Below are 288,358 nucleotides of genomic sequence, written 5' to 3' on the forward strand. Positions count from 1 at the left end.
CCAAACTCTCAGCAATGCCTGTCTTAAAATATGCACTCTAAACACATTATCTACCTTCTTATCATACAACAAATATGCATGCCAGCCAAACAACAAATCGTGGCCCTCAAGATTTAATAATCTCTCTTGTGTCAAATTAATCCAATCACTTATACCTGCTAACGCAGCAGCTTCATAATATAATTTAAGATTAAATTCATGTCTTAAATCTTAAAACATGAATTTAATTTTTAAAAACTAACAACCCACTACCACTACCAAAACCATTTTTCTATTGCATGAGTCTTCTATAAGCTAATCAAGTTCACTTTGTCAGGATGAATAATCTTTGCTGTTTGGGGGATGGTTCTCTAAATGTTGTCTTTTTAAAAAAATAATTAATTGACTTAATTTTATGTTTGCATTTTGCAAAAGGTAATGTAGTCTCTACTTCCTCCTGGCCATGCCATATACAGGCCCTCAGCAAGTTGGAAGATACATGTTCTATATCTTCATTATACATTACCCTTGTCCAGTGACCAATGCCATTTTGTTGGTATTTAATCTGGCATGTGGCTTGCTGCACTTGTAAACTTTCAACTGGATTCAGATGGCATCAAAATTGAATGGATGAATGAATGAATGAATGAATGAATATCTCTAAGCACCAGGTATAACAGAGATACAGGTAGTCCTTAATTTACAACCATTCATTTAGTGAATGAAGTTTCAACGGCACTGAAAAAAATTAACTTATGACTGGTTTTCGCATTTACAACTGTTGCAGCATCCCCCATGGGCACCTGGCAACTGGCCATGTAGTTATGACAACTGCACTGTCCTGCATCATGTGATCACAATTATGACCTCCCCACCCAGCTTCTAACAAGCAAAGTCAATGGGGGAAGCCAGATTCCCTTAAACAACCATATGGTTCACTTAACAAATGCAGTTATTTGCTTAACAATTGGGCAAAAAGGTCTTAAAATGGGGCACAACTTATTTTTATTTATTTATTTTATTTTATTTTAATTCCATTTATATCCCGCCCTTCTCCGAAGACTCAGGGCGGCTTACAAGCTTAGCAGTAGCCTTCATTCTATGTATATGCCTGCTTATTAGGGCTTTCACACACACCCCCAAGCGGCATTATTACAAAGTCAGCTTAATTGCCCCCAACAATCTGGGTCCTCATTTTACCTACCTCGGAAGGATGGAAGGCTGAGTCAACCTTGAGCCTGGTGGGATGCGAACCTGCACTAATTGCAGGCAGCTGGTGTTAATTAAGGAGGCATTAGCCCACTGCTCCACCAAGGCTGTTACCTCACAACTGCCTTGCTCAGTTGTGATCATAAGTCAAGGAATGTCTACAATCAGCAGAGGAATGCTGCACTTTTGTTTACTTCCTTGTCTAAAAGACTTACTCGTTATTTAGCATATAACATGCCTTCTGATGATTTGAATGATTCTTTCAGAACTAATACATCCCTTCCCATTCAGTTTAGCACCTCTTGTCTTCTGACTTTGATTTGTACAGTTTGGTCCTCCATGATCCAAAAGAGACCTTACAGATTCTTAGCTGTAGAAAGACTTAAGTAACTCAGGCTTTCCTATCACTATGTTATTTTCCTAAATACAGTTTATCATTGTGCGGTTCTTGGAATTCTCTGAGTTTGTGTCTCTACAGGCGTATGTTCAATTTTGAAATCCCAGATGAATATGCCATCAGACTTTCAAGAGTCTGTTTTTTTTTCCCCAAAAGAGAGATTCTCGAAGATTTCCTGGAATAGTAGAATTTTTGAGTAATTTTGAAAAATAAGCTCCTTTGAAACCTGTGGTCAGAACTTCAAGTCCCTTTATCATCTACAAACATATCTGGAAATTAAGAAAAAATATTCTGCAGAGTCTTGCCAATGGACCCAGTTTAAATCTGCAGGAATAGGTGATGTATATTCATATGAATTTGTAGACCCATGACCCACTTTCTTGATATTAAGCAACTAAATGAGCCACCAGAAATGCTTTTTTGATGTAAATGTTGATGCGGATTTCTGAGAGGCATGTACAACCTGCATTCCAAAAGGGCCAGGATTTAAATTAATTTGAGTTAATATGATAATATGATTATTCTGTATTTAACTTTGTGTTCCTGTTCTGTCACATTAAATTACTATTCGCAGCAATTTCTGAAGGCTCTCTTGGATTCATACTCAAGACTTTGGTGTAAGTGATGCATATGGTTCTGAAATCACAGATTATATACTGTAGTATTACGGTAAGTCCTTCTAAAGCAGAGCTCCATGTCCTTCCTTCTCTCCCTCCTCATGCTACTTCTGTTATCTCTTCTTCTGCTTCCTCCTCCTCTTCCTGGTCCTGCTCCCACTTCCTCCTGCTACTTCTTCTTCCTCCTCCTCTTCTTGCTCACTTTCCTCCTCTCCCCCTCCCAGCACCCCAGCTGGTCTTGCGCTTCCTTCATGCAACTCTCCAAGTTTGTAAGACAAATGCGCGCCAGCCCAGGGTGCTCCCCGAAAGCCTTGTTGGAGGGGGAACCCCTCCCCCAGGTATGTGTACGTGAGGGTGTCTTTCTCAGGGTGGAAATAGGGGCAGGGAGAAGCTACCTTTCACCTTAAGCACTGGGTCTCCAAGGGATCCTCTCTCTCGTCTGCACCTTTTCTAAGACCGCTGGGTTCCATTGCACTTCAACTGGAGTTTTTTGCTTTTATTTTGATGCTCCAGGTGCTTTCTGTTTTGGCAACATCCTGCCTGCTTTTCAAGGTTTAAGTTGGTGTATTTGTGTGTGTGTGTGCTCCTCCTTTTTTCTTTATGCATCTTTCCAAGTTTGCAAGCCAAGCGCGCTCCTACCCGGCTATATTTCTCCTTAAGCACTGCGTCTCCAAGGGAATCTCTCTCTCTCATTTGCACCTTTTCCAAGACTGCTGGGCGCTTGCACAGTGCCAAGTTGGTTTGCGGTCTCTCTCTCTCTCTCTCTCTCTCTCTCTCTCTCTCAGCACTCCCTCAGCATGGTGGGTCTTTGGTTTGTTGTTCTGTACCAGCCTACTACCGGCCCTGCAGAAAAAGCAGGGACAACCCCTTTACAAAAAGGCAAGAGGCTGGAACTAAGCCTGCCAAATTTATTGACACAAAACAGAGCAAAACCAAAACACGAACCATGAAACAGGAGCTATTCAAACGGTTGCCTTCAGCAAACCAGCCCTCCCACACATTCCCCTTTTAAACAGTTCAAGGCATGGCTTCTCTCTGCCTCCTTCCGAGGTGCCCCATTGCCTTCCTCTGTTTACTCCTGATTGACTGCCTCCTGCGTCGGGCATCCTTGAACAGGGCCAGCTGTGGGTCATCTTCATCCACGCTGTCAGGCTCACACAGCTGGGTCTGCGTAGTGACCAGATGAGAGGTGCCTGGCTGAGGGCTCTGCAAAGCCTCAGGGCTGTCCTCTGCAGGCTCTCCAACACCCCCCTCCTCCTCCTCTGAATCGTCCGACCCAACTGCCGAACCCACAGGCTGACCCTGAAACACAACATTTGTTTTGCTGGAAACCTAAGTTTAGGATTGTCTCTTTTCCTTCCCACTTTCTTAGAAGCAGAAAGTCACTGGTCTAATCTAATTCAATAATAGAAATAAAGTGCATTATTTATTTTTGTTTGTTTGTTTAGAAAATTTGCAATAAATGTAATGCACTTGAATCATCCTGAAACCTCTCCCTGCTCCCCGCCCACCCACCCCCAGTCCATGGAAAAATTGTCTTCCATGAAACCGGTCCCTGGTGCTAAAAAGGTTGGGGGCTTCTGTTCTAAAGTCTACTATTCTGCTTGTTACAATTCTCTAGAGTCTAGGCAAACAAATTTAAAAACACTCACTTGAGCAACCAGGATTCTTCAGTTGCTGCTAACTCAGCCTGTAGGATGTAAGCAGAAGAATTGACTTCACTGCATGTGGAAGTCAGCTTTGACCTGAAACATCCAGACACCTTGACAAGAAGCAGCCATCTCCAAATGTCCCTGCTGGTTTTCATATTTATGTCATATTCAAATTATCTCCATCATCCTTAACTATTGACCACGCTGGTTGAAGCTGGTGGAATTTGGAGGCCATTGTTATGTGGAATGCTACAGGCTTCCCAGTTCTGCTTCAGTCAACTTGTCAATGGCTTCTGCAATGCTTCTAGGCACGTCACTTCATAAAAATTGTATATATAGATATATAAACACACACACACAGAGAGACAGAGAGAGAGAGAGAGATTCATTCATAGGAGAGAGGAAGAGAGAGAGAACATAGTATCATCAGCATTGAGCAACTAAATGATAATTTACAGTATTGAGAGATGGTGAGGGCTGCTTTATTTGTGTGAGTAGAAATAAGGTTAAAAATAAGTAAGTCACATGCCTCATCAAGCTTTGATGCAATATAGCTCACTTTCCCTAAACATTTAAATAGTAAAATAGTATGATTTTAAAAAGTCATTTCCAGTATCTAGGAAATCTCACTCTACAGTTACTATTAATTCAAGCAGCGAGAGACAGAACAGCTTCATCTACTAGAAATATTATGTCTGCATTGAAAACATTAAATACTTTTTACCTCACCTCCAAATCAGCAAGCTGGAAAGACAGCTTTGTAACAATCTATCTGATCCAGAATTTATCTCCTGAATCCCTGTGTTGGGACATGTTTGATGCACTGTATAATTATATGTACTGCTATGACAGTCCCGAGAACTTTTTTGTTTGGATTATTGCTTTTGCCATTACAGTACAAGTAGCAGCAATCATCATTGCTCTAGGCAGCTACTTAAAATCTCAAAAATAAAGCAAAGCAAAGCAATGTGAAGAAAGATGGGGCAACCCCATCGTGAATGGGAACAGTGGAGCTTTAACACAACCATCTTATCAATTATTTCTTGATTATCATTTGGAAAATGGTAAACATGAAAACACATTAATATATTGTTTTATTTCTCTTTTTTATCATTCAAGAGCTGCAGCAAAAAAAAACCACCCTGAATTTGGTTTTCACCCATTACAATTCACTTCAAAATAACAAATTCAATTCTGGCTAGCAGTTTTAGTTCCAACAAAACAGTAAAATTACTGTTCTCTTTTGTAGCTTCAGCTTTCATGCATTGATTCTAGTGGTCCTGACAAATAATTAGCCATTCCCTCCCCTCAAGATAATCTACAAAACTACATAAATTAACACTCATTTAAATTGAGCCCTAACTTACATTTCGCAAGCTCGGTAAAGTCTCTGGCATATCTGCTGTTGCCTTGGTACGTAGGCAAGGAAACCAGTCAAACATTCCGAGTTCTGCTTTGTAGCTGTTAAGCAACAGTGCAGGAGAGAAACATCTCATTAAAAAAACAAAGCTTTCCTAAATATCATGTTTCTGCATGGTATCTTTTCTTCACAGAGAGATTGTGTTTGAAAAAATGCAACTTATTTTCTTGCTGGATCATCTGACTGAAACTAATTACATTACTCAACACGTGACTAATGTGTGCATTGGGCAAGGTGAATGACGTAAGGAACCAGCCATAGAAATGGTTTAAAAAGTAATGATAAAATTGAAGGTTGTAGGAATCCCCAAGTTGTCCACATTACCTGGTTAGCAAAAAGTAACCAAGAAACATTTGTGGGGATATCAAGGAATGCTTGTTGCTCTTATTGATCCAGAGTACAATTTTCCATTTTGGCAAAAGTGGATGAATTTGTGTTCTCCTCTGACAGCATTTGATCCCAGGAAAATGTGACAAAACATAAAACTTGCGTAGGCACACTCAGAATATAATTACTTCACACGTTAATATCATACATGGAAAGAATTATGTTGTATACCCCTTTTAATACCCTTTACCAAGCTGTATATCCTCAAGTGTGTAAACTCAACTTCCAAAATTACCCAACCAACTAGTGCGCGTGCAGTTTAAGGAAATCTGCATTTGGGTGTGAAAACCTTACAAATGTGCATTTTACTGTATGTTTTATACATTCTGTGAAAGTGTATCTGGTAGAAAGGTCATAATGCTTGTATTCAGGCATCTTCATATGTTTAGAGCTTTTCAGGTTACTATAGGATTATTTTCATGTAATGTTTTGAAAACTTTGGTTGGTGATAACACCTTGACTAATCTTGTAAGCTAAGCAGAGTCAATCAGGGTAAGAATTCACTTGGAGGACTATCTGGGAATTAAAAATACTAATAAAATAAATATAAAATAAAAATACTAATAGAAAGCATTAGCAAGCCATTTTTGTACTTCTTGTGATAAAACTTCATGGATTCGGTGAATGAATAATATTTGGAAGCTGTGGGTTAAAGGTTTAATGCAATGAAGCCACCCAGGGGAGAGGATGTCAAACCATTGTTCTATATCCCATGTTATTTCCCCACAAATGGAGGTGAATGCATGTGGCCCAGGATAATGTTGCAGGATCCAACCTGGGCCAGTCCTAGGCCAGAGAGAAGTTCCCTGAAGATGGGCTCCAGCATGAGTCTGAAAGCTCAGAAGATGAAACCTCTGGTCCTGGGGACCAGCCCAGATTGGATCTTGTATATTATTTCCATTTGTCAGAACAGGAAGCCATTCCATTGATGTCTATAGGATTCAGTTTCCCAGAAATCTCTGGGAAAACTTATCATTTTCATAGGAGACTATAGCAGAGGCCTAATTGAAAATAGGAAACTAGTGGTAAGGGGAGATAGAGGAACTAATAATTGAAGGAGACAAAACAGAGGCAAGGTAAACGAAGGTCTTAAAAATGCCCAAACCATTGGCAGAATCTACTCCGGGGAATTCTGGAGATGGGAAAAGTAGTTTAGTGTTTTGTGTGTTTGTTAACTCCTTTGTTTTTCTTTTCCTCCTGCCCTAAAATCATAAGGCGTAATAGACGGGTGTTAACTTGGGAACCACAACATTAACTAAACTCTGATCTTACTCAAATAAAAGTCCTATGCTTTACCTATTGACCACATTTATCTGCTTCCCAAAGATGTTCTTTTTTGCCCTGTAATGTAGACCAACACACATGTGAGCATATTTGAGTGTCCAAAACTTTCTCCCTTGCTCTCCTTGCAGAGGCCCTTGCTTGCATTAAGCACCAGAAACAATAAATAACAATAAGGAAAACTATGAAAAGATTTTCTTTAAAAAAAACTGTATTCCATAATATTCACATCATTTGTGTTTTATCTATATTTATATATAGATAAGTATTGAATTAAAATTATGAACAGCTCTAAATATTTTATATATCATACATATATTTATAATTACATATCCACAGAAGATACCTTGCTGCACTACAGCCAGCTGTTAAAGCAGAAATAAATTTCATCATTGGTTCCCCAGATATGCATATATTCCGACTGTTGGGGGTTTTTTTGCAAATTTATTTACAGTTTACTTAGATCATAATAAATGGTTGTATGCTCTATTATATAAACATAATAAAGATCTGGGTTTGTTTAAAATACAAAGACTGCAAATGAATACATGAAAAAATACATACCAGGTGCATTATTTATAATTTATAAATGCAAAGTTAAGACCTCTTAAAATTATTGCACTTGAGTATTTCTTTACATATATATATATGTAAATATATATATATATTCTTACACCTACATCAACACACACATACACACATATCACTTTTCCCCAACTCCTTGGATATAGTGGATATTGTTGGCTTGAAGTTGTATGTTCCCAGTACAACTTGGGTATACGTGGATCAAATTTACAACAGATTAATTATGAATGCTTTGGGTGCATGCACTGAGTATGCCCTCATAGTATAACTGAGCACAGTTTTTGGTCAGCAAGCATAACATTTAGAAGAAAATTATGGTGACGTTATTGTTAGAGTGGACTATTAAATTATAATGCAAAATTCTAAATTACAGTTAAAGGAATTGTCTGAGCAAATGCAGTCACACATATGACAATGTGAGAATTATATCATCATTTCAAATTTCTGCAGAATGATGGGAACTGCACGATTTTTTTGCAGGCCTGCTGCATTTTTTCAAAGAAAATGTCATAGATATTATTTATAGTTTTAGTGCTGGCTGAACAAACAACTCGTACATGCTAATACTACCCAAAAAAGAGAAATGTTTCTGGTTATGTAGAATCATTGTTCCCCTGAGCTCCACACCGCATGCCGTGTGCCAAGTGATTTGTATATTTTACGTCCCTTGTTTAAAAATGATACTCGTGTACTCTTCTAGCAGTTCTGTAGAGTACAAACTACTAGACAATAATTACAGTGAATATCGCTGCCCACTTAAAAGTTTTTAACACACCAGTACAATTTCCACCAAACAAAATATGTGCTATATTATGTATATTATAATGTTTTATAAAGGTACCACAGTCAAAAGCATTTCTGTGATCTGCTTTAAGTTGCTTTATCCCCAATAATGTAAATTCTAATATGCACAGGAGTGAAATAAATGCCCAATTTGGAAATGTTATTTAGAACATTATCACATTTTTGCAGGATTGCTCTAATCTTGGTGTTCATTTCTAACAATGACCAAACAGTGGGTAAGTGTGTAAGTTAGACACCTTCTCCCAAACTGTGTATAAGATCTTAAGGGTAAATAATTCATGAATAGTTTCTCAGAAAACTTTTCTCATTTTGTAAAAGTAATGTAAAAATTTTCTCTATATTCTTACTGAGAGTATTAAATTATAAAGAGATCTTATCTAGAGAACATAGGGGGGAAAAAAGCTTCTTTACCAAGAAAATTGTGATGATATTTTAAAAGAGATTAAGATTTTCTTTTCTCACATCTACTAAAGCTTGGTGCAAGATTCTACAGCAGAGAATAATTTATTTTGTTTTGTTGTTCAATACCAACATTAATACTTGTAACTTACATTTTTATATTACCTCTACAAATCATAACCAGCATATAGCACACATTACCTGAAAAGATCCAGGTAATTTAATAAATAAAGATGCAAAAGTATCTTAAGTTGTAGTTTGAACTGAGAAAATGACTTGGGACAACAAACATTTTCATATAACAAAGTCCCAATTAAAAAGTTATACTTCACTAGATATGCAATACATTCATAAACTTATTCCTGGCAGTATTATATCTTTGATATACTTTCAAATTTCAATTCTGATGAAGCAGACTGTGGGCTGGAGCAATGAACAAATATTAAAAATAATTGAAGCTAAAATCCAATAACCTTAGGAACTGATCCTGGGATCACAGCATTGATGGTTAAATATCCAAAGGGGGATAACAGGTGCTGAAGAGAATCAATATTTCAAATTAAATTTAGTTCACATTCTGAAAAACAAATATTTGTAAAGGACCTCTGCTGATTGCTTGATGGCAATCTGGTATCTGGCCAGCCTTTTTTCATGATAGTTACAACATAGTCACGTGTGCAATGACTGGGAATAGAGACTATACATACTACATAACCTATAGGATATGTAGAGAGCAATAGGCTGAATCAACCAGATCAATCGGTCAAATGACAAACCAAGATCCTCAAGTCAGCTATTTTAAAACTTTTCCTTAGTGCTTTTCCAATACTCTACTAGTTAGTTATTATGTTGTGTTATCAAACACACATATTGTGTATGTGCATTATGTATTCATACACATGGTTATTCAGATGAACCAAATACATTAATATTTGGTGTATGCTTTCATTAATACTTCCTTGGTTGTGCCACACACTAATAGCTGCACAATGATGAAAGTGAACAAGCTGAATACCATGAAGTTTAGGCAAGAGAAAGCTTTTCCCCTCCCCCACCCCCACCCCCAATAACCTACACCTTTCAAAATACCTGTTAGGGCACAAAACTAAAATCCACAAATTAGACATATGCTAAAAGCCCTAGCGTTTTTGTGCAATTATACGTCTAACCAGATTGTGCACATTTATAAATAACAATATTCCAAGAGTGGAAATAACCATTTCCCCCCCTCATGCTAAAAGGTAAAGGTTCCCCCACACATGCGTGCTAGTCGTTTCCAACTCTAGGGGCCGGTGCTCATCTCCGTTTCAAAGCCAAAGAGCCAGCGCTTGTCTGAGGATGTCTCTGTGGTCATGTGGCTGGCATGACTAGACGCCGAAGGCACACAGAACGCTGTTACCTTTCCACCGTAGTGGTCCCTATTTTTCTACTTGCATTTTTACGTGCTTTCGAGCTGCTAGTTTGGCAGAAGCTGGGACGTGTAACAGGCGCTCACTCTGTTACGCGGCACTTGGGATTCGACCCGCCAAACTGCCGACCTTCTGATCGACAAGCTCAGCGTCCTAACCCACTGAGCCACTGCGTCCCGCCCTCTCATGCTACTAATCTCTTAATCTCATAGTTCATCATCACGATCAACCTTAGCCAGGGTGTTGGGAGCAATTGTTCAACAAGATCTAGAAGGGTGTAGGTTTCCCCATCTCTATTGTATGTGCTCAGATTCTTTGGATCCTCTGCAATAAAATAATTAATTAAAATGACATTGAACTGGCACAGTAAAACTTGTATAATATCATTCATAATTAATCAGCTAAAAATACAATTATATTCCAAAGAGGTAGCCGTGGTAATCTTATGCACGAAAAGCAGAAAAGGAACAAAGAGTTATTTGTCCGGAACCCATTTTAGGATCCGTATCTCCATTTATAAAATCAACTGTTTGTTTTCCAATACTTGCTTCATTTGACTCTTTCAGCTTTTGATAATTATGTTTGGACCACTGTCACATGGTGCATGAAAACTCATGCATCCAGCACATGTCTGCCTTTGAGCATAATGTTGGAATGGGGCATACAGTGGTGATGTGTATGTATTGTACGTAAGATTTTGCTGAGAAGGCCTATATGATAGACCCATTTAAATGCTATATCAAGTATATGAACAAAGCGAAGCCTATTTCAGCAGGAAGACTCTCTCCTACTGAGATAGAGAGAAACAAAGAGAGGCAGAGAGAGGGAGGAAGGAAGAGGGAGAAAGAGAGAGAGAGAGAGAGAGATTTCCATTCAAGTCAATAGAAGTGTTCACACTGAGGTCAGTGATGCTAGGATTAAACCTCATGGCTTATTGATACATTGTCTAAAACTAGAGTAAAGTTAACATATTTACAAATATAGTTCTGCAAAGAGGTATAGACATTAGGAGGTATAGACATGCTTCAAAACTAATTTGGAAGAAGCTTTTTGGCCTCATAGGAGCACAGCTCATCTCTGCTATCCATCAAAATAACTTCACTTTTTTCAGGGTTTTGTGTGAGTCTGGGACAAAAAAGACATTGCCCCATTTAGAAGCCAATTTCTTGAACTTAATGCAACTATTAAAACAGCCACAACTTGTTTCAAGCTCTCAAAACAGGCTGAAACTTCTCATAAGTATCAGAGGTACTGTGCTCATGTAAGGTTTATAACACTTCTTTCAATTTCTTTCTCTCTACTTCACATTTTCAAAGTGTGTACAGCCTAACATATATGGAAATATATCACATAATGAAATTATGTGCAGAAGTGGGGCCCAAATCAATACAGACTTCATTCACAGTATGTAAGGGCAATGGTTCAACATATCAGCTTTCTTCTTCCACAGGCAACAGGTTACAAGACTAGACAATTAGTTTGAAAGGTTTCGGGGTAAATGGAGATTCAAAGGGAAAAGTAGAACAAAGCCCACCAGGCACTAATGAGCAACACAAAAGCTAAAAACATGTAAGTAGTGTTATGATTTCTGGAGATTATGCCTATGTCTGTAAGGTCCTATTTTTGTAAACTAGCTGGAATTTAGAGGCACCCATCTTTAATATTTGTTTAAACAATGACTAGCTTTTCCTGACAGATTTCCACCACCACATTTGAAATTCAATCCATTACTGTTAGTAGGGTTGAAAATATGGGTCTTCAGGTACCTAATGTGATACAACCAGAGGTAAATATTCTGTTTCCAGGTAGAAATGGACATTTTCCCTAAATTATAAAATCACTAAAGAAACACTGATATATTTTTCCCAATGTCTAATGGGTGCAATAAAGTAGTTGTTTCATGATGATAATCAAATAACGTTTGGAGACTAGAATCAGGAAGTTAAACCTCCCATTTGCAGCAAGATAAATTCAAGTACTGTAAACTCAGTGATAGTTTCTGCCCCAGAGATTTTCTTCTGGAGTTCAAAGATCAAAACATTTACCATATCAGTGTGGAAATGTCGTATTGTAGTCTAGACTTCCCCAGGTGAACCCTGATATTTAAGCCAATCACAGTATTGTGTACTAGTAAGTAAAAGTACCAGTGAAAACTCATTACCACAGATACACAATTTAAAACCAAGCCTAGATTAGCCTTCCCAGTTCAAATCATCTTGAAATTAAGGCCTCAGCAAAATAGCCTATTAAAAAGCCAGTCCTTTATATTTACAAGCTGACTTTTGCTTGGATAGTTGAAACTTGTATTCACATTGTATCACCGAGGAAAATAAATTTGCACTCAGCCTTCCCAGTTTGTATTTGCAGGGTTTATCCTTTTAAAAGGCTAAACATTGTGGAATAAAAAGCCTTAAATGTGGATCAGTCAACAATCTTCACAGGGAAAGAGTCTGCGTCAGAACTACTGGACTGCGTAGGTATCCATCCATAAGCTTCTTCCCCTCGTATTACCTTTTCCCATTGTTTGAGATTTTCCCTGGAGAGAAAGGAAAAATTGCTCACTTGTCAGATATTTTATTGAGGTATACAAGAAATATTTATAAACGGGAATGTCATGATCTCATCTGATATCAGCTCCTCCTTCAAAGAGGCAGATGTGACAGTTAAGCTCTCATATCTGGGCTTTCAGTTTGGGGAGAATGGCAACTGAATGTTTAGTATCAAGTTGAAAAAGTGTGCCTTTCTTCTCATTACCACTGCCACAAAATGTCATCAGCACTGCTTTGTGAATACTAATCTAGTAATGTTGGATACATTTACATTTCTTTGAATTGCATTTCCCTTTCATCTTGTCTATGGCCTCTAAACAGAACTGTGAAGGTGGATTAATGCCTTCACTACCATTTTTTATTTAGAAATTTAAAACAACAAGAAGACCAATCAGGATTCCAGAGGGACAGATGCTAGCCGAAACAAAGTGATTATTGATGATTGATTGTTTGCTTGCAGACATTTTGTTACAGAATAACAGAGTTGGAAGGGACCTAGAAGTTCTTCTAGTTCAATTCCCTGATCAAGCAGGAAACGCTATGCCATTTCAGACAAATGGTTGTCCAATCTCCTCTTAAAAACCTACAACTTCTGGAGGTATATTGAATGATTGATTGATTGATTGATTGATTGATTGATTGATTGATTGATTGATTATTTGAGCTGTCAGGAAATTTATTCTTAGTTCTAAATTGGTTCTCTAGACTAGATAATGTGTTCAGTACCCAGAAACATGAACGAGCAAACATCCAGGCTCAGAGAGCACCACATATTCCATAGTTCAACACTGAGCTACATAGATTCTCTTCTATTGATAAAATTAAAGAAATTATGAGGCAAATAGCAAATAGCCCTTCCAACTCTATTAGTCTGTTGCACCTGATATACAGTACCTCCCTCTTCTCCATTTTTTACAGTTCTGAAGAGTCTTTAAGTTGAAATAATCATTTAGTACTCCCTCCTTATGTAGAAGTAAGATTATTTAAGGGTTTTCAATTGACCATTCAAGTCAAATTCATATTTACCTGCATGCTCGAAGTAGTGGTGTTGTGGGAGGGAGGATTTGTGCAAGTGTACCATAGCAGGGTAATGCTACAGCATTATAGAACCCAATCTTGGAAAAAATAAAAACACTATTACTCAAATATTATTCAACTCAAAATTTGCAACAGTTTGTTTGCTAACAGACTATCATATATTCTCACTATATTTTACAAATATATGTTAAATCTCCTTTTCCTTTCTGTTACAAAATGGAAAGAAGCTAATAAACTATCAATTTTCTTCTTTCATAGCTCTGGATTAGTGGAATGAATATTATTCACTGCCAAATCAATAATGATTTTACAAGGGATCATATAAGAATACCAGATTATGCATAGGAGTTGTTCATAATTAATAAATATAGGCTTTCCTTTTACTTTCATTATTTTAAGGATAAGTAATTTGGATCCTTTAATTGTTTAATAGTATCATCAAATCAGCACATTAATGTTTAAAAAGTCACCTTATTGGGAAGATAGGTGGCATAAAAATTAATACATACAATGGATGTTTAGTCATTGCTTATTATGTTAGAGGTCTTCTAGTCCAACCCCTTGCTCAGGCAGGAAACCCTATACCAGGGGTAAGCAACCTTGGCCCTTTTATGACTCGTGGACTTCAACTCCCAGAATTCCTGAGCCATGCTAGCTCAGGAATTTGGGGAGTTGAAGTCCACGAGTCATAAAAGAGCCAAGGTTGCCTACCCTTGCCCTATACCATTTCAGACAAATAATGGCTTTGTATATTATGTTCAAATTAAAATCTATTCAAAAGCTATTTTAGACTTACCTGACCCTGAGGAACCTCATCTTTTTTATCTCTGTCCATCATAGGTATAGGTTGAATACCTAACTTCTTCATATCATCACCCTGAAAGAAAAATAAGTGCTTGAGAATATTCTTCATTTATTTGTTAATTATTTAGCTCTCAATAATAAAAATTAAGGACACTAAATATATAATGGAGAAAAAAGGTAGAATTCTGAAGACAAATGTAAAATTCTTATGTAGACACTCTTGGTGTCTATAAAGTGTTATTATTATTATTATTATTATTATTATTATTATTATTATTATTATTATTATTATTATTAGTTTTTAATTGTTTCAGCTTTTAAAGTGCAAGCTGCCCAGAGGTGCTTGGAGCCAGGTGACCTTTATATTACAAATAAATGAATAAACAAATAACATCAATAGTTCCAATAGTTCAATCAATCATTTCCAAATCTTAATTTTCTGTTCAAAGGTCTGCTGATAGATATGAAAATGAATCCATCATGAAATGCACATACCTCAGCCCAAAACTCTGCGTATATATCATTGGCTGTCAGTCTGGTAATATGCCATAATTTTGTTACAGAACACAAGTCACAAGCTGTCATCATCAAGCCAATCACGCGATCCCTAGAATATAATAACTTGTGTAGCTGAAACTATTATTTGCCTTTTCAAATATATCCTAGTAATAACTGATATTGAAATATGTTTGATTCAAAGGTAAAACAGATCAGTTCAAATAAAAACACACAAAAAAAAATAAACAATAGCATACTCAGTGCTAAGGATACTTAATACTATTAAAACCATTCAAGAACCTAACAGATATCTTTTCACAACAAGATTAATAAATAGCATTAAATAAAGTATTCCAGAGCAATCAGAGTCTAGAAAAAGGAAGTCTCAACAAACACAGTGTAATTTATACTTACTATTGCCATCCCTGTTTTTTATTATTAAATGTATTGTCCTAAATCAGCTCTATACATACCTCAACAAATAAATACACTCAACCTGTTTGGCTATCAACTGAAGCATTTCAAAATAAAATGGTGCAATATAAAAGGTGAACAGATCCAATTCCAGAATGCTTCTGAGATTCAATTTTATATAAAATTCAACTTTAAATCTAACATACATTGCAGCACAGCCAACAATTTTCCCTTGTCAACTTCTTTTTCCTATGAGTAAGCCTCAGACTTTCAGATAACTTGAAAATGCTTTAGTCCAGAGTGTTATTGAATTTCAGCAATAACTAAGGTAGCCAGGTCTTGGATAGGCAGGTTTTCTCTCTGCTTCACGCTCACATCCAACTCCATCTAATCAGGTTTTATTTTCCACAGTACAGATGCAATGTGAGCAAAACCAAAAAAGTTATGTTAAGACCCTCCAAACATAAAAGTTGGAACTACTTGAGATTGGAAAGACCAGTGATTAAATTAATGGCTTTGTCAGAAAGAAGTTTAGATTCTTTATTGTGATTCAGTGTCAGCCTGTGCTCCCAGCAGCTGAGTCCGAGGAATCTGAGGAGGAGGAGGAGGAGGGGTCTGGAGAGCCTTCAGTGTCAAAGGGAGGCTCTGATGCACTACAGGACTCTCAGCCTGGCCCCTCCAATTGTGTTCCTCATGAGGCTCAGCTGTGTGAGGAACAGGTGTCAGACTCAGAGGAGTCACAGCTGAATCTGTTCAGAGACGCTAGAAGCAGAAGGCAATCCAGCAGAGCAGAGCAGAGAAAATCAATGAGGCAACTCAGTGAAAAGAGGAGAAGGCAGTGAGAAGCCACGCCTTGGGACTGATAATAAAAGAGGAAGGTGTGGGCGGGGCTGGTTGCTGAAGACAACCGTTTGGAGACATTCAAAGAGAATCCTGGTCTGTTCTTGCTAATCTGTTTGATTCTTGTTTGTTAACTCTTGTATGATATTTTGAATCATTTATTCAAGGAAATATTCTGTTGCCTTTTTGTTTGAACTGTAAATAAATTTGGGTTGGGTTTTTCCAGCTTATTGATTGTTTAAAGGAAGAAGGGGTTGTCCGTGACACACAAACAGGGCCGGTCGTAGGCTGGAACAGAACATTCTTTATCACTAAGATTATGAACAGATAACAGTAGCATCTAGACTTATATACCACTTCACAGTGCTTTACAACAGAGTCAGCATATTGCTCCCAGCAATCTGGGTCCTCAGTTTACTGACCTCATAAGGATGGAAGGCTGAGTTAACCTTGAGCCAATTACAATCAAATGCCAGGCAGTGGAATGTGGAGTTAGCCTACTTTACTGCATTCTAACCAGCGTGCAACCATACTCCAAAATGAAAATTGACAGAAATTTCCTGAGTGCACTGCTGAACGTATACCAACAATAAAATACCTCTTGATTGAGGGTTTAGTGCACATTCCTCAGAACATTTTATATATTAGGCTAGTTCTGTAGCCAAATACAGGAAGCTAAATATTCAGCCTTCAAAACAAGGAAACATGATTGAGATTTCAAACCATAAATATTCACTGGTATTTTACCTATGTGCTTGGTTTTTAAGATTCAGTGATCTTGTTTGTTGTAGCTCTTCCAGTTGTTTTCGATTTCCAAAGTACAGAGCAAGGTCTGTAGCAATAATGGCTTTGCGGATAACTTCCAAGACCTGTTCATACTCAGTGGAGTTCAAATTAGAGAAAATATTGTGGCCTTCCAGCTAGGAAAAAAGAAAAGCATATAAAGATTTTATTGGGAATAATTTAATTTTAAGTCTATATCGGGCCTATATAGTAGCTCTTAAAACAAGACATTGGATTAACCTTTATGTGTTCAAACAAACAATTATATTCCTGAACTTCTAAGGATCCAGGACATTTTAAAGTGGTAAACAGATTTGGAAGTTTGAAAACATGTGATGGGTCTGCTGTAAGCTTTGAGTGTATGCCAAAAAGCCAAAGCAACACCCAAACCAGTTCCTACTTATTTTCATTATTATCACAATAAAATGAAAGTGAAAGGTAAATCAACACTTCCCACTGGGTATGTTTTATCATCTCTGGTAGACTTGTCACAAAACAAAGAAATATTAGGGCAGATTTTTGTCTTAATTCAGAAGTTTATTAAATCAAATATAAAACTGAAACCTGACATTTTCTTTTTAGAGCCGTCGAATAAAGAATTTGAAAGAAAATTTTGAACTTTGTTTTTATATGCACAAAAATGGAAAGACAGGTCAATTCCCACTATAAAAGAAAAGGTGAAAAAAGTGATGGAGTTGGCAGAGATGGCAAAGTTAATTGAAGAGAAAGCCTTATCAGAAGAACTTGTTTCCACCTGAAAATCGTTTTGATTTTGTTCGAACCAAAAAACAAAAAAAATACGTTTGATCTTAGGTTTTGATGACTAGAGTAACTTGTTGCTTTAGAAATGGTATCTACTAGGAGTCTAAAGCAAAAGGCTGAGTGGCAACTAAGTGTATTTTGTATTCTACTGCATCAAAAAGAGACAGAAGTCACTCTTTTTTCTTTTTCTTTTATTCCTTTCCTCTTCCCCTTCTGATTTTTATTTCCATTTGCATTTAACAATACAATAAATCTAAAGAAAAGCTTAAAAATCCTTTCCACTCAATTGTTTTTGCTGTCTCAGTTGACTTTAAGGCCTGTTATCTTTCATTTTCTGGGGAAGATTCCAAATCAGCATCTTCAACACCTGCCAAGTGTGCAGATAGGGAATATGGCCTCGCCTGCATGGCTAGTAACCGAGTTTCTTAAATAAGGGTGAGAAACCTAAATTTCCCTTTTCAGTTTTAACTTTTTGCGACAACATAGCTGATCCCTCCTTCTCCATAATTTCTTTTTCTTGTATCAGTCTTGGGCCGCTATCAGGAATTTGGTGTTAAAATAAGCTAGCCAGCCACTTTGAGCTTCTCTTTCCCCTCAATCTGGTGACCAAGGGATTCCCATTTCAGCCAAAGTTTCATTCCATACATTAACCTTGTGAACTCTCAAGGTTCCTCCTTCCATTATATTTTCACGATGGACAGTGTTTAATATTTATTTGTTATGTATGTGTAGGGGTGTGGTCTATACATATGTTGTGTATAGTATGTTAGGTGTGTGTCATGTACTGTATGTGCTCACTTTGAGAGCGGGCAACTAAATTTCATTTTTGATGTGTGCTGTTGTGCCCACAGTAAAAAAAAAATGACAATAAAGGTTATCTTATTTACCACCATTTGGTTGAATCTGTGCACCTGACTTGCATACAAACTGGCCTTCTCAAGGTAATGAGCCACCTCCCCTGTGGCAAATGTCATCACTGGCTAGAAACATTCCTGTCCTGAGTTTCTACTGGGGTGGGGGGATGTTATCATTTGTCACCCTCTTCTTTTCCATCAGTTCCTAGATGCTCCCAACAGGATCACTCCTGGAGCTGACTGATGATCAGCAGCCTTTATTATTCCCCAACTCTGATAGGAGTAATAGGTACTCTCCTTCTAGTCAATCCCAGTTGGAGTCTGGTGTAGCTGACTCAGCTAATGTTCTCTCTGGGACTCTGGATCAAGCTAAGCAGATGTTTGTATCACCAAATCTGTTACTCAACAGCCCAGTAATAAATTTGCTACTGCCAGTCAATCCTGATCTTTATAAAATCTTCTGAGAACTTACCTTTATTCTAGATTTTTTTTATTAGGTGACACATAATTAATTGTTTCTGCCAATCATTTATTTTTTGTCATCAATTCTTACTGGGATCATTTGAAACCAAAAACTAAACCCTGATAAAATGTTTATTTTACTGTAGTTTTTCTTCCTATCTAGGACTATTTCTCCATCTAATGCTGTCTACCATTACACCTTTCCATTTTATCCTGTCTTCTAAACAAACTCTAAATAATTCTACCCCCTTTTCAATATGACAGCCCTTCACATATCTGAAGATATTTATCAGATTTTTTTTATTCTACCTATATTACTTTATAAATAATTCAAGGCAGCAAACATAATACACCTCCCTTCTCCTGTTTACCCCACAACAACAACCCTGTGAGGTGGCTTGGGATAAGAGAGAGTGATTGGCCCAAAGTCATCCAGGTGGCTTTCATTCCTAAGGCATGAAATCTTACCTAAGGTAGGATTAGAACTCACCATTTTTAATTTGGATGAATGGAAGTTGCCTGATACAAGCTTGGTAGGAAAATGAAGGGTAAAATTTCTTTTCTACCTAAAGTCTTCCTAAGATTGCTTTACAAATTTAATAAATCACATATTCAATTCAATAAATCCTAACCCTTGACCAAACATTTTTCTCTGCGTTTCAAACTTTGACTTTTGCACTTTTATTTATTTTTAGAAAAACATACCCTGCTCTTAATTGTGTAATAAATAGACTATTTTAAAGGCAGAACAGTTTTGCCATATTAAAAAGTGTCCACATAGAGCAGAGGTCTTCAAACCTGGCCCCTTTATGCCTTGTGGACTTCAAGTGCCAGAATTCCTCAGCCAGGCACGCTGGCTGAGGAATTCTGGGAGCTGAGGTCCACAAGTCATAAAAGAGCCAAGTTTGAAGACTCCTGACATAGAGAATTTAAACAAACCTCCTGCAGTTAGATTTGCTACTTCTAGATTTCTAAATCTTAGCCATAAAAATGGAGTGCAACGAATTACCTGCAGTATAGATACTGTCTGTGAAAAATGATGCTGTTCCATGGTTGAGGTGGAATAAAGTGCTGCTAATGGATGATCAAATTTCTGAAGATAGCTGTTGCTATATCCCCTGTGATCCAGGTCATGGCATAAGCAAGCAATGAGAAGACCCTTTCGCTAGAAAAATAAGCAGACAGGAAGTTAAAGTTCAAATTACATTTATACCACTAGATGTCACTCTTTACTAGGCCAGACACTTTAGTAATCCCATTAACATATAAAATACATGAGTCAGGAATGAGTTTGTTCTACCGGGAATGATTGGCGGTACTAGAAATGAATAATCAGTGTTGATAAAGGAATGTTTAGGTTTTATTTTTATTCTTTAAAAAAAAGATTATATGTTCTGATTTGGTACCATATAATTATATTTTCTTTTTGCTTGTGAGCCACTTAGAGACAGGATAACTAAAAGCCTACAAAACAAGTATCAGTGATTCCCAGCCAATTAGTGTAAAGTGTTACATTCTGCCACTAAAAATAATAGCCCCATTTTGAGTTCATAAGAGGTAGTTTATTTTAAATTAAGACAACAACTTTTAATAAAATATATTTTAAACAGTTAAAAAATAAGAGGCAGTTTATTATACTCAGACAGATCATCAGTTGCATCAGACAAGATAATATAAAAAATAATGGTTTAATTAATTAATTAATATAGCCACCCATGTCACCGGAAGTAACTGTGGGGACTGCTGAACAATGAGATAAAACGAGTATGATGATGATGATGATGATGATGATGACAACGAAGACAATAATTCCCAATTCAGGAAGTTCTTACAAACCCTCAAAATAATTCCCAGTTTAGCTATATGGGAGACGTCACGGACTAATTATGTAATTTTCTGTTTATTTTGCAAGTACTCTAGAACTAAGATCTAGACCCATGGTGGCGAACCTATGGCACACGTGCCACAGGTGGCACACAGAACCCTCTCTGTGGGCACCCATGCCATCGCCCCAGTCCTAGGCCTTCAGCTGGGTTTTATAAAACCTTTTCTCTTTAGACCTCCGCTGCTGTTTGCAAAAAAAAAAAGGTCCAATCAATCAATCAATTTCAACTTCTTCGTGAGCAAAAAAAAAAGGATCTCACAAAATTGGAATTGATTGATTGATTGAACTTTTTAGTCCCACCACAGCCACGCCCACCCAATGGGCCATGCCCACCCAATTGGCCACACCCACCCAATGGGCCACGGCCACTCGGCACCCGACAATACATAAGTGGGTTTTGGGTTGCAGTTTGGGCACTCAGTCTCTAAAAGGTTTGCATCACTGATCGAGACCTTCACCAGGTGTCTGAGCTATATTTGTATCTTGGTTTAATAATGCAAGAAACATGTGACTATTTCCTTGCTACCATTTTATACGTCATTAAACACCTGGATTTGCCCTTAGACAAAGGATCTAGAGCAGACCTGTCAAACTCGCGACGTATCAGGACTGTTTTGCCATTGCTGGCAATGGGGTGGGCGTGGCTTATTTTAGCTTGGTTATCATCCTATGTGTGCTGCCCACGATAGAGCTGTAAAGTAGCCATTGGCTTAACCATGATAACTGGGACTAGAATTTCCATTACTAAGCAATGCAGTAGAAAAGCATAGCTTAGCAATGGCCATCCTGGCAGTCCCTGTTTGCCATCATTAAGTAAGGATCATGGGCCATTAAGTGAGAACCTCCCCACAACTCCTCCTGGCTTCAAAAGAACAGAAACCAGCACGAAGTTCCAAGTCCCAGGAGACTCAGAAGCAGACCAGCAGGTGCAAAAGTGACTCCTGCAGTGCAAGGGAGACAGAGCCACAGGTGGCTGCTGCCAGGTGAAGGAGAATATACAGGTGGCCACTCTGGGCAGCTTGGCAATCTGTTGGGACATGCATGCTGTGGAGTATGAGATACCTGTGAGATCTCAAGAGTCTGTAGCCATGGTCTCAAGAAAAAAAGCCCTGTGAGTGAAGGAGCATCTTGCAATCTTCCCTGTAGGCTTCCCCACTGACTTTGCTGGTGGACGTCTGCAGGAATGCTTGCAAATGGGGATCAGATATTGTGGGATGCTGCAATGGTCATAAGAGTGAGATGGTTGCCAAGCACTTGGATGATGATCATATTAGCGCAAGGAAACTGGGATGGCTGGTACTTCAAGGACCAGTCATAAGTACCACTCATTCAACACCATTATAACTTCAAATGGTTGCTGAATGAATGAATGATTGTTAACCAAGGACTATTTGTACAAATTGATTAAATAATAAATTTGTTCTGTTAGATCTCCATGTTGCTTCTTTATTCTTTGTCATTATTCATTTGCTCCTCCCTCCATGTGCTGCAATAACCAGAAAGTCATCAACGAACTGGAAAGTTGATTTAATATTCTGGCTTGTTCTGAACTTCTTAACCCAGTTCTCCTGTTCAACAACAACCGTAAACTAAAGTTCATTGAATACTTTGATGATTAGCACTGCTATGCCAAAAGGGAATGGGCAAAACCTGCATGAACAGAGGTATGCAGCTTCTGGGCACTTCCCACCTCTAATAACTGGCTGTTGCTAAAAAAAACAAGAGATAGGATGTTGTACTCCATCTTCTAATGGGACAAGCGATGTACTGTAATATAATCTGCAATTTTACTCTGAGAACTGCACTAATTCATTGTAGTAATAAAACATAACATTTCATAATTATTATTTCTTCTGATGGCAGCTGAATTAATTCCTTTTCATTAAAGCCATTTAGTCTGTCTCTCTCTGGTGAATAAAATAGAGTGGCTGTCCAACAAAGCATGTCCTTCACCAGCAAAGTTTTTTTTTTCTGGGGAAAAAAATGCAGCACTCCTATCCCTGGAAATATGGGCATGAAGGCAGGCTCAGCCAATCTCAATGTATACATGGTTGTACTTTGACAATAAAGGTTCATTCATTCATTTGCTGCTGGGATTCCAAAGTCAGCCAACCCATTTTCTCTACTACAACCCAGGGAAAGTGGGTGGGGGAAAGCAGACTGCAATTGGAACTGGGCTAATATTGCAAAAACAAAAGGAATTTCCAAAAACACCGAATAATAGGCAAAATTTCTAACATTTTGTCAAAATAGGGAAAGGAGACAGCTTATAGGTCTAACCACTTCGCTACCCTTATTGTGTCCGCAGATAACCGCCCGGCTGCCCTGTTTAGGGTGACCCGCTCCCTCCTTAATCAGGAGGTGAGGGAGGAACCCTTGCAGGGTCGTGCTGAGGAGTTTAACCAACATCTGTCGGACAAAATCGCTCGGATTCGGACCGGTCTGGACTCCAACTGGGCAGAGTCTGATGATCAGGACACGGGCGGTCTTGTCGATATTACCTGGGAGGAGTTTGATTCTGTGACTCCGGAGGAAGTGGACAGGATTATGGGGAGGCTGAGCTCCACCACATGTTTATTGGACCCGTGCCCTTCCTGGCTGGTTTATGCAGCCCGGGAGAGGACACGCAGCTGGTTCCAGGCAGTTATATCAGCTTCTTTGAGTGAGGGTAGCTTCCCTGCCGTCTTGAAAGAGGTGGTGGTGAGGCCTCTCCTCAAGAAGCCTTTCTTGGACCCAGCTGTATTGAACAACTTTCATCCGGTCTCCAACCTTCGCTTCCTTGCGAAGGTTGTTGAGAGTGTGGTGGCGCATCAGCTCCCTCTGGTCCTGGATGAAGCGGATTATCTAGACCCGTACCAATCAGGTTTCAGGCCCGGGCACAGCACGGAGACGGCATTGGTCGCTCTGGTGAATGATCTCTGGAGGGCCCGGGACAGGGGACATTCCTCTGTCCTAGTCCTATTAGACCTCTCAGCGGCGTTCGATACCATCGACCATGGTATCCTGCTGCGGCGTCTCAGAGGATTGGGAGTGGGAGGCACAGTTTTTCAGTGGTTCTCCTCCTATCTCCTGGGACGTTCGCAGTCGGTGTTGGCGGGGGGCAGAGGTCTACCTCGAGGCCTCTCGCTTGTGGAGTCCCTCAGGGGTCGGTCCTCTCGCCTCTCCTGTTCAACATCTATATGAAACTGCTGGGTGAGATCATTCGTGGTTTTGGAGTTGGGTATCATCAATACGCTGATGATACCCAGCTTTTTATTTCGACCCCAAACCACCCCAGTGATGCCCTCGACGTGATGTCCCGTTGCCTGGAAGCGGTTCGGGTCTGGATGGGGAGGAACAGACTTCAACTCAACCCCGACAAGAGTGGCTGTGCATACCGGCATCCTGGGATATTCAGAATATCCCATCTCTTTCTATGGGGGGTGAGCTATTACCCCCCGTAGATAGGGCTCGCAACTTGGGAGTCCTCCTAGATTCACGGCTTACTTTGGAAGATCACATAGTGGCCGTGACTAGGGGGGCCTTCGCCCAGGTTCGCCTGGTGCACCAGTTGCGGCCCTATCTAGACCGGGATGCCCTGCGTACGGTCACTCATGCGCTCGTGACCTCTCGTTTAGACTACTGCAACGCTCTCTACATGGGGCTGCCCTTGAAGACCACTCGGAGGCTCCAACTGGTACAGAATGCAGCCGCGAGAATTGTGTTGGGAGTCTCCCGATACTCCCATGTTACACCTCTGCTCCGCGAGCTGCATTGGCTCCCAGTTGTCTTCTGGGTGAGGTTCAAGGTGCTGGTATTGACCTACAAAGCCCTACATGGCATGGGTCCGGAATACCTTGGGGAGCACCTGCGGCCGGCATCAACTTCCCTCGGCCCAATACTCTCCCACAGAGAGGGTCTCCTCAGGGTGCCTCCGGTCAATCTACCTGGACCGAGAAGCCCTACGCACAGTCACTCATGTGCTCGTAACCTCCCGTTTAGACTACTGCAACGCTCTCTACATGGGGCTGCCCTTGAGGACCACCCGGAGGCTTCAGCTGGTGCAGAATGCAGCCGCGCGAGTCGTGATGGGGGTCTCCCGATACTCCCATGTAACACCTCTACTCCGCGAGCTGCATTGGCTTCCGGTTGCCCTTCGGGTGAGATTCAAGGTGCTGGTGATAACCTATAAAGCCCTAAATGGCGAGGGTCCGGGATATCTGAGGGAACACCTGCTGCCAGCATCAAGCTCCCTTCGTCCAGTGCGCTCCCACAGGGAGGGTCTTCTCAGGGTGCCGCCAGTTAAAGATTGCCGGCGGGTAACACCCAGGGGTAGGGCCTTCTCAGTGGGCACGCCTGCCCTTTGGAACCAGCTGCCCACGGAGCTTAGGACTGCCCCCGGCCTCTGTTCATTCCGCCGGGACCTGAAGACCTGGCTCTTCGAGCTCTCTGGCCCAGGCTGAGAATTTTTAATTTTTAATTTTAACTGGGGTTTTTATTTTCTCTCAGGGTTTCATTTAATCTTTTTTAAATTGTTTTAACTTTTGTATTGATTTTCTTTTAAACATCCTGTAAACCGCCCTGAGTCCTTCAGGAAAGGGCGGTATATAAATCAAATAAATAAATAAATAAATAAATAAATAAATAAATAAATAAATAAATAAATAAATAAATAAATAAATAATATAAGATTCTTCCAATGGATGAATACAGAAGTGCAGTTAATAATCTAAGTCTGACATCTGAAATTAAGACGGTCTATACTTCATATATTTTCCTCCAATTCCAAAGGATAATACTTAAAAACTGTTATGACATTTTCCATATTGTTTTGAAATATCATTGGAAACAAGATCACACCCTGTCTCTCTTGTTTAATAGTCACACTTCATTAATACTGATGATGTTACCTACAGTAGTTTGCTAATGAAATGCCTGCAAGTAAACCACCAAGCACAGAGAGCATCAAGGACCCGACATCAGTCTTTCATAGAGTTGAATTTATTTTTAAAACTCAATTTCATAATTGTTATTCATGTAAAAAAATAAAGATTAGTTTCAACTGTTAATCTTATTTTGGTGCTGTTATTCTTTATTATCTCAAACCATTCATTATTATTATTATTATTATTATTATTATTATTATTATTATTATTATTATTATTATTATTATTGCTGTTGTTGTTGTTATAAAACTTTTATTCATTAAACATGAACCTCAGTCAACTGAACATTCAAATTGACTGGCACTAGTGGTTGATACGGGTTGCTGCCAGCATTCTAGGTATCAACCAGCTATCTCACTATTATTATTATTAGTAGTAGTAGTATTAGTAGTAGTAGTCCTCATTTTACCAACCTGAGAAGGATGGAAGGCTGAGCCAACCTTGAACCAGTCAGAATCAAATCCTGGCTGCGGACGGAGTACTGCATTCTAACCAATGCGCCTGCACTGCTCAGTCTCATTTGTATCAGCAATTTGTCAATATTTCTATAAAGCCCAAATATTCAATTAAAATGGGTTGCTTCAGAGATATTACAATATTACTCTAAAGCAAAATAGACTAATTCTGTAAAACAGACCTGGTTCATAGGGGTCAATACAGTGTCAGAACTCTGACTTGGACAATTGTCACAGAAGAGAAAATAAAAGCCATACTGCCCCAAAAAAGTTTTGGCAGCAGGTTGCCCTATATGAAAAAACCTTGCCCTAAGAGGGCCTTGATGGGTGAAATATTTCTGTTTATTTGCATAGTGGGGGGTGGGAAGCTACACTCCAAGAATAGTTGGAGCAAAAAATGTGTTTGGGGAAATTGTGGTGGCAATTTTTCTACAGCAAGATCCTGTAAATCTGCAGATCTGGTCTGAAACAAAGCTGTCCTGTTTTCAAAGTGGTTTCTGCCAATTTTACTTCTGCTTTGTATTTGATATTGGGGGGGGGGAAATCTACACTTACTTCTAATTCTGTGAAAGTCCTGTGGTTGTGCTGAAGAATAACATACATGCAATGTGCAACTGTGATGGCATGCTTCCAGTTGTGATAGGGCACTCGACGGTAGTTCTTCTTTACAGACATCGTGAAACGACATAGTTTTTCCATATCAAAACTTGAAAGGAAAAAAAAAAGAATCAGATGAAGCATTCAGAAGAAAAAGAGTACTTTCATTCAAAACTTCTATTTACTTTTTTTAAAATATATATTTCAGTATAACTTTACAAAAAAAATGGATTTATTTTCTCATCGGTTGGGCCAATTAGGTTCCACTGTACTGCAAGCAAAAGGCAAGAAGTTATACTGAAAGAAGTAGAGGCGTATTGAAGCATAAATTCAGAATTCTCCATTTCTCTCATTTCCACTCAAAGCACAATGATGTATGTTCATACAGTATGTTGCAGATACGCATTATGCAAAACATTGTAAGTTCTCCATTCTTCTGTCAGATAAATTCTCTTGCATTCTTCATATTTTCAAAGCATTTGGCTGAAAACAATTATGGCAGATTTCTCTTAAAATGCCACTATTTTAGCAGAAATTAAGTCATGCTGGATAATGCCTAACCTGACAGCAAATCAACAGAAAAGGAGACATTGGATGCTACGTAAAAAAAAAAGGCAAGGAAATAAAACTTGCACCATCATTAATCTGTTTGTATAATGAAAATAGGCTGTCTTTAATACCTTTGTGGGAGATGGATTAGTGAAAGCAAAGGAAGTTTTGAGAATCTATGCTTTACTTTGCCATCTGTATCTACTAGAAATATACCTGTGTATGCTTGCTCTAGTTTTCTAAGGAAGCAAACATATACTTTTTACTCCCAAGCAATTTCACCACACATGTGTGAGAAGTGCGGAAATAAAGACAAAAAGAGCCGATTTTCTTCTCTTTTACACGTGCCACTGAAATATTTTGAGAAGTACATTCTAACTCACTCATGAGAATGGAGCAGCAGAACCGCATATCCATGTCAGAGTCCTACAGAGCTTTCAATTATAACCCTGAAATTTGAACCCTGAAAAAGAAAGCATTTCTTTTTTTTCTTTTTTTTCTTTTTCTTTTTTTTTTTAGGGTAAGCATTTTAAGAGATGGTCACAAGTAACAATGCTAGATGGAGCCCTACTTTCCAAGAATTTGGTTCCTACAGCCAATCGTATTTTCACATTTCCCCCACCCAGCCACACACACAGACACATGTACACACACATACTGCATCTCTTCAAAGCTGTGTCCAGGCTAAATGCTCTAATTACCCTTCCTCCATAATATCAGATTCCATATAAAGGCTCAATGCTGACATCATAGCACTGCCATCTTCTCTGTTGTTAGCTTTTCGACATCTGTTCGTCCTGCATGTGCAAAATGGGGCAGACTTACATCGCAGGAAAGAGAACTGCCTTGCCACTATGCTTACAATTCAAGCTAAGAATTAACTGTTGAACACTTTTTAAAAATCAAAGCTAAAACTTGGTTTGCTTAATCTTTTCAAATAATTTAAAATGTGTGGTAATGTTATTGCTATTTATATAGTAATGCCTCAATTAAATGCATTTAGACATCTTCTGATGTCACTGGAATGTATTTCCAAGGATGTATGCTTACATTAATCAACAGAGTTTACTTTAATGTTCAATTAAATCAAAGCTGAAATTTTTAACCCAATCAAAGTAAGCAAAAACTAGAATTATACCTTTGAATCTCTAGCCCTTTCAGTCAAATTATAGGTCTTTCTGACATTGAAAGTCACATTATTTTTAAAAAATGTACACTGATTTAAAGTATAGAAAATTAAAGTGCAGAAAGTAAATGCCTGCATTTTTTTAAAAAAAGCAAAATCCCCACATAAACCTTATTAAATATTTATATAAGTGTATTTGAGGAGAAAGTGAGCTTTTATTATAGATACTGTATATAGGCTAAAATGGTAATCCTACAAGTATCTGTCTTTTCAGAGAGGATTGTTTATAAATTCATTCTAATATGTTGAAAAACATCTGAATATTTTCAATGAAGTCAATTTCTTTGAAGACATTCATAAGTAGAATCCTCTGGCTTTCCAAAGTAAACAGAAAAAAGAATTTCAAGTGTATGATCATTTCCTGATAGGCAGTTTTACTGATGATAATAATTTCAAAAATTAGACGTAATGGGGCATTAAAATACCTCCTCTTCCAGTTAAGAAATCCATAGACCATCGCTAAAGCTTTCAGAATCAGAAAGGTTCAATGGGGATCCCAGCTTTCTCAAAACAGAGGATGTGAATTGATCATTTCATCAGTTTTATATAAGTATGGGTTTCCTAAAATTTTCCATAGAAAACTTTTTTTAAAAAAAATCTAACTGCATGATCAAGTGATACAGATCAGAATTCTGTTTCAAACATTGCTTGTTCCTGGATAGGAAGAGCAAATTAGGGGTGGAAGTTTGTGTAATGTGGCTACAGAGACAGATCTGGTCTAGAGAGGAAGATTTTTCCCTCTGCACCTCCCTCTATTTGGTAAACTACTGTAAAGGTAAAGGTAAAGTTTCCCCCACACATGCGTGCTAGTCGTTTCCAACTCTAGGGGCTGGTGCTCATCTCCGTTTCAAAGCCAAAGAGCCAGTGCTTGTCCAAGGACTTCTCCGTGGTCATGTGGCCAGCATGACTAGACACCAAAGGCGCACGGAACGCTGTTACCTTCCCACCGTAGTGGTCCTTTTTTTTCTACTTGCATTTTTACGTGCTTTCGAACTGCTAGGTTGGCAGAAGCTGGGACGAGTAACAGGCGCTCACTCTGTTATGCAGCACTCGGGATTCGACCCGCCAAACTGCCGACCTTCTGATCGACAAGCTCAGCGTCCTAACCCACTGGGCCACCGCATCCCTTGGAAACTACTGTAGATGGTTCTAAACATGAAAAAATTCCTATATGTATAAGTTCCTGCCCTATTGAGATATTTAATAACAGTAATAGAGTTGGGAGGGATCTTTGAGGTCCTCTAGTCCAACCCCCTGCTCAGGCAGGAAACCCTACACACCATTTCAGGCAATTTATTCTCAATATCCTCAGTTTAATTAAAAATGCTAATGCAATAACATTTCTGTTTGCAAAAATAATTTAATCTATGCAACCTATCTGTAGACTCAGTCCCAATGGACTCTATTTAGACAGAAACCCATGATAATACATGCCTCTCAGAGACCACATCTGGGTTCTGTCAAGTGGAGTAATATTTACCCCCAAAATTACCCCTTATACATTTTTTTCTGATTATAAGCACTAAAGACATAGTAACAGATGCATGCACATGTATAGTCATACTATGAAAAATATATGGGGGGGTGAAAACCCTTTAAAATAACTCTCAATCAAAAGCTCTGCAGGGCTCTGAAGCACACATGGAGATCTGCACAACCTGGAATTGTTCCGTTTACTTTCTCTTGATACTGAATAAATGGAGCAGTTCTTGCTTAAACTAGAGATATGAAAGCCTGAGGAAAAACAGTGGGGGGAATTTTCTTGACTTCTTTTTTTCCATTTTCCTAATTTAAAAAAATGGAAATTTGAAAAGTTTTTTTTTTAAGTATAAACATTCTCAATATAAAAGCCTATTAAGGCAGACTTTTACCATATTGTTTTAATTCTGGTTACTCCTTTAAAGGGCCTTTGAAATTTAAGTCGCCATTTAAGAAGATCTAGTATTTACTCATAAGCACTGCATGCATATATATGTGCATTTTATATATATTCCCTTCTCACCACTATGTAGGGTATATGTCTTCCTTAATCTTAAGTCCTATATATTATATTATATTTATTATATTTTTATACCGCCCTCCCGAAGGACTCAGGGCGGTGTACAGGGCAATAAATATAAAAACGGAATACAAAAGTTAAAAAACGATTAAAAATTATGCCCAAGTTTAAAACAGTAATTAAAAAACATATTAAAACCCCAACCCTAACCCATCAAACCAGGTCAGATTGCTCAAATAAATAAGTTTTTAGATCACTCCGGAAGGAGCGAAGGTCGGGGGCCATACCAGAGGCCTGGAAATCTAACAGTTTTGCACAGGATATTTATTAGCTGTTCCCTAAAAATGCACCTTCTGAACAGAGAGCTCTAATGTTGTTCCTGGGAACTGTTGAAGCCATTCTCCCAGTTTAGGAGTCACAGCCCTGAATGCTCCTACTATTGTATAGTTAGTTTTTTGGAGGCAGTGAGCGAGACGAGAAGTTGGAAACAGAAACATTGCTTTATTGAGGCAAACAGAAACAGAACTGAAACAGAGACTTCTGCGTAGCTACTTATAAGGTTGGACACTAGGCGGCGGCCAATAGGTTTAAAGGAACCCATTCCTGCCCCAAATCATCTAATGATCTTCTTGGAGACAGCAAGTCTGGCTAGTCAGTGACCGTTACACAGACATACCAGTTGAGCAACCTTAAGCAGCATTCAAACAGACACGTGAACACTTCAAGTAAAATCCCAATACATTACACCCCTCCCCCCTAGAATGTACATACATTATTTAAGAATATAATCTTGTAAATATTGTGGTGGTCTACACGACTGTTCTGAGTGCCTGGGGGATCCAGGCAACTTCCAGTCTACCAGCTTTCCCGCCGGGCTGGGTAGACCTGAGTTCTTAGATTCACATGAGTCGGATTGACTCGAGTCCCTTTGGCCGGCCATTCCTGGTCGGCCCAAACCAAAGTCCAATGAAGTAGTTGTGTCAGCCAAGCTGCTGCTGTGTTCAGGTTGACTTTCCCCATCTGGAGACCCATGTTGCACTCCCGGACTTACTCCATCTATGACCACCTCTCCATTGTACTGACTGATTGAGTCCTCAGAGCGTATGAACTGCCCTGTTTGGCTGCCAGTTTCTGACTCTAATTGCGAACCTGCCATGAGGTCCTCACTTAGTGGCTGTTCTGCAAAATGCTTCTGCTGCTGATCAATATGGCGGCGAATGACTCACCCACTGACTAGAGCTACCTCGTAAGAAAGAGGTCCAGAAATTTTGACAATTTTACCTGGCACCCACAAGTTCCCATGCCCATAATTCCAGGCCCACACCCCATCACCCACTGTCAACCTCCTTGGAGCCTTTAGGCATGCGGTGTCTGCTGCCACCCAGTCAGGATGCAACCTGTCCAGTTTTGTGATGAGCCTTCTTCCCCAGCGAAGCTCTGCTAGGCTCTTGTCTGTTGCTGTGTAAGGCGTAGTGTGCTGGCAAAGCAAAAAATCAGCCAGCTATGGTGCCAATGCCTGGTCATAATGCGCTTGAGTGACTCTTTTGTTGTGCGCACCATACGTTCAGCCTGCCCATTAGTCGTGGGGTCAAAGGGAGACAATGTTGCATGCCTTATGAGGTTAGTCCTCAAGAAGGCTTGAAATTCTGCCGCTGTGAAATGGGCCCCGTTGCCCGAGACTACAACATCCAGCACCCCGTGTGTGGCAAAAAGCTTTCTAAGCACCTGGATGGTCCTAGCAGTATTCATAGTAGATATAGGAATTACTTCCAACCATTTAGTGTGGCTGTCGACCACTACAAAAACAGCTGTCCCTGAAAGGGCCCAGCCAAGTCAATGTGAATCCTTGACCACAGTGTATGAGTCTCATCCCATTGGTGGACAGGGGCCTGTGGCATTTCTGGTCTGGACTGTTGACACGTGTAACACCCGTATACTTGGGCTTCGATAGCCTTATCTAACCCTGGCCACCATAGGTAGCTCCGTGCCAATGCCTTCATCCGGACTATGCCCGGATGGCCCTCATGCAGAGACTGAAGCACATGGTGCCTTAATGAACTGGGGACAATAACCCTGCTCCCCCATAAAATGCAGCCTTTGTGAGCTGAAAGCTCGTGTCTACCAGTGACGTAGCTCTGGAACTCTGGTCCAGGGCTATTTTCAAGCCACCTGGTGTGAATCCATGACAAAACTCTACTTAAAACTTTGTCTGCAGCAGTTTCTGCAGCCACTTCCCCAGCATGGAGGGGAAACTCAGGCAAATCCTGAATTGACAAGATGCAAGCTGCTGGAGCCGGATCTGGCTCCACCTGTGGCAATGGCAACCTGCTAAGGCCATCTGCATGGCCCATGTCTTTGCTGGGTTTGTGAACCAGCCTGTAGCTGTAGGCTGACATAAAAATGGACTATCTTAACATTCTAGGTGACAGTATTTGAGGCATCTGCCTATCTGTAGTAAATAACCCCAACAGTGGTTTGTGGTCTGTGAAGACCATGAATTTCCTACCATACAAGTAATCATGGAATTTCTTCACCCCAGCCACAATGGCCAAGGCCTCTTTGTCAATCTGAGCGTAATTCTGCTCAGCTGAGGACAATGTCCTTGAATAATAGGCAATGGGAACTTGAGTCCCATCACTAGACAAATGGCTTAGTACAGCCCCCACCCCATAAGCGGATATGTCACACGCAATGCATACAGACAATGTTTCATTAAAGTGCGTAAGCACGGAATTGGAGGACAGTAATGATTTTACTGCCCTAAAACTATTTTTGTGAACCTTGGTCCACTTCCATGGGGTGTTTTTGTCTAAGAGCCAGTGTAACAGCTCTGCCACTGCAGCCTTGATAGGAAGGAACATATGGTAAAAATTAAAGAGACCCAGGAATGCCTGAAGCTCTCCACTTGACCTGGGGCTTGGTGCCAGCTGAATTGCCTTCAGCTTGGACTCTGCAGGATGGATGCCTTCAGCATCAATACGAAAGCCCAGGAACTCAGTGGAAGGGACCCCAATGTTACACTTGTTCCTTTTCAATTTGAGTCCTGCTGTGTGGAACCGTTGAAGGGCAGCTTTGGGCCTCCTTGCAAGCACCTCAGTGGACTCACTGGCGATGAGCACATCGTCAAAATAGGGGAAAACCCCCAGAATGCCCTTGAGCATACGCTCCATAACTCCCTGGAAGATTCCTGAGGCTACACTAACCCTGAATTGGAGGTGTTTGACTTTAAAAGCCCCCCATGTGTCACAATTGTTTGTGCAGCCACTGTGATCTTATCCACAGGTAACTGCTGATAGGCCTGTGCCAAATCTAACTTAGCAAATACGGTACCCCCTTGCAGCGATACCAAAATGTGGCTAACGACTGGCACCAGGTACACGTGCTGCTGTAGTGCCTGATTAATGCTGCACTTGTAATCAGTGCAAATCCTGACCTCACTGTTGGCCTTAAGTGGCATGACAATGGGAGTTTCTCACTCACCCCCATCTACAGGCTGTAGTATGCCCTGATTGACTAGCTTATCCAGCTCTGCATCGATTTTGTGTTTTAGTGCAAATGGCACTCTGTGGGGCTTGATCCTAATAGGCATTATGGCAGGATTAAGCTTAAAGACTACCGGAGGGCCCTTGTACTCTCCCAGGCTTGTGTCAAAAACATCTGCAAATTCCTCGCAAACTGCTGCTAAGTTGACCGCTTGTGTCCGGTGGATCCTGGTTATTTGAATGCCCAGTGCATCAAACCAAGCCCTATTAAGCTCGTTCTCTGGCCCTCCACCACAATTACATCTAGGGGACCCAAAAACCCCTTGAATTTGACGACCAAGGTGGCCTCGCTTTTGACAGCTACTCAGGAATTCTGGAAGTCAGTGAGAATGATGTTGGATGGTCTAAGCTTGGCCCATCTCTTGCTGCAATTGCACACGAACTGGAAGGTCTCCAGGGAAATAATGGATACAGCTGAACCAGTGTCCAGTTCCATCCTGCAAGGAATGTCTTGCAGCTCGACTTGAAGCCAAAGTTTTGGGTTAAGGGGGTGGAGAGCTCCAGTGCGGCAAACACTCCAACGACTGGAGCAGAACCCTATTCTATGCTGCCCCAGGGCCCCGGTACCTCTCCTGATCAGATTGTCTAATTGGCAGTCCTTCTGGTGACCTCTACAGACTGCTGCAATGTGGCCGGATTTCCCACAGGCCCAACACATGGCTGTCCAGAACCAGCACTCCACTCGCTGGTGGTGGCTGCCACTGCCCAAACACCGAAGGAAGGGAACTGCCTTGTAAGGGGGCTTCAGTTCCTTGTCATGGTGCCGTTGGATCTTGTCGACTTTGTGGTCAGAGTCGACGTCTTCCAAATGCTCAGCATCCTCATGATGGATGGCTTCCTCGTGAGGAGTACTTTTGGCAGGCTTCAACATGTTCACAGCCGCGGCAGCGGCTTCGTCTGCCATGACTTCTTTTAGTGCTTCCTGGAGCAGGAGTCTCTTGTGAAAAGTTTTTGTTGAAGCTCTCTGCTCCTTAGTCCACAGATAAGTTGGTCTTGAAGCCTTTCTTCCAAGTCCAAAAATTGGCACAGGAGTGAAACTTGTCTCAACGCTGCAATAAAATCTGTGGATGTCTCGCTGGGTTGTTGTACTCATTGCTCGAAGGCATACCTCCATGCTATCACTGACAGCTTCAGTTGGAAATGGTCACTGAGCCATTTCTTCAGGTCCGCGTAAGTAACAAACTCCAGCTGCGCTGGTGCAACTAAGTTCTCCACAATGTCGAATGTTGCAGGCCCGCAGACACAGAGAAGTGTTGCAGCCTTCAGGCCATCTTCGGTGACTTGGTTGGCGCAGAGGTAGTTCTCTACTCTTGAAATGTAGGACGGCTATCTCTCTGGGTGAGTGACATCAAATTCCTCGAGCTTTCCAACCTTCGACATGGTGAAGGTCTTCGCGGCTTGGTCTCGTTTTGCCTCTTGCTGCTTCTTCGTTGTAGGGCTGGGACTGGACCACAGGTGGGTGGTCGCTAGCGTGGCTTGCTAGGCCGACCAGGGGGGGAACATGGTCCCTGCCAGGTGCTGTGCTGGCCTCACCCTAGTGACTTTCAGCTCTTTTGAAGAAGCAGCATCCCACCTTTGTCGCCAGTGTTGTGTAGTGAGTTCTTTGGAGGCAGTAAGCGAGATGAGAGGTTGCAAACAGGAACATTGCTTTATTGAGGCAAACAGGAACAGAACTGAAACAGAGGCTTCTGCACAGCTTCTTATATGGTTGGCCACTAGGCAGCGGCCAATAGGTTTAAAATAACCCATTCCCACCCCAAATCATCCAATGATCTTCTTGGAGACAGCAAGTCTGGCTAGTCAGTGACTATTACACAGACACACCAATTGAGCAACATTAAGCAGCATTCAAACAGACACGTGAACAGTTCAAGTAAAATCCCAATACATTACACCTACCACCATTGGAACCACTTTGGTCTTTATTTTCCACATTCTCTCCAGTTTTTCCTTCAGGCCCTGGTACTTCTCCAGCTTCCTTTCTGTTGTGGTGGTTACTTGGTGCAGCTACATCTATCAACATCACTATCCTCTGCCCCTTGTCTACTACTTCAATCTCTGGCTGATTGGTTAGTAACTGTCAACTTCCACAGAATCTTAGTCCTATTGTTCTCCATGACTTTCTGAGGAATCTCCCATTAGGATTTGGGAGGGTCTAACCTACACACTGTGCAGATGTTCCTGTACACAATGCCAGCTACTTGATTGTGACATTTAGTATGTATTCATCTTACACCCTACTGCTATTTATTGCATTGTCAGTGAGACCTCTCTGCAGGTCTGATCTATGAAAATCACTTTCCTTCAATTAACAAACATATCTACCAGGTTGAAAATGCTTCCGCGAGTAGAAAGTCAAATTTTAATTCATTAAAAGATAGCACTTCATACACCCACTGCTTTGGGCTGTACAAAAATGTACCTTTAAATGTCAGATACAATAAAATAATGATTTAATCTGCTAATATAGACATAATGCATTTCATTTCTTAGAGAAATAAACTTAGAATTTAATTTAAAAATCTTCAAAGATTTCTGTTTCTCCCCAAATCATAGGGGGAAAATGTAACTTTTCTCTGCACCTCTTCAAACACTTTTGGAACATTTTTACACCTCTAGTTCAGAGATCCATCCATGTGTGTATCAGAGTTCCCAAACATGATCTTGGACAGCTGGATCATGTCTAATGTATTTAAATGTAAAACATTTAGGGTAAAGTTGGTTGCATGTTTATTGCAATGCAATCTGTCAATTGGCTTTTATGTATATAAAATCACCATGACAATTTATTCTTATAGTGACATCTCAGTGCTGCAGTTTTACTGCCCTGCCTATAAGTACCCAATACTTTGAACATATAGCGCATCTACTGGGAAAATCAAGAATGTGCCCAACTCTATCACCGAGAATCCAACTGCATATCTCTGAATTTGTAAGTAATTTTTTCTGACCTTGATGTTTGTCTTTATTCTTCCATCTTTGAGAAAAATAGAGAAAAGGTCATTTCCTCCACTTTCAATATAAAATATCAGTGGAACTATTTTTCTTTTCTCAAAAGCCCCAAGCTTTATTAGTTATTAGTCTTTATAGCCCATATCCTATTTTTCTCACTCATGTTCGTCGATCCAAAGGAGTGTCTCCTTGTTCATCTTAATTATTCTTCATTCAAATTCTAGTACTAGATTAGAGAATTCTGAACATAAACCTCCCAGTTGCCAAAGTCAATAGCACAATGAGGCATACAAGAACAGAGATACTCTGCAGCCCCAAGAAGGAAGTTAACCATGACTTCATCCAACCTGTTTGCATCCCAGATGATTGAGCTACGCTGGCTGACTTTTCCAACATAAAGCCTTCCAGAGGTTTTGAACCAGAGCTTCCATCAGCCAAAAATACCATGGCCATCAGCATTGCAATGAAAGACATTTAGGAGAGGGGAGCTGTTGGTGCACAGGCAATATAGCCCCCCCAAAAAAAGACTAATGTTTCAAACTAATTTAATCATTCAACTACACAAGAAGATATGCATAACTCGGGTCACCTTATCTAATTTTTTTTTTAAATCATTGCTTCTACATGAAAATAACCCTTAATCCAGTCACTCCTGTGAACTAAAAACACAATTCGATATGATACAATTTTTTTCAGACTTGAAGATAACTGTTTTCTGACAGAAAAACAGAATTCACACTTTTATATAACAGGAATGATAAAGTAGAACTGGAAATAGAATTTTTTTGATCCCATATACCCAATGCAAATAACATTAGAGCTCCAAAAGTTAATACAAATGTTTCTTTAAAACTATTTTAAAAGTGTAATTTTAAAAAAGAGATCATACCAGCTTGCTCCACAACATTGATGAATCATATAGATGAAAATTGCTGGCCAAAAATCTTCATAAGGACCAATATCAAAATGGAATCTGTTAAAATAAGAAATATAAAATTAGAAGAAATAAAATTACTTGCATATTTGCTAAAAGTAAGAATATACAAAGCTAATTTCATTGATCAGAGTTCTTTGCAACATGAAAAAAGTCCCTTCTGTCAAGTAGCAATAATGCATATTTGATTCATAATGGCTTCTACCAGAAATATACAGAAATACATATCATCTCATGCATTAATGACTTTAGTTCTTTAAAAAAACAAAACAAAAATGGATTGCTGGAACTTAATGAATGAGACCATTTGTGTGGGGAAAGAGAATATTGGCACTTCAAAGCATCTATCACCAACCTCCCAAATAATTTGGGTACTATTTTCAGACTATGAAGGAATGAAGTAATCCACTTCCATCACACACATTATGAATGTGTCTTGGATCCAATTAAATATATGTTAAGTACCCTGACAAAGTTTGTTGAAAGAATGATTTAAAAATAAAGTTTATTTAAACATATTTCTAAATTCCTTAGCTGAATAGAGAAAAATGTATTCTTTATGACATCTAACAGAACTTAAAGAACCCTCTACTACCCACAAGGGAAACTCTTATGGAGTATTCCCTCCCCCCCAAAAAAAAATTGTAAAGAAAAACATAACTTCCCAAGCTTTGAAAAAGAAAAACAAAAGCTGCATATAAAGTATGACAAATAACTATTTAGAAATCTGAATGTTTAATTAGAATAAATTATGTTAATAATAAAAATAGTAATTATAATAAATCATTGTCTTGATTATAATGAATAATCAAGAAAACAATTATCCAAAAATCAATTCAGTGCTCTTAGTTAAAGTGCAAATAACTTGTTTAAATTATCACACTTTGGATCCATGCAAAGACTTCTTTCTTTGGAGAAGTCTGTAATGTGGAAACGGTAGAAAGACAGAGAAGAGGAGGACAACCAGCACAAGACAGGTGCATTCAATTACAGTAGTCTAAAGTCCTGGAGCACAAGGTTGGAGACAGATCATCCTGGACAATGTCTTTCTAGAAGGCCACTAAGGATTGACACTCTTGGTTATACGTAATCAATAATTTATTTATTTATTTATTTATTTATTTATTTATTTATTTATTTATTTATTTATTTATTTATTTTATTGGATTTATATACCGCCCTTCTCCCGAAGGACTTGGGGCGGTGTACAGGGCAGTTAAAACACAATATACAAGGTTAAAAATAAATTAAATTAAATTAGCCCCAACAAGTAAATCACATTCTAAAAATTTAAAATCCCTCAGTCCAGGCTGGCAAGCTCAAATAACCAAGTTTTCAGGTCGCGGCAAAAGGAGCAAAGGTCGGGAGCCATCTGGAGCTCAACAGGGAGCTGGTTCCAGAGGGCAGGCGCACCCACAGAGAATGCTCTCCCCCTGGGGGCCGCCAGTCAGCATTCCCTGGCCGACGGCACCCTGAGGAGGCCCTCTCTGTGGGAGCGCACAGGATGATGGGAAGTTGATGCCGGCAGAAGGTGCTCCCGTAAATAATCCGGACCCATGCCATTTAGGGCTTTATAGGTCATCACCAGCACCTTGAATCTCACCCGGAGGGCAACTGGAAGCCAATGCAGCTCGCGGAGCAGAGGTGTTATATGAGAGTATCGGGAGACCCCCATCACAACTCGCGCCACCGCATTCTGCACCAGTTGGAGCCTCCGAGTGGTCCTCAAAGGCAGCCCCATGTAGAGAGCATTGCAGTAGTCTATCCGAGAGGTCATGAGCGCATGAGTGACTAATTAATTAATTATAATAAAATATACTTTTGATTATAACAAATATGTACCATATTTAGGTGGTAATAATAGTAAATATGTGTCATAAACAGTGTAAAATGAAATAACGTAATCCAAACACTTCACATTTATCTTGTTATTCAGTCATGTTTTGTAATGTCATTATCCATAACCTCACATTAAGGATCAGAACGATAGAGCTGCCAATTTTGTGGATACTATTTGTGCCTGCGATGTTCTTGTGTACAGCAGATGTTCTATTCCAGTTCCCTGAACTTTAATAATAATAATAATAATAATAATAATAATAATAATAATAATAATAATATCCTATGTATTAAAAACACAATAGTGCAGTGACCCCCAACCTTTTGGGCACCAGGGACCAATTCCGTGGAGAAAGATTTTTCCGTGGATCGGACGGGGTGTGGTTTTGTCTGTTGCCTGCATCCCGTGAATAGGGCTTTGCTTGTTTGCGTGGCCCAGTTGCTGTCAGGCCGTGGACCAGTGCTGGTCCACAGACTGGGAGGTTGGGGCCTTGCAATACTATGCAGCAGAGATCTGAAATCAACTGTTCTGCTTACACAAATAATAACAATAATAACCAGTTAATAATAACCAACAGTTTCCTTGCCATTAATTTCCTAATGAAATATAGACTTAAAGGAAATCTCAATACTGAAAAAAGAAGCTAGACAGGTGAAACTGATGTTTATACAATATTTCAACCCATTTGAAATAATAATAGGACAATTGGATGTGTGTATTGTGTGTGTGTTCAGGTGCATGAAAGAATATTCCTTAGGAAAAGATTAGAGGAAAGGATTAAATTGGCCCACAATGATCCAATCACCTTCTCTAATTGATTGCAGGTATCTATTACAGGACATCCACATTAAAATATTTGGCCCTTTAACAATAAAATTCACAATAATTACCAAGATTTACTTCAATGTCAAAAATATACTATAAAAAACATACTGTTCAATTTCTCTGCAGAGTTGTGGTGGGAGTTTGCAATCCATTAAATTTTTCCATTCTTCTGCTGTACAAACACTGTGATATGAAAGCTTCTCCATAGTTACACGATATATACATTCTGAATGGTGAATTCTGTGATACATCTGAAATAATGATTTCATGGAAGTAATTTGTATTTTCTCTTATTTGAACTAAATTCCTAAGGTTTCAAACTAAAAAGTTATTCTTTTTGTGGGGTTAGGGAGGGGGGAGGGAGGAGACTATGGTTGCGCGGGAAAGGCACACCTTCCAGCCACCATAACGCATGCCAGGCCCACGGCCGTTCGCGACGGCGTACAACGAGGGCCAGTCGCCGATAACACCCAGTGGCGTACTGACGAACGTCCCATCCCTAGGATGGTGGGGAATGGCAGAAGGTGCACAGACAGAGGGCCGTATCGTCACCGGGAGTGTCATCTCCGCTCTGTAAAGGCGGTGAGACGCTCCGACCCTCTGTTCTCCCCCGGAGGACCCGGGAGCAAAGGTGCGCACCCTCCCATGCTGAGGCTGGTCTACCTGAATGCAAGGTCCGCAGCCAACAAAGCTCACCTCATTCGTGACCTATTGGAGAGTGAGCATGCGGACCTGGCCTGCATCACGGAAACCTGGCTGGGCCCAGAGGGGGGTGTTCCTCTGGTTGACCTCTGCCCACCAGGTTTCCAGGTACTGCACCAGCCCCGGGCTCATGGGAGGGGCGGGGGAGTGGCAGTTATCATCAGGGAATCCCTTAGCCCGCGAGAGACCACCGTCCCTCAGATGGTCGGGTGTGAGTCTCTCCTACTGAGATTCGGCCCAGGGGCGCAGCTGGGTCTGCTGCTGGCGTACCTACCACCTAATCGTGCAGCGGCGGCCCTACCCGAGCTACTCGATGTCCTCTCAGAGTTGGTGGTTGAATTCCCAAGACTCATGGTCTTGGGCGACTTTAATCTACCGTCCCTGGGAGGATCGTCCGAACTGGCTCGGGAGTTCATGGCTTCCATGACGGCCATGGACCTGTTGCAAATAATTTCTGGGCCGACTCATGAGAGAGGCCACAACCCAGATTTGGTGTTCTTGTCTGGACGGTGGCGTGATGATGTCGGTGGGGGTGCCACAACTGTTACGCCCCTGTCATGGACCGATCACCACCTCCTGCGGCTAGACTTCCCCCTTGCCACCCCCCACCGTGGGTGCACGGTGCCAGTCAGATGGTACCGCCCTAGGCGCCTAATGGACCCTGATAAGTTCCAGGCAGCGCTTAGGGACTCGCATGCACCCCCTGCTCACAGCTCGGCGGAAGCCTTAGTGGAAGCCTGGGAAAAGGCAGCCACGGAGGCTCTGGACCGAGTTGTACCCTTGCGGCCTCTGACCCGGCGCAGATCCCAGCGAGCCCCATGGTTCACCGAGGAGCTCCGGGAGATGAAGCGTCGGAGACGGGGCCTAGAGAGCCGTTGGAGGTCCAGTCGATCCGAATCCGACCGATTGCGACTAAGAATCCTCACCAGGTCTTATCTCGCTGCGATAAGGGTGGCAAAATCCAACTACTTTTCCACCCTCATCGCGTCCGCAGATAATCGCCCAGCTGCCTTGTTCAGGGTGACTCGCTCCCTATTAAACCAAGAGGTGAGGGAGGAACCCTTGCAGGGTCGAGCCGAGGAATTTGGTCAATATCTGCTGGATAAAATCGCTCGGATTCGAACTGGTCTGGACTCCAACTGGGCTGAGATGGAAGAACAAGACATGGACAGTCTTGTCGACGTCATCTGGGAAGAATTTGATCCTGTAACTCCTAAGGAAGTGGACAGGATTATGAGAAGGTTAAGCTCCTCCACATGCTTACTGGACCCGTGCCCTTCCTGGCTGGCCTATGCAGCTCGAGAGGCGACACGAGGCTGGTTCCTAGCGGTCATCTCTGCTTCTCTGAGTGAGGGTCACTTCCCCACCGCCTTGAAGGAGGCGGTGGTGAGACCTCTCCTCAAGAAGCCCACCTTGGACCCATCCTCTTTGAATAACTTTCGTCCAGTCTCCAATCTTCGCTTCCTTGCGAAGGTTGTTGAGAGCGTGGTGGCGCACCAACTTCCTCAGATCCTGGATGAAGCGGTTTATCTAGACCCGTACCAATCGGGTTTCAGGCCGGGCTACAGCACGGAGACGGCATTGGTCGCTCTGATGAATGATCTCTGGAGAGCCCGGGACAGGGGCCATTCCTCTGTCCTAGTCTTATTAGACCTCTCGGCGGCTTTCGATACCATCGACCATGGTATCTTGCTGCGACGCCTCAGGGGACTGGGAGTGGGAGGCACGGTTCTGCGTTGGTTCTCCTCCTTTCTCCAGGGTCGCTCGCAGTCGGTGCTGACAGGGGGACAGAGGTCGACCCCGAGGCCTCTCGCTTGCGGAGTCCCTCAGGGGTCGGTCCTCTCGCCTCTCCTGTTCAACATCTACATGAAACCGCTGGGTGAGATCATTCGCAGTTTTGGAGTAGGGTACCATCAGTATGCTGATGACACCCAGCTTTTTATCTCAACTCCAAACAATATCAGTGATGCCCTAGACGTGATGTCCCGCTGCCTGAAAGCGGTCCGGGAATGGATGGGGAGAAACAGGCTTCAACTGAACCCGGACAAGACTGAATGGCTGTACGTACCGGGAAACCAGGAGATTCAGAACGTCCCACTGCTTAACATTGGGGACAAGTTACTTCCCCCTGTTGATAGGGCCCGCAACCTGGGTGTCCTCCTAGACTCGCAGCTCTCCCTGGAAGACCACATTGGAGCTGTGACCAAGGGGGCCTTCTCCCGGGTTCGACTAATTCGCCAACTACGGCCTTATCTGGACCTGGATTCCTTACGTACAGTCACCCATGCCCTTGTGACATCTCGCCTAGACTATTGTAACGCTCTCTACATGGGGCTGCCCTTGAGATCCACTCGGAAGCTTCAACTGGTGCAAAGTGCGGCGGCACGGACACTCTTGGGAGCCTCCCGATACTCCCATATCACACCTCTCCTCCGTGCGCTGCACTGGCTTCCGGCTGCCTTCCGTGTGAAGTTCAAGGTGCTAACGATGACTTACAAAGCCCTACATGGCATGGGTCCGGACTACCTTCGGGAGCACCTTCTGCCGATGTCAGCACCCCACCGTCCTGTGCGCTCCCACAGAGAGGGCCTCCTCAGGGTGCCACCGCTCAAGGAATGTCGGCTGGTGGCCCCCAGGGGGAGGGCATTCTCAGTGGGTGCGCCAGCCCTCTGGAACACCTTACCAACAGAAATCCGGATGGCCCCTGACCTCCGTACCTTCCGTCGCGACTTAAAAACTTTCCTGTTTCAGCAGGCTGGCCTGGCATGATAGCGTTAATTGGGGTCCCAGTTTGTGTTCATTAGTGTTTCTTATTATTTTTATTGTTCGATCTGTATACCTTCCTTCCTCTGTACACCGCCCCGAGTCCCTCGGGAGAAGGGCGGTTTATAAAAACTAATAAATAAATAAATAAATAAATATTCTTGTTGGTTACACCTATCCAAACATGCCATTTCTGAAGAGCAATCAAACATAATTTAACAGGAAATAATTTGTTTTGTTTTGCTTCCCCTTCACAAGCCTGCTGGGCTGCTTCATCATGGTGGGGACATGTTCCTAACAGGGATGACTAAACAACCCCAGGATTATATACCAAAAGCATATAATTCCAGCATGGTCAAGGTATGAAGATCATCCCAGCTACCCAGCCAAAACAAATAGGCACCATTAGAGATCTGCAATATAGGAAAATGCTGGAAATGAATGATCACTTAATGAGAATTGCCAAGGCACTATCTTATACCACAAAGGAAAAGACATTGTAAACCACGCCATTACAGTATTCTCCCAATAAAGTAACATGAATAGAAAATATAAAGTGACTGAAGATGTAGTGTTATTAGATAAGCCTCTCTGGTCAGATAATGCTCATCAACATGTTACTGAGAAAGAGCTGAAGATTTTTGGTAATTATGATGTGACTAGATTAAAGCATTTGGGAGCCTAGTACTTGATGTTGCCATGAAGGAAAAGAAAATCTGAAATTGCAAAACAATGGGTTCATAGAATGCAAAAAGCACAAACATGGAAAAGCTCAACACAGTGGAAGATGGAATGAATCAACAACTCCTTGACATGATAAGTACCACCAAATTGAACTGGATATAAATTGGATCCATTCAGTCAGAAGATCATACTGTTCATCATTCAATACACAATATCAAAGAAGGAATGGTACTGCTTTTATAAGTCAGGAAGGATGTAGCATAGGAAGGTTGTAGCATAGGAAGAAAGGATAGGAAGGACACATTAGGAATAATATTTGGCTATTATGCAATCAATGGCCAAATAATATTAATTAGACTTTATGGGCAACCCCTTAATATAATTATTGTCCAGATTTATGCCCCAACCACTGATGCAAAAGAAGAATAGGTTGACAGGTTTTATACTTAAAGTCAATCTGACACCAACAGAACATGAAAACAAGATGTCTTGTTTGTAACTGAAGACTACACCATTACAGTTAGAAATATTACAGAGAAAACTATGGCCTAGAAAACTGAAATGAAGTAGAATATGATTTACCAATTTCTGTTAAATGTTATTATGTTGTAATAACATAGTCTTCCACCAACCAAAACATTACCAGATGGGGTACACAGAGATCAAATTGACTATATTATTGGTACAAGGAGATGGAAAAGTTCAGTTACTGCAAATAAATGGCCAAGAGATTATTGTGGAACAGATTACGTGCAAATTCCAAGCCAAACTAAAGCACAGGAACAAAGCCAATCAGTTTTTGCAATATGATCTTTACCATCAACCTCCCCACCCCCCAATTTACAAGAACATTAGGAATTAGTATGAAGTCCTGGACCTCATTGATAGGGAACTAGTGTACTTGTGGAATGAAATCAAAACATTGCTAAGAAGCATTATGAAAGGGAAAACCAAGAAATAAAAGAGGGCAAACTGGATGTCAGACCAAATGGTGGAAATTGCCAAGAAGAAATCATAAACAAGAAAGCAAACATCTCAGAAAGGAACTTTACAAAGAATTTTAGAGAGCTGTTAGAACGAACAAGATGCGTATTCAATTATACTTGTTGAAAACAGAAAGGAAAACAAGGAAAGTTTCCCCAAAGTTCTCAGAGCTCAGGAGATTCCAAGCTTAATTGATATACAAAGGATGTAAATGTACAGATAGTAAGTGAAGAAGATCAGACAAAGATGAAATATGTATCCTGATATTCTGTTAAAATCCGAAATGATATTGAAGATACTTCCAACTTATAAGAATCTGTAATACTAGAGGATAACATTAGATCAGTATTCTATTATTACCAGTCTGAAGGCTGCAGGAATTGATAGAATATCTGCAGATATATGGCAAGCAACAAAAGGAAAATCTGAAAACTTCCAACCAAAGTATATCAGCAAATCTGGCCAGCTGTTGGGAGTTTACTTAGGAGACTTATCAGAGTGTGCAAAGTATTACAAAATATTATTAATTTTCCATGCCTTTAAAATAATGCTTAGGATCATGCAAGTCAGACTAGAGTCTAACGTGAAAGGGGAGATGGTTTTAGGAAAAGCCAAGGAGCAGTAAATTATTGCGGATGAACAGTGAATAATTGAGAAAGCCAAAGAACATCAGTAAGTCAATATGTACATCATTGATCATTAAGGGCATTTGATGGATTGTGCTTTGAAAACCGAGATATCCAGAACATCTCATTGTCCTCATATGAAATCAAGGCACAAATCAGGAAGCCAAAGTCCAGACAGGACACAACAAAACAAACTGGATGTTTTCAGGTTGACTGAGAGAAGGCTACGTATAGGTAATGAAAGTCATAGAGATAGTGAAAAATTTAGGCTGAGTTTAAATATAAAGACAACTTTAAAAACAGATACTGGGGGATAGAACAATTACTCAGTGGAATGACTTGCCTCCAGAAGTTGTGGGTGCTCCAACATTAGAAGTTGCTAAGAAGAGATTGGACAACGATTCATCTGAATAGCAGTAGTAACTGTGAGAGGGATCTCGGAGTCCTAGTGGACAATCACTTAAATATGAGCCAGCAGTGTGCTGCAGCTGCCAAAAAAGCCAACACAGTGCTAGGCTGCATTAACAGAGGAATAGAATCAAGATCACGTGAAGTATTAATACCACTATACAATGCCTTGGTAAGGCCACACTTGGAATACTGCATCCAGTTTTGCTCACCACGATGTAAAAAAGATGTTGAGACTCTGGAAAGAGTACAGAGAAGACCAACAAAGATGATTAGGGGACTGGAGGCTAAAACATATAAGGAACAGCTGCTGGAATTGGGTATGTCTAGTTTAATGAAGAGAAGGACTAGGGGTGACATGATAGCAGTGTTCCAATATCTCAGGGGCTGCCACAAAGAAGAGGGAGTCAAGCTATTCTCCAAAGTGCCCGAAGGCAGGACAAGAAGCAACGGATGGAAACTAATCAAGGAGAGATGCAACCTAGAACTAAGGAGAAACTTCCTGACAGTTAGAACAATTAACCAGTGGAACAACCTGCCTCCAGAAGCTGTGAATGCTCCAACACTGGAAGTTTTTAAGAAGAGACTGGACAGCCATTTGTCTGAAATAGTATAGAGTTTCCTGCCTGAGCATAGGGTTGGACTAGATGACCTCCAAGGTCCCTTCCAACTTTACTATTATGATTATGAAATGGAATAAGGTATCCCTGCTTGAGCAGAAAGTTGGATTAGAAGACGTCCAAGGTCTCTTCCAACTCTGTAATTCTGTTATTCTGTACAGATAGTTGTCAATTTATAACCATTTGTTTAATGACTTCGAAATTACAATAGTACTGGAAAAAAGTGACTTATGACCATTTTTCACACTTACAACCATTGCAACATCCCCAGGGTCATGTGATCACCTTTTGTGACTTTCTGACAAGCAAAGTGATGAGGAAGCCAGGTTCACTTAACAACTGTGTTACTAACTTAATTGCAGTGATTCACTTTATAACTATTCTGGGCTAAATTGTGGTCGTAAGTCAAGGGCTACCTGTACACAAACACTTAGTAGGGTAGTTATGAAGGCCTTGGAAAAGATTTTAAGATGCTGGAATCTCATCACCTACAAAGGTCAGAATTGGGCTTTTCCCTGTGACACTCTATGAAAGTGAAAGTTGGATTTGGAGAATGTAAGATATAAAGAGGATTGCTGTTTTTGAACTTTGGTTTTGGAGAAGACTCCTGGGAAAACTATGGATAGCCAAAATTAGATGAACAAATGGGTAATTGAAAAATCAACCCAGAGTTACCACTTGATGCACAAATAATCAGAATCAAATTATCATACTTTGGGTACTTTATGTGAAAGCTTAACTACCCAGAAAGTCTATCATGGTTAAGAAATGGAAGGAAAGAGAAGAGAATTATAACCAGCAAGATGGATGAATTCTATTAAAGCAATGATGGGTGCACTGTTGGAAGACCTGAATAACTAGGTTTGAGGTAAATCATCCTGGAGAAAATTGATTGATAACTAAGAGTCAATACCATCTTATTGGCATATAATCATCATCATTAACCTCATCAACAAAATAAAAATGTTTAAATATTTGAAATCAAGAACTTAACACAATCCCACAATATCAGAATCAGTTTAGTACTTGTAATCACTCATTGTACTAATTATTAGCGGTCAATATATTATATTAAAAATAATGTTATTTTGGTTCACCTTGTTATTTTTGTAGGACAAAACTTACATTAGCGCAGTGTAATGCTAAAGCACAAAAGACTGCAAACATTTTAAAATTGTTCTCGTCGGTTTTAGAAAAGGCACTTCCAGTTAGTTTGTTCACCATCTGCACAACACCAATGACACTTCCTCGACTCACAATAGGCATGCATAAAATGTTCCTTGTTGTATAGCCTGTGTAGAGATCTACCTCCCTAGAAAATAGAAAGGAAGGAAAGAATAAGAAAAGGGAAACCAGTCATTCATTTTATAATAATGCGTTCACTTTATTAACGATAGTACTGAATAGTGAGTAAGCCAATATCCTCTTGGAAAGTCACATATATGTGTCATGTGCAGTCAACCTTTCTTCACAAAAGAAAGGCCACCCTTTAGAGGTCAGGGTAAATCTTTACCACCAGTTGCTATTGCAGTGGATCTAACATTCCACTTCTTATTTTTCACCATAATATCCCTTTCCAAAAGTTAGTAAAGGAGGCCAACCGTGGTAGCAATATTTTCCAAGATGTAGGAAAATAAAGGCAATTGACAAAGATGTGAAGGAAAGAAACACATGAATTTAGGATTGTTCTGTTCCTATTCAAACTATTTCACATACATTAATTTGTTAAAGTACACATTATATTCTTGCAAAGTCAACAGCACTGTTTCTGTACTTCAAACAGGGATTAAACTGGGACAATATCTAAAGTTACCCTGACTTTATTATCAGCTTTGATTTGATCCGGAAATATCCTAATGTATACTTCACCACAGAAATTTTCCAATTAATAAAGAAACTCCATTAGTGTATGGGATACACATATTAAGTTGTCCCTGGCCCTTAGGGATGCAGTTGACCCGAGGAAGTGTTTGGGGAAAATAATAATATAACTCATTAAGCCAAAGCAGTGGTGTAAACAAGTGGCTTATCCTAGTGAGAAACTACATTCTGTGCAGAAAACTATATTCAGAGCAGTTTCATGACTCTATTAGACGTGTAACATGACAATATGACAAATTGGCAAGCTTAAGCAGAGGTTAAACGTACTGTACGTCAAAGCCTATTATTTAACCACCTTATTAACTGCATATGTTTTTCATATACAAACGAATGAGCTTTTCAAAAATCAGTTACTTAGCATTCATTCTCCTGGTAACAATACTTTAAAGGGACAATTCAGTTTCCATATGTAATCATAAAGAAAACAATCTTCAACAAACATACATCAGTTTTAATGCAAAACTATAAATATATTTTATTTTTAAATTGGTAGCTGGGGATTATTTACATTAAAGGAAACAGCTGTTTCTTTTAAACAATCTGTGTCTTAAAAACGATGCCCACGAACACTTCCTGTTCTTAGGTCAATATGCTCTCTAACTTTGATCAGGGTTCCAACTTTATATCCAGTGCTGGAAAAAAGAAATTCTTACCTGGAAATGTTGCTCTTGTGGGAGGGCATTTAGTTCAGAAAAAGTCCAGCCTCTGATGCTGAATAGGCAAGCCTAGGAAGCATTTCCTAAGGAGGTAGGACTTCTTTAGATCTCCAAGGTAATGCCAAGGTAGGAGATTATAATAGGCAAATCAACAAAATTTTTTAAAAAAAATAAGTTGCTCGCTAAAATAGAAGAACTGGCCACCTCAATCAATAGTATCTATCAATGGTTAGAGAGGATCAGGTTGACTCACAAGCTGGGCAGAATGATTTCCTGCCTATGAGAAGAACTGAAATTCAGAACATAAGAATTTCTTTTTCTCCCCTTATAGGCATGAGGACATTCACCTCAGGGATGTAAAAAGACAAAAACCAAAACCAGGATAATACATCGCATGTTTAATTACCTCCAAGACAACTGGAGGAATAAGCCATGATTTCCTCTAGAAGTGAATGAAATATTCTGTATTCTAATTCCGAAGAGAACTATGTCTATAGAGCAGACATGTCAAACTCGCAACATCACGTGACATCGTGCAATGTATCGGGATGGTTTTGCTGTTGCCGGCAATGGGGTGGGCGCGTGTCCAGCCCATGGGCTGACAGTTTGACACCCCTGCTATAGAGGATTTGTTTTTCCAGAGGAAAATCACAGCAGATTAGTTTAAAAGTTTGGGTTAGAATTTGAGTCCTTTCTATACAGAGTCCCTCCTTTTTCAGAGATGTTCCATGAAAAAGAAGACAAGATTACTCTTGATGAACTGATGGAAGACAAGTGGCAGATCACTGAAAGGGAAATTTCTGTCAAGAGTCACATTATTGATGTTCGTCAGCATCTGAGATATGCATTATTGACATTCTTCAGTATCTGAAGGTTTCTCCAAGCTGTGTTCTTCACATGCTGATGGAAGAGTTAAAAGCTTAAAGAGTTGAAATTTGCCACCAATTATCATCAGAATTTAGGTGAGGAATTTCTTCACAGCATTGTGGCAAGCTAACAAAACATAGTCTTATTGTTATGACTCAGAAATGAAGGATCAGTCCATGAAATATCATCACAAAGTTTCACTTTCAAAAATTCAAAACTCAGGTTGGGCAGGTAAAAATCTATGGTTACAGATTTTTTGGGATACAGATGGTGTTATTCACATAGATATTTTTGAACCTGGCATTGCTATCAGTGCTAAACTACAATGCTCAACACTTTGATACAACAATTAAGCAGAGTTCAGAAGTATAAGGACATTTTGCTGCAGAATGATTGAGACTTGGTATCTGGTTCTTAAGGCTCTAGAAATAACAGAATGCCGATTCTGAAGGAAAACTAGTACAATAATCAAATAAAGAGGAATTCTGTGGAAAAAAAGAAAACTATGCCATTTTTCTTTCTATTATTCCTTTAATGCCTGAAGTGGAGTAAAAGAGTGCTCTTCTGTCTAATAGATCACTATCAAATGCTGCTCCATGTTTCGACAATCTCAATTGTTGGTATGAATGCACTCTTCATTAAATATTAAAGGATTAAAGGATTCTGTTGTTCTAAGAGTGCTTCCTCTGACACAAATTCACGCATGATTTCTATGTCAACACTGCTAACGTCGGATGTTCTTGCTTTGACAACATATGAAGATGCAGCCTTTCTCTTTCCTATGCTTTATTCTTAGAATTAAATGACACTGGCGGAGGAGGAGGAATGCGATGGGAGTTAGTTAGACATAACAACATTGTAAAAGTGTATGAACTCAGGGGCTTTTGAAATAAGAGATGATAAGAGATGGCGGGTTTGGAGAACAGGAGAGAAAACCTGCAATTCAAACTAATTGGAGAATGTGATTTATGACCGTTAATTAGAGGAGGGAACACTATGTTTGATACTATGTGCTAAGGGGAGGAGAATTCAGATTTTGGCTTCGACCATGTATGTGCTGAAGCTATGCTACTCGAATAAAGGTTCTTTAAGGTAAACAATGCCTTAAAGTTCTTTGAAGAGTTTCATTTGTTGGAACCATGACATTCTACTTGTGTGGGCCTCCAAACTGAAGGACCAAAAAAAGACAAGGTGAAATTCTTTACAGGAGCTTAAGGCTTTTGGCCAGTTGAATTCAAATCCAGCATTTCCCAACATTAGGGGAGAGATGAAATATGCCAAATCAATAATGCTCCACAGCATGAAAAATGGAATTTAAATTATGGTGGTTAAACATGAATATTAAAATGTTTCTCTCCACTTACTTTTTTTTTTACTTCTGGTTTGCATACATGCTCTTTCTTTTAATGTATGTCCCCCAGCTTCTTTCAAGAGCTCCAAACTTTCTTCCCTTGATTAAGGGAAGGAAAACTCAGGTGTCTAGGAAGAAAGCTTGCTTCCAAAGGTAGCCCTTGTTAGCCTTTTCCATCTAATCCTACAGGCGGGATATTTCCAGAACTGAATGCACTCACACCTATGAGGGGAGAAAGCTATAAACGTTGCTATCAGAAGAAGAAGAAAAAAACTATCTTCAAGCTTGAAGAACAGACTTGTTAGTCCTGGTTTGAGCCACATTTCTTCTGGAAACTGGATACACTGGAAATAGCAGAAACATTCCTACCATAAATTTCTGTTCGGTATAGAAGACATTTCTTAATCTTGGGATGGCACTACAAATGCATGGGCTGGATGAAAAAACCAAGTTTCTCTAACAGAAATGGCTGATTTTGTTGTGATTCAGGGTCAGCCTGCGGCTTCGGCAGTTGGGTCGGACGATTCAGAGGAGGAGGAGGGGGGTGTTGGAGAGCTTGCTGAGAGTGTTGGAGAGCTTGTGGATGAGAGCCCTCAGCCAGGCCCCTCCCACGTGGTCACGACGGAGACCCAGCTGTGTGAGCCTGACAGCGTGGATGAAGATGACCCACAGCTGGCCCTGTTCAAGGACGCCCGATGCAGGAGGTAGTCAATCAGGAGTAAACAGAGGAAGGCAATGGGGCACCTCGGAAGGAGGCAGAGAGAAGCCACGCCCTGAACTGTATAAAAGGGGAATGCGTGGGAGGGCTGGTTTGCTGAAGGCAACCGCTTGATTAGTTCCTGTTTCATAGCTCCTGTTTCATGGTTGGTGTCTTGTTTTGCTGTTTTATGTTAATAAATTTGGCAGGCTTAATTCCAGCCTCTTGCCGTTTGTAAAGGGGTTGTCCCTACCTTTTCTGCAGGGCCGGTAGCAGGCTGGTACAGAACAGATTTGCTCTCCTACAACAAACATCCCTTTAGGCCCTGGCCTGGAACAGAACAAAACTTTGCCAATGAGTCCCTAAAGTGTTTTTCAAAAGGTAATTGGACTTCCTTGTTGTTGTTTTTCTTGAAAACATTTCACTTCTCATCCAAGAAACTTCTTCACTTCTGAAAATGAGAAGGAGCTTCTTGGATGAGAAGCAAAACATTTTCAAGGAAAAAAACAAGAAAGTCCGGTTGCCTTCTTTTTTTTAAAAAAAAGCACCTTTGGAACAATCATGATCTGGATGATTGGGAATCTCCATAGAATACAATATGTAAATAGGAGCACGTTAGAGTATGTTTAATTTGAGATACCACCCTAAAAATAACAAATGCCTCTGAGAGAGAAGAGAAATTGTCTTACTTAAAAAACTAAAGTCGTTTTAAAAATTAACTGTGTAAAAATGCATCAAATACTGTACGCATACCAATGTGTGCTGAAAGCCTAATGAATTCCTACCTGTTAAAACGTGGATCTGCATAGGCATCAGGTATGTTGAGGACTTCACCAGTTCTTGCCACCTGACCAGCTATTCCTTTTTCAATAGAAAATCTGCATACATGTAAAGAGATATTAAAGCAATACGGTGATATGAAACAGTAACACTTGTAACTGATGAATATCATTCATCACTTGATAGTACTCACAAGCTGGGACAAAAGGCAAAGTTAGAACCATTTCCTAAAAGGTGAGGTATCCTATACACAAATTAATCAAGTCAAGAGCTAGGCACTAATACCATTAACATCTCACTGTAGCAGGATCTGCTCCCAAAGTACTTTTAAAATAATCAAGATCTCTTAAGAATGCTGATTTTCCCTGAGTCAGGTGCCCTCATGAGTCACCTCTTTCCTGAAAGATTTCCTGGATAATATTCTGCACAATGTAGTGTCACTGATGCTGTGCTAAATTTGTAACACCTTGCGAAATGTCCAAATACTCACATGGGAACCAGTAGGTTTTCACCTCCCTGAACAGATTCCACAGACTATATTTAGATTAAAAGTCTGTACTTTGTTAAAACTGTAGGTATGGATATCACTTTTGCCTACCAGAGGTAGGCAACCTTGGCTCTTTTATGACTTGTGGGCTTCAACTTCCAGAATTCCTGAGCCAGCTATGCTCCATGAGTCATAAAAGAGCCAAGGTTGCCTACCCCTAGCCCTAGACTCTGGAATGGAAAACCTTAAATAAGCTCCCAGGTTTCCTAAGAGGGTTAACATGGTCAATGCACATTTTCCGTGTAGAATTTGAGAAGAAGAAAAAACCGTCAAAAATGTAACATTAGTTTGATCCCTGGGAAAATACAAAGATTTTGCTCTTCTCTGGTTTTAGCTTCTCTGAACTGAGTCTTAAGGAATTTCAGAAAGTAATATCAGGTTTTTTAAGAGAAACGTTGGAAGCACTCAAAATATAGGGTATATTTGGTCGAAGATGATTCCATGATAATGAAATTAAGGAGGCAGTTATGAAAAATGCACTTATGGTGATTAAGAGTATGGGGAAAAATTGTTTTCTATGCCACCAGTGATATTACACAATGCTGAGAAATACCTTTTCAATCACACAGGACTAATCTCTATTACCAAACAACTATTTTCCCATCTCCGTCTAAATTCCTAAAGTCTCTGAAAATGCAGATATATATATTCTTTAAATTGACTGAACATAGAATCATAGGGCTGGAAGGCACCTCAGAGGTCTTCTAGTCCAACCCACCGCTCAAGGCAAGAGACCTTATACCATCCCAGTCAAATCATTGACCAGTCTACTTTTGAAAACCTCTAGTGGTGGACCATCCACAAATTAATTTCAGTGATTAATTGTTCCCATTGTCAGAAAATTTCTTCTTATGTCTTTCTTTAACAAGCTTCCACCCATTACTTCTTGTCCTACCCTCTGGTGCTTTGGAGAATATGTCAATCCCCTCTTCTCTGTCACTGCCCCTCAAGTACTGGAAGATACTTTTTTTTAAAATCCCATTTATATCCCGCCCTTCTCCGAAGACTCAGGGCGGCTTACAATTTAAAGCACAAATCAATGTGCTTAGCAATAGCCTTCATTCTATGTATATGCCTGCTTATTAGGGCTTTCAGCGCCCGCCCCCAAGTGGCATTATTACAAAGTCAGCTTATTGCCCCCAACAATCTGGGTCCTCATTTTACCTACCTCGGAAGGATGGAAGGCTGAGTCAACCTTGAGCCTGGTGGGATGCGAACCTGCACTAATGGCAGGCAGCTGGTGTTACTTAAGGAGGCATTAGCCCACTGCTCCACCAAGGCTCTTCTCATGTCCCACGTCCACAAGCCTTCTTTTCAATAGGCTAGACCAAGGGTAGGCAACCTTGGCTCTTTTTTGACTCGTGGACTTCAACTCCCAGAATTCCTGAGCCAGTATTCCTGGGCTAGACACACCTAGCTTCTTCAACTGTGCATCATATGATTTAGCTTTCAGGCCCTTTATCATCTTTGTTGTTCTTCTCTGCATGCTTGTTAGAGTCTCAGTGTCTTTTTTTTGTATTTAGTGACCAGAACTGTGTGCAGTATTCCAAATGTGGCCTCACTAGTGCAGTATAAAGCAGTATTTTCACTTCTGGTGATCTTGATGTTATTGCTCTGTTATTGTAGCCCAGGACTGTATTGGCTTTTTTGGCAGCTGTAGGATGTTGCTGGCTCATATTTAAGTGATGGTCCTCTCTAGGACACCTAGATCTCTCTCACAGCTACTACTGTTGAGCCAGGTACCATGTATTTTATACTGATGCATTTGGCTTTCTCTGCCTAAGTACAGGATCTTACTTTTCTCCTCCACTGGAACCCTCAACTTACAACAGTTTATTTAGTAACAGTTCAAAATTACTGAAAAAGTTACTTCTGACCATTTTTCACATTTATGACCACTGCAGTATTCCCAAGGTCATGTGATCAAAATTCAGATTCTTGGCAACTGACTCATATTTAAGACGGTTGCAGTGTCCCAAGGTCATGTGATCACCTTTTGCGACCTTCTGGCAAGCAAAGTCAATGGGGAAGCCAGATTCACTTAACAACCATATTACTAATAACAACTTCAGTAATTCACTTAATAACTGTAGCAGGAAAGGTCATAAAATGAGGCAAAACTCACTTAACAAATGTCTCACTTAGCAACATAAACTATGGGCTCAATTGTGTTCGTAATTCAAGGACTACCTGTATAGGGCTCAATGCTCCTGTCTGTCAGGATCTTTCTGAATCCTATCTTCCAAAGTCTTAGCAATTGCCCCCAGCTTGGTGTCATCTGCAAGTCTGAGCAACCCTTCATCTAGTTCATTTATGAAGATGTTGAAGAGTACTGGGCCCTAGACAGAACCCCACTGCACGATTCCCTCCATGCAAATGTAGTTCCTTTAAGAACTAGACACTGGGTGTGGTTGGTCAGCCAATTGCGAATCCATTTGGTGGTGGTATTGTCTATCACATATTTTTTTTATCTTATCAAGAAGTCCACTGTGATCTACTTTGTTAAATGCCTTACTGAAGTCCAAGTATACTATGGCCATAGCATTTTGCTGGTCTACTAATGTAGTCATTTTATCAAAGGCAATAAGGCAGGGGTGTCAAACTGCCGGCCAGCGGGCCAGAGCGCCATGGAGAAACCGTGCCCATCCCATTTTCAGCAATGGGAAAAAGTTCCGATACGTTGCGCGACATCATGTGACATCACGAGTTTGACATGCCTGCAATAAGGTTTCTCTGACGTGATCTGTTTTAACAAACCCGTGCTGGCGTCTAGTAATCACTTTGTTCATTTCTGGGTGCTTACAAATCTTCCTCTTGATAATCTTTTCCAGGATTTTTCCAGGTATTCATGTCAAGCTGATTGGTCTATAATTTCCTAGATCCATTTCCCCCCCTTTTTTTAGACTGGTACCATATCAGCTCTTTCCTAGTCCTTTGGTAGTTTCCTTGTGGTACAGAAGCACTGAAAGATTACATTCACTGTCTCTGATTACATAGGCCAGCTCTTTCAGAGCCCTGAGATGCAAACCATCTGATCCAGGTGATTTGTACTCATCTAGAGTGGATAGATATGATAAGAGTTTTGCAGAAGAATCAGATTGATAGAAAAGTGTAAGAAATGAATGAACCCTTTCATTTAAAACATAAACTCCATTTACTGGAAAATACAGGCTGGAGCTATAATGGGAAAGATGTAGTTTAGAACAGATAATTTCTATCCCATTATTTCAATTCCATCAGCCATTCATTTATAGACACTTTTTTTTTGGGGGGGGAAAGAACACCTTTACAGAGTTCTAAATATAAAACATCAAATTCTATGTATGGTACTGATACAACCCTGAAAGTTGGGGGTACATCTATCCAACCTGAGAAAAAGCTATCAGGACTGTATATTTCTTTGCCCATACCTTCCAACCTGACTTAGAGGCATGGGAAAATTAAGGTGATTGATTGCTTGTTGCTTTTATTTCTGCTGTGGCTTGTTGCTCTTTGAAGTGTCCTTCAATGATGGAACTCTTCAAGAGTTCTACAGCAATGTTGCCTTTCTATAAAGGCAAGGCAGGAAGTCAGGTACAAGTTAAGAAGACACCAGTCTTTCCCTAAACACCACTTTTTAAATACAATAAGCGTGGACAGGTTTCTTATTTATGAAAAGAAAATTAAGACAATAGCATGCCAATAACTTCCAAAGTTAATTATTTGGATATTCTTATTAAACTGAGTGAAATTTATAATTTTGTTAGGTACTGGAATAGTGCAAATAATGAGATCTATCATTCAGTTTGCTCATCCCCTATTCTTGTGAGTGAGTTGCCATATAAACTGAATGAACCAAAGTATCTGAAGGCATCATTATAATTTCAGGCATATAATTCTGATGATATAGACTGCTATTTCAAAACGTAACAAAACTAACTTCAATGAGAATGAAATCATAGAATGATGCAAACTGTCACAGTATTTGTAAATATAGACAGAAGCTGAATTAAAGTATGAAACTTGTGAAAGCAGTCTACTCTTCTTACCTTATTTCTTTGGTCTTCCTGAAGACCGGCTTCCCTTCATGTACTTCTCCAATGTCAAACAAGTCTGAATACAACTCATTGTTCTTCTGATCTACCTGGAAGAGTGCACAGCGATCTGCATTCACCAGATTTTTTGCATATATCTATAAAGAGCAAAGATGGATTAACCAAAGTGGGTGTGGGACGAAGCCGGAATTGTCTTATACTTGTATACTAACAGTAATTAATCTCAAAACATATACAATTTCTGACTTGTTTATGGAGTTAGGTGGATGGTTATATCCTGTAGGCATGTTCTACTTACCTGTGATTTCATGTTGAGAGACCCACTAATTTTGATTAAACTATTTTCTCCAAGTTCAGGCTTCACCATTCTGCGATTGTTCTAAAACCCCTCAATCTTCAGAAATATGGTACACAAAAACTTCAGATGTTGTGAATTCTAATCTAATTAAAATATCTGATGATTCAAATGGCAGGCGCAAAGTATTTTTTTTCCTGGTGATAATGTTTAAGTCGTTGCATTATAATAAATAATATAACAAGTTGAAACAAAAGGATCTTTAAGCAACATCGGTATTTTTAGCCCTTTTTTAGTTTATTAGCAGAAAACATGGGAGATCATCTTTTTGCCAAAAGCATGGTGCAGATAAAAACACATATTTAGCTCAAATTACATTTCTTTCCCAATAACATGTATTTATATAATGAAAGAGTAAGCTGAAAGAAAGTAAATTATCACTGTTTTTATATAATGTCCTTAAACAAATAGTCAAGCAAGTTCTAACATATGTTACTATTAAGAGAATAAATAAAAGGTTCAGTTCAACATGTAACTTTCAGTCTCTGCTCTTTAAGCATTTAAAGATCTCTAGTGACACATTCTTATTGCTAGACTTTTAATAGTTGAATTTAATATTAATTTTATGTTACATATTAAAGTTTTGTATTTTGCTTGTTTTTAATGTTGTCTCCTGCTCAGATTTTATTTAAATAAATGGCAGGATATGAATCCTATAAACATTTAATAATCAAAGGCTCCTATGGCATCTCTGTGAAGTTCTAAAGAGATCTCCAACTCTCTAAAATTTATCTGCTGGTGGGACAATGATTTATTAAGGAAAGGAAGAATTTGGAAAAAAAGCCCTCTTTTTTCTAAGACAGGAAGAATTTAGGAAAATAGAGTAAGTTACTCCAAAGTGTTTCAGATTCACTTTGAAGGCTATAAAACGATTTTAGAGACAAAGCTTATTTTGTTTTGTATCTCACTTTATTATCTCTACCATTATTTATAGCACTGTCATTATTTTTTCAATGTAACATTATATCAAAAGTTAAGATATCAGATCCATAATCTCATTGTTAAAAATTACCTAGCTACTCTTCCTACCTTGATCTATTTAAAACATTTTCAAATTTTTATTATAAATATCCAAAACAGCTTGCAAAGGACATACATGTAAAAACCCAGCATTAATATATGAAAATAAAACAGTGAAATTTTAAGAATCTGATTGCATTACTACTGGGAATTAATCTTTCAAATGGTTCTCAAAATATTCACTGGTTTTACAAATATTCTAGAACTCAATATTGATCACCAAACCCCAGTTTACATAAAAATGCAACAGAGAATTGCACTTTTGCAGTGTCTGGCAGCTATTGGGTACTTGATAACAGATAACAGGCTTCAGCTGAACCTTGGTAAGATGTAGTGGCTATGGGTGCAGGGAACCTCAGGACCTAGTTGTTTATCATTTTTAGTTCTGGATGGGGTTGCACTACCCCAGATAGGCCTGTTGCGCAATCTGGGGGTTCTCCTAAATTTATGACTCTTGCTCAAAGAGCAGGTGACAGTCATGGCTTGGGAGGACCTTAGTGTAATTCATGTTGTGCATCAGTTGTGCCTTAACTGGATCAGGAGGCCTTGCACGCAGTCAATCATGTCCTGGTCATCTCTCAGTTGGATTACTGCAATGGGCTCTATTCCCTTTAAGAGTATTCGGAAGCCACAGTTGGTGCTGAATGCAATGGCAGGGACAATTCTGGAGGCCCCTAGAGTGGTGCATATAACACCACTGTTGTGCAAGCTGAATTGGTTACCAGTCTGCTTCCATGTCCAATTCAAGATGTTGGTCATTACCTTTAAAACCTTTTAGACCAGGAATCCAGGGTATCTGAGTGGCCATTTCACCCCAATGGGATTAGGCCACCCTACCTGTTCCAGCAGAAGGAGCTTGTTGCATATAATCCAATCTGTTAAGGAATTTCAAGGGGTGGGATCAAGGAGAAGACTCTTTTCCACTGTGACCCTTGCTCTGTGGAACTTTCTATCACCCACTTTCCTGACCTTCCAAAAGAGCCCCAATGGAAGCACTCTTTGCTGGAAGTGGTTAATGGGGGAAGAAGAAGACTTCAACCCCACGCCACCCATCCTCTTGGTTCTATTTTTTAAAATAATTTTATTTTTAAAGACTCTTCTCCTTGACCTTGCCCACCACAATTACTTAGCAGCTATGGTCCATAGCAGGTCTATTCCACTGGTGCAGGTGGGATGGGCTAATTCCATTGGAGTGAGAAGTTTCTCAAATAACCTGGACATATATGGTGTTTAAAAGTAACAATCAACACAACTGGTAACCAATCCAGCTCACACAATAGTGTTGTTATATATGCCACCCTAGGGGCTCACATAACTGTGCACACCACTGCATCCTGCAAAACATGTACATGTTTTATATTGTTTGTTAAAACTTAAAATTCTGAAAGCATAATTGCTGTATGGAAGAGAGAGAGATATAGGTCTGAAGTAACAGTAACATAACTTCTGCATACCACATTTCAAAGATTCTGTGGTCTGAATAATACTGAAATATAAATAAAAGTTACCTTACCATTATATTTTCAAGTAGAGAATCTATTGCAACTATGTTATCAAAGTAGGTTCTGTAAAAGAAAAAAAAAATTTTATTGAAATGAAATCCTTTTCAAAAAAATTAAATGATGTATATTGTTTTAAATTTACCAATTTAAAGGATATTGGGCTCCAAAAATTATCTCTAACAGTGAAAGGAGTTATGAATCGTATACTAATTTAGGACCAATAAGATTGGTACACCAAAGGAAAGTACTAAACCCTATGAGAGTGGGAATTTGGGATTTCTCCCAAGGAACTGATTAAAGTTCTATCACCTTGACAGCACTTGTTCAAGTTTGACTGCAATTTTTTCAGCAGATGCCTAGAATATTCCTTACAGAGGTTATCCGGGTGATCCAGTGGCTTGCTGTAATGGCTTGTGGGAATGACCTTGGGAGACCGGGAAAGAGATGCTGCCTAGAGAACAATCAGATAAAAGGGAGCACAGTCCACAGCTGCATGGTTGACAGAACAAGAGGCTCAGGAGAGACCATCCCTAAATTAACAATTTATTTCCCATTCAAGGAAGTTGGTCAGGTTTTAAATCAGTATCTGATATCATTAATAACTGGATTCAGGGGGGGAAAATCCCAAATAAAAAATGTAGACCTGTCAATCTAAATACAGATTAAGGAACAAAAATTAATGCCTAAACTTTCTCCAACTCTTTGGATTTAATCTTGAATCTAGAACACCTGGTTTAGAAGGGTGTCTGTGTCAGGGGTTCTTTTTTAAACCGTACCAAATTAGATTAACCCAGACTCAAAAGAGACACAAACGGTGGTGGGATTCAGCCAGTTCGCACCAGTTCTGCAGAACCGGTAGCTAATTTTTTGTTGTCCAGGCCCAGAATGGACTTCCGGAAGTGGCATCCACACAGTGAACTGGTTGTTCACATATCTGAATCCCACCACTGGACACAAAGCATTGGACCCTGGACCAAGTAGTTTCTTTATATCTCCCTATAAGCAACAGAGGAGTGGGGGGATTTTTATTTTGCAAAACAATCGTATTCTATAAAAGTGATGTTCAGTAAGATTTCTGTGTGCATATGAGTGCACACACATGTGCGTGCATGGGCCACTTCCTATAATCCCTATCCTATGCTATTTACATTAATATTACAATATTTCTTATAAATTACACTATTACAGTAACTATTGCTATTCGCAGTGGCTCAGTGGGTTAGGACGCTGAGCTTGTCGATCAGAAGGTCGGCAGTTTGGCGGGTTGAATCCTGAGTGCCACATAACAGAGTGAACACCTGTTACACATCCCAGCTTCTGCCAACCTAGCAGTTCAAAAGCACATAAAAATGCAAGTAGAAAAATAGGGACCACTATGGTGGGAAGGTAACAGCGTTCCGTGAGCCTTTGGCGTCTAGTCATACCGACCACATGACCACAGAGACATCCTCGGACAAGCGTTGGCTCTTCGGCTTTGAAACGGAGATGAGCATCAGCCCCTAGAGTTGGAAACGACTAGCACGCATGTGCGAGGGAACCTTTACCTTTACCTTTATAGTATTGACTGTGCAATTGACTATACCTCCAAGTTTCCTTCTTACAAAACCTGTTCAGTCTTTTTTCCTCTCTCTGCAATTTCATCTATTTTTTTTCCCCTCTGTTAACGGCCCACTTGTAGAGCACTTGCAGCTTTTCAGGTTGAGCTCTGGCTTGCTGGGACTTTATACTTGGTTGTTATCTGGGCTACCCATTCCCTCTGAAGGGAAAGGACCTTCTTTATTTGGGCTGCTGCATTTTGGTAGCTGCAGAGCTCCAAACAGAAATGTGGTATCATGTTGCACCCTAACCCTCTACTCCCATCCTGTCCTCTCCCCTCTCCTCCCACACCTGGGTCAAGGTTGCAGTTTTATTGTAGAGTGTATTATAGCATATTATTTTAGTGGAAAGCAGGATATAAATACATCAACATATAACACTGATTTAATAATACTGGCTATTATAAAATAATGATCGTAATAATACTGGCTATTATAAAATAATGATCATATGGACCTGTTCCTGTTTATGAGTATACAAGTCGTCCTGATTTAGTGACCACAATTAAGATTGGCAGCTTGGTCATTAATCAAAGCGATGTGAAACCATGGATGTGTTTATGGTCTTATTTCAGCTTTCCTTTGCTTTACAGACCTGCCAAGGTTGGAAATGCGAGGATTGGTTGCAAAGTTGCCTTTTCAGCATCATCATAACTGTGAACAGTCACTACATGAAGCAGTCACTAAATGAGGACTGCCTGTAATAACCTCTCATTATTCGTATTGTATAAAACTGCACAGTGAATACCCTTAAAACGACTTCCAGAGCAATGAATAATAAACTATAATAAATATATCTATATTAATCATTTTAAAAGAGTCATAATATGGTTGCACAGACTCACTTTTATGTCACTTACTTTGATACATCAAGCAGGAAGTCATTCAGTTCAGTCTGTTTGGCCAAACCCTTGGATACCTGGTGCAAATGTTGGGAAGACTATTGCTTATTTAAGCAGAAGGACAGAATCAGAATGAATCTACAAACATAGCTATTACCTGTCCAGGATTTGCTAAGAAGAAATAAAGCAAGGAAATATGTATATAAAATTCAAGCCTCACATACATTGTACTTCAGTTTGAGATTAATTGTGGAAATATGTATGCTAGTAACTTTAACCATACATTTGAAAAATGGCACTGTCCTGAAAACGATTCCCTGCCTTCTCTTTTCAGAAAAGTGGAGTCTTAGCTCAAAATGCAAACCAGATCTGGACTGATATCAGATTAAAAGGAATAATTAGTAAAGCCATTTGAAATGCAGAAATGATAAAAAAGGCCTTCAGGTTACTGCCCATTTTTTGCAATATCCAAATATTACAGAACAAACTAATGATATTGTATGTCCTTACAATTAAGTTATTCCACCTAGGAAAACTAACATTTAATCCAGAGACTTACCTCTACTTGATGCATTGCTACTGAGACCCAAGCAAGGTTTGCTACTGCAACCTGAAAAAACCACAAACTTTGGGTTACTTGGAAGACATCAAAACTTTGTGTTTTGAAAAGTCTAGTAACACCCATATTTGGGTTATATAAGCAATAATGAAGGGTATGCATCTAGTAAAAAATGTTTATCAGTTTAAATGACTTCTAGGTAACGGGGTTACATTAACTACGTTATTAATTTTTCCATTAAATATTACTATATTTATCTATTTGATAAATACACTACTCAAATTATCTAGCAGAAAATTGAAATAAGAACATGAATTAAAACAATAATGTTAAAATATCATCATGTAGAAGATTATAGAAGTGTGCAAAACCTACGGCAATCATCATGTCTGAAATATGCCTTACAACAGGGGTAGGCAACTATGGCCCCTTTAAGACCTATGGCTGGCTCTGGAATTCTGGGAGTTGAAGTCCACAGGTCACAAAGGGACCACTCCTGTCTTACAACCCTTCTGAAAATGAGGGTGAAGGTTCGTTCTCAGAGCTTGTGGGTTGGTTTCCGAACATTTAGTTACCAGGCTAGGTAACACCTTCAGCGGAGTTTAGGGGATGTCAGTATTGGTGTTCTTCTATTTATATCTCCCCCTCATCCTTCACCCAAGCTACAGATATTCGACACTATTATTTTTGGAAAAATTCTTATGCTCTTCTACCTATAACAAAAGTGTTCCAGATTCAAAACAGGCAATGCCTTTAGTAGGGTTGGAAATGTAAATGAAATGCTTTTATTTAGTTGCTCATTTAATACAAGATAATAGCCACTCCCATCTCATAGTCTTCATCTCTTTGTGGAAAGATAGCAGTACTTAATCATATTAGTGTCCAAGGAGAGCCTACATACACTGCCTCTAAAATGCCAAGTTACTCAAAGCCAGGAGTAAAAAATGAGATGGAAAGAAAAAGAAAAAAAAACCCTTTATCCTATTTTATTTGAACTCAGATGCTACCACCACAATATCTGAAAAAAATCTACAGCATTATCTATACCAGGGGTAGGCAACCTTGGTTCTTTTATGACTCATGGACTTCAACTCCCAGAATTCCTGAGCCAACCATGCTGGCTCAGGAATTCTGGGAATTGAAGTCCATGAGTCATAAAAGAGCCGAGGTTGCCTACCCCTGATCTATACCTATAAGTTATAACTAGTTATAAGTTTAGCCCAAGAGACACGTCAGCAAACACTGACTATTTGGATTGCTACAAACAAGCACTTTGCAATAGATCCTGTGCAACCTTCCATTATTCATGTGAGAAGACAGAAAGGAGGGAGAGATTGGATAAAGAAGTGTTCTCCCTAAGGAGTCCCATCTTATTCTGTGCCTTGCTACAATCCAGCAAAGACATCTACAAATAAGATGGCAAAGGTATCTATAAAGAGGATACTTAAAGCCAGTTTGGTATAATGGCTAATCATCAGATATGATTAGTAGTCCAGATTCCCAGGAGGGAGGGAGCACATTCTAGAGAAGCAAGAGACAACTCAGTTCAGATAGTTTGTGTGAGAGAAAACGGGTGAACACAGCTCCTTCCTAACTGTTCCCTGAGTATATGCATCACTTGCTTTGGTTTGGCAAGATTCTGTCTATAGGTGTGCAACCATTAAAAAAAATCTGCTTGGAAGAGTCACAACATGTCTTTCTTGCTTTGGGAGACTGACATCAGGATAGAAACCAGGAGACTGTGAGTTCTAGTCTTGCCTTAGGCACAAAGCCGGCTGGCAGACTTTGGGCCAGTCACTCTCTCTCACCTCAACCCAACTCATAGGGTTGTTGTTTTGGGGAAAATAGGAAGAGGTATTAGGTATGCTTGTTGCCTTATGTTTATAAAAAAAACTATGAAGGTGGGATAATAATCAAATAAATAAATAGAAGGATAAAAGTGCAGTGCACTGATATTAGTATTGTGGTCCTTCTTAAGACTGAATCTAGAAGTGTACCAAATTTAGCACTACAATTCCCTTATGGAACATTGAGTTTTTCTACTCCATGGGGCTGCCAGAGTCATCCTGTACAGAACACACAGTCCCAAAGTCTTTGCACTGAGCATAAGAGGTTTCCTCTGGGTTTTTTCATGTATTAAACATAGACCTGACAGTGACATGGGCATCTAAAGAGGAAGCAAGGTTGATAAAATTGGTAAAATTGGTCAAATCTACCCAGAGGAAGAAATATAACCAAACTGAACAATGGTAACACTCACTGCTCTCTGTCAGATTCTGCCACATGTTAGGATATTATCTGAGGCCAGGAGACAACTGGATCTCAACTGGTAGTGGTTCAAGTCAGCATGTGGCATTATCTGACCCTTTGCTTCTATTTAATAACCTTGGCATGGCCATCAAGAAAAAGTTTTTCTCCTGATTGCAACACTGACACAACTGCTAAAGCCAAGTAGAATGGTTAGTGCAAAAAGCACTAATGGACAAATAAAGGATGTTCTACTTATTGTCTTAGGCTCATGATGTCACTGTATAAAACTTTACTCCTGATCTGATGTGTCTCTGTAATGTCATTTAGCAATAGCATATCCTCAATATAATTTCCAACCACAGAACTACATGCTAGCTGCATAGAATTAAATATGAATATGCTCACTATTACATTTAGGATTTACCTCTTGATGACTGAGATGGAAAGTTTCATTACCCCATTTTCGATAAAGCTCCAGGATACCAATTAGATCTCCAAGCACAGTAACAATGGGCAAACAAAGTACAGACTTGATACCAGTCCCTGATTCCAGCCCAGTTCCTTTGGGAAACCGTTCATCCTAGAAAGGTAAATGCCAAAGAAGCTTTTATCAAAAAGCAACTTGAGTTTGTTTTTCCTTGAAGACTTTTCATTTTATTAAAAAGAAAAAACTGAAATATCACATTGGCATAAGTATTCAGACCCTTTACATATATTCATATACATATACATATATTATAGTAATTAAACAAAAGAAGATAAGACATCTGGAAGACACCCAGGCACCACATTGGGTTCAATCTAATGACAGTCTATTTGCATCCAAATGATTATAGAGCCTACAAGAACAATCTCAACTGGAGTGGAAAAGAGTTGTGAAATGGCAAACATCAGCAATGCTGCCTCAAAATACCTGCAGCAAAACAGATGGACTGCAGTGAAGCCACCAACATAGCTCTGATGTTATTTATTTGTTTTTCTCATCACTAGACAAACATAGTTGAAAATTTCAATCCTAGTGAATAAGCTATAAAACCTTCTGGATTTAGTCATACGTTTTAGCCAAAAATTAATAACTCTAACTTGAAGTCCTTGATTTTCTAAAGACATATTTGGAACCTTCACAGTAGACGTGCTTCTCATCCCATTCCCGACATTCCCCTTCAGAAGTTCCTTTCCACCAATACTCAGGAATTTCACTCCATCTGACTTTTTCTACTCAAGTAAACTACTCTTTAATGGTCTGTCCAATATTATTTTTAAGGAAGATAATCATTTACCCCCAAAATATCTTCTATTAATAGTGTTTTCCTAGTTTTGGCTACATGGGCAGATATTGTGGTGCCATATTTAACTGGTCCTACAGGAACAAGTACCGGTTGTCCATCCTTCACTCTTGGTGGTGTGAACATACAAAGACTCTGAATAACAAAAGGGGGAAAAAAGAAAGTCCAATTAAATTGTTTCCACAATGAGTCATTAAACACATATGAAATCAAAACCTTTCACATTCCATGTTGGTGCTGCTAGAAATATGACAAAAAACATTTAAAATTATTGTTTTGTTTCAAGTTGATCTCATGCAGCCAGATGAACAGTAACAGATTGACTATTATTAATAATAATAAACCTTTATTGTCAAAGTGCAACATGTGTACATTGAGATTAGCTGAGCCTGCCCCCATGCTCTCTCCCCCCAACACACAGTGACAACAAACCCTCCATCCTACCACACCATGTGAACCAGCTACACCACACACCGGCCTCCCAAGTCAATTCTGCATAAGATTATGTCCCATTTAAAAGCCTAACAGCCCACGGATAAAAGCTATTTTTCAGCCTGTTGGTACGGCTGGCTATGTTCCTATATCTCCTACCGGATGGTAGGAGAGTAAAGAGATGCCGTCCAGGGTGTGAGTCATCCCTGAGAATATTACTTATTACATAGACCAATCTCAATTCATAGTTAATATTCTATATCTCATGAATGACCATCTGAAAGCTCAGAGTATGTACCTACCTCAAGTCTGTATAATCAAACTCATTAGAACATCATGTGAACTTAAATATGAAACTATGGATAAGAAAATAAAAAAGAACTTAAAATATACATAAGCTACACCACGTAGAACACACAGAAAACTGACAACAGAAAAAGATCCAGTGATCTATCGAGTCTGTCCTTTAAAGTTTTTGTTTTTGTTTTCTATTTATTTATTTATTATGTTTCTAATGTGAAATAATACTTTCTAATTCCATTTGTACATATCAGTAACATCTTCCCATGCACTAGGATGCCTTCTAGAATTCTGTACACTCAAAATGAATTCCAGTTATCTATGGGACAAACTGCCTGTATGACTTCTGCTTGACCATATCACAGCTACATAGCACTATCACTTTGTGGGATCTTCTCACTAATAGCATGTGCCCTTATGCAACTACATGCCCTGAGAGTCATCTGGTCCTAACCTTTTAGAGCAGACATGTCAAACTCATGATGTCACGTGACATCGTGTGATATATCGGGATTGTTTTGCCATTACCGGCAATGGGGTGGGCGAGGCTTCCATGTGACACATCCAGTCCACAGGCCAGCAGTTTGACACCCCTGTTTTAGAGCTTACATAACTCATTTTTTAGACTTTGTTATCCTTTAATTTTGGGTAGAGTCACAAACAATGATCACATGACCCCAGAACATTGCAACCATTGTAAATGGCACATGCCATTTGTCACGTGCCCAAATTTTGATCATGTGACCAGGACCAGTCATAACTCACTTTTTTCCAGTACTATTACAACATCAAATAGATGCTAAACAAATGGTTGCAAGTCAAGGACTGTCTGTATTATTACACACACCCCTGCCCCCGCGTGGTCCATTGTATTCTTTAAGTGAGTGTTTGGTTGGTTTTATTTATTTGATGTTATTTACCTGATGTTTTGTAAACTACATACTCTGTAAACTACCAAAAATCACTTTGTGATTAAAGTGGCCCACAGTCAATAAATACAATAAATAAATGAAATATGAAAGTGCATTTGTCTAAATGTCTTACAGTGCTCTTACAATTAAGAAGCCTGGCTTGTTGCTTGTCTATAATCATATTCATCTGAATGAATCTGATTTTTACAAAGTTATAAACCACTGCAATAGTAGCTCTATATTTTGAGTTGCTACCAGTGGTAATTCTTTAAAATTCATATGAAAGGGGGGGGAACCCCAAATATTTGAATTCATTTATATCACCACATACACTGAAATCAGATATGTATTTCCCCTACAATACTGAGGATCAACACCTGAACACTAGCAAATATGCTTTGGGTGATGAATACTTGTGTCAGTCAATTTCAAAACCCCACTGTTGAGTATTCAGTTAAGACCTGTAGGAAGATTGGTATTCATCATCTCTCATCCCCTTTATATCCTTCACTAATTCTCTCAGCATTTCATCTGGAGCAAACAAATTAAGCATGCATTTCAGATTTATATTATTTCCTTGTCATCTATCTGCATGAGTAGACTCACAAACCTAGTGTTAAACAGACTTTTTTTTCTAAGCAGATACTCAACAGTTGCTATTCTAATTCAGTCGTAACTCAGTTTTTTTGTACTTTTCCTTCTCATTTCCTACCATTCCAGTCTCATTTCCTACATTCATTATTGTCATCTAGCTGAATAATGTTTTTCCTGAATTGTATTTACATTTATAGATTTATTTGTACATTTCTTCAGAATGTACATTTTCCCCAAAACTCATTTCTGACTTCTCTGTTACCTGAACTTCTATATGCAATTACTTACCAACCTATGAATTCCTACTTATGAACCTACCGAATTCCACTCTACAAGCACTTGTAACAATTTAGATGATACCTATTTATTCAATTTATAAATCAATTTTATGTTGTACAACTGAAGGCAGTTGTAAAGTACTGACCTGATATTTGAAATAGGAAAAAGAGAGATCTTGCTTGGAAGTCCTAATGATGAGTTTGGGTCACAGCCTAATGGTCAAGACTAGTCTTCTTGGTGGCAACACCCAATATGAAGTATTCTCTCAGAAAAGCATGCTGCCTCACTGCCACTGTCACTAATGCTCTCTTAGTTTAAGCAACAAATGATCACAAAGATTCTAGTCTATGGGGATAGGTTAAACACATGTAATGCTCAATTAATTTACAGTGTCTTTTCAATTATGTAATTCTATATTTACTAGGCTTGTCTATAAGAATAATTGAAAAGAGGTTTCACTGCCAAAAAAGGTCACTAAAAGTATTGATCAGAAATATGCTGAGAGTTCCAAATAGTTTAGTATAAATAAAGTAGTTCTAGTGAAATGCCAAGAAATTAATCATGTTGGGAAAGTGATAATTTAATGCAATGTTGATTATGAAGGCAAATATATGTGTCCCAGGATAATGTCACCAAGACCAGAGGTTTAGTCTTCCAAGCTTTCGGACTTGTGCTGGAACTCATCACACATTCTGGTGAGAGAGAAGTTCCCTGAGGATGGACTTTGGCACTAGCCCGAAAGCTTGGAAGACTAAACCTCTGCTCCTAGTGACCAACTCGGATTAGATCCTGCAATATTATTATTATGAGTGTTGTGATTCAGGGTCAGCCTGTGGGTTCGGCATTTGGGTCGGACGACTCAGAGGAGGAGGAGGGGGGTGTTGGAGAGGTTGCTGAGGGGGTTGGAGAGCTTGCTGATGAGAGCCCTCAGCCAGGCCCCTCCCACCTGGTCACGACACAGACCCAGCTGTGTGAGCCTGACAGCGTGGATGAAGATGACCCACAGCTGGCCCTGTTCAAGAACACCCAACGCAGGAGGCAGTCAATCAGGAGTAAACAGAGGAAGGCAATGGGGCACCTCGGAAGGAGGCAGAGAGAAGCCACGCCCTGAACTGTATAAAAGGGGAATGCGTGGGAGGGCTGGTTTGCTGAAGGCAACCGTTTGAATAGTTCCTGTTTCATGGTTCGTGTTTGCTCTCTTTGCTCTGTTTATGTTTTTATGTTAATAAATTTGGCAGGCTTAGTTCCAGCCTCTTGCCTTCTTGTAAAAGGGGTTGTCCCTGCCTTATCTGCAGGGCCGGTAGCAGGCTGGTACAGAACAATGAGATAATGTAGGGAAAGCTGAGCTTTTGAGGTGAAAAGCAGAAATCTCCAGCTCCTCTACCCAAAGTCCTCTGTGTCTACAGAATATGGATCTGGTTTTTGCTTTAGGAAAACTGTCTGACAGTTCCTCCACCTGTCTTTGTCTTACCTCACATCCTCTCCTTGAGTCTGATGTATGGGAGAGATACTCTCCTACTTACTTCTCAAAGTCAAAGCTAGATTCTCCACAAAAATTGGGGAGAAATATATAATGCAACCTGTTGGTTATGAAGCATAGATCCATGTGACTTCAACATTCAGGTCCTCCTGGCCTTTGAGAGAATAATCATTCTCTCCTTTCCCTAATTTTGGTGCACAACATCTGTTATTTGTCTAAAAGGATCAGAACTTCTCTTTTCCAGCAAAAAGAAAGGGCTTGTGGAAAAGCTGACTCTAGATATGACCCAGTGAATGCATCTCTTTTTCTCAAAAAGATGTGGATTGTATGTCTGAGATGAGTGAAATGCGTATGAGCCTGGCCTAATAGTTTAATAGTGTGTAGTATCATGAATGAAACTTCATACCAGCTTAATATTAAGCTTGTATACTGGTAATATACTGTAGCAATAACAATCGCACTTAAACTTATATACCGCTTCACAGTGCTTTACAGACCTCTCTAATTGGGTTACAGAGTCAGCATATTGCCCCCCAATAATCTGGGTCCTCTTTTTACTGACCTCAGAAGGATGGAAGGCTGAGTCAACCTTGAGCCAATAAGACTCGAACTGCTGAACTGCTGGCAGTTGGCAGTCTGCAAAATTAGCCTGTAATGCTGCATTCTAGGAGTTGTGCTGCATGGTGCAATTATCTATTCCTCCTAAGTTTCCCCATCTTATGTGAATTAAAGGAATAGGGGCCTCACAGTAATCCTTCTTGGGGGCAGCCCCTGTACTTTGTCTTATTTCTCGGGATATCACATCACTTTTAAGGTTTTAAGATGTCTGGGGTATCTGAGTGCTATGGTGGTTCTAATGGTACAGGGCTTCCATATGGTAAATATTTCCATTTTTGTTGACTATATGTTTCTGGTTTGACAATGTAATAGGCAATATACCCATTTTTATATCAATAAAATAAAAAACTAAAAGATTGCCATTCAAAGAAGGACAGATCCCTTCTCTACTGACCCAGTGTAGAAGACAGAGTGTCAAATTTACAGGAAGGCAGATTCCAAGTAAATATTAAATGCAATTTCAGAATAGCAACAACTGTTTGACAATGAAGCCAATTACTCAGTCAAACAGAGAATCTCTTTCTCAAGATATCTTCCTGCAGAAGCTAAAAAAAACCCATGAGATGGAGATACTTTAGTTGGATTCTTCGTTGAGCAGGGAGTGATTTAGCCCAAATCTTGCATAATGGAAGAACTAAAAGAGGCTGCAGTATTTGCTTGTCTACAAATTATAACCTATCAGTACTGTATCTCAGTGCTTACAATGTACAAGGGCAATTCGAAAATAAACCTCTGTTTGGTTATCAATGATAGACACTTGCAGATGCAGAACTTTTATTATACATATCAGAAAACTACAACATGACATTACCTTTTGACATAATCACCACTCAAACTGAGATTTGAAATTCCTTAGTAGTAGTCACTCGGTGGGCTATTGGGGGGGTCAAAAATATCCCAACAGAACTGCTCCAAAAGTTCTTGGGTGTATCTAGCAGTGTGCAGGTGAGCATTATTGTGAACTAACACCACACCAAAAGTCAGCATGCCCCCAAACTTGTTATGGATGGCTCATCTGAATTTTTGTAACGTTTCCAGTAGACTTCTGAATTGATAGTTGAACCACGCTCCATGAACTTCACTAGCAGTACTCCGTGGTATCTTCACATTTGGCAGGATTTTCTATGGCACCACTTCCGGCGTGGTGTTGGTTCATGATAATGCTCGCACGCACACTGCTAGATGCACCCAAGAACTTTTGAAGCAGTTCTGTTTGGATGTTTTTGATCACCTCCCCATAGCCCAGATTTGATGCCAATCAACTACTACTAAGGAATTTCAAACCTTGTAAGATGTTATGTCAAGTGCCTCAATTTGAATGGCGATTATGTTGAAAAGTAATGTAATGATGTAGTTTTCTAATGTGTATAATAAAAATTCTGCATCTGCAAGTGTCTGTCATTACCAAACAGAGGTTTATTTCTGAATTGCCCTCGTATATACTGCTTTTAGATCCAGGGCAAGAAGTAAGTTTCCAACAAGATGCACGCACAGTGCTGATTGATTTAATCTAATAATTTGGTGAATTTTAAAAAGGAATCATTGCAGAGGATGTTTGAAAAGTATACAAAGAATAAAACTGTTTCAATAGTTTAATTCATCAACTACATTTAAGAAACTAGATTGCCTAAAATAGTTATCCTCTGTGAAACTTTGTGCAATATATTACACAAAACACCCTGGAAAGGAGATTATTTCTATAAATTAGTTTTCCAAATTTATACTTACATTATTGCATTCTCCCAGGAAATACAGTGCAAACCCATCAGCCTTTGTAGCTGCCAAAACAATCATTTAAAAAAGTTAAAAACGATTTATGTTCTATTTCTGAATACAGTGCTTTCCTATGAGCATAAGTATATATTTTAAACATTAACCCACTATATAAAGCATTAAACATGAAGAACTGCATAACATAACAAAAAATTAATCCTGCATTCATATATTCCATGAAACTGGAACATCAATGTCATTGTTTAAATATCAGTAAGTACCGTAGTCAATGGAATTACACAAAAAATATGTTAAAGAGTAAACAGCTACTGTTATAAACAAGAGTTCAAATCTATGTAAGCTAAATACTGACATATTTTACTAATTAAATGATTTATTCAGTAGAAACTGAAAAATACAAGTCATATATATTGTACTACCCAAAAGAACGGATTTGAAGTGCTAGAGCAACTTAAGAAAAATATTTTCCAATCAAATTTGTTGCTCCCGGCATGTTTACCCCATTACTTCATGTTAATAGCTTGCAGCTCGTTTCCTGCTTTGAATTCCAGCTTCTTTGGATCCAGAAGTCATTGCTACCTCATTAGTATAATCAATAATGAAATCTTAACTCTGATGTAATCACTCAGGAAACAGACTGAGTGAATAAAGGCACAACATCCATTGCTTAACAACAGTATCTAATACCAGCACTGCACTGAAAGGTGTATATTATAAAATGGGAAGATAAGGAAAAACAGGAAATATTCATCTAAAACCATCTGATTCCTACATATAAAGGATAAATGCAAACTAACTATTGATTGTGTCAAAAATTAAGCTTATGTTTTTACACATGCCCTTTTTATCATTACAGTGAAACTTTAATTTAGTAAAATTGGATGCATGGAACTTTGTATGCAATTCTTGTCCCAATTCATTTATATAATTACATCATTACATAAATGATATAAATTGATGGAAATAATTTAACATAACACAATTTGTGGCATTTAGGAAATGCCATCATTACACAAATCAAGCAAATCATCATTATTATATGATTCTGTGTGTAACAAAATCCTATTCCTCCAATTAGTCTATTAGATTGTACAACAGCTTGTACCAAATTAAGATTTTATGATTATACAATATAAGAAAATACAGTATCTTTAATTCACTTTAATTTTTTAATTCATTGATTGATTCATGAACTTCTATGTCATCAATTCCATTCAACCCATGATGGCTTAAAGTATTAAGATCATTCATGATTCATATAACCCTATAAATAATAAAATATCCACAATGAATATAAAACATTATATGGGTAATCCTTGATTTATGACCATAATTGAGCCCAAAATTTATGTTGCTACGTGAGACATTTGTTAAGTGAATTTTCCCCTATTTTATTACCTTTCTTGCCACAGTTATTAAGTGAACCATGGCAGTTAAGTTAGTAACATGGTTTCAAGTGAATCTGGCTTCCCCAATGACTTTGCTTGTCAGAAAAGGCAAAAGATGGTCACATGACCTCAGGAGACTCCAAACGTCATAAATATGAGTCAATAGCCAAGTGTCTGAATTTAACCATAGGGATGTTCCAATGGTTATAAGGTCTGGAAACCGTCCTAACTCACTTTTTCAGTGCCGTTATAACTTCAAACAGTCACTAAATGAACCATTGTAAGTCGAGGACTGCCCGTATTATTCTCAGGAAATGATTACAGATTAAAACATCCACAGTAAGCAGTAAAGTTTGGCTCTGAGTGCCGGAGTATAGTGTGAAGGAGGACCTGGGTGCAGTGCTGGGATGGAGAAATTGCTCAGATGGAGGCAGTGAATGTGCTACAGAAGCACCAGAATCTAGGCAGAGTCTGTCTGTCTAAATTGGTTAGGATAGATATGGGTTGTCCTCAGTCCCTTGGGGATGGGAAAATAGGTGGGAAAGAAGCCAAACAGGGAGAGAGGAGAAATGGTACAGGAAGACATTGCAATGGTGATGGGCATGGGTAGGTATAGCTGGAGATAGCTTGGGGAAGGGAGCTCCAGCTTTATACCAGTACCACATCTGGGCCACATGTGATCAACCCCAGGAACTGGTTTCCAAAGTCTTGTTGGCTCTGACTTCCAGCTGCTGCTGCTTAATGCCAGGCTGACCTACAATTAAGCTCACCTCATCCACTATTTGATAGTGGGCGAGACCGTTGACCTGGCTTATATCCTAAATGTGGTGTTAACTACAACTCCAGGGCAGGGATGGATGTGTGGCTGCTTTTCATTCATGAGTTTCTGACGGGCCTCCAGGGGGCCTGTCCCCAATATCACCAGTCATGAGACCTCTTTGTGAGGCTGGGTCTTAGGGATCAGTGGAGATTGCTGCGGACTTACCTCCTCCCTGCAGTGTAGCTGCATCCCTTCCTGGGCTCCTGGACGCTGTATCTGAGATCCCCAGGCTCAACCTGCTATCTCTGGGCCTGGGTTCTGAGTCAGACAGGCATTCAGGACCATCACGGCAGCCATGAAGCTGGTCTAACTTATTCATGGCCCAACTCAACACAAGGGTCACACATTAGATCCAGTGTTTGCCTTGGGGCAATGACATCTGGATTTGGGGGATATTAACATCAGTCCCCTGCCATGGAAAGATTATTCCCTGTTGGCCCTAGAGTTCTCTGCAGCTGCTCTCATCACGGGAAACCTCCTCAGGATGGGGATGCTGCAATAGTCCTTGGTCTCATTGATCTCTTAGTAGTTTTCAGTACCACTGACCCTGGTACCCTGAACAGGTTCCAGGCCTTTTATTTTTTTTTCCCCATAGGTGAAGCTTTATGAAGATATTCTATGAAATTGACACGTCCTCAAACTGATGCATAGATTCTAGTTCCAAATATAAAAGGCATTTTCCTACCTATCTGAATGATGGTGCTCAGTTCATACAAGAGCAGTTGATTGTTCCCTGCTGTATCCATTCGTTTCTCTAAATGGCTGTTCAAGTCATACACCATTCCTTCCATATCAGAATTCTGGTACTATGGGAAATAAGGATACATTTCAAAACATCCTATGAATAAATAATTACATGGCATTTATGAGGAAAAATAAGTTATTTTATAAATGAAAAATTCGGCTGAAAAAAACATTGAATGTTTAGACAAAAGAGAAAGCTGAATCACAAGAACCTATTTTTTTAGACAGTTTATCAGTATCAATTTCCTATGGACTAGATCCAGGTTAAATCTTTTTTTTTCCGTACTGAAATCAACTGTACATTAGTCATAGCTGAATGCTCTGCATACAAATTGTTCCAGAGTCAATTCTCAACATCAGAGGGCAAAGCAAGGCAATACAATTTTCTAACAAGGTTATACCAGTTGGAGTAAATAATTCTGTATTGAACTCACTGAAATGTATATCTGATTTAAGGCAGCTTCCTATATTTCTAAAAATATATAATTAGTATATTTTGGAAATGTTGATAGGCTAAAGTAGTGACTCCTATATTCCATAGAAAATAAAAAGAAACTGATAATGTTGGATACATCATCTCTTTCCAACCAATTATTTTCTTCCTAGTACAGAATACAGATAAAGGACCACCTGGTTGTCTACTTTCCATTTCTGTTCTGCTACTGCTCTGCACATTAAAAGTTAAGAGAGGAATAACCCAGGCTCACTCCTTTTGGGACCACAATTGCTTCCAGGAGCTTTGGGAAGTTTTGTGCCTTTGGATATTGAAAGAGATCGTGTAGATCAGTCATTTACAAACTTGATAAATTACCCAAAATTGGGTAAAAGTGTTTTTTGTTTGGGAATGATATACAAACCATTATCAAGCACAACAGGGGCATTTAAATTGACTTAAAGGTTTCCATATGTACAGGCAGTCCTCAACTAACAATCAGTCACTTAATGAGAACTGAGGCATAATATTATAGTACTTACCCTGCTGACATGCTTAGGAGCTGAATCCTCTGTTGGAAAAGAAAGAAAAGAAATGGATGCTCTTAATACACTTCAAATCATTTCAGAGAATAGGAAAAGAACCAGTTTCTATTTTTAAAAAAAATCAAAGTTGCACAATTATTCTGACACTTTCTTCCATATTTAACAGAAATTGAAACAGAAGATTTTCAGCTTCTAGTTTAATTGCACATGTTACTTTACATTATAACATTAACTGAAGAATAAGTCTATTCAGTTAATTGGTAAAACTAATTTATTATGCAGAGTACTCCTTCACATGTGTCAAGTAGCTGTCAGATCTCTAAAAAAAACTACTCTGAACCAGTTTAACATGACTAAAGATACTTAGAAACTACTATAACTACATATTCTACCAAGTTGTTCTTAAGTGCCCTTAGAATTTTGATAAAAAATACTAGCATTTCTTTTGGTGAGAAGAAACAGTAGTTTACCAATTGTGTTTGAAAGTTAGTTTTCGTAAGTTTATCATTTAAATGTTGGTCATAATTACTTCAGATGTGATATACTGACTATAAGAAATAGAGGCAGAACATATGACACAACTCAACAATTGCAGTGCTTCATCATCCCACTCTACTGGATAGGGGATGGGATGGGATGGGATGGGATGGGATGGGATGGGATGGGATGGGATGGGATGGGATGGGATGGGATAGGATAGAATAGAATAGAATAGAATAGAATAGAATAGAATAGAATAGAATAGAATAGAATAGAATAGAATAGAATAGAATAGAATAGAATAGAATAGAATAGAATAGAATAGAATAGAATAGAATAGAATAGAATAGAATAGACCTTGGAGGTCTTCTAGTCCAATTCCCTGCTTAGGTAGTAAACCCTATATCCGTGGTACCGAACCTATGACATGCTTGCCACAGGTGGCACACACAGCCCTCTCTGTAGGCACACACATCATTGCCCCAGTCCTAGGCCTTCAGCTGGGTTTTATAAAACCTTTTCACTTTAGGCCTCCACCGCCGTTTGCAAAAAAAAAAAAGGTTCAATCAATCAATCAATTTCAACTTCTCGCAGGAAAAAAAAGATCTCACAAAGTTGGAATTGACTGATTGAACTTTTTAGTCCCACTCAGTTTGCTGTTACCACCACAGCCATGCTCACCCAATGCACCACGCCCACCCAATGGGCCACGTCCACCCAGCACCCGACGATACATAAGTGGGTTTTGAGTTGAAGTTTGGGCACTCAGTCTCTAAAAGGTTCACCGTCACCGCCCTATACCATTTCAGACAAATGGTGTTGGAGCATTCACAACTTCTATGTAATCATACAGATATAAAATTTGCATTCCTGTTTCTCTCAGATTTTGGTGCTATCTGATTCAATGTTCATTAGACTACAGACAAAACCATGTGAAAGCAATGAATGGAAGTCACATTTGTATTGTAGGATGCACTAAAGATGTATTTTCTCATAAATTCATGTTTCTCTCTTTTGGTCTCTCTTTTTACCATATTGGAATGGATGGATCACCATAGCACTTAATCCAGACCATGACAATAGATTCAATAAGATACACTTAGATTTTTATTTGAACAGTAATAATTTCTACCAACATTCTAATAATATATATTTATTTATTGATGGGATTTATATCCCGCCCTATCTCCCGAAGGACTCAGGGCGGCTAACAACAAAACATATAATAAGTACAGAAATCAAGATAAAAATAAAATTGAAATCATCTGTGCAATAAATTAAAATTAAAGAATTAAAAAATAAATTAAAAATTCTAAATATAAATTAATTAAAATGCCTGTCAGTCCAGGTCAGCCTGGTGGAACAGGAGTAATCAACCTATCAGCTCATATTTCTTTTTAAGCAAGAAGCCCAGAGTGGACATATTTGGCACTTCTGTAAATGTACAGACATTTGAGTGAGTTATAAAAGATAATTTTCTTCTGAATATTGGTAGGAAAAGTCACATTCATACCATAAGCTCACTACAGTTACTTAGTTTGGAAGTAAGGAGTTTTTGGACTTCCAGTTGTTAATATGATCAGCACTGTGACTGCCAAAGATAAACAAAAATATTTTTTGGTTTTGCATTTCATGCATATATCTGTAACAAAGGATTAAAAACTGGATTATATATTCCAGGAAATAACACAGCTTTTTGCATGTGTACTGTGAATTCTTATAATATTTCATAATGTCTAGTATATCTAGAATAAAAAAAGTATTAAGAATGTGAAAAACTGATGATTTCATGGGTTGTAATGTAATGTTATACTGAATGTTGTGTTTTCTTTTTCACACAGACTGCAAATGCAAAAATATGCACTGTGTGTGCATTACAGATAATGTTGTCATGCTGTTTAGACTGGTTGCCAAGTCTGTAGGTTAGGTTGCTTTCTTTGTCTTTTGAACTTTATAGAAAACTGCCAAATGAAAATATGTGCACCGTTCATGTGCATTACAAGGTAGTTTGTAGTATACATAAAATGAAATGTGCATTTTTTGCCTACAAACCCAACAAATACATTGTGACTCAGAGGTTTGCTCACACCATGGTTAATTGAAATGCAGTACACCAAACCAAAAACCAAGTCCCTCAATTTTTCTGTACCATTTTCTTACTCTCTTACTCTCACATCTCCATTGCTCCATTTCATTGTCCTCATGCAAAATCTACATACAGATCAAAATGCTGCAGATACAGTACGGTAAAATAAATTGGTTCCACCTCAGTAAAGAAGTGACACAAAGCATATAATATATGCAAGAGTCAAGGCATAGTATATATTGTGGGAAGCTGGACTAAAAGAAGATGAGCAAGATTTTAAAACTGGAGGAACATCAATAATCTGTACTATGTTGATGACATGACTGTATTCTTATCATTAAACATGCAAATGAAAGTGATTGTAGCCAAGGAGCACAGTAAAAACACGAGACCAATTGTACAAAGATAGTAGAGTGGTAAAATACTTCGGCTTCTTAGGATTCCAGCAATCAAGATATATGCCACCAATTAGCACTTGATAGAATATTTATGAAAACCTTGAAAAGATATTTGGATGCTGTGACTTGTCTATACCTACAAAATCAGAATTGTACAATTCTGTGTACAATTATCGTGACATTCCATGGAAGCAGATGGATCATCCTGGGAAAAAAACTATCTATGTGGATACCAATTTGATGATATATAATCAGTCAAATTTTGTTTGATAATACCTTTGATCTGAAATACATAGGACAATATCAATTCCAAAAACTTTTAAGAGTTTCTTAAACTCTTCTTCAGCTCTCTGCCTGAGAATGAATATTTTAGCTGCTACTGACATATATCTTATCTTCCATCCTCTTTAAGTAAACAGTATATGATAATATTAGGAATGTTAAATTGCACTAACTATTGCTAAAATTCCTTCCTCAAAATGTAATACTATGCTATTCACACATCTCCTAAGAGCACAGCAGGTAACCCATATCTTGTACTCAAATCAAATTTTTCTCTAATTAACAAAATTCAGAAATTGGTGGTGGGAAAAGACAAAGGAATATTGGCAAAAACTGGAAGATCAAAGATAGCTGGTTAATAACCATCTCTGGAATAGAGATAGAAGATTTTAATAACAGTCCCGCTGGCTCACATTAAACTCCATATTAGCCCAGCATTTTATTTCTCACGAATAACCCACAGAAGCCTGTGAGTTGTTCACCAACAGGGTGAGGTAATACCCCTTTCCCATAGTTATCCCTTTGCAACTTCTTTATAGACCGGCAGAGAGCATATACTAGCCAACAGCTGCCAGTGGGATCTTGCAGCGGCCTCCAAATCAGCTGTTAAGCGGCCTGCTTGGATGCGCGGCATGTGGAAGCCTGCAACGGACCTACAACGACCTGATCGATCTCCCTTCGACAGACAAACGGTCCGGTCCTGCAGCCACCTGCGGAGGAGCTGTAACGACCTGGGTCTGCCTAGAAAGGTAGCCTGGACGGCGAGGCTCCAGAATTGGTGGCTGCTGCCCCCCATCTGCCCATCTATAAGATCATCGAGCTCCCCCCCCACGGAGGTCTGTGTGATGATGGCCACCGTCTGTAGGCTAGAGCGCCATTTAAAACCCTCCTGTATCTGGTCTGGAGGGCGGAATTCACCAGGGACCACCTGAAGCTTTATTTGGAGGTGGGATGTGCCGAAAGGCCCCCGAGATAGCAGTTATCCTCTCGGGATCATACTTTAAATCCAGATAATCCCTCCTTCATTTTTCCACCGGAGACTGACTACAGCCCCTCGGTCGCGATGACATCTTAGGCATGGAGATAGATGAACTACCACCGCTCATCACCGGAGCTACGAAATTATCCACCAACAGACTATGCTAGCATTCACCGGACTCTCTCTCCTCCTGCGACCTACCCAGGGCTGGATGGTGGCCCCCTGAGATCCTGATCACTGTGAGAGGGTGACCATGTTCTCAGGAGCCACTACTTCAGCTCTGTGGTCTTGATATGCAGTTGTTCCAACCAGCTCGTCCTTTACTCCTATTTCCACCTCTGATGGCTTACACCAGAAGTGAGCTACTTGCCCTGAGAGCTTCCCCCCTCTCTCAGAGATGGCCATCAGACCTACGCCACCGGTTCCTTAATGACAGGTCCTGGGACCCCGAGAGGTGGCATGGCGCCAAGAAGAGGCTCTTGGGTTTTCTTTTAAAAAATTTTGAAGGGTTAGGGAGGGGGGAGGGTCAGGCCCAGCAGAATGAGGGGAAGATCCTACCGGACATGTCTCAGCCTAGGTTGGCCAATGGTCGCGGCAATATGAGGGCCGAAGAGAGTCTTGTAAACCAGGGGGATGGGACAGGGATACCGATCCCCACAGTAATTGGGAATGGCAGCAGATGGAGGAGCAGAGGGCCATATAGTATTCTGAGATCACGCCCACGCTATCTTCTTGCTGTGGCGCGCTCTGACCCTCTGGCTCTCGCCTGCTGCCCTGGGGAAGAGGGAGGACTGACTCCTGAGCTCAGGCTGATCTATTTTAATGCCAGGTCTGTTGTGAATAAAGCTCCCCTCATCCATGACTTGATCGAGGAGGAAGACGCAGACCTGGCATGCATCACGGAAACCTGGCTGGGCCCAGAGGGAGGGGTCCCTCTGACTGATTTATCCCCTCCAGGTTTCCGTGTGCTACATCAACCTCGAGCTCAGGGTAGGGGAGGTGGCGTGGCGGTCGTTATCAGAGAGACCCTCCATCCGCGGGAGGCCACTGCCCCTCAGATAGACGGATGTGAATCCCTCCTCTTAAGATGGGGTCCTGGTGGTCAGTTGGGCCTACTTCTGGTATACCTCTCTCCAAGCTGCACAGCAACGGTTCTACCCAAGCTACCTGACGCCATCTCAGGATTGGCGGTCGAATTTCCAAAACTTATGGTACTGGGAGACTTTAATCAGTGCATCAGAAGTGGCCCAAGAGTTCATGGCCTCCATGACGGCCATGGACCTGACTCAAATTACTCAGGACCCAACTCACGAGGGAGGAAACATGCCGGATATTATTTTTGTCTCTGGGCAGTGGCTAAATGAACTGGGTGGGGTTACTCCAACATCAAAACCCCTTTCATGGACAGACCACTACCTCCTGCGGTTGGGCCTCCGTCACGTCACCCCCCGATGTCAGGAGACGGAACCGACCAGGTGGTTCCGCCCCAGGCGCCTGATGGACCCAGATAAATTCCAGATGGCGCTTGGACCGATTCCCACCACCCTCTCCCACAACCCGGTCGAGTCCTTAGTTAATGCCTGGCAACAGGCTGCTTCGGAGGCGCTCGACCGCGTTGTCCCTTTGCGGCCTCTGACCCGGCGCAAGTCCCGACTCACTCCTTGGTTCTCCAAGGACCTGCGGGAGATGAAGCGCCAGAGAAGGGGCCTAGAGAGCATTTGGAGAGCCAGTCGGTCTGAGTCTGACCGAACACAGTTAAGATCCTTTTCTAGATCCTATCTTGTGGCAATGAGGGTGGCAAAGCGCGCCTACTTCACCACCCTCATTGCGTCCGCAGATAATCGCCCGGCCGCCCTATTTAGAGTGGTCCGCTCCCTTTTAAGTCAAGAGACGGGAGAGGACCCCCTACATAGATGAGCTGAGGAATTTAGTAAATATCTGGTGGACAAAATTGCTCAGATTCGGGCTGGTCTGGACTCTGACTGGGCAGTATCTAACGAGAGGAAAACGATGAAGTTGGCCGAGTACATTTGGGAAGAGTTCGATCCTGTGACTCCGGATGAAGTGGACAAGATCATGGGGAAACTAAGTGCCGCCACATGTTTGTTGGACCCGTGTCCCTCCTGGCTAGTCTATGCATCTCGGGAGGTTACACGAGGCTGGCTCCTAGCAGTTATCAATGCCTCACTGAGTGAAGGGTACTTCCCTGCTGCCTTGAAAGAGGCGGTGGTAAGGCCCCTCCTCAAGAAACCAGCACTGGACCCAGCTGTTTTAAACAACTTCCGTCCTGTCTCCAACCTTCGCTTCCTTGCGAAGGTCGTTGAGAGCGTGGTGGCACGACAGCTCCCTTTGAACCTGGAGGAAGCTGAATATCTAGATCCGTACCAATCGGGTTTCAGACCAGGGCACAGCACGGAGACGGCATTGGTCGCGCTGGTGAATGATCTCTGGCGGGCCCGAGATAGAGGTTATTCCTCTGTCCTGGTCCTATTAGATCTATCAGCGGCTTTTGATACCATCGACCATGGTATCTTACTGCGTCGTCTTGAGGGGCTGGGAGTGGGAGGCACCGTTCTGCGGTGGTTCTCCTCCTACCTCTCGGACCGTTCGCAGACGGTGTTGGCAGGAGGGCAGAGGTCAAGCCCTAGGCCTCTTAATTGTGGAGTGCCTCAGGGTTCGGTGCTCTCGCCCCTCCTGTTCAACATCTATATGAAGCCGCTGGGAGAGATCATCCGTAGCTTCGGGGTGAAATATCATCAATATGCTGATGATACCCAGCTATTCATCTCCACCCCAAACCAACCCAGTGATGCCCTTGATGTGATGTCCCGTTGTCTGGAAGCGGTACAGATTTGGATGGGAGAAAACAGGCTTCGACTCAACCCGGCCAAGACTGAGTGGCTGTACATACCGTCATCTCGTTTAGTCCAAGAGGTTCCATCTCTGACTATAGGAGGAGAGATGTTACCTCCCATTGATAGAGCATGCAATCTGGGCGTCCTCCTAGATTCACGACTCAGTTTTGAAGATCACATTGGAGCCGTGGCTAGGGGGGCATTTGCACAGATTCGTCTTATATACCAATTGCGCCCCTTTTTGGACCGAGATGCCCTACGTACAGTCACCCACGCACTCGTTACCTCCCGTATTGATTACTATAATGCTCTCTACATGGGGCTGCCCTTAAAGACCACCCGGAGGCTTCAGCTGGTGCAGAATGCAGCTGCACGGGTTGTGATGGGAGCTCCCCGATACTCCCATATTACACCCCTCCTGCGTGAGCTGCATTGGCTACCAGTTGCCCTCCGGGTGAGATTTAAGGTGCTGGTACTTACCTTTAAAGCCCTACATGGCTTAGGTCCGGGATACTTGCAGGACCATCTGCTGCCGGGAACAAATTCCCATCGTCCAGTACGCTCACACAGAGAAGGCCTCCTCAGGGTACCGTCAGCTAGGCAATGTCGGCTGGCGACCCCCAGGGGGAGGGCCTTCTCTGTGGGAGCGCCAACCCTATGGAATCAGCTCCCCCCTGAGCTTCGGATGGCCCAAAACCTCCAATCCTTTCGCCGTGGCCTCAAAACACACCTGTTCCACCAGGCTGACCTAGACTGACAGGCATTTTAATTAATTTATATTTAGTATTTTTAATTCATTTTTTAAATTCTCTAATTTTTTATTGCACTGATGTTCTCAATTTCATTTTATCTTGATTTATGTACTTATTATATGTTTTGTTGTTAGCCGCCCTGAGTCCTTCGGGAGATAGGGCGGGATATAAATCCCATCAATAAATAAATAAATAAATAAATAAATAAATAAATAAATAAATAAATATGCTGTTCCAAGCCTGAAGATAGCATTGGCTTTTCAAGATTGAATATTCCCCCAAAGCTTGTTCTCCATGATTTGTTCAGTCTCTTTAGTGGCCATCACCACCATATAAAAGGCTAAGAGTTAAAGCGATTAAAAATAGTTTCACAATTCTCTTCAATTTAGTCTTTCAAAGAAAATTATTAAATTATCCAAATGTGGGAGAAGAGATTATAACAAGGTTAGAATGTTAGAATGGTTGCACAGAACTCTGAGCAAAGAAAAAGAAAAATGAATTTGTCCGTAGCCTTACTGGGCTATTATAATGCTAAGGATTACCTAGCTATATTTTAATCAAGACAAATATTTTCAGACAGAACATAGCTGAAAAGTTTCTTAATGCCACATTTAGCAGCATTGTACAGCTCCAATAAGTTAGTTGGTTCTGAGTCTTATTTGGCAGATTGTGTACACAGACGTTGTTATCAGCCTGAATCAGTCCACTACAGGATTAAAATCACTTTTTTCACTGATAGTTCACACAGGTTACAGTCTGCAATCTGCTACCCTGGTGCAGTGTGCATTGGTAAATAGACGGTTTGGGGCTTGCTTTTTGACACCCAGCCAGCTTCTATACCTAAGGAAGGAACAGAACTGACAGCATTCCAGCTTTTAGAGGAGGATCTTTAATCTCTACATCACATTGGCTCCTGTATGGACAGATAGACCTTGACTTACAGCACAACAGGGACTGGAATTTCCATTGCTAACCAAGATGGTTGTTAAGTGAGTCACATCCAGTTTTACCACTCTTTCGCCACGGTTGTTAAGTGAAGCTGTTTAGTGAATCACATGGTCATTAAATGAATCCAGCTTACTTCATTGACTTTGCTTGTTGGAAGCCAGCTGGGAAGGTAGCAAATAGTGATCACATGACCCCAGGATGTTGCAACTGTCATAAATACATATCTGCAAACTTTGATCATGTGACCGGGGAATGAATGAATGAATGGTCATAAAGTAGAGGATTACTGTATACGTACTGTACACCTATGTTTATATGAATGTATATTTAGCATATATAGAGAGAATTTTATGTACAAACATAGACAGATATATAATTTTGTATATGTATTACACATAACACAATTATGCATTGTAGAATGAAATTAGACTTCAGGGGCTAGAATAACAGTGATGGGAGTTTCAAGTTACTGAGAACTGGTGCTTCACAGGCCAGCTGAGCTAGGATTTGGCTCAGTAACATAAGAACAAATTGTAACAATCTCTGTGTCTGTTTTCACTATACTGTAAAAAAAAAATTGGAATAGTTTCAAACCCAATGCAAACTATTGCTTCTTTTTTGTTTGACCTTTGCAAGCAAATATCCCTGTGAGTTGTATATTTGTGTGTATGTGCACGCGCACACACTTTTTATGTGTGAATATTCAGATTTTCTTTTTATTGCTGCTATTTTTGCAAACTACCTGAATGAAAAGCACAAACCTGAATTATAATCCAACAATTGAAGAACAATTAAATTTTCTATTTGCACCATTAATCTATCATGGAATAGAACACATATTGTTTTACGGGATCTTTTTCTTTTTTCCATGCTCTTTAAGTATCCTGCAAAACAAACAGACTTTTGCTGAACTCTATAGTGCAATCCTTAACATCTGCAGTGAAGTCAAGACTGAATAGTTCCCTCTCATTTCAGACCAGCTGAGAAGAGAAACAAAAGAAAACACCCCTTGAGAATTGTCTGCTAACGTCAATAAGGGTAAGGGGATCATTAGCAATAGAAATGATATGTTACCACATGGGAGACAGCAGTGATCCAACATGGAGCAGATTTACGTCAAGGGAACTTTTCATTCTCTCTGAAGGAACCCTGCTGTAACTACAACATGCATACATTTGTACTAAAGTCACATTTTATTTATTGTACACTAGGGACTAAAAGCATTGCACTAAAAAAAAATCTTCAAGTGTCCTCAAGACAAATATGAAGATGAGAAAACTTACAAAAATGTATTTCTTTCTCTTTTCTAGGAATTGCTGGTAGTCATATTCTTTCTTCTAACAAAGGTTTATACTATATATATAAAACAGTGGAAAATTCAGAAGACTGCAAGTCATCCAGGACCCTATGAAAATTCATAATGAGGCAGACTGTCTACGTGATAAATGCCTTGTCTGGAAGTATCTTAAATCTCCTGCTACTCAAGCCGCACAACATAAACCACTTTTCATGCAGTCTTAAAAAATAAATGTGTGGAAGAGGATTTCATTTTGCTTGCCACATATTCACCCCATCTCGCACTGCCTGCAAGATTGTATGCACTGTCTTTGATATATGAACAGTTTACGATGAGTTTATGATGAAAACAGTAGTGTTTCCACAGTGTGAGCTACAATAATTGATCGCTTGTTTAAGCAAGTCCAGCAATACTGTCATCCAAATGTAAGTCAGATAATGCATCTCCAACTTCCAACATCATAAGCCATGTTAGATAGGACGTGAGCTACAATTTAACTACTTTTAGAGGGACATTTATTGCTTATATTTGGCCTAAAAGTTCTGTAGTTGCAGTTTCTTTCACAAACTGGTGCATCACAATCATGCATGCTCTGAGAATCTCTAGTTCAAAATATTTAAGTGATGAGCATCACTATAAGACGAAATTTCTCAGGATTCAATAGTCTTAAATAAATTGCATGTGAAACTGGTTAGAGAGCTGGATGGATACATAGAGGGTGTTTATAGGCTACAGCTATTCTCTGCATATAGTCTCACGGTATCTCAATGCACACCTATAAAAAAATGCTTGTTGAGGGGGGGGGAAAGATAAGGATGAATCTATTAAGACTTGTGATCTTCTTCTACTCACCCAATATTTTTAAGACTGATAAAACAAATAACTTTCATCATTGCCTTGACCACAAAGGAAAATCTGACTTTTGTGCCCATTTTTCTTCCACCAGTTTTCAAGTTGACTAGTCTTTAAGTACTTCTTAATTAACAGACAAAACTTCAAACCTTTAACACCAGAAGGGGAGGAAGTTCTCAATTCCTAGTTGAGTTCAGAATTCAGAATAAAACAGCTTAATTCTAACAATTAAAATTAAAGTAGTCAAGAAAAACTTCAGTGTTATAAGTACGCAAAATACCAAAGCTAAATGCTGATTTCTCCAGATTCTAATTAATGCATACACTAAAGACTATTGTTTTCTATTCCTAGATTTGATTGCTAGTCTAATTGCTGGTTGCTCTTTTCTCATTGTTTTAAAATAGGAGTAAAAAAGATTGTTCTGTGCCAGAACCCTTATTTATTTATTTATTTAATAATATTTATATACCGCCCTTCTCCCGAAGGACTCAGGGCGGTGAACAGGCAAGAATAAAAAATACAAAGTTACAAAAATTAAAAAAGTATTAAATATATGCCCACTAAAAACAGTCAATACAATATTAAAACCCCAATAAAACAGCAATAAAAAATCCCACCAATCCCCCATCAGGCCAGGCCAGCTTGTTCGAATAAGAATGTTTTTAGATCGCGGCGAAAGGAGCGAAGGTCGGGCGCCATCCGGAGCTCAACCGGTAACTGATTCCATAGCTCCGGGGCGCCCACAGAGAAGGATCTCCCCCTGGGGGCCATCAATCGACATTCTCTGACCCTGAGGAGGCCCTCTCTGTGGGAACGCACAGGGCGAAGGGAAGTTGATGCCGGCAGCAGGTGTTCTCTAAGGTACTCCGGACCCCTGCCATGTAGGGCCTTAAACAGCATTACCAGAGATGAATTGAAAAAGCTTAGAGTAGAAGTAGGCTATCCTGAAAATTGGTGGCATGACTTCCTAGCATTCTCAAATGGGACAGCACATAAACCAGTTTTAAATTAGGATTAACTAGTTAAAAATAATTTCTTTCCACAAATCTCTGTACCTCAGAATGAGACAACTTTACCCATTGCAGCCTTAATTCACTCTTCCCCAATCTATTAAGAGCAGCCTTAACCAACAAAAAAAGTCACCTGCATCCTAGAACCTTAATTTGTTCCCTTCTTCGCTATGGCTGCCTCTTCTGAACCCAAAATGCTTTTTAGAAGTAAGACAATATAATGGAAGAGGAAGATGAGGACAATGATGACAGCAGACAAGAGAATTCTATGACTATCTTATAGGTATCACTACAATGACTGGTTAGAACATGCAGTGTAATGGTACTCAAATAGCTATGATGTGACTCTATAAATTAAGCAAGAATTCTTTGCAGTTTCAATCCTGAGAACAGAAAGTGTCTGAAAAAAGAATATGGACTTCAAATTATTCTTGACCATCATACTCAGCAAAAACATTGTCATGGATTTTTCTTTCTTTATTAATAGAAAGGAACTTTCAGATAAAAAGTGAACCAGTGATCTCTGATGCACTCAGGATAACTCTGAATGCTTCTACACCTAAAGTAGTTATCATATGGACTAGGAATTTTCACAAATGTCTTACTTGGAATTGGGGGAAATTTTCTGCACTCAGAGCATTTGTGGAAACTATTATTGAAGGTTGAACACATAATATAAAAATTAATTCAAATAATAACAGCAACCTATTACCACTCTATGGTGAAAAACTATAGAACCATTAATTTCTCGTGCAATAGATGAGCTGTTAGAGGTACAAAAGAACTCCCATTAAATGACTATTAGGTCATTATAGGCCAGCTCACTATAAATTTGGAATCTCTCAGATTATAGAATGGACAGAAAGGTATTCTTGGACCTACAGCAAAATTACCTTACAGAAATTTAGCAACTATGCAAGGCGCTGTCCTTGAAATGATTTGTTTTATATCCATTGACCAAATATTACTTAAAATGTCCAATTTTGCATTTTAAAAGAAATAAAGAATACCGTATTTGAATTTTTCTTCTTGGGTCTTTTCTTAATGGAGAATGGAGAGAAATATAGTGATATATAGATGGAATAAATACATATGGTCAGTTTTTATTCACTTGAAATATCTTTTGGGTCTAATTTTTAAAGATTTTAACTTAAATTTAGCAAAAAAGAGTACCATAATAAATTGTACAAAATGTTGCTTGCTATAGTATGAAACTCTAAAACTCTTAAACTTTCAGCTTTATACTATTTTTTTAAACACGCACCTCCCACATACACACACATGGGGACAATCCTACCTCTAGCAAAGATACTCTCTGAAATATTCATTATGAAGATCAAAATGCAAACGCCAAGTAGGTGTTTGCAGCAAATCCTCTCCTGCAGCATACAACTAGACTTGCCACTGTGAAATATAGTAGGAAACTACATATGAGTCAGCTAAAAATCAGTTACTCAGATTACTTATTGTCTGCCAAAATGATCAGTTCTCATGCTAAAGGGAAGGGGGGCTGTTAACAGTAGGAAATGTTCCCTAATTTCAATCCTAAGGGTTTAGATTTTTATTTGCAATGATGTCCTACCACTTCCTTTATGAATAACTTCCTGATCTGAAACCAAGCCATTCTAAGGAGAAGATAGAATTTATTTTAAATGGTTTTGTTTTGATGCCTTTATAAAAATTCACCTCTTCTGTTAGATACGTGTCTGGTCTAGTATAGGAAGTCTTTGGGTTGTGTCTGTTTCTGAATAGACTAATGAATAGAAATACTTATCATCCTCTGATGGATAAAGTTTTGAGAGCAGATGACTATATAAGTAAATAAAAACCAAGTGAAATACAAAATAATGTTTTAAAAATTCAACTAAGAAAGCACTCAAAATAAAAGCATCTACTCACACAGGTTTTAAAAACTGAAGGTGTTTGAAAGTTTCAGAAGTTATATAAAAGACCTCGGTGAACAAAACACTTTAGTTCATATAGAAAAGACCACAGGGGAAAAAGGAAGAGAAAAATATTGTACAGTCTGGTTGACATTATATTCCCATAAAACATCCTCCTATTAAAAGTAATATTTTTTAAAAAAAGAAATAAGGGTTTATGGAAAGAATTATAATCTTTTATTTAGGGTGGGAACCACTGGGGGCCAATGCATTTTTATGTCAGTGAATTCTAACAGGTATCTTAAACATCAGAATAAAGAAGTTAATTCTGTTCACATTCCAGTCTAAAGAAGACAGCTCCTTTCTCCACTTTTTACTATTGAATTCACCCATAGTACTGTGAGTATACTCTTAATGGCCTTACTACCACTGTTTTGTTCTAGTCACATGCCTTACAAAAGGAAAGGGAACTGCTTAGTCAGAAAAAAAATACAGAGTAGTGTTTTTTATACATGCTCTCTGTTTAGCCAATATATTGGGGGTGGGAACCTGGCTGGAATAATATAAATAATATTTTTGAAATTAGAATGAATAGAAAACTGGGGAAAAAAGTATCACAGAATACTGGTGCCATTATTTGTTTATTTAACAGTATTTTTACATCTTCCTCGTGTCAATGGCCAGTGGAAAGAAACAAGCCAAGAAATCAGAGGAAGAGTGCTGGCATGCAAGCCATAAACAAGGAGACGGATTGCTATGTCTCGCTTCCCAGACAGGTCTGTGAGTAACTGCTGAAAAGTAGGAGGTATGTATAAGCAACCAGCAAGATCACATTATCTTGCATGCCACAAGAAGAGAGGAGGTGATGTATACTGATTAATGTGTTGGGCTGGACAACGAAATCCCAGGTTCAAGTCTACTCACAGCCATAAAAATTTGCTTTGGGGAAAAATGAGTAGGGCTATATATGTTGCCTTCAGCTTCTGAATAAATGGGGAGGGGGGAAGAGAGTCAAGAGTGGCAGTGCTCCCTGACCTCTTTTGAGTTGATCTAACTATTTGTGTGCATTATACCAGGTCTTTTCAACCTTTTCACCCATTGTACCACTTTTAGGATATGGCAACATCCAAGTACCACCAGTTGCCTAGCAAGTTGTCAAAAACTTGGATAACCAAAAAAAGAGGAAAAAAGTGATGAAGTACAGGTAGTCCTCAACTTACAAGAGTACACTTAGTGACTGTTCGAAGTTACAATGGCACTGAAAAAGTGCCCCCCAAGCCACAGCTGAGCAAGACACCTGCCTGCCCACTAGGCGGCGCTCTTACTCCTGTCCAAGGTTTTCATTGTTGTGAGCATTTCTGTTGAGGATTGGCAGGAGAACTGGGGAGGGGGGGTGTTTGGTTTTTATCCCCCCCCCTCTGCTGGGTGGTTGCTGCAGGTTTTGGTCACTTCACATGACCCTGGGACACTGTGACCATCATAAATAAGAATCAGTTGCCAAGCATTTGAATATAAATCACAAGACCCTGGAGATGCTGCAACATTCCAGCTGATTGGTGCTTCTTCTGGGCTCAGCAGAAGCACCAGGATTACCACCGAGCTCCAGCTGGAGCCTGGCGCTGATCCTGGCGCTTCCACTCAGCCCTGGCAGCCCTGCAGCTCCAGCATCTCTCGCTCAGGCTTGTGCGCCGCTGCCACCAGTTCAGTTCATTCCCCTCCCACGCTACCACTTTTCTAGGATGGTTGCGTACCACCTGCCAGGTGCCCGTGTACCACAGGTGGTACCCGTACCACTGGTTATACAGAAGGGAGAGAAAGATATTTTTCGGTGTTTCCTCAGGGACTGAGGAACTTACTTGACAGGGTGGCTCTCTCTCTCTCTTATGAATGAAATAAGCCAGTAAATAGACTTCACATGGAATCACAGCAGCAGATAACAAGCCTTGCCAAAAAAAACGGCTAACACTTTCTATTAAGAAAGAAGATCTGCCTCAGCCTAAGTTTTTCCTCTCGGTGTTATTATTGCTGAAAGTTTATCAAAAGTCAGCACTTCCCATAACTATCTCCTCACCCAAGAATCACTGGAGAAATGGAACCCTTCTAATTCATTAAATATGACAGGCAAGCAAACTATTGCATGTATAATAGGATGAACTTTAAGCCTTTAGTTAATTGAAATGTGATGCTGATCAATCAAGACACTGAAAGAACCACAATGCAGTTAGGAAACATGAAGGAAGGAAAGACAGATTTCTTTTTTTTTATTTAAAAAGTTTTACAATACATTTTGACTTTAATCCCCCCCATCCCCACCCCTACCTAACCCTCCCTATCCCTCTCCCCCAATCCCTCCTCCCCCCCCGACTTCCCAGAGCTAAATACAGGGTATAAAATCAAAAAACAAACATAAGCACCCCTATGTTATCAGCAATAAACTATTAATTCTATCTCCCTCTAGCTCATATAAAATGAATACAAACAATATTAATATTACAAATGAGGTAAAAAAGAAAAAGAGGAAAACAAAAAAAAGCTTTACTCAAAATAGATTTTCTTAATCCCAGTCCTTATTCATATTAATTTCAAAAAAAAAAAGAAAAAAAAACTTTCACCTACTATTTAGATTCTCCAACCTTTCTCTAATTTCTAAACAAATTCTCAGTTACACGCCAAAAGCGCCTATCTCTATTAACCTTAATAATCTCCAACCAAACTAAACTATGATCAAAAATAGTTCTTGCATGTATCACACCAAATGTCTCGCATTTCCAAATCATCCTTGAGTTCAAATAAAAAGAGTAAAAAAAAAAAAGGTTTAAGCAGTCTATTAGACAACTTGTTGTTAATTAGGAGCTTGCATACCCATTCTTAGTTCAACACATACTTTTAGTCCATAACCCTCATATACTTTTCTAACAAGCAAATAACATCAATCTTAAATTGTGTTAAATATTTAAAAAAAACTTTCTCCTCTATGATAAATTTAATCCATTGACATTCTAATTTAAAAATTTAATCACCAATCTTAACGCCCCAAAGCTTTTGGAGTACGTCTGTCATGACCCCCAAAACTTCTTTGGACCGCGCCCCTTCCACAGCTTCACTGTAAGTACACTTTGGAGGTTCCATAACTTTCTGCTGGTCTTGCTCTTGCTCTCGTCTCGCTCTTCTTAGGGCGGCACGCGTCATCCTCTGGCCTCCTACAACATCCGATGAAACTGTATCTTGATCCCCTCCAACACCATTGTCCTCTATCTGTCTATCTGCAACATCTTGAAGCTTTCCCTCGCCGTATCCCTTTACAGCTTCCAAAAATGATAGGGGAGTTGCTTTTAACACATTGCTATAAAAATCACGTGCCTGGGCCACAGTAACCAGACGATGTCTTTTACCTTCATGCGTCACCACCAGTCCAACTGGAATCTCCCATCTAAACTTAATATCACATTTCTTACGTTCCTGTACTAGAAATGCAAAATCTTTCCTTCTCCTTAAAATCTTCGAAGGAATCTCTTTTAAAACCAAGACTTCTTGCTCAGCCACTACCAATTTAGTATCATAAGCAGCTTGAATGACTTCATCTCTAATTACTCTCTTTGTAAAATAGACCACCACATCTCTGGGTAACTTCCTCTGTCTTGCAATCCATGAATTTACACGAAAAATTTTGTCCATATTTCCCTCAATTTCAGATGCTGGCTGGCCCAATACCCCTTCCAGAGCCTCAGAAATCAGCTGCTTTAAATCTTCTTTACAATTCTCCTTTAAACCCCTGATTCTAATAGCATACTGCATCTGATGATACTGAACAAGGCTCAATTCTCCGTCCATTTTATCCCTTATATTTTCATTTTCTAATACCTTTGCTTCTAATATAGAGTTCTTTTGACTGAGATCCTTCACTTTTACATCTAGCTGTTGCACACATTCAGCTACAGATTCAATCATAGACAACATGTCCACCCTCATTGCTCTAAACTTCTCTTCCATCTTCTTCTCCAATTTCTCCATTTTCTCCTCCATTTTCTCCTCCAGCTTTTTCAACTTTTCATCCATCATGTCAGACATCAATTGTGAATGCTTTCCAAGAGCGTCTTGTAAATCCTTAAGCGTCAATGCCGGAGGAGGTGCAGGAGGAAGCAAAGCTTGCAATGAGGTCTGTTGCACCAGGGAAGACCTTGCACTCCGAAGAACTTTAGATGTTTTAGCCGCCATCTTCCCCCACTTTCACTTATTGCGCACTTTCACTTTAAAGCTATAAAATCCATTGAGCTAGAGAGTAAAGATAAGAGTCCACATCACCTTGACCTCCTGTACCGCTCTGCCTGCATCTTGACAATCAAAAGTATTTCCTTTTGGCAGGGGTGGTTGCTAACGCCTGGCTCTGCTCCATAAATCCCAGAGCAGGGGCGCTGCGCAGCTCGGAGCAACCCAGGCTTGTTCCGGTGGCGACGCGACGCCGAAGACAGCCGTTTTCGGGCTGCCCGCTCCGCAGCTGTGTTTTTCCATCGTAAACAGCGCCGATCAGCTGTTTAGATGGATTTGAAGCCCCCTCCTCGGGAGAAGAGGAGGGGGTGAGGCCCCAGGTAGGGGTTGAGCTCTCCGGGGCCGCCTGAGCTGAGAGTTTGGGCGGCTGAAGGAAAGACAGATTTCTAATTAACTTTTATGTCATGCTCATTTCATCTAGATAAGCAATCCACAGCTCAGATAGGTACCACTGAGCCAGCCTATAGGTCTCATTCAACTTTTTTTTTAAATGCTAATTTTGATCCATTCTTTTAATGCAAAACTGACACTGCAGTGTAGAATATCAATGTGTACCTTGAGAGATAAAGAAACCCTTTGATTCGACTTTTAATTCAACCAGATGGATTTCTACATTTAGAATGTATATGCACTAAAATGCAATTGTGTACACTTTTCCAAACTTTGCTTTTCTGATTGAAATGTGCATGAAAATTCATATAATTGCTAATATTTAGAAAAGGGCACATTAGAGAGAACTTATAATGTGCATAAAAACTCAATACAATTTTATGAACCTTTTTCAAATTACAATTTCATATCAAAATGGAATAAAGCTAACTTTGAAACTCATGAAAAATTGATTAACTGGTGAAATTAATTTAGGCTGATTTGTCCTCTCATCTTATATATTACCTTGTATTACTGATATAATGGAAAAATTGCACTATTAAAATGGGAAAAAACACACTTTTGCAACTAAAAACTAAATGTATAATGAATTTATTTTCATAATGAAAGATGAGGTCATAAAATGATTGATACTGCTATATTTAACATGCTATATTTAAAACCAACTAAAACCATCCCAAAGAAAAAGAAATGCAAGAAAGCAAAATGGCTATTTGAGGAAGCTTTGCAAATAGCTGAGGAAAGGAGGGAAGCGAAAGGCAAGGGAGAAAAAGAAAGATACACCCAATTGAATGCAGAATTCCAGAGAATAGCTAGAAGAGATAAGAATGCCTTCTTAAATGAACAGTGCAAAGAAATAGAAGAAAACAATAGAATAGGGAGGACCAGAGATCTCTTCAAGAAAATTGGAGAGATGAAGGGAACGTTTCATGCAAAAATGGGCATGATAAAGGACCAAAATGGCAGGGACCTAACAGAGGCAGAAGAGATTAAGAAAAGATGGCAAAATTACAAAGAAGAACTATACAAGAATGAGCTTAACGTCCCTGATAACCACGATGAGGTGGTCACTGACCTCGAGCCGGACATCCTAGAATGTGAAGTGAAGTGGGCCTTAGAAAAGCTGAGCAACAACAAAGCTAGTGGAGGTGACAGTATTCCAGCTGAGCTATTCAAAATCTTAAACGACGATGCAGTAAAAGTGCTACACTCAATTTGCCAGCAAATTTGGAAAACTCAACAGTGGCCACAGGATTGGAAAGATCAGTTTACTTTCCAATTCCAAAGAAAGGCAGTGCCAAAGAATGTTCAAACTATCACACCATTCAAATTATATTATATAGTGATTCACATTTATCTTTTAGGATGTACATTAACCTGTCCATCTCGGCACAACAGAGAATCTTATTTATTATCAAATGATCAGGAGGAATATCTGGGTCCTTCCACAGTTGTGCAAAAGCCATCCTCGCTGCTGTTGAAACATGAACAAATATATACCAATCTCTTTTATCAATATTAACCGGTCTCATACCCAATAAATAGAGGTCTGGCTGCATAGGGAAGCTCACGCCTGTTATTTCCAACAACCACTGTTGAATTTTTCTCCAATACCATCTGGCATATGAACAGGTCCACCACTGGTGGAAGAAGGTACCCTTGGCTGAACAACATTTCCAGCATCTGTTAGAGGATCCTGGAAACATTTTAGTGATTCTAACAGGGGGGAGATACCAACGATAGATCATTTTATAAAACTTTTCCTTAAAAGAGGAGGATAGAGTCAGTTTCATGGTCTTATTCCATAAGTTCTGCCACGTATCAAGTTGTATTGTCCTCCCAATATTTCTTCCCCAGGCAATCATCGTGTCTTCTACATTCTCTTCTGCCATATAACTGGACAGAAGAAGATTGTATGCATTAGAAATAAATTTTCTTTGACTACCCAAAAGTAGTTTATCAACTGTTTGTAATTGAAGAGCAATACCATACTACTGTTTGTCTCTGGCAGTTCTAATTTGTATTTGGGCATAAGACCACCAATCTATGTTGAATCCTCTAATTTGGAGGCCAGCTCTGGATCTAAGTCTCCCATCCTCATCCAACAAATCGCCATAGGTCCAATTTCTCTTTATACTATGTACAGTCAGGAGGGTCACCGCTTCCAACGGAGATACCCATTTGGGGATCTGGATATATACGTGTTTTTTAACCGCCTCCCAAACCCTTTGTAAATTTCCTCTAATGTAATGAGTAGTAAAATATTTAGATTGCTTATCCTTCTGTGGCCACAGAAAAGAATGCCAACCTCGCTGCAAGTCATACCCTTCAAGTGTCAAAATACCTTTCCTTGAAAGAGTCACCCAGTCTTTTATCCAAACCAGGGAAGAGGCTTGGTAACAAAGCTCCCACACAGGGAGCCCCAAGCCGCCCTTTGTTTTATGCTCCTGCAACCTTTTCCTTTTTATACGGGGTTTTTTCCCTTGCCAAATAAATTTACCCAAAATTTGGTCTACTTTCCTAAAAAAAAAATTCCCCAACCTTGCAGGAGCCGTTTTGTATGGCTTAAAAGAAGGTTCAATTTAGGAGATGAGCGATGAGATCGCTTACCTAGCCTTGCCTATTTAACTTATATGCAGAGTACATCATGAGAAAGGCAGGGCTAGAGGAATCAAAAGTTGGAATTAAGATTGCCGGGAGAAATATTAACAACCTAAGATATACAGATGATACCACTCTAATGGCAGAAAGTGAAGAAGAACTAAAGAGCTTCTTGTTGCGGGTGAAGAAGGAGAGTGCAAAAGTTGGCTTGAAACTTAATATTAAGAAAACCAAGATCATGGCATCTGCCCCTCTCAATTCCTGGCAAATAGATGGGGAAGAAATGGAGGTAGTGACAGATTTTATTTTCCTGGGCTCCAAGATCACTGCAGATGGAGACTGTAGCCAAGAAATTAAGAGACACTTGCTCCTGGGGAGGAAAGCAATGGCAAACCTAGACAGCACACTAAAAAGCAGAGACATCACCCTGTCAACAAAAGTGCATATAATCAAGGCTATGGTCTTCCCAGTTGCAATGTATGGCAGTGAAAGTTGGACCATAAGAAAGGCTGAGCGTCAAAGAATTGAGGCTTTTGAACTATGGTGCTAGAGAAGACTCCTGCTAGTTCCTTGGACTGCAAGGCGATCAAACCAGTCAGTCCTAGAGGAGATCAACCTTGACTGCTCTTTAGAAGGCCTGATCCTGAAGTTGAAACTCAAATACTTTGGCCACCTGATGAGAAGGAAGGACTCACTGGAGAAGAGCCTAATGCTGGGAAAGATTGAGGACAATAGAAGAAAGGGATGACGGAGAATGAGGTGGCTGGATGGAGTCACTGAAGCAGTAGGCGTGAGCTTAAATGGACTCCAGAAGATGGTAGAGGACAGGAAGGCCTGGAGGAACGTTGTCCATGGGGTCGCGATGGGTCGGACACAACTTTGCAGCTAACAACAACAACAACATTTAAAATGCTAGTTCTTGTATTACAAGAAGGTCTGGCAAAAATATGGAGAACTTGTGTGGTTCCATAATAAAGGCAACAAGTGGTCAGCATTGCTCCTATTCTGCTACAGCTCTAAGGAAAGCTCCAGGAGCTGTAGCTGGGATTTTGAACAGTTATCTCAAATAGTAATAGTGTGTGTGTGTGTGTGTGTGTTTGTGTGTGTATGTATGTAGAAGGGGGTTTATAAGCATACCATTTTTTTAAGTTAATGATGTGCATTTACAAAAGTAAAAATATAAATACATTCTAAGTGCAGACAACAATAAACATTTGTCCAGAGGTTTTCAAAGTTAATAAGAATGTACCTTTCTCTTTATTTTGTTTCCGTTGTAGCCATTTTTCCACCGTTTCAGCACCAACACTCTCTAACACAAATTCATCCAGTACCTGAGGGTGAAGAGAAAGATAGGCCTTCACTTTTTCATCTGTCAAACCTGCAAAAGAGAACATTATTGTTTATACCATCACTATTTCAAGGGAAAACGTAACAAGAAAAATATCAAAATTAGAAATTAGCTCTATTGTGCTAGGAATATCTCAGGAAAGGCTTTACAATGCTTAATTCAAAGGCCATAAAGAGATAAAATAAGACACACTCAGCAAACAGAATGCTACACGGAAGATTATTAAGGGATAATTATGAATGAGAAATGTCTATGCAGATTCTCAATCATCCAGGTCATGGTTGTCCCAAAGGTGCTTTTTCCAAAAGGCAACTAGACGTTCTGGCTTTTTTTTTTCTTCGAAAACATTTTACTTCTCATTCAAAAAGCTTCTTCAGTTCAGTTCTTCAGAAAGAACAAAAAAGAAAAAGAAAGAAAATCCAGTTGCCTTTTGGAAAAAGCACCTTTGGGATATGAATGATAAACCTAGTTTAAGCAACCTGAAGCTGATCCTGTTTCATACAAAAAGCAATATGATGGCATGTAGAGAGCCAAGGATTTGAAGGATTTGAAACTGCATTTATGTTAACCACACAAGCAAAAGATTTTCATATAGCAAAAACGAAGAGGAAATCTAAGTTGAAACATCAACAAACTCAATATTAGAAAATATGGTATGTTAAATTGGAAACAGGCACAGTGAAACATTGTACAGTAAAGTCATCTGTTATTGATTTCTGACATATATGAATCCAAATAAATTTTAAATACATATATGAAAATAACAGAAAAATCAAAGAAAGCTAAGTATTAAGAGTGCCATAATTTCATCCCCACCCATTTTACAACTCATACACATTGTTGCCTGTTCACACAGACTGAAGATCTGAAAATACACACAAGTAGGTTAAAAGCACTTCTGATTCTGAGAGGCAACTAAAGCTGAGAAAATAGAGTCTGCAGTCACAACAGAATAGTGTCCAGTGGCAGCACATGGAGGCATAAAGTGAGGCAATATGTGGTCGCAGGGACCATTCTACCCTTTAAAAAAACAAAGCAAAAATGTCCCCACTACAAGTAAAATCCAAGACACTGAGATAAACACACCAACAGTCCACACCTTATGACCACAAAGAGCCCCAAACTTATGTTGCTAAGAGAGGCAGTTGTTAAGTGAGTTTTGTCCCATTTTACAACCTTTCTTGCCCCAACTGTTAAGTGAATCACTGCAGTTATTAAATTAGTAACATGGTTGTTAAGTGACTGGCTTCCCTATTGATTTTGCTTGTCAGGTCTGGTACATGACCCCAGGACACTGCAATCATCATAAATATGAGCCAGTTGCCAAGCATCCAAATTCTGATCACTTGACCGTGTGAATGCTGCATCAGTTGTTAAGTGTGAAAAATGATCATAAATCACTTTTGTCAGTGCACTATAACTTCAAACAATCACTAAATGAATGTAAGTCATTTGCAAGTCAGGGACTATCTGAAGTAGATGTTAACTAGAAGAGTAAGTTTTAAAAGAAAAAATTAGGCATGGTTTGTATTACATCACAAAGCTGCAATTATTTATTGAAAAGAAAGAATTGTAAAGCTAATGGCTTTGATGATTAAGGATAAGGAAAGCAGTAAACCTTGTGAACTCTAAAGCTTCCTCCTTCCATTATGTATTCAAGATGGACAGTGATTAATATTTATATGTTATATGTAAGGGTGTAGGACTGTACATATGTTGTATATAGGATGTTTAAATGTGTGTTATGTATGTGTACACTTTGAGAGCAAGCAACTAAATTTCATTTTTAATGTGTACCATTGTCCCCACAGTAAAAAATGACAATAAATGTTATCTATCTATCTATCTATCTATCTATCTATCTATCTATCTATCTATCTATCTATCTATCTATTTATTTATTATAAGAGTGATAACATAAAGAAAAACTCCATTTTTTGCAGCACATAACAAAATTGTAAGTTAAAAAATGCCAAGTTCCACTGAGGTATTTCCAGATTCAGTCAGAAAGACAATGTCATGATTAGTGATAACATACAAAGCTGGAAAGTGATAATCAAGTGGTCAAATTGCTGCTTTTGTTAAAAAGAATAATAGTTTATTAAATTTATATGTCACACGACTTCCAAAGACTCTGAACGTTTGTTGATCCTAAATGGTTTAAATGTAGTTTTGCAGTTCAAAAATGAAAAGAGGTCAACATACAATAGTACTGTATGCTGCAAGCATAAAGGTTTGCTATATGTTAGTGCAGCATGGCTCCTTCTGCTTCTTTGCTTCTCCGGACTAAATGAATGAATGAATGAATGAATGAATGAATGAATGAATGAATGAATGAATGAATGAATAAACCCCTTAAGTCAAGCTTTACTCCTGTGATTAGGACATGAATTATGTCCATATAGGAGGTTCTTTTGTCAACAATGAAAAAAACTATCCACTGCTGCCTTTTTTGACTTCCCCATGTAATCCTCAGATTTCCTGGTGGTCTCCTGTATATTAACTGGGTTTGATCCCGCTGATCCTCACTAATATCAGCCCAGACAGCTATGTACTGCCACCTGGCGTGACATCTTCCATAGAAAACAGGATCAAAAATAGCTCCTAACAGATTTCAGAACATTAGAAAAGAGTCTCACACGTAATGTGAAAAACGTCCCAAAGCTTATCTACTTTTTCTCTACATGCCAAGATTGATCCTTGCTCATTCATACATGAAATGAATTCCATCTTCAGCTAAAATTCCATTTATAACTTTAAAAATACAGTTAACTGTAAGGAAAAGACACAAGGAAGAAGAAAATGGAACCATGGTAATGCCCATACTTTAGAGACAACCATACTTATGAGGTTGTAGCCTGAATGTACAAGAAAATAAAAGGAAGAAATTACATGGGAAGATTTTTACTGCAAAAATCAGAGTGGATAGCTAGGAAACAAATCAGTTTTGTTAAGTAACATGGTAGAACATTGAGCACATAATTGAACTCCTCTTTAAAACAGGAATAACACTGACACTTTTGTTTTCCTCTTGGTAAAAAAAGGAGACAATACATTGGCATTCTGCAGGATAAATATGACTTGTTATAAAGAATTTTTTTCTTTCAGTAAGGTGCTGGCTTCCCTCCCAATACTGCAATTCCTATGCCAAAATGCAAAGCCTGAGAAAATTCAGTAAAGCACATTCTTTACAAACTGATTTTCAGTGATATGTTCCTTTAATTTATCCCATTTCACAAACTAATTTATACTTTTTATCAGGGAATGTGTCTACCAATGACTAAAACTTGCTAGAATATGCCTGCATTTCGTATATCATAAAATTTAAACTATCTCTTTAAAACAGTAAAGAAACCATAAACAAAGGCAGCCGTGCCAGTACCAATTTGATCAAATAGATAAATAAAAGCAATAATTATACCCTGAGAGATATAAGAGATTTAAGCAGAAAATGTTTAATATAGGCAAAAGAATTTCATTTTTGTTGAGCATCTTTCTCACCCTTACTTATATCCAACTGATGTCCGTGTACTTCGTTGTTCATAATAATACAGGATCACAATCACTAAGTTTAAATCAAGTAGTATTATCAAAACACTACAAAGCAGCAGCTTGCATTTCTCTTAAAACTTTATGAGCTTTGATATACAATATTTTTAAAAAAATTAGTTCACCAGAAAAATATTCCTACCTTTGTAACTAGTATGATACAAATATTTTTCAAAGACGTATCGGAAACAAGTACATCAAATTGCCTAGAGGGAGTAAGTTACATGTTTTTACAAACAAAAAACACTCTGCATATAAAAGTGTTAATTAGTTCTGCTGGGGACGCCTTAACTACTGCTTCTCAGTGAGAGTATATGGGAGATAAACATTTTTTTTACATTAGCAGTGTGAATAATGTTCATTACCGTCATCACTGTGTTTCCAAACTATTGGAAGGATTTCTTATGTGTTAGATATTTTGCAGCAACCATATACAGTAAAAATGATGAGTTTGTTTACTCTCATAGGATATACTATATAATCTTAAAACTACCCTGCTAAAGAACAATAATAAGATTTAAATGAGGAATTCCTCAATTCACAGACTCAGTTTATATATACTGTAAGAGATTATACATGTATGCAGGTGTGTATTTGTGTCACAAGTTCACACATTTTTACCTCCCATTACAGCAGCATCTGGATACTAGAAGTTAGTACAAGGATCCTCACTTAATGGCTATTTGTTTTATAACTATATAAAATTATAACAGCCACAAAATGGATGTTTTGTAGCCCATAAATAGTCTTGCTGCCCCCATGGTCACATGACTGCATGTCAGTGGGACAGCTTTATGACCCATCATGGTATTTTGTGATCACATGACTGTAGTTCAAATGAATGGGTTTGCTTAACAACCACTGCAAAAAAAGGCTGGAAAATTACTTCTGGTCATGGATGTCTATCAGGCACAAAATACTATGCACAGAAATTTAGTCAGATTAATGGTCAGCACCCAGACAGAATTGGAAAAGCAGTAAAGGCATTCAAAGAGGGTTGGACTTCATTCTTTTGTGGTTACATAACAATTCTAAACTGATGCCTCGTTTAACCCCCTCCCTCTCTCTCTGCCAGTCTCTCTCCTACAGTGCCTCAGCTTGCAACAGCAATGACTTACGACTATAAGGCCAGGCTCAATTACAGTCATAAATTGAGAACTACCCATATTCAGAATGCTGTGATCATAGCCATTATACATTCCTCACAATATTCGCTATTCAGGAAGAATGAATGATAGCAGAATTGTTCCTTACCTCTCACCAATACAAGATTCCATCAATAAGGAATAGCATTTCTATAATAGCTTTTTAAGGCACTCAGATATTTGTTTGCATTGTATTGCATGCTTCAGATACTAATATCATTAAATGGATTCTTCCTTTGTTCAAAAATTAGAATTCAAAACCACAACAATTTTGTAATATTCTTTTCAAGTGAAGGATCCAAGACAGGGAAAAATAATTGAGAAAGTGAGAAGGGATATATAAATATTTATTTCAACCCTGAGCTACAAATATTCTCCCTTATCTGTGCAGTATCTTAGCTGCTCCTAACACAACACTCTTCTAGACAGAAAGAACTGACATTGTTTCTGGAATCTGTTGGAGCCACTTTCCCAGGTTAGGAGCCATAGCCCCAAATGCTCCTACCATCACTGGACCACTTTGGGCTTATTTTCCATGAGCAGCTGCATAGCATAATGGTTAGAGTGCCACTCTGACACATGAGACCTGGATTCAAAGCCTGGATGGTACCTACCTTAGGCAAAGGCCGTCTAACACCTCACCTTCTTATGTCAGACATGAGAGAGAGAGACATACTAAGAGAGTCATGTCAGCTTCAGTGTTGTCAGAGTAACAAGGTCTGTCCCAGATTTGGGGAAATCAGGACAATTTAATGATAAATGGGGTATTGGAACAAATCGTACAGGATAACAATAACAGTAAGGATAAAAAAACCTGTGCATTCCATAATAACTAGAGTTATACAAAGTGTTTAAAAAAGTTTTCCCAAAATCTGTTTTGCATCTTCTACCTTTTTTAATCTATAATGTTTTCATTTTAACTTTGTTCTTAGCTCTTTTTTAACTTGGGGGGGTTATGCTTTTATACCATTTTTTATATTTTTATTGTAAACTACCCAGAGTCACTTATATGAGATGTTGTTGTTGTTGCTAGTTGCGAAGTCATGTCCGACCCATCGTGACCCCATGGACAACGTTCCTCCAGGCCTTCCTGTCCTCTACCATGTGAAATGAGTGATGTGAGATGACTGCTGTATATATGTTATAAATGAATAAATAAGTACATACATACATACATATGTACATATAAATTTTAAAATCACATTCCAGTTCACTCTGAGAATGGCCACAAAATATCACTATTTCTAACAATGTTAAAGTTGTTCTGAGAAGAGCACTGAATAAATTCCTTATCCATATGCCATTCTGCATGTATGGGAAGATAGAAAAAATATAAATTTATGGAGCAGAAACAAAATAAATAGTAATAATACACTCCACTTAAGGATTTGTTTCAGACCCAATTCAGCAGTTCATCAAAATAACCTGCTTTATCTATGATGTAGATCTGATTTGGTATTTGGAAATAAGAGCCTCTCACTGTTTTATTGGAAATCAGTATATGTCCCCATCCCCAAAATCACTTTGTTATATCTAGACTAACGTTGCAAGATGTTGTCATACATGGTATATTCTATTGTTTGCTCTTATAGCAATTATGTGTAAGGGTTTTTTTTCTTTTCTTTTTGCAACTAAAATAATTTTGGGAAAGTGAAATTAATGCCATCAATTTTGAAAATGACAGATTCAGGACCTGCATGCAAGAACAATATTTGTATCTTCAGAGTTTCAAGGAAATGATTAGCATATTTTTGTTCTGAAGATTATGTTTAATACAGAGTTGTCGGTAACTGGGAAAACCTTTAAATTTCAGAAGGATAGTAAAACTAATGCCTGTATAATGGAGTCAATTTTGCAAAAGGGAAGTGATTCACTTCCTGTTCTCTAGGTGGGGGGTAGATTATATTAAAATGACATATTTAATAAATCTAAGCAAAAAGTCAGCAAAATTTCAGAAGAATACTAGAGGTTCCTGTTGTTCTTATTTATGCATACAGTAGACAAAATTTATTTATCTTAAATGATAAAGCAGGCATCATACAGGAGCAGTGATGGTTTTTAATACATAATAAATACAACAAAACATAATTTTACAGATCGCCTTAGCTACCAACTCAGCAAAGTGCTGAAATTGGAAATATTAAACACTTCTAATATTTAATTAATATTTTTCTTATTTATTAGATGATATTTACTTATTTCCAAACTACAATTTCACTATTTTCAAAGGAAAACAGAAAAATGCTAAAATATAAACTTTTAAGAAGCAAGTTTACAATACTTCTCTCCAAGAAAGTGTTTGATTTAGGAGATAGTTATGGAAATATTTTTTTAAAAAAAATGTTTTTAGTCACTGCTATGATTATATGTAAACTTTAAATTATAAACTACAATCTTCATTGCCTTAAATTTACATAGGTCTGGAAAAACAGACTTCATATTTTCCCATCACAACTTCATTGTTTAATCCTCTAGTTTTCTAGCTTCCTATATTTAATGGCAACATTATATTTTTTTTTTTAATTAAATTTTTATACCGCCCTTCTCCCGAAGGACTCAGGGCGGTGAACAGGGCATATAATAAAAATACAAAAATACAAAAGTTAAAATAGAATTAAATTAATGCCCGAAATAAAACAATAAAATATACAAATATTTAAAACCCTAAATTAACTCCCCATCAGGCCAGGCCAGCTTGTTCAAATAGGTGGGTCTTTAACCCGCGCCGGAAGGAGCGGAGATCCGGTGCCATCCGGAGCTCAACCGGCAGTTGATTCCACAGAGCCGGGGCGCCCACAGAGAAGGCCCTCCCCTTGGGGGCCACCAGCCGGCATTCTCTGACCGGAGGCACCCTGAGGAGGCCCTCTCTGTGGGAACGCACAGGGCGGAGGGGAGTTGACGCCGGCAGCAGGTGGTCCCCGAGGTATTCCGGACCCATGCCATGTAAGGACTTAAAAACCATCACTAAGACCTTGAACCTCACCCGGAAGACAACTGGTAACCAATGCAGCTCGCGGAGCAAAGGTGTAACATGAGAGTACCGGGAAACTCCCAAGACAACTCTCGCGGCCGCATTCTGTACCAGTTGGAGCCTCCGAGTGGTCTTCAAGGGAAGCCCCATGTAGAGAGCATTGCAGTAGTCAAGACGAGAGGTCACGAGCGCATGAGTGACCGTACACAAGGCCTCCCGGTCTAGATAGGGCCGCAACTGACGCACCAGGCGAACCTGAGCGAAAGCCCCCCTAGTCACGGCTACTATATGATCTTCTAAGGTAAGCCGCGAATCTAGGAGGACTCCCAAGTTGCGCGCCCTATCCATGGGGGGTAAAGACTCACCCCCCCATAAAAAGAGATGGAACATTTTGAATGTCCCGGGATGCCGGAATGTACAGCCACTCAGTCTTGTCAGGGTTGAGTTGAAGTCTGTTCCTCCCCATCCAGACCCGAACCGCCTCCAGGCAACGGGACATCACAGCGAGGGCATCACTGGGGTGGTTTGGGGTCGAAATAAAAAGTTGGGTATCATCAGCATATTGATGATACCCAACTCCAAAACCACGAATGATCTCACCCAGCGGTTTCATGTAGATGTTGAACAGGAGAGGCGAGAGAACCGACCCCTGAGGAACTCCACAAACGAGAGACCTAGGGGCCGATCTCTGCCCCCCTGCCAACACCGACTGCGAACGTCCCAGGAGATAGGAGGAGAACCACCGAAGAACCGTGCCTCCCACTCCCAATCCCCTGAGACGCCGCAGCAGGATACCATGGTCGATGGTATCGAAAGCCGCTGAGAGGTCTAGTAGGACTAGGACAGAGGAACATCCCCTATCCCGGGCCCTCCAGAGATCATTCACCAGAGCGACCAATGCCGTCTCCGTGCTGTACCCGGGCCTGAAACCCGATTGGTACGGATCCAGATAATCCGCTTCATCCAGGACCAGAGGGAGCTGATGCGCCACCACACTCTCAACAACCTTCGCAAGAAAGCGAAGGTTGGAGACTGGACGAAAGTTGTTCAACACAGCTGGGTCCAAGGCTGGCTTCTTGAGGAGGGGTCTCACCACCGCCTCCTTCAAGACGGTGGGGAAATTACCCTCACTCAAAGAAGCAGATATCACCGCCTGGAACCAGCCTCGTGTCCTCTCCCTAGCTGCATAAACCAGCCAGGAAGGGCACGGGTCCAATAAACATGTGGTGGAGCTCAGCCTCCCCATAATCCTGTCCACTTCATTTTGAAGGTGATGTATCTAGTAACCTCCTTCGTTTGCAAGTAGTGGTATCTGCCAATAGAAAACCTTTTAAAGGACCTTTACACTAGCCTTGAGCCATTGGTATTCATTTCAAGAACACTATTAACAGCCCTAGCAACTTTCTGTTGTTTCAGGTTGTGCAATACTTCAGATGGATGGCAAAAAGATGCTTCAAACTACAGGAAGTGTAAGCATACCACTTATATCAAACTCTTTAAACCAAGTGCATCTTTTCCAAGGACTGCACAGAAGCTGTGATATGAAGCATCTTTTTACCTTCAAAACCAAAGCATTTCACAGTTCTATTATTGCCATAAAACTTTACTGCTTTGAGATTATTCTTTCTTTCCAGTGTCAGCCTAATTTTCACACCCATAATTTTCAAATAAGTGATTGGTTTTAAATTATTCTACACTTCTAATATTTACAAATTAGGGTTGATGTTTTTTTTTAAAAAAAGGCAGTTAATACTCTTTCACTTGCTGAGGTTGTACAAAACTATAAAATGAGAACTTTCTTTCTGCTTTTCTCTCATTTCTCTCTGTGTCAGACAGTAGGAAAAGTACTTTTGGTAAGGAAAAAAAAAACCTGCCAAATCATATCCTGAGAAATCAAATTCATGGCTAAATCACAATGGCTCCATTTTTAATATATAATGTTAAAGTAGATAAGAAGCTATTGAGCAGACCCACTGGTATCTGATGCCATCACTTTCCAATGGGCTTGATTCAGAATAGGCATTCTCTCCTAGTCAGTCAAGGGTCTCTCTCTTAACAGCACAAGAACTGAGCTATAAAAACAGAAGCAGAGATAGCTAAGATCTATGTGATATTTGTTGAACTTTGTTCTGGACTTTTACAAGTTCATTTAAGGCCTCTAAAAATGAGATTACCCACATTTAATCCTAGTGACCATCTAGACTAAAAGAAAGTACCTGCCCTGAAGATACAGAGTGAGATTCATGGTCAAGTGGATATTTTCATCTGGGTTTTCCCGGTCTAACACTATACCACAGGTCTGCAACCTGCGGCTCCGGAGCCGCATGCGGTTCTTTCAGCCATCTCCTGCGGCTCCCGGTCCTCTGCCATGTGCAGTCGGGGGGAAAAAAGTGGGACTAAAAAAGTTCAACCAATCAATTCAAATATGCAGGGTAGGTGCATATCTCGCCTTGGCTCCACTCTTCAGTCAAACCCTGTTCTGCGCATGTGCGCATGTACATGCATGCGCACATATTTTTTGCGGCTCCCAGTTTTTCCTTTTGTGAGGGAACCGGTTCCAAGTGGCTCTTTCACTGTTTCAGGTTGCTGACCCCTGCACTATACCATACTGCCTGAAGTGTGGCTAGTGCAACACTGTCTGAAGTGTGGCTAGACAATGTCTTTCCCAAATAGCATAAGTACTTGCTAACAATATGCTAGGAATATTTTCAGAATGTAGATACTATTGACAAGAACGTCAGATGTGAATATCAGGATCACACATAAGTTCTAGTTCAGAAGAGCTATTGCTCAAGCCTATACACAAGAATCTTATCAACTAATGTACAATGCTAAATTTGTACCTGCTAAGGTAAAAAGAATCCAAGAGGGGTTGGACTTGAATCATTTGTGGGAATATAACGATTCTAGGCCGATGACTTGCTTAATTCCAGCTCCACCACCACCCGCTCTGTCTGTTCTTCCCCTACAAATACCGTAGTTTCCGGCATATAAGACTACTTTTTAACCCATGAAAATCTTCTCAAAAGTCAAGGGTCATCTTATACGCCGGGTGCTGAAAATTTAGGGACAGGGCTGGCTGGAAAACCTGGAGCAGATCTCCCATTTAGTCTGCGCAGGGAAAGCGGGACCAATTGGAGAAGAAGCTGCAGTCTGTGATTTTTTACAGGCTGGGATCTGGGCGTCTTTCCTTCTAAAGTTGAAGAGCAGCTGTAGTATATCCCAACTTGAAAGGCAGGTGGGGAAGGCAGCAGCCAGAGCAGCAGCTTAGCTCTAAGGACACATTTGACTCAGGAACTGGGTGGGCTGGCTGGAAAACCTGGAGCGGATCTCCCATTTGGTCTTTTTTTAAAAAATCCCATTTATATCCTGCCCTTCTCTGAAGACTCAGGGTGGCTTACAATTTAAAGCACAAATCAATGTGCTTAGCAATAGCCTTCATTCTGTGTATATGCCTGTTTATTAGGGCTTTCACCCCCCCCCAAGCAGCATTATTACAAAGTCAGCTTATTGCCCCCAACAATCTGGGTCCTCATTTTACCTACCTTGGAAGGATGGAAAGCTGAGTCAACCTTGAGCCTGGTGGGATGCGAACCTGCACTAATTGCAGGCAGCTGGTTTTACTTAAGGCTCTGCGCAGGGAAAGCTTTAGAGTGAATTAGGAAAAGTGAAAAAGTGAATTAGGAAAATAGGGAATGGTTGCTGGAATTGGGTATGTGTAGTTTAATGAAGAGAAGGGTGAGGGGTGACATGATAGCAGTGATCCAATATCTCAGGGGCTGCCACAAAGAAGAGGGAGCCAAGCTATTCTCCAAAGCACCTGAAAGCAGGACAAGAAGCAATGGATGGAAACTAGTCAAGGAGAGAAGCAACCTAGAACTAAGGAGAAACTTCCTGACAGTTAGAACAATTAACCAGTGGAACAACCTGCCTCCAGAAGTGGTGAATGCTCCAACACTGGAAGTTTTTAAGAAGAGACTGGACAGCCATTTGTCTGAAATGGTATAGGGTTTCCTGCTTTAGCAGGGGGTTGGACTAGATGACCTCCAAGGTCCCCTCCAACTTATTATTATTATTATTATTATTATTATTATTATTATTATTATTATTATTATTATTATTATTATTATTATTATTATTATTATTATTATTATTATTATTTAATCCACTTGCACTGTTTTATGTTTACATGTTTGATGACAAACAGCCTTATGTTTATAAGTGACAGTTTTCCTACTAAGCACCTGCATGTCAAAAGCATTTGAATTAAAATTACCATATTAAAATCAAATCTGATGTTTTTTAATTTTTATTTGGTGTGTGTTGGAAGAGGGGTAGTCTTATACGGCGAGTATAGCCCAAACCCTATAATTTAACAGGAAATGTAGGGGGTCGTCTTATACGCCCAGTCGTCTTATACGCCGGAAAATACGGTATGTAGAATATTTAATAGATGACATTACTGAATCTTAGGGGTGACTAAATAAGAGAAAAATCAAAAAGTTTAAAGAAAAAAAGAGGAAGGAAAGAAAAAAGATATAAGAAAAAAGATACATAAAGAAATTACTTTCCCCCTCTTCAAGACAAGCGCCAACATTTTAGTAACTTATCACCTTCTCTAATATTTCTTCCTATACCTCATCTCTTATCTATAAATAAAGTATAAAGACTCACCATTCAAGCTTAATAAGCAAAAGTCCATTAAGAATTACCAGAAATAACAACATATATATATATATATATATATATATATATATATATATATATATATATATATATATATATATATATATATATATATATATATATATATATATATATATATATATATATATATATATATATATATATATATATATATATATATATATATATATATATATATGTTAATCCCATTTATACCCCGAAGACTCAGGGCGGCTTACAATCTAAAGCACAAATCAATGTGCTTAGCAATAAGCAATTTAAACCTTAATCAAATTAATCAGTTTCATATTCATTTACTTTACTTCTAACTCAGTAACTTTTCATTTTCTCTAAAAATGTAACAGTATTCTTTCCCATATCTTATATAGTCTTGACTCTGCAAAGATGAAGTCAGGAAAGCCAAGATTCAGAATGAACTAAGACTGGCAACAAATGTCAAAAACAATTTTAAAAAGTTTCTTGCAACATGTGAAAAATAAGAAAAAAAGTGAAGGAAATGATCTGTCCACTAATGGGGATAAGATGGCAAGGAGGTGACAGGCAGCAGAGAGAAAGCAGAACTGCCTAATTCATTCTTTGCATCTGTCTTTACGTAAAAGGGGAAAATAGCCCAACCTATCAAAATCAGTACCGTAAAAGACAGATTAGGAATTCAAGTCAAAATGGCAATGTGGCCACAGGAAAGGAAATATAGAATTTTGGAAACAGAAAACACCAGGTTATGAAGAGGATAAATTAAGCTATGTTATCATTATTTCCTCAGCATGCCCCTAGAATTCTCTGATGACTTTTTCTCCTGCAATTAGGCCTTACAATGTAGTAGCTAAATACCAGCTCAATACAGAACAATCTCTGTTTTATGTGAGTTTATGATCACAAGGTTTACTCGTTTTATGTAACTGAGATTGAAAACTGAGATACCCATCTATAACTAAAATTTTATTTTGTATCATCTCAGCACAATTCAGGTGTCAATGTTTGCAGTTGCTTTCATATTATAGGGATTCCTCTGTTTCAGAGTTCCCATCTATCACAGTAGTAATTTTCAGTATGTGCACAGATGACAATTTCAATAATTGCAGTTAGAACTAACTAACCAGTTCTTCTATCCTCTAATGTTACTGTAAACAATATGTGCATTATTTCATTGTTAAGTAAATAAACTGCCAGTTTTTAACTAAAGAGATCTTTGGAGAAATGTTTTGGAATTCATCGTAGCCAGTGTTGGTTTTTGCCACCCAGGATAATACGGTGTTTTTTATAAGCTCAATTACCTGAAAACTATCTAGCTCTAAGCACTTTTTTGATAAAGCTTAAACATCATCCAACTCTAGCCAGTGTTTGTGGAGAGGGGAGAGAGATCTCTACTTTTGGCAGGGCTCAACTCTTTTTCTATCATAGATTTGACATATTTTAATCTGTTTGGGGTGAGAAACAGTAGTGGTAACTGTAACCAGGAGGGCTTTTCCACAAATACATTTGGTGCACTCACAGCTTCTGGAGGCAGGTTGTTCCACTGGTTAATTGTTCTAACTGTCAGGAAGTTTCTCCTTAGTTCTAGGTTGCTTCTCTCCTTGATTAGTTTCCATCCGTTGCTTCTTGTCCTGCTTTCAGGTGCTTTGGAGAATAGCTTGACTCCCTCTTCTTTGTGGCAGCCCCTGAGATATTGGAACACTGCTATCATGTCACCCCTAGTCCTTCTCTTCATTAAACTAGACCAGGGGTCAGCAACCTGAAACAGTGAAAGAGTCACTCGGAACCGGTTCCCTCACAAAAGGAAAAACTGGGAGCCGCAAAAAATGTGTGCGCATGTGCGTACATGCACGCAGAACAGGGTTTGAAGAGTGGAGACAAGGCGAGATATGCACCTACCCTGCATATTTGAATTGATTGGTTGAACTTTTTTAGTCCCACTTTTTTTTGGGGGGGACTGCACATGGCAGAGGACTGGGAGCCACAGGAGACGGCTGAAAGAGCCGCATGCGGCTCCGGAGCCGCGGGTTGCAGACCTGTGAACTAGACATACCCAATTCCAGAAGCTGTTCCTTATATGTTTTAGTCTCCAATCCCCTAATCATCTTTGTTGCTCTTCTCTGTACTCTTTCTAGAGTCTCAACATCTTTTTTACATTGTGGTGACCAAAACTGGATGCAGTATTCCAAGTGTGGCCTTACCAAGGCATGATAAAGTAGTATTAATACTTCACGTGATCTTGTATCACATTCATAAATGTATGTTTAAAACATTATCCCCCCCATACGGATTCTGCCATCTCCCGAGGAAGGAGGAGCATATGTGGATTCAGCCTGCCTTAGGTTATTTCAAAGACCAAGGAAACCTTTTGAACTAGGGGGATCAAAAGGGAGGGGGAGAGGAAGAAGGCAATAACCATAAAGATTCGAAGTTCCTTTTTTTTCCCATGAAAGGGTTGACACGAACTAGAAGGATGGGGGCTGACCAAATGCAGTTGAGGGAAGGGGGGTTGAACTGGGTACCCTTTATAAAATTTCAATTTGTAAAACAATTGTCTTGTATTCCCACAACCAAGCATGTCCTAGTAAAGATTCCTTTTGGACTAGAACTGACTCCAAGAGTTTTTGTCTTCCTAAGATGTGGTTTGGGGTGGGTCCTGACACTAGCACTGTGTTGGCTTTTTTGGCAGCTGCAGCACACTGCTGGCTCATATTTAAGAGATTGCCCACTAGGACTCCAAGATCCCTCTCACAGTTACTACTATTGAGCAAGGTACCCCCTATACTATACCTGTACATTTGGTTTTTCTTGCCTAAATGTAGAACCTTACTTTTTTCACCATTGAATTTCATTTTGTTAGATAGGCCCAGTGTTCAAGTCTGTTCAGATCCTCCTGTATCTTAAGCCTGTCTTCTGGAGTGTTGGCTATTCCTGCCAGCTTGGTGTCGTCTGTAAATTTGATGAGTTCCCCATTCATCCCTTCATCCAAATCGTTGATGAAGATGTTGAAGAGCACCAGGCCCAGAACAGAGCCCTGGGGCATCCCACTACATACTTCCCTCCATGTAGATGCAGTTCCATTAAGGACCACACGCTGAGTACAGCTGGTCAGCCAGCTACGAATCCATCTGGTGGTGATTCTGTCTAACCCACATTTTCCTATCTTAAGAGAGGTCAAAGAGGCCATCTATGTCAAAACTGAACAGCCCTCTCTCAACAGAGGGGGAGGGATGCGACATCATCTTTTTCCAGTCTACAACACAGTCCTTTCAGCAGTTCCAAGATGGCTCCACACCCACTTGCACTACTCAGGTGACCTTGGAGACACAGGTAGCTTTCACAACTTGCTAAAAGAATGCAGATGAACAGCTGTCTGCAGGGGTATAAATCTTTCCATTCCCCACCATCCAGTCAGAGCTGAAGAAGCTTCTTGGATGAGAAGCAAAATGTCTTTAAAGAAAAACAAGAAAGTCCAGTTGCCTTGTGAAAAGGCATCTTTGGGATACATATTTGCACTGTTTTGGTTTAATATTCACAAAGTGGATAACAGGATATTGGAAGACAAGTAACAGTTATACATGTGGATGTGATGGCAAATTATAATTGGAAAATTTGGAATCTATCGAAGTATGAAAAATTTGGACTTACCATAGATGGGCTGAAGCTAAGAAGATTAATGATGAAAAAACTCTAGTATACCTGATTTAAAACCCAGAATGAAACCTATATGTTCACTTTTTGCACATGAACTAGCTGTCAACTTTGAAAATGAGCATAGTTGCGGCCATCTTCCTTATTCATTTTCGGTTGACACATTTAAAGAAGGGAGGGGGGATTGCCAGGTGCTTCGCTAGTCAAAATAAACCTTTGTCCCATGGGAACCAAGGTCATCGGCTGTTCCCAAAACATATACACACATCAATTAAAATGGAAGTAAATAGTTACAGATGTATTGGGGAACATAGTTGCTTGCATAGCCTTAGGAGTGGGATTTCTTAACTTTGTATTGGGGAATTGTTACGTGTGTGTTCAGATTTGGTCTCACTTTTGATGTGCTGATACTTTGTAACTAATAAACATGTTCTTTGAGGAATTTCCTAGCCTTGGAGTTCTGCTTTATTTGTCTTTGTCTGTCAGAACTATGACACTAGCTTCTTATTCATGTTACAGAAAGTCCAGTCAATATTGCAACATGGAGTCAACAGTTAATTTGTTGTTTTTGAACTGCTATTGAATAAATATTAGTACTTCTTTATTTTATATTTAATTATTTTTTCTTTATCTTCAATTTATTTTTGTTTTTGTTTCTTTGTATTTAAAACACACTGTATTTATGGCCTTTTAAAAACTGTGGATCAAAAGCAATGAAATATAGAAAACATTACCTAACAGCAGGTATCATTTAATTTATCTGAAAAGCTGAGACTGAAACTTTATCCAAGAATTATTTGGTCAGAGTTAAAGAACTGAAAAAATATGAATGAACAATATTTACGTATCTAATCATATGCAGATTTGCTATAGCTAAAACTTGTTCATTCAGTTGGATCACATTAACTGAAGAATTATGCACAGATGGTTCAGAGGCTTGGGAAAAGAAGAAACAGAACATAATGAACATCTGATAATTTGTTGCAATGTACAGTAACAGCAAGTATCATGATTGTCAAAATGATTAAATTTAAAATGCACACTAAAGGGTAGAAATATTGCCATTCACCTTAACAGAATTTTCAATGAGGCTTCTTTTATATTATGTTAAAAAGATGGCATTTACACATGTGAACATATACACACATCAATTAAAATGGAAGTAAATAGTTACAGAATTAATAAAAGTGAAAAGAAAATAGCAGCAAAAAATTGAATATTTAATCCTACTACAAGAGAAACTTTGGAATAATACATGCGGTATAAGAAATTATTATACTTTTTGGCAATGATTTATTCTTCATTGTGCAGAACTTTGAACTCTGGAAATCTGATCTAGAAAGGAAAAAAAAGATCTTCCTGAACTGAATTGCTGGAAGAAGAGAGAATAGGCTACATTACACCTTCTTCTATTCTTACTTGTTCACACTAATGGAAGCTTCGGTGAGATTACAGTCTCTTCCATAAACAGAATGAGCCCTTTCATTACTGGATAACACTTCCAAGCTTTAAACCTAGTATTTTGTGAGACAAACCTTGAAATACATAGTTTTCTTTAACTATTGAGACTCATTCCGTTTTACAAACACTGCATACTGCATTCTGTATCTAATTCCAGGAGCATAATGAAATAAATGTAACAATCCATGAATTAAATACTTTTCTAGTGGACATTCACTGTTGCCAAGTAATTTAGAAATAATGTTTAATAGTTTTGAGCAGACAGAAATCTGGCTCTGATTCAAGAAAAGCAATAAGATGTTTTTAAAAAAATACCACAACGGAGCTGCCTTTTTCAGACAAAAGACCTTTCTTCCTCTCTGGCACACAGATTTAGGAATAAAGCCAAGGTGCTACTTATCAGCTGTTTGACATCAGGAGAAAACTCTGTGCGTCACAAAGCCCAGTGGGGATTCCTGGCTTATGGCAAAAAAAAAAAAATCCCATGTGGTTCTTATCAGTTTACAGAGTCTGGTACTTCAATTATTACAGTATGAAAAGGGAGAAAGGAAGGGGCAAGGAATGAGGTACATTAAATGAAATTGAACATTTAAAGGCTTCCAAGTTAAGGTTTTATGGTACAAGCCAGTGCTTCTCAATCTCAGCAACTTAAAGATGAGTAGACTTCATCTTCCAGAATTCCCCAGCCAATTCTGGAAGTTGAAGTCCACCTATTTTAAAGTTGCTGAGATTGAGAAACACTGGTTATATAGGCAGTCACCCTCTTTTCCATTTAAATTTTCTTCACTCCACTTCCTCCTCACTGGAGCAATTTCACAAACACAAATAATTTCCAAAGGGGGTAACTATGACAGGAGCTATTTGTTTTAAATTGGGAATATGCAATCCTAAGGGGTTAAGAAGCAGAGTATGGTATTTGCTTTGCCCTGCACAGAGTGTCAGCTGCCTAGATTTGCATGGACTAATATTTGCAGTTAGTATAATATTTCATCTCTTCTTGCAGCAGCAGCAGCAGCAGCAGCAGCAGCAACACATGGCTGACTTAGCTTATCTTTGCTTCTGATAGTATAACCAGATATAATTATAACTTCTAAAGAAACAAAAAAGTATATATCAACTACTCCCTCTTTATGAAGGGTTAAATCAATATGTAAAAGACAAGCAGACAGCAATATTGCCTTACAAAATAGAAGAGAAATTACAATAAACTTGGCAATGTAAAAATTGCTTCCTGAAATGTTTGATATATTGCAAATGGTATAAATGTAAAAAGAAACCCTAATAATGCTGTATTAAGTGCATTTACTTTAATTTCAGTAAACCTATAGAAATTTTGCTAACCTCCTTGCTTTAAATTTTGCTTTAAGCAGAATGTGCAGCATTCAAATCACATGCAATTTAACTAGAGTTCTATAAAACATTTTAATTCCTAGATATTGTTAATTCAGATAACTCTCTACATACAGCTTTAGAAAGCATTTAACAAGGGGTTTTTTTGCTTCCATATTTTAGATATTTGAAAACAAATTCACCTCTATACTAAAGCTAGGCAATTGTTAACTTGGTTTTTGTTGTTGTTAATTAAAAAGTCATGTCTGACCCATCACGACCCCATGGACAACATTCCTCCAGGCCTTCCTGTCCTGTACCATCTTCTGGAGCCCATTTAAGCTCATGCCTACTGCTTCAGTGACTCTATCTAGCCACCTCATTCTCTGTCATCCCCTTCTTCTATTGCCCTCAATCTTTTCCAGCATTAGGCTCTTCTCCAGTGAGTCCTTCCTTCTCATCAGATGGCCAAAGTATTTGAGTTTCAACTTCAGTATCTGGCCTTCTAAAGAGCAGTCAGGGTTGATCTCCTCTAGGACTGACCAATTTGAATGCCTTGCTATTCAAGGGACTCACAGGAGTCTTCTCCAGCACCATAGTTCAAAGGCCTCAATTCTTTGGTGCTCAGCCTTTCTTATGGAACTTGGTTATAACCGCCGATCTTTCCATCTATTTACATCAACAACCAAACACAAAATCAACAAGACATCCCAAGCCCATTCCTGAATCAAACAGCTAAAAATATCATGCCTGAACCATTCAAACTGTTCATTGCTCTAATAAATGGGATTAAATTTCTTGAACTATGGCGGAAGTGTCTAAACCTTTGAAGCAGATGGGCACATTTGGAAAGGTAAAAGTGTCATGGGAAGGATCATTAAATGATCATTATATTGTTTATTTATTAAATAAATAATCCATTGAAAACAACAACTCATTTTACATTGTCACACAAATGAGATCACAAGGGAGGTAACTTGATCAGAAATATTTAAGACATAATCCTTTTTTCTCCATTCTTTGGGATAATCTACTCCACAACTCTCTTGTGCCATATTCCTAACCAATAAGGTCCATCCATCGTAGATATTTTTGTCTCTGTTTTGAGATTAACCTCCATACATATATTAATAATCTCTCCTACCTATTGTAAATACAAAACCATGTGCACAAAAATGCATTTCTGTGTCCTCACCTTTTAATATTTGCCTATCAACCATTTAGTCCTTCTTGTCATTCTCAGATACCATCACTATTCTCAGCCCACATCTCCCAATTTCATTTCCCCATTTTGAGATTGGCATTTTCTCCTTACATTGCATTGTACTGTAAACTGTTTTAATTCTTAGTTTGACTGTACATTGTCCAGAGTCACTTCCTATAAAATTGGTTAAAGAAATACTGCAGCTATTACAGTTATCTCTAATTCATCTCCCCAAATTTATTGCTGTCATCTCCAAGTTTCCCTGCAATCAACAGCAATTTACTTTGTTTCTTCCTTTCACCTTTAAAATGACTAGAAGTATTTCATGCAAAGTGTTTATCTATCCAGCCACTATGCTTATTTATAAGAATGTTTTAGTGCCCATTTTGAAGAATAAAGCAGACAAACAGCTAAGATTCAATATTTTGCAGTGAAGCTTTCTTAGTGTAATGGAGTACAGAAATGGTGTTAAAAAGATATTCAATGATTATTATTTATATACTAGCTTAGTCTTGGAACAGAGAAAGGAGTGACAAAGAAACTCAAGATGGTCCTGTCTTGATTCTCCTTGGTATAAGAAGCAGGAAGGAGAATCTCTGTCAGGCTTTCAAAATGGTATTATTACACCCTTTAATAATAAAATATTATAACATCTGCGAGGAAGAGACATCAGACCCAAATACCAAATCTTCATCTGAGGATTTGGCTGACAGAAAAGAAAGTGAATACATTAAAGTCAAAGTCATTGGACAGGACAACAGTGAAATTCAGTTTAAAATAAATGTCAGTTCATACTATAAGAGACAGAGAATTCCAGTTTCAATTCACTCAGGTTCCTCTCTGAGGGTCAGAGAATTACAGATAATCATACTCCAAAAATGATGGAATGGAAGAAGATGCGACTGAAGTGTATCAGGAAAGGACAGAACGCCATTCAACAATTTAGAATATTTGCTTTTTTTCATTTTCCCTTTACCCTTTTTATTTTTAAATAATAGTTCTTTTTCTGTAATGTGATATATAACACTAAACTATATTCAATACCTCATTCCTGTCTTTGAAATATTTTGAAGCAACAGACAATGTATAACGAGTACAGTATAAAAAATACTTATTATACACCGTCTGTATCTTTATAATGAGTGTTTTGTAATTATTGTGTTTAGAATGTTTTTCTGCTGTGATTTTGTTTGATTGTTGTACGTTGCCCAGAGTCACTTTTGGTGAGATGGACAGCTATATAAATTTGATAAATAAATAAATTTGACAAATAAATACATAAACTAGAGCTCTAATAGTTTTGTGCCATTTGTTCATGCTTTGCCCTGCCTCAAAGGGCTGAAAGCCAGTCCTCCAGCACAACTAAAATACAAACCCATGACTTCAAGCAGAGCTGCTGATGGATGCAGAGTGAATAGTCACAAGCATGGTAATATTCAGTCACAATATTACCTACTGTACTATTCATCTACATTTTTCGTTCGGAGGGAAGTCCATCATAACCAGACGTTCTCCTTAGTGATCTCACTGCAGTACAGGTTTTGAAAAGATAAGATCTAGCAGATGTCCTATCCACAAAGAGACTGAGAATCCTATTTCTTTTATCTTAATAATTCAGACAAGTGTGACAGGAAAGTACATCTAGGGCTAAATCATCCATATTTGCAGAGTGGTTGTGATCACAAACAAACAGGCTGATAAGCTAACATTTGTTAGCTCCTTTATATACAGGCAGTCCCCAGATTATGAACAAGATCTGTTCCTAGGTCTCTCTTTAAATTGAATTTGTAGATAGGTTGTAGCAGATATGCCTATTAAGTATCAGTTAGTCAAATATTTACTTTTACCTTGAAATAAACAGAGCTTTACAGTAAACTTTGGTGAACCTCTCTAAAATGAATTAAAGGTTAGTTAAGATGACAGCCAGCTGAAGATCAGCTGGAGGCGCCCAGCAACAACAGGTGGCGTCCTAACTCCCGTCTCATTGGACCGCCCGTTTTGGCGGGACCAATTAAAGATGTGGATTGGTTATTGGTTTGTTGGCAACAGTATTTAAAGGAGCCAGGTTGTGATGGCTCCTCAGTTCAACCACAATAAAGCTCAGTTGAAACCTCGACGTCTCGTCATCTGTCTCACCGGTCTACCCACAATACTTAACACTCTCTGTATTAAAATCTTGCTCCTCTAAGTTTGCCCTCCCTGCTTCAATAAGACAAAAGGCTTCAGCTAATACTTTTGTCAAAAACTTTTTTTTTTTGGTTCAGGAGTTTTAGGTCCCAATCTCCTTCCTCAAATGCTGTCATCTGCAGCTTTGATCATTTCATTTTTCCACTTTATTTTCATTTTCCTTTTTTATATATACATCACCAGCACTTGCATTGATTTATGCTTCAGAGGCATAATTATAGTAATGTGATCTAACTTAAAATGGCAGATGCTCTTCTCCTCCCTTGAGCCAATGAACCACTGAAGCTGTGCAATATTTTCATGAGCATCATAATGTAGTATGTGCATTTGTTATTATAAACCATGGTGTTTAACTCAATTTTTTAATATAACAGACTTTATGGCAGTCAGTTCATAAGTACAAGTTATCCATAAGGTGGACGTTCTTAACTCAGGGACTGCTTGTATTAGCAACCCAGATTAATCACTAGCATTTCAGTCGAACTAATCTCAGGAAGTTACTACTGATCTGTAAGTTAAAGAACAGAATCAGCTGGGCTATAATACCCTACATTTTGTGACCGTTCTGAGAATACAACCTAGATATCATTATTGCATGCATTAAACTTTATTTTATCAGCATTCTAAAGATTGCCAAGTATTCCCAATCTAATTATTTAACACTGCTTTAGGTGGACCAGTACAGATAAAAAATAAGACACATCTTTATTGCAATGCATAGTGTAACACAAAAAATGTTTAATGTTTAACAGAAGAGAATGTAAATCACTCACTAAAACATATAAGGAATGGTTGCTGGAATTGGGTATGTCTAGTTTAATGAAGAGAAGGACGAGGGGGGACATCATAGCAGTGTTCCAATATCTCAGGGGTTGCCACAAAGAAGAGGGTGTCAAGCTATTCTCCAAAGCACCCGAAGGCAGGACAAGAAGCAACGGATGGAAACTAATCGAGAGAAGCAACCTAGAATTAAGGAGAAACTTCCTGACAGTTAGAACAATTAACCAGTGGAACAACCTGCCTCCAGAAGCTGTGAGTGCTCCAACACTGGAAGTTTTTAAGAAAAGACTGGACCAGCCATTTGTCTGAAATGGTATAGGGTTTCCTGCCTGAGCAGGGGGCTGGACTATATGACCTCCAAGGTACCTTCCAACATCTTTATATTATTATTGTTGTTGTTCACAATAAGTGCAGAACAACTACTTTTCAGGAATGTTATTTTAAATGCAAATTTAGAAAGGTTTATACACAACTAAAATTACTTTACACAGCATGGAACTATAAGATATGATGAAAATGTAGTCTTCTCTCAAAATGAATTTCCTTTTAAAGAGAAAGCAGAACTACTCAACTATTTTGGTTCAGTCTCCTCCAAAACTAGGGAATACATTCCATGAGTCAATTATGAAGGTCAGGATGGAAGAAAAAAAATGAAATTAATGGAAATATGGACAGCGAATACCAGTGTCAATATGTTTCTCTTTCAGTGTGTTTAAATTTCCAGCACTAGGATGCTGAACAAAGTAGCTGACTCTATCTTTGAAAAATCCCAGATTATAAGTGAACTGTCAAACAATTACAGGAGATCAAATCTTGTACAGAAAAATACACATCCCTTGAACTGGAATAAATATCTAAATATAAATATCTAGAAAGATTCTATAGCACATCATAAACCAGTTTAATGTGGTTGTTAAGGTGTTAGCCTAGAAACAAGGAGACCGTAGGTTTTAGGCCTTCCTTAGACATGGAATTTGGCTGGGTGATTTTGGGACTCTTTCTCAACCCAAGCTACCTCACAGAGTTGTTTTTCCAAGGTAATAGAAGGCAGCTAGTAATAATAATAAACTTACTAATCTGAAAGAGGATGGGTGGGTATGTTCAGCTATGTGCAGGGGTGTCAAACTGCTGGCCCGTGGGCCGGACGGTCATCCGGAAGCCGCACCCACTCCATTGCCAGCAATGGCGAAAAGGCTCCGATATGTTGCGCGACATCACATGACATCGCAAGTTTGACATGTCTGAGCTATGGGGTCTGGCAAGTATCAAAGCCACTAAATTGAATAAAACCCAGATAATCCAGCAGTAATTAGTAAAATGGCAGTCAAACATGAGCTGCTGAGTGGCTGCCTAGGGCAGCAGCAAATAAGGTAGGAAGATCAAATATAGGAAGTGCCATGCAAGACAAGATCCTGCATGGGATGTACCATCAACAAATAGCTCAGGTGGCAGACATTGGGAAATTTTACCAAGCTGGAAAGGGCTGGATTAAAAGACAGCACTGGAACACTGATCATAACAGCACAAGAACAAGCACTAAGCAACAGATCCATAGAAGGAGTCTCCCACACTAGGTAAGACCCAAGGTGCACCCTATGCAGAGAGGCCTCACTCCAACACATAGTGGCAGGGTGTAAGATGCAGGTAGGAACAACATACACTGAATGGTACAGTTAAAAAGCTGGCATAGTGTACAGGAATATTTCAACAGTATATGGGCTAGATCCTTTCATGTCCAGATGGGGGATCCTACAGAAGGTTGGAGAATAAGAGGGCTAAGATCCTGTGGGACTTCCAAATCCAGATGGACATGCAGGTACTAGCCAATCAACTCAACATTATGGTAGGAGACCAAATCCAGAAGACAGTACAATGATAGATAATGCATAGCAATGCCAAGTGATAGTGACATTATGAAGAAGGAATATCAGAAGCTAGAGAAGTACCAGGGCCTGAAGGAAGAACTAGTGAGGATATGAAAATAAAGCCAAAGTGGTGGTTTGTATGGCTGGTATGTGTCTTCCTCAATATATATACATACAATCTAGTGATAATTAAACCCTTCCTCATTTGAAGACACCTTGAAAATCAGTAATTACTGAAAGTCAGCATGAATTTGTCAAAAATGGTCTTGCTCAATTAATCTTAGCTCAGTTTTTGATCAGTAACTTTCTTATTTTATTTATTTATTTTATTTTAATTCCATTTATATCCCGCCCTTCTCCGAAGACTCAGGGCGGCTTACAAGCTTAGCAGTAGCCTTCATTCTATGTATATGCCTGCTTATTAGGGCTTTCACACACACCCCAAGCGGCATTATTACAAAGTCAGCTTAATTGCCCCCAACAATCTGGGTCCTCATTTTACCTACCTCGGAAGGATGGAAGGCTGAGTCAACCTTGAGCCTGGTGGGATGCGAACCTGCACTAATTGCAGGCAGCTGGTGTTACTTAAGGTGGCATTAGCCCACTGGTCCACCAAGGCTCTTAGCAGATCATAGGAATGTTTTAGACATAATATAGTTTGATTTCAGCAAAGCAACTGATTGAGTTGCACATGACCTTCTAATTAGCAAGTTACGTGGAAACTGGATGGCATTAAGTGGATGTAGAACAGGGTCAATAATTGTAGTCAAAGAATGCTCGCCATTGATTCTGCAGCACTGTGAAGAACGTACAAACCTGGAATGTAAATTCTTGACTTTACCCTGCAGTGGTCAGATCTCAATTTAAATATTATGTCCTATTCTAACACCTAACATTTAAGAGACATTTAGACATACCAGAATACAGCACTGTTCATATAGTTAAAAGGCTATTACACAAAGACCGAGAAGAAAGACATGGAGTAATACATTGTAATATAGATTCAAACTGAATATTAGAGGGAAAAATGTTACCATTTGTGTAACAGTGGAGCTAATTACGTACTAAGCTGGTGCACTCTCCATCATCAGAAGAGTTTAACTAGTGGCTATCATGGATATTTAGTTTGGATTCCTAGACTGAGTAAGGCAGAGGGACCCAAACTGAACTAACAGTTCCTCTATTTCTGCATGCACAGGCTGAGAAGATTTTTGCAATCTAGTACAATACCACATTAAAATTTACATAAGTTCATGGATAAAGGTTCCCCCGCACATGCATGCTAGTCGTTTCCGACTCTAGGAGCCGGTGCTCATCTCCGTTTCAAAGCCAAAGAGCCAGCGCTTGTCCGAGGACGTCTCCGTGGTCATGTGGCCGGCATGACTAGATGCCAAAGGCACACGGAACGCTGTTACCTTCCCACCATAGTGGTCCCTATTTTTCTACTTGCATTTTTACGTGCTTTCGAACTGCTAGGTTGGCAGAAGCTGGGACGAGTAACAGGCGCTCACTCTGTTACGCGGCACTTGGGATTCGACCCGCCAGACTGCCGACCTTCTGATCGACAAGCTCAGCATCCTAACCCACTGAGCCACCGTGTCCCTAAGTTCATGGATATAGTAATATAAAAACATATAACCATCATCCTTACTTAGTATAATTGTAAAGGAAGATATTTATTCTGTTGCAACTATATCAGAAAATCTGGAGCAAATCCTTATTATATGGGAGACAGCAAAGACATTTTAAGGGAATAAAACATCCCAGGAATCTTTCATCCTTAGAAAGCACAAGAAATGGGTTTTATCCAGCTTGATGTCACTTGTATGCCACTATACATTTTGTAGGACTGACAAAAGCAGATTAACTCTAAAAAAACCTCTACATTTGCTTTGCCCATCCATAGGTCCTAATTTTATTGGTTTGCTAAGAATAAGCATGTTGTACTTCTCTAATTCAAACAAATGATCCATTAAACCAACAGGGTGTTAGATTTAGCTCCAAACAGGCTGAACCTTGTTCGAGGACTAAACTAAATCCCCTGCTGGGCACGTTGGGCAAACAAAACTCCAGCCTCTTTCCTCAACAGTCGTTACCCATCCTTAGAGCCATATTAAGGATGAAATGTTTACCAAAAGGGGAATAATGTGTCTCCAGTTTGTCCAAGATAATGCTAGCTCCAAACATATTCCTGCAGGTTTGCTCTCCTCCAGAGAAGAAGAGAAATGGACAGGAGGTAGAGAGAGAAATGATACTCTTCTTTATAGCAAATGAAAGTAAAACAGGGTCATCCCAAGATATAGCCATCTTGTTCCTGGGCTACATCTACTGACTGGGAGAAGACACAGCTGAATCTTCAGGCAAATGGAATCACAGAAAATATATAAAACTGAAATAGCTAAGAGAGCTCTAGAGTATTTAGTTGTAGCAAACTGGATATTTATAATAAAAGTAGACATGGCTTTAATTCTGTGAGTGCAATAACATGTATTTTCTTTTAGGTGAACAATTGCAGATGCCTAAGTAACATCGTCACCATTGTGGAGATAGGGTGGGCAAATTTAACCTTCCATCACCCAGCAAATCTTCCGAATATGCTAATTGCTTTTAGAAAGATATTTCCATCTAAAAAGCCATTAAAAAGGAGCTTCACTTTAATTTTTCTTCCACAATTTTAAAACTTTAGATTATCTGAATAATTTAGCAAACTCCGTCTATCGCATCCAAATCAAAATTTGGAAGCTTAAGTAAAAGAAAACAATTGCCTTGAATAATCTCGTTCCTTCTGAATGATCAAACACCAACTTGGATGTGCTGATTTGTTTAGCACCGATACAAGAAGCAGGAGGATGGAAGCTGGCAATACTGGAAGTAAACTGTGGGATCTGCAAGACCATTATCTTGGTGCCCTCATCATCTAAGGCTGGGCAGCTGTCAGCCCTCCTGAGAGAGTCCAGGCAAGAAGCATGAGTGCTCACACTTCATTGTAACGTTATAGTAACAGAATCTTGCAAATCTGAAACCAATTCTCCCCACTTTTACTTTTCAGAAGACTAGAAAGGGTCTCTTATGAGATGTTTCTTACAATCCTTTTCCTTCTATGATCTGAGATATATGACGTTTGACTAGGCTTCAGCTCATCTTCTTGTTTCCCAAGGTCATTTCTACAGACCATTACATCAGCAAAAAAAAACTGTTACCACATAAAGCTAGGAGAAAACGATACTGTTTAAATTGTAGAACTGATCTATCTATCATTTATCATCTATCAATCTATCTATCATCTATCAATCTATCATTTATCATCTATATATCTATCATCTATCTATCAATCATCTGTCATTTATCATCTATTAAACTATCATTATCACTCTATCATCTATTATCTATTATCTATCTATATATCTATCATCTATGTTAAGGAATTTGTTGTGCAGAGGTCTCCTTGTGCTACCAAAGAGTTGCACAGACAAGGAAGGGTACTGAGAGCAGCAAGAGTCACACAAGAGTACACTGAGTTGTAAAAGCAAAAAGTAGTTTACTTTTGAGGTGGTGTAAGAATAAAAATGCACAGTCAAAAATAAACAGTCCAGGTCATTCACAATAGTAACTGTCCAAGGAGTAATCCAAAATACAAAGTCTTCTTACTGGTCCAGACGTCAATACACAGTTCAGGTAACAGAGCAAAAACAGTAATAGTAGAGAGCAGTGAATTCAGAGAGAGAAAGAAGCTACGTTACTAGCTCCCTCTTATGGCCATGAGAACACTTACACACCCATTGGCCAATTAGCATCTTAAAGACATAACATCATGGTTAATATATTTTCAACCCAACATTGTAGGCTAACACCATATGCCTAACAATCTACCTATCAATCATCTATCATCTATTAATCTAACATCTATCATGTATCTATCAATCTTCTATCATTTATCATCTATCAGTCTGTCATCTATCTATCATCTGTCTTTCTATCCTCTATCAACCCAACTTTTGCACTCTTCTTCTTCACCCGCAACAAGAGGCTCTTTAGTTCTTCTTCACTTTCTGCCAATAGAGTGGTATCATCTGCATATCTTAGGTTGTTGATATTTCTTCCTGCAATCTTAACTCCAACTTTTGATTCCTCTAACCCTGCCTTTCTCATGATGTGCTCTGCATATAAGTTAAATAGGCAGGGTGACAGTATACAGCCTTGCCGGACTCCTTTCCCAATTTTGAACCAATCAGTGGTTCCGTGTCCAGTTCTCACTGTTGCTTCTTGGCCCACATATAGGTTTCTCAAGAGACAAATAAGATGGTCTGGTACGCCCATCTCTTTAAGAACTTGCCACAGTTTGTTATGATCCACACAATCAGAGGCTTTAGCATAGTCAATGAAGCAGATGTTTTTCTGGAACTCCCTAGCTTCCTCCATGATCCAATGTATTTTGGCAATTTGATCTCTAGTTCCTCTGCCTCTTCGAAATCCTGCCTGTACTTCTGGTAGTTCTCGGTCCACATACTGCTGGAGTCTAAGCTTGTAGGATTTTAAGCATGACTTTACTAGCATGAGAAATGAGTGCAATGGTGCGGTAGTTTGAACATTCTTTGGTACTGCCAGCATCGGACTTTCCTTTCACCACCAGACGCATCCACAGCTGAGGGTCCTTTCAGCTTTGGCCCAGTCGCTTCATTCTTTCTGGTGCTACTAGTACTAGCCCTCTGCTCTTCCCCAGTAGCATATTGGACGCCTTCTGACCTGAGGGGCTCATCTTCCAGCGTCATATCGTTTTGCCTGTTAGTACTGTCCATAGGGTTTTCATGGCAAAGATACTGGAGTGGGTTGCCAATTCCTTCTCCAGTGGATCACGTTTTGTCAGAACTCTCTGCTATGACCTTTCCGTCTTGGGTGGCCCTGCACGGCATAGCTCATAGCTTCATTGAATTACGCAAGCCCCTTCGCCACGACAAGGCAGTAATCCATGAAGGGGTGGAATGCTGGAGTGCCTACTTATTGTCTCCTGCACATCAAAAGCAATGCAATCATGCTGCACCTTGGACTTCAAATCCAGAGGAACATTATGCAAATAGCTTAGAGTATTCTCTTGAAATCTCTCCCTCTCCAATCTCTCAGGACAATGCATACTGACTTAATGGCTATCATGTGACCGAGGGAAGTAGCAAAAGTCATAAATAATCTTAAATGGGCTGTAAAGTTATTTTTTCAGCATTGTCATAACTTTAAATGATTGCTGAATGAAGGAAAGTGAAGAGTACCTATAATAAGATTTCTAGATTCTGCAGTAACTGATCATAAAATGGTAATATTTTTCCATCTCCAATAAAAATAAGTTTATTTCTATTGTCTGAGATTTTACTGCCATGCCCAGATTGAAATTCAGATTTTTCCCAAGTATTTGTCTTGATGTGCAATATCTTTTTTCCTAGAGCTGAAAGAAAGATGAATGAGTTACCACACTTTCTGACCATTCTTGCCGTAATTATCCACATTCTGATAATCCATAGCTTAGATTATTAAAGTGAACATGAAGATTGCTCAGATTGCTCAGAAACCTTGTTAGAGAACTGCTAAATGAGGGACTGCAAGAGATTGTATGATTAGGACTTGCCATCATATTTTGTAATGTGAAACAAACCTCTGCCTTTATTGGAAGGAGATTCCAAAGTACTGGATGAGTCCTGGATTCTAACCTGCTCTATACTTGCTTACAGAAGGGCCTGTTGCTGAAACATAGGCATCAAAGATTGTTTGCTTGATATCAATGGGCAAGTTAGCATATATTGGGGCTGAGAGTTCTGGAAAAATGAGGACCATGACCAGGATATATCTTTAGACCAGCAGTTTCCAATCTCTTGTTTATATTGACCATCATAGTTTTTGCTAATTAGATGTAATTATATTGACAACGTGACAGATATAGACCCCCCTGGTGTATATAATTCTCCAAAATGCATCTACAGATCTCTTTTCCAGTCTGGTTTAGGACATGGCAGGCTCAGGTTTAAGACTCCACTCAACTATGGAAGCACATTAGGTGACCTTGAGTAAGTCACTCTCTTTTAGCCCAACCCACCTCAAAGAGATGTTGTGAGAAAAGGTTGGGGTAGGGAATATTATGTAGGCCATCTTCAACTTCTGGGATAAAAGTGGGATACAATTATAACAAACAAATCAAAGTAAATGTAACAATTATAAAAAATATGTATTAAATGCCTACATTTCATAATATCAGTAAATCTTATGAAAGCTAATAAATCTTGCATATTTGATCTCATGAGATTTAAGGCCTTTAAAAAATACTTTACTTAGAGATCACACAATGAACCATCTCATAGTTGACCACTTTGCAGAGCATTGACCAGATTTTGGGGATTGCATTAAACATAATCCGTTTTCTTGAATTTAATCTAGAAGCAAAATGATAAACCCTGAAATTTTTTCTGATCTACTCAAAAAAGGGAAAAATCCTTCTAAGAGGCTGATGATGGAAAGAAGCAAATGTGGTAATTAGTTCAAGCTAATTCCAAGAGTATGACCAGACTCAACTTTAAAAGAGATATTTGCGGTTACAATATCAGGTTTGAACCAAAGTAGATACAAATCCCAACTTAATCATGAAACTTAAATCTGACGAACCTATCACATAGGATTGCAATTATTATTAAAACAAACAGAGAAAATTATGCATGCTGTTATGATTCTTTTAGGAAAGAGACATGAGCTTTAACTGTAATAATTTTCACATGAAAATTTCTCACCCAATCTTCTTTCTGCCGGCCCAAAAGACATTGCAAGTTTATATTTGAAGTTGCTTCTACTCTCATTTGCTAATGCATCTTGTGTTTTGGGTGTATTCCTTCTAGTTGGTGAATTGGTAGTTGCTTTAGAAATTTCATCCATGTTCTCATAATATACACTCTGAACATCAAAGATATGGTAGAGCCTTAAATATCTGATTAAAATACTGGCTCAATGCAGACATAAATTGCTGGAGTAAAAGAAACTATGTTCTCACTACATGACTGACACAGAGATCTGCCTTGCTTTTAACTGACAAACCAATTCTTCTTAGAACTTACACCTTTCATTCTCTATGACATCACTTCAAAAGTACTCATCTTCATCTTTTATGAGTATCAGACTATTCTAAAGTAGTCTTGCAATGTTTTTAAACTGTATTATTCCCCCCTCATATATTTGTAATAAAAAAGTAGAAATTTTACAAATTGTACAAATAAAATGTCTGTCTCCAAGCAAAACAACTGAAAGGGGGGGGGAAACATTAAATTCAGGAACACTTTAAAAAATCCTCAAAAGAAATTGAGGGTGAACTTTATAGAATTTTAATCTCTTTATTACTTTATAAGTACCTCATACCTAATACTCCTTCCCACAGCTACTACTCTGTGAGGTGACTTACACTGGGAAAGAATGGCTAGCTCAAAGTCACAAAGCTGACTTTTATGTCTAAGGCAGGACTAGAACTCAGTCTCCTGGTTTTTAGGCCAACATCTTAACCGTTAGCTCTTTGGCTACTGTTGTGTCTTTTATATTTGCTTTCATCCTGTATGCACAGATAGATTTAAAGCTACAATTGAGCCCAAAATTTATGTTGCTAAATGAAATATTGGTTAAGTGAGTTTGCTCCATTTTACAACTTTTCTTGCCATAGTTGTTAAGTGAATCATTGCATTTGTTAAGTTAGTAACATGGTTGTTAAGTGAATTTGGCTTCCACATTGATTCTGCTTGCCAGAAGGTCACAAAAGCGGATCATATGATCCCAGGACATTGCAACCATCATAAATATGAGCCAGTTGCCAAGCATCTGAATTTTGATCACATGACCATGGGGATGCTGCAATGGTCATAAATTTGAAAAAAGGTCATAAGTCACTTTTTTCAGTGCCAGTGTAACTTTGAATGGTCTCTGAATGAACCACTGTGAGTCAAGGAGCCCCTGTAATGCTTTATCCCCATCTTCCTATAAAATTTTAGAGTTATCAATTGCAGCTTCACTGTTAACGATACTTTCTAGAGCCTATTTAATTTCACTTTCTATAATGTCTGACATTTTTAAGTCTTACTTCAGAAGATCTCTGTCTTTGACCTTTGTGTCAAAGTTTCTGCAGGACAAAAACCAGAAATCATAAGAAATGATACACAATTTGTCTACTCTGTTCACAGTGGCTTTTTACAATTTACAATAAAAAGGGTCATGTAGATGAGGACACCTCAACTCCCTTCCAAACTACTCCATTGTTGGGGTGCCCCATTGTTTGAAGCACCCAATCCAATTCATACAACATTGGAGTCTTGTCAGAGACAATTTCCTAAACCTGTAACTGAAGAGACAGAGGATTTTTAGGTATATATGTGTATTTGTATGCGTATGTGTGTGTTGTTGTTGTTGTTGTTAGCTGTGAAGTCGTGTCCGACCCTTCGTGACCCTATGGTCAATGTTCCTCCAGGCCTTCCTGTCCTCTACCATCTTCTGGAGTGCATTTAAGCTCACGCCTACTACTGCTTCAGTGACTCCATCCAGCCACCTCATTCTCTGTCGTCCCCTTCTTCTCTTGCCCTCAATCTTTCCCACCATTAGGCTCTTTTCCAGTCAGTCCTTCCTTCTCATTAGGTGGCCAAAGTATTTGAGTTTTTGCTTCAGGATCTGGCCTTCTAAAGAGCAGTCAGGGTTGAGCTCCTCTAGGACTGACCAGTCTGATCGCCTGGCAGTCCAAGGGACTCGCAGGAGTCTTCTCCAGCACCATAGTTCAAAGGCCTCAATTCTTTGGCGCTCAGGCTTTCTTATGGTCCAACCTTCTCTGCCATACATTGCAACTGGGAAGACCATAGCCTTGACTATACACACTTTTGTTGACAGGGTGATGTCTCTGCTTTTTAGTGTGCTGTCTAGATTTGTCATGGCTTTCCTCCCGAGGAGCAAGCGTCTTTTAATTTCTTGGCTACAGTCCCCATCTGCAGTGATCTTCGAGCCCAGGAAAATAAAATCTGTCACTACCTCCATTTCTTCCCCATCTATTTTCCAGGAATTGAGAGGGCCGGATGCCATGATCTTGGCTTTCTTAATGTTAAGTTTCAACCCAACTTTTGCACTCTCCTTCTTCACCCGCAACAAGAGGCTCTTTAGTTCTTCTTCACTTTCTGCCATTACAGTGGTATCATCTGCATATCTTAGGTTGTTGATATTTCTTCCTGCAATCTTAATTCCAACTTTTGATTCATCTAGCCCTGCCTTTCTCATGATGTGCTCTGCATATAAATTAAATAGGCAGGGTGAAAGTATACAGCCTTGCCGGACACCTTTCCCAATTTTGAACCAATCAGTGGTTCCGTGTCCAGTTCTCACTGTTGCTTCTTGGCCCACATATAGGTTTCTCAAGAGACAAATAAGATGGTCTGGTACACCCATCTCTTTAAGAACTTGCCACAGTTTGTTGTGATCCACACAATCAAAGGCTTTAGCACAGTCAATGAAGCAGAAGTAGATGTTTTTCTGGAACTCCCTAGCTTTCTCCATGATCCAGCGTATGGTGGCAATTTGATCTCTAGTTCCTCTGCCTCTTCGAAATCCTGCCTGTACTTCTAGTAGTTCTCGATCCACATACTGCTGGAGTCTAGTTTGTAGGATTTTAAGCATAACTTTACTAGCATGAGAAATGAGTGCAATGGTGTGATAGTTTGAACAATCTTTGGCACTGTCTTTCTTTGGAATTGGAATGTAAACTGATCTTTTCCAATCCTGTGGCCACTCTTGAGTTTTCCAAATTTGCTGGCAAATTGAGTGTAGCACTTTTACTGCATCGTCTTTTAAGATTTTGAATAGCTCAGCTGGAATACTGTCACCTCCACTAGCTTTGTTGTTGCTCAGTTTTTCTAAGGCCCACTTCACTTCACATTCTAGGATGTCTGGCTCGAGGTCAGTGACCACCTCATTGTGATTATCGGTATCATGCCTATTTCTGCATTAAACGTTCCCTTCATCTCTCCAATTTTCTTGAAAAGATCTCTGGTCCTCCCTATTCTATTGTTTTATTCTATTTCTTTGCACTGTTCATTTAAGAAGGCATTCTTATATCTTCTAGCTATTCTCTGGAATTCTGCATTCAATTGGGTATATCTTCTTTTTCTCCCTTGCCTTTTGCTTCCCTCTTTTCCTCAGCTATTTGCAAAGCTTCCTCAGACAGCCATTTTGCTTTCTTGCATTTCTTTTTCTTTGGGATCGTTTTGGTTGCTACCTGTTGTACAATGTTGCGAACCTCTGTCCATAGTTCTTCAGGCACTCTGTCTATCAGATCTAATTTCTTAAATCTATTTGTCACCTCTACTGTATATTCAACAGGGATATGATTTAATTCATACCTGAGTGGCCTAGTGCTTTTCCCTACTTTCTTCAGTTTAAGCCTAAACTTTGCAATGAGAAGCTCATGGTCTGAGCCACAGTCAGCTCCTGGTCTTGTTTTTACTGACTGTATAGAGCTTCTCCATCTTTGGCTGCAGAGCATATAGTCAATCTGATTTCTGTGTTGACCGTCTGGTGATGTCCATGTGTAGAGCCGTCTCTTGGGTTGTTGGAAAAGAGTGTTTGCTATGACCATCGTATTCTCTTGACAAAATTCTATCAGCCTGTGCCCTGCTTCATTTTGTACTCCAAGGCCAAACTTGCCTGTTATTCCGGTTATCTTCTGGCTTCCTACTTTAGCATTCCAATCCCCCATGATGATAAGGACATCAGTTTTTGGTGTTAGTTCTATAAGGTGTTGTAGGGCTTCATAGAACTGGTCAATTTCATCCTCTTCAGCACTGGTGGTTGGCGCATAGACTTGGACTACTGTGATATTGAATGGTTTGCCTTGGATTTGAACTGAGATAATAATAATAATAATAATAATAATAATAATAATAATAATAATAATAATAATAATAATAAAAAAGTTGGAAGGGACCTTGGAGGTCATCTAGTCTAGATCATTCTGTCATTTTGAGGATTGTATCCCAGTATTGCTTTTCCTACTCTTTTATTGACTATGAAGGCTACTCCATTTCTTCTGAGGGATTCTTGCCCGCAGTTGTATACCTGATGGTCATCTGAATTAAATTCACCCATTCCTGTCCATTTTAGTTTGCTGATATCTAAGATGTCGATATTCAACCTTGTCATCTCTTGTTTGACCACATCCAGCTTTCCTTGATTCATGGATCTTACATTCCAGGTTCCTATGGAGAAAAAATCTTTACAGCATCGGACTTTCCTTTCACCACCAGATACATCCACAGCTGAGCGTCCTTTTGGCTTTGGCCCAGTCGCTTCATTCTTTCTGGCGCTACTAGTACTAGCCCTCTGCTCTTCCCCAGTAGCATATTGGACGCCTTCCGACCTGAGGGGCTCATCTTCCAGCGTCATATCGTTTTGCCTTTTGGTACTGTCCATAGGGTTTTCATGGCAAAGATACTGGAGTGGGTTGCCATTTCCTTCTCCAGTGGATCACGTTTTGTCAGAACTCTCAGCTATGACCTGTCCGTCTTGGGTGGCCCTGCACAGCATAGCTCATAGCTTCATTGAATTATGCAAGCCCCTTCGCCACGACAAGGCAGTAATCCATGAAGGGGTATGTGTGTGTATATAAATATTAATGACATAATCAAAATCAAAAGTAAAAAAACATAAATCAAAATACAAGTATATATAAACTGGAAATCTAAACATTTAAAAGCAATAGAACCAATACATCTTGAAAAGAAATAGTCTTAATTATCCTACTCTATGGTTTGGTAAAAGAAACAAAAACTTTAGAATTTTTTTTTAAATGTATCCCCCAGTTTTTTTAACTGAGGGGTGATTTAGTGTCAGTTTTTGATCTGGGAGCAGAATTGGGTAGAATCATTTGGTTCTACTCTAGTGTTTAGCCAACATTTTCTAGTAAGCCCTAAAATTGAGTGGATTCTTGAGAATTCTTTTTATTTTATCGTTTTGTTTTGTTTTTTTGTGGTTTTCTAGTTTTAACTTGAACTAAGAATGATACTTAAAAAGGTTGTGAGGTAATGGCAAAAGGTCAGGAATGCATTGATGCTGAATGAACATGGACAAACGAAGTATGATATGTTCATGTTGTTTGCTCATACAGAGAGAATGAATTGGGAATAAATTATTAAATTATGAAGGAGGAGTGAATAGATTAAGACAAACAGGAAAAATGAACATTCTGCTTCGATAGAATTCCTCAAGATAAAAGAGGTGGAAAATTTAAAGACCAAAAGATGGATTTATTTATTTTATTTATCAAATTTATTGGCCGACTATACTGCAGGGTAACACTATACATCGGTGTACACATATAGCAGAAGGATGAATTGTTTGCAAGAATAGAAAGACATGAAAATATTTTGTATGCTAAATTGCATAGTTATGAATTTGATTTTGCTATATTTCCCTTTTTTATATCAAGTCTTTGATCTTTTTTCATTACTATTTACTCCTTTCCTGCTCTTTGTATAACATTGTTTAAGGAATACATTTTAAATTATTATACAGATAATAAAAAGACCTTGAACATCTATTCAGATCATCAAAACATATTTTTTGCCCCAAACCCAAAAACCTATTAAAAGCTTAAATATTATGGTTCAGTTTTGAAACTAATTGTACAACTTAGCTAGATTAATGGATGTCTATGTCTGAAAATGAAAATGAGATTTGTAATTAAATATTGAAGAAATGTTCATGTCTTCTTTGATTATGTATTGGAATAGACTTTGAAAAAACTCAGAGGAACATCTGTTTATGGTTTGTAACCTAGAATTTAATATATGTTGAAAATTAAAAATATCAAAATGAACTAAAAGTTTGCATTTATGTTTAGTTTTATTTTATTTATGCTATTTATATACTACTTTTCTACTTAAATCAGTTATTCAGGAATTATTTTATAATATTATGTAAGTAAAATAATACACAAATTTGACAGCTTGCATTATACATCATTCTGATCTGGATTAGGGCCATGAATGTTTGAAGCCTTTTTTAATACTAATTGTGATTTAGCCTAATTTATGAATGGGGATTATTGATTGTTTATGCTTTTCTGTTTTATATTTGGTTTGATGTTGTGCCCCATCCTAGTCTCTAACTAGCTCATTGAAGTAGGAAACGAAAAGACGACAAATCAGATAGAGATAAAACAAGCCATTATTTGTTGTTCATCTGACTGCCTAGGTTTATTAACATCAATATACCAAGATTTTAATTATGGTGCATTGAAGTATATTGGCTTGACTCTAACCTTTATTTGCTCTACATCAAATACCAAGCTATAATACATAGATTCAATCATAATTTTAAACACAAAACCAGGCATTATGGTTTAGCATTCATTATGAAGCCAGATACCACTGTCTCTAGCTTGCTTAACAAACCACAACTCAAAGTGATGCAAGATTGCAGCTTCAGCATTTGAATTGCCAGCATGGTAGCCTAATCTGGCTAAAGGTTGAGCACATTTACATATGGTAGTATTTACAAAGGACTTAAACATGAAGCGAATTTACTAGGGATAAAATTAATGATTCATAAAATAGATTCCCAATGATAAAGCCTAACATATGTCTTAATTATTCTGCTCTAAGTACTATGTAAGCATTAGTTGCATAAGCATTAGTCATCCACCACTTTTCTGTTTTTTGTTTTTACTGTCTTATGCAATATTTATGATGTTATGTTAATTCTATGTGGGGATCTAGATGGGTTTTGACTCAATCCTAGCAAAACCAAAAGGCTGTGTATTTGGGGGTTGCCTTAATGTGGAGAATTTCCATATTTAGTTCTAGATAGGATTGCAGTGTCCCAGAGAAACCCAATGTGCAAATGAGACTCAGGATTCCTGCTTGAAAATCAACTTTGTACCAAATGTACCCATTCATAGATCAAGAGGCCTATTTGTGGTCACTCATGCTTTGGTCACCTCTTGCCTGGATTAATGCAGACTATGGTGGCACAGTGGTTAGAATGAAGTATTGCAGGCTCATTCTGCCAACTGCCAGCAGTTCAATCCTGAGCGGCTCAAGGTTGACTCAGCTTTCCATCCTTCCAAGGTCAGTGAAATGAGGACCCAGATTGTTGGTGGAATATTAAACTGACTGTAAACCTTTAAGAGAGGATTGTAAAGCACTATGATGTGATATATAAGTCTAAGTGCTATTGCTAGTGCTAGTGTTAGTGCAACACACTGTATATTGGGGTGCCCTAAAACGATTTCAACAGTACCCGAAATTCAGAATGCAGCAGCCTAGGCACATATGGTTGCACCTTGTGTGCCCATGTTACATCATTACTTAACAAATTGCACTGGTTGCTGGGAGCTTCCAGCAGCAATTCAAAGTGCTAGTTATCATCTATAAATCACTTGATGACACAAGGCCAGGTAATTTCAAAAACCCTGCCCACAATTAACTCTGCCTGTCTGAAAAGATATTGCAAAGTTGGCTTGTTGTGGATCCTGTCTCTTATGCAATTTCATCTGATGGGGCTCAACAAATATGCCTTCCCTGTCACTGGGTCTACCATTTTGGAATCACATTCCTCTGAGATCCAAATGGCCTGGCTTTTCCTGCTTTCTGAAGGGCTTGAAGACCTAGCTTTTCCTCCAGTCAGACTTAATGTCCTAACACAGGTTGTCTAACTGAAGTCTTAGCCCAGGGGTCTTCAAACTTGGCCCTTTTATGACTTGTGGACTTCAACTCCCAGTCCTCAGCCAGGCACACTGGCTGAGGAATTCTGAGAGTTAAAGTCCATAATCCATAAAAGGGCCAAGTTTGAAGACCCCTGTCTTAGTCCTTTCGCCTAGGAGAGAGGTGGGGAACTATGGCCTATTTATGATTTGTGGACTTCAACTCCCAGAATTCCTGAGTCAGCATGGCTGGCTCAGGAATTCTGGGAATTGAAGCTCACACGTCATAAATGGGCCATAGTTCCCCACCCCTGACTTAGGACATCTCCTTTCAGCCCAGCTGTATGAAATGTTTGGATTTTCTTGCTCAAATCAGGCAATACAGACCTTAACAAGCCTTGTGCCAGTCCTGAAGCAACAGTATGATCTTGCAAGTGAGAAAGTTTTAATGAGGTTTTAATGAGAAATTCCCTTTGTGAATCATTGAAGTTAATCTCTGTGTGATAAAAATGAGTTTATGGGGAGAATGAGCAAATACTAAAAACATATTAATAATAGGCAACAATCACATACAGAGAATTCCAAATAAAATCAATTTATTCAGCCATGCTACTTATTTACCATTGGCTTATGAGTAGCTCCATGGTGAGATAGGTAGCAAGTAAATTTTAAAAAATACAATAAATAAATACTCAGCATTCACTGCAGAGTTCATTGTACAGAGAATGGTTGGTGATTGGGGCTTTCTTTTCACTGTTGATAAACCTTCCTTGTGGCTTTTTTCTCTTTTTTTTCCCTTCTCCCCTTGAACATTGTCCTTTTTGCAGAATGTTGAAGATAAGTGAAAGGCAGTTTCTTGGGGGAGTTTGAGTTTTGTTCTGCACAATGAAGCAAAAGTCTATGTTTTTAACAGCATGGCCTAACCACACATCAGAATGTCAACTAGCAGGTAAATTAATTTACCCCAATTATGTCTCTATTAAAAATGGTAATAGCAAAAGGCCTTATGAGGAAGTGGAAGAGAATGAATTCTCTCTATTCTGTCCTCTCAGCATTGGGTTAATACAACTAAAGCTTCAGAATAAATATGGGAATAGAGTATATAAAAAGCAAGTTGGAGACAGAAAGATGGGATGATGATATAAGGCTGACCCCCCCCATCTCCTCAAAAGGTTCCAAAAATCAACCAAAATTACTTCAAGCTAAAAAAAAAATGTTTCTTTAATCAAAATGCTACAACCCAATTTCAAACAGAACATTCTCATGTCTATGGAGATTCTCGGTCATACAGGTCACGTTTGTCCCAAATGTGCTTTTTTTCAAAAGACAACTGGACTTTGCTTTTCCCTGAAGATATTTTGCTTCTCATCCAAGAAGCTTCTTCAGTTCTGACTGAATGGTGAAGGATGGAAGAATTTATATTTATGTGACTGCAAGGAAAACAAGGAAAAACAAAGTCCAGTTGTCTTTTGAAAAAGCACCTTTGGGGAAAAAATTCTCATATTTCCAAAATGTATCATGCTGCTGTAGAAAGCTCATATTGTTTCATCCTAATAAATAAATGATTCTAGTATTTATTTGGGACAAAACCTTCAAACACATTAAAGGGCTTTGGCTTAAAAGACATCCACTCTATGGAAATATTCCAGATGATATTTTTCCACCTAATGCACACTATCATCCAAGAATCTGATGTCTGGATCAAGAAACACCAGAAGCAAATACTCTGGTCTCTGCAGAGAATTTCTACAGATGGATTATATTTTAGAGAGATGCATTCTTTAAACAGATTAAATATTTATTCTATTTATCAGATTGGAACAGGGTGTGTTTTGGAAGGAATATCTTTTCCTCAATCATTTACCCTACTGATCAGCAGTCTGCAAAAAAAAAGTTTTCATTATTGAAAATCCATTTGCCTTGTTTCGCAAATCAGTGAAATCAAAAGACAAATACCTTATTTATCATTCTAGTTAGTGTTGTGGTAAAAATAAGAATAAAACACAACTAATACACATAACAGAAGGGCCCTTTAGGGTTATAACCAAGCCTAGCAAAGAAAGAGAGAGAACATATTAATTGGCCCTATTACCTCTAGTCTGAGCTTGTCGATCAGAAGGTTGGCAGTTTGGCGGGTCGAATCCCGAGTGCCGCGGAACAGAGTGAGCGCCTGTTACTCGTCCCAGCTTCTGCCAACCTAGCAGTTCGAAAGCACGTAAAAAAATGCAAGTAGAAAAATAGGGACCACTACGGTGGGAAGATAACAGAGTTCCGTAAGCCTCTGGCGTCTAGTCATGCCGGCCACATGACCACAGAGACGTCCTCAGACAAGCGCTGGCTCTTCGGCTATGAAACGGAGATGAGCACCGGCCCCTAGAGTTGGAAACGACTAGCACACATGTGCAGGGGAACCTTTACCTTTACCCAGTGCTTTTTTTGTAAAAGAAAAAAGTGCTGGAACTCACACATGTCATACAACCCGCCTTGCCTACCCTACAAGGTTCCATCCAAAAAAGGTGCCGGAACTCCGTCCTGAGCGTTCTATGACAAAAAAAGCCCTGTCTTTACCTCTAGTCTATCTTTGCCCTTCTCTTAACTCAAGTTCTGTGAAGAAACGTTTTCTGCATGTGTAATTTTTTTCTGCTTTTCATGATTGTGACTTCAGTGCTGTAGTGCAGACATATTACAAGAGATTCTCCGTTGCAGAATTCCAAGAACATTGGTGACAAAGCGGGGGAGAAAGTGACTAATTTTCCCATACCATAATTGTGCATACTATATAGTTAGAATACCGATGCCACAAATCGTTCTTTGCAAGGAAATTTCAGCTTATGCAACTCCTCAAGAAACAACATACAAAATAGTTCCCAAGTTATGACCAGTTGCTTAGTGACCTTTCAAAGTTATGATGGACTTCCCTGGGGGGTACATTTGACCCAGTTCTGAATTTACGATAACTGCCTGCACAGTCACCCGACCACATGTTGGGTGCTCAGCAACTGGCCAACATTTATAGCTGTTTGCAACACTCTGCAGTCACATGACTGTGTTTTATTATGGTTTTGCTGAAAACTGGCATTTATTTGGTTCCTTGCAAAACCAGCCCATTGCAAACTATTGGTTTTAACAACTGCCGTGGTCACTTTACAGCTACAGCATTCACTTAACAACATTGCAAAAATAGGTCATAAAATCAGGTAGCTCACATGGGTGACTGATTTTACAACCATCACAATTTATGACCATGATGAGCAGACTTTGTTATGGTCATAAGTCAAGAACTACATGTAATTTCACATTCTTCTTTACTACCTATAGATCTACATGCTAGGTCATACGAAAAATCTGTTAATTCTGAAGTGCAGTTTTTCAGATATTAGAAGAAACAAGGAGAAATCATTAGAAGGAACAGGCAAAAACCAAGGATTTCACATTATTGTAGTAGTGGCCAAAATTGTGGAAACCTTTTGGGAAAAGTGTATAGTAGAAATGCCACTTTTGGTTAAGTTTCCACCAATTTTTCTTCTAATTTCTTTATAAATGTAGCCTTGTTCACTTAATAATACTATTTTACATCGCTTTCTGGACAACCAGTCTTTGCACCATTACTTTAATTTTATTACGTTTTACAAGCTCACTAAATGAAAGAACATAAAAAAAACCAACCAACTTGATAGCGATCACATAACACACTGACAAATGTCCTCCTCTCAGCTTCAATACATGACATCAATAACTGAATCCTACTGTGATCTGATTGGCTCATTGCCAAAACAAGATTACACCTGATTGGCTCTCTAAACACTCATGCTCATTGGCTACAATCAGATGAAGGAAAGCTACCTGATATCAACCTAAGCAAGTTGTGCTTCCTTTTTCCTGGTTATTTGGCTATAACTTTTCATAGAATACAGTACAGATAATTGAACAAACTTTGTTGCATTACATTCTTGATTAAATTATCTTTCCATTGATATATAATTTTATGGTACTACTCCAAAAAAAAGGGACGCGGTGGCTCAGTGGGTTAGGATGCTGAGCTTGTCGATCAGAAGGTCGGCAGTTTGGCGGATCGAATCCCGAGCGCCGCGTAACAGAGTGAGCGCCTGTTACTCGTCCCTGCTTCTGCCAACCTAGCAGTTCGAAAGCACGTAAAAATGCAAGTAGAAAAATAGGGACCACTACGGTGGGAAGGTAACAGCGTTCCGTGTGCCTTTGGTGTCTAGTCATGCCGGCCACATGACCACGGAGACGTCCTCGGACAAGCGCTGGCTCTTCGGCTTTGAAACGGAGATGAGCACCGGCCCCTGGAGTCGGAAACGGCTAGCACGCATGTGCGGGGGAACCTTTACCTTTACCTTACTCCAAAAAAAGTGGTGTTATTAGCCATCAAACCTGAGAAATACACTTTTCCCAAAAGGTTTCCACAATTTTGGCCACTACTGTAGGCATAAACTTATTATCTCATAAAACTAATGCTATATTATAGAGATTTCAGACATACTTACATATATTCCAAATGGAATTTTTCTCTAATGTTATATTACAAAACTACTTCAGAAATTCATCAATATTTGACAAGGAACTTTCTGTGTGATGTAATTAAGATGATTATAAAATTCTCTCTATGTGAATTTTGGAATTCATCGATACTGAATTAGATAATTCTGTTCCAAGATCTATGTGAAGAATCTGGCTAGCTCTCTAAAATCCTTATTAGGAACAATTATTAGCTTTTTGATGCTTAATTTTGAAAAAAAAAACCTCTCGTCTGATACACATATAATAGTATTGACTAATTATACTGAAGGGCATACCTACAAAAAAAAATTTCTAAAACCAGACTGAGAAAGTTCTCTAAAAGACAGGTTATAGAAAAAACATGCAACTCTGATGATTATTTTGGTTTTGCAAAACCTGAAGTGTTTCATTTATTCAAAATAGCTGTGAAATCCTTCTAATTATACTATATCTTATTTAATATAAACACATTATAGTCATTGATAATAAACAAATATTTTTTATAAGGAAGGTAATTTGCCAATGTTCAAATTGCAAGAACAAAAGTTTTTTTGACATTGGTCAGTTGTTTTGCCTCAGGCCAAGGCACAACAATAAAAGAATGGTTCAGCAAGTTTTAAAAACAGTAAAACGCATTTCACATGGAAAATCACATGGAAAGTAATAATTAAATAATTTTTAACAACCAACAGCTATCCAAAGCTGCCTTGGGCTACTTTAACTATTCCTTACTCAATCCATTTTCAGCTACTGACACCTTTACGCAGTATAAAAAGTCAGCTATGCAACTATGAGCCATAGTTTAACAAGTGGATAAGAGATAATAACAACATTTTGTTTAAATGTTAGTAAATGCTGCATAAAGGAAAAGGAAAATCTATGTATAACCACTAAGTGCAAAGCTCTGTAGTCTGTTGTTGAAGGAAAAGTCTTCATCATGGTTCAGTCCAAGCCAGGAATAAACAACATGGTGACTGCTTTAGAAAGAAGGTTGCAATTTACTGGAGAGCCAAACAGAAAGATGGCTCTGGAAGAAAAAGAGAATGAGCACATGTAGGGAGTGGGTTTTTATACCCTCTGGGGCTCTTGAGATTGTTTCCTGTTCCTGATTGAGGCTTTGTATTTCCTGTGTCAGGTATTTTGACCTGTGTCCCTTTGGCATCTGTGGATTAATCCTATTATGTCCTGTCTTAGAGTTTGGGTGGGGTATGTAGATTTTAGGTCTTTGTCTTCTTAATCTTCTAGCTGGGGGCCTCCAACTTTCCTGCATTATTTACATTTCTACAGAGCTGTTTTCTGCTTCGGGGAGGGAGACTTAGGGCTATTAAGAAAACTGGGCATACTTTTCTGCCTCTTTAAGATCCTTTGAGGAAATATATTTTTCTGCCCTTTTAATTTTTCCTTCTGGGGGGGGGGCTGACTTCCCACACTGTAAAGAAGTTGTGTGATGTTAGTGTGACTGATACATTTCATATGATACAGCCTTCTCTTGAAAGTACATATGAGATGCAAATGCTAACAATACTCTGTGTCTGCATCACTTGCATAAACACCAAACCATCTTCAACAGGACAAAGCTGTTCATTTCCTTTAATGACAGATAAACTGCAAGTGAACTCCACTGGATTCTTAAGAAGTTTTTTTTATTCTCTCATTATTGAAATGAGGATGTATTTTATCTAACAAAATACTAATTCAAATGGAATCCAACAGGAGAAGAAATAGCATCCTTCAGTCATGCTTGCAAAAACCTTCAAAAACAACTTATTTGCACACTGAGTCTTTTTATCAAACTGCTGGAACCATTAAGGCAGGGGTCTTCAAACTTGGCCCTTTTATGACTTGTGGACTTCAACTCCCAGAATTCCTCAGCCAGGCACACATTCTCTTTTTATAATATTCAGTGAGACTTGAATGGTATGGAACACCATTCCAAAGTATTTATATGTGCACACCTACTGTACTTGATAGTATTCCCATTGATTTGCAGTGTATGAAAATTGTGTGCAATTACGAAACTTAGTTTTTAATAATTTATTACTAGTTTTTCTTCTAGGCAAAAGAGTTCAAAGTCTTCAATGCCCTTCTCATTCCCTCCTGATAGATGGACACAATTATGACATTGTCTGCGTATAAAAGAGCTGGAACCATTGCACCTCCTATGGACCAGGGTGGAGATTGGTGAGTGGAATAGAGATAGCATGGATTATTGAGTTACTACATGTTAAAAAGCAGGGAACTAGAATACATCCCCAACTGACCCCTTTCTAAGTAGTGCTAACTCCAGAAAGATGTCCCTAAGGGAAATACAATTCTTAAACTGGGGACAGAACAGTGTCTGAATGAGAAGAAGCAACTTTTTATTTGTTGAGGATCCCCGTTGTTTTTCCCATGGCCCACTCAATATCTACATCTGAGGGAAGCAATCTAGAGACTTGGAATGGAGTGCCAACAATATGCATCTAGCTTCTGCCATCTTTGTCGAAGTAAGTAGCTGATTAACTTGACCTATGCCCATAGTGGATAATGGCTGGATGAATTGAAGAGATTAAAATAAAATCAAGAATAGATTGAGATGCTGTTGATTAGTAAGAATCCAATCTCTGGGATCAGAATTTAATTTATTCTGGTTGATTTTGTGCTCCCCCTGAACAGATAACCACAGTCAATGAGTGTTCATCTCTTGACAGCTAACCCCAATCAAGGAACTTTTATCTCTCAAATGGCTGTGATCACAAGGAACTTATTTGTACAACTATTTCTAATGCATTAACAGTAACCATTCATAGATTAATCAGATCTAGAAATAAATACCCATGCTATGTGGACACTGTCATTTTGAGGAGTGGCTCTTACAAAAATATGGGATCTTTAATTGTGCTTTGTACATACTTCTTCCTCAGTATGGGCCACCAGGATTTGTTCTCCTTAATAGTAGAGCCAAGCATATCATTCCAGTACAGTGATTTGTGGAGTGTTTAATGATATCTGCTAATATGCACACATACACACACACACACACAAACAGTCATGCCATGCAATAACAAGCAGAAATCCATTCTTCTCACTTTCTAGAATAGTACTTTCCTAATTTTCAAATTGCTCAAAAATTGAATAATATTTCCTTATATTTCACTGGATTCCCTCTGCACTTGTTAATTACATCAAAGAATTCTGTTATAGTTTATCCCCTCCTCCTAATATCATTGTCCTTTACCAATAAACTCAAGTGAATGCCCAAACCAAGAGATTTCGTGATTATTTAGTATTTTCTATATTTGCATATGAAAAACACACAAAAAAATCTGTGTTTTAGGATCAAAGATGACTGTGCTGAAATAGCTATTGCCTCCTCTGATTCAAAAATTAATCTCTGTACATGTTAGAGGAAGTCACAAGGTTAACTTAAGCCAAATAAGCTTCCATTCTCATATTTCAGTAGTAAGTAAGAAGTGATCAAATGTTGTATCTAAAATTAAAAGTATACTTCATTTGAAGGCTCAAATTGGAACTCAGGAAATAGGCTGTTCTGCTCTCAATGTTCAAGCAAATGTCTACTTCTAAAGTAAGATTGAGAAAAGTAGTGCTCTTACACATAGTGTTCAAAACATGAGTAACTTTTTTTTCAGCAGAATAGTAAGAAATGTTCAACCTCAGTACAGTTTTAGGGAGGGATGAAATATGCCAGAATTCATAAAAATCCATAAGTGTGTTCAGGTTATACTCCTTTGAAATTTCATTTTTAGGAGAAGCCATTTCTTTATTTATGTGAGATAAAATTCAACAAAAAGCAATAATATTCTCATATGTGATTCCCCAATCTGGCTGAATTTTAAATGAATGCATTAAAAGCAGGTTTTGCAAAGAGAATATTTCTTCAGAATTCCACAGAAGAGATTAGTTCCTGCCAAGATAACTCAGATTAATGCTGATCCTGACACAATCAGCAATTAGTCAATAAACACATTATGAAGCAAATATACTTCTAAACCAGGGGTAAGCAACCTTGGCTCTTTTATGACTCGTGGACTTCAACTCCCAGAATTCCTGAGCTGGCTGGCTCAGGAATTCTGGGAGTTGAAGTCTATGAGTCATAAAAGAGCCAAGGTTGCCTACCTCTGTTCTAAACTAAAGCAGCAAATACACAGACATTCTTAACACACAATTTTGCCATCAGATACATAAATGTCGCCAAAGACAAGCCTATTATAACCTGATTACAAGTCTTTTCCATTTCAATCATACCTGTAAGTCACTGGATCCAAAACACCCACTTCTTCTACTGCCACAATGGCATTTTACATGACCTATGAACGTTCCCACGTTCATATCATCATCTTGTATACCATGTCAGAGTTCCAACTCAGAACTTCATGGACATCAAATTATAGAATAATTAAAACTTTTTCTGAATTATCGTGCTACACTATGGAACTCAGGCTTTAGCCTAATCTAGTGCATAGAAGACAGCTCACAATTTAAAAAAAAAAGAATTATATGATAAATGTGTTATCTGGATTAAAAGCAACATTACAAGCACAGAAAACCTCTGTTTGGCTAAAGGCCATACCTTAACTGTCAAATGAGCACTTCCTGTCACATCCACATAGTTTCTGAATTTATACCAGGACAATGATAAGAATCTTGATTTTTACACGGGTATTTGAACATCAGACTATTCAAATATTAGTATTGTAATATCACTCTATGAAGAATAGATTGGAATAAATTATTTGCATTTTATCAACCAGCAGAGGGAGTACAATATACTAAATTGCACTTATCTTTTTTAAAAATTAAAATACATTTCAAACAGTGTTGTGAAATAATTTGCTAATGCATTACAAAATATAGAAATGCATGGGTAGAACTGTAAAGAAAGAAGCTTATCCTGGAAAAACATATAGACAGCTTTTTTATTTTTAATGGCCATATTATTAATAATCATTAAATATTAACATTAATTGTCAATATGATTTATACCTGACCTTTCCACCAAGATTCTAGGTTACCTATGCCCTTTTTCCAAGTGTATAAAGTACAAACTAACAAGTAAATTAACTGTTTCAGCATTTTCATAGAACTGTTAAAATATTTATGCATAAAATAATAACAGTTCTAATCAGTTGCCATCAACAAATCTGAAACACCTAATTAAAATAGTAAAAAAAAATCTGTATACATGAAAATAGAATCTGATATCTTACTGATAATAAAATAGGAGCCACACACAGCCAACACATGGGGGAAAGTGGCACCCAATTCTGTTAATGCACAATTAATATATTTGCTCTTTAGGTCTTTGTAAGTTATTGATTAGATGCATGCATACCTTTCATAAAAGAACCAGGAGCAATGTTTTACTTGATGAATTTTTTCATCCCGCTTCTTCCTGATACATTTGCCTACATCCTATAAGAGTGTGAGGTCTATGTATTGCAAGATATTTGTAAATACCAAACACATATACCTTTCTCTACTGAACTGGATTTAAATCCACATGTTTTCTTGTTTGTGCTTGGTAGAGAACATAATCTATCATTTGCTCCTGAATAGCTTTTAATCTTGCCAAGACACCTGGAAGTCGGTGACATCTATAAAATAACACAGTTTGCATAGAAAGACAGTTACATGACAGCATCCTGAGATACTAAAATTACATGAAACAAGTGTCAGGATTAATATTTGCTATTACCCTATATTAAAAATAATGACTAAAACAAGTGAATCTCTTTTTTCGTATTACTAAAATCAACATTACTTAATGTATTGAAATCACATGGTAAAGGGTAAATCACCTTCCTATAGTCCAACCAAAAAATATTTGAAAATATTCAGTATTTTAAAATGTCCTTTGAATTATAGATTCAACATCTTTATAATTAATCAAACTTGATAATAATCTAGTTATGAAATTTAAAAAGTTAATGCTCCCTAATTTGTAGATTATGTAAAATCAGATCTTTTGATTCTAGCATCTATGAGTCAAACAGAAGGTAGAAAAATAGTCACATCATTTATGGTTCAGGAAAAAACCACTTGTATGGAATTGTGGATGGTGATATAAGTAGAACTATGTGGTAGTCATACAATAAAAATGTAATAAATTATGTTTTAAACATATTTGCATCTCTCTGCAAATCATCCATTTTCCTGGTGCTATTTTCCAAAAAGCAATATCTGACTAAATAGTTCACAATGCAGTTCTTACTTGTGTCTGAATAAATATCTCCTGTTATTGCATGTCCCAGGTCAAAAAACTATCATCAGAGAAGGAGATTTCATATTTATTACTGAACAAACAACGGCTAGCTACTTGAAAACCTGATCTCTAGATCTGTACCCTCTAAAAGCAAAGTTCAAGATCCAAATATTTACACATCCACAAGTTTAAACACAATCAAAAAAAGAAGCTATAACATTTCACATTTCCAAGATATTCAAATGACAGAAAGTCCAGACCAAAAATATACTACACATGTTGTACTTTGACAATAAAGTTGAAATTGAAATTGATAGTACTAGATGTGAGCATAAAATTTCACTCTGTAGTACAACACTACTTGTGAACACAGATTGCTCCTTCTTGCCTAAGTCTCAGTGTGTGAACAGTATCAGTCTCTTACTTTGCTCTGCATCCCAGAATCTTTAACCATACTGGATCTCTCTAATGTAAACTTTATAATTAAACTTTATAATTTTCTCTTAGAATCCAACTCTCCTGGATACTCTCCTTCTTTGGAAGCTTCTGTTTCAACCTACTTTGGCTTCTAATTCTGCTTTCCAGTTTTATGGTCAGTCACTCAGTCAGTTAGATGTTTAGACTGGATCTGGCATTTTTATCTACCTATTAAGTCCTCCCCAAGGATCTGGAATAAGATTATTATGTTTGATCACACCATCAGACAAATGCTTAGACTGGATTTAACACTTTTATCCACTTTTCGTGTCTTCCCAAGACTCTAGGATAGGCAAAAATATTGATTAATGATGCTAATTATGATTTGTCACAGCCACATTTTATTGTTGTTGTTGTTGTTATAATGTACATGCTGCACAACTACCAGTGACTCTGGGATAATTTGGCTTGACTCAACTGGGATTCAACCTAGCTTAATACTGATCGGGGGTCTTCATAGTCAGTATTCTTTAAGTAAGGCATGTCCCTCCACCTCTGCTTACTGGGGAAGAAAATATGTCACCTTTGGAAAATATAAAGAAATCCAGTTTATCAGTTCAATAATCAAAATGTTTCCTTGGCATCCCTTCCAAGTAAAGAATCTCCAGTGGTATTTCTGGCTTACCTAAGCCTGTCATAATCAAATCCCGCAATCTTTCATTATTTACTATCTAGGGGGAAAAATATAAGAGGATGGAGAACCTACTACATTACTTATACAAAAAGTTGATCTTTATGGGAGAGTTATCAGGAGGAAGTATTTTATCTAGAGTTTTTATGAAAGTCATTTAATCAAGTATACAAAACAACAGCTTGAGGATTCTGCAACATTTTAGAACAAAGTGCTTTGGACTGATGAAATAAAAATCAAACTGACTGCTACCATTCAAGATGTGCATGGAGAAAAAGAATGAAGCATTTGATGAAAAGAGCAACTGGTCAACTGTATATGGCTATATTATGTTTTGGGGTTGTGTGCCAGTGACACAGGAAATATTGGATACAGGAAAGGAAGAATGTATTTACTAAACATGAACATGCTGTAGAAACTAATAACCCAACAGTCAGTGAAAGAAATTGAAGATGAAAAAAAAAGGGCTGGACATTTCAGCAAGACCACAATTTAAAACATCCCTAGAAATCAAACAAGAATTACAAGAAAGAAGTATAAAGATTTTAGAAATGCCTTTACTGTCCTCAGGCTTATTACTGAAAATCTGTCAGGTTGTTTCAAACACCAATGCATAAAAGAAGAGCCAAAATATTTTTGAGCTAGAAGATTTCTGCAAGGAAGAATGGGGAAAAAATAAATAATTATTAGCTGCTTAGTGGAAACATTTGAAAGCTGTTATTACTTCTGTCCAAAGGGAATATTACATGATAGAAGGATGTCCAAAGTTTTGTACCTAATTGTTTACTTAAGTTTCTTTAATTTTCATTTGTAAACAACTGCAAATAAATATGAAGTTTGTATTCAAATATACAGAAAGATGTTTGTTATGTTGAACTTTATACCGTATCGGTTTCAGTTTACATAAGAATACTTGAAATGCACAATTTGAGCAGAGATGCGTACGCTCCCCGTTATATTTTACTGTAGCTTTATGACACGTGTACATGTTATTTCTTCTGAACCTATTCCTTGTACAAAATATTTGCTACATATTTCATATGCACACATACATATATGAGAATTTAGAAAAAAATAATCCTCCACTTCATGAAGTCTATTTCTCCTCAAATTGGTTAATGGACATTTGTATAACTGGAATACACACTGACTTTAACAGAAACATTTTAAAAAGAGACAGTTTACAAGTAATTTGGTAGTAGTCTATAAAATGAAGGCGATCTATAGAAATGGTCAATCATTATAACATTAGTAACATGCTGTGTGTAATTACTCCATAGGACAAAGATAGTTCAATACTTATTTATTCCAGATTCATATAAGGTGCCAAGAACTTTTTAATTTTGTTCTAACAAGCTCACCAATTAACCCAGAAGGCACAAACTGAACGGTTGGGGAAAAAAAATATTTAAGTAATTAGAATCATGTGGCTGAATTTTTCTATGTAGTATATGCACATTTTTATCAAAAGCCTTAATTATTCAGTCTGTTTCTGAGTTAAGGGGTCCCTTTTCTATTTCTTTGGCAACGCTGAATGGTTATAGTTTGAGTCATTCCATTGCTAGCAAGTTAGTAAGCAATATAATTGTTTCTTTTTCATTAACAAGCAAAGACTGTGGACTTAAAATCTCGGTACATTATATCTGGGGTTTCTTCCTTTGAATAGTTAGGGTCAAGGGTCATCTATTCTATGCTATTCAATATGTACATTACACCTGGAAACAAATGCGAAAAGAGCCGGCCAAAAACAGATCAATACAATTTCCAGTTTCAGAAAGAAAACAGCTTTCTTTCTTTTTAATCCCTCCCCGGCACGAAAAGTAGTTTTCTCTGCTTTCTCTCTACTCTATAGGGAAATATTTGTCGCTCAGGACCCCACATTTCTCTCCTCTGTATTTTTCATCAGGAAAAGTTCTGAAATCTAGCGTGTTACGTCCCGGGGAAACAGTTGAGGAGAGCAGCACAGCGTTTCTCGCCAAGGAAATAAGCTCTGAAGCAAACGCTTTCTAGGTTTAATGCAGCCAGGAGCCAATTCTTACCCAGCCTTACACGGAAAGTCTGCACCGAAAGTAACGCCTTTCCAGAAGGAACTTCGGCACAGTACTCGTAGTTTAGCTCCAATTGTCCTGCCACTGAAGTCTTCTTTCTCCCCCTACCTTCCAGAAGAGCAAGTGTTTGTTCCTCGTTGCTCTTTCCTCTTCCATCAGGAGAGATAGGTGGGACTCACCCACCCACACCCACCCATACTCATTTTCAAGCGGAGGGTTTGTCTGAGGACTTTCCAACCCAACCCGGCGCCGCTGCCGTTGCCCTCCTCTCTTGGGGTCAAGGGAAGAAAAGAAAAACCCTCCGGTCCCCAGCCACCCTTCTTCGCCCTTCCCCCATCAGCCCCAACACCTACTTGCGCTCAAGAAACACTCGGTAAAGCGCCTAAAGCAGCTGCCCGACGAAGATCCATCTTCCATGGCTAGCCTTAGCAGAGGGGAGCAGCGACGGAAGGGAAAGGGAAGATGCCTTTGTTGCTGCTGCCGCCGCCGCCGCCGCCGCCTAAACACCCTGCCCCTGCCTGCCGGGCGGTCGCCACCGGCGGCCACTCTTCCTCCGGCTTGATTGTAGGACCCACAGAGAACCGGAGTGGGGGGGGGGTGGCAGGAGGAACCGATCCCCGCTGCCCGGCGACGCCGACCGGTGGCGCCTTTAGAGCTGGAAGGCAGCAGGGTGGAGGAAGGGGCGTCAAGTCCGCTTGCCGCCGCCGCCGATGTAGGCAAATCCCAGGGAAGTGCTATCGCTCCACCATCTCTCGCGGGCGCCCGGCTCGCTCGCTGGCTGGCTGGCTTTTCTCTCCTCCTTCCCGCCCGCGGGGACTCGAGAGGTTTGAGATAGAAGATGAGGAGGGGAAGAAGAGGCGGCGGCACGAAGTAAAAGGAAGATGGAGAAGGGGAGGGGAGGGGAGGGAAAGGAGGAGATTGGAGGAGCCGCTTTGTTGCGTTGGAGACGATGCTGCAGGAAACTCTCCCTTTTCGCGTTGCCGCTGCCGCTGCCGCCGCTGCCGCCGCCGCTACGAGAGCGCGGGAGGAGCTGTCAGCAGCCCAGGCGCTTCCAGTAGGAGCTCCGCCGCCGCCGCCGCCGCCACTCCGCCTCAAGCCAGGGGAGTGAAACCGGCTGGAGCTGAAGCCGGGCTTTTCCCCTCCCGCTGCAGTCGGGGGGGGGGCAAGGGGCGGGCTAAGAGCTCCTTCTTGGGGTTGGCCATCGAGCCTCTCTCCCGCCCTTTCCGCGGAAGTTTGAGGTAGGACGTTTAGGAGGGCGCCGGGGAGGCAACGAAACAGAAGCTGGGTGGTCATTCGGGCGCTGACGCCGCCAACCCCCACCCCCCACCTCGCCAGCCCTCCGCCCGTTTTGGAGCATGTGAAGTGCAGGCAGTTGCCACCCACCCACCCCGCCGTCTTCTGAATCTCTTCAGCCTACCCTCTTTTAATTGCTGTACTTCCCTTCTTGACGGGAAGAAGACAGCAGGGCTTTTTTTCCCCTCAGTTCTCCCCACAGTTTGAAAAAAATAAAAATAAAACAGCCCGCGCGCGCTCAGCCACCACCCCGTCCTTCTGTTTCTTCTCAGGAATATAAATGTTCTTCCATCTGTAAAACGAATTTGGGGGGGGGGGAAAGGGGGTGGGGGAAGAGAGAGAGAGAGAGAAAGAATCCCCGCAGTGCTGCCAATTTGCAGCCGCGGCCGCAGAAAACACCCAATGGCGGAGCTTCGCGCCTCAAAGCCACCCACCCCCCCCCCACCCGCCCACCCCCCACACACATATACAGCTTTCTCTCTTCGCCTCACCTCACCGCGCTTAGCACTTCTCTAACGCTAAAAACTACCGTATAGCAACCGGTCGGCTTGCCAGCTTTGAAAAGCCCGGAGCGGTGGGAAATAAAAAATAATAAAAGGGACACTCGTTCAGGAGGACGAAACCCTCGAAGCCTGGCAGGCATCTCGGATTCTGCCCAAAAGATTTTCCTTTTTTTTTTCCCCCACTTGACTGCAGTGCGTAATTTCTGGCCTCGGGTCTACTGTGAGGGAAACCCCCCCCCTCCCTAAATTCAGTCAGAAAGTTTTGGGACCATTCACAAAAGCGAGAGAAAAGCAAACAACCGCCACGCCTCCTCCCAACCATTTGCCCGGCGAGTCTATAGCGCTGGGCTATATATACTTTCTAGAAGAGTTTAAGTCCTTTTTTTTCCCCATTGGCAACCTGAAAGCACTTCACTTTCCCATTCCAAGCCAAACACCTGCAGGTAACCGAAAAAAATTCCGCCACTGATGCTTATGCTCCACGCTCTCAGCTATTGCCTTCCACTAAGGGTTTGGTCCAAATAAAGGTACAGGCGCAGGTCCTCCCCTTAAGGATCGTTTTTGTCCGAAAGCCACAGCAATTCTTCACTGCCACAACAGGAAAAACAACAAAAAAGCATCGGCTGGACCGAAGCCCGCATCAGCCGCTCCCTCCCTCCTCGTCGTACTTCCACCTTTCCCTGCTCGCCGACCTTAAGGCGCTCGGGGCAAGTTTGGCCGGGACCAGGAGGAGCTGCGAAGCCCACTAGTCCTTCCTCCCTCTGGAGCAGCCCCACCGCCTGCCTCTCAGGGAGCGAGCGCCGTCCCGGGATAGGAGGCCGCCGAAGTTCCATCGAGCAGTTCCGGCCTACTCTTTTGGGATGTGGGGCGGCCCGCTACCCAACCGGGCGAAGGGCATTTCAGCGCGCGCGCGCACACGCACACACACACACCCCACGAGAAGGAAAAGAAGCGGGCGTGGCGCTGAGGCGAGGTTGGCCTTGGCCAGGGAAAAGGTAGATGCGCGCGCCACCCAAACCTGACCAGCCCTTGCCATTTGCCTCCCGGTTCTTCTCGGAGGCGGTCGCCGGCTTCGGAGCCCGCCAGCCTTTAATCGAGTTGCGTTATTTCCGAATTGACTCTAATCGGGGAACCAGCCAAGGGGCCAGCTCCAGCAACGTGACGCGCGTCCGCGAAAGAAGACAGCCGGCTCGGAATCGCTGGAGGGCAAAAGATACGCGGTCCGGGACTTTTGGGTCCCAATGAAAGCTACCCAGAGTTGCGCCCCTCCACGTTTTCCCTGGAAACTGTTAACCTGAGGAAAAAACTTGTTTCTCTTCTCTTCTCTTTCTTCCCCAGCATATATTTGCCTACCGAATACGAAGAAGGATGGCTTGGAATTCACTTGCTTAAACTTCAGCTCCCCGAATCTCTAATAAGTTGCAACTGATTAAATGTTTAACGCAGGAAAGTTAGTATGTTTTATGCATAATTAAACTGAATCGGATCTGTTTTTATCTATTGTAAAAGTTGAAGGACTGACTTGTAACGCTTTCCCTTTTCTGCCACACAGGGGGAAAAAAGGTTTCCTTAGGTTATCCAACCTGCTTAACAGAGACTGAAGAAATATCCTCCCAAATGATTCAAGTAAGCAGAAATTTTCTCTGTAAATAATATGTCCTGAAAACTGCCATAAGGTAAAATAAAACACACAGACACACACACAAAGGTTTTTCATTGCTTACTTGTTTACTCTAGTCATTGTACATTATTCTGAACATCAACCCTGTAAAGGCTTTGGAGAAAAGAAAACTTCAGATTCATACTTGTTGAATTTTACAGTAAAATCCCAATCCTTTTCTTTATTTTTTATTTTATATTTTTTTATTTTAATCCCATTTATATCCCGCCCTTCTCCGAAGACTCAGGGCGGCTTACAATTTAAAGCACAAATCAATGTGCTTAACAATTGATTTGTGCTTTATAGTTGATGTTTATTCAATACTAGTTATAAGGCATTAATACTGCAATCAAGTCTTCATAAATGTTGGCAATTAATAACAATTAGCCTGTCTATTTGTATATCAATTACTGGCATTAATAAGATACTAATGTATTCCCATACTACTATTGTTTCACAATTATAAAATAGCTATTGCATGTTAATTGATAATGTGTAAGTCATCTTCAGTTTGAGCAAATTCTCTTATCTTATAGCTTATCTCTTCAAACACAAACTTCCTGAAACCTGTTTGCTTTCTTTTCCTATACTTACTTTTAAAGAGGTGGATTGCTTGAATGTAGGATGTGCAGTAGCATAATTGTTATGGTAAGTGACAATAATCAGCATAATTTTGGAATACCAGAGACTCATCTCAGGAAAACAATCAATTAACTGTGAAATGATACAATTTTACATTAAATTCTAATTATAATTGTTTATTCTCAAAGAAATATGTATAGAGCTCTATTGCGTGTTTGTTGACTACCTGTTATCAATAATTATTATAAATATATTTGCTCTTATTTTTGTGAAAAAATTACATGTTTCTCTTATATGGTTTTGTCAATTTTGAATTTTTGGAGATATATATATATATATAAGTACATACACATACACACACACACACACACACACACCTAAAGGTACCCAATTATTAAGCAGAATAAAGATGTTTAACACTGAAATTGATTAGGGAGAACATGGTTTTCTGCAAGAACAGATTACCTACACACACACACATACAAACACACACACACACAAAGAGAGAGAGAGAGAGAGATGTGTGTGTTTGAATATTTCCAGCCCAATTTTGCTTTATTATGAATAATGTTACCTTGTATTTCTCAAACTTTACTTTCAGAAAAACATTTCAAAAATATCTGATAAAATTAAACGTTCACTGAATATGTCTTGCAAAGTTTGTTTTTCCTTACATTTCAGTCAATTTTTTTTACAGATATCCCTAATGCTAACTTTTGAGCATAACTCTGGGCTACTCTATGGAAATTTTTAATGTTATCCAAACATTACATAGAGATTCTGCTGTTTTCCACATTGATCATTGCTGGTTCAAATATAGACATTATGGCTAATGGGATCAATGAGCAAAGCTCTCCAAAACAAAAACTGTAATATGATTCATGCCTATACTGTAGATGTTTTACTCTGTTTCCTTTTCCTAGATAAACCATTTCTACACTGTGACTTTTACTGTCTTACAGTACATCCAATGATTATTACTATGATAATATAATACCTGTCTTGATTAGCACAGCGACGTTGGTATGGCATTATAAATCCATGGGTTAGAAATTATCTAGGCCCATGGTTAACTGGTATGTTCCATAATTAATGCCAGTTAGCAACATCCCCTTAAAAGTTGAATGATAATATAATGATTTGTATACACTTAATTGCGTACGATACACACACACACACATATATACATACACAAATTCCCTCCTCACCCTTTTGGGTGGTATGTGTCGTCCTCAATCTCAGGTCCTCTACCAAAGGCATTACACTTTTTTGGCTATAAGAGAGCTGGGACATGTGTGTGTAATGTGTGTGTGTGTATATCCATACATACACATATATATAATTTATTCATTAGATTATATTTTATACATATCTCTTAGTCTTTCTGCTGCTATATATGTTAATGCCATTGAACCGAACATATCTAATTGCTCAAAAAAAAGTTTCAACTGATATACTTTCATATAATAATCAGACCTGTTGAAATCAGTAAGTCTTTCCAAGCAGAATTGAACTTGTTCTGGGAAATCAGTTTTCATTGTTAGAAAATATACTAACGGAATAAATTTCAGGCACTTTCTGCATACACACACAGTACGTATGCTGTTTTCATGTATCAATCATGAAGAAAAATAAGCAAATAAGCATAAACATATTGTGCTTGTAATAGGTCACAAGTACATATTTTACTTTTATTGATTTATTCGAAATGTAAAATCATCCATCTCAAAACAAGTCTCTGGTATACCCTCATGTTAATTTTTACTTTCAAGTCTGCTCTGTTTATGAGGGAAATATGAGACTGGTTGAATTTGCAATATGATTTATGCTTCCATGGGATGCTCTGGAAGTTCCTCAAGTCTTCTGGAGCATGGCTGGAGGGAAAATAGGGACATCTGCAGAAGACAGTTGAAGTTTCCACTGTTCTCCATTTTAAATGACAACCCATATAACCTATACAAAACTGGACTCATAAACAACAACTGTTGAAAGATTTAATAAGCAATGGAATTAATAAATCATCACTTAAGAAGAAAAGAAGCAGATGAAAATGGAATGTGGTTACTCTAATGCACTGGAAATAAGTAAATACATTTTTTTTAAATAAAAATTTACCGTTACGATTGGATTATGGCTTCAGGTATAAAGCTGTAATCTACAGCTGCAGCATACACCTGATCTCTCTTTTTTTTTCATTCCTGCAACTATAGAGCCTGCAGCATCTACAAACGTTGCCTTGTTACTCTTACAGTCTCTTAATGACAAGGGGGAAAAATAAAATAAAATAAAGGTGATGTAGAAGCTTTTGACAATTTGATATTTATATATCCACCCAATGTTACACATTTCAGTGGTTTGAATCTGAATTTCCAACATTAGAAAGCACACTCAAATTGCTTCCATTCTCACTAAAGGATTCCCATAATGTCAATATAATTGTTCTCTCAGGAGAGGCATATGACTTGAGGTGCAGCAAAGAGGAAGGGCAGAAATAACCTCTTATCAAACAGTTCCTCTTGCCACCAATCTGGACCTAAAACAGTTGTAAAGGAATTGTGGGTATAATGTCCACTTTTGTTACAAATATAATTCATATTTATCTCTAAAGAAGATCTCATCATGCAAAAGTGATCCCGCTGACAGAAAACAGGAAAATTACAGTAAAAAAAACAAAACATGTATTATAGTTTCCCATTCTGAAGAAAATTGTCTGAGGAAAAAAATGACTTATTCATTTGAAAGAAAGTCTATATGCCCAGTGCTTTGCCCATATTGAAACATTTTTATTTCTTCAAATCAGAGGACTCCTAAATATGCCTTGAAAGTTTATTAAATTTAAATACGTAAACTGGACTTCATGAATATTACCCCTTCGATACCATCTGTTTTCATTTTTAACTACTTACCTTTAATAATTATACTTTTTGAAATTTTAAATTTAGTTGGACTCCCTTTAATTCCCCAATATAACTTTTAAAAACTGTTAATGCTTAACAGCATATAATTGGTAGAGGGAAAAAGAACTTCAGTCATTGCACTATATTAAAAGAAATCATGAATATTAAACATCTAGCAAATGTTTATTACAATTGTTTGCAATTGCCTTGCTGCTGGAAATGCAACTTAGGAGATGGAACATTATTTTGCTCTGTTACCGTATCTTGGGCTGAAATCAGTAGAAAGGTTAATATGGCTTCTGATCGATGCTTATATATTAAAATGCATGTTTTTCTTGGTTATATCTTTACCTTCTATCAAAATATTAAGAATTGTGGATTTGGGGATATAATGAGGGATTGACAAAAAGAAAAAAGTGATTTGCAGCAAGCGATTATTGTAATGTGTTGGGGAAAATATTGTTTGTTGACTGAGAGGCAAAGAGGCAAATATTGGAGGTTTTTAAGAAGAGATTGGACAACCTTTTGTCTGAAATACTATAGGGCAGACATGTCAAACACAAGGCCCGGGGGCCAGATCTGGCCCGCGAAGTGGTTTCATGTGGCCCGCGAAGCCATCCTGGAAACAGTGAGGGAACGGCCCCCACTGCCTTGGCCCTGGCCCAGAGACCCTCCTCCTGCCAGAGACCCTCAGATCTGTCCCACTCCTGCCCAGGCCCCCATAGGCACCCTTGATGCGAACGATGTAGAGCTGGCCACGCCCACCCAGTAGGCCATATGCACTCTAGCCATGCCCACCCGGTAGGCCACGCCCACCCAGGCCACACCCACCCGGCCCCCTGAGGGCAACCGCAATGCTGATGCGGCCCTCAATGAAATTGAGTTTGACACCCCTGCTATAGGGTTTCCTGCTTGAGCAGCGGGTTGGAGTAGAAGACCTCCACGGTCCTTTCCAACTCTGTAGTGTTGAATATTTTCTTTTTCTTTTTTATTGAAAAGTTTTACAATAGATTTTGAATACAAAACCCCTCCCCCTCCCCTCTCCCCAAACCTCCCCAACTCTCCCCTCCCCTCCCCCCTCCCCGACTTCCCAGAGCTAAATACAGGGTATAAAAATACAAACAAACATAATCTAAAATATGCAAACAACAATAAAATATTAAATTCTATCGCACTTTATCTCTTAATAAAATAACTACAAGCTAATTATACCTCATATAAATCCGCTACTTATTCAAATGCTAAGTGAAACTTTTTAGTCCCATATTTATTCTGAATATAATCTATCCATCTCTTCCACTCCACAGTGTATCTCTGTTGCGATTGATCTTTCAAATACGCTGAGATTTTATTTTATTTTCAAATAATAAGGTCAAGGTGTGTGGGGCTGAGGGTGAGGGATCGTTCTGCTTATAGCATTTTAACCTTTTGTTATTACAGTATGATTATGATTTACTTGTTTATATTTATTTTCTGGGGTTTATGTGTCACACTAAGCCAGCAGGACCCTGAGCAGCTTATATGAGGATTTTTCCCCTTCGTGACCAAGTGGCTTTATAACATTATCCAGCCATCAATAAAGCAATGCAAATCATGTTCTCATCATAATTGTCCTGCCACAATGGTTGGATGGTTCTAGGAGATGCAGTAAGTTCCTGGTGAGGAATAACTGATATTTAGCCTAACATCTGTTTGTTTCTCATATTAGACACAAGATGGGATTTTTATAATCAATTGTCATTCATGTAAGCTAAGGACTGTAGTGTGCCTATCTGGAGAAATATGAAAATAGTAGCTTTGAAACAGCAAAATAAATACATATCATTTCAGGGTGCTAGTCAAGGATTTTGTGCCTACATTAGGTTAAGATTTGCTTAAGTAAACAGTCCATTTTCTATTTTCCTGTTTTTAAGTGAATATTGTACTCTACAGCATATAATATCTCAGATAGTCAAATAATCACCTGTTGTTCAGAGCAACTGAGTTTACATAATTTTTATTTGTATTCTACAAATCTTTTGTTACAAAATGTATGAAATGATACAAGGGAAAGAAGAAGATTTGTGCCTAAAGTTTCAATTATTTGACAGTGTTTTCTAGATCAATTTTTTTACTTGCACTCATTCATAGAACCCTTTAAGGTAAAGGTAAAGGTTCCCCCGCACATGCGTGCTAGTCGTTTCCGACTCTAGGGGCCGGTGCTCATCTCCGTTTCAAAGCCGAAGAGCCAGCGCTTGTCCGAGGACATCTCCATGGTCATGACTAGACGCCAAAGGTGCACGGAACGCTGTTACCTTCCCACCGCAGTGGTCCCTATTTTTCTACTTGGATTTTTACGTGCTTTCGAACTGCTAGGTTGGCAGAAGCTGGGAAGAGTAACAGGCGCTCACTCTGCTACGCGGCACTCGGGATTCGACCCGCCAAACTGCCGACCTTCTGATCGACAAGCTCAGCATCCTAACCCACTGAGCCACCGCGTCCCTTAGTACCCTTTAGTACCTGCTGTAATTACTCCTATTGAATTCTAAGTTTATTTGGAAAGCACTGAGGGAAAACATTGTTCTCAAATGTTTATCATGCAGAAGTTCTTACGTTACACATATTATTGCAAGCAGTGGTTGATCAATGAATTATCAGACTGATTTTTTAAAATAATAACTGGTTGTTTTTTAAAAAAATAATAATAAAAATAATAGGATCTAATGTATTCTTAACCATTAATGGAACCCAACAGTTTTCTTGCAATTCTTCTAATTTGCTTTGGAATCTATGGAAGACTTTCCAGAAAGAACAGTGTGATGCAGAAGAGGCTTCAGAAGCATAAACCTCTGTCAATGAGATACTGGATACAGAAGAAAACATATAAATAGTGCTAACAAATCTGCAAGGGGATGCCTCCAAAAATGCCATATGCAGCAAGGACAGCATGCTTCTTCTAAAATTTAGATCCATGAAGCTCCCCATCCTGATAATCGTACAGAAGTGATTAAAAACTTATCTGTTCTCCCAGGCTTTGGGGTAGGGTACCTGTTGTCTATTTGTTATGGTATGTGGTATGTGGTTGTACAATCACAGAAGTTCTTCTTTTTATCATTTTTTTGTTGTTTTTAAGTGTAAGACATCCAGACTCTAATAATAAGTAAACTTTCTTTTTAAACTGTTGAATTGTTCATATGCAAATGTAATTGATTCAATTAGCATGTTATAAATGAGATTATTCATTAAAGGCTTCAATCCAGTAGAAAAGGGTATCTCAGGACACATAGGATAGATACAAAAAAATCCTTTTTCTCCAAGGATAGAATAAAAGATTCCTTTAAATGGGAGAACACTAAATTAAAACTTAAATGTTTTTTTTTGGGGGGGGGAAATAATGTAAAAACAAGAGTCACTGGAGAAGATATGATGCCTGAAAAAACTGAAAGCAAAAAAAATATCAACAAAAGACAAGGACCTAGATATAATCACTGATGATATAAGCAGGAGTTTATAGGAATGAAAAAAAGCCAGACAATCCTGGAAAAAATGGGAATAGCCAACACTCCAGAAGATAGGCTTAAGATACAGGAGGATCTGGACAGACTCGAACACTGGGCACTATCTAACAAAATGAAATTCAATTGAGAAAAATGTAAGGTTCTACATTTAGGCAGGAAAAATCAAATGCATAGGTATAGTATAGGTGGTACCTTGCTCAATAGTAGTAACTGTGAGAGGGTTCTCAGAGTCTTAGTAGACAATCACTTCAATATGAGCCAGCAGTGTGCTGCAGCTGCCAAAAAAGCCAACACAGTGCTAGGCTGCATTAACAGAGGGATAGAATCAAGATCAAGTGAAGTACTAATACCACTTTACAATGCCTTGGTAAGGCCACACCTGGAATACTGCATCCAGTTTTGGTCACCACGATGTAAAAAAGATGTCGAGACTCTAGAAAGAGTACAGAGAAGAGCAACAAAGATGATTAAGGGGCTGGAGGCTAAAACATATAGGGAACGGTTGCTGGAATTGGGTATGTGTAGTCTAATGAAGAGAAGGGTGAGGGGTGACATGATAGCAGTGTTCCAATATCTCAGGGGCTGCCACAAAGAAGAGGGAGCCAGGCTGTTCTCCAGAGCACCTGAGGGCAGGACAAGAAGCAATGGATGGAAACTAATCAAGGAGAGAAGCAACCTAGAACTAAGGAGAAACTTCCTGACAGTTAGAACAATTAACCAGTGGAACAACCTGCCTCCAGAGGTAGTGAATGCTCCAACACTGGAAGTTTTTAAGAAGAGACTGGGCAGCCATTTGTCTGAAATGGTATAGGGTTTCCTGCCTTAGCAGGGGGTTGGACTAGATGACCTCCAAGGTCCCTTCCAACTTATTATTATTACTATTATTATAAATTATGTTTCTGAGGAAAAATAAGCCATTAAGAGTCCTCTCTGAAATTGTTTAAAGATTAACTGCTTTTCCTGCAGGTTTTTAATGAGGCTCTTTATATTTGTTTCCCCAAATCCACTCTGTCAAAATGGTCACCTCAGTTTCTTGAATCTAATGATAACCATGATTTTTGCAAAAAAAGCTTTCCCAATATAACCAAGAAAGAAAAGCCAAGGGTAAGACTGATTTTGTTTTCAACAATTGCTGCCACACTGTAATATTTCTCTAGTGAGAAAGAACTGTTTATTTTAACTAAGTCTAGCTCTTTATTTCTGTAAATAGATTTCACTTTAAAGGGCAAGACTTGCAATATCCAGCTTATTTATCTCTTCTTTTTGCAACCAGGAAGGAGCAGATATAATCAGGGTGTTGAGCCCACTTTCCACCACATTACTACGTATATTCATAAGACTGAAATGCTTTTCTGATCGTTTGGAGCTAAAAAAATGTTTTCGATTTGTAGCCATGTATATTGCATGCATGTAACTTAATTGCCTTAAGAACTGGAACTGTAAAGTAATAGTAAAAGAAATTCATACCAGGACTGGGAATGAAAAGTTGGTTTATATGTTCCTAATAAGAAAGAAGAAATGCCTTGCTCTCCATACCAGTACATTATGTGAGCCTTTATGATGGAAGTTAATAAAGTGACAACATGTCTGGCTAGAATATTGGCTGCTGCAGGAAAAATGCAAAAGAAAGGAACTATAATTTGAAAAAAGACTAGAAGATGTATTTTCTTATCCAGTAAACATCTTTCTAGTTTATCATCTATCTATTTTATATTACATTAGGAAATATCAAAACAGAATTTTCTCACTTCATAATTCAATACTGCAGATTCCTCATTAGCCAATTTAAACCTTTAAATATAAGAGCCCTGGTGGTGCAGTGCTTATAATGCAGTATTGCAAGCAAAGTCTGCTAACAGCCTGGAGTTCAATCCTGATGGAGCTCAAGATTGACTCAGCCTTCCATCCTTCTGGGTTTGGTAAAATAAGGAGCCAGATTGTTTGGGGCAATATGCTGACATTGTAAACCGCCCAGAGCACTATGATGTAGTATATAAGTCTAAGTGCTATTGCTATTGTGGTCATGTTTGTTGTTGATCTTATAAAGATTGTAGCCTCTCTTCTCTTCTTTCCTTTCTTTTATTGATCTTGCTTCTGTGATTTTAACAGCAATCTGAGGAATAGAAATTTAGCAGGCAACAACTTTTCAGACCATGAAGTAAGTGGTGTGAAAAGCTTTGCCTGATAAATTATTTTTGTTTATTTTGTGTATTGTGCTAATTGCTCAGGAACAAAAAGCAGCAAAGTAACAGGTGTACTTTAAATCATTATGGTATTATGGCTATTTACAATTTTTCTAATAATGAAACTGATATGAACAACAGGAGCAATTTATAAGGAAGGATTTCTTTAAAAATTATACAAAAAGCAGTAATGTTCAGAAATAAAAATACACTCCGGCAATTGGCAGATGGCTTCACAAAGACTTTCACATTTACTGTTTTCAAGTTCTTGACAGTTTTACAAAAATAAAGCCAAACAATAACAACCACTGCTTTCTATAGCTGAAAAGGAAAACTAGGTTGCAAGGATGAGGCAAGTAACATAGCCAATAGCAATTGCACCCAGCTGTAGTGTCCCGCCCATGGCTGATGTGGCTCACCCATTTGTTAATGAAACAGTGCCATATGTTTTCAAGTGGAGCAGCTGGCTGCCTTGTTGGGTTGGGGGGGTGCGGTTTGTTGTTGTTTAATACAGAACAAATAAGGCAAAGAGACTTTGCTTGCCCCACTATCCAGGTGAAGGCTATGCTATCTCTTATTTGATTTTTCTCCAGGCAGCATCTCTTCACTGTGTCTCCCATGGTCTTTTTCACATACCATTATAAAAGAAGATATTTCAGATCTGAAGAGATACAATAACTCAAACTAGGCTTAGCCAAATACTGTTGTGTTTGGGAAATAAAGGGTGCTAAATATTTTAATGGCTTTCTTTGATAAGATTAATCACCCACCCCCCACCTGTATAGTTCTATTATGCTGAGATTTTTTTTAATTCCACAATTCATATTAATACACCTACACATATATATGCCTCCCAGTCCTGCCAGGCTGCCTTATAGCAGAAAGAGTAGCTGCTCCTGGAGGAGATGAGTAAAGAATGCTGAACAGGTGTGCCAAGAAGATAGATACCTAGCAAGGTTACCAAAGCATGAATGTCATCCCAGCTGCCCAGCTAAAGTAATTAGGCATCTGTATTGGACACCAACAGTTGTATTTTAGTGATAATGCCATAATTTCATACTGCACCAAAAAGAATAATAAACTGCTATATTTCACAAACTAAGCCATATGGTAGACAAAAAGAAGTGATATTGATACTGTGCCAGATGATGGGCCCTCAGGTCAGATGGCATTTGGCAAGCTATTCAGGAAAACCTGAGGATCTTTCAGAGTGCAATTGATGTTTATGGTGCAACTAGATTAAAGACTTTGAAATGTGTACATCTGGAGGTTGCCATAAAGGAAAATAAAATCTACATCTGTAAAGATAAAATTGTAATGGAAATGTGGAACATAAGAAACACAAACATAGAAAAGTTCATAAAAGAAGAAATGAATCCACTACATGTTACCATTTAGGAATTAGCAACTTGAAATGGACTAGAATTGGACACTTTCCATCAGAAGATCATAGGGTTTATTCAGGACATGAAAAATAGGAATTGTGTGGTTTTCATAGTCAGAAAGGCTACAAAAAAGGTAATACTTTGGGTACAATGACTGATGATATCAATTAGACTTCACAGATGACCCTTTAATACAACAATGATCCAGGTTTATGTCCCACCACTGATGAAGAAAAGAGGATGCTGATGGATTTATGGTCAACTTCAGAATGAAATCAACAGAACATAAAAGAGGAAAATGTAGATTAAATGCCCCAAGAAGCAGAAATAACAAGAACAGTATATTAGATTCTGCCAATCCAATGATTTCTTCATTGGCAGATTCTTCAAACAACCAAAACAACACCTATATACATGATTATCCTCAGACAAAATACATAGAAAACAAATTCATTATATTATTGGTACAAGGAGATAGAAAAGCTCAAATATAACAGTCAAGATATGGCCAAACTCTGATTGTCAAACAGGTAATAGACTGCTTTTGTACAAGTGCCAACTCAAGCTAATGAACAAAGCAAACAAAGTCTCATGATATAATCTTGAAAATACACCCCTATTTTTAAGGAGAACATCAAGAATCATTTGAAGTTCTGAACCTCATTGATAGGGAGCCAAAAGAGCTATGGAATGAAACCGAAGAAACTAAGGATTAATATGAAAAGTAACTAAGAAGCAGAAGATAGCAAACTGAATGTCAGAACAAACAGTAGAAATTTTCAAGAAGAAAAAAGAAGTCAAAGCCAAGAAAGACAAAAATCTAAGAAAGACTTTCAGACAGTGGTAGTCGAGAGAAGAAGTAATACCTGCAACAACACAGAAGAGGGAATCAGGCAAAGAAAAGCAGGGAAAGTTTTCCAAAATATCTCTGAAATTTGAAAGAGATTACAATCTTGTCCTAAAGGGTACAAAGGGGCAGAGCATCAGTCATTCAAGGAAAACCAGGCAAAGACTGAAGGACTATTTTGAAATCTGCACAGTAGAGATGTTAACTTCGTAGAAGATATTCCCTAATTACAAAAATCTGCACTACTAGAAAAGTGAAATTATACCAGCAGTTTGGTCATTAACAAGTCAGGAGACTATAGGAACTGATCAAATATATGCAGAAATATGGCAAGTAACTGAAGAAGAATCTATAAAGCTTCTAATCAAATCATGGCAAGAAATCTAGAGAATGACACGGTGTTCCAACTGATTTAAAGAGTCTACATTTTGATACCAAAGAAAGGAAACCTAATAGCATTTGCAGACTTTCACACTATATTATTAATTATCTAAAGTCATTGGTTGTTGGAGGGCATGTAAATTCAATGTATTATCATTATTTAGCAAATTAGGATCATCCAATATAGATTAGAACTACATGAGAAAAGAAATATCAAATGTCCAAGATTTTAGAAAAGGCTGAGGAACAAGAGACATTATTGCTGATGTATGACGGATAATTGAGAAAGCTAAAGTGCCAAAAAGAAGTCAATATGACTGTACGACTTCATTGTCTAAACAAAGGCCTCAAGTGGGTTGAACATTTCTAGCTATAGAATGTCCTTAAGAAAATGGCAATCCCAGAACATCTATGAGCCCTTATGCAAAAATTATACACATGACAAGAAGTCACAGCCTGGACAGAATATGGAAAAATAGACTGGGTCCAGATCATCAAAGGATTTTTTTATAACAAGTTTTATTAGTTTTTCAAATTACAGCCTATATATTTAGAAAGCATCATGATACCTGGGTAGTCTTCAACTGAGTAACAGAGTTTTCAATACATTATATTGTATTATATTGTACATTGTATTTTCAATACATTATAGCATTCTTCTCTATTTCCCTCAACATTCAATACAACGTATTTAAACTAACAAATTTCTAGGAATAGCATAGTCAACTAAAGAAGATTTTGTCAATCCAATTTCAATAAGGTATATCTATATCCTGTTATTAAATTTTATCTAATTTTGATGTTAATTATAGTATCCAAGTTTAACCTTTAACATCCCAAATAGTATTCACAACCCAAAGTTCCCTTATTTTATTACACCAAAAATTGTATCATCTAACATACACCCAATATTTAAATAGCTAGCTTCTACCTAATAAAAATTGTTTATTTCATATCCTAATACATCACAAGTTACCGATCGGAGAGTCTATATTTATCAATCTACTTTTACTTATACATAACCAAAATTTTAACATCAAACATAGGATCCATAAGCCAAATTTCCATTATATCAATATATAAATTTATGATACTTGAAATAAGCTTAGTAAATACTTAAACACATTTTAATTCTATCTCATGAATATTTTCTATTTCAGATCCTAATAAGTCACTAATTACTAACAAAATGACCTATGATAATTCTCTAGGAATTCGTATTTTAAATCTAACTCTAGGTTTCTTTTTTTGCCAGTTGGGTTTCAAGACCCAGGGCTTTAAATTGCCAAGTAGGACTTCATTTGCTTGCATTATATTATTTGCACCAGAGGAGGCCATCGAACCATCAGCAATATACAAAGGTTGAACCATTTATAGTCATTATATTGTTGCCATATTAATTCCATTCTCTTTATTTGCTCTGACATCTCTGTCTGCAGTTCAGTCTGGATTCTTCTTCCATCTGGGTTGATCTGTTTTGAGTAGAAAATCTTATCCAGTTTTATAGTTAGTGATTGACTGTCCAAGCCTTCCACAGGCTGTCTTTGTTGGTCTTCGGCTTCCTTTATATTGGCATCACTATCTTGCATATAGTGTACTTCTGAAATTGTAGGCTCCTTAGAGAGGGTCAGAAGTTGAGTATTAAGTTTTTCCCTAGTTTGTTGTTGGTCTTTAAGATTGTCTGTCATAGCAGTGGTTCCTTGTACTTTAAAAATTATAGGTTCTTTGAGTAAAGTCAGGTTTTGGATATTAGTTTTTTCAGTCCTTTGTTGTTGTTGCTTATATTCCTCTGTCTCAATAGTAATATCTTCCAATTTTGTTATATTCTGAAGTGTAAATTCTTTAGTTGCAGTCTGGGTTTCAATTTGTGACTTAAGATTGGCATGTAAATTATTAAATTTGGAGGTAGACATCTGTAAATTGTTTCAAGTATAAAGTTATAGTCAAGCGAGGTTTGTGGCTGATCCTTCTCCATTTTGTAATAATTATAAATAGTCCTTGGTGGAGGCTATTTTTCAAACAAAAATCAGTAAGTGTCCACCTCCACAAGTCTAAGCCAAATTAATCTCCAGCTGTTTCAGGTTTTTATCTTAATGCCAAGGTCAGTCCAAAATGTAAGCAAGCTTGTTTGCCAGTAGTAACAGACTTGACCAAATCCTTTTCAGACGGAGTCTTTTTATTTATTTATTTATTTATTTATTTATTTATTTATTTATTTATTTATTTATTTATTTATTTATTTATTTATTTATTTATTTGTCCCCTTTTTTAGAATAATAGGTAGAATAGACCATTTCTGTAAATATAGGAACTTTGGTCCAAAAGTAGAAAGGCAGTAAGTCCAATTAATCAGTATAATTTAGTACAAAGCTTTTTCTTTTCTCTCCCAATGTAGACAAAGGCCGCTATTAAGGAGGGTGGGGAAAAAAATCCCTTCCATCTCTCCTTGCAAGGGGAAGCAAATTCGGAAATCTTTTGACAACCAAAGTAGACAATTAGGAAAAGAAGAAGGCAATTCTCACCCAGTTTTCAAGTGCTTTCAAGTGCTTTGTTGTGCTTTTGGCTTCAGCAGGAAACAGCTAAACAATGGGCCATGGGAGTGGCTGATCCTTTCTTCTTCAGTTCAGAGAGTAGCTCCAAGCTGACGGGAGGGCTGCCGCCCTTCTACCACCGACTGGAGAGAATCGCCCCTCCAGGGTGACTCTCGACCCCTTTACAGGGCCCCCCAATCCAGGCAACGCGAGGAGTGATTCCCTCACACGTCTGGCTGCACCGAAATCTGGAACCAGAAGCCCAGATCATCAAAGGATTGAGACATTGAAATGATAGCTGTGGTGGCACAGCGGTTAGAATGCAGTATTGCAGGTTGACTCTGCTTACTGCCAGGAGTCGATCCTGATCAGTTCAAGGTTGACTCAACCTTCCATCCTTCCAAGGTTGGTAAAATGAGGACCCAGATTGTTGGGGGCCATATGTTGACTCTATAGTACTGTTAAGCACTATAAAGTGGTATATATGTCTGTGCTATTACTATAGTTTCAGCTTTTTATGACTGACTATTCTAAAAAAACAGTAGTTAAGAAATACACTAAATATACTAGCACTTGGTAGAGCAGCAATGAAGATCTTGAAAAAGGTATTTAGGTACCATGATGTTCTATACCTTAATTGATTAGAATCACAGACAGCCTTGAAAAAGAAATTGGAGTGTTCCAACTCAGCATTTTCCCAGAGATAAAATTATTGAATGCCCCATGCAACTCTATTATGTCAGTATTTAGATGTGCATCTGAGTATATGTGTAAGTAATTCTGTTTAAACAAACCATATCCATATTAAATATGCATCCACACTGTTCAGTACACAACTGAAGATGTAGATTCACCAAGTGGTACATACAGAACAGTTTGCTTTCATGTTATAATAGTATGTGGGAATGACCTTGGGAGACAACAGGAAGACCTGCAGCCTAGTCAATGGCTCTTCCTCCTGTCTCCCAAGGTCATACTTACATACTGTCATGCATATAAGGGAGCTGGGGGCTCCAATAGCTTATTTGTTATGCATCTACCATTTTGCTATTCTACATGCTCAACCATTTCTGCTTTAGAAGTAGTATCAGCAAATCAGTATCTGTATTCTGTATCAACAAATCAAATGATATCAAAATTCAGTTCCCATTAAGATGGTTATGTACTCTACATAACAGAAGAAATTCCTTGATACACTGCCCAATAGAGTCAAATTTGAAATAAGTAACTCTAAAGTAATAGCAAGAAACATGAAGGTGTCTGTCAAAATTAACAAAGTAGACTGAGTAGACATATAACCCTTATTATACTGTGATAAAATGTGCTTTACAGGACGTAAGTGTCAGTAACTGTTTCTACAGTCATATATTGTTTCCTTTTGAGGATATGTGTAAGAAGCCACTCTACTTCATATCTCTGTAAGTCATATAGCTCTTTAATTTATTTTCTTCTAATTCAATTTCTTGCTTGCACGATGATTCTTTCTAAAAAACCCTTCCATTTTCTAAGTATTGTTTTGAAACTGACTTTGCCTGATTTTGGCACCTCACACCTACTCCCATCTCCTTGGATTCCTTCCTTAGGGCTTTCTCTGGCAGCCAAACTCTAGCTATCTTGGACCATAACCTTACTTTTAGCCAACCTTGATTGCCAGCAACCTTTCATCTCAAGACCCAATGATCTACTGCAAGGGTTTGGCATAATCAAATAAATGTCATCAAGGAATACAAAATTGGACATAAACCCAAACTGATTTTTTTTTTGCTTTCTTTTTCATAGCAACCACAAAATATCTGAAAATAATCAAGCAAGCCTCCATTAATGCAATATAGCCATTGACAGCCTACCACCTACTAACCTTTCACAGTCACCACAGAAGATTTTTTGCTTTAAATAGTTTAATCTCCAAGCAAACTTTGTGCCCAGCAGTATTTTAGTGCACTCACCAATTCTGTCTTGGAATAGGAAAGATGAATTTCCAACTGTCCCACTCCTTATTCATAATAAATGAAGGAGTTGAGTATGCAAACTGTTGCACAATAGTTTCTCAATATATTTCTGCTTTTTTTCAGAAGTAGTTTTATGGGTACATATCATACCACAAAAGAAATTAAAATGCAGTTTAGGCTAGATATACAGCTGCAACAAATGTTGAACGGGAAATTCAGAAAATAAAATGAATATCTTTGCACATTTGCCTTGTTGTTTTTTGTTTGCATTGTTATGTATTGTCTTTCTCACCCAAAGTTGTTATGATGTGGGTGGCCTATAAATGTGATTTATAAATAAGTAAATAATGTCCCTTTGAACTACAGATTTTTACTAAAATTAGATTTTATTTGATCAAATGTTATTCTCTTTGTTATTCCACCTTTGAAATCCATGAACTGCTGTTTTAAAATCTTGCCAGCCTATCTAATTTAAGTATTTAAATATTCTTCTCTAAAAACTGTTGACTTGTTCAATACCTATCTATGATAAAAAAAAATGGTCTTTATGCATATCATGTTACATGATTCCTTTCCAAGTAAGTGGGAAAAATGCTTCTATACCTTAAAGTCAGGCTAGTAGGTGGCACAATCAGACTATTAGTAGTCCAATCTCCCATAAGTACAACATTTGATGTTAACACATAATAGAAAGAAAGCTCTCCATTTACCAGTTTCAGATTCACAAAATAATGAGTCCCTGCAGGACAGAGAGATTTGCTGTGTATTGGGATGGGGTTACTCTCGTTTTGTTGGTGTAGCATTCAAAAATTATTTAAACACTGACTTCAAGCAAAGGGTCAGAACAGAGTTGGCAACACATAGCTATGTCTCTGGGAATGTGTTAGCCTTGCAAGGTAGTCCCAACAAGAAGCACAAACAGGAATATTAGCTCTATCTTTATTGAAAGGTTACAAGTTTAAAAGTACCCCTCGTTTCTCTCATTTTTATGCCTTTTTTATTCTCTCATTCTGAGATGCTTTTTCCACCCTGCTCCCTTCAGACTCAAGTTTCATTTGTCAGACCATTGTCTAGGCCAGGGGTAGGCAACCTTGGCTCTTTTATGACTTCCAGTAGGCTCAGGAATTCTGGGAGTTGAAGTCCACAAGTCATAAAAGAGCCAAGGTTGCCTACCCCTGGTCTAGGCTCATTCATCTTACCTCCCAAGCTCTTTCCCACAGACCAACAGGAAACAGCACTCAAAAAGCCAAAAAAAATCTGAGGTCAAATCTTCCTTGTCTATTTTGATTATCTTTAGCACATAGCTGAAGGATTTCTATAACTATTACTGAAATGTTAATTCATATATTTTGTGCTACATATTTACTCAGTAGAGCAGAATTGATTTGGACTATGCACAAATGCATCATCTCTCTGCCGTTCATCTGAGCAGCTTCACTTTTCCAGGCTTTGTGTAATACTCAGAATGCTACTGCTTCTTTAAATGTTGCATTCACTTTAACAAGTTAAAGTGGCAGTATTTTCTTTTTTCAGGGTCCTACTGAAGCCTGAAAAAGTCTCATGGTTAAATGTCCAACAGAAAGGTGTAAGGCTTTTAAGAAATGTCTGAAACATTTCTTCCAGAACATTTTTGAAACATGTGTAGTCCTATTATTCAGCAGTGGTTATGAACTGGCAATTACCTAGACTATATAATTCTCAGAGTCCACTTAAATTTATTAGGATTTAGACCAGGGATGTCCAGCCTTGACAACTTTAAGACTTGTGGACTGGTATAGCTGACTGAGGAATTCTGGGAGTTGCAGTCCACAGGTCTTAAAGTTGCCAAGATTGGACACCCCTAATTTAGTTAATCATACATCCATCCTGTAATGTGTAACCAAACTCTTTTTCTATGTGCTATGAAAGTTCATACCAAATTTAAACTTATCATTCTCATTTCAACTTGCATTAACTAATCATAATCAGAATTATAGAAATTGAACTAGAGCTATCCTCTGAATTCTGTGTATAAAAGGGAATGGATAGCAGAAATCATCTTTTAAAAACTGGGGGGGGTGTCTGCAGAATGGCAAAGATACATGCATGTAGTAGGTAAGTAGAAGGTGATGAAGATTTTTTTTCTAAAAAAATTTTTTGTTGATTTATTGCTACTCCTGAAGCCTATGTTGTAAAATCTTTTCCAGTGATGCAATTTCCAAGAAAAGAAATTGGTTGGCAAGAAAAAAAAAGAGCAACTATTTCATTGTGTCATCTACAGCTTCCATGTCAGCAGTTATAAACTGTTTCTGAAGCAACTGTGAGAGATGCCAAGCCCAGTGCACAGAAAGAAAAAGAAAAAAAGGGGGGGGGGAGAAAGGGTCTTTTAAATCTTCTCCTAAATATATACCTATGGAAGGCTTTCAAGGAAATACTGTAAAGTTTTGTCTCTGTGGAGAAGCAGGTCCTAAAAAAAACCGTCCAAAATTGGTGTCCCCAGGGTTAATTTGCACACAGCCAAAACTGGCCTCATTTTACCCATAGGCTCTCTCTGAAATTCTCTTTCCAAGGGTGCAATTAGAACAACTGCTATTTAATGTGAGTGTAGCAGGTATTTGGAAAGTGTCAAACACCAAGGAGGAAGCTTAGCAAGAACAGAGATGAGCATGAGAAATGTCTGACAGCCTACTTTCTGAGCATGAGTATTTCCCAGGTTTTTATTTTAGGGATGGTGCAAGTAATCTAAGAAGCATGGGGACAGCACTACCGAATGCTTTTAATATAGTTTCCCTGAAGATCTTGTCCAAGGAGGCTTGGTGGAGCAGTGGGCTAATGCCTCCTTAAGTAACACCAGCTGCCTGCAATTAGTGCAGGTTCGCATCCCACCAGGCTCAAGGTTGACTCAGCCTTCCATCCTTCTGAGGTAGGTAAAATGAGGACCCAGATTGTTGGGGGCAATAAGCTAACTTTGTAATAATGCCGCTTTGGGGGGGGGGGCGAAAGCCCTAATAAGCAGGCATATACATAGAATGAAGGCTATTGCTAAGCACATTGGTTTGTGCTTAAATTGTAAGCCGCCCTGAGTCTTCGGAGAAGGGCGGGATATAAATGGGATTAAAATAAATAAAATAAATAAATTTAATCTATTACTTTTGTTGTGAACCAGATAATATCTGTGAGCATAAACCAACTTTTACAGATAAACAAAAATGCAAAATTGTTTAGCTAAGTTTCCTAAATGTGCAACCAAGTGGCTTTTAATCAGAGGCTGCTAAATTGAATGCAACCTGGCTGAACATCCTTAGAACCAAAAGTGATCTGGGTGAACCAAAGATAGAGCTTATATGTAGAAGACAGGTAGGTGCAAAAATAAAGCAATATCCCTTGACTAAAATGATGCTTTGATTTAGATTTGTTGGATACATTGTTCCCATTCATTTCTTCTCTATCATTGTGCAGAAGAGATGATAGATCATCTGATGTCCTACTTTACATTTCTATTCTGCTATTTTTATGCACACAAGGAGGTTAAAGCTGGAGTAACCAAAATTCTCTTCCTTGGGACAGAGAATTATTTCAAGTGGCTCTGGAAAGTTTTGGGTAGGTAGCAGTGGTGGGATTCAGCCAGTTCTCACCACTTCGGCAGAACCGGTAGCTAGCTTTTTGTTGCCCAGGCCCAGAACAGACTTCCGGAAGCGGCATCCACACAGAGAACTGTTTGTTCACATATTTGAATCCCACCACTGGTAAGTAGGTAAAAAGATTGTTCTTCCCTATTAATTCATGTCTGTACTTTTGCCTGGTCTTTTATCTTGATTTTGCCAGTTAAATATTTTTTAATGTTTAATAAATGAAAATCAAACTATACACTTGCTAGCTATACTGAATGCTTGCTCTGAACTTGATGCACAGGAAGGATTGACTAGGAGTGGGCAGGGTGGGCAACAAATTGGAAATTACCTACAACAATTTTCCAACAACGTTCTCACGAGCAGTTTATTTTCCATACAACACCCACACACAAACTTTGCTGCAGGCAAATAACCAAGCAAAGCATAAATCCTTCAACTTTAAATATATTGTGCTTGGAAAGATTTATCCTTCTGACCCATTTTCTACATGCAGAATATATTCCCCATATGCAGTCCTCCATGCATATCTCCATCTGCACACAAATGCTCCTGTCTCGATAATTGGTGCTGATTCACACGTACATTGGATGCAGAACATATCTTTAAAAATCCCGTCTCGAGGCAAAATAATAGGATAAATTGCTGATGTAATCAAGCAGACCGTTCCTTTCAGACAACTGTCAAAGGCCAATAGTCTTTAATGCTCTCCTGCTTGCCAGCAATTCTCAACCACCCGAAGTTAAAAACAGGAAAAGATTAGGAACTAAAGCAAGTTTGTGTAAATGAGCATGTGGTGGTGTACATATGTGTGATACTGTCCCAATGCTCCTTTCTTAAGGAGTTTGTTGTGTTCTTTTAGCTGTTCAGTTTTATGTATGATTTTTTTACATGGTGTAGGATTTTACAGTAATAATTCAAAATTTTCTTATATTGATTATTACACTTTATGTAAGTTGCCCTGAGATAACTTTTTAGTTTTAAAAAATAGCATAGCAATCTTTTGGTAGATAAGTAAAATTAAAATAAATGCTCTTCCAGCCATTCTTTAAAAAAAACAAAACACCTGTATAGCAGATTACACAGGATGATATTGGCTGTCCCCTTCCTGTGCTACATTTATGTTAGCAAGGTATCATTTACATAAAGGACTATTTAGAAGTAGTGTCCCCCCCACCCAATCTTTTTTTAAGTATGTGCACAAACTTGACTGGGCCTAATTCTATTATTTTTAGAAGCACACATAGCTAGTAACAAAAATCTAACAGCACGCTAACGAATATGCGGGAGAGTTAAAAAGTCAAAATGGCAACCACTACCACATGATAAATTTCAATTTTTTCATATGCCTTTTATCATACCACTGCAATCAACATCTTGACTTTTTATGCTCTTCTTGCAGATATTCTTAAAGCGCTCATCTATAATCCAGGAGACCTTGAGTTCTAATTCTGCTTTAAGCATGAAAGCTGACTTTCTCAACTCAACCTACCTCACAGGGTTATTGTTGTGGAGAAAACAGAAGACGTATGGGATATGTTGCTTGTGAAGTAGTAAAGTTAAATAATAAATAAATAAATAAATAAATAAATAAATAAATAAATAAATAAATAAATAAAACAAGGTCTCTAAATTTACCCTAAACCAGGGGTAGGCAACCTTGGCTCTTATATGACTCGTGGACTTTAACTCCCAGAAATCCTGAGCCAGCTGGCTCAGGAATTCTGGGAATTGAAGTCCACGAATCATAAAAGAGCCAAGGTTGCCTACCCCTGCCCTAACCCATATGGTGTAACCAAAAGAGTGTTGCAACTTGCAACAAAAATGTCTGAGTGATCTTTTGTCCATCATTACTCTACCATTGTTCTCTAGAAACTGAATTTGATAAAACAATTAAGAATCTTTCATAACTGCCATGCAATTAATTCATTTGTTATGCTTAAATATCAGCCAAACTAACATAAGTCATCAGCAATAGCTTGTCCTAAATTCAGTAACAAAATTGGATGATGGATGGAAACATTGCATCTGTTGTTGTTAGCTGCGAAGTCGTGTCCGACCCATCGCAACCCTATGGACAACGTTCCTCCAGGCCTTCCTGTCCTCTACCATCTTCTGGAGTCCATTTAAGCTCACGCCTACTGCTTCAGTGACTCCATCCAGCCACCTCATTCTCTGTTGTCCCCTTCTTCTCTTGCCCTCAATCTTTCCCAGCATTAGGCTCTTCTCCAGTGAGTCCTTCCTTCTCATTAGGTGGCCAAAGTATTTGAGTTTTAGCTTCAGGATCTGGCCTTCTAAAGAGCAGTCAGGGTTGATCTCCTCTAGGACTGACCAGTTTGATCGCCTTGCAGTCCAAGGGACTCACAGGAGTCTCCAGCACCATAGTTCAAAGGCCTCAATTCTTTGGCGCTCAGCCTTTCTTATGCTCCAGCTTTCACTGCCATACATTGCAACTGGGAAGACCATAGCCTTGACTATACACACTTTTGTTGGCAGGGTGATGTCTCTGCTTTTTAGTGTGCTGTCTAGATTTGCCATGGCTTTCCTCCCAAGAAGCAAGCGTCTTTTAATTTCTTGCTACAGTCCCCATCTGCAGTGATCTTGGAGCCCAGGAAAATAAAATCTGTCAGTACCTCCATTTCTTCCCCATCTATTTGCCAGGAATTGAGAGGGCCGGATGCCATGATCTTGGTTTTCTTAATGTTAAGTTTCAACCAAACCTTTGCACTCTCCTTCTTCACCCGCAACAAGAGGCTCTTTAGTTCCTCTTCACTTTCTGCCATTAGAGTGGTATCATCTGCATATCTTCGGTTGTTGATATTTCTTCCGGCAATTTTAATTCCAACTTTTGATTCATCTAGCCCTGCCTTTCTCATGATGTGCTCTGCATATAAGTTAAATAGGCAGGGTGACAATATACAGCCTTGCCAGACTCCTTTCCCAATTTTGAACCAATCAGTGGTTCTGTGTCCAGTTCTCACTGTTGCTTCTTGGCCCACATATAGGTTTCTCAAGAGACAAATAATATGGTCTGGTACTCACATCTCTTTAAGAACTTGCCACAGTTTGTTGTGATCCACACAATCAAAGGGTTTAGCATAGTCAATGAAGCAGAAGTAGATGTTTTTCTGGAACTCTCTAGCTTTCTCCATGATCCAGCGTATGTTGGCAATTTGATCTCTAGTTCCTCTGCCTCTTCGAAATCCTGCCTGTACTGCTGGTAGTTCTCGATCCACATACTGCTGTAGTCTAGCTTGTAGGATTTTAAGCATAATTTTAAGCATAACTTTACTAGCATGAGAAATGAGTGCAATGGTGCGATAGTTTGAACATTCTTTGGCACTGCCTTTCTTTGGAATTGGAATGTAAACTGACCTTTTCCAATCCTGTGGCCACTGTTGAGTTTTCCAGATTTGCTGGCAAATTGAGTGTAGCACTTTTACTGCATCGTCTTTTAAGATTTTGAATAGCTCAGCTGGAATACTGTCACCTCCACTAGCTTTGTTGTTGCTCAGCTTTTCTAAGGCCCACTTCACTTCACATTCTAGGATGTCTGGCTCGAGGTCAGTGACCACCTCATTGTGATTATCAGGGACGTTAAGCTCATTCTTGTATAGTTCTTCTGTGTAATTTTGCCACCTCTTCTTAATCTTTTCTGTCTCTGTTAGGTCCCTGCCATTTTGGTCCTTTATCATGCCCATTTTTGCATTAAACGTTCCCTTCATCTCTCCAATTTTCTTGAAAAGATCTCTGGTCCTCCCTATTCTATTGTTTTCTTCTATTTCTTTGCACTGTTCATTTAAGAAGGCATTCTTATTTCTTCTAGCTATTCTCTGGAATTCTGCATTCAATTGGGTGTATCTTTTTTTCTCCCTTGCCTTTCACTTCCCTCCTGTCCTCAGCTATTTGCAAAGCTTCCTCAGACAGCCATTTTGCTTTCTTGCATTTCTTTTTCTTTGGGATGGTTTTGGTTGCTACCTGTTGTACAATGTTGTGAGCCTCTGTCCATAGTTCTTCAGGCACTCTGTCTATCAGATCTAATTCTTTAAATCTATTTGTCACCTCTACTGTATATTCAACAGGGATATGATTTAATTCATACCTGAGTGGCCTAGTGCTTTTCCCTACGTTCTTCAGTTTAAGCCTAAACTTTGCAATGAGAAGCTCATGGTCTGAGCCATTTTATCTACAAATGGCTAACTTTCCACACTCCTAAGCTACATATTTTAATGTTTACATCTGCACTTTATCAAAACCAGAGCTTTGCATCTGGTTGGGATCATTAACATGGAAGTAAGATTTGTTGAACAGGCTACGTAATTTCTACATACTACAAATCAATGTGGATGTCACATTAGGGGAGATGCAAGCTTTCTTTAAAAAAAAGCTCAAGTTTCTTCTTCCTGATGTAGTTTAAATGAAAGATCAAACCCAGGAAAATCAGAAATGTGGTTGAAGGGATGGCATTGATTTTCTTTAGTCAGCCAATAAATAAATAAAACTTCCCTACTTAAAAAGCAAATTTTAATGGGTATTCTATTTTTAACTTTATATATCCTTATCCAGTTATTATATTTGTGAAATCAGGTCAAAGATACTAGTATAAAAACAACCATAAACTACTGGGCAGTGGGATAACCTAGTAGATAATTGTTGTTCAGGGATGTTAAATTTTGTATAAATAGTCAAAAGCACTGCAAATATTTGAGCTAGCAATTCACTCATATTTGATTTATAATAAATGGATAATCAAATATTCTTCAATGTATTTGAACATAATCAACCACAAGTAGCTATAGTCCATGGGTTTCAAACTCAATCAAATCATGTGACATATCGCGATGTATCACGAGGTTTTTTGCCTTTCCAGAGCCAGTGTGAGCATGGCCTGTGCGAGATGCATCCAGCCCGCTGGCTGCCAATTTGACACCCCTGCTATAGTGTGTAAGGCTCTTTGAAAAGCTATGTGTAAGGGACCAGCTTTTACATTGCCTGTTATTTTGGTTTTGTCTTATTTAAAATGAACAGTTATATTTCTTTTTAAACATTGATTTTATTGCATATCTTTATTTCATACTTTTGTTTCTTCAATTGTAATGCAGTTTCTAATTGCTGGAGCCAATCTCACAAGAATTAGACACTCTAGAGTTGATCTTCATAACCTTCAAGCTTCTACATGGTTTACTCATGAAATAAGGCTGGTACACCTCAGTGAAAGACTCTTAGTTTCAGTAAGCAATGGGCCATATATCTTTTCTTTCTTCATAAATAACAGCAACAACAACAACAACAACAACAACAACAACAACAATAATAATAATAATAATAATAATAATAATAATAATAATAATAATAATAATAATAATAATGGATAGTGGACGCGGCAGTGCCTGGAGACAGCAGAATAGACGAGAAAGAACTGGAGAAGATAACAAAATACACAGACCTACAAACAGAAATAGAAAGACTGTGGCAAAGGCAAGCAAGGGTACTACCAATAGTAATAAGCACCTTGGGTGCAATCCCAAAACAACTGGAGTACCACTGTGCTACATTTATGTAGCATTGGCATTGACAAATTTGCCATTAGTCAATTGCAAAAGGCAGCCTTACTAGGAACTGCTTCCATCCTGCGGCGATATCTATAATACTGTCAAACATCCACATCTGCCTAGCCCAGGTCCTTGGTAAGGACTTGATAGGTAGACAAAAATGCCAAATCCAGTCTGTTGTTGTTGTTGTTGTTGTTGATAATAATAATAATAATAATAATAATAATAATAATAATAATAATAATAATAATAATAATAATAATAATAATAATAATAATAATAATGTTGGAAGGACCTTGGAGATCATCTAGTCCAATCCCCTATACCATTTCAGACAAATGGCTGTCCAGTCTCTTCTTAAAAACTTCCAGTGTTGGAGCATTCACCGCTTCTGGAGGCAGGTTGTTCCACTGGTTAATTGTTCTAACTGTCAGGAAGTTTCTCCTTAGTTCTAGGTTGCTTCTCTCCTTGATTAGTTTCCATCCATTGCTTCTTGTCCTGCTTTCAGGCGCTTTGGAGAATAGCGTGACTCCATCTTTGTGGCAGCCCCTGAGAAATTGGAACACTGCTATCATGTCACCCCTCATCCTTCTCTTCATTAAACTAGACATACCAAATTCCACCAACCATGACTTATATGTTTTAGCCTCCAGTCCCCTAATCATCTTTTTGCTCTTCTCTGTACTCTGTCTCTAGAGTCTCGACATCTTTTTTACATCGTGGTGACCAAAACTGGATGCAGTATTCCAAGTGTGGCTTACCAAGGCATTGTAAAGTGGTATTAACACTTCACATGATCTTGATTCTATCCCTTTGTTAATGCAGCCTAGCACTGTGTTGACTTTTTTGGCAGCTGCAGCACACTGCTGGCTCATATTTAAGTGATTGTCCACCAGGACTCCAAGATCCCTCTCACAGTTACTACTATTGAGCAAGGTACCACCTATACTATACCTGTACATTTGGTTTTTCTTGCCTAAATGTAGAACCTTACTTTTTTCACCATTGAATTTCATTTTGTTAGATAGCTCCCAGTGTTCAAGTTTGTCCAGATCCTCCTGTATCTTAAGCCTGTCTTCTGGAGTGTTGGCTATTCCTGTCAGCTTGGTGTCATCTGCAAATTTGATAAGTTTCCCATCTATCCCCTTGTCCAAATCATTGATGAAGAAGTTGAAGAGCACTGGGCCTAGAACAGAGCCCTGGGGCTCCCCACTACACACTTCCCTCCATGTAGATGCGGTTCCATTGAGGACCACACGCTGAGTACAGCCACTCAGCCAGCTACGAATCCATCTGGGGGTGATGCTGTCTAACCCACATTTTTCTATCTTATCAAGTAGTAGGTTGTACTCTACTTTATCAAATGCATTACTGAATTCCAAATAAATTATATCCACAGCATTCCTCTGGTCCACTAATTTTGTCACTTGGTCAAAGAATGCAATAAGATTTCTCTGGCATGATCTGTTTTTGACAAACCCATGTTAGCTTTTAGTAATAACTTTGTTTGCCTCTAGGTGTTCACTGATTCATATATCATTTATCTTCTTGCTGACTTGTCTTTTCCATTCCAGCAATACAAATTTACCATAGACTAGTAGACTACAGCATACTCTGCAAGGGGAGAGATTATGCCATTATTTTTATTGTGTTGGTCCTACATCATTGATACAAATAGTCTGCTGCATATCCCCTCTTGTTTGCATGCAGTTTCCTCCTATCCTTTCCATGCTTATTCTGGGCAGCGGTATACTCTAAGTCTAAAGTCAGCCTGGCTCCAGGCTTTTCCATTATCCATACAGTTTTCATATCAAAGATCTGATATGTAAAGTCTTAATTTTTTTTTTAAAAAAATATAAAGCAGACTTTGAAAAGATAGTTACTGTCTTTAAAAAAATAGAATTCTTTTTTGTTTACTGAATCAGTCCAAAGTTTGGTATGGTGTTTTAAGAATTCACAGAAAGCCTTATACAGTGTAAGACAGTTCTAGCAACTAGTTTCACAAGACCACAATGCCCAGCATAAATAAACCTCAAAAATATATATCTGCAAATAAAAATATAATTTTTGCATGCCATTTCACAACAATCATTAATCGTTGTTCCCCAATCCCTGATTCTTCATAGCCATCTCTTATCAAATTAAATATAAATGATATTATCATAAAATGATGGCATCCTTTTCAAAATTAATCCATAAAATATTTGTAATGTCTGCCAGTCCTGGAAGTTCAAGAGGCACTGTAAAATACAAAAAGGAAGTGGTTTGTTGATGACTGCAAATGAGTACATTTGCTTTGTTCCAAAATATTATTGTCTCTGTTTCAAATAATTCAGACATGTTCCAGCTCCTCGAAGACTAAAAAGCACAATCGCTAATACATGGAAAAATACCAATTTTTGTTTCAATTTTTCTTTTGAGAACTGTCTAAAACAGGGGTGTCCAACCTCAGCAGCTTTGAGACTCATGGACTCCCAGAATTTCCATGCTGTCTGGAGAATTCTGGGAGTTGAATTCCACACATCTTATATTTGTCAAGGTTGGACACCTCTGGTTCAAAAGATCTTTTACCAACCCTCCCCCCACACACATACATTCAAACAAACAAACAAAAAGTCTAGAGAAATCAGATGAGAAAAACCTCAACAAAACTATTTTCCTGACTGGTATTTTTGTCATCTCTTCTTAAAAGTTTTCCCAGATGTCTGTTGTAAAATCTCTAAAGCTTATAATGATGCTCTTACCTTCATGTGTACCATTATTGTCTTAAATGTATCTCTATACAACAATCCTCATGAGAGCCCTTGTTCCCAAGGAAAGCAACATGACCATTCGTAATCCCATTATGCAGAAGGTGAGTACAGCTGTTCTTCCTTCTGCCTGCTAGGCCAGGGATAGGCAACCTCGGCTCTTTTATGACTCATGGACTTCAACTCTCAGCCAGCTTGGCTGGCTCAGGAATTCTGGGAGTTGAAGTCCATGAGTCATAAAAGAGCCGAGGTTGTCTACCCCTGTGCTAGGCAATCTAACAATCTAATCTTTGTCACTTTATGAAAGTCTTTTGATTGATTTGTCTTTTCCTACTTCTTCCTAGTTTCCCAAGCTAATTGCCCCGGGCCAATAATAATAACCCCATTGTGGCCATTTTGTAGAAGGAAACCACAAAGCAGACTGGCAAAATAACATTAATTTTGATTGACCAAAGCAAGCTGTACTCCTTTGCTTGCAGTGCAGGTGTTTTCTTATACAGAAGGCATGAAATTTAGGCAGTCCTTCTCAAAGGTCTGACGGACAGTGTCTTGAAACACTGTCTAAATATTTCACATATGGGTTCATCTAAATTTCAGAGATCAGGAAATACCATGGGGTAGAGTCACCCCTGGAAATAACTGTAGCTCATAGAGTGTGGATTATACACCTTTGAATTAAAGTTAGAGGTTGCAAGAGCAGAAGACCAAGCTTTCCCATTATGAGCAGCAATTGTAGTGTGAGGGGAATGGTCCCATCTCACTACCTCATTTTGATGGGAATGGAAAAAGGCCGGCAGTGATTTCTCTTAGAAAACAGAAACTTTTGTCGAAGGAAAAAATCTTCATCAGGGTCCAGTCCAAGCCAGGAATAATCAAAATGGAGACTGCTTTAGAAAGAAGGTTGTAGTTTATTGAAGAGCAGAGCCAGACAGAAAGATGTCTCTGGGAAAACTGACCACATGTGGCTGGGAGTGGTGGGCTTTTAAACCTTCTGGGGTTCTTGAGGTTGTTTCCTGTTCCTGTTTGAGGCTTTGTATTTCCTGTGTTATGTACTTTGACCTGAGTCTGAGTGTGTCCTTTTGATGTTGGTGGGTTAATCCTATTATGTTTCCTATCCTTAGAATCTGGGTGGGGGCATGTAGATTTTAGGGGTCTTTGCCTTCTTCATTTTTTCAGTTTCTAGCTGGAAGGCTCAAACCTTTCTGAAAGGATTATTGAATTTGCATTTCTAAAAGCTGGTCTCTGCCTAGGGGCTGGGGCTGGTTTCTGTCTTTTTTAAGATCTTCTCCATTATTCCTTTGGAGAAATATATTCTGCCTTTTTATTATTTCCCAAAATATTTCTTTCTCTGGATTCTTCCCACACTTCATTAGAGCAAGTAGGAGAGTTTAACTAGAAAGGCTTCCCAAACTTTGCTAGAAATAACTAAAGTGTGTGTGTGTGTGCGTGTGTGTGTGTGTGTGTGTGTGTGTGTGTGTACACATATTTGCACAGTTCTCAGGTGGCAGCAAAACTGCTGAAAATAATCTGTCTGTACTCAGTGCTCAAGGCTGTCAAAGAGCACAATGTCTCGGGCTGGGTATACTAAATATAGAAAGATCAATTGTTACAGAGGTGTTTTTCCAAATGAGAGAAGCCAAATGTGCAAAATGCAGGTGCCAAAAGAGAGATCACTTTGTGAAAATCTACTGTAAAAGACTACTGCAAGAATTTCAAAATGCAAAAAACGGGGGGGGGGAGCTTAATATATCTAAAGTTGGTAGTAGGCGTATCTCTAAGATGGGTTTGGGAATTAGCACAACAGAACAGTTAAACATGGCTATTTTTTCTTTTTATATTTACACATCTTTCCTAAAAACACAGAGGTGCAGATAAGGGGGGGGGGATATTATGTAGTCGGTAACCACCATGGAAAATCCTGAGAGAAATTTCACTGCTATGCAAAATTAGCTTCTCCTTGGTAAGCAGTTAAACTGAAACAGCCATGATAAACATTTCAGTACAAGATCATTACTTTCAAATCTATTATATAGAATAATATATAATTATATTATGATAATATATACTTAATATTTATGAAAAAATATATAGGTACAATTATACAGCTCAAATAAACAAAGGCCTCTGTATATTATAAATTGCATGACATTAGAATTGCATGACAGTTAGAACAATTAACCAGTGGAACAACCTGCCTCCAGAGGTGGTGAATGCTCCAACACTGGAGGTTTTTAAGAAGAGACTGGACAGCCATTTGCCTGAAATGGTATAAGGTTTCCTGCCTGAGCAGGGGGTTGGACTAGATGACCTCCAAGGTCCCTTCCAACTTTTTTATTATTATTATTATTATTATTATTATTATTATTATTATTATTATTATTATTATTATTATCATTGTTAAATTTTAGCCTCAGTTATTTCCTGCCATGTAATGGCTGCTTCTATACGAAAGTAAAGTTCCTGTATAAATATTGTGTTAAAAGTTGGGAATTCAGGAATGAATAGTTGTTACAACTTAGTTACATTTTATATTTCCAAAATGCACATGTCATACCCATACCAGAGAACTGCCGGCTGTAATTAGCAGAGTGTTTATTTTCAGAGGAAATTCCTTTTATGCAGAATGGCAAGCCAGCATAAAGCATAGCAGATGCATCTTGTCTCAGAAAATGCACAAGCTCCCTTGCGCTTTGTAGTGAACTGCATTTAATGTGAAGCTACCACTCAAATTCAGAAGAAATAACGCTTGCATGATTTTACAGATTTAGAGCTAACTATGCAGGGATATTCCTTCCAGACCACAAAGTTATAACTGAATGGGCTCCAGCTCCATGCTGTTGCATAAAAAAACATGGAAATCCTCCCACTTGGACACTTAAACTTACTAACGAACAGTAGAAAGTTTCCTCAATCCTCCAAGATAAGGAATTAAAGTACTATAGCTGATTAACAGTATATTTTACCAGCGAAGGTGTAGGCTAGCACTGGAAAGACCTAAACTCATGTTAATCCTGAGTCATGGAACTTCATTTGATTCCTTGGGCCAGTCATTAACCTACCTCACAGGGTTGTTGTTGGAGGGGGTGGAATGAGGAAGAAATGTTATGTCTAGAAATCCTGAGAAAAAGCAGAATACAAATTTGCCAATAAGTAAATTCAGATGTGAAGCTCCTGAATGTGCAATTTACATCTGCAACTATAATCTATAAACTATAAACTATAATCAGACTGACAGCTACAGAAATAGTTTATAAAGATGGATGAGTTCAGTTCAAGGGGACAATCAAAAGGAGATTCAAATGAATCTATCAGTCAAGCTGACTTTTCACATCAGATCACAAATCAAATCAAATAATCATATTGGAAGCCTCAGTACAAGCACAAAAATAACCCAACCCCTGACCCTAATGAAGTCAATCTAATTAGTGATTTGGTTTGAACATCCAGATGAATCCAAAATGATTATCCAAATCAATGTGGCAATTCTAATCACATTTTGCATGAGTTGCACACAAGAGTAATGAAGTAGAATCACAATATTCCTGGATCACAGTCACTAGTATTTTTTATTTTATTTTTTTACTTTGATTCAGTTTCATATGTTTTCTCTCATCTCATGCACTGGAGATTCTTCCAGGTTCGAGTTTATAGGTATCATTATAACTTGATCCAAAGAGAAAGAAAAAGAACAAAGTATGTTCAGAGCACAAATGAAATTGTGGCTGGTTGGGAAATATTGGGCACTGAAGACCACCTACCTTAAAATTGCCAACATTGAGAAACATCTGAAATAGACAATCCATGCAACTTTCAACGTATCCAATGTTAATTACTCTAAAAATGTTTCCACCCTCCAAGACTGCTTTTATGATGGAGCTTTACAGCTTCACATGAATGGGTCAGTGCAAGCAAACAAAAATCAAGACAGGAGACATTCTACAAGAATTGTGAAATTGACCTGGAGGGCTTAAGAGTCCATAAAATCAGCATCCAAAATTGACAGGAAAGGGGGAAAAATACAAAGGGAAAACCAAAGGGAAAGAATGCTCCAATCTCTGATACTATCAGGGGACTTTGGGAGCAGGAAAGGTTTGGTTTCTTTTTTAAAAAAAATGTAGTCAAATGTGTTAGGAACAAAGGAATGGTAATTTGAATCTGTTCACGTTTACAGACGTGAACTGGACTAAAATAACAAACAGGGCAGCAGTCACAGTGCTCATGGCTATGAAAAAACGTGACTTTTGTAACCCTTATGCGCCTCCCCATTTAGGAGCATGCACCTCTTGATTACATTCAAAACAAAAATATCATTTCACTCTTCTATTTGTTGTTATGATAACTCAGCGACACCTCTCCATGGCTTAATTTTATAATTATAATTTTATAATTTTAATCATGTAGGTATCTTAACGTTAGAAACAAGCTGACTGCCTGGCCATGCTGATTCCAACCTTCAGTCTCTGCTTTCTTCATATTCAGATTGAGCACAGGAGCTCTTCTTTCTCTCCCAAATCCCATATTCATTTTGGAACAAACTCTCCATACTTTCCTCATCCTTTTTTCCTAAAGCGCAACTGATAAAAGCATGAGATCAACGTAAACCGCACCTTAAGTTTTAAATGCCTTAGGAATTACAGTTCCTTAGAACAATTCCTAACTCACCATGGGCACAGAGGAGCCCTCGGGATTCAATCCAATTTCCTGTGGAATCTGATACATTCCGGGAAAAACCAAATGCCAAGGCTTTGTAACAAAGGGCAGTCTCTTTATCTTCTCTGTTCAAGAGACTAGTGGCAGCAGCAGCAGCCGGGAAGACCAGACAACACAACAAGCATCTCCCAGTTAGGATCAGGGCTTTTTTTTCTCATAGAACGCTCAGAATGGAGTTCCGGCACCTTTTTTGGATGGAACCTTGTAGGGTAGGCAAGGCGGGTTGTATGACACGTGTGAGTTCCGGCACCTTTTTCTTTTACAAAAAAAGCACTGGTTAGGATGCTTTTACTTCTATGACTATGACTACTGACTCTAACTCCACTGGCCATACTTGTACTTCTGGTCTAATAAAACAGGCAAAACCATTTCTGTAATATTTTTTATTTTTTTTATTTTAATTCCATTTATATCCCGCCCTTCTCCGAAGACTCAGGGCGGCTTACAAGCTTAGCAGTAGCCTTCATTCTATGTATATGCCTGCTTATTAGGGCTTTCACACACACCCCAAGCGGCATTATTACAAAGTCAGCTTAATTGCCCCCAACAATCTGGGTCCTCATTTTACCTACCTCGGAAGGATGGAAGGCTGAGTCAACCTTGAGCCTGGTGGGACTCGAACCTGCACTAATTGCAGGCAGCTGGTGTTACTTAAGGAGGCATTAGCCCACTGCTCCACCAAGCCATTCTTCATGTCTAGCCAAAAGATTAGCAGCCCACTGATCTAATTTGTTCCCAACAATCATGTTCTTATCATGTAAAAAACACCAGCATTCAACAATCAAAATCAAATTGATAGACCAAATTAATTTTGGTAAATGATTCTGGGTGTCATTAAATGATCTCCTGGCCCGCGTTTGGTAAATTGTGCAAACTGATAAGAGACAAGGATCAATAATCTTTACTAAGTAGATTTTAACAGCCTGTTGTAAGTATTCAAACGGTTTGTTTTCTCTGTCAGTAGATATTAATTTACCACTGTTTCTATAAGCATGAATCAAAAGCATGATTAACTTGTTTGGTGAAGAAAACAGAGACAATTAGTCAAGCATATAAAGTAATCACAGGTTCTGAATGTGTACCAGACAATTTTGGAGTAGCATTATGGTCAGGGTAGAAAAAAAGCAGAAATAAAAGAAAGTAGAATGAAAGGGAGTCCTTGACTTATAACAATTGATTTAGTGGCCGTTCAAAGTTATGACAGCACTGAAAAAAGTGACTTAAGACCATTTTTCACACTTACGACCATTGCAGCATCCCCCTGGTCACGTGATCAAAATTTGGATGCTTAGCAACACTCCTATTTATGATGGTTGCAGTTCCCGGGGTCATGTTTATCACCTTTTGTGACCTTCTGACAAGGAGTCAATGGGAAAGCCAGATTCACTTAACAACCGTGTTACTGACTTAACAACTGCTTTATTTCACTTAACAGCGGTGGCACTAAAGGTTATAAAATGGAGCAAAACTCACTTAACAACTGTCTTGCTCGGCAGTCGAAACATTGGGCTTAATTGTGTGACACAGAAGTGGGTGGAGTTATTCTAATGAGAAAATAAAACACGCTTAATAGAAATCATAGAAGCTTTGGGTGAAAAAAAAACGTTTATAAGAGAATGACAGTTGCAAAAACAAGGAAGAAACTGTATAAAATGTATGGAGAGAAGAAAAAGTATCAGGACTAAGCAGCCTATTAAGGGTAAGCAAGGGAAGGAATAATTTATCTAATTGTGCCTACTCTCTTTCTCACATTAAAATGTAATAAATGTTTTGCCTAACTACACGGCTGTAGCTGTAGCCTTTCTCAGAGGCAGGATCCAAGTTTCATATATTGAGAAAAATCTTGTCTCTGCACTCAGCATGTCCACACAGCTATTTAAGCTCTCTGTTGCTAGTCTGGTCACTTTACCCAGAGATTCCAATGATCTCCCAAACCTCGTGAGTATTTTTGTCTTGTAGAATAAAAGGAAGCTGGAATTACTGAACAACGCAGAAGACCCAGAAATCGCCCAGGAATCCCTCCAGCCCTTCTTAGCAACGGAAAAGGCACAGGTCTGATTCAATAAAACACGTTAAACCATCCTATGATTTTTTGGCTTAGCAAGTTGCAATTGCAATTTATAATCTGTGGGTTATATCTCAGCATTCTGCATTAATCCAGGATAATTATGTTTTATTTAATAAATCACAATCAAGTAAAATATGACCTGCAGCAATGTATGGGCCCAATATGGGGCTTAGAAGTTTTGATTCCATTCTCAGCACAGCAAAGAAAATAAAATTCTGTTTTAATATTAATATAAAATATTCACCCGTGTAATACAAACAAGAGAGGCAATTTGGTGTTATGGTTAGGCTAGAAACTGGGGCACAGTCAGCCTAGCCTTGTCTTAGGCACAAAGCCAGCCGGGGGATCTGCACCAGTCGCTCTTTCTCAGCCCTACAAAGGAGGCAAAGGAAAACCTTTTCCAAAATCTTGTCAAGAAAACTGCAGGGATTTGTCCATGCAATGACCAGGAGTCAACAATGAATTGGACACACACACACACACACACACACACACACACACACACACACACACACACGTATAACACCAGCAAGAAATATAGAATGCTTTCTGACACTGCAAGTAATCGCAATTGACCTTGAGGCGAATAAGAATATATAAAACTAAATCTGGCATGGAGAGGAAGCATGAAGGAGGCCCACCTTATTACAATAAAAGGGACAAACAGAATGCCTGGCTTCCATCTTCCATGGGGCCAGTGGCGTAGCGTGGGTTGTCAGCACCCGGGGCAAGGCAAGTAATTTGCGCCCCCTAACCCGTGGATTTTACCACTCGAGTCTCTTCCACTAGATTAGTTAAAGAAACCCTTACCCCCTAAGCACATGTATTGATAGTCCCTCACTCTCTCTCCGCACCGCACCGCACGCCTGGCACACACCCCCTCCACAGTGGGCGGCGACCCGGCGGCTCGGATCGGATTCGCACAGCCAGCACTGCAGTGAGAGAGAGTGAGTGAGCCAGGCAGGGGCAGAGAGCTGCGAGTGCGAGCGCGCCCCCCCAGATGTTGCGCCCGGTGCGGCCGGCCCCCCCTGCACCCCCCACGCTACGCCACTGCATGGGGCAGATTAGGGAAACATGAAACCAAGCATCAGCCTCAAGATTCAGGTCCAAGAATTTGCTGCCTTAGCCACCAAGTAGGATTGGAAATTATACTTTGTTATTAATTATATACCCTATGGATTAGCACATTTTTCTCTGTGTGTTTATATAATCCTAGCTGACATAACCTCCAGTTCATTTTGGCTGGGGCCCAGAGATCACTGTATAGTTTTCCAAAAAATGTCCTAGCTGCTACTTGGATGAAGGATAAATAATTATTTAAAAAGGGAAAGCAGATCTTTTGACCATGAGCAAAACAATCTCACATCTATATTAAAGTGGAATGCTTATTAGTACAAGTTCATTTCTTGCAGAATAATATAACGTGTATGTTTAGCTATCAGACACTTAAACATCTTTAAAAGGGCAGATTTTTTTAAAAAAACAACAAAATGGTTAAACCTGGCTAGCTTTTGCTCATGTTCATGCACTTTGCAGGCATGCCTGCTAATTTCTGCAATTAGAGATGTGGTGTTAGTTTGCATCACAAATCTCCCAAGAATGGAATCAATTATCAAGAAAGAAGCAGCTAAATATGGGACTGTTACCAGGGAAAGTTGCAGCCTTTCCTCCACTAGAAATATACATATAGAAGCTGGACAACCCTCTATCTGTTGGGGATTCTTCTACTTGCTTTCCTGGTGAAAGCAGGGGCTTAAACCTGATAGCACAGAAATATCCTTTCATGTCTGTGATTCAATGAAAGGATGGATGGTCTCCTGCTTGAGCAAGGGGCTAAACTAAAAGATCTCCAAAGTGTCTTACAGTTCAGAATAGATTCTGATTAGATAGACAGAGATAGATAGATAGATAGATAGATAGATAGATAGATAGATAGATAGATAGATAGACAGACAGACAGACAGACAGACAGACAGACAGACATAGAAATAAAAGCAGACAGACAGACAGACAGACAGACAAACAGACAAATGGATTACTTTTTGACTCCCAGTGACTATATAAATGAAATTTATATGGAATCCTAAAATTCAGCTGTTAGTCATATGGTTTTTTTTTCAATCTTTACCAAGGTCCCCTGACTTTTAAAAATTGATTTATCATTTTTGACAATATACAATTCAGCTAAGAGTCTCCATGCTATAAACATAAATTAAGAAATTGGTTTACAAAAATTACTGTACTGAAACTGCTACATTTATTCCTTTCTTTTAGAAGTTTCAGCTGATTCTCTGTGGTCATAACAAATCTGGCAGAATTAACCAAAGTGACAAGTCCAATATACTGCCTTAACGTTATTGATGACATCACTGTCCATTATTATTCAAACAAAATTTGTGAATTTTGATGTTCACAAAATAAACTTTGTTTTTCTTGGCTTTCTCTAATGAATAAGTTCACTGTCTTGGTTGTTATGACAAAGAAAATAGACATTTTTAATTTTAAAAAAAGAAATACAGTTTTCAAAGATCATTGCTTATTATTTAGTTTTCAGCTATTTTTCCCCTGTACTGCTGATACGTAACACATTGCCTTTATTGATTTTCCTTTATTACTGCAATGGGGGGAAAAATAAACTTCGAAAGAATGCACATAAACTAGCTCCGAAGATAAGACAGTACTACCTTTGTCAGCAGAAAGCAAATTAAATCATTCCATTAACTCGTATCTAAACTTGTATCACTCAGTTACAACTCCAGAATTATTAATGCCATTAATAATATGTGAACATATTTTTAGTGAATAAACTAATACCAAATACAATTTGGGGGTGGGGGGTGGTGAATGAAAATTCAGTCTGACCTGTCCTTCAGGTTTATATGCAGTCTGAAAGTCCTTCTTTTCCCCTTACTGCCATAAACTTTCTGAAGGGTAGATTTTATTTATTTATATCCTACTTTTATTACTTTTACTATTAGTTCAAAGCAGCAAACATATCCAACTTGCCTTCTTCCTATTTTCCCAGGACAATCACCCTGTGAGTGAGTTGGGTTGAGAAACCGTGACTCACTTGAAGTCACTCAGTTGGCCTTCACGGCTAAAGCAGAACTAGAATTCACAGTCTCCTGCTTTTTAGCCTGGCGCCTTAACCACTAGATCAAACTGGCTCTCAACATGAATTTATATATATTTTGACAGAAACAGTAGGAGGCCAAGTTTGAAATGCTTCACATTTCTTCTTAAAGGTACTTTTGAAATGACTTTTCTTTTCTTTCCAAATTTTATTAATATTCAAAATAGTAATACGATGACTCATTCATCATAGATCACATTTACATGCAATCTCTCCACAATTATTCATCCTATTATATCTTCAGTTAATTCAGCGTTCTATTAATAAGAACAAAAAGACTAAAAAAAATAGACACTGATCCCAGCAAAGTTAAACTGATATTTAATATGGACTTTTCATTTATTGTGAGTGTGCTGCATTGATTCCATACATTTTCCTATAATTTTTAGCTGTTGTGATATGTTATCTCATGTTATACAGTATAGCTATGGACCTCAATATACTGAATTATTAACATTGGGGAGGAATTTCTTTATATCCTTACTATTGCTATAATAATCAAAATACTGTAGATTAAATGAGTTATACGTGAGTGAAATCTTGATAGTAACAGTAAATTACCCGCATCTAGAGACATCTATCCCTGTACAAATACAGATTTCAGTCTTGCAACTATAATAAAAAAACATAATTAGTTTATGAAAATTTTGAGATGACATTTTTTTGGTAAAATAGGATATTAAAAGGAAAAAAGTTATAGGCAAGACAAATAATCTTATTTTTAAAAAAATAATTGCAATCATTTATCTTCTAACTTTCATGTGATATCTGAGCCACCTACACTGAGGTAATTTTCATATTCCTTTGAATAATTAAACCAACAACTATTAAAATTGCTTGGTTTAATTTTAAAGGAATCAAACACCACTTAATTTTTCAGAGTGGCTTTCTTCCTAATTAAAAAGTGTTCTTGTAATTAGTAAAGATAATATAATTTCAATATGTCAGTTTCACAACCAAGCTCTATTTTCATTTATTTTTTAATTTTCTTTTTTACTGGCGTTTGTTGCCATAATTCTGGACCTAAAAAAAAGACCCTCAAATGATTTTTCCCAAGGAAAATTCTTCCCTTAAAAGTTTATTCCGCATTGCCTGAATCTTATTTTGAAATAGTGCCTAATTTTAAAGTATCTGAACCCCTTCCCTTATCAGCAATCACCCTGATGTTGTTGTTGTTGTTAGTTGCGAAGTCGTGTCCGACCCATCGCGACCCTATGGACAATGTTCCTCCAGGCCTTCCTGTCCTCTACCATCTTCTGGAGTCCATTTAAGCTCACGCCTACTGCTTCAATAACTCCATCCAGCCACCTCATTCTCTGTCGTCCCCTTCTTCTATTGCCCTCAATCTTTCCCAGCATTAGGCTCTTCTCCAGTGAGTCCTTCCTCCTCATTAGATGGCCAAAGTATTGGAGTTTTAGCTTCAGGATCTGGCCTTCTAAAGAGCAGTCAGGGTTGATCTCCTCTAGGACTGACCGGTTTGATCGCCTTGCAGTCCAAGGGACTCACAGGAGTCTCCAGCACCAGAGTTCAAAGGCCTCAATTCTTTGGCGCTCAGCCTTTCTTATGGTCCAACTTTCACTGCCATACATTGCAACTGGGAAGACCATAGCCTTGACTATATGCACTTTTGTTGCATTAATCACCCTGATACAGTACTATAAAACTATTAAATCAGATTGTGCCTAGACTACAGTTGTATGCTTACAAGGAAAAAAGTTCATTTAACTGAATAAGACCCATTTATGCATCGTATTATGATGTACGTCTTTTAATTGTCTGATGAAGTTATTAAAGCACCAATCTAGAGTCTCAGAGATGGTGAATTCTAGACCTGCCTTAAGCATGAAAGCTGGCTGAGGGACTTTAGGTCAGTCATTCTCTCTCTCAACCTAACCCACCTCAGAGGGTTGTTGTGGGGAAAATAGAAGGAAGGACTATTATGAATATTTGCTCCCTGCAGTTATTTATAAAGATAATAAAAGTGAGATGATCTAAATAAATAACATTTCAAGTTATTTGAGTATTACAAAAATGTTAGTACAGGTAGTCCTCAACTTACAACAGTTCATTTAGTGACGGTTCAAAGTTACAACGGCACTGAAAGAAGAGATTTCTGACCATTTTTCAGTTACAACCTTTGCAGCATTCCCCATGGTCATGTGATCAAAATTCAGACACTTGGCATCTGACTCCTATTTATGACGGTTGCAATGTCCTGGGGGGTCACGTGATCACCTTTTACAACCTTCTGACAAGCAAAGTCAATGGGGAAGCCAGATTCACTATGCTCCCCAATGCTCCCTATGCGGCTTCAATATTCTTGCATAGATCTACTCGCCCTCAGGAGTTCCCCCCTCTCCTGGGTTCGTCCTGCCTTCAACTCATCATACCTCGATGACGGGCCCGACCATTGGGCCTCTGAGAGATGGCCAGGCAGGGTCAGGGGCCTCCATCACAAGACCAACAAGAGGCCCCTGGTTAAGTTTCTTGTTAAGTTTTTTGTCGGGTTAGGGAGGGGGGCGGGAAAAGAGTATGGCTGCTCGGGGAAGGCAGACCTTCCGGGTGCCATAACGCAGGCCAGGCTTACGACCATTCGCCATGGTGAGAAACGAGGACCAGTCGCCGACAATAACCGATGGCGTACTGATGAACATCCTATTCCCAGGATGGTGGGGAACGGCAGAAGGTGCACAAACAGAGGGCCGTATCGTCACCGGGAGTGTCATCTCCGCTCTGTACAAGCGGTGAGACGCTCCGACCCTCTGTACTTCCCCGGAGGTCCCGGGAGCGAAGGTGTGCAGCCTCCCATGCTAAGGCTGGTCTACCTGAATGCCAGGTCCGTAGCTAACAAGGCACACCTTGTTCGTGACCTAGTGGAGAGCGAGCACGCGGACCTGGCTTGCATCACGGAAACCTGGCTGGGCCAAGAGGGTGGTGTCCCTCTGGTTGACCTCTGCCCGCCAGGTTTCCAGGTGCTGCACCAGCCTCGGGCCCATGGGAGGGGCGGGGGAGTGGCAGTTATCATCAGGGAATCCCTTAGCCCGCGAGAGATCACCGTCCCTCAGATGGTCGGGTGTGAGTCTCTCCTACTGAGATACGGCCCGGGGGCGCAGTTGGGCCTGCTGCTGGCATACCTACCACCTAATCGTGCAGCGGCAGCCCTGCCCGAGCTACTCGATGTCCTCTCAGGGTTGGTGGTTGAATTCCCAAGACTCATGGTCTTGGGCGACTTTAACCTACCGTCCTTGGGAGGATCGTCCGATCTGGCTCGGGAGTTCATGGCTTCCATGGCGGCCATGGACCTGTCGCAAATAATTTCTGGACCGACTCATGAGAGAGGCCACACCCCAGACTTGGTGTTCTTATCTGGACGGTGGCGCGATGATATTGGTGGGGGTGCCACGACTATTATGCCCCTGTCATGGACCGATCATCACCTCGTGCGGCTAGACTTCCCCTTTGCCACCCCCCGCCGTGGGTGCGCGGTGCCAACCAGATGGTACCGCCCTAGGCGCCTAATGGACCCTGATAGGTTCCAGGCAGCGCTTGGGGACGCACATGCACTCCCTGCTCACAGCTCGGCGGATGCCTTAGTGGAAGCCTGGGAGAAGGCAGCCACGGAGGCTCTGGACCGAGTTGTACCCTTGCGGCCTCTGACCCGGTGCAGATCCCAGCGAGCCCCATGGTTCACCGCGGAGCTCCGGGAAATGAAGCGTCGGAGACGGGGCCTAGAGAGCCGTTGGAGATCCAGTCGATCCGAATCCGACCGATTGCGATTAAGAATCCTCACCAGGTCTTATCTCGCTGCGATAAGGGTGGCAAAATCCAACTACTTTTCCACCCTCATCGCGTCCGCAGATAATCGCCCGGCTGCCTTGTTCAGGGTGACTCGCTCCCTACTGAACCAAGAGGTGAGGGAGGAACCCTTGCAGGGTCGAGCCGAGGAATTCGGTCAGTATCTGCTGGATAAAATTGCTCGGATCCGAAACGGCCTGGACTCCAACTGGGCTGAGTTGGAAGAACAAGGCATGGACAGTCTTGTCGACGTCATCTGGGAGGAATTTGATCCTGTGACTCCTAAGGAAGTGGACAGGATTATGAGGAGGTTGAGCTCCTCCACATGCTTACTGGACCCGTGCCCTTCCTGGCTGGCATATGCAGCTCGAGAGGGGACACGAGGCTGGTTCCTGGCGGTCATCTCCGCTTCTCTGAGGGAGGGTCACTTCCCCACCGCCTTGAAGGAGGCGGTGGTGAGGCCTCTCCTCAAGAAGCCCACCTTGGACCCATCCTCATTGAATAACTTTCGTCCAGTCTCCAATCTTCGCTTCCTTGCGAAGGTTGTTGAGAGCGTGGTGGCGCACCAACTCCCTCAGATCCTGGATGAAGCGGTTTATCTAGACCCGTACCAATCGGGCTTCAGGCCGGGCTACAGCACGGAGACAGCATTGGTCGCTCTGATAAATGATCTCTGGAGAGCCCGGGACAGGGGCCATTCCTCTGTCCTAGTCTTATTAGACCTCTCGGCGGCTTTCGATACCATCGACCATGGTATCTTGCTGCGACGCCTCAGGGGACTGGGAGTGGGAGGCACGGTTCTGCGTTGGTTCTCCTCCTTTCTCCAGGGTCGCTCGCAGTCGGTGTTGGCAGGGGGACAGAGGTCGACCCCGAGGCCTCTCGCTTGCGGAGTCCCTCAGGGGTCGGTCCTCTCGCCTCTCCTGTTCAACATCTACATGAAACCGCTGGGCGAGATCATTCGCAGCTTTGGAGTAGGGTACCATCAGTATGCTGATGACACCCAGCTTTTCATCTCAACTCCAAACAACATCAGTGATGCCCTCGACGTGATGTCTCGCTGCCTGAAAGCGGTCCGGGAATGGATGGGGAGGAACAGGCTTCAACTGAACCCGGACAAGACTGAATGGCTGTACGTACCGGCAAGCCAGGATACTCAGAACATCCCATCCCTTAACATCGGGGACAAGTTACTACCCCCTGTTGATAGGGCCCGCAACCTGGGTGTCCTCCTTGACTCGCAGCTCTCCCTGGAAGATCACATAGGAGCTGTGACCAAGGGGGCCTTCTCCCGGGTTCGACTAGTTCGCCAATTACGGCCTTATCTGGACCTGGATGCCTTACGTACAGTCACCCATGCTCTTGTGACCTCTCGCCTAGACTACTGTAACGCTCTCTACTTGGGGCTGCCCTTGAGATCCACTCGGAAGCTTCAACTGGTGCAAAGTGCAGCGGCACGGACACTCTTGGGAGCCTCCCGATACTCCCATACCACACCTCTCCTCCGTGCACTGCACTGGCTTCCAGTTGCCTTCCGTGTGAAGTTCAAGGTGCTAACAATGACTTACAAAGCCCTACATGGCATGGGTCCGGACTACCTACGGGAGCACCTTCTGCCAATGTCAGCACCCCACCGTCCTGTGCGCTCCCACAGAGAGGGCCTCCTCAGGGTGCCACCGCTCAAGGAATGTCGGCTGGTGGCCCCCAGGGGGAGGGCATTCTCAGTGGGTGCGCCAGCCCTCTGGAACAGCTTACCAACCGAAATCCGGATGGCCCCCGACCTCCGCACCTTCCGGCGCGAATTAAAAACTTATCTGTTCCAGCAGTCTGGCCTGGCCTGATAGCTCTAATCTGGGGTCCCAGCTTGTATTTTACTATTGTTTGTTTTCACTATTGTTCATTCTGTATGCCTACCTTATTCTGTACACCGCCCCGAGTCCCTCGGGAGAAGGGCGGTTTATAAAAACAAACAAATAAATAAATAAATAACAACCTAACAACTGCAGCGATTCATTTAACAATTGTGGCAAGAAAGGCTGTAAAATGGGGCAAAACTCACTTAATAAATGTCTCATTTAGCAACAGAAAAATTGGGCTCAATTGTAGTTGTAAGTCGAGGAGTACCAGTATTGCCAAAATGTATTACAAAAATACAAAAATTGGTATATGTTAGCATAAACCAAGCATTTTAGTGAAAGAGTAAACATCCTTGCTCACCATGCTACACGATCTTACCTCTGATTTGCTCTTCTCTAAGTATAATTATCTAGAGTCCCCAAAAATCAGAAGCTGACTCTGAGGTTCAAACCCAGGACCTGACTTTGTGACACCCGTTACCAACCTGAGCTAAGAACACATTTTACAGTGATGGCCTAAAAAGATGCAACAATGCAGGCTCTAACATTTGAACTATGCAATAATCCCCTTGTTTGCACTAGAAAGAGAAGATTAATAAGAGCTCCTTCATATTAATCCAGAACTCCCTAGAATCCTCCCTAGAATATCTATCTTTTAATTTTTCCCAATTCAAGAACAGTCTCTTAAATCTTAAAATTGCTTCACATGAAAGCTCCTCTTTCCCCCTTTTATCATTTAGTCAATAATGTAATTAAACCCTTTGTTTTAACCCCTTGAAGGAATGCCTATACTAGTAGCTCACTATTCCTAAAGTTACAGATCATAGAAAATTGACATACTACTTGTTCATTCTTTCTGAGTGCTTTTGGGAATACCCTTTCACATAATATTATTAATTCATCAGTTTTCCCATAATGGGTCTCTTGTGGGACAGTCCTCTGTATGTACAATCATAACCACCACTGTGTTCCATGGGGTTTCTTTTCTGTTTTAGAATTGTAATCTTTTGTCGCTTAAGAAAAAGCAGTCTTTGTGTTTAGGATGGGCTTGTGTGAAATGCAAAACAGATCAGATCTGCTGAAGGTGGCATGAATTCACACTGGGTGTGTGGGGCAGGAAGCTGTCTGAAGGTTTGAAGGCTCCAAACAGGAGAAGGGAGAGATAGTCCAGCCTTGGCAACTTTAAGAAGAACTTGTGGACTTCAACTCCCAGAATTCTCCAGCCAGCCATGTTTTGCAGTTTCTAAATCAGGGGTGACTTGGATTAAGGAACAACCTTCAAAACATGATCAGGGTTAAGCACTTTTGCAAAATGAAAAAGGCAATAGACAACCTTGCACCTATACCTCGAGGAAAGTTGCAGATGCAGAGAGATGGTGGGTGGTTTGGGAGAAGGAGGCTTTTGCAGTGCGATGGTTGTTACTAACTTGGCTCCATTTCTTGGAGAGGTCAGGGGGACAGGGGGACATATTTCCCATGCTGATAGCATTTAACCCTTTAAAGTCCACGCATAATCTCAAAGACCCATCTTTCTTTTCTTTGAATAACACCAGGGGAGTCACACACGTTTTAGTTGGCTGGATGAAACCTCTGGTCAGGTTCTTGTCAATGTATTCTCTCAGTCCCTTCATCTCCCTGGGTGTCATAGAGTACATCTTGGGCTTTGGGAGTTTGGCGCCGGATAGGATTTCAATCACCCAATCGGTGGCTCAGTAAGGCAGAAGTGTGTCACATTCCTTTTCACTAAAAGCTCCCACCAAATCACAATATTCACTGGGAATTATATCCCTAGTATTCACTCTCATGTCTCTGGAAGTTCCCCCTGGGTCCCAATTGCAGCAGATCCCTTGATCTCACTGGTCTCAGTGGGTGGAAGGGACCCCATCACTAATTTCAAACTCCTCACACCAAATGGTGGGATGCCATTTATCGAGCCAAGACAAGCCTAAAATTACAGTCTCTGTCATTTTTGGGATCACCACAAAGTACATGATTTCCCAGTGCTGTCCATTTCCAAGAACACTGGCTCTGTCAGGTGCATTGCAGGGGAGCCTCTGATATCCATCCCCCTGTTCAAACTTCATGGCTAGGAGCAACAGTTTAGCATGAATTACCATCTTTATAGATTTAAATTAGAGAATTGTTCTTTTATCTCCCTTGTGTTATTTTTAACCTGATCACAAGCTAAAACAATTGTTTTCTGTATTAATTTCAACATGGAGAGAATTTCTTTCTGTGCTTCATTAGTATTTTCTTGCTGATGTGGCAAGTAAAGGCTACTGGGAACAGATGTTAAAGATGGTGTTTTACTGTTTAAAGCTGAGTATGAAACATCCATTTTATTTTATTTTTTTGTAAGTAGCCTTTATATATTTATCCAACCAATTGTCCATTCCTGAACCTCCCCTAAGCAGATATAAGTAGAATTCATTTTTTTCTGTCCAGTAAGAAATATATCCTTTCTGTCCAGGGGGGAAAAAAGAACCACGGAAGGTTGTTTAACAATCAAGATTTATAATCCAAAGTGTTCCATATGTTTCTTCTATAAGAAAATAAATCCACAATACAGTTCTAAAAGTCAGTATTTATGTTCAAAATTCAGACAGGTTAAATTTAGAATATTGTTATCATTTCTGCCACACAGATAAAGAGCCCCCAAGCCTGTTACTTTTTTCTCAGCTGAAATTCTCAGTAGTAAAAGGTTCCAAGGCCAGCCAAAGTCTTATCTAGTTCTGGGCTTCGAGCCAGGTTTCTTTTAGGCATAAATAAGTTGTAGTGCTGTAATTCACCACTAGATGTCATCAACACCGTTTTCCAGTTTTTAGATTCAAAACTTATATTGTAAACTTTTCAAGTCTTTTTTTTTAAAAAAAAGATCGTAAAAACACTTTTAGTTCCCAAATTTTCAAGCTGTATGTATATATTAATTCCAAATAAGTCTTATAGGTTTCGCCATTTTCCCCAAGTAATTAATTTGTTGCTGTTCTTTTCTGAGGGAATGGAGTGGAAGTTCCCTTTCCCTCTTTCATTGGGGGGAAGTGCTTTGGGCAGATTTTCAGGAAAAGGTATTAAAATCATAAAGAGAGGATCAGGTCTCACCCAGTTTTATCTACATTGCTGTAAAGTTGCTTAGTAGTGCTTGTTGACTTCCGTTGTCAGCAGCTTCGGACTGGCTACACGAATGCAGCCTACTTTCCCCTGCCGATTTGGAGGGCTTCCTCAGATCAAACAGGAGGACTGCCGCTCAACAAGAGTCCCCTCCTTGCTTGCCACCTCTACAGAGCAACTTTTGACCCTTTCCAGGCTTCCCCAGCAGGGCAAAACCAAATGTGAAAGATGGAGCCCCATCTTCCTGCATCTGCATCACCACAACATCAAAACCATAAGCCTCGAATTCCCATCTTAAGTACTGTGGGGAGGTTGATTAGGCACCTGGTGCAATCTGAATCTATTAGAACATTTAAGTGTTTGGGCCCCTGTTTTGGGTACTATAATTTTGGCAGGAATAGCGAAGGGTGGAATGGCTCAACTTGCCATCAGATTGCATTTGGTTTTGCCCTGCTGGGGAAGCCTGGAAAGGGTCAAAAGTTGCCCTGTAGAGGCAGCAAGCAAGGAGGGGACTCTTGTTGATTCCGGGGGAGCAGCACCCCTCCTGTTTGATCTGAGGAAGCCCTCCAAATTGGTGGGTGATTTGTCTAGTTTAATGAAGAAAAGGATGAGGGGTGACATGATAGCAGTGTTCCAATATCTCAGGGGCTGCCACAAAGAGGAGGGAGTCAAGCTATTCTCCAAAGCACCTGAAGGCAGGACAAGAAGCAACGGATGGAAACTAGTCAAGGAGAGAAGCAACCTAGAACTAAGGAGAAACTTCCTGACAGTTAGAACAATTAACCAGCGGAACAACCTGCCTCCAGAAGCTGTGAATGCTCCAACACTGGAAGCTTTTAAGAAGAGACTGGACAGCCATTTGTCTGAAATGGTATAGGGTTTCCTGCCTGAGCAGGGAGTTGGACTAGATGACCTCCAAGGTCCCTTCCAACTTTACTATTATTATTATTATTATTATTATTATTATTATTATTATTATTATTATTATTATTATTATTATTATTATTATTATTATTATTATTATTATTATTAATTATTATTATTATTATTATTATTATTATTATTATTATCTCTGCCTTCTTCATTGCTCTTGTAAGGTGCCTGCATCAGTAGATGTTCAGGTGGAGCTGAAGGGCAATAGGTTTTAGCTTTATCCACTGTGTCCCACCAAGTTGCAATTCAAGCCCAAACTCCAGCAAAGGAAGATATTGATGCTACTTCACTCATGGTATCATTTTGGTCTAATTCCCTATTTCTCTCTGTTTCCAACCTCTTTCCAATAGCATAAATTTTTCGTTTATAAAACTGAGTACAGAATTTGCTCAACTGCTGAGAAATGCTTTGGGAAACTGTATATTTATAGCAAATTTAAAAATAATGGCTATGGTTCAAAATATATCTTCCCCCTGTAGGGAAAGATGGCCAGATGGTGGTTGTGTCTATTCACTGTTGCCCAGGAGAACAACTTTGATGGCCAACTTGATAATCCTCTCTTGTTCTATCATGTAGTTCACCCTCGAAATGTTGATTGAAAACTTCTTAAAATTGAATATATTGCCAGATAGCCCTTTATTGAAAAGGATGTCCTCTAAGCAGTCCATTTGAGTTGGGCAGCTAATAAATTCAAATAAGTAAATAAATGATACATACTGACTTCAGTATCAGTCAGTTTCTCACACAGCCTGAATAATTCCAAATGTTTGAAACCATTTTTAAAAAATCCTCTTAGGGAACATATTTTTATTATCATTTTTAAAAATCTAGAACAGAACTACACTATCATAGGAATCTTGTTTTCCTCAGCAGAGGCCTTAAGAAAAATCAGCATATTTCTCTGAAATATCTTTGGGTATAAATATTCTCACTGTACTGGACATAGGCATCCATGAGAGGGAGGCAAAGAAGACACATTACAAAACATGCATTGCAACATTGCAATACAAACTAAAATACCTGCATACTTGCATACAATATCGCGAAATGTATGAAAGAGCAGAGGTGTGGTGTTAAAATTGCACTCATTTTGCTAAATTATTCCCAAGCACAGTTCAGAAAATTGAGAGGTGAGGTTGGTAGGCTTGTGAGTACCAGCACCAAGTGTTATAATACATACATGATACATATCAGGACATTATAAATCAGCCTAAGAATCCTGATTTTGATTCTGATTTATTTTCATAGTCAGAATGTAATAAATAACCCACACAACATATTTTTAGTGTAAGATTACCAGGATCTTTACCAATTTCAGTTGTTAGCCATAAGAACTACTTAATAGGTTTTTCTAAAAATTTGGACTTCCTCAGGATGAATCACAAACTGAAGTTAGCTTTAGAAAAGCAGAGCCAATGACTATGTAGACCAGGTCTTTGTAGCCTCTCTGGATAAAAAGGAGATGGGAGGTCACCAACAAGTGTCCTGGATAATACTTCTTAGTGAGAAGATCAAAGGATAGTGGTTTTCTATTGGTTTGAGTTTGACACTGATCAATCATTAATCATTGACAGGATCAGTCAATGGATGCTCATTTTTTTCCAAAACTGAAATAGAAGAGAAAATGGGTACAATCAAATCTGATAATAACCTTGGTTTGAATTCTTTCCTCATTGCACTCAATCTATGAAACAAATAAAAACCAAGATTAGTTTGCAGAGTGTGATGAGCGTGCACACCCCCCCCTTCAGCTGCAATTCTATGTCACATGCATCCATGCATACTAATATCTTAAAATGTGATGCTAAGTTCATTTACTTTCTAATCACTTTCAGAAATTGTCTATTAAACATCTTAAAGCTAGAATTTTTTGGAGCAACAAGTTTGAAAAGTCCTCATTGGGTGAATATCTTCAGTCTGAGCAAAATAAAAATTAATTATAAGATTAAGAACTTAATGCATTTGAAATAAACAGAAAAAAAGCTAAATAAGATTTTGATCTAAGAAAGTTATAAACTTTCAGATAAATTTGGAATGTTGACTTTCAATATCAGATTTTGGAATTAACTATTTTAAAAAACAGCTTATTGTGGAAAAGAAAAAAATTGGCTATCCTGGTTATTGCAAGTCATAAAAAAGATAAGTGATAATTTTAGAAACCAGACAAAATAATTTTTGAAAAAAATACAAGCATGGTCTTGATGTTAGTTAATACTGTGGCTTACAAAATGAGATATTTGAAGAAAGAGGCCAGACATTAGTAACGTCAACATCAATACTGTCAGTAATGATGTCTGCTTCCATAGGTAGACTATATCTAACAGATGTTAATGACAGATGTGATGCAAACATTATCTGATAAGAGAAAACACCAAAAGTAGAATTACAAGGAATAGCCGACACTCCAGAAGATAGGCTTAAGATACCAAAGGATCTTGACAGACTTGAACACTGGGCACTATCTAACAAAAAGAAATTCGATGGTGAAAAAAGTAAGGTTCTACATTTAGGTAAGAAAAACCAAATGCACAGGTACAGTATAGGTAGTACCTTGCTCAATAGTAGCAACTGTGAGAGGGATCTTGGAGCCCTAGTGGACAATCACTTAAATATGAGCCAGCACTGTGCTGCAGCTGCCAAAAAAGCCAAAACATTGTTAGGCTGCATTATCACAGGGATAGAATCAAGATCACGTGAATACCACTTTACAATGCCTTGGTAAGGCCACACTTGGAATACTGCATCCACTTTTGGTCACCATGATGTAAAACAGATGTTGAGTATCTAGAAAGAGTATAGAGAAGAGCAACAAAGACGATTAGGGACTGGAGGCTAAAACATATAAGGAACGGTTGCTGGAGTTGGGTATGTCTAGTTTAATGAAGAGAAGGACGAGGGGTGACATGATGGCAGTGTTCCAATATCTCAGGGGCTACCACAAAGAAGAGGGAGTCAAGCTATTCTCCAGAGCACCTGAAGGCATGACAAGAAGCAACGGATGGAAACTAACCAAAGAGAGAAGCAACCTAGAAATAAGGAGAAATTTCCTGACAGTTAGAACAATTAATCAGTGGAACAACCTGCCTCCAGAAGCTATGAATGCTCCAACACTGGAAGTTTTTAAGAAGAGACTGGACAGCCATTTGTCTGAAATGGTATAGGGTTTCCTGAGCCTGAGCAGGGGATTGGACTAGATGACCTCCAAGGTCCCTTCCAACTTTATTGTTGTTGTTGTTGTTGTTATACAAATGACAGGCCAAGGGAATGACTTGGAAAATGTTTCCTTGTTGGATTAACAGAAGAGGCTTGTTGAAGCCTTGAAGAATTCTGTGGAATAAAATAAAGAAGAACTGAAGAGAAATAAAATCCTATTATAGGTAGTCCTCAACTTAAGACCACAATTGAGCCCAAAATTTATGTTGTTAAGTGAGAAATTTGTTAAGTGTGCATTGCCCCATTTTACGACTTTTCTGGTCACATTTGTTAAGCAAATCACTGAAGTTGTTAAATTAGTAACACAGTTGTTAAGTGAATCTGGCTTTCCCATTGACTTTGCTTGTTAGAAGGTCACAAAAGATGATCATATGATCCTGGAACAGTGCAACTATCATAAGTACATGCCGGTTGCCAAGCATCTGGATTTTGATTACATGACCATGGGGATGCTGCAATAGTCTTAAGTGTGAAAAATGGTCATAAGTCACTTTTCCAGTGCCAATGTAACTTGGAATGGTCACTAAATGAATTGTTGTAAGTCGAGGTTGTAAATACAATATTTGATTGAACTAAAGATTAGGACTGTTAGATGTAAAAGGGGTGTATATACAGTTAGTTTATTTGAATGCCATGAAAATAAAATAAAGATTATTATGTAATTTGATTTAGATGCCATTACATATTTAATCTTTTTCTGCATACCTTGCAATCTAAAACCAATCTTAGAAGTTGTTTGTTCTAACAGTCTAAATATAAATGCAGGAACTCAATTTCTCCACAAAGTCTTCCGACTGTTAGAGTTATAAACTTGTTAAGAAACAAAACAAACTCTGACGATTTGTTTCTTGCTTTGCCAGCTGCCTGAAAAGCAAGGCTGAACAGTTTTATTCTGGTTTTTTTTTTCATTTTGTTTGTCTTTCCATGAAGTATGGTTAGAAAAAAAAGTAGGTTACTGAGCAGGACAGCTCCAAAATTTCTTAAATAGAATGGCAGAATTGAAGGTCAGTTTCATTTATGTGACATTTGTGATTCATACTATTAATATTTTCTTTTGAAAGCAGAAAAACACATGTTTGTGTCTTTACCTACTAAACTGTACACATTTAATTTAAAGTTTAAATTTAAACAGAGAAATTAATACGCAACAATGGAAGACTTTGAAAATTCATTATGAATATTACATTTAATGAAAATAGTTCAAGATGTTCTACTACTGACATATTCCTACTGTGTTGACTGCCAAAATAATTCATTTTTTAAAAAAATGTAGATGTGCCATAATCAAGTCAGATCCCTTATACTTGGTGGACATGCTGTAAAGTCCTAGTGGACAATCACTTAAATAAGTGTGCTGTAGCTGCCAAAAAAGCCAACACAGTGCTAGGCTGCATTAACAGAAGGATAAAACCAAGATCACGTGAAGTATTAATACCACTTTACAATGCCTTGGTAAGGCCACACTTGGAATACTGCATCCAGTTTTGGTCACCACAATGTAAAAAAGATGTTGAGACTCTGGAAAGAGTACAGAGAAGAACCACAAAGATGATTAGAGGTCTGGAGGCTAAAACATATAAGGAATAGGTGCTGGAATTGGGTATGTCTAGTTTAATGAAGAGAAGGACAAGGGGTGACATGATAGCAGTGTTCCAATATCTCAGGGGATGCCACAAAGAAGAGGGAGTCAAACTATTCTCCAAAGTGCCTGAAGGCAGGACAAGAAGCAACGGATGGAAACTAATCAAGGAGAGAAGCAACCTAGAACTAAGGAGAAACCTCCTGACAGTTAGAACAATTAACCAGTAGAACAACCTGCCTCCAGAGGTGGTGAATGTTCCAACACTGGAAGTTTTTAAGAAAAGACTGGACAGCCATTTGTCTGAAATGGTATAGGGTTACCTGCCTGAGCAGGGAGTTGGACTAGATGACCTCCAAGGTCCCTTCCAACTTTACTATTAAGATTATGATTAGTTCTGTAAGATAATTGATTATAGAATGAAAAACATTTTAAAAGGAATTCTCTTTCCTGCAAATTATTTTTCTATTAAGTTACATTAAATCTTATATCCCTGCCAGGATACCTTATGCCATTTATCGAAAATCATTATAGTTGCCATCCTTCTAAGGAAAAGCAGTAAACTAAACTATGAGATTATGCATCGATGCTAAAAATAACTTCATATCTGAAAAACAAGTCTGACACAGAATTTAATTCACCCTGCAAAGCATTTATGGATCACAATTCTAGATATAAATTCCTACCTCATTCAAAGTTTGCATTTAACAGAATAACAAGAATAAGAAAGAATCTTGTGGGTCATCTAGTCCAACCCCCTGTTGAAGCAGGAGACCCTATACCATTTCTGACAAGTGGCTGTCCAGCCTCGTCTTGAAAGCTTCCAGTGATAAAGCACCCAGAACTTGTTCCATTAGTTGATTGTTCTCACTGTCAGAAAATTTTCCTTAGTTCTAGGTTGAATCTCTCCTTGATCAGTTTCCATCCATTGTTCCTTGTCGAGCCATTGGGTGCTTTGGAAAATAGGTTGTCCCCCTCCTCTCTGTGACAGCCCCTCAAATATTGGAACACTGCCATCATGTCACCCCTGGTCCTTCTCTTCACTAGACTATTTATTTATTTATTTATTTATTTATTTATTTATTTATTTAGATTTATATACCGCCCTTTCCCGAAGGACTCAGGGCGGTTTACAGGGCATTTAAAAGAAAGTCAATACAAACGTTAAAACAAATTTAAAAAGATTAAATAGAACCCTGAGAAAATTAAAACCCAGTTAAAATTAAAATTAAAAATATTCTCAGCCTGGGCCAGAGAGCTCGAAGAGCCAGGTCTTCAGGTCCCGGCGGAATGAACGGAGGTTGGGGGCAGTCCTAAGCTCCACAGGCAGCTGGTTCCACAGGGCAGGCGCACCCACTGAGAAGGCCCTATCCCTGGGTGTTACCCGCCGGCAGTCTTTAACCGGCGGCACCCTGAGGAGACCCTCCCTGTGGGAGTGCACTGGACGAAGGGAACTTGATGCTGGTAGCAGGTGTTCCCTGTCCAGTATCTTTAATATATTCATTTTTGCCTGAAGAGCCAAATAAGAAATATAATGTTGACATAAACTTTCATTAAAGGTCATTCTGACTTTTAATTCATATTATACTGGCTGCTGTAGTTAACTTTTTAATATTTGATCTTAATGATTTTGAAATATCAAAGTAATACAAGAAATATTAATATGCAACACTGATATAATCTTTCCTTGAAATGTTAAATTAATTTTATAAAGGCTGTAACTATTTTCTTTTTATTTTCTATTATTTTTTTAAATATTTCCTGTAGGTAATATTTTGAAATATCTAGTAAAATACTTTTCAAAAGTCAACTGCAGAGATATAAAAATAATTTGAGTCTTCCATTCCTACGTCTACATATGCAAATGCCAAACATATAACTCACAATTTTCTAGTTCTATTCTGGGTCAGTTCAACCCAAGCTAATATATTTTTCAACATTTTGAAATGCAGATACTCACTCTACCGAAAGAAAATTGCAATTTTTCAGAAAGTTTTGACCTGTAGTAGGCATCTGCATGCGTGCACACAGACGCACACACACACACAGGTCTGTGTGTGTAAATTTAGGTAGATCATTGTAATTATGGGATTAAATTCACCAGTGTGACTATTTGCAATCAGTTGCAATCAGTCAGCTGACTCAGGAATTCTGGGAGTTGAAGTCCATGAGTCATAAAAGAGCCGAGGTTGCCTACCCCTGAATTAGATGGTTAGCTTCCTTAAATATCGAATTATAACATCTATCCCATTGTAATTCTACGGCTTCATGATGCACTATGATGGTTTTATCTTAACTTAATATTTTATCTCGTATATTGTTTTATCCTCTATCTATCTATCTGTCTGTCTATCTATCTATCTATTGCTATATCTGTTGTCTCTATCATCTATATCTATATTTGCTGGTGCTTTACCTAAACTAAATTTGTATGTCAGTACTTGTATGATCTCTGTAGAGGCCATATACTAAATAAAACATAAATAAATAACCATGCTGGACAAATGTTCAATCTTTTCTTGAAAAACCTCCAAAGATGGAGCAGCACAACTCTGGGAGGCAAGCTGTTCCATTGGTTAATTAGGAAACATCTCCTTAGTTCCATGTTGGATCACCCTCTGAGGAGCTTCCACCCATTGCTTCTTGTCCCGCTCTCAGGTGCTGTGGAGAAGAAATTGACGCTCTCTTCCTCTGACAGCCCTTCAGATATAGGAAGCTTGCTGGAAGTTTGGTTTAGAATGATGTATACAGCTAAGGTTGGGCAGCATATACCGTTCCTTGGCTACTTTACATTTACTTCTACTTCTATTTTACGTACGCTTTCTGGAAATGGGTCCATACATCTGGAAGTTGCCAGAGATGGAAAATATTTAATAAGAACAACTTAGTAACAATACAGTACTATTCCCTGCTGGTTTTTTTTTCAACCATTTTTTAAAACAAATTGATAAAAATTGATTGGGGTTCCAGCAGTGCAATTTATAGTTCTTCAATCCATAAAGAAAGGAATGGACATTATAACAGCAGGCAGGCTGACAGAAAGAGTAGCACTGCCCCGGGCTGTAGTTCATTTTGGGGGAAAAACTCACCAGATTTTAAAAATAAAAACTCAGCAAAAATTGATGCAAAGTAAGTTGAGCTTTCTTGTGGGCAATTCTGAAACAAGACAGTTTTTAGCATTGGTATTCACTGTAAAGCTCTGTGAAGCACTGCGAAGCGGTATCTAAGTCTGAGTGCTATTGCTATTGCTATTTTACTTCTGAAAGTTAAACACAGCATGAACTCCCAAAAGTCAGAGAAGCAGCCCAAACTAACACAGCGATTTTCCGTATCCATATTCTCTGAAATCCAATGTCACAGGATACTACAGTATATTCTGAACCCATACATAAACCAATACAACCCATATTGTACTAGTGGTCTCTGACATCATAATCATAATCATAATAGTAAAGTTGAAAGGGACCTTGGAGGTCATCTAGTCCAACCCCCTGCTCAGGCAGGAAACCCTATACCATTTCAGAAAAATGGCTGTCCAGTCTCTTCTTAAAAACTTCCATTGTTGGAGCATTCACCACCTCTGGAGGCAGGTTGTTCCACTGGTTAATTGTTCTAACTGTCAGGAAGTTTCTCCTTAGTTCTAGGTTGCTTCTCTCCTTGACTAGTTTCCATCCATTGCTTCTTGTCCTGCTTTCAGGTGCTCTGGAGAATAGCTTGACTCCCTCTTCTTTGTGGCAGCCCCTGAGATATTGGAACACTGCTATCATGTCACCCCTCGTCCTTCTCTTCATTAAACTAGACATAATCTCCACAGCATTAAGAGTTCTATGTGAATGCTATAGCATACATTTGCATATACACAGAGAGAGACATATAATATACATGCAGAAACAAATGTTTGTAGTACCTGCCTTAAAAAAAACAGAACACTCATCCAGCCTAATCATATGAAAACTGCAACCCATCCCTCCACCTGAATTTAAATCCCAACTAACAAAAGCAGGAAGGCTGATAAACATGTGTTTAGCTGCTCTTTTTCTGCTCAATGCTCCACTCCCAAATAAGTAGTCCTCATTTAACAACCACTCATTCAGTGTCCATTGAAACTTACAAAGGTGCTGAAGTAGTGGTAGTGGTCCTCGTAGTTGACCTGATTGCAATGCAGGTGCTTGGTAACCAGCTTGCAATAACAATGTCCCAACATCCCGTGGTCATGTGATCACCATTTGCAACCTTTATTGCTGGCTTTGAACAAGCAAAAGCAGTGGGGAAGCTAGCAGGAGGTCACAGATGGCAACCACATGACATTGAGCTTAATGATGTGTGAGATTTGCTTAACAATAGCAACTGGAAGTGCTAAAGCATAATGTGACATTATGCTTTATGACTACATGGCTTAGCAATGGAAATTCCAGTCCCAATTATCATCATTAAGTAAAGACTACCTGTATGTGGTCTAAGGAGTTTTTCCCCACGTTTCTCGTCTCTTCCACTGAAAGAGGCTCAATTTAGGCTATGCCAGTGTTAGAGTAGTTTTTCCTCATTTCTTCTTTGGAAACTTCCAAAAGCAGCCTCAAGGTGTATAAAATCTCTTAAGCTTTGCCAACTATTATCACTGATTGTAGCGATTTGAAATGAAGGTCAGATCAGGATCAACAAAGCTGGTATACTTTTCTGCCAACTCAAGGATGGGTGAAGAGCACATCCATTTATCCATAGAGAAAAGCTATAAATAGCAGTTGTGGCATGACCAACTCTGCTGCTAGACTGGACAGGCTAGAAGAAGGTTTTGAGAAAAAGCATCCAATCACATGACAATAAACAATGATCCATTTGCACTTTTCAGCACTAGTGAGACCATACTTGGAATACCAATCCAGTTTTGGTCATCACGATACAAAAAAGATGTTGAGATCCTAGAAAAAGTGCAGAGAAGAGCAAAAAAGGTGATTAGGGGACTGGAGGCTAAAACATATGAAGAATGTTTTATGCAGGAACTGGGAATGTCTAACAAAGGGAAGGACTAGAGGTGATATGATAACAGTCTTCCAATATTTGAGGGGCTGTCACAAAGAAGAGGGGATCAACCTGTTCTCCAAAATTTCTGAAAAGACAAGAAGTAATGGATGGAAACTTATCAACAGTTACTTCCAACCTAGAACTAAGAAGAAATTTCCTAACAATGAAAACAATTAACCAGTGGACTGGCTTGACTCCCAAAATTCTGGGTGCACCAACACGGGAGATTTTTAAGAAGAGAATGGACAGCCATTTGTCTGGAAAGATAGCTTAAGCAGGGGTTGGACTGGAAGACATCTAAGGTTTCTTCCAATTCTGTTATAGTTATTTTGTTATTCTGTCTTCTAAAACTGTGCTATTCAAAACGCCCCTCTTATGTGCCCCAGCCAAAAAAGCCAACCTTTCAGTCATATGTTAAAACAAACTCTTTAAGCAATCCTTTCGATGTTGAAATATGTTGAGATTGAAATGTTTTACATATCCCTGTTGTTTACATCTGTCGATGACTGTCTAAACTGCGAGACTTTTAAGAAAAATTATTATGCTTGAGTTTTATGGGCGATCACAGAGGGACACGACTGCAAATCTTATGGATGACATTTCAATATACTCTTGTGTTATATTTAACCTGTTTTCTTAACAGTGTTAAAATGAGATCAGGAAGGCATTTATATGGAACACTATAACAAATTGATTCTGATGAATAATTTATTTCCAGGAATTTCATAATTTGTCATGAGAAAACAAAACTATGTTTCAAAGAAAATAACTTTACAATTTGTTTAATTAGCACAGTATCAATATATTGTTCAAACTGCAGAACTTGTAAAGGATTAGGAAGGATAGCTAGGGAGAAGAAGGCATGATTTATAGGCATGTAGAATTTGGTTAGAGTTATGGGGAAAAGTTTGTAACTCCTAGGTCTTCAAATTACTCAGGAATCTATTTATCAAGGTAATGTGGCTGCACTTCAGACTGAATTAATTTGATCTCTACTTTGACCTAAAATGCTGTCTGTAGGCGTCATGTTAAATAAAGTGACATGCCATCTACTTCCATTTTGCACAGAACTCTTTTATCTTCTGTTAAGTAATTTTTTTAAAAAGGAAGAAAAAAACTTGCAGGGTGTTTTGTAAAATTGCATCTGCCATACTTGATTCTAATGCTTTATCCCTTATATAACACAGCAGTTATGTGTAGTGCTATATAAAATAAATAGAGGGACCTTCCACAGATGGGCAAGAGCTTTCTGAAAGAGAGGGAAAGTTCCAAGTGCACCATTAATATATTTTCATAGTTACAATGAAAAGTACTGTGTCTTGTTTTCAATTCAGCAATACTGATGCTTTGAAAAACTGATTGACAGGAATTCCTGGGTTACTAACCATACAAAATGGCCGCATAGTGCCATCTTTGTCCCTTATCCCAGTTTCTGTGTGGTCTCAAATTCTTATATATCATTCTCTGTACATAGATTCTCAGTGTATTTAATTCACAATCCCGTTTTTGAAACCATGGATATAATTTCCAAAATGCAGGCTGATTGTTCCAGGAATTGCAACCCCAACAGTTCTACAAGGTACAAGTTAAAGAGGGTTGACATTGATTAGCTGGTAACAGGGCCAGGTTAATTATCAATGTACATGGTGATCAGGAATAGCCTTATACAGTATGTACACACAGAGACACACATATGGCAGATCTTCACTTGTCCCATATTGATCCTAGTCAAGATTCCTATTTCTCTTCTCCCATTAATAATGGGGGAAACAACTGCATTGAGATCACTGGGAGAGACATTAAAACCTCCCAACTCCCAGCAGTCCTAATTATAGGCTTTCTAATAGCAGCACAAAAAGAGTGATTTTTTTCCTACCATTCAGACCAGCTGATCAACACAATAAAGTGGGAGAACAGACCAGCTAAGACTCAGAAAAGACTCCCCCCAGCCACAACCTTATTTGCTCAAAACTGAAAAAAGTATAAAAGGCTTGGTTAGAGGATGGATAATTTGGGATAAAACTGTCTCGTATGTTGAATTGATTGAAGTTTCGATATCACTGTCTCAACAAGAAGTGCTAGTACGGAGCAGAGAGCAGTACTGCTCATGCATTCAATTACTTTTACATTGTTCACATTTTGGTTTCATGACTTTGTGCTTTGCGTTTTTATGTTGCACTCAAATAAGCAAAGGAAAGTTAGCCTCTGTCTCCATGCACCTACTATCTGCTTTGTGCTACATTAAGCAGCAGTGCATTATCTAGATGAATATCCGTTCTTTATTCTTCAGTCCCTTGAACAGCCAAAGTAATGAAGTAAGAAGTAAGAAGGAGTCATTCAGAGAAGGGTTATTACTCTTTTTTTTTGCTACTCTGGGGAAAACCATAGTGGGTGTGTCCCTTTTAATCACTTTTTTCAATAGGCATATCTTATCTGTCTCCTGTCACTCTTCATTCCAGATCAGGGCATCAATATGATTGCTACCTTTCTGCCTGTCAGCCTAATGTCAAAAGCAACAACTATAATCTTGCAATGTGTCAATCTATGAGTTTTGCACATTTTGCTTTTCCTTGGAGCAAGAATTTTACACTTCTGATTGATTTCTGGCCACCCCGATATATACAACAGGAGAGAATATCAGACAGACAACATTAAATAGTCAAGGTACAGACAGAGTAGATTTCTGAAAGGCTGGAACTCTTTCACATGTGGTCACTGAATTCTTAAGAAATGTGAAAGAGCCATAGCTAATATTCCCTGTTAAATGTTAAGATTGCAATCCATGTAAAAAAATATCTGCATTCAACCAATCAGAGTAGAGAATACCAAGCAGCTAGACCACTTAAATAACCTGGCATATAAAAAAGGTTAAAAAATAAAGCATTTTAAAATTCTCATCCCTGAAGTAAAGCAGAATTTGTTATTGTAGAAAACTGGTGTCTGACAAAATTTTAATTACAACAAGAAATCTTATACAGAACGGAGGTTAAAACAATTTTAAGATCAAAGATTTGGACAACACAGCACTTTGAAGAGAATAGTATACATCAGAAAGATATGTAAAAGGAAATCCAGGCTTAAATCCACAAGTTGTGGCACTGAATTATTCATTTTTATAGCATTAAAGCATCATAATTAATGTAGAGTTCAATAGGTGGGTTGTGATTTGAGTAACTTTTTTTCCCTAAAAAATTTCAGACAAGTCTTTGTATGACATTTGCAACACCCACATTCAAAAATCTCTGGCAAACACCACTTTAGCTTATTTATTTTACAAACTATGGTAATATATTTGTATCTTCATCTTCTATTACTTGAGACAATAAAAATGGTATTTATTTAATATTAAATGATCAGGGAATCCAGGCCACCCCTTTCACTAGTCAGAAGGATCACTACAATGATAAATTCTACACCTGTGGTCTTATTGTTATCAGCACTACTATGTAGTTATCTATTGATTTCTAGCTTTTGGTTCAGAGAGAAAGAAGGTGATAGGGCTATACACCCACATATACATTGTGCTACGTCTTTGTGCGAAGTTATAAGTAGAGCATAAGAAAGGTGAAATACATGAGACACAAGACAGCTTTCTCCAAACCCAAGATAGTTCCTGTGTGAATTGGATGAGGCAATGGCATTCAAATAGAAATAAATATCAGGAGATGTGTGAAAATAACAGGCTGGCATTGGACAAGCCTTGTCAGAAATTATTGTATAAAAGTGGATGGGCATTGCAATAGTCTAGCCCAGGGGTAGGCAACCTCGGCTCTTTTATGACTCGTGGACTTCAACTCCCAGAATTCCTGAGCCAGCATAGCTGGCTCAGGAATTCTGGGAGTTGAAGTCCACGAGTCATAAAAGAGCCGAGGTTGCCTAACCCTGGTCTAGCCATCCCACAGAACAAGAAGCCATGTATAGTGAGTTCTTTCCTCAGTTATTCAAGAACTAGTCTGCCCAGCTAAATCTTCAGTATGTAGGTGTAAGAGAGAGAGGGGGGAGAGGGAGAGGGAGAGAGAACAACAGAGACAGAGAATAATGCTTTTAGCTCAAAAAGTTAACAATATAGTTCATCATGACCTAAATCTCCAGATAAAAACTAGACATAAACCTCTGTGCTACCTTCCTTATAACATCCCTTCCCAAAATCTGGCGCTGTATTTTGCCATATCTTAGGATAAAGATGTAGGCAAAGAATTAAGAGTTTTAGAGGAATGAGAAAATAAGATCAGAGTCTCACCTGATTTATCAGCAAGAAAAAGTATATGAAAGATCTGGCAAGTATTAATATGCAGTATTAATGACCTGCACGTTTGCCTAAAAGTCTGCTAGCACAGCAATGAAGCTATCCAGTCATCCAGACCACTGTTCCCTCATGCCACATGGGCCTAACACTGGGAAGCAATTCTGGGACCAGGGCAGGTGTTCAGATCGGAATCCCCTGAGTAGAGAATCCACCTTTTTTATTGAAAAGTTTTTCAGTACATTTTATCTTTAACAAAACAAAACCCCTCCCAACCCCCTCCCCTCTTCCCAACCCACCCCAACACCTCCCTCCCTCCCCTTCCCCCCTCCCCGACTTCCCAGAGCTAAATACAAGGTATAAAAGTAAAAACAATCATAATCTATCATATGCAAACGACAATAAGCTATTAAGTCTATCGCACTTTAACTCTTATAAAATGACTACAAGCAATATAAATATCACGTCAATACTTATTCAAATGCTAAATGAAAATTTTTAGTCCCATATTTATTCTGGATGTAATCAATCCATTTTTTCCACTCCACAATATATCTCTGTTGCGAATGGTCTTTCAAATACGCTGAGATCTTTGCCATTTCCGCCAGGTTGGAAACTTTTAAAGTCCATTCTTCTATAGTCGGCAGTTCTTCCTTCTTCCAATATTGGAAGAAGGAAGTATATGAAAGATCTGGCAAGTATTAATATGCAGTATTAATGACCTGCGCGTTTGCCTAAAAGTCTGCTAGCACAGCAATGAAGCTATCCAGTCATCCAGACCACTGTTCCCTCATGCCACATGGGCCTAACACTGGGAAGCAATTCTGGGACCAGGGCAGGTGTTCAGATTGGAATCCCCTGAGTAGAGAATCCACCTATTGCGCCGTTAGTTGATTACATTTACTTTTCCAATCAGACAGCTGGCCAAGCTTAATGGAATTCAAAATGAGTTAAGGTTATTAATTTTCAATATCTCCATGTGTTCCACTCTTTAGCTGTGACATCCTAATTAAAGCAAACTGATAGAGGTAATTTTTTCCCACCCTTAACCTTGGCATCAGAAAAGCGTGGGAGGGTAGAACGGGTGAAAAACAACTGATCTGAAAAATTAGCATGCGGTTGGAAAAACGCACATCAGGTAGAGGAGGGAAACCATCTCAGCAACATTGGTATGAAGTTGCTGATTTAATGAAGGGAGGAAACATATTAAACACCAACTGAATGGAAGACAGAGGAGGGCAAAAGGATTGACCCAACTCCAGTAAGGTGGATGCTATGTGTGCCAAACTGCTTCTGCTAGATCCTATAAATGCAACACTGCCCCCAATTTTAAACTGACCATTTTGGAGAGAAGGTGGACACAGGCATGCATCTTTTAGTCACAAATTAAATGTCTTGAAACATTGTGGGATATACAACTTCTAAATGAAGGAAAGGAGAGGAAGAGAATTAGAATGACATGTTCCATTTTAGTCCATAATAAGGCACAAAAAGAACCTGCTCTGTTCAGATGTGATAATAGTCATAAGTTCATTGAAATTGCATAATTCCCTTTCTTCCTATGTGTATAGTTGTATTTATGTGTATTTATGTCTCTGTCTGTCTGTCTGTCTGTCTGTCTGTCTGTCTGTCTGTCTGTCTGTCTATCTATCTATCTATCTATCTATCTATCTATCTATCTATCTATCTATCTATCTATCTATCTATCTATCTATCTATCTATCTATCTGATATATGTACCCCTGACCTAATATTGATATATCCTGAAATTTCCAAATATGTTTTAGATTTCCCTTTTTTATGAATAGCTCTTATAAACCATGCTCCAAGAGATCAAGGCATTTCCATCTTCCAAAACAAGGTTCTCCAAACTTGGCAACTCTAAGACTGGTGGACTTCAATTCCCACAATTCCTCAGTCAGCCCTGCTGGCTGGGGAATTCTGGGAGTTGAAGTCCACAAGCCTTAAATTTGACAAGTTTGGAGACCCTAGTTCCAGAAAGATAGGTAGTAGCATTAGGAAAGTATAGATAAGCAGAAACTGCACCAAGCACATGGGAAGGAGGAAGTGGGACCAAAGAACATGATTGGAGGACTGATACTCGTCTAGACATGGTATGCCCCCCCCAGCCACCAATTCAACACATGTTTGTTCCTCAACTTTCTTCCAGAAAAGTAGTTTGGCCCACATGTCAGTCATTTCATTTTAATTTTACAACCCCCCTGTGAAATAAGAGGCAGAGAAAAAGATAGTGAAGTCAAAATTTGACTTCCTAGGGCCATGAAAAGTCTATACAATCACTATATTGTACTTGCAGTCCATCTATTACTAATTCAGAATGTGAAACAACTATTTCCCGTACTTCTGCTTGCAACTCCAGTCAGAGGAAAGTTATCAGCATACATTTATCGGTTACAAACAGTGAGGGTCAGGTCTGCTTTGTCCACCCCCCTGAAGCTTTGCACCAGCACGCCACAGGGCTGTGTGCTTAGCCCCTACCTGTACTCTTTATACACTTATGATTGTGTATCATCTGACCCATCCACTGCAATAATCAAGTTCGCAGATGATACAACTGTGGCGGGTCTTATTACAGGTGGGGATGAGACAGCATATAGGGCAGAGGTACAAAAACTATCCATATGGTGTAGTAACAACACCTTGCACCTAAACATTGGCAAGACGAAAGAGATGGTGTTAGACTTCTGGAGAAAAAAAGGAGGAACCTGCCCCACTTTACATCGGGGAGGACTGTGTGGAGAGAGTTTCCTCCTTTAAATTTCTGGGAGTCTACCTCTGTGAAGATCTGACCTGGAAAGTTAACACAACCCAGGTGGCTAGAAAGGCCCAACAGAGGCTTCACTTTCTTAGGGTCTTGCGGAAGAACAGGGTAGAACAACGGCTAATGACCCTCTTTTACCGGTCTACTATAGAGAGCGTCCTCTCATATGGTATTGTGGTTTGGTATGCTGGTCTGACAGCCGCGGACAGGAAAGTATTACAGAGAGTAGTGAGCACAGCACAAGACATTGTGGGCTGTTCCCTGACACCACTGGATGACATTGCCAGGGCTCGTTGCCTTGGAAGAGTGAGGAAGATTCTCAGGGATGACTCACACCCTGGACGGTATCTCTTTACTCTGCTACCATCCAGTAGGAGATATAGGAGTATAGCCAGCCATACCAACAGGCTGAAAAATAGCTTTTATCCATGGGCTGTTAGGCTTTTAAATGGGATATAATCTCTGTGAACTTATGCAGAATTGACTTGGGAGGCCGGTGTGTGGTGTAGTTGGTTCACATGGTGTGGTAGGATGGAGGGTTTGTTGTCACTGTGTGTTGGGGGGAGAGAGCATGGGGGGGGAAGCTCAGCTAATCTCAATGTACACATGTTGTACTTTGACAATAAAGGTTTATTATTATTAGTAGTAGAGGAGGAACAGAATAAGGCTCAGATCATCCCAATTTTGGCTCTGTGCTACTCCCAAGATAACTCTTCTCACTCAAGCAGGTATCCTTTCAGCTCATATATCTCTACATTCTCTGAAATTTGGTACGTATATTTTTGCTGATAAAACAGTAAACATGCACATCTCAAAAAGATATGAAACATGAAGCTCTGCATAAAGTAGTGCACAGTTGATCAACCCTGCTAAAAGTCCATCCAGCTGACAATGCCTGGATATTATTACCAACTCCCCCCCCAGCTGTATTTGCTTTCAGGACCAACCTTTTAAATAATACAGAAAAAACTCTGATAACTGAACTATCACTAACAGTAGGGAAAATACCATTTCCATTAGTATGGATTAGACGACTATATGTGGAGATGAATTCATAGGGTTCATTCTATAACTTTGACAAACCGTTTATTTTAAGAATTTTCAGTGGGCCAAAGAGAAATACTTCATGATCCAAATGTTACATAAAAACTTAACAATTTAAAGGCAAGCTATTTAAAATATAAGAATTCCTGTCACTAAACAGTTTGTCCTTAAACTTACCATCCAATATGAGTATACTGTGTCCAATTATACCGAAAGAGATTTATTAGGTACAGTAAATAGTCTTGTAAAAGTGATTCAGAGGAAACAGATGACAAGAGTTCCATTCAAGCAGTTACTTCATGCGTAAATCTCAACTATGAGAAGTGTGCCTCCCCTCTCCAAGCCACAACTGGTGAGTTGCTGAAGTGTATGTAAAGTTGGTGCCCTGTGAAACTTTCCAGATGAATTGGAACCCAGAGAATAGAGGATTCTAGCTCATATACACAAAGCCATCCTATTCTACCACAAAGGGCGAATCCTCAGGTGTGGAGAAAAGTAGCTCCTTCCCAACTGAATTCTTTCTTGCTTTTTAAGATCATCCAGAAAGAAAATGAACATGTGTTTGTAGCTGCTTTCCGGACAAATCTCTGAAGATTTGACACAGTTGCAAACTCTGGCCTCTCTTAGCAGCTGGGACAACTCATAGCAAATATTTCAGAGCCAGACTGTTCATACCTTGAGTGAGTTTATTCTGTTTACACCTTTAAGGCAACCACAGAAAAAAAAGATGAAAGATGGTGTTGAGAATCTGAACAGCATCAATAGATAATCTTTATTTAAACAAACAAAAATGTTATAAATTAAGACAGATGAGGAAGTGGGTAACAAGACTTCTCTGAAGGCCTTGTGATTATACATTCCCAGTGAAAGCTGAGACTAAAAATCCTTGTTGCCTCTGAGTTAAGTTAGGGAAAGGTTACACAACCTCTGAGAATTTTCAGAAACCGAAATACTATTAATAAGAGCAACATTTCAACATGGACAAACCAAAGTAATTGAGTTGAAAGTCCCTCACGAAGAGCACGGGTGTCAAACTTGATTGCATCATATGACGTACCATGTTGTATCATGACTTTTTTGCCTTAGAGGAGCTGGGGTGGCCGTGGCCTGCACGTGACGCCAGTTTGACACCCCTGCCCTAGAGTAACACAATGATCTCTCAAGATCAAGTCTACAGCACACTTTATTAAAATGCATCAGCCAGCATCTGAAATTGAGGGAAGTATGGATAAAAATTTTCGTGTAAATTCATGGATTGCAAGACAGAGGAAGTTACCCAGAGATGTGGTGGTCTATTTTACAAAGAGAGTAATTAGAGATGAAGTCATTCAAGCTGCTTATGATACTAAATTGGTAGTTGCTGAGCAAGAAGTTTTGGTTTTAAAAGAGATTCCTCCAAAGATTTTAAGGAGAAGGAAAGATTTTGCATTTCTTGCACAGGAACTTAAGAAATGTGATGTCAAGTTTAGATGGGAGATTCCAGTTGGACTGGTGGTGATGCACGAAGGTAAAAGACATCGTTTGGTTACTGTGGCCCAGGCACGTGATTTTTATAGCAATGTGTTAAAAGCAACCCCCCTACTATTTCTGGAAGCTGCAAAGGGACATGGCGAGGGAAAGCCTCAAGATGTTGCAGATAGACTGACAGAGGAGAATGGTGCTGGAGGGGATCAAGTTACAGCCTCATCGGTTGCTGCTGGAGAGCAGAGGATGACGCGTGCCGCCCTAAGACGAGCGAGACGAGAACAAGAGCAAGACAAGCAGAAAGTTATGGAACCTCCAAAGCGTACTTATAGTGAAGCTGTGGGAAGGGCGCGGTCTAAAGCAGATACAGGGGTCATTTCAGACGTGCTCCAAAAGCTTTGGAGCGTCAAGATTGGTGACTAAATCTCTAATTTAGAATGTCAATGGATTAAATTCATCATAAAGGAGAAAGAAAGTTTTTCAAAATTTAAAATAATTTAAGACTGATGCTATTTGTTTGCAAGAAACGAATATTAGGGTTATGGACTAAAAGTATTTATTGAATTTAAGATTGGGTACGCAAGCTCCTAATCAATAACAAGTTGATTTTTCTTAACTTACTACATATAAAGGTTACTTAATTGGATTATAATTTTTTTAAATTTTTTATTTTATTTTCATTGGAGATTGGAATGGTGTCCTAGATGTATAGATGGATGATCTGGAACTGTGAGACATTTGGTGTGATATATGCAAGAACTATTTTTGATCATAGTTCAGTTTGGTTGGAGATTAACAAGGTTAATAGAGATAGGCGCTTTGGGCGCGTAATTGAGAATTTGTTTAGAATTTAGAGAAATGTGGGAGAATGTAAATCGTAGATAAAAAAATTTTCTTCTTGAAATTAATATGAATAAGGAGTGGGATTAAGAAATTTTATTTAGTATTTGAGTAAAGTTCCTTTTCTGTTTTCTTTCTTTTTTTTTCTTATCTGTAATAGTAATATTGTTTGTAATCATTTTACATGAGCTAGAGGGTGATAGAATTAATAGTTTATTGTGATAGCATATGGATGCTTATGTTTGTTTTTCTTTTTTATACCCTGTATTTAGCTCTGGGAAGTCCGGGGGGGGGGAGGAGGGAATGGGGGAGAGGGATAGGGAGGGTTAGATAGGGGTGGGGGAGGGGGGGATTAAAGTTAAAATGTACTGTAAAACTTTTTAAATAAAAAAAATAAAATGCATCATGTTAACATGCATCACTTCAATTCAAAATGCTGCATTCCACTGATGTGCACTGCACATCATATGTAGGGCTGTGCATAGAAATAACTGCAAGCATAGCATCTCTCCCTTGTTTGTAAAAGCAACTCCTTTTATTTAGGGTTCCATGTGAGCCTGAAAAAAAGAAATGTGCAGCCTCTTTTAGAATCATATTATATTTAATGAATCAACCTCTATAAATAGTTGCACCTTCTCCCCACCCACCCACCCAGAGCTCATGCAAAATCTGAAACAAGAAGGCTACCATATAGGGCTACAAAAATCTGGAAGACCACTGAAGTCTGTGTCTCTCAACTGACATCTAGTTGTCTGATGTTTTGCAGCCCAGATGTGGTAAATCCTCCTTTCAACTCTATTACTTACTTTATCTTCAGTTTGTTTGTGTTGAAATGTTGTTCTTATTAATAGTATTTTGGTTTCTGAAAATTCTCAGAAGTTGTATAACCTTTCCCTAACTTAACTCAGAGGCAAGAAGGATTTTGCCGTGGTTATGCATTATATGAAATATTTATTTTGAAATGTAATTGATACATGCAGAGCTAATACACATTCATACACACACAAACACACAAATTCATGTTTAGGTTTTGCCTCCAGCAGCTCTCTCTGAACCTGTCAGATAATAGCACGTAACTTAGGAAAGATAACTCAAACTATCTGTAAAAGGTAACTGTGTGATCCACTTTATTCCTCATTGGATATTCAATTTTCAAACACCTTATTGCAAATTAAGACAGCTTGAGTAGTAATCAGCTCAAGGTCACCAGGCTTCGTGTAACAGGAGTTAGCTTGTACAAATGAGGAATAAAAGTAACAACAAAAAGACACACATAGATGAACACTGGTTAAACTGAAGCTTTAAAAAGTTGGCTCGGGGGAGGCTTTCCATAAAATTAAGCAGAGAATTAATTTCACAACCACCAGGCCTGAGTGACAAGCTGCTTAATGTAATTGCAAGTAAAAATTAAGTTCTTTAAAACTGAAGAAAGCATAAAAAAGCACAGCATTGTTAGTTTTAAAAGGAAAAATCAAATGGAAGATAAGATTAGGTTTGAAGTGTGTTAAGGCATAATGAGACACAAATAGCTAAAAGTATTAAGTATAACAATAAGGTTCTTAAAATATGCTGTATGACTAAAAACTCATGAGGACAGTTTCATATGTAAAAAGACAGTTACATAATTTTTTTAAAAAAACTCTTAATTTGTCACAAAATTAATAATGTTCTAGCACATACTGAACATTAAGGATGTAGTTAGGTTATACCAAAATCAACATATACCAAACCTAACTTATTTAGCAATCATAATACTCCTCACAAGAGAATTTGGCAAATTGACATTTTTATGTTGGTGCTGACAAATTTTAAATAGAAATGTTTTATTCTGAGTTTCCTTCTATCATTGGCACAGTTATGCCCCTCAAAAAGGAGAATTGGATTCAGATCCCAGGTCAGACGTGACACTTATAAATCCTGTTCCCAAGCAGACATAGCCCACTCAGGTCCTATGCAAGTCAAATGTCCATAGCAATATTTCTGGACCACCACATGTTGTTGTTAGTTGCGAAGTCATGTCCGACCCATCGCGACCCTATGGACAACGTTCCTCCAGGCTTTCCTGTCCTCTACCATCTTCTGGAGTCCATTTAAGCTCACGCCTACTGCTTCAGTAACTCCATCCAGCCACCTCATTCTCTGTCGTCCCCTTCTTCTATTGCCCTCAATCTTTCCCAGCATTAGGCTCCTCTCCAGTGAGTCCTTCCTTCTCATTAGGTGGCCAAAGTATTTGAGTTTTAGCTTCAGGATCTGGCCTTCTAAAGAGCAGTCAGGGTTGATCTCCTCTAGGACTGACCGGTTTGATCGCCTTGCAGTCCAAGGGACTCGCAGGAGTCTTCTCCAGCACCAGAGTTCAAAGGCCTCAATTCTTTGGCGCTCAGCCTTTTTTATGGTCCAACTTTCACTGCCATACATTGCAACTGGGAAGACCACCACATACACTCCATTAACTGGGTCAAATGTTGCTACTTTGGAATTAGAGTCCTCAGCCACTGTTTCTAGAAAGTAATATTTCATGAACCTTCAAAGAATTATTATTAGCAGTAGTAATAATCTGCAGTTAGATTCACAATCTAAGAGTGGTGAAAACGTAATTATTCAAGTCCTGAGCAAGGATCTAAGAATTACTGTATTAAAATAGGTACTTCCAAGTAAGGTAGTGTTGTACTAATAGTTGTTTTGTAAAAGTAGGGTGTTCAGGTCCAATAAATTCAAAATTTCCAAATAAGGAATCCTTTAGATATGCTCCGAAGATTCCAGTCATGATTCGTCTAAGGGCAGATTTCTTTTTCCATAGGCATTTAACTTAGAAATGCAAACTCCAGTATTTCATAATTTTTTCCCAGTTGCTTTTCCTTTAACCTAGCATCACCTAGGATAGCAACATCAGCATCTCTTTTTTTTTTTGAATGACTGTTTATCAGGCATGTTATAAAAAAATGCCTGTCTGCGTGAATTTTAAAGTCCCATAAGATCTTAAGCCACTCATTTTCCAAAACCTTCTCAACTTGATGTTCCTGGTAGTTTTTGCTAGCTTTAAATCCAAACCCTTGCAAAATTTCCAATGAATAATTTTGGCAGCTCTATCATGACACTGCTTATAGTCAGTTTGCTAAATTTTAGTACAGCCACTGATCAAATGGTCATTGTTTCATCCCTTTCTCTACAAAGGCAGTATTTGCTGTTGTTTGTCTACATGCTGAATTTTCACTTTCGTGCAATTAACTGGCAAAGCTTAGTTGGCTAGAGATGCTTCAGTGAGATAGGCAGCATAGAAGTTTAATAAATAAATAAATAGAAAGCTTGTTCTTAGCTGCTAAAATAAAGTCTTCAGTTTCTTTCTTAACCTGCTCCACGTGGGTTTTCTCTTCTATATCTTTCAAATACTAACCATGCATTGTTCCAATTTACAAATCACTTTAATTCTTCATAGCCAATTTGTCAATCAATAATAAATCTTTATTTCCCCTCAATTTTTTTCACCACCCTTTTTGCTCTAAAAGGGAGTAAATCATACCTTTTCAGATAAGTATAAATTTGATTTGTAGTTATGCCTGTAAGTTGCTTATAAGTATTAATTCCCTCTTATTTGCCATTCAGAGAAAGCACAATGGAAGGGACAATTGCATTCTGCTATACTATTTCAGAAGGGACGCGGTGGCTCAGTGGGTTAGGAAGCTGAGCTTGTCGATCAGAAGGTCGGCAGTTGGGCAGGTCGAATCCCGAGTGCCGCGTAACAGAGTGAGCGCCTGTTACTCGTCCCAGCTTCTGCCAACCTAGCAGTTCGAAAGCACGTAAAAATGCAAGTAGAAAAATAGGGACCACTACGGTAGGAAGGTAACAGCGTTCTGTGCGCCTTTGGCATTTAGTCATGCCAGCCACATGACCACGGAGACATTCTCAGACTCTTCGGCTTTGAAACGGAGATGAGCACCGGCCCCTAGAGTCAGAAACAACTAGCATGCATGTGCGGGGGAACCTTTACCTTATACTATTTCATAACCAGAATTGATTATCGTCTGACACTGTAATTTTGCAGTGCCATCGCATATCGTTTGGGATCACATTTTAAAGAAATCATTTTAAGGTGAATCACATCTTTTGCAAGATGCCTGAGCAGCAGCAACTTGAGATCAGTTGTTTTGAATAAAAAAATACAAAACTATGGGTTCTGAAACAATGTTATGTCATGTAAAGAAACTTCTAAAACTGTTATGCAGAATTAGTACAATGTTTTGTCCCTAACTACCATGTATGTAATAATAAAAATTAATGCAGTTGTGCTATTCTTCTTGAGAAGCAGAATTCTTAAAGCATGGAGGTTATATTCTTGGAAAAACTTTCCAATATACCAAAGAAATTGATTAAAAATATACTAGGAAATTACTGCTAGAAAGAAAATTTAATTTTTGCCAAAGACTTAACTTTTGAAATTGGAAGATTGTCATAGATCTTCTGAGAATATGATAAAGGACATAAACAGGGGGTTTGGTGTTATTTGTTTGGTTTTATTTTTTTGGCTGAAGGATTATTTAATGTCAGGATTGCTCTTCTTCTAGGCAAATACAGTATTTAGGGCTCTCCCAATATATCTTAAAATCAAAACAACCTCTTGCAAAAAAACCTTAGGCATAATTTATTTTGTATCTTCATGACAACAAAATCTCTGAAACAATTTTTCAGGAGAAAAGTTATCTGTGAGCAAACCATTATTTTCCCAACCTTAGATTGTTTGGCATTTAGGAATAATACTGCCAATCTACCTCTCAGAAGCTGTTGGAAGGATGGCTGAAATAATGTGAAATATATTGTTGTTTTTGTTATTTTATCTGGCAGTTGTTCCCTGGTTATGCAGAGACCTTTCCTTTTCATAAAACTCCTTATATCATTAAATTTTAGGCACTGCGGCTCTTTGTATTCCATCTTTTGCTTCTGAGCATGCAAGAATGCAACATAGCATTAGTCTGCAAGACCTCAAACCTGCTTGTGCAATTCTCAAAAAAGATACCACTGTTTTACGTGTTGCAGACACATGCAGCATCCACTTTCCTGCATGCTTCGGAGCATATTTGGAGATCAGATATAGAACAAGGCAAAAGCAAATTATAATTAGGAAGAGAAATTAAATTCTGAATAAGCTAAACAGGTTTTACTTTCCAAATACTGAATATCTATTTAGAATAGATTTCCAGCTGGGAATAATATAGATGGAACCATGTAAGCATTTTATGCCAAAAATATCTACATTCTACATTTGCTGGACATTAACTGGGCCAAGTTCACAACTTACTACATGAATTTTGTTAGCAGTTTGTACAGCTTAGAAGTGTAGTTGCAGCTGTAGTAGCAACTGAATCCAAAGAGAAAAATAGATCAGAAAAGAACAGGATGATAAGTTGGGGATCAACCTTGTTATAGTAATGGAATGGTTAGGATTTTGAACCAGGATTGATGAAATCCACACTTAAGGTATTGCATTTGCATAAAGTTCAATAGATGACTATGAGTCAGACATACTCTCAAACTGAGGTATCTTACATGGTTTTTGTTGCGAGGATAAAATTAAGGAAAGCCCAGTTCCCTGCCTTTTGCCTCTTACAGAATTTCTGGGTGGTAGCTTCAATTCATCATTAATAAATTCAAAGCAGAGACAATGACCCCACAACACGTACAGATCAGCAAACAGCAAAGTAAAGTTAATTCAGTTTACTTACTCAGTTTGCTGCAAAGAATACTTTACCCCAGAGAGTGAGAAATTATCCTTTTGGAGAATTAGAAATCACCACACTTTATTCTATTATTCAGAATATAGGACAGAAAAAGTTTACAATGGCACATTCCAAAAAGGAAAGCTTTTTTTTTTTCTCTCTCTCTCTCTCATTTGGTTCAACTCCTGCTTTGTTAGGTAGTTATGCAACTTATATAGCAGCAAAGCCAGCTGCTGCCCAAGGCACCAGGTCAGCCAAAAGGCCTGGAGAGTGAAGAGGAAAGTGAGATAAAGCAGTTGTAAACATACTGTCCTCAAAGCAACGACTCCATCCATTGAGATTGAAGGAGGCACTCAGCTGGCTGCCTTGACGCAATTGCTGACACTTCCCAGGTTTTTGAGGCAGTGATAAAAACAGGGAAAGCTACAGCAGCTGCTCAGATTGGTTTACATTACTTCCATGAACTGATTTCTGTATCGCGTTCAGCAAACTGCTAGCATCAAAGTAGTTACTCTGTATACAGTACTCTGATATTCGTGTCTGCCTTTTGCATCAATTTCCTGATGCATATACCGTATGAAGAATAAAAATGATGATAGGTTAATTCTGCTAAATGCGGGAAACAGAATAAGAAAAGGCTTGCTGGAATAGAGTCATTTTTTTTCTCCCAGGGTATCTCTATAACTTTAAGTCAAATAACAAGAGAGAGGATTTGTTTTTGTCGTCATATGTATATAAGAGAATGCACACATTATAACAACTACTTTTTATTCTTATATTTTTATATATAAACTTATGCTATTTTCTATAATGTATAAATTATATTTTGGTTATGCTACATATTTTTATAGTAATATATTACTAAGATTATATTTATAACTATTAAAAAGAGGCTCTATTAAACCTTGTACAATTACTCTGAAATGTAAAATATAGAGATCTAAAACATACCACAGATTGCATCATAAAAATAAAAATAAACTAAACAAATAGGTTTGGGAAGTACAAACATGGCTTTACAGATTTCTATATAAAGTAGAGAATACTCTGCAGTGGATTGTTTTTTTTATACTGTATACAGTTTTTTGTACATTTTTATAATTTTAAAATAATATATTCAAATACCATTTGTTGATACACCTACACCAGGGGTCTTCAAACTTGGGCCTTTTATGACTTGTGAAATTCAATTCCCAGAATTCCTCAACCAGGCATGCTGGCTGAGGAATTCTGGGAGTTGAAGTCCAGAAGTCATAAAAGGGCCAAGTTTGAAGACCCCTGACCTACACCGTTAGGAAAGTACTCTGTCATATTAAAACCCAAAGTTCACTTTAATAGTCATAATAGTTATATCTCAACTTCCAATTTGTAGACAGAAAATCAGATTTGAAATCTTTCAAATTAGGATGTTTATAGTTGTATTAACTGTAGAGATTTTAAAAAATACTGAATAAAGCAGGCACAACTGGAATATTGCCTCCAGACAACAATACACAAAAAATATTTTCCTTAGTTCCTCTGCTTGTCTTTCTCTCAGCTGTCTCACTCAGACATCAAAAATAAAGAAAGATCACATAACTCAGAAGTCCACCAAACCAGCATCATAGTTCTGCAATAAGTGACCCTATACTGTAATTTAGAGGGAGGGAGGGAGGAAGAAAGCTGCAGAATAAACTTCCACTAATATTGTTTGGATCATAGAGCAAAGTCTAATGCAGCCCATTTCAACTGTAGCGCTGTAAGTGCTTCTATAACAGGGGTCTTGAAACTTGGCCCTTTTATGACTTGTGGACTTCAACTCCCAAAATTCCTTAGCCAGCATGCCTGGCTGAGGAATTCTGGGAGTTGAAGTCCACAAGTCATAAAAGGGCCACATTTTGAAGACCCCTGTTTTATAGGAAAGTTGATACGTTTGTGAAATATTTCCTGTCACAATCAAGCAAGATTTGGTGACTTAACACAGCTCTGAAAGTACCGGTATACTGAATCTCCCATGATCTTGATTTGTCCTGGAGCAGAAAATATAAACTCTTTTCTTGCCAAGTCACAGCGGATTAGCTACAGCAGCGATGATGACAGCAGAATGCATACGAGGGTAAGACTTACAATAGATATTCCCTTTGCAACGTGACAGGGAATATTCAGATGTATAGGCATTCATTTGAAGGAACGGCTGAGGGAACCATGTCCAGGATTTAGATGCTATAGTAAGGCAAGTCCAGGGTCATGCCTGCTTAAACATCCAAATGCATTCATGGGAAGCTATTAGTGCTTAACTATGTTGGTCTAACTAACAACAGCACTTTGTATACATATGCAGATTTACACTAAAATGGGTGGACATCAAGAAGGCATAAATTCCATGTGCCACAGAATTTAATTTTATTTAATTTCCACATTTACATGGCTGCCCATCTCACAGAAAGCAACTCTGTGCAGTGTAGAACAATCAGTAAAACAACAAACATATAAAAATAATCATATAAAATATAAACACTTAAAATTTAAAAAAAAACACTTTAAAAGTTTAAAATATACAAACCACATGGAGACAGTAAAAAGATTGGCTAAATGGAACCATTGAACAATGTCTCTGGTTTCTTGCGGCCCTCAGGTCTGGTGACACAACTTCTGGAGGGGCTGAGGAGGGAGGAGGGACTGAGGGAATGCTAACCAGCCACTGTCAAAAAAAAACATTGCCGGATTTGGGTTGCTGTTATTGGATACTGTTTGAGGAAGCAATGCAGTAGGTCAAAATTCAACAATGATGCAGGGATGTTTAAGCCTTTCTGCCCAAAGAATTTTTCTGAGCAGAGTATCAAATATACATACTTTATATATATATTGAGACAGAGAGAGGGAAAGAGAATAAAATTATTTGGTTAAAAAAATGCAGGTTGATTATGTGACTATTAAAGAACTAACAATGTGTTGTCCATTCAGAACATCTAAAGTCAGTTATTTTAGACAATTTTCTCCTCACTTCTAGTTCACAACACGTTTCATGGATTATGAATGGTAATACATAATTGAACCTTTCCAACTCTGTATTTCTAAAATAGTAACCAACATGGCAACTGGAAATTCAGTCCCAGCATCCCTCGAGAGCTCAAGGCTGGGTAAGTCTAATTTAAAAAATATATTTTTCCAGATCATTTGCATTCCTAGATCAAAACCTTCAGCAAAACTCATTGTTTTGTCTCTGTGAATTGAGTCTGAAATACCTTTTTGATACAGATAATTGCTTTCTACCACTTTTAATATTACCTTTTCTGAAGACACAGCTTATTCTCAAAGCATGTTTGTGACTTAGAAACATTTATTAGCTATGGCTGACGGTGATTTCATTCCAAATCTAAAACTGCCGTTCTTTGTTATGACAGCAAAATCTTGTTTAGAACACAATTTGAAAGAGAAATATGCATTGTCTAAATATTTGCATATATTTAGTCTTTAGTTTCAAGAATATGGTTTGCCTCTTTTCATAATTCTTATAAAATTCTACCAGACACCAGAAGAAAACAGCTCCTTGGGTTGCTACAACCTGAAGGATATTGGTGGCAAGCATCTATTAGCCAAAGAAAATTGTGGGGAGAAGTTGGCCCCATCATTTTGAAGATATATAGAATGAGGGCTCATTCAGCATCTGAATGGAGGAGGCTAGGAACACAAAAAACACTTAGATACAAACTAATTGTCAAGAGTCCATTTATCTGAATCAGTGTGCCAGTTGCCAGCTATTAACAATTAGAATTATTCAAGGCTGATTCCTAGCATTATCAGTACAGCCAGATCAACTACTACCATACTAAAACAAAACAGAAGCTGTTAATCTCAACAACCAAGGCACTTCCTATTTACTCTCATAACTGTCAAGCTGAGTAAAGCCTGAAGTAGTAGTTCTTTACATCACTGATGGCAAAGAGAAGAAAAACAATATATATTATAGCTACAGGATGAGGAAAACTTTACCCAACCCTTTCATCAATCTCTCTAATAAGATTCAAATAGTGCTATTCAGTTACTTTTTTTAAAAAAAAGGCTATTGAATTAAATCTATTAGATTTTCCTATAAAGGTGGTATTACTATATCTGATTTATGGAAATGTCATGTATTTAAACTAACTGTGTTAGTTTTAAAGTACACATGTGTGGAGTATTTCCTTCTGTGAATTGTGCAGCAACAGAGGAACTGAATAAAGAGAAGAATAAATCTGGTTAGGACATTACATGAACTTATTTGTTTCATGGACGGGTTGTTGTTGTTGTTGTTTTTGCTACATTTATGCTCCACAGAAAACTACACCGCTAGATCCATCTCCAGTTGATACTACGTCCCAATAAGTTTGAATATTCAGCATATGCAACTTTTTCTTTCAGATTAACTGGACTGGGTTCTGTTTGTTGTTAGCTTATCTTTTAGGTGCTTTCATAAATCTAACCATTATTTTCTCTTGTAAAGGTAAAAATGCCTATTTCCATTTTCAGTGGTTCCCCAGAGTTCCCAAAATGGTACATAGGACTATCCAAGGAATCAATAAATATCTGGGGGTCAATAGGTGATTGATAAATGATGGAAGGTTGATTTGTGTCCATTCACCTCTGGGGGTCTCTGTAGAGCTCTATGCAAGTCCCTAACCCTGAAGGTGAGATGGTGTTACCCAGGATTGGATAGTCAGTTCCCAGTGAGAGTATTAGTACCTTCTATCAGCTGTGTGTTGTTATTGGCCTTCCTTTTATTATTATGGGTTGGTCACGCAGTCAGATAGACTTGGCATTTTTATCCACCTATCGAGTCCTTCCCAAGGACCTGGGATAGAGTTGCTTGATGGTGTTAAAGATATCATCTATTGTTACTATTATTATTCATAGTACTATTAGTTACTATATAGTTAGTTTTATTTATTTAATTATTTTCTTATAACAAATGGGGATCAATGAACAATCTGAAACTTCATGAAGGGATCAATGGGCTGAAGAGTTTGGGGGGCCCTATTGTAGTTCATCCCTCCTTTCTTCCTTCTTTGTCCCTCAAAGAGCTTTTCTTTGAGTCAACCCATTGTATCACTGGAGTGGAGGAACTAGAAAGAACACATTCAAGCACATTTTGAGATGCCACAGCTCTCAAAAACAAAGCAACAACAAAAAAGGCTTGCTGCCCTCTAGTGCAACTTTATTTGAGATGAAGATGAACATTTCCACACTTGCATCTAATCCCAGCATGTATGTGCCCAGGAAACATCATTAGTGTCTTGCCATTGTCTTTGTCTCATTCCCAACTCACAAGTGAGATAGTTGTTAAATTAAGTTGTCTTAAACTGAATTAATGTTGTGTTTTTTCCCCTTAAACTAGCCAACAATAGCCACAGTATTTGAAATCTAGAATCAGAGAGGTGTGTACTAACTGTTGTAGGCTGATAACGGCATGATTGTTCCCCTCTATTACACCTGTAGAGTTGTAATTCATTTTGTCAGAGTTTCCCTTTACATTTTTTTCTGGGCATTGCATTCTAAGCATATGCATATGGTTACCTCAAAACAACAGCGATAGTACTGCTTTATACCATGCTGACGAGAGCACACTTGGAATACTGTACTGCATCCAGTTCTGCTCATCACAATACAAAAAAAGTGTGCAGAGAAGAGCAGCAAAGATGCAAAGGGTCTGGAGGCTAAGTCGTATGACAAAAAAATTGAGGGAGCTAAGTATGTCGGCAACCCACGGCGCTCTCTCTCTTTCTCTTTCTCTCTCTCTTTCTCTCTCTCTCTCCCTCTCTCCCTGATCTTCTGCCTCACGCTGTTCTCCGACAAGCTGACAAGCTTATTGAATGGGGCTCCTGCCTTTGCTGTGTCTCCACAGGAAGCAGGAAGCAGCAAAAAGCAGCAGTTCTCTCTCTCTCTCTCTCTCTCTCTCTCTCTCTCTCTCTCTCTCTCTCTCTCTCTCTCTCACACACACACACACACACACACACACACACACACACACACTGAGTGGGGGGAAAGCAGACCAAGGGCAGGAGAGAGCCAGCCCAATAAGAATGTGTGTCAGCTTGTTGGAGTTAAGTTTAAGTTTAAGTTTATTAATATTTCTATACCGCCCTTCTCCCGAAGGACTCAGGGCGGTGTACAGGGCAAGAGTAAAACATAAAGTTACAAAAATTAAAAAGTTATTAAATACATGCCCATAAAAAACAATAAATACATTAATAAAACCCCCAATAAAATGATAATAAAAACCCCAGCAATCCCACCCTCAGGCCAGGCCGGCTTGTTCGAACAGGTATGTTTTCAGATCGCGGCGAAAGACAGTGTTTGTCAACCTCGGTATCTTTAAGATGTCTAATGAGGAAATGAAGGCAGATTCTATTATTTCCCCATAGGCATATAAGAAAGGCAGAAATAGATATTTGAATAAAGTAAATGTTCTGTATTCAAAATAATTTGGATGAATGAACATAGTTCCATTCATTGCCATTTATTGATCAAGCAGTTCAATGGCACATCTTTGAATGTCTCTGAATTCTTCAGTATACAGTTCTGCAACTTTGTACCATGCTAGAGCAAATGGGTACCATACCATCATACATTATGCCCTAAGCTAGTGCAACAGTAATGAGCCTGTGCGTGACTTACATTCATCATGTTCTGCTTTTGCCAGTTGCAGGGGAAAAAATTAAAACATTTTCACACTCACTTTAACCTTCACACATGTGCCTGAACCTTAATTTGTGATAAATCCTAAATATAGTTTGCTGCAATATCAGATTCCTAAACTATAGCGTCAGTTTGTTTTGTTTCAAGCCACTGTTAAGAATAACCACGATTTGTCTGGTTCAGATAACATGAGATGCTGGAATTCAATAAGACTAGAAGCACAGGTCCTTGATTTTTGATTGCATCAGGTAAGAGGAAGAAGAAGTAAATGACGCCCGCCTCAGTTTAGCAACAATACCCACCGTTACTGTTGTGTAGTGGGTCCGACGCAAGGAAGAGACGCCAGCCGGAGTACGTGTTCAGCTCTTTATTGGAAGGGGGTAGCGTACTGAGGGATGAGGGTTACCTGGCCTCCTTAAATACCTAGCCAGGTAGGCGAACAGCCAATGGGGTTGGCCCTAGGTTTCCCGCCGAAACTAGGTTTCCCGCCAAAACCGTTCAGGCCAACGCCCCCTGGTGGCTGTTGCTATGCAGGTGCCTGCATACATAACAGTTACCTCTGAATAAGTCAATATAAGTCCTAGAAGAAAGACATAAAAATGAAAATAAACTATTCTTTTACTTTGCTGTTATTTGAATCAGTGGCCCCCACGAGAGAGGGTTTTCTATGGATCGGAGGGGGCGTGATTTCATGTGCTGCCTGCATCCCACAAATGGGGCTTTGCTTGTTTTCTCAGCCCAGTTCCTGTATGCCTCAGCCCCAGTGCCAGTCCACAGACTGGGGGGGTTGGGGGGACCCCTGATTTAAGTTCCTATCCTGCAGAAGTCCAACCACAAATCTTCAAAATAGTCATGATTAGGACTGCCTTGTGAGACTTAGAAGTAGAATTTAGATTTAGATTTAGTAGATTTAGAAGTAAAATGCGAAGTAAAAAAAGAAAAGTAGTTTTTGTACTATGTTTCTTCTTAGCTATAAACCAATACAAAGCACACTAAAAAGACTGGATACTAAAGAGGCACAGCAAGGGAGAGAGAGAGAGAGAAAGGTTTTCTCTTCTTTTTTTTCATGATAGCTAATATACCATTGTTTAAACACAGCCAGAGTAACTTCTATTTAATCAAATGGATTTGTGCTTTGGCAAATATATCAACCACAGAGGCCTGTTTAATTGTTTATTACAACCATCACTCACTAGGCAGAGGCAAAGCATTGGCTAGAAACAGAGATGCTTATGATAAATCAGGATATATAATTCAGTTTACCAACCATAAAAGGCCTTTCCCTGATGATCCAAAGTTCTGTAAAGCACAGGTTCTCGGACTGTGATTCACAGAACAACTTTCCATGAAAAGATTATTAAACAGGCACAAATATTCATACTTGGCTCTGTTTATAATTTAACACCTTTTAAACTGGCAAATGAGATTTTGACCAGGAAGAAATTTAAAGTGGTCTTTAACATTACCACTTTAAATACTTCTTTCCAGTGGCTTGAACTGCCTGTGAATATGGTGCCAATTATAATAAGGTGTGGATAATAAAAGGCAGGGCTTTTTTTCCTCATAGAACGCCCAGAACGGAGTTCCGCACCTTTTTTGGATGGAACCTTGTAGGGTAGGCAAGGCGGGTTGTATGACATGTGTGAGTTCCGGCACCTTTTTATTTTACAAAAAAAGCACTGATAAAAGGACTTTTGAAGATCAAGAATCTAATGTGCACGTCCCTTTCCCATGAAGACTCACTGTACTTCCCCAATTTTGCCTATTACAGTATTGTTCTTTCTACTTTTTCAGTCGGAATCCTGCTATATAATTTGTCAGCCACTCATAACAAATGAAGCCTCCGTAGTTTTTGTGTTCATTTCTGATACTTTTCCCTTTCCACAGGAGAACAATAGTAGTATTCTTCACACACTTACTCTACTCTGTAAATAAATTACATGTATATGCTAACATATACCATACCATCTACCCCCTCCAGTCTTACCATTTTTAGCACACAACATTTGTGAATTAATTTTTTATTTATGTATTCATTCATATCCCACCTTTATTATTTTCGCAAATAACTCAAGGCAGCTAACCTATCCAACACACCTTCCTTCTATTTTCCCAACAACAACTATCCTGTGAGGTGAGTAGGACTGAGAGAGTGTGACTGGCCCAAGGTCACCCAGCTGACTTTCATGCTGAAGGCAGGACTAGGACTCACAATATTCCTCTTTCTAGCCTAAACCCAGAGTTCCCCAACCTTCCCAGCTTTGTGGACTGGTGGGGTGGGGAAAGGAGATGGTTCCGTGTGAGTGGCAGGCAATTGTGCACCCGCATACTTGCCCACCACTTCTTCAGCCTGGTTCCAAACAGCTCAAGGCCCAATAGTGGGCCGCAGCCTGGGGTGGGGACCCCTGCCTTAACCACACTTTTTTGGATGCTAATTTTTATATTTGTTTCAATTGCAATCTGCAATATATTACTATAATTCCCACAAAGACTTCTCAAACATTCTTTTCAACATTCCTTCATTGCCATTTCAATTGTTTCATCACTTACTTTAATCCCATTGACTCTGCTAATAATTTCTCATTTAGTCCCTTTCACCAGTCCCAAAACTGGAAGCTATTTTCAACAAAATCGTGTATTTATGAGCTCCGTCTTCTTCAATCTTAACCTTGCCTCTCCTTCTTTGATCACATTCTTTGCAAATAGTTTCCCATATGCCCGATAAAATGTCTTTAGTTCTCACTTTTTGCAGTAATCTTTTTCTTATGGACTTTTTTTTAATCATCATTCACACTCCTTCATAGCAGCAGGCCACTAAGCATCCTTTTCTGTATTTTACATTAACATAACACATTTCTGTGACACTTTGTTAAATATTTTTTTCACTCCATTCCATACTGCTTCCTTTTTTTATATTCATTTTCTATTTATTTTGTTAGGAACTACAGCTAATACTTTTTTCCTACAAAACCTATTTTTATAAGAAATCTTGTCTTTGTCTTCCTATGGTCATTCTACTTTGACAGGATTTTGACAGGACAGAAAATACTTGCCATATTTTTCCTCCTGTTATTACCAAAACATGGACAGAATCTCTTATCCTTCTTGCCTTCACTGCTTTTCTCTTTCAACATGTTCACAATCAAATCAGTCATGCTTTTAGATTTATATTCCTGCTACAGACATATATTTAAAACACATAGAACTTTGTCTGTACAAAAACTCAACATTCGGTACTATTTGCATTCATTCCTGAATCATCAAATGCCCCAATTGTTTTATTTTCTGTACTCTTAGCTCATTCCCAACCATCCATCCTTGTCACCTATCAAAACAATATTTTTCATGAATCACATGAAAATGCTGCATATTCCCCCCCAAAAAAAACTTAACATCTTGTTCTTCCATTGACCCCATTCATTGGTATATAACATGCAGCTTTTACCAAACTATGAATTCCTATTTGCATATTTACCTACCATTAGCTAGATACAGCAAATCATACTTGCTGTCATAAAATTGTTTTTTCATGACTGAAACTGCATTTCATTTTCCTACTTCTGTCCCTCCTGTTTCTTTTTCTCATTCATTAATTCATGCTCTTTATCGGCTGCTCCTCATATTTTCTAAATCACAACCTTTCATATATCATGGTCATCACCAGCTATGCCTATAGATATTCACCTACCATCAGGGATCATTTGAGGCTTTCACATCATACTTCTAGTGTAGCTGGATCTAGCAAAGTTAGCAATCTTAATTTTATACATATAGTATACCTTGTGTAGGAGATGACCAGACTTGAGCCCAAGGAAGGGGTCAAAAGTGTCGTAAGTCAAAAGTCCCTGCACACCCACAAGAGATCAAAATCCAGCCTACCTTGAATGCCTGACTTATCTCCTGCTCATTTCTCTTGACCGCTAGTTGGTCAAATTCTTGTAGAAAGCTTAAAGCTTTATACTCATTTGAACTGCCTGAATCTCCTGATTTTCCCAGCGCTTCACATTTTGCTAACTGTAAGGATAATGCTGGTCACTTCTGGCACATTTTGGGCATCATGCCACAAGCACAACTGAAGTACATCAACATGCCCCAACATACACTATTGCTTAAACGCAAAAGATTGTGTATTGTCTAGAAAAGGGAAGCAAAAAGGGCATCTTGGAATTCATAAGACTTCATTAACTCATTATGACTCAGTAAGAGAACATTCTCTTCCTCTCCCTCCTCCTCCTCCCTTCATTGCAGACTTGCACATGGAGGTATATATGTGCTGACCCGCTAGCCCACCCCAATGGGGCTTTTTTGCTATGTTGCAATTCATGAATGGAGTGGAGACTTAACAGCACCTCTATGCAAACAATGGGACACTCTTGGGAACAATATTCTGGAGGCTAATGCTTTGCTTTACAACATGCCAGCTTCTTTTAAAGTCATGCTTACAATTCAAACAAGCATTTTAAAATTCAAAAGGTACTCAGCAGAGCAAAAGTCTTGCTGAGTCCAAGGAAAGGATCCATGGATGGGATTGGGAATTAAGGATTTGTGGAGGCAGAGTGTTGTTTGTTACTTTGCTGCTTCAAAATGCTACTCTTACAATAAACAGAACTTTTCCACAGAACTAACTACGAGGAAATTCAATCATGCTTAGTATAAATAGACACAGCTTCAAAGTAATGCTTGAGAATATTGAGAAATACTTAAAAGATGTTCACTATTTCCATCCTGTTTGTTGCCATTGTTTTCCCGCCTTCAATTAATTCTTATTTCTGCTTGCTGGAGTAGCAAACAGTGTATATGATGTTAACATGGTACCATCTAGCCAATCGGATCTGGCCATCTGAGGATGTCATTGATCAAAGAGAAAACAGTAGAAACAAACATTTTTTTCCAAGCAAAGCCAAAAGGCTACTAAAAATTGTTCTTGTTTTTAATTGAAGAAAGCAACACTTTAAAATGGAGCGTATGATAGCCTCAGCTCATCCTAATATTTACCATTATTTTATTACATTCAAGTTAAAAAAATTAAGTACTGTACCAGTGAATTGTAGCAGAACAACAATAGCACTTAGATTTATATACCTCTTCACAATGGCTTACAGTCCTCTCTAAGCGATTTACAGAGTCAGCATATTGCCCCCAACAATCTGGGTCCTCATTTTACCAACCTCAGAAGGATGGAGGGTTGAGTCAACCTTGAGCCGGTGCAAATCGAACTGCTGGCAGTCAGCAGAATTAGCCTGCAATATTGCATTGTAACCACTCTGCCACCACTGCTCTAGAATGTGCTGCATATGACATTTCTGTGCCATGAAAATAAAACTTTTTGAGTTCTATCATATAAAAATAGCAAATAAAAGGAAAAAAGGGATTAGCATATAAAGTTTTTTTAAAAAAAAATCATATTTAATTTCTAATATTTAAATTTCTATTTTACTTCCATGCAAGGATTTTTTTAAAAAAAAAGACTTCATGGACACATTCCTGTTCATAAAAATGAGAGAAATTGTACAACTTCACTAGCATACACTCTTTTGCATGGTCATAGGGATTCTCAAATTGTGATGTGTGCAAGCAGTTTAGGAGCATCTGTGATCATTTGCATCCAATCAAATTTACTCAGGCAAAGCGGCTGCAGTTTTTTTCATCATATACTCATTTTGTTTGCATGCTTGCACAGAAAGTTTCTCAGCTTTGCACAGCAATGGGTGATTGTGCTGCCATCATGTCTGAAAACCCTCTGATCCATAGGTTATCACTTAATTATTAAAAGCAAGAGGCATATTTAATTTTTGCCTTAGAATCAACTTCAATGGAAAAAAATCTTTATATTCATAGGGTTTTATAACCATTTTGGTACACCAGCCTAAAAATTGGGAGATGCTGAGTTCTAATCCCGATTTAGGTACAAAACCAGTTAGGTGGCCTTGGACCAATCACTGTTTCTCAGTCCTAGGAAAGAGGCAAAACACCTTGCCAAGAAAACCTCAAGGACTTCTCCAGGCAGTTTCCAGGACTCAAAAACTGACCCCAAAGCACCAAAAAAATATTAACTTCATTTATCAGTCATTTTAATCAAATCATTATATAAATGTATTAGAAATATGTATGCCCTTGAGCATAATTGTGTTATATAACTGCATATAGAATTGTAACTATTTACTATGAAAAAGATGCACCCTTTTTTCTTTCCTTGCAGGGTTTTTTTTTCACTTAAAAACACTTTTTGTGTGGTTCATTTCTTTGACAATGTATATATTTTTATATTTTTATATTTGCATTTTGTTTTGTCCCTTTTTTGTCATTATTTTTAAATGCCCTTTAAAAGTAAAATAAATCAGCTTAAGAAAAATCTGCCTGCCTCAGGATGCTTTGTGAGCATCTGGCAAGGAGTTCCATCTGGATGGTCAGCTATGGCAGCCCCCATGCTGGGCAATTCCTCACTGCTGTGCCCTGTAAACTGTACCCTGCAAACAAGCAAACAACCAAACAACCAAGTTTAGAGAGCACCAAGGACTCCACACTATCTAGCCAGCTGGATAGTTTCTAGCTTTACACAACCAGCCTATAGCTATAAAGACTAATTGTTTATTTGCTTGTTTCTAAATCCCACCTTTATTTTGTACAAATAAATAAATAAATGCACTGCCTCTTATTTGTTGTGGATTTAAATTCATGGTTGCCTCTAGTAATTCCATGCATTCTTTTCAGATTATCCCCATAATAGGCCATGGCCACTTTTGAGATTTTCTTTTTTAAGCTTTGTTGTTGTTTTTGTTATTAGTTGCGAAGTCGTGTCCGACCCATCCTGACCCCATGGACAATGTTCCTCCAGACCTTCTTGTCCTCTACCATCTTCTGGAGTCCATTTAGGCTCACACCTACTGCTTCAGTGACTCCATCCAGCCACCTCATTCTCTGTCATCCCCTTCTTCTCTTGCCCTCAACCTTTCCCAGCATTAGGCTCTTCTCCAATGAGTCCTTCCTTCTCATTAGGTGGCCAAAGTATTTGAGTTTCAACTTCAGGATCTGGCCTTCTAAAGAGCAGTCAGCAGTCCTCTAGGACTGACCAGTTTGATCGCCTTGCAGTCCAAGGGACTCGCAGGAGTCTTCTCCAGCACCATAGTTCAAAGGCTTCAATTCTTTGGCACTCAGCCTTTCTTATGGTCCAACTTTCACAGCAACTGAGAAGGCTATAGCCTTGACTATACGCACTTTGGTTGGCAGGGTGATGTCTCTGCTTTTTAGTGTGCTGTCTAGATTTGCCATGGCTTTCCTCCCCAGGAGCAAGCGTCTTTTTTTTTAAGCTTAAAAATCTCAAAACAAGCCATGAGGTTAGTATCATCCAAAACTGAACCTAGGCATTTGTCCACAGGAGACCAATGAATGGGATCAGGTGGAAGCAGTTTCCCCGAAAGCACAGGAGCCAGTTCCAGGATATTAACCAGGGCAGGAAAGAGTAAGGATCAGGATATCAGGATAGATGGTAATAAAATGTAAAGGAATGTGAGAATCACCTTGGGAATCAGATGGAAATGCTTCAGACTAGACCAGGGGTAGGCAACCTTGGCTCTTTTATAACTCGTGGACTTCAACTCCCAGAATTCCTGAGCCAGCCAAGCTGAGGGGAAAGGGAAAGGTTTCCAAGCTGAGCCATGCTGGCCCAGGAATTCTGGGAGTTGAAGTCCATGAGTCATAAAGGAGCCAAGGTTGCCTACCCCTTAGACTAGACAATGGTCATATAAGAGGCAGCTGAGCCTACAGAAGGAATGTGGGCATGGCAAACATCTCAGAAGGGACCGTCCCTAGTTTCTTAGGCTGTAAATTGCGAGGGGGGAGAGAGCTGTACTGTACTTTCAGACTTGCAAGATTTTGTTAATGTAACCTTACAATAAAGTTAGACCTGGTACTTCAGTGTGTTCTTTCTGATGGGACTATCGTGCTAGGCTGACAGAAAGAGACATTCTAATTTTTTACTGCTGTCTAATGGTCATCTGGATTTTGGTAGCTCAGATCTAGTATCCTTAGGATAGACACAATCTGCTAGAGTCGCTGCACTGCACTACACTACACTCCCAAGAGAGTATCCCATATTGCTTCTGCTGCCATTCCTCCCAAAGAACAAGTGCAGGTCCTAGGCACTAGAACAGATTTGCTTCGTAATGTAATGCTGAAAAAGAAATTTCCACCTTAAAGTCCAGAATGTGCTAAGTGTCTAGCAATTGTAATATTATTGTTGTGGCTTTTGACATACCTTAAAAACAGCTGAAATGACCTTAAAATTTCTACTTCTCTCACAGTTATAACATTACACATTGCTACATTACAAAAAAACCAACTGTCCTGTAGTCCTTCTGTGACCTCTGAACAGCTATCATATATGAAAAATATATTGACCAAGTAAAGCCTTTAAAAATGAAAGTCTTTGTTGGACAGTGTTATAGTCACTTTCCCCTGTGGTTGTTCCTTACAACGGCTGCTTCCATTCTAGAAATTCTGCTTTGATGAAAGTTGCAAAAATTGATCAACTGATTTCTGTGAATCCAAAAATGGTTTTGTGGTTTCTTTATTCTGGCACTTTTAATAATTATAAACACTTATCCTCTATACCAGTAATTTTCAATCTGTGGACAGCAGACCCCTGGGGGGGCTGTGGTGTCATCACAGGGGATCCACGAAGACTTGAAGAAATGTTATGATTTAAATCTTGAGTTAAGTCTTGGGGCTCCGTGGCTGCAGTCCATGATGAAGAAGAGGTAGAGAACCACTGCTCTATGCCTTTATTCTCTATAAAGCTATTTCATCTGCGGGTGTAGATTTTCACTAGCATTTGAATTCCACAGTCCATAATATGGTGTAAATGCTTGCTATTTCCAGAAAAGCCACTTTTTAAGTAACAAACTTTTCCCAAATCCCTGCCTTTCACTAACAATACGTTAATTGTACTAAGAACACTAAATTGTGCTAGGGGATTAGCATATCAACAAAGACACTGTTTTCCTTTTTAACTAGCATGCTTGCCTATATATTTCAATCTGTAACTCATAGTTGAACAGTTGTTTGAAATGTAGATATCCCCTCTCTCTACACTGAAGTGCATTAACTCTTCTGAAAGTCCTCACATACCAATATCCACTGGTACATATATGAATTCAGAAGATGTGAGGTAACATGTACTTAATTTTTTTGCTATATGCCCAGTTATGTGCCCAGAATATAATATGAAATATGGATGGTTATTCAAGAGAGTCTGGTGTTCTTTTTTTCTTTTAATTATCAATTGCACCAGGATGTGCAAGCTGAAGAAGTTCTCTCTTTTCTTCTCAGCTCCGATATCTGATCAAAACAAGTTGCAGGACTGTTGAGAAGCTGTCCTGTTTGTTGGATGAAATGTTTGTTCTCCTCTTGGCAGCTTCCAGGACAAGGTGCTGCGCTGCGTATTCTCATTCTGAAACTTTGCTGTTGGATTCATTCACATTAACAAAGATTATACAAAGCAGTACAGAGGCCTTCCCTATTCTTAAGCAACCCATTCTTCCCAGTCAAGAAGGAAGCCAAAATGCTATTTTGGTATCCAGATTTAGCATTTGAAAATATACAAGGAATACATTCCAGTTGCCTGGAACTTGTCCTTGCATTGTAATTAATCGATCTTATCACTCTGTTCCAGATCTAAAAGGGAATGCATTTGCAGTATAACAAAACCATATTGGAAAATGTTCATGTAAATACCACAGTGTAAAAGATAGAACAGAAATGCAGGACAACCTGTAGTGAATCTTTAGGTATTTCTTTGTCCCAATGAAATCAAAGGATAGGAGCGTTGAAATGGCTTTTGGACCTGAATTAATTAGGGAAGCCACATAATGCAGAAATTGGTTTCTTTTCTCTAAATAAATAATTGAAGAATAAGTAGAAATGAAACAAAAATTCCTTCATCTAGGTCTAGGACTTCAAGAATAGGTACTCTATGGCCCAAACTAAAGTAATTATAAAGTAATTATAGAGAAATCTCTTTTGCACCTTGGGCATATTAGGGAGAAAACCTAGTGGCATATCTTGTGAAGTTCTCCCGATACTATCTATTGTTGGAAAAGCGCATTAATGCTTATTCCATGATATAAATGCATAATGGCCAAACTTTGCCAGATCCTTAGAATCACTAATATGGGACATTAACCCATCTCTTCTATTGAGTGGCAAAACCTGGGGGTGGAGTTGAAAGAGGGATCAGCTACAATCTGTAGGTAGCCACAAGTGAATTAAGTCCTACATCCCATGAATTCTGTTGACCCTTATCTAACCCCAAGCAGGTGCTCACTGTTAGTTGGGAAGTTCCCTGTGCATAAGGCATGTTTAGTAATAACTCTGTTTAACTGAACTTTCGGGTGTGGACTTGATCTTTCTCAGTTGTCATTAATCTTCTCAACTAATAGTTAGCACCTGCTTGAAGTTAGATAAGGATCAACATAATTCAAGGGTGGGAGGAGGGCTGGATATAGTTTCCTTGTGGCTACAATGATATTCTAAGCTGATCCCTCTTTCAATTCCACCTCCAGGTTCTGCCACTCCTGCTCGTACATCTATAGACATGATTATATTGTCTGCCCAAATGTTTGGGATATATAGTGTCAGTGTGATGATTAAGTAAATGAAGCCATCACACAAAAAACCTGAAACCAGTCCACCTCTCAGCTTTATTCCTGAAGGAATGAGTATAGAATAGAGTGAACTGAGGTTTCCACAGTGACCAACTGTCAATGAGAGGAGAAGGCATTGAGAGGGTTGGGTGGAAGGATGTAACAGCAAAGCTCTGTGCCTTTCTCCAAATATATCCTCCATCTATCAGAGTGGCTGGTATAAATAAGAGTACCTGGCTATAGAAGGCTAGAGCTAATAACAGGGAAAAAACATGAAACAGCTAAGTCACAAGTGAAGTAGCTAGTTCAATTGAGAGAAGAATCTCTAAAAATTGCACTTGTACTCCTAAACAGATTTGATTTCAACAAGCCTGAGTACCTTCTAGAACAGGGGTGTCAAACTCCCAACGTCACGTGACGTGTCGCAACTTATCGGGACTTTTTTTCCATTGCCGGCAATGGGGTGGGTGCGGTTTCGTCATGACGTATCCGGCCCGCAGGACGGCAGTTTGACACCCCAGTTCTAGAAGACTGTTTGGTAAAAAAAATAATTTGGGGGGGGAGGGAAGAAAAGTATCAAACCTGGGGGAAAAAACTTTGTTTTGTGTGTTGCTTTATTTAATATACAGGAATGCTAACTTCACTTGAAGTATTTGAATGATAAATACTTTATCTAGTTTCTAAACATTACATCACTGACTAAACCTATCTATTTTCTTGTTACATTCCACTAAATGATGTGACCAAAATAGAAGAATCCCAAATAGGGAAAATATTTGGTATGGAAACAACAGTAAAAGAATGTTACACAATTTTTTGGAGACACATATTTCTAAAGGAAGCAAAACAAAACCCTTCCTTCCTTCCTTCCTTCCTTCCTTCCTTCCTTCCTTCCTTCCTTCCTTCCTACAAATATATTTTCATTTTAATCACTTCAAGTGATTAAAAATAAACAAAAACAACACACAAAACAGGTAGCAAGTAGCTAGAAGAATAATAGCAACAACAAACAACTTTTCAGGGGATAGAATGCAAGAATTCTCCTTTCCTAACCATCTAAAATGATATAAAGAGAATTGGAAATACCAGCAAAGCCGGTAAAACTTCCAAACAACAAACCTGTGCATTATTCAAGCACAGTTTATAAAACTGTATTCATTGTCAAAACTCCATTTTATTTGAGGAAAGACTTTGGTAGTTAAAAATGGGCGGGGGGATTTTTGTGTGTGAATTTGGTTCATGAACAAAAATTTTAAGCAAACCTGATGTTATTATGTTAGTAAACTGAGAAAAACTTAAATTAGCAGATTTGTTGCCTTTTTGCTAGTTAGCTGGAATTGCCCAGCTCTTCAAAATATTCTCTACTAAGTTGTGGAAGCAAAATTGCAGGCACCTTATCACCTTCTTTCCCTATTATTTGAACTTTCTCCCCAGCATCAGGCAGATTTGCTAATAAAGCTGTAATCTTATCCCAGGTGTGGGAGGAAAAGAGAGCAGGTTTGTGTCTGGGGGTCTGCAACCACTAGCAAACAGCAGCTGAACAATAGAAGGCATTTTTATTTCAGAACGAGTACATAGTCCAAAAGAGAGGAAAAATAACAGCACGGTAAGACAAAGCGCAATGTAAAAAAGGTGCAAAAGCTCTACATGGTGGCTGTTAAAAGAAAAAGGAAATTTCAGGGAGAAGGGACTTAAAACAGAACAGGATTAAGAAAGAAATGTTGATATAAAATAGTAATAGCATAGAGTATAGTACATAGATGATTGCAATAAAGCAATCGGTAATAGAGTAATAGTATACTAGTCAGAGTAACTATAGTAATAATACAAAGATAGCAATAGAATAGAGGAAGCACTCACATATCATTTTTGTATGTGTCATGGTTCCGACAGACAGAGACAAATAAAGCAGAACTCCGAGGCTTGCAAGTTCCTCAAAGAACATGTTTATTGATACAAAATATCGGCACGTCAAAAGTGAAACCAAGTCTGAATAGACATGGAGCAATCCCCAATACAAAGTTAAGAAATCCCACCCCTAAAGCTATGCAAGCTATTATGTTCCCCAATACAACTTCCTGGCGGGCTTTTCACAAAATGCCCAGCCTACAGTCCCAAGAGCAGCCGATGACCTTGGTTCCCATGGGGAAAAGTCTGTTTTGTCTAGCAAATCACCTGGTAAACCCCACTCCCTCTGTGCTATATGCCAACTGAAAATGAGTAGGGAAAAATGGCTGCAGCCACACTCATTTTCAAAGTTGACAGTCGGCTCCTCTTCAGAAAGAAAGAGTCTCCTGCATAGGAAACAAAAATCAGGTTAGGTATCCCCTCGGGGCTTGTGAGGGTATTTATCATAAATCTTTTTTATCAATCTATCCGCCTTCACATTTGTACATTTCACCCATGTAGCCTCTGAAAGGGGATAGCCTTTCCACTGGACAAGGTATTTTAGCTTTCCCTTGTACAGCCTAGAATCGAGAATATATTTTATCTCATAATGCGTCTCTCCCTCTACCACCATTGGACTAGGCGGCTCTTTTGGAATAGGTCTCAAAGTGGATTCTGACACAGGTTTCAAAAGACTGCAATGAAACACCAGGTAAACTTTCCCCAACAATCATGGAAGTTTTAACTCCACTGTCAGAGGGTTTATGATCCTGATAATGGGGAAAAGACCAAGGAATTTTGGACCCAATTTTTATGTTGGACAACTTTAACCATAGATATTTCATTGAAAGATAAACTAACTGTCCAACATAAAATGGTTTTTGAGGGGAACATCATTTGTCTGCTTGCTCCTTGTAAACCTTGGTGACTTTGGTCAATGCCTTCTTCATGTTCACCCAAATCCCCTGGAAAGATGTCACCCATTGGTCCAAAGTCTAGGAAGTAAGAGGCTCCTGTGGGAACTCAGGCATGGGCACAAAATCTCAACCCGTCACTATTTTGAATGGGTGAGGCCAGTGCTACTGTGCACAGTATTATTCTAGGCTACCTCTGCAAAAGGTAGAAGGTCAGCCCAATTAGACTGGTGGGAATTTACACAACATCTGAGGTACTGTTCCACCATTGCATTAGATTTCTCAGCAGCTCCATTAATATTTGGATGAATAGCAGATGAAAGCCCCTAGGAGGACCCAATCAGTTTAACAAACTCCTTCCAGAACTTTGCAGTAAACTGGATCCCTCTGTCAGAAATAATCCTCTTTGGGGCACCATGGAGTCGGTATATGTGCTTCAAAAACAGTTTGGTTAGCTTCTGGGCAGAAGGAAGTCCTGAGAAAGCAATGAAATGCGCCTGTTTGGAAAATAGATCAATCACAGTCCATATCACAGTGTCCCCCTTGCTCTCAGGTAATTCTACTATAAAATCCATGGCTATCTCCTCCCAAGGCTGAGAGGGGTCGGCCACTTGCTGCAATAAACCTGGTGGATTTCCAGGATGCTTCTTCATGGTGACACAAGTGGCACAACTTTTTACATAACTCTCAATGTCCTTTTTCATTCTCGGTCATCAGAACTGTCTGCGCATTAGATACAATGTTTTTTAAAATCCAAAGTGACCCACTTGCTTAGTGTCATGACTCCGTTGCAACACCTGGAGTCTGAGGCCTTCAGGGAGATAAAGCTTAGAACCTCTCCAAGCTTATCCCCCCCTTAAAGTCAATATAGATTTGTTATCTTTAAACCAGGCATCAGTCTCTAACTTCTCCTTCAATTCCTTTAGCGATTGGTCGTCAGTACCAGCAGGGGGTCTCTGTGTGTGTAATCTGGTTGTTCTCTGGGAAGTGAATTGCGGCAGAGGAATAATGGAGTTAATTACTTCCTCTCGGTTGCTCTTGAACTGGGGTATTCTAAACAAGGTATCAGCCAAAAGGTTTTTGCCTCCAGGAAAATATTTTAAAGTGAAATTAAAATAGTTGAAGTATTGAGCCCACCAAACTTGCTTGGGGGATAATTTGCAGGGGGTCTTAAGAGCCTCCAAATTTTTGTGATCAGTCCATACCTCAAAAAGTATTTCTCCCCCCCTCCAAGAAATGACACGTCAGCAAAACCCAATGAACTGAAAAAGCCTCTTTCTCCCAAACTACCCACCTCCTCTCGGTCTCAGTTAATTTCTGGGAAGTGTAAGCACAGCTTGAATGATGAATTGTTAATTGGGGTCAGGGTGTTTAAGGACTGGTTCAGCTGTAAAGAGTCACTTTAATTTTTCGAATGGTGCCTGGCACTCTAATGACCATTGCAATGGCTGACAAGGTCAGGGTTTTCCCCCACTTTGGGCTGGAACTCCAGGGAGGGAAAGGGAGAGATGGGTAATGTTTGGCACTTCTCACCACAGCACCCACCTCCTGGGCAACAGGAATCATATCTTTTACCTCCAACTAGCTGAACCTCTCCTTTAGCTGTTTGAGCAAGGGGCTCTGGACTGTTGACTGAAATCTCCACTCTCCAGAGTTGTCTCATCCCATCGAGCCCTTTCCTTTCTTTCCATCCACAGACGAAGAACCCTGGGATGGCAGCAGTAAAAGCTCCTGTCCAGCAGTTACAGGAGTGCTTCTGTGGTGAGGGGCAGCCTCAGCTTGGGACAGGTCCACTAAGGCTGTAGTTCCTTCCTGCAGTACCAGTTTCTCAGGTTGGATCAACCTGGTTTTCTTACGAGCCCCTGCCAATGACGCCTCCTCAATGGCTGGAGTACCAGCCTGCGCTCCAACAGCCTGAGTCCCGTTGCCACTAGCAATATTTTCAACTTTCTCCTCTATCTCAAGTCTTCATTGAGTCTTTACCGCTCTCCCAAAAGTGAGTGGGTAGGCAGTTGGGGCCCAGCACCCCAAAAAATTAAGTTTTTAGGAGACTTGGTTTAATGTCATGGTTCCAACAGACAGAGACAAATAAAGCAGAACTCCGAGGCTTGTATCGGCAGGTCAAAAGTGAAACCAAGTCTGAATAGACATGTAACCATCCCCAATACAAAGTTAAGAAATCCCACCCCTAAAGCTATGCAAGCTATTACATTCCCCAATACAACTTCCTGGCAGGCTTTTCCTAAAACGCCCAGCCTGCAGTCCCGGGAGCAGCCGATGACCTTTGTTTCCATGGGAAAAAGGTTGTTTTGTCTAGCGAAGTACCTGGTAAACCCCCCCTCCCTCCATGCTATGTGTTAACTGAAAATGAGTAGGGAAAATGGCTGCAGCCATGCTCATTTTCAAAGTCTACAATATGTTTGTTTTACATTTACATAACAAAAATAAAACATATTCAGGAGACAGAAAGAACTTCCCTGGGGATGGGACCTAGCATGAGCCGAAAGCTTGGAAGAATAAACCTTTGGTCCCAGTGACCAACTCAGATAGGATCCTGCAACATTATCCTGGGACATGTCTATTTGCCTTCATTCATGAAAAATAAAACATCTCCCTAACCCTTGGAGGGATATAAAGAAAACACCTGTCCAGGATCTAGTACTTTTGTGGGTCTCTTGAGTCTGGATCAATCTAGTTGGGTAGTTTTAAAAAGACCCTGTAGAACAAGTAAGCAGAATTGGAATCTGATTTCAAATTTTGTTAGCTTATGCCCTAATGCTCAAGAGTCTTAATCAGCATTTTCAGTCCAATATAAAAAAATCAGAATATTTTTTAACTCAAATGTTAGCAGATGTGGGGGGGCACATAGTATGAATATATATTGTATCTCTATTTTTTAAAGGGTTTTTTTCTGAAAGTGAAGGAAGCAGAAACCACAGACCTTTTAGCACCTTATAGTGAACACAAGTCTAACCTTTCATAATTGAGTCCTGTTCTTCTGTGAGGCCATGAATCTGTTTTCAGTGCAAAAATGCATTAATACAGCAGTTGTTTAAACAAACAGCATTCCATTCCCCACTTGGTTTCTTTAATCTTTTCAAACAAAAAGCCATCTGAAGTACCTTTTTGTGAAGTGCAATAAGTAAAGCAGGGTGTTTTTTTAGATTCCTACTTGTTTTTTCATAAGTTCAATTCTATAAGCACAGGTTATACATTAATGACGGCCTGCCTCACAAAAGCGATAGGCTTCTGTTCTAGTTCAGTACTGCTCAGGCAACAATGTATTTCACTCAGCTTTGCACCTGAGAATCTACTACAGGTATTGTTGGAATTTACATTAGCTGCAGTAAAGCGGAGGGTGAAGTTGTAGGGGACTTGGCCACTGGGAGAGCCCAGAGGGGTTTATTATATGAATATGGGGGTAGAGAGAGCGAGGGTTCTGGCTAGCACTGAGAGTTAGCATTGGAGTGCTGCCAGAGTTCCCTCCAGCTCCAGAGAATCCTGGATGAAATGGATTATCTGGTCCCCTTTCAGTTGAGTTTTAGGCCAGGTTACAGGACAGAAGAGGGATGCAGTGGCTCAGTGGGTTAGGACGCTGAGCTTGTCAATCTGAAGGTCGGCAGTTTGGTGGGTCGAATCCCGAGTGCCGTGTAACAGAGTGAGCGCCTGTTATTCGTCCCAGCTTCTGCCAACCTAGCAGTTCAAAAGCATGTAAAAATGCAAGTAGAAAAATAGGGACCACTATGGTGGGAAGGTGACAGCGTTCCGTGTGCCTGTGGCATCTAGTCATGCTGGCCACATGACCACGGAGACGTCCTCGGACAAGCGCTGGCTCTTCAGCTTTGAAACAGAGATGAGCACCGGCCCCTAGAGTCGGAAACGACTAGCACACATGTGCGGGGGAACCTTTACCTTTACCTTACAGGACAGAAATGGCATTGGTCATGCTTATAGATGATCTCTGGTGAGAACAGGATAGGAGTAATGCACTCATCCTTGCTCTCCTTGACTTCTGAAAGACTTTCAATACTATCAACCATTATATCGTTTTAGGCCTTTTAGTTGTAATGTTTTAATATTATAATTATTTTTCTACTTGTTTTATAACCTGGAAGCTACCCAGATATAATTAATTAATTAATGGCAAAAATCATTCTTTCCTCTGGATGGATGCTGGACTGGTACCTCTAAGCTTAAGAGTTCATTGTTCAATTGCAACAATCCCCACAAAGTTTAGCTGACTGTGACTTGTGAACAGTCACATACAGTATATGTTACCATTTCAGACATTCACAAAGTGCAAAGATTGCAAGACAAAGGTGGTTTCAAATGAGTATCTCCAGTGGTATGTGTGGGAATATTTGTCTGCAAGACGGTGAGTGTGACTTACATCTCAAGTCCTGCTCCATAGAACATGCATCACATATTCCCCAAATCACCATCTTCCAAAATTAGTTGGGAAGGATGTCCCATTACATACTGATAATGTAGCATCAATATCATGAACTGGAGTTGGATAACATAGACTGATGCTAGATATCTCAATGTACTGTATATGTGAAGCTCTTTCAATAAAGGTTTTAGTCTTTTCAGGAGGACATGAGGGATATAAATGAACTATTGAATCGGTGCCCCACTGAACCAATCAAACATTTCCACTCTTTAGAAATTATATTTTGAACATATCTTAACTGGGTGAGACATAATGCCTCACTGAGTACAGCTAGTCTATCAACAGCCATTGTACAGATCTTCCTCACAATGGAAGGAGAGATATCACTTTAGTACTACTAAAGTAAAGGTAAAGGTAAAGGTTCCCCCGCACATGCGTGCTAGTTGTTTCCGACTCTAGGGGCCAGTGCTCATCTCCATTTCAAAGCCAAAGAGCCAGCGCTTGTCTGAGGATGTCTCCATGGTGATGTGGCCGGCATGACTGGACGCCAAAGGCGCACGGAACGCTGTTACCTTCCCACCATAGTGGTCCCTATTTTTCTACTTGCATTTTTACATGCTTTCGAACTGCTAGGTTGGCAGAAGCTGGGACGAGTAACAGGCGCTCACTCTGTTATGCGGCACTTGGGATTTGACCCGCCAAACTGCCGACCTTCTGATCGACAAGCTCAGCGTCCCAACCCACTGAGCCACTGCGTCCCTTAGTCAGTGCTTTTTTTCTTAAAAAAAAGTGCCAGAACTCTCATGTTGGTGAGCACAGGAGGCGGGGGGCGGTGCTGCTGTGGTGGGCTGCCCTCCGGGGCCAGAGCCGGTGTGCCTGGTGCTATGGGAGCAGTGGGGCCCACTCTATACAGCGTGGCTGTGCAAGCTACATTAATTGAACACATGGCACACATCACAAATCAGATTCCTCTTTAATGCACTATTCCTTTGCATGACCGTAGGACATTTAGAAACACAGTTATGTTCTTATGCTTCCAAAGCATTCTTCCTTATCTTCCTGGTACATTGATCACCATAAAAATACTCAAGGTCTCTTGGCATAAGAATAAGTATGGTATTTAAGAAACGCAATAGAAAGCATTAACAATGCACAATGTATTTAAATTTCATTTTGTTTGAGGCAACTTCTTATAAAAGAATTGCCATTAATTTGTTTTAATAAAATAATTTAAATCAATTTTTCACTTGATTTCAAATTAAATGAATTATATTGGTTGACAATGAGTTGTTTTTTTTTGTTCAATTGCCAAATGCAATAAACTGGTTTTAGGTGTATGTGTGCACTAATTATTTCAACACCAATACATTTTAACAACATATTCTAAATGTAAATGAATGCAAATGCAAATTATACAATTTTTTGTGCAAAAATAAAACAGAATAACAGATTTAAGAGCTGTTATCATTAGTTATCCTTAGATAAAAAATAATTCCATCATCCAAAACTTTGTTATACTGTATTTAACAAACAGATGCTTTGGGATTAAAAAAAAAAGACTGTCTACATTTGATTGTGTATCACCATGGCATTAAAACAAAATTCAAACAGTGTATGAAAAATAAAGGTTCCCTAAACGTCTGCTGGCTGTATCCATACATTTTCCTTGATAGCACTTTATTGCCTTCTTTTTAGCATTTTTTTCAACTTCCTAGCTTGAAAAAGGCAAGGCATCCCACACCAGGAGCTGAAAGTTTGTTTAAGCAGGTTGCTAGGCAACCTGTTCACACTCGGCCCTTCTTACCCACCCACTTTTGAATTAGCCCATGCAGAACGCATTTCCTTTTATTTGAGCCATCTGAAGGCCCGTCGCTGCGATGCATTCTGATGCTCTGCAATCTGGCTGCCTCGTTGGTGTGCTGCTGAGGAGAATTTGGCTCTCCGGATTTGGCTTTCCTTCAGCTTTTTTTTTTTCTGTGTGCAAAAAAAGGTGCCAGAACGCCATTCTGAGCGTTCAATGGGGAAAAAAGCCCTGACTAAAGTAATAGTAGTATAAACCCCAAAGATGCTTTTTTCCACAAAACATTGAAGTAAAACATTTTCAGGGGGAAAAACCCAAGAAAGTTCCAGTTTCTTTTTGGAAAAAACACCTTTGCGATAACCATAATCTGGATGGTTGATAATTTCCATAGACACTAGTGCAGGCATGTCAAACTCATGATGTCACGTGACATCACATGATGTATCGTGACTTTTTCCCCATTGCCAGCAATGGGACTGATGCAGTTTCATCGTGATGCATCCGGCCCAAGGGCCGGCAGTTTGACATTCCTGCACTAGTGTATAAAGCTAAGGTAATTTTTAATCTACTATGTGACGTTCAACTTCTGTATTCAGGATTGAATAAAAGTATAGAAAAAATTCAGTCTAAATTTCTGAGGACTATTTTGAGTTTATCCAGATGTGCTAAGAACACTAGACTAAGACTTGAAACGGATCTCCCTGCAATTAATACTTTAGCTTGGACATAGACTTTGAATGTTTGGATCAATACACAACAAAATTTAGCCTCAGAAAATTACCTAGCCCTGAGGTTGAAAGACACCTATGTCAACACTTAGCAAAAAAAACTTAACTCCAGAATTACTTCCATCAGTCTTGTTATATTCACCATATTACAAATTTTGAGCCACACATATTGTATACTGCACATATATCAGAAGACTTCCATTTGAAGTCACTGTGAATTATATTAGGTCTAGCCTAGCAATTCTGCTGTTAGGTGTAGCCTAGCATCCAATGAGTTCCATATTAGTCTCTTATTCATTCATGTTGCTCTCTTGAGGTTTTTTTTCTTTAAATCCAGTAACTATCTTTTGTCACTGTGTATAAATGCTAGGTGAAAAATAAATATTATGTGATTATTCACGGTTACGCAGGTGCACCATGAAAAAGGTTTTATAAAAAGGCATCATGGTCTCTCTCTGTCTGCAAATCCTAATTAAATGATATGATGAAGTAATATTGCAAAATAGATTCCATATTCTCTTTACTTCTTGCCAATACCACTGATAGGAGTCACAATATTGTTAGTTGGGAATTATGTTATTCAATAATGTAGGGAAACTCACAATTATTGAAACCCCCATAATCCAACAGGATGAACTAAAGGGGAAGAATAGCATCAGGAGAATAGTCAGTTTGTTCTGTCATAAAAATAGTGCCCAGATTAGCCCAATAAAATAAATAAAACCAAGAATAAAATCCATAAAACATAAAACAACGGACAACTGTGCTAATTGCAGGATATAAAAACATGTTTTATTTCACAGCTTAATTTGTTTTACACCAAAAAGCTAGCATATTTTCTCCTCATTTAGGCAACTGATGATACACTATAAACCAAAATGTTTCACAGAACAGGAAAAACCGTTGAGAAGGATTCTAAGGCAGCCCACCCAGAGGAGGAAGAGAAGAACAGGCACTTTGCTCTGTCTAGTAGACAAATCTGCAAAATGTGCTTATGTACAAATTAAAGGGGGGGGGGCAAGGGCAAGATGAAATGCATAATACCCCCTCAGGATAAATTAAACAATAAGTGTATAGTTGCCTTGTTATTACCGAGAACAATGCAGTAGCTATTGTAGTTGGTCATAACTCATGCACTGCTTACATTTCAACAGAGGTTTTACTTGCTCAGGCTGTAAACTTAACCCTGCAAGTAAAATATTGTATAAACACATCAGTTTTTATTTTAAAAAGATGGATTTTATCCGACAGTTATTCTTAATGCTTCAAACCCCAAAAACCCTATATTTAGTAATATCCAGGGAATGAGTCAGGCTTTGTACCTTGAACCAGAAAGGGCAGCTTGATAAATTGCTGTCCAAGCCAAGGAGTCTTTTGTTAAAGAGACAAATTTAAAGCAGTCCTGCAAATATGTCAATGGATAACTACAGGTTATCCTGCATTCCAGTTATTCCAGAATCTGTAGCAGTGTTTCTCAACCTCAGTGGCTTTAAGATGTGAGGATTTCAACTTCCACAATTCCCCAGCCAGCAACTGACTTTCAAAAGCAAAGATATGACAGACTAAATTCAGATTCTTGTGAGTACAATTCATTCCAAAACTCCATATTTAGCTTTGATTTTCTGAAGCCCAGTGCTGGATGAAAAGTTTTGGAAGAACAGTTGCCCGGTTTTATTCTTACTAAAAACCATGCATTGCTCCCACCTGACTGGCCCCACCATTCTGTGTGTAATAAAATGCTTCACCCACCATGGAAGCACAGACAAAGCCACAAAATAATTAGGAAAGGAAACTGCCATTACAAAAGAGATTCTTAAGTTCAGGCAAGGGGAAAAACATGAGAAAAAGATTGAGAGTAACTCTACTTTAATTACATTACATATAATTTGAGAATTACTTTGGTAGACTTTCAAGATTGTGTTACATTACCCATGATTACAAATCTGTTTTTTGTATGTGCAACCTACAGTTAAATAAGAACAAAAAAAATATGTTGTATCTTGCTGATATGAGTAAAGTATGGGTGATGCATGAATGAGAGCTGGGCAAAGGAGAGTAAATTATAGTTCACATAAAGGTGATAGAGCCAGAGATATAAGTAAACTATGTGTAATATGGTTATATAATGGGGATCTTCAAACTCTGCCCTTTTATGACTCATGGACTTCAGCTCCCAGAATTCCTCAGCCAGCGTTTGAAGAACCCTGTTATATAAGATATAAAACTCAAGATATAATAACTTGAGGTCAACTAGGGAAGAATATCCTTTATGGCACAGGATGTAATGTAATTCTGCTCAAATATTAGTGATGGCCAACCTCCCCTGGTCCTGCAGTGTAACGAGAATGGCAAGAATAGTCTTGTGGCCCAACCATCCAATGGCAAATTATATTCACTCAAGCACCACAGAGGCAGGAATACTGTGTGTATGATAAGACCAATGAGTGAAGTTAAATAATATGTCACTCTGAGTTTACTTTCTGAGCTCATCCTTTCCTGCATTAATCTAAATTAGCCTAAGCCCCCAGCCTCCCCAGAATGGAAAGGCAAGAAAATGTGTTCCTACTACAGCCCCATGTAGGATAAAATCCTACCCCTCCATTAATTCCTTGGAGAAAGCAATGTAATTGACCTTAGGTACTGTATCTCTTAGTAATTTGTACTAGAATTTAGACGTGTATTAAAGGGACAATTGTGTTGGACCCTTAAGTCAATAAACCTATGCAACTGTTGTTGGAATGCAACTTGTTGCCACCAGTACTCAGTGTGCCTACTGGAGGCAGAGTTTCTAAACATTTTTGTGGAACAAATTTCAGATTGAGAATCTTATCCTATGTTTCTTCCTTTTATTATTTCCTTTAACATGAGAGGACCAAGCGTGATGTAGGAGAATGCCCAGTGACATTGCATCTACTCCATTCATACTGCAGCATCTCAACCGATAGATGCTTCTCCCCTGGCAGATGATATACTAAAGGGAGAGAGGACCACAACCCTGAGGAAGAAATCAACCATCATGCCTCTAGACCTTTTGTTCATTTGCAAAAGTGGACAGGGCAATTTCACAAGAAATCACAACCAAAGTAGAGTAAGATTTGGCAAGGCAGACAGACAGCCAGTTTTATAATCAAAGTTTATGCTGATCCACGGAGGAAGAAGATGAATAGCACATTAAAACCACTAGTGGAGAAATGGCCATAAGACAAGCATGACTGGATGTTTGTCACTCTGTCTGCCACAGGATGGCAGACAATATCCAAGAATAGAAAAGGATAATCAAAAAGAAAAAAAATAACAGCTAAGTGAAGTTTTTGACAACTATTTCTGACAGTTACCCTCTTACTGTATTGTTTTGTTTTGAATTTCTGCAAATTTGTTACCTAACACGTTTATTTTCTTGCAACTATGGGTTCAAATGTTTGATTGGGCTCCTTTGTTTCTGCTGAAGACACACTGTGCATCCACTCAACGCTCAATCAAACAAGGAAAGAACACTGTTGTATCCATATGTCTAGGTGCATGCACAAATGCGTGCATACAGATCTGCTCATTTACTGTTTCCAAATGCATAATGTGGCATCAAAAGCATCATTTCATCTGCTGTACAGAATTTGAAAACATGGCAACATATTTTTCTCAAAAACTTAAAATTATATTCCTATTCCCCCTCACCTCCACCAAAATTGCAGAAAAGATTACTGTAACAATGTACTATATAATATGATAAACTGGATAAATCTAAATTCATAAAGTAAAGGTGGTAATTATAGAAGTAGATTGAGCGGCTGGATATATGTGAATTGAATGTAACAGGTCCATTAAGAAAAGGAGGAACAGAACAAGAGATAAGCAGCAATGTAAGACATTGCCCTGGACATAATCACTGTAAAAGGCATAACAGAGAGTTTAGCAGCATTCCTATTTAGGAAGTTGGGAGATAGGGCATTGATTTTTGGTTGTAACCTTCTTATTTATGTAGACATATAGAACCTGTTTGCATTTGGTACTATGGCTTTGCAAATCCTTTGAAAGAAGGGTTACACATATGAGAACATGTATGAAGCATCTCTCTCTCTCCATCATTAAAGTTGCTGGATTGATTCATATTCCTATATGATACAAAGTACCTAATTCGAAGGATTTGCATGGCCCCATTAGATCCTCTAGTACTGTTATCATGACAAAGAAAATGCCAATTCTGAAGCTGAGAATCTTTAGAAGCCAGATAAATCTGAAGGTGTTACAATCATCCAGGTATGCACATTCTTGGGGGTTTTTCTTCATTGTTTTAAGGTATCATTTGAAATGCATATTAGGGTAAATATATTTTACTACACAGAAGAAAAATTCTAAGGTGGTTTACAAATTCTGCATTTTAACCACCCTGAAATTCTAGAGTGAAGCTAGCTGCAAACTAACTTAGCTGTATTCTAAATTTTACATCTAGGAACCACTTAACTAGGGACATTCAATAAAGGTAGTTAAAGCTATTACCCTGAGGAAGAAGGAGGGAAAAAGATGAATTCAAAAAGCTGAAGCTCAAACTTTGAATGCAAAGATGGTTTCATAACGTACAGAAAGTATGGAACAATATTTGAGGTAAGGGGCCATATCTGTATAATACATCCATCCAGACTGATCTAGAGTTCATCTAGAGCTATCTATCATATAGAACAGAGGTCTCCAACCTTTGGGGCACCAGGAACCAGTTCTATGGAGAGAATTTTTTTTCTGCGGGCCAGATGGTATGTGGTTTTGTGTGCGGATGGGGCTTTGCTTGTTTGTGCGGACTGGTTGCTGGCATGCCGTGGCCCGTTACTGGTCCATGGACTGAGGGTTGGGGACCCCTGATATAGAACATTTAAAAAAACAAGAATTATTTGTACAAAAAAAACCCTAGTGAAAGCGATTAAAGCTCAGGTGTGACTGATTTCCCAGCTAAGGGTGGCAGCTATTGGATGAGCCCAAACCATGATTATTGGCACTAGAAAAATGCCTGTATGTTTTAAATCTTACAGAGTACAATGGTTTATATAGATGTTCATCTGAATAAGGTCACCTTGGTTAATTTCAAAGAAGCTCAGCAGAATCAGGCCTGCTTAGAACTTAAAAGGGAGTCCATCAGAAAATCCCAATTTATAGGCAAACTGAAAGTTGAAGAAAAAACTCCCAACGACAGCAATAGCAAATTACTTATATACTGTTGCCAAGAAAATTGTTATTAGGAGGCAAGATGGACTTCACAGAGGATTTACTGTTACTTTACAAAAAAGACAGAAGTTATAATAACCTCCTTGGGTATTGTAAGGGGAAAACATAGTCTAAACTGTTTAAATACAAAAAAGCATTCAGTGCCTGATGCAGGGAGAAATTAGATTTATTCGAAAAGAAACTGCATCCGTATAACTATCTTCCCTAACCCAATGGCCCTGCCGTTGCTTTAAGTCAAAGATATGAATGATTCTACAATGTTCATCAACCTTTGCACTGTAAAAATAGACCAAGCTGATGTCATGCTGTTGCTCAGCAACCAGTGCTAGGTGCGATTTAAAAAAAAAATCCTCGTTCTCTTATTCTCATTGGTCTTTGCAACCATCTGTCTGCAAATGCAGTACTGCCTATTCAACTTTTCAGGTGCATCCACTTACAGGTAACTCTTCATGAGAGCATGCCAAGCGTGAAACTTGGAGAAAAGTCTTCAGAAGAACACTGGCTAGAGAATATCATCTGTTTCTTTTCAAGCTGTTTTTCAGCACCTTGGACCCTGAGATATCTCTGATGTCAACTATGTTAAAATTAGGGAAAATGAAATCGAGCACTCCTGGAAGAGACCAGATTAGGAAAGGCTACCTTCCCATCCTTGCTCTTACTCATAGAAGTAAATTTCCTGCAGAAATTAATAAACTGTGAAGATAAAAGTTTGTTCGAACCCTATTTCATTTAGCTCACAATATGGGAAACATTCTCCCAAATCAGGGGTAGGCAGCCTTGGCTCTTTTATGACTCGTGGACTTCAACTCCCAGAATTCCTGAGCCAGGAATTCCTGAGCCAGGAATTCTAGAAGTTGAAGTCCACGAGTCATAAAAGAGCCAAGGTTGCCTACCCCTGTCCCAAATGATAATCTACTCATATTAGAATTCGAGAACTTATTTGATGTCTTCACAGGTATCTGAAGGGAAAAATGTACATCAGAGGTCAGGTAGGCAGGATCTGGGCAAAAATAAAATGCAACGTGTTCTAGTGGTTAGCGAAAAAAAGATTTGTTTGGGAGAAAAATATTGCCATTGTTCAACAGTTTCAACCACTGTATTACCTCTCCAATCCCAGTCTTTCAATGAACTTCATTCCTTCTCATTCTAATGCCTGATATTCCATCAAAGATGTAGATAAGCTGGTGATTCCAGAGGTTTTGGACTTCAACGCACTGCATGAGAAATGGCAAAGGACTGGGGTAGGCTGAAGTCCAGAGTATCTGCCATCTATTTGCTATAAAGACAACAGTTACCATCTTGAACAGCAGTTACCATCTTTCAGGCAGGTGGAAATGATAATGCTCATTATTTGTGGTGCCAGCATAGAATTTTTAAATAGAAAACAATATTTTTCACGTAAACAATCTGTGTTTAGTCAACAACCTCAGTTTTGATTCAAACTGAAAATGTATTGGTAGAAATCAATTATTACTAGCAGAAAATGTATTTGTTTTATTCAAGGAATTATTAGTTATTCAAGCCTAACTAATCCCAAGGTTAATAGATCAAATGATGGCCAAGTGACCATTTGTTATCAGGGTACCTTCACCTGGATTAGTGAACTGTGTCAAATTGTTCATCTCAAAAAGCTTTAAAAATATAGAGGAATAGCAAGAGAAGTGCTATGAAGAAAGAAGAGGGGAAGGATCACTTTCATGAAGTATTAACCAAAATATACTGCTCAAAAAAATAAAGGGAACACAAGATAAGACATCCTACTATTAAATACAGAACATTGTGTTGTTTAAGTGTTCCCTTTATTTTTTTTGAGCAGTCTATATTATCTGAGTCTCAACCAGAATTAAAACAAAGGCTCCATTAAACAAGAAAGAAAAATTAACCTGGTGTTCCACAATAAGGAATTTCCAGATGTCTTGATCTTCCATTGACATACTCCCCAACAAAATATAACAAAAGAATATTAGAGATTTTCAGTATATAATTATATAAAAATCTTTTAGAAGTACTTAAATTGTGGGTGTAAATGCAGAATCTCCCTTAGAACAGATCCCTCAAATTCTGGGATTTGGATCACACACCCAATTGCATGTTAAGGTGAACAGAGAAAGAATCATAAAATACAATCTCATTAATGGATTTTAAATCTTAGGTCTGGTTTACCTCTCATAAATACTGCAGCATATAATGCGTTTAAGAGTGTGCTCTTTCAGGTAGGGACTTTGCTGACTGTAATTCATATTTAATATTAGTCCTACACAGTAAGGTAAAGGTAAAGGTTCCCCCACACATGTGTGTGCTAGTCATTTCCGACTCTAGGGGCCGGTGCTCATCTCCGTTTCAAAGCCAAAGAGCCAGCGCTTGTCCAAGGATGGTCATGTGGCCGGCATGACTAGACGCCAAAGGCGCACAGAACGCTGTTACCTTCCCACCGTAGCGGTCCCTATTTTTCTACTTGCATTTTTACATGCTTTCTGGGACGAGTAACAGGCACTCACTCTGTTACGCGGCACTCAGGATTCGACCCACCAAACTGCCGACCATCTGATTGACAAGCTCAGTGTCCTAACCCACTGTGCCACCGCGTCCCTATAGTCCTACACAGTGGTGGGATTCAAATATGTGAACAACCAGTTCTCTGTGTGATGCCACTTCTAGAAGTCCATTCTGGGCCTTGGCAACAAAAAATTAGGTACCGGTTCTGCCAAAGTGGTGCAAACTGGCTGAATCCCACCACTGGTCCTAACTACAAAATAAAAAACACACCTGCATATGGAAGAACACATGTACAGGAAAAGAGCTGTATAGCTGAACTGCATCATTAATGTATTGCTAATCTATAATGGGAGAGAGTTTTTGATGCCAAAAATCCCGTTAGGACATAGCAGTGGTGGGATTCAGCCAGTTCGCACCAGTTCAGCAGAAGTGGTAGCTAATTTTTTGTTGCCCAGGCCTAGAATGGACTTCCAGAAGTGGCATCCACACAGAGAACCAGTTGGTCACATATTTGAATGCCACCACTGGGACACAGCATTTATGAGAATAGGCCTCTGACATCCTACAAGTTTCAAAGAAGTTAAGCAGTTTATGTCCAACAAGTTTACAGCTTTAAAAAGTGAACTAAAAACTGTTGCACTGAGTTTTTGATATCTATAGAACAATCATCTCTTTCAAATGACCTAATAGAATAATGTAAGAGGTAAGTTATAGCTATTGCCATTTATGTCCCAGATGGTGCTGAAATCTGTTAGCATAACTCACTTCCAAGCAGATAATCAACCTACACATTAATAATATTTTAGGCAACAATTTCTTGCAAATATATTTTACAGAAGCAAATTCTATTAAAATGAGAAAGACTTGCTTCCATGTCAATACATTTTGAATTGAAGCATTAGTGAAATTTATAAATTAGGAACATTGACTAAAGACTCTTTATGCGGCATACCCACAAGAGAATTTTAAAAATTAATTTGTTTGCCATTTTAAAAATTATGCTTTCTGGTCTGACTTTCAGCCAATTAATGTAAAGCCTTTTTACACAACTTTAAAGAAACCTCCCAAATGGCTTTTAGAACATCAATATCAAATGAATAAGTAACACTTTGGGTCTGTAATTTAAAAGACATGATGCAAAATGAAAAAGAATGAGGAGTGCCTAGGATCAAAGCATACTCATACAACTTGCATTGCAAAGATTTTGAAATGACAGCTGTCATGGAGAAGAGTAGCCAGAGGTTGTCAGTCTCTCAACAAACCTTCATTATTCTTTTCCTCTGCTGTAGCCTAATAGAATAGGACAGGGGTTCCCAACTGGGGGTGTTCACACCCACTGGGGATGCGAGACAAAATTCCAGGGGATGCAAAAACTTGGGTTTTCAATATTAAAGTTATATGCATAATTTGTTGCCATTATTTTGACCTTTTGTAAGGGGTGTGCAAATACAGTATACTGTATCAGAGGTGTTCTAAGGGTGCAGGGTATAGAAAAGGTTGGGAGCCACTGGAACAGGACATGAATTAATGTGTTTTTAGACTTCAGGAGCAATACAACAAACTTTAAAATGTCTACAACAATTTTTATCAGTTGTAATGAAAGCTATCTGCTGAGCACAGAGAACGATCAAAAGTCTATAATTAACAAAAGAAAAATTCTAGAAAAGGCACAAAGAGTGTATTTTCATGCACATTTACTAGGATAATGCACACTTCAAACATGATTTGGAAGAACTTCAAATTTTGCACAGGGTTCTGTTCATTAAAGCAATCCATTTTTTTTCATACTTCCACAGAAGCCTGAAAGAAAGGGGCAAGAAGTCACTAACTTTACTGAGTAGATTTCTTTTAGTAGTGCTAATTGATTTATAAAGAATTAGAGGTAGTGTAGAGGTAGTATTATCATACCGGTCATTAAGCATTAAGCATTAAGTGGTTCCTTGATTGGGCTGTTGTTTACAATTAGCTTTTTGGCAATTCCTTGTTTGGGACATTGTTTGCTTCTTGATTGTTAGTCTAATGTTAATGTTGATTGCTGGTGAAAAGATGTTTTGGTCTTTTTGATTGTCTCTTTATTGTCTCATAATGGTATGTAACTGTTGTTTATGTCTATGTGCCTATTAATGGCCAATTTGCTTCCAGTAATTTTCCAGCATATATATGTATTTATCATATACATACTTGAATGAGAGAAGCATTAATGTCTAATCTTAGGGTTTCACAGCCCCAGTCAAACTTTGTAGATTATGGTTAGTACTTGAATGGGAGACCATCCTGGACTAGACTAAGAAATTGAAAAGCAGACTTCCAATTTGCCGCCACGGCTACCACAGACATTTGGAAGGCGAGCTCTGTCTTCCATGTCTGATTTCGCATCGCTGGTGGAGCCCTGGAAAGGGTCAAAAGTCACCCTGTAGGGGTGACCAGCAAGGAGGGGATCCCTGCTTGATCACGGGAGGGCGGTGGCCCATCCACTCAATCTGATGCAGCCCTCCTAACTGGCAGACAAAAGACCAGCCATAGAAATATGGCTCGTCACCAGGCTGCAGAAAGCCAAAGTCAAATTTACCACCAGGCACCTACAAAGCAGTGTGGATGAGACTGGGTGAGATTTGTACCTCTCTTCAATCCTAACTATTTTTTCCACCTTTATAATCTGCCCAAAGTATTTTTTCTCCTGTGGAGAGAGGGAAGGAAAATTCTATCCCACCCTCTAATAACAGCAGCAACTGACTATCCAGGGGAGTTTAAAACATTGAAACAATAACCTGATTTTAACTGGATTTCTATCTTTCCAAAACTTGAGGGCTAAAAGACTTCCTATTCTTATTTTTTACTTACAAAAAAGAAGTAAAATTGGAAAAAAAAAACTATAAAAATCTTGGGTTTTTTTAAAAAATAATAATTCTAAATGGTATGGGCGATATCTTGTGGCTAAACCTGATATTACAACCTCTTATTGTCTAAAACAGACTTGGCTTGAAGCCCAGACTATAGATAAGATTTTTGTAACCTTGGCAATCAGCTGTGAGAAGACCAGCTGTGTTCTATACTCAGTGATAAAATTATTTTCATTCTCTGACTGTAAAGCTTTTAATTCACACCACTAAGAGAACATGGACAAAGATCAGGAACAGATTTTATTTATGTTAAAAGCAATTCATGAAACTATTCTTAAAGCAACTGATGAAATAAGAGGCTACAGAAAAGAACAAGATGTCAGCCTAGATATACAAACCCAAACTTTGATTACAACCAAAGAATTAACTACACAGAATATAACAGAAGAAATGGAGCAATCAAATACTATGATAGAAGATTCAACTGATCAACACAGTTAACGGAAAACTCAGAAAAGGGATTGACAACTTTGAAAATGGAAAAGACTTTCTATATAAAACAGAAGAAACCTGAGGATCAAGAAGAACAGACCAAAGGGAAGATAAACATTTCAGGATAACTACATCGAGAGAGAGAAATAGAGAGACAATTTGTTAGCCCCTTCAAAAAAAATGGTGACTGGATGGCTTTTCTTACTTCAAACAATATATATAATAACAGAGGGAAATCTGTACGATGATTTAAAAACACGGATATGGAAGGCGAGTTGGCAAAGAAAGAAAGCTAGAATAAGGATGAAGAAAAGCGGGGCTTTGATTTATTAGTAAAGATTAAAATAGAATACACTCAATTTTACAAGATACATACTTTGAACACTAGATTTTGTCATGAACACAGATAAAGAAAATATGATTAATTTAAAATTTGGAAGTATAAATATTAAAAGTTAAATTTGAGTTTGATTTGTTTATAAAGGTTGAATGTAAAGCTAATTAAGATATATATAAGCTAAAAATATATTGATAAATGTAATAAACCTGTTTTTACTTAGCTGATATAATGAAAACTGTACCAGCTTAAATATGAGATAATAGACATTAGGAGGAAAAAGAAAGGAAGTATTTGATGCTGAAACAAGAGAAAATTTGGTTACTAAATTTAAGACGTTTGGAAATTAATAGAAAATAAAAATGTTATATCGTATTATTAATTAGTTGATGTAAGATGGTGAGAAATAGAATATATTCAAATAGATAAGATGTGTATTCTGAATATTAGACTTTGTGATGTATTCTGATAATGGGAACTTCAGTTACTTAAAACTTGGAAACTATAAATATTAAATGTTAAGTTAAATATTAACGGGAAATTAAAAATGGGGAAAACTAATTAGGACATGATTGTCTACAAAGACTGAATGTTAAAATAATGATGGGTATAAGCCAAAAAATTATTGATAAATGTAAGAATGTCATTTTTATTTAATTGGTTTAATAAGAATTGTATTAGTTTAAACAGGAGACAGTAAATACTAAGAGGAAAAGAGAGGAAAAATTTAATGTAGCAGCTTGAGACTTAGATGCTTGTATGTCATTGTATTATTAATTAACACAGCCACCACGCTGCTTTTCAAATACTTAAATGTAAAACTAGAAAATCAATAAAACATTTCAAAAAGAAAAAAGAAAAGAAATTTAAAAGCAGAAAGCAACGAACAACCATTTCTCTATTGTTCTGAGGAAAGTTATCTGATTATGTCCATAACATCACCAAGAATCAAACTGGCATTACACTGAAGCAGCCATTAAATTGGAAGGGTGGAGATATCAAACCTCCCCTCACAATGTCTCTGGCATTTTCATATTCTGGCTTCATTCATTCACCTGTCTTCCAGGGGGTGTCTCACCTGGCATGACTCCCATAATCTGTGCTGCCTTTCTGATAATCAAAAGGTCAAAAAGTAATAATGTGGAAATGGAATGAAAATAATTTCAGTAAGGTTACCTCCTCCTGTCTATATAATGAGGAGTCAGACTAAAAGTTACAGCCTTTCTGACCCATATTTGGAAGACAAATCAATTAACCAGAAATCAAAATCAAACCTTATTTTCAAATTAAAAGTCCTGAAAATGACTCAAGAAATGCAGTGTTTGAGGCAGTCCACAAGGTGGTGCTAACCTGCCACACAGGAATGCTCTCTGCCTGTCAGGTGAGAAATGATGCATTTTAATATGCAGGTTACCAGAAGACTATTGTAGAAATTTAAAAAAGGGATTTATCTGCCCCCACTGGAAAACGGAATGCAAGTTTGAAATTCCTCACAAGTTACACTGGAATGAATAATACACAGGAAAAGAAAGAATCTAGTACAAACCCTACCTAGAACACTTATCTCTTTCTACAGAATTAGCCAGTTGTTTTTTGTTTTTGTTTTTTTTCTTGAAGCAAAGAACCCCCTACTTTTTTCTTCCTTGACTTCATCCAACCTTAATCTGAGGCTCTGGGAACAATGTCTGTCCCTTTATTTCTCAGCCTCTATCCACAATTCTTTTGGCCTTCTCTCCTCCTCAAATTCTGCATCAAAGATTCTAAACGGCCAAAGATTGTAAATGGCCAACCGTTTTCCTCCATTTCCTGCAGAGAGAGTCTACTGGTATCATTTACAGGATGGAAACATCTTTCTCTTCAAATGTGTCCTGGGCGTAGTTGAGCATTTGTGAATGTCAGAGTCTGGCCTGGCAAGGATATACAATCATAACATGTCCTCATGGCACATTCTTCCCTCTTTCCACCCCCACCCCACCCACCCCACCCTCCCGATATAAGACTTGTTCCATCCTCTCTGATAATCTGGAAGTCCCTCAAGACCTGGTTAGGTTATTAGGCCTGGGATTCCCAGGAAACTGGAGACATCTTTAATGGCTCCATTGTTGAGGTGCCCATTCTTCTCTCTTTGTCTAGGATTGGTGTATTTGAGCCATGGTAAAATGAATACCCAGATTATTGAGGGCAATATGCTGACTATCTAAACCAGTTAGAGAAGGCTGTAAAGCACTGTGAAGCGGTGTATAAGTGTAAGTGCTATTGTTATTGCTGTTTGTGTTTATGATATTTATCTTTTAATCTTATCTCTTTATATTTACTGTCTTTACATTTGTTGTTTTATTGATTGCTGTTGATTGTAGTGACCCAGAGTCACTTTTTCTGAGATGGATATAAAAATGTAATGAATTAATTACATGCTAATTCCTCATTTTTCAGCCAGTCTGTATACTTCGTTTTTCAAATTTGTGGAAATTATGCCCATTATTCATGAAATTCAAAATGCTTAGTATGTTTTCCAATTTAAAACTTGCATTTCCTCCCTGAAAAGGGATCAAAAGCAAAACAGGCCATTTCAAAAGAGAGATCTGCTGATCTTCTAAACATGCTTTCTCATCTCTGTTGATACTGCAGTGGATGCACAGATTCATACATTGTACAAAAAAGGACAGGACAGGACTTTGAAAAACGTCAGACAAACCAAATGAATTATCTGATGTCACCAGTTGCATTCCAAACCTATGGAATTAGCTCCTGACAGAGCCTCAACCTTGAATTTGCTGTTGGGGTAGCTAAAACAACTAAAAATGCTGAATAAGTAGATTTTGTGGGGAGGTACCTGCTCAGTAATGAAGTTAGTAGGAAGGAATACTGTTCCAAAGTACCTGAAAGACCAAATTAAGAATTTATAGTAGGACCTGATCGTAACTGATAGCCCGGGTTGGGCTTTATGATGTAAACAAGCCTATTTTTATTTATTTATTCTATTTTTTTTATTTAATATCTTTTTTGACTTCAACTCAAGTGGAGTATCTTCATCTTAAGCATGTTCTAACAAGTCAACACAACCAGATGTTTATTCTTGAGCTTTTGACAGAGGTTTTATAGATTTTATTTCTGTAATAGAGTCCTTCAGGCAAGAAAGGAACTCAGATGCATTTGAGGAAGCTAAAACATCTGGTTGTTTTGATTTGTTAGAACACGCATAAGATGAAGATACTGCGCTGTTGTGAACTGAGAAGACCATATTCAACTGAAGTCAGGAAAAATCTTTAAAACAATAATTACATAGTCATTGATTTAAAGTCATAATCCCATCTTCCACTCAGGTTTACCATCAATTTTCAAAACAGAATTTTACCAAGGTGTTAGATATTCATGAGTCTTATTATCTAAGTTTATATCTTATTATCAGTTTATATCTCTTTTTTAAATGACTTTTATTGTTTTATCAATGTATAAAATACAAAGAAAAAGAAAAATAGGAAATTAAGGGAAGAAAAAAGAAAAGGGAAAAGAAAATATGAGGTACAAGGGAAAAAAGAAAAAGGCATTGACTCCCAACTATTTTAGCACAGTACAGGATAACATTATAGTCTCAACTTTTTACTTTTACACACTGGTATATAGCTAGCCATTTCTATAACAACAAATCTATCTAATCGGTAAAACCAAAGTCAAAGTTCCATTTTTTTTCATCACAAGCACAAAATCCAGAAGTGATATCCAAATAAAAAGCTTGAATATATTCTCCTCTTTGAATAGCTCAATTTAATGATTTCTGCTTTATCTTCCTTGCTGTTGAAGTAATATGCATTTCTATTTGCACTTAATAATCTTTATAAACTATCACCATTTATATTAACAAAATTCACCATATTCTTTCAAATTCTTTAACCTTAAAGGGAAAAATACTCTTTTCTTCATCCAATTTAAAACACTAAGTTTTTCTTTAAAAACATTTCTAAATTCAAAACATTCTAATACATCTTTTTTCAACTTTCTCTTTACATACTTTAAAGTTCACTTTCAGACCAATAAAATTCAAACTAATTTCAATTAACTCATTAAATTTAAATCACTCCCTCCAAGTTACTTTCATAGAATAATTGTTTTTCTTGTACACATCCTTTTTTCTTTAAGCTAATACATATTTTGCTTTAATTTTCTCTTAACATAGATATTTTCAATAATATTTTACAAACTTTAGGAATTACTTAAACATTTTATATATATAAAGGAAAAAATACATTTTCAAACTTTAGATTAAGACTTCCTTTCAATTATAAATATCAAACTGATGAAAATCCATCCTAATTCCAATTGACTCATTAAGTTTAAGTCACTCCTTCCAGCTTGTCTTCATGGAATAAAGTCTTTTTCTTCTCTGGAATGTTTGTCAAGTAGTTGTAAGCTTCTCTTTTTCTCAAGGATTTCTCAACCTTGTTAATATCCATGAAGAAAAATTTCCAGACTTTTAAAAATTGAAGGTTTTTTTTTGGAGATCTTCTTTCAATTGTGTTGGGAACAAGTAACAAATTACTAAAAAATAATAAACTAGAACCAGAACTTTCTGGCCTTATATTTCTCCATCTTTTTTTTTTTTTGAAAGATAGTCCACTCTTCCTTATTTTAGCTTGTCTTAGCCACCAACTTCCTTGTTATTTAACAAGAAGAAATCGACAAAATGGCACAGATCTTCAAAAGGAATAACAGGCTGTGGCTAAAGAGAGCCACTTTTAGCTTAATAAAGATTAATAGTCGTTAAAAAGTGATTAAGAAATGAAAGGCACAATTTACTTGAAAAATAAATTCCAAAATGACTGCTTCTTCAACAACAAACTGATTGCATCCCTGCCCCCAGCTGCTGGCATACAGTCTACTTTGAAGCACAGCTCCAGAAGCTACTTGCAGACTAGTTGCTGTATCAGAGGATCTTGTGGGATGATTCTAGAACTTTCCCTAACCCAGAAGAGTCATATAAACTAAAGGAATGCCAGTTCCTTCTGTTGTTAAGTTGGAGAAGCTACATTCTAGGAAAAAAAAACTTCAGAGATCCTTCCCTGGGCATCTTGTCAGTTGGCCATTTTTTCACTGGAAGCCTCAGTTTATATCTCATTTTTTAAAATCCCATTTATATCCCGCCCTTCTCCAAAGACTCAGGGCGGCTTACAATCTAAGCACAAATCAAATGTGCTTAGCAATAGCCTTCATTCTATGTATATGCCTGCTTATGGCCGAAAGATTTCTCCTCACTCATACTCCTAGAAATAAAACATCCTTTCTCCTATATGTTCTCTAAGCAATTACCCCAATAACAAAAGAAACAGGTAATAATTTTCCAACTTAGCTTATAAGGGATAATATTCCCTTATATTTTCATTCCACTAGCACAGGGGTAGGCAACCTTGGTTCTTTTATGACTCGTGTACTTCAACTCCCAGAATTCCTCAGCCAGAAGCAGGTAGCTGATAAAATATTGGTCTAATATTGCTGATCAGATAAATTAAAACCACCTTCCTCAACTGGTAATCTCAATTTACCTAAAAAAAAACCTTGGTAGCGCACTTTGCCAAATAAATTTCTTAAATAATTTAGCAATAAAAAGTAAATATGTGTTCAATATTAATCTAAGAAAACCCTTAAAACCATAAATCAAATGAGAGGTTATGTTCAAATTAACAATTTTAACTTTGCCCCCCTGACATAAAGGAATTTAAAGTCATCTATTAACATCTATTTCAATCCTTTCTATAAGTTTCAACATATTTATTTCCACAATTTTAGAAGTATCTTTGGGCATACACAGCGACAAATATATAACGTATTCAGTAGAAATTAAAAAACCCATCTCTTTACATAACTGTATTAATATATTAGGACTCAGGAAAACAAACTAGATATATAGAAGCCTATCTTATTTGTCATAATCTCCATGATCCCTTTCAGTCAAGATTTAAATCTAATCCTTCCACTGACACAGTATTTTCTTAATTGCTAAACAAGTTTCATTGTTTGCAAGTTGCTTAGAAATTGATTTCTTTAAGATGCCTTTATAACCAACCCACATATTATCCTCTTTTTCTCCTTTTTGAACAATATCAACACTTCTGGTTATCTGGCAATTCATCAGTTCTCTTAGACATGAGTATGAAGGGAATGACCATGCCCTTCAAAGGCTAACCACATCACCTAGAACAATGTTTCAGCAAACTCTAAGTAACAAATAACAGGGATAAACAGAGAGAGAGAGAGAGAGAAGGAGAGGAAAATGTATCTATGAGTCATTCTTTCTATTGCATCAAATTCAGAAGCAGTTTCAAGATGCACAACAGGAGCTTATTCTTTCTAGCTGCTGGAGTGGGGAAAGGAGAGGATTCTTCAGACCACCCCATAATAAATAACAAATTGATCCACATAGTAGAAAGCTATATAAAACCACAGATTAGTCCATGTTATTCTGTGTTAATACTTAGCTAAATTCAAGTGCAATAGAGGGGGGAAAATATACCTAATGTGTAAGACCAAGTATTAGACGATGTACTGTTTATCATTCAGTATTTCAGTATAGATCAATTTATATACAACGTAAAGATGTATAGGAACTAATTTTGAAGTCACTGAAGTTAAAAGTGGCTACTAAACTTGAATATTGCAGAAGATTATTCCCAAAACAAGCCCAGCAAAAGAGACCGACAGAGATTTGGCCTCAGGAAGAGACATCTAAATCTAAATCTTCACATCTTTGCTAAAGAGAATTTGTAGGTAGTCCTACCTTGTTAAAGTTAAGTATTTCTATAATATTCTCCTTACCCCACATAGAAGGGCATCTCCATTATCACAAAACAGAGCCTTAACTTTGCAAGGGTTGATAAAAGATTACAATAATATTCTTTATCATAAATATTTGTATCTGTGATCACTTGCTACTAATGTGTCCTTTATATCCCACTTGGCTTTTCAAGTATATTGCACTGCTTGTCAACAAATTCTCAGGTCAACCTCAGTCAGCAATTGTAGTACAGGTATTGTGGGAACAATGTCTTGAAATCTCCAAGAAGGTTGTGAAATTCCTACTATTGTTTTAGAAGAAGCCAAGAGCATAAACAATGAACAAGGTTCAATCCTATTCTGTAGTCACTTTATCAAATTTAATTGTGTTCACTTTTTTTTAGTAAACTCTGTATGTGACGTTTGTCTCACCACAGCAATCCCTCAGAAGATATGTCTCTTTCTTGTGTATGTTTGAATGTTTATATGTTACATCTCTGATATATGACCATTTATAAATAAATAAAAAAATTAAATACTTATGCAAGATTTATTCCATCTTTGCAGACTTTGCATTTAATCTGGTTGCATTCATCTTGTTATTCTACACATACTATAATGACAATGTTTCAAGTTATAAACAAATAAAATCCCCAATATAACATCTATAACATGTTTATATTGGAGATTTTATTTGTTTATAACTTTATAAATATAATTATATTTATAAATATATTGTTTATAAATATAAACTAAAATTTTCATGACTAAGGATTTATAAGAATTATGAATGGGGGAAAAAAGTAAGTCAGAATATCCAAACAGTAACATCTTCCCTTCTACATAATTAAACTTATATTTTATCAGCATGTGGAAAATGTGGAAAATATTTGGGGGATTTAAGGGCTCTTCAAGGAATGCATAATAAATATATTTTTCTTAATGGCCTGTCCCCTCACAACTTTTTCATATACTGTATTACACAAACTCACAAAAATGAGATTTTTGTAACAGTTACAAAGAAAAATAATGACAATTATGTATTGTCCGTACAATTACGTACACAGGCCTCTTTTTTTCAAAGTGTCAACATTTTGAGGATATGTAATAATGCAGCCTTGAGGTTCCCATAGCAACATGTTTCATTTCCTAGGTGACAGGGATAGTATGTCGTCACCATTGAACTAAACTATCTCCAATAGAAACATACTGAAATTCTTTCCAGCATCGTTGTCCTGGAATAACCACCTTAAGCCAATTAGCCATTATAACTTAATTGAAGTTTTGAAAGTTACATTTGGTATTATATCCCATGTACTCAACCTTTAAGGGTTGGATTAAAAAGTAATATATAACACTGGGTTTTTACATAAGACAACGTGTGGTGTATTAGTTAAAGCATCAAGCTAGAAACCAGGAGATTGTGAGTTCCAGTCCATCTTTGATACAGACCTTAGGCCAGTCACATTTTCTCAAGCATAGGAAGGATGCAATGGCAAACAACTTCTACAAAACCTTGCCAAGAAAACTGCAGGGGTTTGTTGAGGCAGTCTTTAAGAATCAGACATGACTGAACAGAAGGGGGGAAAAAAGCTCAGTAAAATGTCATCTTTGTTATTATATTTAAATACATATAGATGATCAACTACCAACAGTTTCGAAGTAGTTCACAAATCATACAAATAAAATAAAATAATAAAATAAAATAAAAATGTCATATCTCTTGAAATGTTTTATGGCCTCTGCAGTATTCTGGAAGAGTTTATTCCAGAGATCATTATGAAATCAAAACCCCAATTATCTTCAGGTAAATCTGCAGTGCTCTCTGAAAACTCTTTAATGTTGATGTCATAAAGTTGTGATGACCGCACAAACACTTTGTATTTTACTCAAAAGAAAAGAAATCCCTTGATAGCCAATGTATTTATTTTACTATGGGCATGATTCAGTTTTTTTCAATTTAATCAAGACAATCCAACTTGCCAGCATCAGTACAAGCTTATGTTTCCAAACTACTTACAACAGCCTTCCTACATGGATTACATTGCAGCTTAAAGGAGACCATCATATTTATTGCCATTTTAAGTTTTGCTTTCTTCTAGGCAGAGAAGCAACTAAAGAGATTCCAGTTCAGTATCATAATTTTGGCTAGCAACCGTGACAGACTTTATGGATAAAATCCATCTGTGCCTACAAATTCAGGACCAGAATAGACAAAATAGTAAGTGACCCCTGACTGTATTTCTCACTGATTTAAGTTAAAAAAAAATCCACTGAGGAAAATAGAACCAGGGATACACCAATGGGAGATTAGTATATTTCAAATCTCAAAGTTATGTGATTTTCCTATCATGGAAGACTATCAGTATATTCTACTACAGCAATTGAATTATTTTCTGCAATCAAGCAATTTTGATTATTCAGGATTTTCAATCATGAGGAAGCTGTAGAAGCATTCAGCTGAATTTGCTTCTCTCACTCTCTACCTACAGTTTATTCTCACACTGATTAGGGAGTGCTGTGTGTTAGTCAGTGCCTCTGTAGATACACTTGAAAAATGCCTGGGATTTGCGGTGATGCTGGAGTGAATTACCAATGAAGATGAGAGCCGATACAGTATACATCTGGCAGATCCAGACCCCCAATTACAGAGGGTTACTGATGATTAGCTATTAACTCTCTCTCTCTCTCTCTCTTCCCCTCCAATTTACCTCAAACGATGGTAGTTGAAGTGAAAGAGTGAAGATGTTATACTCCCTATTTTGAGCTCCTGAGAAAATGACGTGGTGGATCTCAAATAATTTCTGGCTTGAATTCTACATGTAATTGTTTGGCTATTTAATCTTCTATAGTGTAAAACTCTGATTGCAACTTCCCCACACTCCTCAAAATAACTGAACACAGGCAAGGCATCTGCAGAAGGGGAATCCAGTGAGGGCAATGACATTGCAGTGCATATAACATCATCCTGACTTGTATTGGATGCCTGAATACATGTGATGCCCTTCCTAAGGAACGTGTAATTTTGAATGAAAATAATTTTACCTCTCCCATTTTATCCTTACCAGAAAACTATGTTATAGGTTAAGGCTACCCAATAAGCCAAAGTGAGTCTGGAAGATTTGTAATCTAGAAAGTTTGTAAACTTGCATCTTCCTAGTGTCTGACATTGTTCAGTAACCCAACTGTCCAATGTATAGTGCAGGTTTTTTTTCTTTTTATGACCCTGTAATCCCTTGCTCTGGGGAGGAGTCAAGGTGACTGATTGGAGCTGAGCATTTACTGGCCAAATGCCCTTCCTGATGTCTATGCAGAGTTCTCAGCAGATATTTACTCTTTGTGCCCTGATAGAGAAACATCTGTTGCATGACTGTTGCGGAATGTCTCCAATATGGAGATTGAGTACTAGTTGCTGCATTAGTTCATTGGTCACTTCCTTGTTGCCTTGATAGTAACACTTTTTTACTCTGCAGATTAATAAAGAATAATATTAAAAGTACTCAAAGGCTTAGATTTATCAATTTTGTGGAAAATTAAGATTTGGGGCTTTCTAGGTCAATAAGACATACAATTCTCTCAGCTAAAAGTAACAGATAACAATATACTTAATTTCATATGTTCCTTTGTGTTGTGTACTGGGTTCATTGCACAGGAATGAAGACGAGGCGAGTGAGTTCAGCAAAGAGCATGGTTTATTTCTTGCAGGATCTGAACTAGAGAACAGGGCTGCAGCTGCAGCAATTTATACCTTGGCCCCTAGGCGGCGGCCAATAGGTTTGAAGCAACCTATTGCCGCCTAGGGGCAACCAATAGCATCGCTGGAGACGGGTTGTCTGAGATGCTGGGAGCCGTTAGCTAGCTCCCTGCTCTCACAACCTACCAGCCATTATCACATGGTGTTAACAAGCAAGCCCAATACATAACACTTTGGGGAACTGGTCAGAGGTATGGTTATTCAAGAGAAATTGCTGCATGGAGAGAAGCAACCTGGAACTAACAAGAAATTTCCTAACAGTGAAAACAACCAATGGAATGGCTTGCCTTTAGAGGTTGTGGGTGCTCCATCACTGGATTAGCATGAGGCAAGACCAGGAGACAGCAGGCACGGTTCTCAGATGTTTATTAAGGGGAAGCACTGGCTTAAAAACACCGCCGGGACTCCCTGCTATTTATACACAAACTTGTACAAGCGATAACCAATAACAGTGCGGCATTCTCCCGCCATGTGGCAGCGGCCAATCAAGCGCGGCTAGCTGTTGACAGCTGCGAGCTGTCAATGAGCTGCACCTTCGACCAGCTGGTAATGTTTCACAGCTTGGTTGCAACCCCGGCAACCTGACAGCTGTCATTGAGCTGCGCCTGCGTGGCCGCTTTGACAGCTGTCATAGTCAGCCGGTCGCTGCGCCTGCGTGGTGGTAAGCAGCAGCCCATTTGACAGCTGTCAGCGGGCTGCTGCGTTTTCTCCTCACGAACTTGTGAGAGATAGGAACTTGTTTAAGCACACAACAGTAACTGTTTAATACACAACAATCACTGGATGTTTTTAACAAGAGACTGGACAGCTGCTTGTCTGCTTGAGCAGGAGATTGCAGTAGAAGACCTCCAGCATCCCTTCCAACTCTGTTATTCTGTTATTCTAACTAAAAGTGTTATGTATTGGGCTCACTTGTAATACCACGTGGTTAGCTAGAGCAGCCAACGGCTCTCCAGCAACCCAGACTACAGGTCTCCAGTGCTGCTATTGGCTGTCCCTAGGCGGCAATGTTGCTTTAAACCTATTGGCTGCCGCCTAGGGGCTAGGCTATAAATTGCTGCTAGTTGCAGCCCAATTCTCAGTTCAGATTCTGCAAGCAATAAACCATGAGTTTTCCTGAACTCACCTGCCTCATTTTCTTTCCTGCGCGAAGAACCCGTGACATAACAAAAAGTATTTAGGATGATCATGCCCTATTCTTTTTACGTGGCACCACTGGCTAATTTTAAAATCTCTTTACATCTGACTGGAAAAGGAAGGTAAAAGAGCTGATGAAAAAGTCCACTTTGACCAACATTCATGTCATGAACTAATGCCACATAAAGTAAACAGTAAACATTTAATGCAGACTAAAGTAGAGCTGCATATTGGGTTGCAGAATTCCAGATAGCCATTAGGTGGTTGCAGAGTAATGCCAGAAAGCCATTGCTGTTAGTTAGATACAGATCTCTCCCAGACACGGAAGCCCTACAAAACATTTAACCTGATACAAAAGAGCTTCTTGTTTTAAAAAAAATATTGCAGATAAAAATCACTTTAATTGTGGAGAAATGGTACATTTTGCACTGAGAGAATCCAATTGACTAGGCCAGGAGTAGGAAACCTTGGGTCTTTTATGACTTGTGGACTTCAATACCCAGAATTCCTGAACCAGCCATGCTGACTCAGAAATTCTGGGAGTTGAAGCCCACAAGTCACAAAAGAGCCAACTTTGCCTACCCCTGGACTAGGCCAAGTTGAGGTGAGGTGGCAGAAGAAGAGCAGCAGGTGATGTAGAGGCTGAAGGCAGCCAGGAGCAGCCCCATGCCTGCCTCACACAGCCAGTAGCCAGAACAGGCAGGCCCAGGGACAGCCCTGCTGCAACTGAAGACAGAGCACAAACTGTGGTTGCTGCCTGCTCTAGAGTCAGAAAGTGAGCTGCAGAAGAGTGGGGTGCCTGGTGCCACAGGCATGGTGGGGGCTGACAAGAATATGTCAGAAATACCTCCAGGCGCCTGGAGAGATGGGACAAGAAGTGGGTCCAGGCCAAGCTCAGGGTGTTGCTTTACCTACATTGCCTATCACACCGCTACACCCCCTCCCCACATACAGGTAGGGCAGCTGAGAGCAGAGCAGCCAGGAGAGTCCCTGCAAGGCCACAAGCAGCACGGGCACTGCTAGGTGGCCAGCACGGTGCCCACTGCGGCCGAAAAGTGTCCTAGCCTCAGCAAGGCCAGCAGGCAGGGCAGGCGGAGGTAACTCCTACTCCTGTCAGCTCCCGCACTCGCCACCTCCTGTACTTGAAAAAAATAAGACATCTCCCCAAAATAAGATCTAATGCCTCTTTTGGAGGCCCAAAAAAATGTAAGACAGGGTCTTATTTTTGGGGAAACACGGTAGGAATTTTGTAGATCTCGTATTGATATGGAAATTGAGCTATAGGATATTAGTTTGATTTAGTGAGAATTATGACTCTATCTTACAAAACTATGATTTACAAATCGCAATCAACCATTTTATGAATCCGACTAAAACAAAATGGAACAACTCATAATTATGGCTTCACATAATGTGTGAATCAAGCCAACCCTACAGTGGCTCTTTTATGCATGCCTTCCATTGCCAACAAGTAACCTGTAAGCATTTTTAGACATCAGTGAACCCCAGCCTTTAAAAGTGGCACAATAGTTAATGCTTCTTGATAGGACTACATATGTGCATTGTAGCAGTGTTAACCATTGCTATGGGAACATTAACTTGAGAATATATAATTAAATCACAAGAGAAAAATAATCTTTGCAGATTTTGCTGGAAAACTCTGCACTCAATTTGCAATCTGCTGATCCATAAGTGTGAAATCTGCAAACCTGGTAAAATGAAAAAACTGGATGAAATGTATCAGATACGGTATCTTGGTAATCCTGGTTATGCTCACACAATCTTTCTGGAAGTCTCTAGCAATACCAATAAACAAAATTTTCTCAAGAAGAAAAAGAAGTCTATATAGTGTTTACATATACTGATATTTTAGTTCAAGAGGGTGCTGATTTGCTATTGGCATTTGTTTTTATTACATTTGATACCAAATATTCAGTTGTCATTTCATTGTTCTAAATTGCTTGACACAGGCAACTTAGACACATTATAAACAGTATTCTTCCTTTACCACCGCTCCTTTTATTTCCAAGAGAAGCCAACCTTACATTTACAAACTCATATGGCTTTCCCATTCATTTTATAGCTTCAGCAAACTGCCTGAACAATAGACTGAAGAGACACACAAATCACTTAACCACATGGTTCACACATTATGACACCCTCCCCTTTCATTGATCCAAATAATTTTTGTAAGATAGAACTTGTTTACGGAAAGCTTTTAAAAAAATCCTTTTTGTTAAAGCAGTTGAGAAAGATTTAAGGTGATCAGTTACTGGGGGCTTTTCATATCACATCAAAGGCCCAGTGAAATTAGAATGCTATGAAAATTCTGAATAAACAGTAATACATGGACAAACACACAAAATTAAGTTAGATTTTCCTGAAATGGGTTGGTTAAAGCTATAAGCTAGCTATGCATTCTTTTCCAAAAGAAGGATCATTTGATAGTGGTTCTCTTTCTATTTAGACAGATGCTTTAACACAGGGGTCTTCAAACTTGGCCCTTTTATGACTTGTGGACTTCAACTCCCTCAATTCCTCAATTCTTCTTTGTGACAGCCCCTTATATAATGAAATACTGCTATCATGTCACCTTTAGTCCTTCTTTTCTTTAAACTAGACATACCCAATTCCTCCAATAGTTCTTCATGTTTTAGCCTCCAGTCCCCTGATCATTTTTGTTCCTCTTTTCTGCACTCTTTCTATATCATGGTGACCACTTTAAGCAGCAGTATCAAATTATTAATCCTCATTAATGTATCCATGAAACATCTAAGGCAACTCCTTGGGAGATCTAACCTCATTTTCTCATTTCATCACATGCAGCCCAGATTGTAGCACTTCCACCCAGGGCTTGTCTCTCTAGTTTAACATTGTCTTTTCACAATGTTTTTAGTTCAAACAACACTTATTGTTTAATAAAATTATATTTTGATGTTATATTTCACAGCCTTGGACAATTCTGTTGTGAAGTGTTGTAGAGTAATGAATGAGTATGAAATAATGGCCTAATAAAAATTAATGTATACATAAAGAAACTTGGCAGAAAGCTGGGCTCTTTATTACATACATTACATACGCTGATGTTCACTGCACACTTTTGCAACATTCAACACCTTGTTTCTTCGATCCACAAGCACAACAGAGAGAGGAAAAACTAAGAAATGGAGATCTACTTTTTTTCTATCCTTTTACAAGGAAGGCTTTTGAAAGTGTAAAACTGACAGCATTCAAATCTTTCCTTGATGGAATGAGGAGGAGGCCAGGCATTTCCCTGTCATATTAGGAAAACTCAGAAACTGCATATAATAATAATAATAATAATAATAATAATAATAATAATAATAATAATAATAATAATAATAATAATAATAATAATAATAATAATAATAATAATAATAATTTTATTTATATACCGCCCTTCTCCCGAAGGACTCAGGGCGGTGAACACGGCAAATATATAAAAAATACAAAAATACAAAAGTTAAAAGAAAATTAAACATATGCCCGACTAAAAACAGTAAATACAAATATTAAAATGACCATAAAACCCAACCCATCCCCCATCAGGCCAGGCCGGCTTGTTCAAATAAGATTGTCTTCAGATCGCGACGGAAGGAGCGAAGGTCGGGCGCCATCTGGAGCTCAACCGGCAGCCGATTCCATAGCTCCGGGGCGCCCACAGAGAAGGACCTCCCCCTGGGGGCCACCAATCGACATTCTCTGATCGGTGGCACCCTGAGGAGGCCCTCTCTGTGGGAGCGCACAGGGCGGAGGGAAGTTGATGCAGGCAGCAGGTGCTCCCTGAGGTACTCAGGACCCATAATAAGTTGTCTACTCTTATCTGAGAAGGAAACCGAATGGGATTGTTATTATAGAATACAATCCTTGAAAAGTTTGTCTGTGAAGATTTTAGGGGAGCTATCCTCCAAAAACTGTCATCACTATTGTAGATCTGCATTATTAGTGTCATTTTTTTATGGTTCTTTTAGATTGTGAAATATTCCTTCTCTAGTCAGGTCTATTGCACATACATAAATAATAATAACAATCAGACCGAATACACCTTCCATAACCCAACTCTAATTATCCAATTATCTAAGAGTCAAAGAACAGCACCATAAACTCATTTGATAAAAGGGAAAGGGCTTGTTGGCTCACATTATTTTTTTTTCATAACTGCGGAACATCTGGTTTATTATTCCACAGGCTGATAAGCACAGACTTCAACATATGCCAATAATGTAGTACTATGCAGAGGGCAGAGCAAAGAAGAGAAGAAAAAAAAATCTGTATTGAAGCATCAAGTGCTTTGTAGATTGCAGCGCAGGAAATCTAGGGAATCTAACTTTCCCCAAACTGAAATACTGCAGGTGTATTTTATTATAATTCTCATCATTCCTAGCAGGATAATCTTTGGCAAAACTTTACAAAATGGTTAAGAATGTCTGTTACATGCTGCATAATTGTTCCAGGCAACCTTTAGATTATGGGTGCACAACATATAAATCTCCAACGATGCTGAATTATATCCCTCAGTCTCCTTTATGCTGGGTTCTTGAAAATTGTCATCTAGGAACACTGGGAAGGCCATAATATATAATGTGACATCATCTTGTTAGGTTTTCCATGATGCATAATATGAATATTCTATCTTGTAAAAATAAACATGTAAATTGCAATCATCGGCCAGCCACAAACAATTGGTCCTCTCCAAACTCAAACTTCTGTTTGATCTATTTGCTACTGATACTTCTTGTTTTTTATAGTTCATGGCAGATATTGATATGCACAACGACATATTGACATTGGGCCATACCAGTTGACACTTCCCTAAAGTTTTCATATTCTTTGTCTGGATCTGTTGGAAGTTTCCTAACAGTCGTTGAAGAAGCCAAATGTTTAATGTATGAGTATATTCAATTTAGGGAATATTATTTTGTCATCTGACCCTGCTTGCTTTATTCCTTTGATCTACCAGTAATACAAAAAAAAAGTCTGGATGCAATTCTTTAAGCTGAAAAAAGTTGCTCATGCTTTCCAAATTCCACCATGGTTACCTAGAAAATATTTTCATGGGGGAGGAGAATTATTTAGAAGAGTAGCAGCAAATGCTTAGTGAAAAAAAATTCACTGAAATTCGTGCAAAGGTCTGGAAAACAAGACTGTTCTCTCAGTACAATTAAGAACCTTGTAAAATATAGAATTCCACCTGTAGGAAAACTCTATTTTAACATTTAAATGAAGAGGAAAGAATAGTTTGAGCTCACATGCATTAACTATTCAAAAAACATTCTAGTTTCTTAAGAATAATTACCTATCCCTGATTCAAAAGATTGAAGAATCTGCTTCTCCTGAATTTGCATCTTTCCAAAGTCATCTTAGTTTCCTCCAAAAAAACAAACCTTTTATGTGCTGATAATTAGTTCTTTAATGGACCAGTAGAGGGCAATAATAACCATGTTGAAACCTTGTTAAAGACTTACGTTATATTTATATCTAATCACACAAAAGAATATCAAAAATGTTGTTTGAGTTGACTACCCCTTTTAAATTTCTTTAGCACAACTGATCGGAATTTCCCATTTTTTAATTTTTATTTTGTGCCATTGTTGAGGCTCATCTCTTGATATATTTTTACTTGATCTGCTAGGATCTTGGGAATCTATTGGCGTGAAAAGCAAATGTAGCAGCAGTTTAACATATGGATTAGATTTGCGATTTATCATAACAGAGTATTAGCTTTAATGTTATTAGAGAGCATCCTCTCATATGGTATTGTGGTTTGGTATGCTGGTCTGACAGCCGCGGGCAGGAAAGTATTACAGAGGGTAGTGAGCACAGCACAAGACATTGTGGGTTGTTCCCTGACACTACTGGATGACATCGCCAGGGCTCGTTGCCTTGGAAGAGTGAGGAAGATTCTCAGGGATGACTCACACCCTGGACGATATCTCTTTACTCTCCTACCATCCAGTAGGAGATATAGGAATATAGCCAGCTGTACCAACAGGCTGAAAAATAGCTTTTATCCGTGGGCTGTTAGGCTTTTAAAGGGGACATAATCTTATGCAGAATTGACTTGGGAGGCCGGTGTGTGGTGTAGTTGGTTCACATGGTGTGGTAGGATGGAGGGTTTGTTGTCACTGTGTGTTGGGGGGAGAGAGCACGGGGGGAGGCTCAGCTAATCTCAAGGTACACATGTTGTACTTTGACAATAAAGGTTTATTATTATTATTAAAGACAGCCTAGAGTTGAAAAGAGAAATTCCATCTAAGCTTGGTAAAGTCCCCAGAGATGGAATCCTTCTCCTGAAACCCAGGCAAGTTTCTCTGAAGCAAAAGTACGGATGGCCGTGTTCTTTTATGACATCTGTTTTCTTTCAACATTTCTACCCCATGTACTAGATAGGACACTCCCAATGAACAGATTCAGAAGAGACCTCACTAGAATTTGGAGGAGGCTTCTTGCTTTCCAATTTCACCACCACACTCTTTCCTCTCCTCCTGTCTTCAGGAGCACAGAAGTCAGCTTTCTTCAGACTCAGGCTGCAAACCACTGCTGGTATGTCTTTGCATTATCTTCTCTTTCTTTGAACTAGCCCATACAATATTTACATTCTTCTTTCTGTCTCATTTTGTAAATTTGAACCCAATAACCACAAGCACTCCTGAAATTTGCATCCAGCTTGCTCAAATCTATCCTTTAAGAGTGATTTGTAAATGAACTTTAGGTCACTCCTTGTCTTTCCACTGTTTTCAAAAGCTAGATAATCCTTAATTGTTGCTTTCCAAGGGTAATGCGTTGAACTTTATCAAAAGTGTTATAGATATACAGTAGTGTACTAGTCAAGCTCTCTGACAACTTCACTTTCACCGCTTCTTGCAGAATCACAGATAATCCTCTAGTTACGACTGTAATTGTGCCCCCCCAATTATGGTCATAAATCATGACAGTCGTAAAGTGGGTCATCACATGATGATAAGAAAAAAAATATTGATATTTATCATTCCCAAAATTTTTAATATACTCCCAATTCATCTATCCCCATTCCTCACAAAATCTAAATGTTAGTGGAAATTAAAATTGAAAAATTTATTAGGTCATTGATTGTCTAAAAGATTGTATGTTAAAACAACTAGAATATGTGTAAACTAAAAACTATGGATATATGTAAGAAAGTTATTTTTTATGTGACTGATTGGATAAAACTTGTCTTTAAATTCACAAATAGACAGTACATATGAAGGGAAAAAGAGAGGAAAT

General features: G+C 38.8%; 1 protein-coding gene across 1 annotated transcript; it reads right to left on the minus strand.

Annotated features, from left to right (window-relative positions):
* Positions 1-12,560: 12,560 nt before the first annotated feature.
* On the minus strand, positions 12,561-154,365 carry PDE10A (phosphodiesterase 10A; the record flags this gene model as incomplete). The annotated part of the gene is made up of 22 exons (XM_081313442.1): positions 154,287-154,365; positions 100,448-100,576; positions 78,117-78,145; positions 77,083-77,203; positions 74,184-74,233; positions 67,836-67,976; positions 66,980-67,135; positions 64,306-64,356; positions 63,765-63,823; positions 61,321-61,372; positions 58,427-58,569; positions 53,857-53,949; positions 48,745-48,931; positions 40,941-41,083; positions 38,123-38,206; positions 26,964-27,114; positions 20,153-20,308; positions 17,030-17,202; positions 15,026-15,137; positions 14,523-14,603; positions 13,715-13,803; positions 12,561-12,675 (listed from the first exon to the last, which is right to left on the minus strand). The coding sequence occupies exons 1-22, from the start codon at positions 154,348-154,350 to the stop codon at positions 12,561-12,563; spliced, it is 2,379 nt and encodes a 792-aa protein (XP_081169568.1). The 5' UTR covers positions 154,351-154,365.
* Between the last annotated feature and the right edge of the window lie 133,993 nt (positions 154,366-288,358).

Source organism: Vipera berus (assembly GCF_964194415.1).
Source record: "Vipera berus genome assembly, chromosome: 1".
In the NCBI taxonomy this organism is placed as follows: Eukaryota; Metazoa; Chordata; class Lepidosauria; order Squamata; family Viperidae; genus Vipera; species Vipera berus.